At 41.0% G+C, this 288,358-nt stretch overlaps 4 protein-coding genes and 1 non-coding gene across 8 annotated transcripts; 4 read left to right on the top strand and 1 right to left on the bottom strand.

The window, feature by feature from the left end:
- Window positions 1-92,958: 92,958 nt before the first annotated feature.
- On the bottom strand, window positions 92,959-108,276 carry SUB1 (SUB1 regulator of transcription). The gene is made up of 5 exons (XM_076361853.1): window positions 108,195-108,276; window positions 106,205-106,277; window positions 104,370-104,489; window positions 98,904-99,012; window positions 92,959-96,490 (listed from the first exon to the last, which is right to left on the bottom strand). The coding sequence occupies exons 2-5, from the start codon at window positions 106,274-106,276 to the stop codon at window positions 96,411-96,413; spliced, it is 381 nt and encodes a 126-aa protein (XP_076217968.1). The 5' UTR covers window position 106,277; window positions 108,195-108,276; the 3' UTR covers window positions 92,959-96,410.
- A 7,295-nt stretch (window positions 108,277-115,571) lies between these two features.
- ZFR (zinc finger RNA binding protein) lies at window positions 115,572-162,117 on the top strand. Of its 3 annotated transcripts, none has more exons than XM_076361598.1 (20): window positions 115,572-115,643; window positions 115,922-116,006; window positions 132,739-133,021; window positions 134,730-134,874; window positions 135,659-135,877; window positions 137,159-137,406; window positions 138,416-138,607; window positions 140,767-141,055; window positions 142,000-142,193; window positions 144,043-144,162; window positions 145,142-145,287; window positions 145,672-145,834; window positions 147,470-147,675; window positions 147,905-148,055; window positions 149,501-149,642; window positions 154,637-154,734; window positions 155,555-155,650; window positions 158,677-158,788; window positions 158,897-158,994; window positions 159,743-162,117. In XM_076361598.1, exons 1-20 carry the CDS (start codon window positions 115,607-115,609, stop codon window positions 159,920-159,922), a joined length of 3,204 nt encoding a protein of 1,067 aa, XP_076217713.1. In that variant the 5' UTR covers window positions 115,572-115,606; the 3' UTR covers window positions 159,923-162,117. The 3 variants fall into 3 exon arrangements, with proteins under 3 accessions (XP_076217713.1, XP_076217712.1, XP_076217714.1); XM_076361597.1 differs by having other exon boundaries at window positions 140,767-141,067; XM_076361599.1 differs by lacking the exons at window positions 154,637-154,734; window positions 158,677-158,788; window positions 158,897-158,994; window positions 159,743-162,117 and having other exon boundaries at window positions 140,767-141,067; window positions 155,555-155,615.
- On the top strand, window positions 130,033-130,169 carry LOC143173248 (small nucleolar RNA SNORA66). The gene has a single exon (XR_012997504.1). It is a non-coding gene; the product is annotated as a small nucleolar RNA SNORA66 (small nucleolar RNA).
- A 12,758-nt stretch (window positions 162,118-174,875) lies between the features above and the next one.
- On the top strand, window positions 174,876-210,775 carry MTMR12 (myotubularin related protein 12). Of its 2 annotated transcripts, XM_076362334.1 has the most exons (16): window positions 174,876-175,010; window positions 184,179-184,233; window positions 185,457-185,596; window positions 188,019-188,091; window positions 189,334-189,464; window positions 190,131-190,224; window positions 192,786-192,909; window positions 194,106-194,181; window positions 195,960-196,066; window positions 198,219-198,343; window positions 201,961-202,039; window positions 203,698-203,768; window positions 204,777-204,949; window positions 205,703-205,870; window positions 206,809-206,970; window positions 207,994-210,775. In XM_076362334.1, exons 1-16 carry the CDS (start codon window positions 174,951-174,953, stop codon window positions 208,564-208,566), a joined length of 2,211 nt encoding a protein of 736 aa, XP_076218449.1. In that variant the 5' UTR covers window positions 174,876-174,950; the 3' UTR covers window positions 208,567-210,775. The 2 variants fall into 2 exon arrangements, with proteins under 2 accessions (XP_076218449.1, XP_076218450.1); XM_076362335.1 differs by lacking the exon at window positions 205,703-205,870.
- Window positions 210,776-232,717: 21,942 nt separating this feature from the next.
- On the top strand, window positions 232,718-271,210 carry GOLPH3 (golgi phosphoprotein 3). The gene is made up of 4 exons (XM_076361732.1): window positions 232,718-233,169; window positions 257,020-257,151; window positions 263,881-263,995; window positions 267,248-271,210. The coding sequence occupies exons 1-4, from the start codon at window positions 232,957-232,959 to the stop codon at window positions 267,670-267,672; spliced, it is 885 nt and encodes a 294-aa protein (XP_076217847.1). The 5' UTR covers window positions 232,718-232,956; the 3' UTR covers window positions 267,673-271,210.
- The last annotated feature ends 17,148 nt before the right edge of the window (window positions 271,211-288,358 follow it).

The following is a 288,358-nucleotide window of genomic DNA, read 5'->3' as shown; positions in this document are numbered from 1 at the left end:
ACAACTACCTGTAGGGAGAACCATGACAGCTCTTTAACAGCTTTGTGCATATTAGATTCTTCAAGGACAGAGGTAACAGGTCGATCCACTAGGTCTATAAACAATAATAAATAATACACATCTAAGATTCTGAATCTATTTTAATAAAGACCTGTCTAATTTCCCCAATTGTAACACTTCCATTATAAAGCTGCCAAATTTCATTAGTTTTCTATTTCCAGTCAAACCTAAAAAAGAGGTGCCAGCCATTCAGTAAGAACTGCCAAGTTTGGTCAAACAAAACCATGGGACTACAAGCCAGATCTTTCCAGAGATTAATGAGAAGAAGGATCCTGACAAAACACCACCACTGAGACGGGAACTTTCATTGAGAGAGCTGATAGCCCTTTCCAGCTGCAGAGATTACAGAGGCAGAAAATCAGGGTCAGGCTGAAGTACTTTAAATGGTAGGTCTTCTGCTAAACTCACCCATTTTGAATGAAACATTGTGGAGTTGCCACCAGCAGAGAGAAGGAAAGGCAACAACTGTCTGCAGCAGGAGGGGGAAGGAGCAGCTCTGAGTGGGGAAAAAGTAATTTCTCCAGCAAACACAGCTGAAGTGTACTCATGCCCTTGCCCAAGCAGTCCCTTTAAAGCATGATATAACTCATCCACATGGTTCTCCTCTGAAGCTAGAGCAAACATCTCTTGCTCACCCCTCACCTGTAGCTTTCCAGCAGATAGATCCATCAGTAGCAGTTAGTCACAGGTGTATCATTCTTCATGTGACTTTTGACAGAGAAAACAAGACAGCGGCTGCTCTTATTCGGAGTAAAACACCACTGCCCTAAGCAGATTTCAAGCAGCCAAGGAGCTGTGCTATGGGGTCTGCAAGCTACCACTGCCCTAAAGACCAAAATATGCTCTTCAAGCTTCTTGGTTGAAGGATTCAGCATCCTTAAGCAAGAAAAAAAGTACAGTCAATCACATTTGCCAAAAGTCAGTCAAAGGATGAGCTATTAAACTGAAGCTACTGCATTTATCAGGCTGGAGCTAGTCTTTATATTCCCCCTTAGGCAAGCTACCAAAAGGTTTTATACAAACAAGTGTTCCACTGACTTCGAGAACCCACTTTTGTGCATAAGGATATCATACAAGGGGAAGACTTCTCAAGGTCTTACCACAAGCTGTAAAATTATTAGCTGGACACGCGTGTTAAACAGTGTGAATGTTAACAATGGTGTTTGCCCCTAGCCCATATGCATATCTCCCTCTGAGAACATGAAGAATAAAAAACAATCATTATTAAAATCAGTATTGGCAGATTGTCTGTATATTAGTGTGTTCTGGCCTCAGGTACAGGGAGATTTCAAGCTAACTTTTTAATTAAAATAAATTTATTGAGTTTTTCTAGCCTGTTTGAAATAGTTAATGCCCATATGAGTAGCATAGCAGTGTTTAATCAGTAACTGATTACAATGTCTGAAATGTGACAAAAAAAAAAATTAATGGAACAAATCTTCCAAATTAATTTCTAAAATGGATGTTAATTTTCCTGGCTACATTAAGAAAACAAAATTTAACATTTACCAAAGTTGCTGACAAAATACAGCTCAGCACAGAATCAGATTTTCCATGAATATTTGTGATAAGTGATTGATGGTTTATATTATTACCATATGCAGTAGTTAAACATTTGAAAAAGTAAACCTTATAAAGAAACACCATAGAAGACAATATTTAATTTCCAGTGGGAAGAATTTAAGAATTTTCAGATGAAAGTGGTCTGTATGTGAAGTGAGTAGATCATGTAAACATGATTTAAATGTTTGTAACAGAGTGGTTGTGTAGAGCATCTAAAGACTATCTAAAACAATTAGCAATGTTTGAAACTAAAGTAATAATCAAGATTTACAAGTTGCAGAAAGTTTAAAAATAATAAAATGACATTTTAAGTACAGGCAGGAAATTCTTTAATGCACTTGGAAAATGCAGACAGACAATGAAATTTTGTTACCTTCAGTGATTTTTATGAAGAAACAAGTGTACAAAAAGTGCCTGTTTTCCCTAAACAATATTCTTTCTGGATTTGAATTCTACACAAACTAATTTTTTTTCAAAAACTATAGGAAAAATTTATTTAGCTTGAACCTTTGTTTTCAGCATAACAGATAGTCACAGTACAGCTCTACATTACAGTGGCCTAAGTTCAAATGCTGGGGGGAGAAACCGAAGATTCACTTTTAGAAGAATTCTGTTTTGATTGTGCATAAACATTCAACATTTCTATCATAAGGAGAAAATCTTTTAACTTAATGTAGACCTAATCCTCCTAAGTGTCTCCCATCCAGTCCTCCATTTAGAAATAAAGGCATGTAACATTTATTACAACTAGAGGAGAAGCTGGCCTGGTACAGTTGTGTTAGATGGGATAACTGTGCACAATTTATCTGGCTTTTCTCTTCATGAAAAAGGTTCAAAATGTGCTCAGACTATGACTATGTTGGAATCGAACAGAACTGTGTGGAAAGAGAAATGTCAAATCTTCTTCTAACAATCATACATCACTGGTGTTGCAAACCATGTTCCAAGGAAAACAGAGCAGCATTTTAGAGTAGTGCATAGCTGAGTGGCATAACTTTAACTATCAGTCTTCTTAACTTACTCTATCCAGGAATGTTTTGATCTGAATAACTTAGTCCAGTAGCTTTATTCTTTTCAATATACTATTAAGAACACAGAGGGCTATAAATTTCATGAGTATTACTGCTGAACTTGCCTTTCTTTGTTGACTCTATGAAGAAGTTTTGGAGAAGAATAACAAACATTTTTTAAAAACTCTTTTATGCTGGGAAATGTCTTTTTCTCATAAGACATATTCCATAGGGTACTTTTTATTCTCTCTCAGTGACACCTGAGTTTATACAGATGAGCCAATCCTATGCAAGGAGAAACCTTGATTTGAATTGGACAGAATCCTATGTACACACTCATCCCCTGGAACAAAATGCTTATTTAGAAAAAAGATGTCTTTTTCTTTGAAGATTGGAGTGACGGGAGCACTGACGTTGGTAGGGAGAGTGGGGCTGGGAGACAGCTGTTGGACTGACAAAACCGAATCAATGAAACTAGTTTTGCAGCCTGGTGCCATTTCCTCCAATGACGACAATGACACAAAAAACCTGTTCTCTTCTAGAAAAAGAATAGAAACTGTGGAGATGCAGTACACTTTTGAAAAAACAGCTTTGTGCTAGGGCTGGCCAAATTGCTGTCTGGGCCAATGATGTGACATTTTTACAGATGAAGCTGGGAACTGGGAAGAAAATTGCTTTCTTTTACACTGACCTGGAAATTGATTTCTTTGGTTTAGATATTCTGCATTAATCTCTTAACCTCAAAGAAAAGTTTCCATATACATATATTGGAAAACCAACTGCCTAATCCCTCTGTGAGTGAAGCCAATTCAAATGTTGCTTGAGCAAAGACAAAACCCTGGAGGTTTTGTCTGGGATGGTTGCATGGCCTGATCCAAAGCTGATTGCAGCCACTGGAAGCAGCACCACTGCATTGCTCCAGTCTCAATCTGCTCTACACTCCTGATCACTTTGTCCTCTAACACTTCCTCTGCTGGAAGAAAGTGGACAGAAGTTTGGACAGTGGGACAATCATCACTGTTTTTCCTGAAAACAAGGATGCTCCTTCTTCAGGAGAAGCAAGAGCTTGAGGAAAGCTTCACAAAGCAAGGCCTCAGTGTAGGTGCTGTGAATTGCTACTTGAAGGAGCTCCTCGCACTCCGCTGAAGGCATGTCAAGCCTGGGAGAGCAGCTTCCAACATAAGCACGGAAGGTAAATGCTGCCCATGACTTCCTATATTTGCCTTTGCAATATTTTTCAAACTGGCAGGCTGTAACAGGGAAACTCTTTTTTACCTGTGAGCTGAAAGCATTTCAGCAGCAGCCATTAAGGAACAGGAGAAAAAGAAAAAAGGCTAAACTTAGTGTCACTGTCACCTCTTAGTTTCATTTTCAGAGTCGATCCTAAGTTTAGCAGTGTCACTGGAAATAAATGCAAATAAACCCAGCACAAGAAAGGACTGTTTGATCTGCCACCAAAGTGGTAGCATTTGAATTCCTGTGTAAAACCTCTGAAATTTTAGTAAGACTTAAGGCTTCTCCAAAAGACTTAAACTCATGAAAATTCTTGCAATTTCTGTCCACAGTTAAATGAACTGCACAATCATAAGAGAGGGCAGAATTTGGGGGATACATTTTATCCTATGAAGACAAGGAATAAGCTGCAATTTTCCCTGCTGAACAAGGTACACCTGGATTTCTGCCCCTTGCTTTCTATAGACTGTACATTTGAACTCTTGCTAGCAAGAAATTTGAATAACTCAAGAACTCTTTAAGTGGGACTTCTAGATTGTACTGTGCAACTAATAAACTACAATTTATTACCAGAGTAGCCTAGAGCTCATATGGAAATGAGGTGCCTATGCACATATAACACCAAAAATACAATCTCTGATTTGAGATGAGTATGACTTGTGAATTATTTATAAAATTCCTTATGATGCTCAAGTGTATCTTCTATGTAACTGCTCATAGACATGCATAAACCTGTATATTAATGACACTTAAAAAGCAAACCCTGTCCTTAGTCATACCTTATAGGTAGGTTCAAAGGAGTTGTGCTGTGAAGGTAGTGAACCTCAGATGGGACTTCTGTGCAGGTGGAAAATTTGCACAGCTGGTCATAAAGAAAGTTGTCTTGCCAGAGGTACAGACCATTTCTGCTGTCAAAGCTAAACCCTGATCCAGAAAGATTCTCGACTACAGGTTTAACAATAAGCCCTTGAGTAGACTCACTGGTTTCAAATTAGGTATGTTCTTAGGAGTGTTGCTGGGTTGAAATGAAAGGTTAACAAGAATTTTTAAATTTCCTTTCCTTTGTTTATATATTAGCAAATAAACTAATTATAAGATCATACAGTATTAATTGCAAAGTACATTTCTTTCTACAAACATTCAGCATATAGTGCTGTATGCTAGTACAATGGATGTCAGGTATCTCAAAAAATTATTCAGAAGAAACAGAATAACATGCAGGAGAAAACTGCAAAGAGTTTGGGATTTGCAGGCCTTAGAAGAAAGCAAGGTAATAAGCATATTGCTCCTACCCAGCTACTCATAACTGAGACTACTCAGCACTTATTTTTCCTGGAGCAGAACCAGACACTGCTCAGGACTCAAAGCTATTTCAAACCCAGATTGCACCTTTCAAACTTCACCTTTTTCTCTGTAGGTCAGTTCAAAAATATTTTCAACAATGGGAAGAGCCTGATTTACAGAACACAACCCCAGAAATTCTGCCAGCCTCAGCATCTTCAAAAACTTTCAGATTAATTATTTTGAAATTAATTATTTCATTAACTCAAAGCTTCCCTTGAGAACATCTCCATTGTATCCATGTATATGAAGTGTATTTCTGTACAAAATTACTGGTGAAACCAGATTCACTGCCATTCCCTCATCTTTCTCTGTACCTGCTTTCTGTGTTAGGTTTGCTTTTTAATTCCAAATCTTTGGGAAAGTCTGTTTACAGGTTTGGAGGAAAAAAACAATGTAAATATCAAATCAGAACACTTCACTTACACTTCAGTTCACTTCTGAACCGAAGCTGGGAAATGCATATTTGAACCCAAATCGTGAATATTTCCAATTCTAGTAACCTAAACTAAGTCTTTGTGAGGAAATTGCTTTGTGATCTCACAACATTAGATTAATTACTGCTGCTTTTAGGAGAAAACACTATGTAGAACTGAAAAACTTACATGTTGATGTACAAAATAGTTTGAAATAACAATGTCAGTCTAGTCATTTTTAAATGTATTTATTTCTCTTTGTTTTTCTTTACAAAACCAAATTTAACTAAAATGGGCCTTTTGTTTAGATATACTGAAAATTGCCCTGAAACAATAGATCATCCTCTCCCAAAAGGTTTCAACTATAATCAGCAGTGTAGAAGGAGGTAGTATCTCAAGGCTATTGAAAGGTATGCTGGTTATTAAAAAGCCTGATGAATTTTAAATCATTGCCATAATGGATGGGCTTTAGAAGATGCTGTAAATTATTTTGATTACACTCATCTCCCATTTCAGACCACTCTACTCTCACTTTCTTAGTAAACAGGCAACACAGGAAGCCTGCTCAAACTGATCTTTTTCTTTGCAATCTATAATACCCTACTTCAAAACCTCAGGAAGGTGACTTCAAAACTTTTCAGCTGTTCAGGAACCCGGACTAATCCGCTGAAATCTACTGACCTCACATATGGAAAATAACCAAGTAGGAACTAATGTGTATATCCTCTTTGAACTTCCTCTTACAAATTCAGACTTAAGAAAAAGGTTGAAAAGGAAAAGCATTCTTTCCTATAAACATTAAGCTTTACAATACCATTCACTTTCCGTTCTCAAATTAAACCGGAGCCCACATTTTGTTATGGTTTTAAATTGTCTGCAATAACACTTTCCCCCCTTCTAAAATGTAGAAGGCAAAGCATATCCAGGATCAAAATGTTTGGGGTTGTTTTAAACCACTTAGGAAGTCTGCAGAAACTGGACTCCCACAACTGCTTTGCATTAAGAGGAGAATAGGTTCCCAAAAAGAACAAGAGGTCTTTGTTTTGGGTTGTTTAAGATGCAGAACAAAGGAAACTCTGACAACAAACAAGCCTTAACAGACCTTAGAAACAACCAGGGTAAAAAAATCTTTCTCTTACAGGATATGAAAGAAACAAATTTCACTGCATTCCTCAAGCTTCCTATGTTTTTTCCCAGGCACTACCTGACATGTTCCCAAAGCCACAGAGGACTCCATGCTAAAAGATGAGTGCATTCAGCCCCTGCCCGCTCCACCATATCTCTTAGGAAGTGCTCAGAGAATTGCACACTCGTTTCCGAAGTTCAGCTTCCCGGATATTGGTGTCCTGCTAACTCTCAGCAGACAGTTTTTCTTCCATAATGCACAGCTTTCTCCTGTTAAGTGTGATATCTTTTACTGAATGCACCCTTTTCCAAACAGACTTTTTTCCCTGAAAGATCAAGCTTTCATTTGTTGTTTTTGTTCCGCTCACTGAGAGACCAGCTGAGTGTCCTAATATTTCTCTTCATCATATTTCCATTGTTTTGTAAAAGTCTTTTGCTGTTCTCTTGTCTCTGGGGTTGGTCCTACGTGGCTGAAATGAGTGGGAGTTTTGCTACTGAATTGCATGGGAACAGAAACAGATCTTCCAAGCAGGGTAAGCTTGTCAAAGCCAAATTTTGTCTCCTTTCTGAGCAGATAATGCATTTACTCTTCATACTAACTGATTTTTGTTTACAGCATACATTCTGGTTTCTAGTAAGCATATAATAGTGAAACGTTGGGAAACAACACAAAAAGTTGAACCTGTATAGGCTTTTCAAACTCAGTATCTTTATTATCAGTTAAATACATAATTTAAATTAGGGAATTCTATAAAACTGTTCTTGACTTCCATCTCCAGAACAGTATTTCAGGCAAATGAAGAAATCTGCCATTCGTGTTTGAAGTGTGTTTGAACTGGCAGAAAGCTTTCATCCATAAATTCATCCACCATAATGGAAAATTCATCACTACATCACCTTTGCTTTCTCTCTCTCTTTATAGGAACTATAAAAATACGTGTGTTATGAACAGATGGAACTAAAGTGACCAACTGTCACATAAATGCTCTGGAGCATGGAAGGAGCCATTTCCCTTATGACACTCCCCACATCATGTGCATGTAGCTAGAACAGACGTATGTGCTCGATTCCTCAGGTGACTAGAAGTGTTAGCACGGCTCTGCACTCCCAAAAAATAGCTGGCATTCTTCTCGACCTACTGACCTCCTCTGCAAACAAAAAACTGCCTTTCAGCATATGTTTCAAGAGGCAAATTAATGCTTTCTTCAAGATTTGAAGACAGGCAGCCCCAACACTTCTAGAGACTCAGGGCAGTTTGCAGCCAACCCTCACACAAGCACCTTCTTCCATTCATAATGATACATAAATAAATACTTATTCATGTGTCTCTTTTGCAGGGTCTGTGGCATTGATGGAGTCATGAGACAAATCCGTCAGAAAAAGGCAAATCTTGTGTACTGTTGTCATGAGAGCTGCATTGATGCAAAGTTCAGGGCAATGGCTTGAATTTACAAAACAGACAATGACTGAAGGGTATGGGAGAGGAATGGCACCACAGCTGCTGGTTCTGTCTCCTGTACTATCAAAATGTCATGAGGAGTCTCCGTGAAAAACATAAGCTATGACAGAGCCAGCAATAATAGACTGAGGGTGCATTTCATTTTTATGTACTTTTGGTAAAATGAAGCCATGAAAAATTTTGCTATGCAAGCCATGACCCAGAAAGGCTGCATCAGATGACATTGGAATGCAATCAGCTTTCTCAGGATGAAAGGGCAACATCTGAAAGTCTTTGTATATCTCAACATGAGACAAGGAACAAGTAGTAGATGGACAACACGCAGCACTCAGAAAGCCATATGGTTGTGCACAGATGTGTCATTTTTTCCAAGGCAGATACTGTTTGCTTGCTAACCTCACCAATTGCATAGTAATTTTAGGATCATCCAATCATGTAAGCATGTATGAGACAGTAAACTCACTTGGTAGTCTGGTTGTCATCTAGCTGGTGAGTTTGTATGTTCTCACATAATCATTTGCACTGGCTCCTGTGAAAGACTTGCCAATAATGAGAATCTTCTTAGCAAACTATATTTCCTGTTCTACAACAGAATAGGAACTTTGTAGGTGCAAGAAATGTAAGACTAGCCATGTTCATGCCAATTTACTGAAACAAAACCTCTTTAAAATCATGCAAATATTGGGAAATTTACAAGTTTCAAAAGTGATGGGAAACTTGTACCCAGCCAGAGCCAAGGAGTCCCACAGAGACCTGCTTCTTGGGACACCGCGGTCCTCTGGTCAGTATCCCATAGCACAAGTTCAGCATAACACAACATCTAGTTCCAACCAGTGCATGCCAGGACTCTTCAAAGGCACGGTTCCCTACTTCTTCCCTTTCTATAATCATAATACAAGATTTTAAATACTAAAAACTACAGTCTATGAACTAACTTGTCAAACCAAATTAATTCCTCAGGTGTCCAGCACCGCCTGGACCTGCAAACAGTAGCAGATGGCAAAGATCTGGGGCTCAAACCTCTCCTGGTCTGTGGTGGCTACAACCCAGCCTGGACTCTCAGGCAGGTAAAGCAACTGACTGGCTGCCCGCTTTTCCCTTCCCTTGGGATATGGACTGGGCAGTGGCGGTTCCCAGGACCCAGCATCACACTAGTTTCATTTTGCCTTCTCTGCCCCTCCCTGTATCACAGATTCCCAGGCCTGCTGACAGGAGGTCTTAATGCTGCTGATGTTCAACTCCTGTCAAAGAAAGTGGCCATAGTTAAATCCTATAGTTCAAAATGTCCTTCTTGCACAGATTTAAGACAAAGCAAAGGAGACATTATTCCCATTGCTATCACTGAGATCCCACATTACGTGACAGGGCTGTAGCCCACTGAGGCACAGCCCTTCTGCCCTCCCCATCACATGAAGACCCTGTCCGCATATGAATTTTTTTAACATGTTTGTCTCTCACTTCTTGGCAATTACAACCCAGCAACTTTTAAATAAAGGCTCATTTGATACTGACAGCTCCTTTTTAGAGTAACAATAGGGAGTGGGAGCACACGACCTCTGCTACTCAGCCATAATGGCTTTACTTATTTCTGAGCAGTGACTGACAGTAACTGCCTATTACAGTACACATTTTGTCAGCGTCTTTTTTTTAGTCTGATTATGTACAAAATTTAACTCTAAAGTGCTTCACTGTACTTTAGTCAAATTTTGCAAAACTTACTTTTGTGGCTGAGGAGAATAACTCTGTTTTCTCAGGGGACAAATTTGCCAGACTCTTTCTGACAATGGGAATAAGTCTCATCAACCAGCATGAATCTCTCATAATAAGATGTTTTGCATCAGTGGGCAAAAAACAAATCTTCCTTCCAGTGATTCAGTGTTGGATGACCATTTTGGGAGTGATTTGAACAGTGGCAAGGAGGTGGAAATAGAGCTCTCATTATTTCTTTAATGTTTCAATTTTTCAAGTTTTCGACTTTCAAATGAAAAGGGGTTTTTATGCTGACCTGTGATGGTTTGCGGAATCTGCCCACACTGACTTTCACCCAGGAGCCAGGGAGGAGCATTCATTTTTCACATTTTATAGCCTGGTGATTTGGCAGTGACTGCACCATAGATTTGTTGGCCTTTACTCTGCAACCACTGTCCGTATCTCAGTGGACCACAAAAACAAGTAGCAGCTCTGAGTGTAGTCTCAAGTAGGAGGAGCTGTCAGGCTTTAGCCTACAGAGCCCATTAGGGCTGAAATACGCCTGACCTCTGCTGCTTCATTTGTTGTGTGTGTAAACTCAGCATTTCACTTCCAGCGCTATCAGACTTGGACTTTTGACAAGCATTTGCCTGCAATATTAAGGCAAGATCCTGTTGATTTTAGCAATTTTCCAGCATTGTTTGGTTTGGCATCATGAAGAAGTCCTACCAACAGTGGTGATCTGATACCATCTCTGAAACATCCCTCGTTATCAGAGAACACTGCGGTCAGGGAATAGCAATCGTGTGAAGGAAGGCACTTCCTCTCCCTGCCTCCATTCCAGCTCTTGGAATAATTTTCATGCCAAAGGTAACAAGAGAATGCATATACTGAAATGCATCAGCATTTGCTCATAGTGTTCTTGTACTGTTCAGCAAACTATTCTTTTTGCATGTAAAGAAACACCTTCCTAAATGATGATAGCAGGTGTTAAATTGTGTTTACATCAGCCGAAAAGAATACTTTCTTCATTCACACTGCAAGGTGTGAAAAATGCACATGAACTGAATGGTCACAGAACCTGCTTGATGCAGAGCCATGGGTTAGCTCTCACCTGGAGAAGCACTGTATGGAAGGAACATCTTGCTAACAAAGACTGATCACTGGCTGACTGTTTCCATGCTTATCAAGCTCTATTCTGGTAACAAAACCTATGTTTCTTCTATGGTTTTAGTCTATGATTTACTGAGACTAGCAAAACACACCCACTTGTTGAACAAGAAACACATTTCATATGCAGAGGAGAGCCAGGAGCAGAAGGGGCTGGTCCCAACCTTATTGGAGTCAGTAGGAAAATTCCTCTTAAACATCTCAGGCCTGCTGGGACAGGCTCCAGATGAAGACAATGAGATGAGACAGGACTTCTCCCTTAATCTGCCAAGCCTTTGCTGCTGACAAACATAAACGCAACAGCGAGAACCATCTGTACTCTTAGTCCTCATGCTGAATTGTCATGACCGACTGCCAAAAAAGACATGTGGTAATCCACTGACTGAGTGATTTTTTGACGTACAGTAAAATGGCCAATGACTTTTTTTTTGCAATTAAAAGACATTTCTGCTACGTCTGTACCACTACATAAAAAAGGGTCAGGGAGTGAGCTTGCTTGCTGGACTGCTCATGACCCAGGCTGTCTCACTGTCAACACATTCTAGCCCAGGCCAACTGTCACCTCCCAGAGAAGAGTACAGGTAAGACTGCACTTTATGTGGCTCCCTTCCCTTGACAAAGTCCCCAGTGCTCTCCTGTAGGACTCAGCACCCTCAAGCACCCTGAATGCTCTCGCGCCCTACATGCAACACCCACCAGTGGCCCAAAACATAGTCCTCACTTCAGTTCAGGCACTTGAAGACGGAAGGAAAAACACACAAAATAATAACTATGTTCAAGGCTGGAAGGACCCTGTGTGGGACCCAGAGAGATACAGAGCCAAGTGACACGTGATCAACACATCATCTGCAATGATCTCAGGGCCAGAGCACAGACAGCCATCCTGTTTTATTTAGCAGTATAAAGGTAACCCAAGTCTTCTCTCTATGGGACTAGGAGAAATTAAAGTTATAAAGGGTGTTCAAACCATCTGCCTTTTTCCTGTTAAGCTTGCTTTTCCTAATTTCAGTACTTCTTTGTTAATACACATTTATATAACACTTTCAAAAGCATCCTACTTGCCTCAGCTGCGATATTTGCTACTACTTTCACTAGCATTTGTTGCAAAAATCCGTTTCTTCCTGCCTCTGTGTTTTGTCTCTTTTCTCTTTTTTTCATTCCCCCCCCTTTTCTTTTGTTTTAGTAATGGAATACATACACTCAGCAGCTACCATTTGATGCAATATGACCTACTTTTTCTATGTTTTTTAGCACATAAACTGAGAGCTGAAAATACAGCGAAGGCCGACACAGTTTTTAGTCAAAAGTATAGGAGTTGTATATTCTGCTTTATTTAACCACCAAACCAAACAATTGGTTTAGCTTCTGCCAGGAATGAACCCCTATTCTCTCCATAGCTTTGCAAACATTTTGAGCTGGTCCTGTAACGTGCCATGGCAGTGCCTGTGTGCCAGCCTCCTTGAGCCTTGACTTTTTTATTAAATACTTGAGGACGATTGGGTAAAAATCCTGTGTTCTGGCAGGAAGAATTTGTGCTCTGTCAGTGTGAGGAAAGGTGAATGAAAATTACTTTATAAGTGAAAGAGGAAAGAAAAGGATTTCAGTTAATTAGAGGCAGACCCACTCCCAAGCCTGCTCTCTGAGCTCAAGCGATTTCTAATTATAAAATTCCTCAAAAGATAAGTGTCCTGTATGTAACTCAGTGCATAGTGCAGCCTACAACAGCCATTGTTGAAACACAGAACAGACCTTGAATTCAGGCAGGGTTTTGGATGAATAACTGTCAGGGGCAATCAAAGAAAAACCTTATAAATGGCTGGAGAGGCCAAAGGGAGAAGTGAACTCCAGAGCTGGGAGCATGTGGAGGAAAAGATGTGTCATTATATAGTCTTGACCTCGAACTATGTCTGAGGATTTCTTGCTTCCAAACTAAAACTAACTTCCTGCTTGTGGGTGAGGAGTGTTAGAGAAAAAGGACAAACACATAATTAAACAACAGCATTTCCTTCCTTTTCCCCCTTTCTGGTATTTCTGGACTTGAACTGTTATTTATTTTGGTCCTCCTTGCTGAGCCAACAGGTAGCAAATTTGAGATCCAAAAAATATAAAAGCAGTTCTTCCCATCTCAGCTTGTTTCTGTATCATTCAAAAGCTTCACCGTCTTTCATAAGACTGCATTAGACAACAGAAGGCAAAGCAATTTTATTTTTCTTCTGAAGAGATAAATATAGCTTGACATCTGTTTTGTTTAAACTGCAGATAGTGCTCTTAGCATGCAGGTTTCTTAGCCTCCTCTTTATTCATCCAATTTAATATATAATAAATAGTAAAAGTCTTTAAAGAAAAGTTCACTGGTTTAAAATTGCAATGCTGCTTCTGCTTCAGGCTCAGAATCAGAACAGAAAGCTTGAAGGGGCAACTTCTGGCTTACTCAACACTTGTGTCATTCAAGAAGAACTGTGCAATGAAAATTAGGACAGAGTTTTGTAAGAAGAGACTTGGGAGTGGTGTAAGGTAAAGAAAGGCTTAAAAGAGATATTTCAGATATTTTTAATTGTTTTATAATACAGCTGAGAGTTTCCTGAAACTTCTTGATTTAAGGCAACAAGACTTATTGCCAATCTCCAGAGAATGGGGAATGAACATCCTCAGCATTTGCTCCTGCAACGCAACACTAGAGGCTCCCTGTAACAATGACTGGCCCACAACCATAATTTAAAACGATGTTTTGCAATAGAAGGGGAGCAAACAAGCCTTAATCTTTATTTTCTTCTATGGCCTTCGTGGGGCTGAGGGGGAAATGGTATGTGTTCCCTGTAGACATACTTCTGGGATCCCCAGTCTTCCCTTGGATTTCATTCATTTCCCGCCCATCCACCCTCACTGGAAATGAAAACACCTTGTGAACTCCTTGAGAAAAATGAAGGAAAGCTGTTGTGAAGCGTTCCTATCACAATCCAGCTTCTGCATCGGAGAGAAACTAGAAAAACCACTGGAGTATAATCAGGTCTGATTTTAGAGCCCGCGCTTATCGTGCTTACTTGAAAAAACTCCCACTGAGTGTGTACTGACCACAAACATCAGGCCATTAGTCTGAAAGAGACAAGCTACATTTTACCTCATTATCTCTGAGAATAAAAAGCTATACAGATTTTGGCAAACACAGCCAGGTATTTTTTTAGTGTCTCTTTAAATCTTGCTTAATATATAAATGACACTTGGAAGTACTTTTTATTGTAGTTGGCATTTTACCTAAGGTCATAACAAGTTGCTTCCCTAGTAAAATGTATTTTTTCCTAACCACAAGGATATAATTCAGACTCTCAGATTTATTAAAAAAAAAAAAAAAGGTTTAAGTGTTAAAGCAACCCTCTGGGAATAAGAAGTAGGATTTCCCATCAAAAAGAAAGCAGTCACTTCAGTGTGCTGAACTGGCAGGACACCAAGGCCTGTAGTACTTCCTACAGACAACTTTCCAACACAACCCTTGAAAGAAAAACTCACTTTTTCACCCATTGAGGTAATATATGATAACAGCAAACTATAAACAAAAGGAAAACAAACCAAAGGAAGTCTCTCTGCTAAGACATGAGGTGGCACATTATTTACTGGGAAAGAGTGAAAATGAAAAGACAGCACATGGCGATGCACAAGCAGATACAGGCTCTCTACAGTGCAGAGCCTTGTGCCTCCATTCACCCTGCAGGATGCATTTGACACCAGAACTAATTCCCATTAAGCTTTCCATGAAAGGTGTGCAGGAAGAAGGGGATTTTTGTTTTGAACAACAGGACTAGAATCTGGTCCTGGTAAAAAAAAATTAGAGCCCAGTATTTATCTGTAAGTAGAAAATCACCTTAGAATTTAGCCAGTTGCAATCTGGGAGCTTGTTTAGACCATTTCCTCCATGGGGCTCTCTCCCTGCCATCAAAATGAAATGGTGAATCTCAGTCTGTTTTTGCAATTGCTTTCTATACCTTACAGCTATTCCTCTTTTCAGGTTCTAGTTTGGCTTTTGCATTTCTAATATAAACTAGCAAAACAAAGGCAGTAATTACCAAGTCACAGAATCTATAGAGTGGTACCTGCACCCTGCACAAACTCCTCCTGCATATATGTATTCCACATTTCTTTCAACTGCACTTACTTGAAGCTGCAATTTCTGCCCAGGAACTGGTATACTTTGAACTGCGGCATATACACTCAGGAAACTCTTTCCGTCTGTGTGTATGGGTCTTTAAAAGCCCTGTGGCCCATATAACAAAGCTAACTAGGAATTGAAGCCAGTTGGGTTTTAGGTGCCTGGCCAACACCAGTGCTGTTGAAATCCCAGTTGGTGTTTATCTATAACCTGCAGCTCCTAAACACCTTTGTAATCTAGCACTGTTTGTGCCAAAGAGAATATTTTGCTGAAACACTGCAAATACACTGATTTGGTTCATAAAGTTAATGTATGTATTGGGTTTTATACCTATCGCATAGCTATGCGAGTTCAAAAGGTGCAAAACTATTCCCACTGTCTGGCCCAGGAGATAAAGCAACGGGTTACAAAGATTTAACCTACAAACATTAGGGCAGTGGCAGATAGACTGGATGCTGATGGCAACACACAGCTACACTCCACCACTGTTCTCACTGTGCCTGTGAAATCCTGGAATCCCGCTCCAGGGAAAAGCTGAATTTCATGCAAGCAAGTTTTCTAAGAGACGAGGCGTTTAAGATGTGCCTCAGGCATCTAGGCTTAATGCCAAAGCACTTTGGCCTTTCTGAATCCCCTGCAGGCAGTTGCTGGGACAGTGCACACAGTCTTTATTGCTGACTGGCACCAGGCAAAGCATGAGCCTGTCCAGCTGTTCAGCCAAATTGCCACATGAAAGAAAGCAGATGAGCTGCAACCGTCCTGGCCTCATGTGATACACATAAGGAGAGGAGGGCCTCCAGAGTACTTCCCCTTATCCTCTTTGTAAAGGCCAAATATGTGTTCCCCATGCTTTTGTAGGAGTTTATTTCTAACCCAGCAGTTCTAGAATAAAATTACAAATTCCAGATTGTTTCAAACCATCAGTGAACCTGTCCTTGCCACTATTGTCGCAATAAGAAAATGCTTAAATACCTATAAAGCACAAGCTGAAAACACAGTTTCTCCTATTAACATTTTTGATGCAATGCCCACTTGGAGTCAGGAGAATGCTGCGTAATTCTCCAGACGAAGTAGAAACCACAATCATTTGACTCTGAATGTTTCCTTCTTCCTGTAGCTCTTGTGTACATTTCTTAGCTCATATCCCTAAAAGTTTTTGTTTTTATTTTCAATACCTACATTCCCCTTTACCTACTTACCTACCCTCCTCATCACATAATGATGATGATGAGGATGAGTTAGGACACATCCTAACTTCCCCTCTAGAGGATGGTGCCAAGAATGTACTCCCTGCAGAATCTGTATCAGCTTTTATTTTATTTTCTTTTTTTTTTTAATCTTCTACGATTGTACATTCCAGTCATATACATTCTTTACACCCCTTCATTATGTATACTGAGTCCCAGATATTGCTGAACATTCCTCTAATTCCCTGCCATAGGCTAATGTACTTCTGTTCTGTGGAAAAAATGAGCAAGCTCTGCAGAGCGGTTCCTCTGGATGGTCCAGATCACTTCTGTTCTCTTCCAAAATCACATTGGAATTGTATCTTTCAGTCTTTCGCTGCTGGGGCTTCACTTTGTATAGTGTTTTTTTGATGCATTGTGGTATGGGAGGATGTCTGGTGTAGAAGTTCATCTTCTGAAGATCACATCTGAAGGTAGCAGCCTTGATTCAGCACCCCACATGATTCCCTTTTGCCCCAGGATGCTTCAGTCTGACCTGTGATTCTGAAAACCTTTATTCCTGCTGACTGAAATATTATCTATGCTTTGCCTTTAATTTACAGTTAAGTCTTCATAAAGAATTTCAAAAAACATTAATAAAGAAGCTTTAATTGGTCTAGTACAAGCACAGAGAATGTCACAGCCTTAATATCTTCAAAATTTATGGTCCACTTGATAAAAATGAAAGCTAATACTGATATTTATGGCTGAAAAGGTCTTCTCTAAATCAGGCAAGTTGAGGTCTGTTGTTTGCATTGGTCAATGAAACGGTATATATATCCTTGCATATACGAACACTGTCTCTTACAGAGTTCAATACTGATGATTTCTTTCTACCAGAGAGAGTTTAGAGTCTTTACAGTGTAATTCCTGCCTTCCTAACTCAGTCCATCCTATACTTTGCGGGTAGGAGGATGTGGGTGGATGGAGTGATGGGGGAACACAACACCCCTTGTTCACACCTGGCCCCAGAAGGCTTGGCAGAGGCTGAGTGCGCAAGTAAGTTTTCTGCAGTTTCTCTCCCAAGATCCCTCCAGCTCTGGTAGAGGAGTTAATAGGGTTGCAACACAGTGAGCAGAAGTAGATTCCCAGGAAAAATCCAGGCATGAGAAACAGTGAGCTCCAAACCAGATTCAGAAGGGGAGTACTAAGTCACATCCTACATAAAGTTTCAAAACTCAGTATGTGTTATATATTAGAATAGATAAACATACATACATGTTCATATTCTTTTTGAAACTGTGTATATGGGGAGTTTGTCTTCCCCATACGAGCCTGCCCAATCTCCATGTTGCTCTCTTGGCCACTTTCTTTCTGCCCATGCAGTATCATTATGCTGTATCGCCTCTCCTCCTCCCCCAGATTTACCCAGCAGCACACGGCAGATTTATACAAGAAACACCAGCAGCCACCCCACAAATCACCAGCTTACCCCACACTGGCTACTTTGCAGTAATCACGCAGGAGAGGGTCCAGACCCCATGCGGTACATTATATATCATACCTCGCAGTCCTCCTCCCACTGCGGAGAGGGCTGACCATTCACCATGCACCATGGAGTAGTAGTTTACTTGGACCGATCCTGTAGAGCATCCAACAGACATCACCCCGATGGCAGGAAAGGGCTCACAGGATGCAGCTTGGGCGATGCAGGGGGCACTGGCCGACAATGCCTCAGCATGTTCTAGTTCTGGGGGCAGGTTTCCAGCAGGAGGGGTGTGGAGCCAAACCTCATCGCGTAGGAGACTCTGCAGAGGACTCGGTAGGAAGGGAGGTCCTCCCCAAGACCTCTGGGTAAAACGTACAGTCTGTCCTCTGGCACTGAGAAAGGAAAGACAAAGACACCCCATCTCCCATTCTGACGTCCATGGTTTAATTTCAATGCTCATGTGTTCCAGGTGATTGTTATTCCCCTCAGTGCTTGTAGGCTTTAAAAAAAAAAAACTCGAGAAATACTAAGTTAATTATTGTGGTTATTCAAGATGCCTCAGAAGGGAACCACAGTCCCATCTCTCTACTTCTTCTGGCTGCAAGTCTGTTCCCTCAGCTGCTTTGAATTTTCAGATGGTCTTAGCCAATTATGAAGATACAAAATGATGCAAGGATTGTAAACTCTTTACAGAGAATTTAATTGAAGTGCTTGTTTCTATAAAGCTAGGAAACAAACATTCAGGCACTTGCTTTAGACAAAATAAACAAATGAGGTACAGTGCATCAAGCCTTACAAGATTTAACTTATGTCTTTATAAGGTGTAAGAAGGACATTGTAAACCAACTTCCCTTGCTAAAATTCCCAAGTAGGAATTTTATGTGGCTTGTTACTAAATGTTTGGTCTGAATAAGACGAAGGAAGAACTGAGTTCACATGTTCTAAATGAGGCCTGCAAAATAGTTGAATCATTTTATTTCTCGTGCATCATGAAGTGGTCAAAGTCTACCAAAAAAGGAGAGAAAAATCAGAACAGAAGCACTTAGGACAGTGTTATAAACCACTGTTCAATTCATTACAGAAACCTTTGATATATTACACACGTGAGGACAATGTCATTGGTCCCCTTGTAATCCCTGTCAGAATTTATTGCAATTAGCACGATTAGTGCCTCTGCACAATCTGCTACAGAGACAGTCCAGTTGTCTTTCTATGTAAAGAAGCTGACTGCAATTCACAATTCTGCTTAGACTTGAACCCCGCTAAGTTAAAAGGTCTGCCTTTCCCTATCATTACTCTTGGCTCAAATGCAATGCTTTTGTGCTCCATCAGAGCTTGGTCTAGCAGATTTAAAATAAAATAATGCAAAAAGTACTTGCTTAAAGTGTTGTTTCTCTGACTTTTTCGATAGCTGGGTGGCCATTTGTCAGTAGGAGGCAGTGGGAATAATAATTTGGTTTGTTGGGAGCACATCATTTATAAAATGTTTTAAATTAGAAACACATCCAGGGATTTGGATGGACATGATTACAAATTAAAATGCATGTAAAAATATTACCCCAAAGGGCATGCTTCTCATTTGTATTGAGACCGGTTTTGTTCTCTAACAGGCAAGTCAAGACAAGGTTTTAAATTCTGGAATTACCTCATTGGCTCTGCAGCACATGAAATGGGAGAGGCAGCAGTACCAATGCTGTACTTGGCTAATAAGCTATAGGAATAATTAGCAGATTCTTGACTGAAAAGAAAAGTTATGATCCTACTCACCAGCCTCTGTATTCCTAATTCTGTCAGCAGGTCACAGCCTTATGTCAGCAACAAGCAACAAAGCCTGTGCTTTCTTGATATACCTACCAGAAAAGAAAGATGTCGGGAAGCAAACTTCATATGAGTTTCCTACAGTCTTTTTTTTTTTTTTTTTTTTTTTTAGATATATACAGTTTTAAATATTAGAACAGCTTCTTCAAGACAACTGAGTCACAGTCTTTGGATGGATGGGAGTGACAATCCCATCCTGCTTCCCTACAACACCCGCTTCTGCACCACCAGTGCTGCCAGTGCCGACAGTCCAAACCATGCTTGATAGATCAGGTGTTTTGCAGTTGCTTCTTCAGCCATCCGGCAAAATCTTGCTCATTAAGAGGCACAGATCCCACCTTTGCCATCACATACACTGTGCCCTTCTCAGGCATCCTGCTGTCACACCTGTGGGTACAGGTCTGGGGTGGAAAGCGAGTATAAATCACTAATGTAAACCTGCATTTTTAATCAGCTGAGTGCCCATTCAGTTAACACCCTCCTTTAAATACTGCCTTCCATGTTCTTTAAAGAAAACATCTTGAGGTTTGTTCTGAAACAGTATTTTGATAGCCACTCTGCTGAAATGAAATTACAAATGCACATATATATACACACATTCATTTTCTTCTTTCTTCTTTGTCAGAGTAAATAAATCAAAGCCCCAGGTCTACCTACAACTTTCATTTCTGCAGTGCAGCTGGCAAAGAAAAGAACAAATAAGGCTGCCCCTTTCAGTTATTTGTACACTTTTTAGATGACCTCCCACGTGTAATTTAAAATATTCATTAAAATTACCATGACATTTTCCTATTCATTTATTAAACCCCGGGAGACCATTACAATTTCTAGCCATTCAAACAGAAAGTCACACCATTTCTCACACATTCCAAATGGAGCCAAAAAGATGCTGGCAATCCATCAACTACAGAGCAAGCCTGCGAGCATATTTTCCTTACATTAAAATGGTGTGGAGATTTCTAATTCTTGCAGAGAAACAAAAACAGGCTGTAAAAATCCAGCAACTCAGTAATATTTCAGCATTATGATCAGAGTCAAAAAGAAAATTCAAAAGGCTGGGCACCTTTCCACATAAATGAATGCACCGAGTGCGGTCTGCAGGGATAGTACACAAGGATCTGAAGAAAGGAAACTAAGGAACGGCAACAGCACCTGCTGTTTAAGGTACCCAGATGTTAAACAGTTGGAAGGAGTAACCAAATCCTGTACCAAGTAATCGTTTTCAAAGACCATTGAGAAATGGAACAGAATTACTGTACACACAAAAGGCACCGGTCTGGCATCAACAACAGAACTGTAAAAAGGCAATGGGTGAATACTTCTTTTTCAGTGAAACACAGGCAAATACAAAGCAAATATCAAAATACTATCATCAACTGGTGGGTGAGAGGGAGAGTTACAAAACACAGGAGAAGCCAGAAAACAAGGGCTGCACAACTAGCACACCGAGAGGCTGTAAATCCAGAAATATGTTTTGACTCCACCATGCAAGACAGCAAGGAGGGTGTGAAAGGTTTCTTCAAGCATCACAGATACCTCAAGGCTTTGTCAAAAGCTTGGGAGGAACTTTGCCTTTTATCAAAGATTTTTTTCTCTTCCACTTTTCCTGCTCAACAATACTAGTGCCAGTAAAGAGGAGAAAGGAACAAGTGTTAGTGGATACAGTATGTCCGTATCCATGCAAGGACAATAATACTGTTCAGCAATCTTGCTGGCAAAACAGCCCAGAATGGAACATGGTGAGTAAAAGGTATCATCTTTCTTACTCTTAAATGTGACCTTTCCACATCTCAGCTAAAGCAGCAGAGCAGGACACTGTGAAGGGTATGTCCTGTGCATTTCTGTACTGCGTACTCATTCCTGCCTTTTGCTTTACTACTTACTGGGGAGTGGTTTTCTTAGGGTCTTGTTGCAGATGTAGCCCACTGAAAAGAAGAATTACCAATGACTTTTGCCTGCCTGCACCCAAGCTTCCCTTCATCTTTTGGCTTTGGCTGGGAAGGATTTTGTAGCTTAAGAAGCCACTCTTCAGGTCACATGCAAAGGCCACTTGCGCAGAGGGACAGAAGCAGTCATAAGCAGAGTTTAAAGCACTTTTCTTACTGAAGAGCTCAGGAGTCTTCAGGTCAGCTGGAACATCAGCACGAGTCAGACCCCAGGAAACGTGTATTTGAGTGCTAGGACTTGTCTGCACATTGCCAGCAGCAGTAAGATGATGCTCTTAGACAGCAGAAAATACAGAGACTGTCAGATAGAATATGTGCTGCATTTATTGAAACCTCAGTATTTAGAACACAAAAACCTCTTAAAATCACTAAGGTGCCTCAAAACTTCTTCATAAACCAGCAGAAGAATAGAGTACTTTGTTCCCAACATTATGGATGGAAAAACCTCCCAGAACAAAGTCCCAGACCTTATCACAATTGCTTCCTCAAAGGAAGTGAGGCTAAACAGTGCCCAAGGCTAATCGAAGTCTGCTTGGAAACCTTGTCTCTTGTTGCTCTAGGTATCAAAATAGGAAGTAAACAGCTTAGAAACAGTGCTGAGAATGGTTTGGAGGAAGTACGGTTTCCTCTCCCTGCACTTGCTAAGTTCACTTATCTTTTTGTTCTCTCAGCATCCCCCCTTCACTCACTGCAGACAGCAAATGCTGCAGAGGCCTTGCAGAAATGACCTAGAAAAATAGTTTATGCAAAAAAAATCTATCACCAGCTCATGCATGGCTCTGAGAAACCTTGCAATACTCTGCCTGAGAACAAGAGCTTGGAGAGCGCTGCTTTAGTGGGAATAACTATACGTCACATCCCTCAGACCCTCCCCATTCAAGGCCCAAGATCTTTGCCAAAGATACATCTCAAGCAGGAGGTGATCTTACACTTTGCTGAAGATGCAACCTGTGTCTGATTTTCACCCTATTTATATACATACGGTTGCAATGGCTAAAACTCTTTGAAGTACATTATAGGCATCACTTAATGGGAAAATGTTGTATTTCCTTAGTTTTCTTTGGATTTTCATTGGATTTGGAAAAAAACAATCCCCGATCTGCCTGATCTGCTAACTGGAGAGATATGATATACCAGAGATAACCAGAGATATGATGATCTTTTCATCAGAGCTAGACACTTTTATGAAAGACTTGACAACAGTAGGCCTACTACTGAGAAAGAATGAAGGGCTATACAAGTCGCCAAGGCATTGACCCTACATGTGGAGGCCAAACCAGAGCTGACACCACAGTGTCACTGGTCCCAGAGTTCAAGTGACGCAAGTTTTTACTAGTGCATTAGGGATTTTGGGGTGGGTTTTTGGTTAGGATAAGGAGCAAATACATTATTTTTAAATTCACTGGTCTGATGAAATTCACATTAAGTAGAGAGGTGGTTCAGCTGCAGAACTGCTAACAGCTCTCACGTGATGAAAGTGCCTGATGGACAGAAGGAGTTCCCAAAAACTGGAAAAAGCAGAAATGCAGTAGTTTAACAGGGAGAAAAAGGAGAAAAAGGAGAAAAGAGAACCCAGTCAGTTCATTCCAGTTACTAAAAAATACAAGGACAAATAAACAACTGTCTCCAAGATAAATAGGCAATAAATTATGGGCAACATGGAATTGTTGAGAACAAATCACATGAAACCACTCCAGTTTTCTTTATGACAATAACAGGCATTGTGGGCGGAGAGAAGCCGCAAATGTCATTTATATTAATTTACACAGAACAGTGTCAAAACCCTTACTAGGCTTTCTCAGAAGTTAACTAACATTTTCTAGATGAATCAATGATGAAGTGGGTGCTAAACTGGTAGAAACCAGACCAGGTAGGTCTCGGTTTTTCACTGCAAGGAAGAATCAAGCAGGACTCCTGGCCAATATGCCCTAAGTAGGAACGGATTTGACATTTCATGAGTGATTTGGCCAGTGGGATATAAAACATCATTGTTATTAAATTGCCACTGGCTTGAAGGAGTAGTGGGACAAGCTGACTTAGAGCCCTAAAGAATTCCCATAGGTAAGAGCAACCGATCACACAAAGAAAGGAAAAAGAGGTGGCTTGTCCAGAGAAAAAGAAAAGCAGCTCAAACATCGTAATTACCTTCAAATACATGAAATGTAAATGCAAAGCGGAAGGACAGAGCCTGTTCCCCAGGCCTGTCTGCCCTCTAGAACATGAATTCAGAGCACTAAATTTCAGTACAGGAGATGCCAGCTAAGGCTTTAGGAGGACTAGGTTAGAGGAGCATCTGTGGGCAACTGATACTGCTTGGGGCTCGGGGCTAGAACAACACTCATTTCCCTCCTAGCTCAGTATTCCCCCTAATTTTAATTGCAATGGAATACTTCTGTAAGCTATAAAAAAAGAAGGTAAAACCTGAGGTTAATATGTAGAAGATCTACAGATGTTTGGCTTGGACTATTACCATCTGGAGGTTGACTAGTTAAATGAGCGGTAAACATTTTTTAATTTCATTTCAAATTTTAATTCAAGATCAGTTTTTCACAGTGAACTATGCAAACATTTGTGAATGACTATTCCAATACAAAATTACCTATATTGCAAAAAAGAGAAATTTCTGGATTGCAAGGTGGCCCAGACCTTACATGTGAGTAGTTCTATGACATTTCACAAAGGCATTTCCTCCTTTTCACATCCCACCACTTTTTGCTTTCAGTATCAAGTGAGAAGATATTTAATATTTAAAATGAAAATTAAGACACTCAGAAAAACTGAGTTGATGACACAAAACCTTATTCTTATTTGTTGTTTCATTTTCTTCAAAAAGTCATTACTTCAATCCTTCATATGTGCTAAACATGTGGAATTTTAGTCGTTTCAATATTTTAGAAAATCTGATTAAGATTTTGCAAACATTTGTATTAGCTTTTCTTCATCAGTGCACTCACAGATTTTAAGGTCAAATTTAACACTGGAAACCATTTGAGAATTACAGAGTTTTTTATACCCAAGCACTCAATGAGTAAGCAAACAAAATCCTTTTAAAAAGAGAGAAATGAGAGCTACAACCATCACAATTTCTGGGTCTGGGAAGGATCATCATGTTGGTTCATTTTTTAAGGAATCAAACTAAAATAGGTCAAATCATACAAGGAATAATTTAGGGGGAAAATGGAAGAAAATTTTCAGAATACCAGGCCTTTGAGAAAGTCCTGGCATATTAACGAGGCAGAGGCTGATGAGAGTTCAATAACGAAATAAACCCATGTTAGCAAAATGATATATTTCCCACACACAGACTGAATCTCTAAAGACCTGCCGGAAACAAAAGCTGGTTATTTGTGAGAGGGACACACTCATATTCGTGTCCAGATTCAGTTAGGAACTAGGGCATGGTAAGTACCCAGAAAACACTCCCATGAGCCTGGAGTTTTCTGTCCAGCAGACATGAAAGGTGAGAAATTGATTTTTGCTGGGGGGAAATGGTGGAACAAATCTTTGTTTTTCCTGAACACGTAGCTGCCCTTCTCCAGGCATGACCATGTCCGAAAGAGGAGAAAGAAGCATCCTACAGGCAAAGAGGCCTCATAAGCAGGAGATTTAATAACAAGCATGAAGAGAAGTGTTTTCCTCTCTCTCTTGTTCTCAAAAAAGCTTCAAATGGTCTTGGTTTCATCCCACTGTAGAAAAGAAATATGTTGAAATATTTAAAAATAAAAGGGTTGCGGGACGGAAAAACAGTTCGCTGCCAAGCTTTAATTTCAAGTCCATTGAGTCAAGCCATTCTGACCTCACTGTTTAAGTTTCGGATTTACTTGGCCAGCCTCTGGGCTTTTGGCGGGAATTACTTACCCTGTGCAAGCAGCACTCTGCAAAGCCTCCCCCCAGAATTGGCAATGGCAGTATCACACTGGGAACCTGACTTTGAACTGGGTCAGTGCTCACTGTCAGCAGGAAGTTTGAGTGTGAATACAAGAAGTTCTTCAAAAATACTCTTTTCTCGCAGTCTAAGCCCATGGTGAATACTGTCCTCTCCTCCCTAGGCTCTGTGGTCGCCCTGTTAGAGCTTATCTTGCAGTTCTTTTATATGCAAGGGAAGTTCTTAAAGCAATGTATTTACTGCTGTGAAAGTCACAAATATTGTGCTGGGAATCCACGCATCATTTCAGTGTTTCAGCTGAATAGCAATTTTCACCATGCTTTTCTGATAATAAGGTAACTTTTACTACAGAATGGAAGTTTCCCTAGGGCAAAGTAAAACAAGTTATACTTGTATTATGTAAAGTGTTTTGTGATGTGACAAAAAATATATATACACTTTTTTAAAAGGAGAGAAAAAACTCTTTTAGTTCATGTTTGGAAGTTTGGATTAAGTGCCAAGCTTTGATTGAAAGGAGAGCTTAATTTGAACACCTGAACCAACAACGGATATTTCAAAATCCATCCATACATATTGCATTGCTTTTATTTGAAAGTTCAGAAAATAATGGTGGTAAGAATTTAAGTAGCATGTTAAATCTTCAGCCAGTCTTTCCACTCAATATATTTGTTAAAATAATGTGCTGAGGCAGCAGGAATTTATTATTGGGCTTTTTCACACAAGACACACCTTGAATTTTTCCATTATAAATCTTTTAACAGATGCATAAAGTGGTAAAGTGCTTCACAGAAAAAGCTTCATATATGATGTGAGTTCAAACAGCAACATAATGAAGATATGAAATATCAACTATTGAACTATATCTTAATTAGTTTCAGATTTTCAGTCTAACATTTTTGGGTGTTTTTGACATCAACAACCCTATAAAATAAAACCTGCAACAGACTTCAGACTATGGAGGAAAGTCAGTTATCATTAGCATATATTTGGAGTAAATTTCTGGTTTGAATTTTAAAAAAATAGCTGGTTTAAGTATCACTTTTACAAATTCAAAACACTGGTACACTAAGGATTTGGCTTACATCATTTTGAGCTAATGTCCTTGTGTTTACTGACAAACTGACTGAAGTGGTGTCCCACAGAAATCTCTATTACTGTGTCACAAGAAGTAATTAAAAATGCTGATTTTTGTTTGGACAGATGAAGTCAGATGACAATATAGAGAGCCTGCAAACCCAATGCCTTACCAGGATACACAGTGCCTTTGGTTTTGGAAATGTGCATACAAAATGCCAGAACAAATGTACAGGAATCAGACACTCATGTTGCAAATACACATGTACTGTGGGTGCTGCACCAGGCAGCACTGGCATAGCTTGCAGGTTTGGATATCACTGCTGGCATGATGCGGCTGACACGGGAGCTGCTGACATGGATTAGATCAGATTTCCTCTTTTCCCTGTTTGCTGCAGCACCGTACATCGGCTTCTTGCTCATGGGCCCCTTGCCTGCACCCACACTAAGTCCTCCCTGCCACCTTCTTTACAGAGACAAACCTTTCCTGATGACCATCCATATCAACTTTGGCTTAAAGAAGATAACATTATGTTACACTAAGAAACAGCTAAGCTGTAATGAGATTACATTAAAATTAAAAAATGTAAGTTTTCTGTTTTTTTCAGCGTGAGAATTAGTTCTTTGCTTACTTATTTATAATCCTGCCTTTCCTCCAGAAGCATCCTATCATTCATTCTTGGACAAAGTATATATAATAATATGTCACTAATTCAGCGCCTACACAGATCAGCTTCCAGGATCAAATCTCAAAAAGGCAGACCCCCGCAAAGCTTGTTAGATTCCAGTAATAAGTCCTGGCTTTTAAGATACGCCTGATGGCTTTTGTCTTCATCTCGTAAGTAAGGGTTATAAGAGAGTATGCAAGCTGTTCATAAGGATACTGAAACAGAAGTCATTGTACACTGAGATCAAACAGCTGTTGAGTCAGTAAAGCTAAAAGTAACCCACAATCTTATAACACGGTTTGCAATTTTCCGAGCCGATTGTATTGCACCTAGTTAGCTGGGCTGCGTGTGGTAAGTCATCATATTTCATCAAATTTCCAACACAGCCTCTTGGGCAGTGAAAGAATTGCTGGCTAAAAACTGATATTAAGAAATTAAAGTCCTATAGTGTTTTGCATCATACTGAAAGAGTTATTTTTGTGGAAAGAATAGAAAGAACCTTTGATAAGGAAATAAGCTACACAGGCAGCAAAAAATGTGAGTTTCACTAATTATGTCACTATTATAGTGTGCTTCTGGAAACAAACCACATCTTTTTTTCCTAGCAGGCTACATATTGTTGGGCAGAATCCACCGCCTGTGGGCAAACTGGAAACATTCCTGCCAGTTCAGGGCACAGTTTGCCATTTCATTTAACTTACTATTTGGAAAAGAGAAACCAAGTGTAAGAAATGCAGAACAATGCCTGCACTCAAACAAGATTAACCTTGCTCATTTTTGTGTTTTAACCTTGTCAAAGGATCTCTGCCAGAGCAATTAAAGTTTTGGTGAGGACTCCAGTTCTAGGAGGTGTTTAGATGACTTGAACAACTCCTGGAGCGTTTTGTAACAACAGTAATTAGGCAGTGAGCTCAGACTGTGTGAAAACAAAACAAAATTGTTGCTGCATCACTGCTGTTAAAAATCCCCAAGATGTAAATCTTGTGGAAAGTTTCATCGATCACATGAATTTAAGTAATCATTTGAAATAGAAGATCTGGTAGCACTGAGAGAGCAGATTAAGCTTTTATAGGCTGCTCAGTGAAGAACTGGAATCTCATCAAGCATGGGAAGAAAGGGTACACTAGAATGCAGGTACATCCACAATGACTGGAAACCTGGAAATGTGATAAATGTTTGATCTGGCTTATCATCTTAGAAAACCAGTGGAAGGACAAATGCAAGAGGTCTTTACTGAATCATTGGATAATACTAGAGAAGAAAATTTGTGGCAGGAAAATGGTTGTGTCTACAACAAATACTGAAACTGCATGAATGAAAACTGGTGCCTTTTTTTGCAGTTAGATTTAAATATCAGTGTGCTTTGTGGAGAAGAAATAGGCCTGCAAATATATGTTTTACTATCATCAAAATGTGTACACTGCACAAAGCATGGCAGATAGGTTGCGAGTCCAACAGATAGTCTGCAAACACTGAACGAAGAACCAGGAGGTCTAGAAGAGCGCACAGCTACTTGATTAAATGGTCTGGGCAGATTAAATGCCTAAAATATGAGCATTTTCTGGCACAACAAACACAGTCAAAAAGGCTGATTTTTATAGCCAGTTTGTGCTAATGCCTGTCACAGGTCAGCTTTTAGCCACCGTGCAAGACTTGCTTGGGAATCAGTAACAGCTGCACTTACATTGTCCCCAGTGAACTGCTTCCCCTTTCTCAGAAGCTACACAAATTTGGCCTTTTCTTAAAATTGCTCTCAAGCTGGAAGCCCACATCCTAGTTTCAAAAAACATGACTTGCTTCTTAGGAATGTAAATCACTGTGCATCCTGATCTTTGAGAAACATAGGTCAGCCCAAGGAGTGGGAGAATGATCCTCCTTGTTCTGCACCACACCGAGGGCCAGGGGGTGGGTGACCTCCACCCCCACGAGCAGAGAGCGCCCAGACAAAGGAGCGGGGTGGCAAACGAGGGCAGGTCATTTTGAATTGAATGTGTTTCATTTACACGTAGTGAGGGCATGCCCTCCACCAGGCTGCTGCAGGGGGAGGATGCTGAGACTACTGATAGAACATTTCAGGGCCTTTCAAAGGAGAGCATTTAAGGGCTCTCTTAAGGGCTTTTTTTGCTCTTTTATTTCATATACACAGGCACCATACGTGCAAAGGCCTGGCTTGCTGAAAACTCCTGGGGGAGGCAGCAACTTTACACAAAGGGGGAAGCAGAGCCTCTCCTGAAACTGTTTTAAAAGGTTTTATCAAAGGTTTTAACCTACTGATGCAAACAGATTATTACAGCACTAAAACAAATAGCATATCACAGAAGTAGGGTAGCTAGCAGTGTGGTACACATCAGGAAAGGACGGTGTTGCTCTGAAACCACAGCAATACGTATCGGCCCCTGTGGATCTGTCTCAAACCAATTGTTATGCAAGTGCTGCCATGGGAGGGCTCAGGGAAGTCAGATATATTCTCATCACCTTGCAAGCAGCGCTAGGGAAGATCCCGAGGAGATTTGGTTCCCAGAGACAGACATTAGAAATGTGAAGATGAATAAGGCGCGCTTGCTGACAAGGCGATCCTCAAGCACTTGGCTGCCTACTTTTCTCCCTACCACAATCTTTCCTTTTCTTCTCTAGGCAGAAACCTCCAATTCTCTTCAGTTCTGGCCTGCTTGCCTGCACCTAGATGCAAAGTATTCGTTGGGCGTGTGGGGGGCAGATACAGAGGCAAATCAGGCAGTATTTCCTAATCTCACCCAGGCACAGACTTATCCCATATTACTGTGAGCTCTTTAAAGTGAAATCTGTACTGGGACAGCATATCTAGGGGCAACAGAATATTTCACAGAGTTGCTGGGCATCTCATAATGTTCAAATTGCCAAATCAAAATTTAAAAGTTCATAACCAGTAAAAATTATATTAAATTAAATAATTGTCACTGGACAAGTTGAAGGAAAACATAAGCAAACAGTGGAGTTACCAACAGTTAGTCTAAAACAAAATTCACATTCCCACTTAGCTATTTCATACATTTGGGGATTGCCGAATGACTTATTTACTTTTCCTAGACAGCACTTACTGATTCTAACAAAGCCAGTAAAACATGGACTGAGTTATGCAGCCTAACAAAAGGAAACAAGTGAATAATGAGTTGAAAAATATTTGATTATGTATAACTGTACTATTCATATTTTGGCAATGAGTACCAGTCAGCAATATCAGAGTGTCTTCAACAATGACAGTAAATAGTAGTCAGCTGCTTAGAGCCCAAAATTTAAACCAGGTATTTGTGAATCAACTGAATTAGACTAATCATAAAGTCAATTATCATTACTACTAACATGCTTAACTCCAGAAGTAAATGTGATTATGAAATTTTGCCAAAGGGCTACATGGCATTTCAAGTAAAATTCAATTCCACTACAGCAAACTAAGATGCAACTTCATATTCAGATCTCTTAGACTAAAGAAAAGACTCAAATGCATAATTAGCTATGATGGTAATTGCTTAAAATCTCAACATTACACCACGTTAAACAACTAGCAATAGCTTTTAGTGCTGCTTCAAGGAAATCCTGTTCTAGGGATTAAAACACTAGGATTAAAAAGATAATGTCACTGCTCAAGGCTGTAGAGTATTCCTATTTACCGGTGTAGCTGAACAATTTTACATTATAAAAGTTAGAATAAAATAACTCCATCCAAAGAGATCAGTACAATAACATTACAAAATGAGACAGAGATAGTGTTGCTCACACTAGATTTGCGGCACACACAAAATGGTTTTGTTGGACAAAGGTTGGAATTTTAATTTTTTCAGTATTCTGAAAAGCTTATTTTTTTCCCATCAAGAGCATATATGTATTTCTTTTGAAACTCAGGGTATTCCTGGTGGAATCTGAAGCAAGAAGTGTTGATTTCTCTGATTTCTCTGATTTCTCTGCCACTGAGCCAGCTGGGTGGACTCCATCCACATGCCAGCTCTCTGAGCTGTCTATGGGGGTTGGTCAGAAGAAGAGTAGGGAAGCTTTTGGAGAAGGAGAGGTTCCTGGTCACTCTGATCTTCAGAAAAGCTGATTCTTTCCCAGAATTATTGACAGTTTAAAGGATTCTTTGGAGAAGCACAATCTTTCGCTGGGGAGTTCATTCCTTGCTCCACAGTCTGCCTGAGAAGAAACTTCGGTTTTAGCTGATACCTGGCTGCTCAAGCCAAGCTCAAGCTTTTACCATGTCCCATTTCTCAGATTCCAGCTTTTTTGAAATCTCAAGGTTAACAAAAATGGATCATGAGAGAGAACCTGCCGCTGTAGATGCTGCCCAGAAGCAGATGTCTTCTCCTTACATTTGAGTTCTTCTGTCTTCCCTTCACACGTATGAAGACTGTATTCCTTTTTTGTTTAACAAACCTCATGTTCATTTTTAAGCATCTTAACTATAATTAGTATACCCTAAATAGACTGAAAATTCTGCTTGAAAAGTCTAACAGCCTGGAAAATTTTGAACATATGATGCAAATGAGTATGGTTTCTGACTAGCAGCATCTTCTGTGGTTGCTTCTCTCAAGAGAGAAAAGGCATATTTTGATACAATTTTTTGCATTAGTAGCTGAATAATAACTCCCAAGCAGCAAAAATATCACATAGAGACAATAGCTGTAAAAAAGTTAGCTATGCATTCATTTGGAGTTTCAAGCTTTCTTGAAGGAAATAACTGCAGTTTTCACTGTTTTAGAGAAACTGTTCACTCTTAAGTTTCTGAATGAAAAGAAACTCTTAGTGTGTGCATGGCTGATTAAAAATCTGATTTTTTTTTTTTTTTTTTTGGGGGGGGGGGGGGCGGGGAGGGAATCTCCTATATATATTTGTTTCTTTAAGTCCTTAGGAAACATTACAAATGATAAACATGGCACCAAACTTGCTGATTTCTAAGTAAGGAAAATTCTCAAATACTAAGCTTCAGTATTTCAGCAATAATAATAAATTCCTGATTGCAGCCTTCCTAAGAGAGTCATAAGTATTTTTTTGTCAGTGTGCAGTTCTACCATTTGCAACATGATGCAACATTCATGGCAGTATCAAAAGTTCAGATCATAGTATCCTGCCAGGAAGCTTTAAAGCAGATCTTGGACTGCACTAAGGTATCCATTTGTATTAAACATAAGATCAATAGTTTCCCTGTTGACTACTATTTACTAACCTGTTTTTCTGGATGACACAACAGAAGATACAATTTACAGAACATAACTGTAGTCACAGAAAAGAAAGCAGAAACAAATGGCAGTGTTGCTTGTTTGTTTGTTCAAACTGTTTTATGGTTAAAGCAAGCAAGGACATCCCTGCATGCCCAGGGACCAGATTGGTGGGGAGAGGATGTAGCCACAACACTGAAGCCCAGCAAGGAGATTGTAACATTAATTCCCAGTGCTCTGTGTATGCCTTCACAGCTATGACTAGTTGTCAAAAAGCAGCATGTAATCCTGGCAGAAATGCTTTGTACGTTGAGTTCCTCATTTAAAAATAAAGAAAAATATGCTGAGAATATTTATGCATTTGATGCTATGGCAGTATTCATGAATTGGCTTCTACATGAGGTATCAGGTTCCTTCAAAAACACAGAACCCTCTTCTTCATATATAACCCCCAGATATTACAAGGCTGATATATTAACTAATTCCCATCAGTTGTAAATCACTGTGTAAAATATGCCATAAAACTTACTGAGTCATAGGTGCCACTCCTCCCTTCAAATCAAATACAAGTTAGGCATGAACTTGAGTTTAAATGTTTGATTTCAGATTTTTTTATTGTTCTGAGAGTTAATGTTGTCTAAACAAGGAATTTCAAAGAAATCAGTAAAGTATGTTGTGAAAGAAGATCAGAAATGTACAATCAAGTGTGAAGACTGGGATAGAATAATTTTAATGAAAATCATGCTTTTCTGTCATTGTTTCTCACAGGACAAACTGAAAGGACATAAAAATTAATCGTCTTTCTCAAAATTAAGCAATGAAACTTCCTAGGGGAATCTTCAGTGGAAGAATATCCAAGCAGAAAAGCCGAGTGTATTTGGGGTTCTCTAACCATATGGGAAGCTGTCACATAAAGTTTTATGAGCCTTTTTTGAGACTTTATAATAAGTCTTTGCTAAATGTATTGGAGATAATCTGAACACTTGAAAGTGTTTTCTAAGTACCGTGAACATCAGTGCCCTCCATGCTAGCATGAGTTTTATAGAAATACGTGTAAATGGGACTATGATCCTCTTCAGCACTGTGCATATTTTTTTCAGAATCTAATTATGGGTAAGTAACCTCTTCATAGAAAGACTGACTTCCATGTTGTGAAGGAAAAGCGTAGAAGCTCTTGCAATTTACAAAGCTGGATACTTAGTGAAGTTTCTCTGCTCTTGGTGGAACAAATAGGAATTCCTGCAGTCTTACAGCTCCTTCCTCCCAAGTTTGTTTGTTATCTCTTGCTAAACTCAGTCCTTGACAAGATTTGAAACAGATTAAAATCATGCCTCTCAGTTTGTGGTCTCTCAGAAGGTTAGAAGTTCATGAGTTCATTTTTCCTCAATGTTAAAAATATGCCAGAAGAAAAAAAAAAAGAGAGAGAATACAAAGCTTTCTGACACCTTTCAGGTCAAAAACAAACAAACAAAAATAAAAACAAAGAGAGCACAAACATGTTCATTATTGAGATGGAGGCCTCTAAGTCTGTCAAACCTGTGGCTATTTAAAGATCTTCTACATCTTGTTTCTATGTTCTTCCCTGCTTGACCTTCTCCATGCCATGGCTAGATAGGGAAAAAATAGTCAAGTGCAAGGAAAAGACCCTTTAATTAGCCATTGCCCTTTGCAAATGGGGTCACCAAAGCGATGAGCTTACTCAGTATCCACCAGTAAAATCTTTTGGTAAGAAGTCAAGCCATAACCACACAGCAGGCTCCCTCTTCCCTTCTTTGAGTTTCTAGCCCGAACCACATCTCTCCCACAGGGACAGCAACCTCCAAGAGTGCTATCCCAACAGGGTCAATCCTGAGTCACCCTCCAGCCTGCAGGTCCCTGGGACAGCCTTAGCATTGGGTACAGTAAATAATAAAAGACAAGGAGGGAAGTTCACACTGGCTGTGTCTATACTAGGGAGTGGTCTGGCAAAGTGAAGGAGCTGGGGCTGAGGACCCAATATTTGCACTATATACCCTTTAGGGTGTGTTTACTTAGTACTAGCTCTGGTCTGGTCCCAGGGACCAAATGCCCACTTGTACCTGCATCTCACCTGAGGCTCTTGCAGCTTAGTATCACCTAAAAGGAGCCCAGTTCATACACTCCAAGACTGCTCCATGATGCAAACCAAAGCACAGTAAGTGGGGACAAACTGGAAATTTTCTTCAAAAGCAGTCTCCTGGTCCGCATGTCATGACTAGAGATCAGGGTCAACCTCTCCCAACAAGTACTTCCACTGTCCTGGGGCAGCTGTTCCTGGAGGACGCTCTCACCTTCTAACCTCTGTCTTAATCCACACAAGTACTAGTAATATAGCAGGAGGAGACTGACTGACCCCAAGGCACCTCATTAATTTTTTTATGTTCCTCATGGACTTTGCTTCTCTCATCCCACTGAGAAATCAAAGCCCAAGGGCTGGTTATGCAGAAAAATATTTTCAAACCATTTTTCTTTATGCACGAGGGAGAGGTAGGGATCAGCATTGGGCAGGCAGTTTATTTACTGCATATTGTGGTATCCCCTCCACTTAGTGTGAAGTATTTTCCATGTGAAGGAGAGAGGAAAGCAGTACTTCTCTTTGCTTGTGAAGCCAGCATCTTACAGCAAGCAGCAGATGCTCTCAGTACATCTTTGGGGTTCTCTGTGTAAAAAATAAACTCATGGCAATGATTTACACCACTTTCACACTTCCATCTTTCATTTTCAGCATTTCATTAGGTATTGGTATTGCATACTCTTGGTGACCACTATCTGCAGCCACAGTGGGATAAGAGCAAGACCCTGCGATGCCATGGCAGGTCCAGAGGGGACGGAAGGGGCAGGAACTGCAGCATTACACAATTATACTTCTTATATATGCACAGTGCCCAAACCACATCATCCTTCAAAAGAGAGTGACTTTTTAGGGGGAAGGTAAACAAAGATATGGTCTTTAAAGGAAACTAATTTACTTCACAAACATTTTCAAGCCTTAAAAGAAGACCGCCCTCCAGCCTTTGGGCAGAAGTCTGACTCCTGCAAAACAGCAAAACAGCTGAAATGCATTTCACTGAAAGTAAACAGAACCGCAAACCTAAGCATTTAAAATAAATTTTGAGAGCATAAAATAAACCTTTGCCGGCAATCCAGTGCCTATTTCAATGACAGTCTTGGGCTGCTGTTATTTTAATGAGAAAGTTTTCACAATATATAGTGATATAATCCATACTCTGCAAAAAGCTTTGCTTTGATTAGGAACTCTGAGCCTCTCCATGCTGAAGGAAGGAAAAAAAAGGTTGTGTTATGCTTCAACAGAGGAGATAAGCAGAGGAAGAGTTCCTGGCCCAGAGAATTTGCTCTTTTTTAGCACAGGGTGCACACACTGTACAGGATAACCCTCCTTTCCTTCTGAAATACCTTGGTGACTTGAATGGAAATGCCCTTCTTTCCCCCAGGGACAATCCTGATACCATTTTCTTATGCATGATCTTTGATATTTCAGTGCGATTCCTAGAAATCTCCCAGCTGCCTGCAGTATGCTTCTCCTTTAGGAGTTATTCTCCTCCAGGAGCAACACATCTTCCTTAACCATCCAGCTTGAAAACATTTAAGCCCTGTTCCTGCACTCACACCTCCTTCCCCTGTTTTCCTCCTCTTGCAACTACAGACGCTGTGCAACGTGTCTGGAGCTATACTGGTGTTCCCCGACAGACTGACCCTCTGCATATGGCATGAGAGCTCCATGGTGAAAATGGGGAACAAGTTCAATTCTCTTGAGGTAGGAAATGTGAAATTCACTGTGACTCATACTGCTTCTTTGGCATCAAATCCAGCTATTACAAACCGCTCTGGAGCAAATGACCAAAGTGTTGGCAAAAGCAGTCCCTGCATGCAGTGGACAATTACCCACGGAGCTATAGCCAATACCCCTTCATATTCCCATTCCTTTCCCAACATGTTCAGCCCCAGCATCAACCTGAGAAACATGTTTACCCATTCCTTTTCACTCCCAAGGAAATCCAGGGTGGCGGTGATCACCTGCACACAAAACTTTCAGGTTCAAAATGAGGAAAGGTACAACAGCAAAGCACATTCTACCTTACATTCCTGTTGGAGCTTAAAAAACAGTTGCTTAGAAGTACTACTAAATGCTGTTATTCAATCTGCATGTAAAGTAAAAATACAAAAAAAGCAATGAATGCTCCACTTTCCCTCTCCACAGGTCCTTATCCACTACTATTGTATCAGGCCAATGTCTCTTCAGCAGGCTCATATAATTCCCTTTTGTTTGGTTCCTCAGAGTTGGGTTCAGTCTATCCACTTTCCTCCATTGCCCAGGGCAAGGTTTTCTTGCCTATTGTAGAAAAAACTGTGAAATACACATTTGCACAATATATGCAGAAAAAACCCCCACAGGATGTGTTTCCTGTGTTTCATTGCAAGGTTTCACTGACAACTTTTTCACAAAAACATGCCGGCCAGCCATTTTCCATCTTGTGGTTTCATTCATGGGTGCTGAGAGTAGGTCCAGACCTTCAAAATGTGTTCTGGTATTTTAGTGTCCATGCCCAGCCGTGCTTAAGGTTTTCCCCATTACAGCTCCATCTTTTGTGGTGCTGGTCACCCCACCACCAGCAAACACACAGCTCTTACACCATATAGGCCCTGCAACAAGAAAGGCAGCTTCATAGCCATTTTTCCTCCATGCTCTTCCTTTTAGCTCTTTGATGAGGTTTAAGGAGATGGAGGGAAAGGTGAGCATCTCAGTGAAGGTGATAGATTACTGCTCAGGTTGGGGGAAGTTTTGTTTTGTTGAGTTTTTTTAACATGATCAGCACTGGTGGCAACTGAAAGAGGGACTGAGAGGCAAAATGTTATTTGAACAAAAAATAAATGGCTTATGTACAAAACAGAGATAGCATTTCATGGAGCTGTCGGAATGGCACAGCAAAGCAGAACTGTAAGTTAAACATCTGTGGATTCTTTCTCAGGCTGGTTACTCCTGAAAGCAATAAACAAAGATTTGGTCAATACCCAAAAATAACTTCACAAAGTTTTGTTGCCACATTTTCAAAATGGGGGAATCTCTGCACGGGCTGATCAGACAAAGAGAGACCTTGCCTTTCTTCCAACCCAGTATAAAAAAAAAGAAAAACATAATGAGAGGCAAAGATTTTTAACTAATAAAGTCTACATGCACATTTATCCCTTTACTTCTCTGAGGACGTCATAGTGATTTTATGATGCTGCTAAGGAGAACCTTTGGCTTGTATTGGTTTAGAAACAGAAATTCTTTGCATATCATAGTCATTAACTAGCCTAGCTAAGAATTACTCAATGTTAACCCTGACCTACATGGACTGGAAACCATTATCCCTTGATACTAAGAGCTTTTTCATTCAATAACCAAAAAAGTTATTTTTCACCCTGGACCACACTTTAAAAAAAAACAACACAAACATGTTTTCCAAACCAGCCTAAATGCAAAAATGAACATTTACCCTAAAAGCAATTTGTTTAAACTGATGCAACATCACTTCTCATAATATATTTGGATCTATTTCAGCAATTGTTGGAGGAAAACAGTGAGTCTTGGAGCTCAGAGTGCTTAAGGGCTGCTGTGGCAAGTTTGCGCCATCCCATTGCTGTGCTCAGAGAGTGTTGTGTCATCGGTATGAGGTACAGCTGCGATCTTGGAGGGCCGAGCACGCAAAATTGGGCTTGGCTACAGTCCTTGCTGCCCCCACCACGGCACAGATGTGCACCCTTTTCCCCTTGTAGTAAATGCTTGAGCTGCTGCCAGCAGCAGGGAGTTCCCCTCTTCAAGGGGAATCATTCACAGTGACTCTCGGGTCTGTTAAGAGAGTGAGCAAGGAGTCCAGAGTTTAAGTATCTCCATGTAAGACATCATTAACACTACAAGAGCTTGGTTTGCAGAAACAGAAGTTTCAAACAGCAATTTTAAGTAACGAGTCAAGGTGCAGGATGAGGAAAGAGCTGCTACTTGTGTCTTTCCAAAAAGTGCTTATTCATATCCTCATGCAAAACTGCCCGGACCACATCTCTTGGGTATTTTAAAATGAACATTTTTTTCTCCACCAACTAAAAGTGATAAAAGTTTCTTATACTTTAAATATGTAATAAGAGCATGACACACAGGATTTCTGGTAAGAAGCTGTGTTTTGCTTTCCAGCTCAAACCACAGGATCTCATTCTGACCTAAGGACGTCACTGGATGGCAGGTGTCACCAACCAGGGCTGGTAGGACAAGAGGCCATAGGGTCAATCCTGGGAGGGGGCACATAAGCACTCACTGCTGGGGCTGCAACCATGGGCAGGGTTGTAGAAGCCCTACAGGATGGTCTGTTGAACCAAGGGTTTGAGTTTATTTCTAGCCAGGATCAAGAAAGGATTTTAGCCTAGATTAGAGGATTTTTTTTAACCTATACAGGAGTGTTTCTTGGCCTTCTGGGAAGACTGGTTGAGTCGGGGAACAGAGCAGGGGGAAGGAAGCTGGGCTGCGGTAAACGGCAGAGACTTCGAGGGATATGTTTCTGAGCCAGAAGGGAAATGAGTTGTGTTAGGAGGGAAGAGTGAGGGTGAAGGACAGAGCAAGCTGGTGAGGGGGAACTGCTCACATGTGCAGCAAGAGGAGGAACAACGAACATGTGGAAACACTGCCTTCTCTTTGGATTTCACACCCTGGCTTACGCAGCTCCCTCCTAAGGTGAGGTAGCCACAGCAAATAAAACATAAGGGGTACATCCTACTGCAGAGATATTTTAGCTTCCCCAGCTGATATGAACTACCTACCCTGTTTTTTCCTTTTAATTTGACATTGTTTGCTAGCTCAGAACTCTACAGGGAGATCGGGACAGGCTGGATCGATAGGCCAACGCCAACTGTATGAAGTTCAACAAGGCCAAGTGCCGGGTCCTGCACTTTGGCCACAACAACCCCATGCAGCGCCACAGGCTTGGGGAAGAGTGGCTGGAAAGCTGCCTGGCAGAAAAGGACCTGGGGGTGTTGGTTGACAACCGGCTGAACATGAGCCGGCAGTGTGCCCAGGCGGCCAAGAAGGCCAATGGCATCCTGGTCTGTATCAGGAATAGTGTGGCCAGCAGGAGGAGGGAAGTGATCGTGCCCCTGTACTCGGCACTGGTGAGGCCACACCTTGAATACTGTGTTCAGTTTTGGGCCCCTCACTACAAAACAGACATTGAGGTGCTGGAGCGTGTCCAAAGAAGAGCAACGAAGCTGATGAAGGGTCTAGAGCACAAGCCTTATGAGGAGCAGCTGAGGGAACTGGGGTTGTTTAGCCTGGAGAAAAGGAGGCTGAGGGGAGACCTCATCGCTCTCTACAACTACCTGAAAGGAGGTTGTAGCGAGGTGGGTGTCGGTGTCTTCTCCCAAGGAACAAGCGATAGGACGAGAGGAAATGGCCTCAAGTTGCGCCAGGGGAGGTTTAGATTGGATATTAGGAAAATTTCTTCTCCAAAGGAGTTGTCGAACATTGGAAGAGGCTGCCCAGGGAAGTGGTTGAGTCACCATCCCTGGAAGTATTTAAAAGATGTGTAGATGTGGCACTTAGGGACATGGTTTAGTGGTGGACTTGTCAGTGCTAGGTTAATGGTTGGAGTTGGTGATCTTAAAGGTCTTTTCCAACCTAAACGATTCTATGATTCTATGGTCATGAACTTGCAGAAACTTTGCATGGAAACTGCAGGGAAAAGCAAGAGAGACTTGGCAAGGGATGGCACAGTTGCAAAGCGTCTTCCCGGAGCTCCCTAAGAAGAGCTGTGCTCTTCCGGATGCACTGCCCACGCTGTGGAGAGCAGAGCAGTGACCTTTCTTCTACAGCCTGGAACAGATGAGTTTGGGCTTGTTCACAGAGGGTTTGGGGCACAAGGGAGGAAGGATATTTCAGTCTGTTGATCATCGCCAAGAAAATCTTTCAATAAATGAAAAATAGCTATTTGTTTGGTAGTGGACCAGATTGCATCCAGATTCTTCCTCTGTTGGAGCTCGGTTGTATTTTATTTCACTTGTGTAACAATCCTGGCCCTATCTCAGAGGGTGGGTTTGCATTTTGGATAATTGCCTGATAAGTGGTAGGATGGGACCCCTCAGCCGTTCCCCATGCAGTGCATGTAGCTTGTACCACAGGGTTTTTTTCAAGGGGGTGGAGTTGTGAGAGAGGGAAAATGTTACATTTTTCGCAATACTTAATACACTGTGACTCAAAGACCATTGGGGTCTCATTTTTGCTTCATTCAGCCCATAATTAATTTCTTGCCCCTTTCTCTAGAAGTCATGGGTGGGTGACACCATTTTGCACATAGCAGATGGCTCTGCGACATGGCTCATACTCGGGCTATGCCTGGAATTACTCAAGTTAGAATTGAACAAAATAGGTCTCAAAAAAAAAGCCAAGGGTTGGGGCGTTGTGGGTTGGTTTGGTTTTTTTTTTTTCTGGGAATTTCTTCATGTGTGTCCTTTCTGCCACTGTCCCACAGTTAGGAAAAATAATCATCCCCACGGTCCCTGAAGCTGCTCCAAAGATCTGTAGACACCGGTTGACTCTCTAAGGCAGCTGTCAGGGCCCTGAGGGCACCAGTAAGCCTTACTGACCCTGAACAACCTCTCACAGGGCCTCCCTGACACCCACAGTGCCCTGAGAGAAGTCAGGGGATGGAGACAAGGATGGAGGCCATTTCCCTAGTATCATCCTGCTTAGGAGGACCAACAAAAAAGAGCTGCCCTATGGGCTTGGCACACAGGAGAACTGAGACAGGCTGTGTGCATGAAGGAGAAAAGGATGGCCTGGAGGCAACGTTACACATGAGACACAGCTGATAAATAAGGTGCCCAGATGGCACTTGGACACACATTCTTACTTCCCAGGTTCTTTGTGGATCTCTGTAACTTGCTCCTGCTAGTAGCTCCCTACAGAAGACACATGCAGGGGATGAGAGTGGGAACCAGGAGGAAAGTAACTGAAAGAAATTGCAGAAGAGGTTTGAAGAGAACGTAAAAGTACAGCAAACTCTGCTTTTCTGATGTTTACAAACCCAACATATAACAGAAATCCTCTTTTTGCTTCTCACTTCAGGAACTGATCTTATTGTTATAGAGGCAGTTTGTTGAACTCTCATGTCACAGACAAGGTCATGACCTGGCCAATAGCCTGAACCTGGGAAAGCTCAGTCTCAGGTCTGAAGCTCCTAGAGATTAAAACGGTGTCCAGATGGAAAGCAGTGTTAAAATGTTCACCAGCAACACACTTCACACAGTCTCATGAATGTGACTGTACCTACCTCAGTGGACCAATGCAGGACTTTAGTATGGCTGGAAGGATCACCTGTTGAGTTTGTGATCTGTTGCTGTTACTCCGCTATTGATGTACTAACAGCTAAGTAGAGATGTAAAGGTGTAAAAAGAAGAGTGGGGAGCTGTTAACCTCCCTCAGACAGATGGACAAAACCAAATTTTTGTCCTTATAGCACCACAGGGGGAAAAAAAAAATTCACAATGGTATTGTCTCTTTTTAAGTCTTTACAACTCTTTTAGAAAACACCTGTGGTCCAGAGAACATTGAAATTGCTCAACAAAGACTGGAAACACGGACCTGTTGGTGAGCTCTCAGGCTGTATCACCAGGTAGTTTAGGATTGTAGTCCTGCTGAATCTTCTGAGTAAAATTTATATCTTCTTTGTTTTTCAATCCAAAGCCACAGCCTTTAGCAAAAACAATATCGGGGCAAGCCAAGCCGAAAGCCTTTGTGTCAAGCACTGCTGGGAAAGAAGGCAAAGGGCGATAGCACAGCCAGCGGTGCCACCTAGCTGCTGCGCTGCCTTTGGGTGATGCTCGCCGTGGTGGTGGGCCTGTCAGCCTGCGTGGACCTTCCTAAAACAACTTCTGGTTATTAGTCCTTCCGCTGAAAAACAGGTTTGTTTTCACTCGAGGCATGAGATAAAAGGCTGATGTTTCTGCACCAGTTGTGCTTTATTATACCTTCAGTCCATTCTTGTTTTATTCATCCTGCTTCTCTCCTTTCTTCTGATTTTAATCAGTTCTGATTTTATTCAGATGCTGCTGCAATTGCCTCTAATTCTCTTTCCACCAGTACTGGAAATATTCCCCCCTCCCTTCTCACTACCTGCACACCACCAGCCAGCTTCCCCCTCCCTTTGACCTTCATGGTAATAAATATAACCATTCATTTCACAAAACAGACATGGGCTTCTGTGTGGTAGTTTCCAGCACCTTTAGAAAAATAAATGGCCAGACCCATTCCTCAGGCAATCCAGGTAGCCCTGGATTTCACTGACAGCACAACTGTACCCACTGCCTTTGTCCCCTCTCTGATGTCCCAATAAGCTGACAATAAGGAAGGGATTATCTATCCAAAATTTGATATTTCTCTGCCACTATTCAAAAAGAATATGTGAAATAACTTAGGCAATAAGAAAACCTTTTAATGTAGATGAGGACTGTTATTCACAAAAGTTTCAGCAGTTCTAAAGAGGATTTCATTTTGAAAGCGTTCACCTCCCAGCAGACTCCATAAGCCACAGAAGACCTCCTGGATGCTCACATCATCCAAGGATCCAAGCTCTAAAGCTGTCCAACACCTGTGCAAACAGAGCTAGTATTACACAGGCAGTGTGCCCTACCACAACATCCACTGTGCTGGGCTTCGTGCAAAGGACACACATCTTTCCAAGGGGATCCAATGCAGTGGTGTTCAGTGATGACAGTGTACCTACATGGTAAAAAACTAACATAAAGTGATCTCAGGTCTCACAACAGCAGCAGAGGATGCCTGAGTTTCTGCCACGGTTCATTTGTCCTGAAGTACTCTCTGATCTGCCAACCTACTGGCCATGGGGGCAGATACTGCGTCCTGATTCATACACGGCAGATGTGAAATATCTGTAACTCAGTTGAAGCTCGTTAGCTACTCATGATTGCTCTGCCTTTTCCAGGAATTGGTCTATGCCTGCAGAATACGGCCCATGCATCTGCCATGGTGTATGAAACGCAGCCAAAAAGCCAGGGACTGTGCTTGGCACTCAGGAAAGGATCCACTGGGAGGCGGCTGATGGGGTATCCCTGGAAAATTGCATGCTACGTAGCATCAGCAGCCAGCTGCTCTAATTTTGTTTGGCAGTTGCCAGTGTCTATGCATTCATTCCTCCAGAACATGACAAGGGAGAGGTGGTGGTGTGATAAAAGAAGGAAATGGATGGTGAGTTAATGGTAATGACAGACCAACTCGAGCTAGTTGGAAACCAGGACAATGCAGGATAAGCTGTTGTTAACACATTTGTCAGAAAACTGAAAACCACATTTATTTGAAGAGGATGAATGCGTGTAAATGCAGACAAGCAGAACTCAGAAAGGAGCTCTGTAAACCGTGCTGTCCAAAGCCCCCCTATGCTAGGAAACCCCTCTACATTACAGAGTGTTCACCTCAACCCATTTCTTCAGTATTGATCCTTCTGGCCAGAACACAAACCCCCGAAAGGCGTTGAGCCCTGCCTTGAATGTGCATCACCGTTTTGTTTGAGGTACAGGTGACGAAGCAAGGTGTTGGGCTGCGACTGGAGGTAGGACTGGTGGCTTGGCCTTTCACACTGCAGTGAAAGCTTGATCCCTTGCATCGTAAGACCCTGTTTTCAAGTGCTTACAATGTTGCCAAACTATAACCATTTGGAATGAAATTTTCCATGCCAGGTATCTGCCTCAGGCTGAAGCTTTTGGAAAATGTCCACAAACTCAGCCGTTTCCAATAATGAGGGTAAGGAAAAATTCATTGTTTTGTCCAAGTTAAAAAGCAATTGTGACCTTTTCTTTGAAAAGCTCTGGCACCCCTCTTCCTTGGAGCAGGAACTTGTTAGAGGGTTGCCTTTCATCAGAGATATCCCTTTTGCCCTCCTGAAAATCTGCCCAAATTTGGCTATGTTATATGCCTTTGCAAAGCTGAATTTGCACATGCTCAGTGGATAACTAAGAGATTCCTTTCATTTTAGTAATTGAACCCCTGAAGTTTTCATCCTCCCTGAGCAGGTTTCAACCTCAGGTCAAACAGGAATTCCCTTGCAGTTTCAGCTCCAGGCTTCCACAGCCTACAATGGGGCCAGGCACCTGAAAGGAGAGCCAGGAGTCTGTCTCTTTTGCACTCTTGGTGATATTCATTGGGGTGAGACAACGTGGAGGAGAAAAATTCCTGCATTCAAATGCAGAAAGGACAAGAGCCAGATATGTGGGTGGCGATGAGGGAGGGGAAGATTCAGGAATCCTCCTGACAAGACAAGGAGAAGGACAGGACCGGAGATGGCACACAGATGTGGAACAGCAGCATGGGGTGGAGGGCAGGGCAGTGGTGGGAGGCAGAGGCATGTGGTGGCTGTGGAGGATGGGTGAAATGAAGCAGGATAAGAGAGGAAGAGGCCAGAGAAGTCTTTTCTCACCTGAGAACTTGGTTCCCTGCAACGAGCCACAGAGCCCAGGGTCAGCATTTTTGCCTCCACATCTAATGTGTGAAATGCACAGCCTCAGCCCAGACACCAAAATGAACATGCATCCTTTACACTAATCTTCACAGCTATTCAGTAAAAAGGGACTCATTTCCTTCACCTCTGAATGATGCTGTAAAAATGAATTAAAGACCAGTTATATCTGAGAGCTTGGCTATAAAGACAGAGTGCCATGGGAAAAAAGTGCATTAGAAAATCAGTAACTCTTGATTTAGGGCAGAGCTTAAATAGTGGAACATAATAAAAAGGTATTTTATAGCAGAGGGCAGAGTTGAAATTCCACAGCTAACTTTAATTCCAGCATTTCCTTAGCTGTTTGCTAAGGAAGATGTCAAAGTCAGGTATTATGCGTGTCACGTTATCTTTTTTTTATTGTCTAATTTTCTTGACAGTGCTGGCATTGTCCATAGGCATTGACTGCGTGTGCCAGCTTGTGCTTCAAAATGCAGAACATCAACAAGCATGGATAGCAATACAGGTTGGGATCTGGTGTTGGGACTGGTTATTTAGACATGAGAAATCTGGGGCAGAAGTTGTTCAGAAAGGTAAGCAAGAGTAGACTGTATCTCCCAGAAGGCTGATTTGAACTGAAGAAAAGAGCTGATTACGCTGGAAAAAGAGGTTATCGTCAGAAACTCTCCTTCTTTCTATAACATTTTCTTCAAACATTTTTTTCAGGGATACTTAGAAAGGTACATTAAAGAAGCACATCTATCATCATATCATTAGATTTAAATTCACTTTATAGGAGTTTGCATTTCCACCAGAAAATTTCTAGGCTCCTGCATATTAAAAAAACATTGAAAAATCTGACTAACATTTTTGGAAAAGAACTTTTGACCCATCGACATGTGTGTGCTGACACAAGGAAGCATTACAGACCTCAACATGTATTTTCCTGAACGTCTTTGTACTGTATTTGCTAAACGCTTATGGCTCTGCCATGGGCACCCACACTGTTTCCTAAGACAGGGACTGGGGATGCTAAGGACAACCCCACGCCTCAAACTTGTGGAGACTGGGCTAATGGCAAGAACTTGTTAACATAAGAATACTGATAGCACTGTTACTGTTTGATGCTAAAGAAACAATTTTATAACAAAGGGAAAACCTGGTGTTTCAGTGTTGTAGCAGTCACATGAAGGGGACTTTCTCATTCTTTGACTGTGCATGGGATATTTGTGTGTCCTACCTCGGTGACTGGGCACAAAACTCCTGTCTTGCAGAGTGACCTCCATCAAGCCCTGCTACCTCCTGCAGCCTCCAGTGCAACAAGAATACCCTCAGCCACTTGCTGCTTCTGAAAAAAAGCCACTCTATTTTTCTTCAGATCTCTTGCAGTGGCTACCTACATCACTAGCCTCATTGATGGCCCAGATCCAGAGCCAGTCCCTCTGAAGGCCATTGTTTTCTGCCCTTACAGACTTCCCCTAAGGGAGCAAGTGCCTCTGCGAAGCCACTGGGCACTGTTTGAAGAGTCTGGCCTGGTGTCTCGAATCTCTTGCCGAGACCTATAGGCTGACTCAGAAGTTCCTGTGCAGCCATTCTGCATGCTTTGGTCACTCAAGGTTCCTTTGAAAACCTCCAGACGTCATTAACATATGTTAACGACTGCTTAGCATATGCTAATAGTTCCCAGATGGGAAATGTTGCTCTGCATTGAGTGGGTCCAAAGTAAGCGAAGGAGACTTTGAGCATTACTGAGCAGCTTGACACACATCCCTTATCGGCCCTGACACCAGAAAGCCTATCGGCATGTCAGCAAATTGGGTAAGCCAGAGGGAGAAACGGCAATTTGTCAAAATATTGATTCAGTGACGCACGGAAGTATGCAGTCCTGCCCTCGGCCATACCGGCACAAGGTCAGAGCCAGCCTGGAAGGCGGTTGTTGTGTTCTTACCGGGCTGAGGAAACGACACCTTTTTCTTACATTTATTTTTGGGTTATTTTTGACTGCTTGGGAGGTGCTCAAATATTATGTGATAGGAACTACACAAGCACTGAGGCTGAATAGGGGACACATTTTTTCTTGTGGGAGACATGTCTTATATATGCAAGAGTGGCAGTAATTACTAGGCAATTTTTACCTTAAACCATCACCACCAAAGCAGCCTTTGTAACTATTATTTCCCAAGAGGTCTCTGGACCTGGGAGGCTTTCATGGTTACTTATTTGCATCCCGTTGGGGAGAGAACATTAACTGTGCTGAATTTATCCTATCCATCAGCCTTTGGGCAACCATCTGTGCTTCTCTTTATCCAGCAGACTAACTACAGAGGGGCAACAGGGTTTTTTTCTTACTGTCCTCATTCTTCCAGAGTCAGTAAAATTTTTCAAAGCATCAGAAGCTCAGAAGTGCAGGAAACTGCTCACACCACAGTCTGGAGTGTGGGTTCAGCTTGAGTGAATATTCAGATGCTTCTCCAAAGCTTATCTGGCCTAGCCAAAACCTCCTGAATTTACAAAATTGGGCTGGGCATTTTATGAGAACAGGATCTCTTACAAGATTTACAGTATTTCCTCTGCTGACTAGAAAATACCATGAGATCAGCTTGGAAACCAGCATAATTTATTTGGATTAAAAATGGATCATAATGTTTCCAGATCCTAAAAAGATTCAAAGTGAATTGCCTTGTAGAAATCTGTTGAAAGTGGAAGAGGATGACTCCTTTCATTTTGCCCTCCTTAAGCCAGTTTGCTCTTCTCCAATGGCATCCAAAGTAACTCTACCCTTGGCAGACGTGTTTCCCATTTCAAACCCAACCCTCCCCTTGCTCCGACGTTGCCTTGCTGTTGCAGCACCTTCTCTTGAAATAAATTATTAACAACTTGTAAATTCTAAGCCAGCAATTATTCTCCAAAAGGTCAGGCAGATCAAATGACTTCCACATCAGCTCAAAGCTCCTCCATCAAAAATGAGATGAAAGCACTGGTGTGCCTGATCCTCATTCCAGTCCTGCATCCCAGGTTTCAAAGGCCACCCTTCGGTTTTGAGGCTGAGGATAGGCGGTCAAATATCTTGAAGGGTTTTCCTATGGGGCTGACGGTCTGTCTGCTCTTTTGAGCACATACATCAGGTCTTCAGCATTTACACTCATTAGGGTGGCTTTTTTGCTGTGTTCACAACTGAGCTGGCTTTATCTCTGCAGCAAAAACTGAAATGCCATCTCCCAGCAAAGCCTAGATGAAGCTTTTCTGAGAGACGTGGCTGGTACTGTTTTGCTGAAGAGTAGGCGCAGCAGCTACATCACACCACTCATTACATCTTTACCTGGCACACACCACCCAGTCTCCTGTGGAACATTTCAACAGCAAAGGTTACTTGCAGTTCTTAGAAACTTTCCCCAAAAGAAGCTGTTTTCCTGTTGTTTCCTGTAAGAAGGAACACAGTCACTCTGGTGACTGCAAACACATGAAATCTCCACCATGTCAAGTGTGGTGGAGATCAACCTTGCTGTGACCCATAGGATGGGGCCAGGAAGTCTGCAGTGGCTGCTCATACCTGTTCTGTCTTCCTATTTTCAGTTTGCTTTTATTATTTGTTTCTCCTCTGGTGAGTGGTTGACTTTGATGACTGAGTTGTCCCTTTAATGACCCAGGAGATGGTCAGTACCTAATGGTCATCTGCTTTGTACATAGACTGTCACATTCCCCCATCAGTGCCAATGGAGGTTAATGAAGGTTCTCAGAATGGGGCTGCTTTTGCTCCTGTATTGCCAGTTGGGTCTGCTGCAAGGAAAAACATGGATGCATGTGCATACAGCCTCTTCTAGGAGGCAGTAGCAGCAGTGTTAGATCTTTTTTCACACTCCAAGGAAAGCCAAAGTCAACTTTGAAGAATAAAACACAGTGGCTGTGACTACTTCAGAGAAAAGTGAGATCTGGCCAGACCTGGACTGCATCCACACATCACAGCTAGAGAAGCTGCAGCACTGCCATAATGAGAAGAAGCAGCCACTGACCCCACAGAACAAGTTAATGTGTAAAAGCTGCTTCAATATCCTGCTCTGAATTACAGCTTTTTATTTTAAAAATCCTGCTCAATTTCAAAACTTGCAGAGATTAAAGAATTTGAGAGGGGAATTCTCCCAGCAGCAAACAGATGAGAGAGTAAGTTCACTGGCGACTTGAATGCAAACAGTAGAGAATAACTGTACAACAGCATTGTAGGTGATCTGCAATCCTTCTGCCAGTGGTTTCATCTGTGCTACCTGGCTTCCTAACAGTGATGTGTTGAAACCCAAAAGATGGTCCAACACCAAGCCCTTGGGAAAACACTTTGGTGGGGGATGGTGTTTGCCATGGTGATTTAAGGTGAACAAGCTGCCATGGGTTTAATTCCACTCCCACGTATGTAAGTCTTCCTTTTCAGGACATCAGAGCTAGCTGGTGATATACATATACATACATCTATATTTGTATGAATAGATAAATAAAATGAGGACTCTTCTGGCAAGAAATGACTAAAAACAAGGGAAGCTCCCTTTAGCCAATGGACAAATCACCTCTCCCAGTGCAAATCTAAGACCAATGAGGCTAACTAACTCAGCTGTTGGATGTATAAACTAGAACAATGGTATTATACTGGCCTATTTCAGACACTGCTGAGATCAGGAATGAGATGTTGTGCCACCTGCAACCCCAGAAAGATGATGGAAGCATCTAGAAAAATGTCTGGAGAATGATTCAGTGGAAAAAAAAAAAAAAGATCTTTGCTGTAAAATTACCAAACCAATCTATAAAGCCTATTAAACAGAAGGCTTGGGGAAACTTCACTGCAGTCTATAGATGCAAGTGTTAAGAAGGAAGTGTGCATTTGAGAGAGGGCTGTTCAAACTAGCTGAGACAGAATGAGATCCAGTTACCAAAAATAGGTATTAAATTAGCTTCAATTGGAAATAGAAATAAAGATTTAATGATGAGCACAGCTATCCACCAAAGCAGTTGTATTTGTGAGGTGGATTCTGTGTTCCTGGAAATGCAAATCAAAATTGACTTTTCTTTAAAAATATCCTCTAACTCAGGAACACCTACTCAAACCAGTTATTAATACCAGGAATTTTAAACAGATTAAACTAAATGATCTCTGAAAGACCAGACTTTCTGGTCTTATAAATCTGCAACAAAAATGCAGCAACAGAGAGGTTGGTCTTGGGTTTAAGTTGCTTAGTTAGCCCCTAATGCTTGAAGCTGAAGCAATATCTTTGAATCTCAGGGGGATTACGCTGCCGCCTAGGTGTTAAGAAGTCGTGTAGGTGGATACTGAGGATTTATTCAAATTCCTTTCTGTTGTCACACCCTGGTATGGCTCCAACTGTTAAAGAGACGCAACATTCCCTGTACATGATGGTGTCAGCACATAGCAAATAATTGCTGACCACAGCAGAGCCTCGGGTCAGATATATCTGGGCATGGTGGAGTCTCAGTAAGAGCTGCATTCTCTTCCTTCTGAAAGCTGAGATATGAGTGCTTTAAATATGTATGTCCATCCTGCAATCATTCCCTTCAAAGGTGAAGAACTGCCTCCCTCCAAAGAAATCTAGGCAGGGAAAAGGCAAAGCTTCAGCAAGGAAAGACAACTCAAAAGGCAGAACTTTGTAAGAAGGTATTTTCTACAGTTTCTCTCTCCATCAGTCCCAGAAGACCTCTTTCAACAAAGCACGAAGCCCAACTATCAGCTGGGACTGCACAGGGCACCCCAGCGGTAAGTGGAGTTCAGAGGACACAGGGGAGCTATCATAGGGCAGCTAGGATTTCTACTTAACCAAACTATAGTGGAATAAAAAAATCTAAAATACATAGAAAAATACCAGCAAAACTCAAACTTCCCTTCACCACAAGGGAAGAAAAAATTAACTCGGTGGAAGGCTGGACCTGTGTCACCCTCCCTGCCAGACATCTGTCCCGTGTCCTCCTCTCCTGCACACAGCATGGTTCATGTTCCTGCTTCTCCTGGTCAGAAAACCTTGGCAACAAACTCGTTGACCCATTTAAGGATCCAGGTGAAGTTTTGGGAAATCGCATTTTTTGTGCCCTCAGATGGTACACAAACCTCAAGGTTTTTGTGGTAATGTTTAACTGGGACCTTTTCACTGCGAGCTGATTGTTAACATGGATTTCACACCACTGAAAGAATGTGTGAAGTCTACAAAGAAAGACATTGTCTGTTTTGTTTAACAAATTACATTACTTCCCTTCTGCCTAGCAACCCATAACAGGGCCAGAGGATTTGTAACAGGGAGCTAGAGTGAGCTAGCAGGACAGAGCATTTCAAACTAGCAAATAGATCTCATGCTTTCATTGCACTTTACAGCTTAGACAAGAACTTGTAAAAGGATAAAAAAAGAACGACTCTCAATCCAATAACTGTAAAAGAACTCCATAAACTCAGATGCTTACCAATTCATCAGAACTGTAAGACAATATAGCTTTCAACAGCATTTCAAAATACATTTTTTGAAAGACTAATTGCTTTGTATGTATTTCCATGCAGACAGTAAGATTGTCACCTTACCATGCTGGTAATTTCCACAGTGAGAACTAATATAACAATGTAATAATGTTACTGTAAACATTAACACATCCACAAATCTGGGGCGTTTTCTCATGCTTCTTCATAGTCATCATAATTCTCTTTATGTCTCTGATATGCTGAAACTGAAAGAATATCTGCATTTTAAAACTTCCTTATTTTATGCCTTGAAGTTATTAGGCTTGCTTACAGCCAAGCCATATGAGTCAGGCTGTGTCATTCATGTAGAGGGTACAATGGAATGAAAAGCAAGAGGCTAGTAAAGGTTTAAAACTGTCAGCGTGACCAGTGGCTGCCTTGTAGGTCTTGTACATGCAGTAGAGCTGGGGAGGGAAAGGGGGAACATTGCTATAATATATGTAGATTTGTTTGTCAATCCAGAATGACCTAACGAGATGATAATGCACTGCTGAGACCAGCAAGCATGTCAGGCAACAGCAAGAGCTGGATGCTCTGCAGAGGACGGCAAGCCAGAGCCAAGGGTGACAACAAGGCCACCAGGGAGGTGACAACACCAACAGCCCCATCCCACAAGTCCATGGATGGTAGCCAGGATCAGCCACAGCCCATGGATCACCAAACAGGTCCACAGTGACGAGGCAGAGCTGAGGCCAAGCCAAGAAGGCAAGTCAGCGGGTTGGGGTGAGGATGAGCAAGGTGCAAGTCTGGGCACTGGCATTCCCACAACACAACTCAGAAAGGCACCAAGGGCAAGGGCCTGAGCTTCACTGCAGCTGCTGGGCAAAGCAGAGGAGACCCCAGCCAGGCTTCTCACTGCTCTTTCACACTGACTTTTTTCTCAACAGTCTGATCCCAGGTTGCCTGTTTGCATCAGGTGAGAGCTGGCCGTGAGCCCAGGCAGCCCAAGCCCCAGGACATGGGGGACGAGGCTGCAGAGCCCCTTGGTGCACACAGGGCATAGACAACACGTATGACTTGACGCCTTTCCAGCTTCTTTCTGGGGTGGAAGGGGCAGAGACAGACTGACTGTGTTCAAGGGGAGACCAGGCAAGTACACAGAAGAGAAATCCATTGAGGGTTACTAAATACACAGAAAACACAACCAGCTGAAGAAATTCCCAAGCTGAAGACAGAGGTTAGGAGGCTGCTCCAGGGAAGCATCCTATTTGCTTTTCCTGGCTTTGCTCTTCCCTGGCTATCACTTACAGCCATTGCTGGAGACAGGATACTGAGCTGGAGGAGGCCTTGGTCTGACTTGGGACAGCTGCTTTGATGGACTTCCTAGTCACACTAAAGGATCAGTTTCATCCCTTTTAAATCAGGAGTGATTCAGGCTCCCTACACAGTTATTAGAGAGAGATGAACCTGAGTGAAAGGCTCAGCCAAGACTCATCTTCCCCTATTCATCATATAAAGACCATTCTCTCAGAGTCCCAGCGCTATGTAGGGTGAATCTGGGTCCTAATATCATTTCCAATCCTCCTGAAAAAATAAGACAATAAAAAAATAATTTTCAAAGTCCTTATGTCTTTGAGAATTATACATGAAAGTTTAAATACATTATTTTCTCAAATAATTGCAAAACTGGACACCTAATTTGACTCCTGCTGTAAATGATATAGTATTGTAAAAAGCTCATTTGAGAAGACATGGTAATCTTGATAAGAACAATTCTTAGATATATAAATAAGTTATTTTTTGTACAGACAAATGTTCTGTTTTCTTGCACAAGTCATCTGATCAGATCAGAAATTTTTTGCAGAGATATTTTTGTATGCTGTAGACATATATTACATTATCTCCTGTATATTACAGGTAAGTTCTAAACAGGCATGGCTCTGTGAATTATCACAGAGTACATTTTACTGGTACTGCTTCTTTTGTTGTTCTGCCTGAAGAGGCAGGTACCTCATTTACCCCTGCCCAATTAAATGAATTTCATTAGGGACAGGCAAAACAAAGCCACAAACAATTAAAAATCTCTACAAATGGCCTAGCACAGCATGTCCCAGCTGGAGCTGTCTGCACCCAATTGGCCAGAAGACATCAGAAGGTGTCTGCAGAACAGCTAGAAAAAAGCAATAGCGCAGCACACACTCACAGCCACATACAAGCAAGGCAACAAAGTGAGGGGAAATACAAATATTAAATGAACAGTCAAAGCTTGTCCCAACTTTCATTTAATTGTAAGTGAAATCCATTATTGCAATACAGCACAAGATGGCCTTGAATTTTCTTTCCCAAAACCTGGGATAGTTCTGTGGGCTTTGAAGCACTACAATAAAATTTAAAACAAAAAAAATCACGGTGTTCAAGTTCTCTTTTAAAAGCTGGGATTTAAAACTTAGATTAAAGTCTAGGAAAGTAGTGCAACCCCAGGCATGTGATAATTAAGCAATTAAGCAATTAATTTTTTGTCATGGATAATGCATCTATATACAAGGATGTGGAGTATGCACACACATGCAAAGTAGCGGTGAACTTCATTTGTCCCCCATATCACATTGATTCTGTGATTACTTTAACAGCAGCATTTGTTTTTCCTAATTTCCATTGTTTAATTGGAACGAAAACAACCTGCAGCCTCACTCACAAAAATCGTAAATCTCCCAGTTCAGTAGTCTGTTCAGTCAAATTGTGTTCGAGCTCTTGGGCAGTTTGAGAGCTCAGGCCGCCCAGGAAGTGTTTATACAGATAAGAGACTTGCAGAGAAAGGGAGGGAGAAAAAGTGCATGATTCATGTGGGATTTCAGTTATTCTGGGCCTCAGAGGGACAACGACCATAGCGGGGATTGCAAAGAGGGCCGTGTGTATGATAGCACCATGCAACCTTGGTCCTCTTTTAGGGACTTTCTCCTGCTTGAGATACCAGGCGGATGCACCGAGTAGCAGGCTGGGAAGGTTTGGTCTCATGTGCATGTCCAGATTCAGGACTGAGAGGCTCACAGCAGAGCCGTTCACCTGCAGGCAGATCAACAGCGGCGCTGTAGCAAGCATCACATCAAGAATGATAAACAGGCAACTTGAGGAGATGTGAGCACCTTTCACGTTGCCTGGAAAGCTTGTGATGGAAGAGTTAAAGAAATGCATAGCCCATTGCGTGGCTTACAAACAAAAGCCAAAGTAAACAAAAAGCAATAACTTATCCCTCAGAAGTCATCGATTTCCCCTATTCTCACACCGAGTGCTGCAACGTCAGGAATCTGTGTCTGCAGCCAGCATCAGGAAATCCTGACTCCCGGGGTCTAAAGCTCAAAGGGATCATTAACTGCAGTAGAATAGCACATAGGCAGGAGCACAGCTGGGAATGAGACACACAGGAAACTCATGTGGACAGAAGGAACCCTATAAAAAGGACAATAAATGAAAGAGGGCATCAAGCTAATTCCTCTGCTGCTTTCACACTGCAAAAGTGAGCCACAGCTTCAGAGGGCAATGGGCAGAGAGGAATGTGAAGTAACGTGTCAAGGTCTGACAACTTGAATTCTGGGGCATTGATTTTATGGGGTTATATACAGCAGAGAAAAGAGGACTCTTTCTGTCCTGTTAAAATAATAAAGGAAAACTTAATATTAAAGTTTTTTTAACTAATTAAAGGAGTATGCCACCAAAGTTTCTAGATGAATCTGCACTGGGAAGCTTTTTGAAGTTGCTGAATCCAATGTAAAAGCACAGGAGTGCAGTGACAGGGGCTGCCTTCCTACTTGCACACAGTGAGCAAGTAATTTAATTAAATGCAAGTAATACAGGAAGTTTCCTTAACTCAGTCAGGGGACACACTGTGATCCTGAGAAGGAAGGTGCTGAAGGAGCACAAAAATTGCATAAATTCCTGATTTCATGGTCCCTGTAAAAGTTGTTAAGAGCTAGGTAAACAAACTTACTTTCCCAGTAGCATGAATGTAGTGGGAAGTGAAAGGATTGGTTTGATTTGACTTGTGACAGAACACTTACAAACCATGCTAAGGGCATAGGCCATGCAGATGGGGTGTTTTTCAAAGCATAGCTCTTGTAGTCATGTTGCCTCGGCTGTTCAAAACTGAAAATTTTTAAGGACATGTCAGGATATCTAGTTGAAATGCCTGCCTGGAGATATGCAGCTGTCACACAAGTAAGGCTGCCTGATGCCTTTCAAGAGTGAAGGTTCAAGTCAGTGTTGGTTAAACTACGTAGATTGACAGAGAGGATGTGGAGACGAAGTAAGAGTACCAAAGGACAGTACAGAATCACTAGGAAGTCCTGGCCTCTTGATTTGTATAACTAAATAGCACAAATGTAAAAGCAAGGTTTCCAGGTTTGTTATTTGGACTTAGCAAATCTCTGCTCAGATACAAAAGGATGTGAAAATCTATCCAAGTATTTGGACCAAGCAGCTATAAAATATAGTCCAGAAGAGATAACTGGGGGACAATAAGGCTGGAAGCAAAAATCCACAACAGGAAATACATGTTTAAAATGCAGGTGTTGCATCTGATTGACCAGGGACATAGATTGAGTTATTATAGACAACGTTCTCAATTCAAACAGCTGCAGACAAAAGCTGCTTTTGAGCTGATACCAAATACATTACACTATTATATTTAAAGAGACAGGTTTTTAATTGATCGATTTCAAATATGCTTTTAGGGGTGAATCCCATGTTATTGCTTTCCCAGATCTGCCTCACTATAGTTGGCTCCTTTATTTATACAGCTCAAAGGAAATTGCTGGTCATCCAAGACACCCTCCCAAGGTCCACCATGAGCTCTTGGCTTGTTTTGGATCCACCCATGACTTTGAGGTAACAGCTTGCAGAACTATCTAGACACAGGCAAGCCCCATTTTGCATGGCGAGAAAAAAAGGTGATAAAAAGCCAGGCTTTTACTCAGACAGTTTATAGTAGACCCTCATCTTCTCTAGACTGGCTACAGGGACAAGGGCAAACGCACACAGATCATTTAGGCTATGTGCATATACGTTCTGCATATGCCCCAGGAGCAAGGCAGAGTGCTGGTGGTTATACTCTACCACCAGATTTTTCCAGGCTTTGCCATGCCTTATGGAGGAACCAGGTACACTGGGGATTAGCAGGCCTGATTCCCCATCCCCTTCATGCTGCTCCTCTCTGATAGCTGAGTGCAACAGGGCACCCAAACCCTGCCCTTATCTTCACCCATTTCTGCTCTTTCAGTTCAAGTTGGCATCTTCCTTCCAACCTCTCCCAGGTAGGCCCTGACAAAACTAGGAGTCAGCTCCTTGCTCCTCAGCTGAATTGCAGATACAGCTAACGTACAAATCACCTAGGGTCATGTTTCCTCTGCTGCTTTCTTTTTGGAAAGTCTCCAACTCAGAGCAGTGAGTGTTACAAGACATTATCAGACACAGGTACCTTCACTTGAGGTCCCACGGCCTGTGATCTGCTGTGGCAGAGTCACTGACTCCTTGCTGCTGGTTCTGGCTACTTTTCTCTATGTCCACCTTAGGGCTGTTGGGATTTTTTAGGTTTGTTTTGCTCTGTTTACAGAGCAGCCAGCATAGCTGTGCTTCCTTACCCCACCTGCAGAACGGGAAATCATCCAGTGTCTTACTGCAGCGGGAGCAGAGGTCAGTGTCTGTCCAGTGCTTAAAGAGGCTGAAGAAGATCAACAGCAATGCCACAGCTCTTCTGTGGTGTTCTGAATAAAACCAGAGTCTGGCAGCTGAGCCCAGCAGAACAACTCATGTCATTTGCGTGTTAAAGAGCCTTCAGCCTGACTATCCAGGCAGCAACGTGCTACTCCTACCACATCACCCTGCAAATGACTGTGTTCATTGGCATGCTCACCTGTTTATTTAGGTGTGTGACAGGCTTCCGTTGTTATTTGGATCAAACCTGCCTCATTATGTTCATTCCAAGCACTGCTTGCGTGCTGTTTTGTAGACATCTCCTAGACATGCAGGGCACCAAGGGGATTAACAACATTCATCCAAATGTTTTCCCAGAGGTCGGTGCGAGAAAGAAATATTCATGTTGACCTCGGAGACTTGGGATACAGATAAGAGGCATTCAGAGTGTGGAGGAACTTAAGGCTTGATGTGACAGAGGGAGAATATTACATTCCACAGGATTTCAAGCTGGTTTTCGTTTCTGGAGACTTGGTATTACTCCCTCCGATGCACGACCTCAGAGGAGAACTGCTCTGTGCAGTTGCAGCCTACAAAGAAGGGTGGTTGGGCACTGCAGAAAAACAGCCTACATGTAATGAGTCTCTTCAGAGTATCACCTTACCATCACCTCCGATCTGCAGACTGCCCAGTTCTGCTTGTCTTTAATCTATGTTTACCATCTGCGACACCCCGGGTAACAATACTGACACAGCTCTCTTACTTTGGGAACTCAGTGTTCAAGAGCTTGTAGTAGCTATAGTAAGAACAGTCACAGCAGATCTTAATTTTCTGGAACCAAAAAGGACATCACTTAGGTGCTTACTAACAAGAACCTGTGTTGGCACTCATAATAATGTCAAACCTTCAATAAAAAAAGTAAACTAACCTTGGAGGCTAGAGCTGAAAAGGAGGAAGATGTATGTCCAAGGCTTCAGCTAGGCTTCCAGCACCATCAGGACCTTCCAGGAGCTCCTGTATTTCAGGACAAATCTTTTAAAAGGGCAGCTACATTTACTGGTGATTGGGTTCCCCACATAGGGACACATTTCAGGCTAGTGGGGCCCCATCCTCAAACATCAGCCCTTTCATTGCCACTGTTTTCAAATGCCAAAGGGCGCCAGTCTTCCTGACCCTGAGCACTACACAGCACAGTGCTCATAGAACTGAGATGCCTCTGAATGACCCCGTGAAGCCCACGGGATCCATTTTGGGGATCTCCTGAGGGCAAGGTCTGGGTTTTGCTCAGCTGCATAGCTGGCTCAACAAGTGACCTGCTCATGGGGACATGGGAAAACTTGCTGGCTCCCTGCCCCCTGCAGCTGGGGACTGCCACTGCCCAGCCACCCTGCGCCAGCACAGCTGCCCACCTGGTGGCCAAGCCTCCACTCAGGTAGAGCCACTTGTGGCTTCAGAGCCATGGAATTGCCACAATGTGTGCCACAGAGGCTATTTCCAAGCAGTGACCCAGTTATAGTCAAAATCCCTTTTCCTGACCTGTTTTCCCTTTTCCCACTGCCCCTTAAAGTCAAATTTGCCTCCTGCATTCAAAGAACTGGAGAGAGATTTCTTCCTACTCCTGATATGGGATTCACTGTCTTTCACCATGCCATTCTGCTCCTTGACATCCTCTTGTGCATCCTATTTTCCCTCAAATACATCACTGTAAAATCAGACACAGCATTCAGTATATGTGCAGATAATACATGGCTTTGATATGTAGCCCCATGTTACAGTACATGGCATACCTGTATCCTATTGCAGTTTGTCTCCTTGGCACTTGAAGCCTTGCTGGTCTTGCCACCTATACCTGGCTGCTCTGGCAGCTTCTCAGCAGCATCTACCCGAGCTTCTTGTTCTGGGCTGCTTGGTTTGAATACTTCATTTTCCAGCTGGGAAGATATATCCTTGTCCTCTCCACCCTTGCAGGTCTTCAAGACTTGACTACCCAAGTCCCTGAGCAACCTGATCTAATTAGATCTGCTTAGTGTGGAGGTTGGACTAGATGGCCTTCAGAGGTGCCTTCAAACCTAAATCATTCTATTATTGTGGTGCATGAAACAAAGATCCAAGAGGACTAGTGTTAAGTCAAGGTGGATGATCAAGGATGGGGTTAAACATGCAGAAGAGGAGTGTGAGACACCCCTGAGGCCACGAAGCCCAGGAAGGCAAAACTGGGAGGATTGGCAGCTGAGTGGTCGAACCATTGGAGAGAGGCTTAGCAGGCCATCTGGTGCCAAGAAGGGTGAGGACAGTCTGCGATGGGTCTGATGGTGGCCATGGTGGAGCCCATCAGTACCAGGCAGGAAGTTGAAAAAGCAATCTGAGCATTTGAAGAAATCACCTGAGCATGGATGCAGGCAGGACATGGGAAAAGGAATACAAAAATTTATCTTTAGTAAGTGCACTTAACAACAGCAGGATGGGTTACAAATTTAACACTGCTGGGACTTCTTCTCTGCTCTTGTTGGATGGATGCAAAGCAGCAGTTCACTCCATGGAGAAGGAAGAAGCTAACATGTAATAAACACAGCACAGTCCACTCCCTTAACACAGGAGATTAGACAGGTAGGGAGAAGGATTTAAATATAGTTGACTTAACTCTTTCATACTTTGACCAGCACAGACTAAAGGTAGTTTCTCACTTTCCTTACTAAGTACAATCCCAGACCTGCCATTATAAACTCTAGAAGAGAAAGAAATATTACTTACATTATATGGTCAGGTAAGGTTCATGCTATTTTTGGATGAAGACAGGGTGCAGAACCCATGAGTGACTTCATTAAGAAAATAAAGATTTACAAAAGAATTTACCAACACATGGGCGACGATTGGAAGAGTGCAAAGTTACACTCCCAGGGCCAGTTGGGCATGGGACATAGGGAGATTTTATGTGAAGGCTTTTTGTTTTATTTCTAACAAGAAGTAATTCCATGAGTGGAAATCATGTTTATGACCCTTTTCATAAGCCTTTAAAGCCACTTGTTAGTGTTGGACACTAAACAGGATTTTGGCAAAGGAGTGACAAAGGAAGAAGCTTAACAACCAGTAAAAAACACTGCAAGAACAGAAAAAAACATATATACCTTGTGACAATTATTATCCAGAATAGGTTATTTCAAGCAACAATTCCATGCTGCAACCGTCTGCACTGACAGCTATATTAATTCATCTGCACTTAGCTGGAGACAGGGACATCAGACCTTTAACTTCAATTCAGATTACTTTCCAAAATCAACATTCACCAAACTCCTGTTGAAATGAGCAGGCATGGAGCCAGGATTGCACATTCATACCACTACCTTCAGCTCCTATTGAAGTTAACGGAAGATCTGCCATTAGCTGAAATTGGGGTTTTTCACACACAGCTGATGTCTGGTAAGATTTGGGAATGGTATTTGAAACCCAATGACTCTGAATCTGGTTGATTTATTGTATCGTTAACTTACATTTTTCATGCTTTTGAGATCTAGTTGTGATAGCTGACAAACCTGTTTTGCTTCCCCGTTTCACATGCACCTTTTACATACTTATTTTTACAGGTTACTCTAGTGTAATCACACTATATGTTAACTGTGACAGTATTATGCTTGAAATTCATTCCTGGACCTCGGCTTTCCCAGAAAAGGCATACAATGGACTGATTTCTTCAGTTATTTTCTTACATCAAGCTGCATAAACCAGGAATGGGCTCTGAAATCAGGTACCTCTTCACTGTAGGACACGTGCTTGGTCATCAGCAAAGCCAACCTTATGGAAGTCCAGCTGGCACATCTTCCTACAGGTCTCACCTATTCCAACACTCAGTTATCCAGACTCGATGGTTAGTCTTCTGGGTTGTACCTTGACAGTCCTTGTACCTTGCCTGCTAACATCCCACCAGCCTTTCCAGGAGTTGATTCAGGGAACACAAAACAAGAATACATCTGTCGACCCCAAAGGCCTGGCACGAAGCATCCCAGCCCTTCCAAAGCATTGCATGCTGCACACAGGGAACCAGAATGATGCGTACTGTAGTAGCTTGCGGTCCAGTGTACTTTCCATTGCTTTCATAGGATTATAAGGAACTGAAACTTCATTGAAAGCTCTTAATCAAGCTTCCTATTTCTTTGTTCTTTTCTTCAAGGGCTCACACATTTCAATCCATTCTGGTCACAAACTGTGAGGGACTCGGGTGAGAAGGAGCATGGAAGTGGGGTAGTTTCCTCCTTCCCCAAAACTACAGCTGCCTCAAAACGTGCCATATTCTTTACAACAGAAATTGCATTTGTCATAACCCAGGAAAAATCCCTTTGCATGCTGCAATTTCCCCTTCTGGCAACAGTGTTGAAAGCGTCTTCTCCAGCTGTGGCTCTAGTTCTCATGTTCCCTCTTCTCTGAACAATACCATGGGTCTACCTCCAATCATCTCTGGGGTAATCGCCCCAGGTCCCTTGACTGCTCAAGCAGGGCAGATGCACAATGCATGGTGAGAACAAATGGTTGATTGTCCAGCTCCAGACTGTGGTGATCATGCACAGGTCTGACTGATGGGGACGTCCCTGCACAGCTCTAATCTGCTGCTTTGCTTTGCCTGACTTCCTTTCTCTCCCTCCCAGATAAACAACCCACCCTACTTTAAACTTTCCCCTTTGGTCCTAGCTTTGCTTATTTTACACCCTTATTTTAATTTTGGCCTTGGTCAGCAACTCCACTCTGCTTTTACCATCTTTCAGCATTCTTCACCTAAGTGACCTCCCATTGTCTCCTTTCACATCTTTTGTCTAAAAGCTTCACTCATTGTTTTATTAGTTTAACCCCAGGTTGGATTGGTTAAGTGCTTTTCCTCATGTCCAGCAGCTTCTTTTATTGCTACCTTGTTAATTACCCTCCTGTGGATTCTCCATCCATGGAGGTTTTCAAGATTCAGCTAGACCGATACATAGAAATAAGATTCAGTGTTGGCAATAGTTCTGATCTAAGCAGGAGGCTGGGCTAGATCTTTCGTTTACAGGAGTTCCGTAAGTCTCTCCCCACCACTGTTTCTGTGATTCCTGCATGACATAGCATCTGTAAGGATGCTTTCTTTCTGTCGCTTTATATTTGGGACCTCTGAACTATAGCATCATACAGACTTTGAACTATAACTTTGTATAGCCTTTCTGCTGTCTTAGGCATGCTTGCTCATGCTTAGAACAAGACCTGCACAGGGACTAAGAAGATCTAAGATTTCAATGAAAAAAGAAGTTCTATAAAAATTGGTAGCTCCACCAGTCTAATATCAATATGACATGCCTTTGGATTAAGTTGCTTCTTACACTGACAACCTGTCTGCCAGGGAATAGACTTAACAACGCTCTTCCATCACCAGATCACGCGATTCAAAACTTCCAATGGGCTGTGTCCCTTCCTGCCACCACATACTTATTTTGTTGTCGGTTCCAGGCTGGAGAGCTGGTGGAATGCATTCTTGCAAAGCCTAATCTTAAAACCATTGAGATTTGTACAAAGTGTTGGATCACTCCTGCATCCTAATTCCAGAACTGCGCAGATGGCAGAAAGAGAAGTGTATTCTAAGAGAACATATTGGAATGTCATAAGAAGCAATAATGAGTAAAATTTGTTTTCATAGTGAAACGTTTAATATGCATGACATACACTACACAATTACTCACATTCTTAAAATGAAATGGATAAATGTTTCCAGCAGGCATCATCTTCTAACAATTCTTTCAAGTTGATGCCAAAGGAAAAAAAAAAAAAAGAAGCTAGTAAAATTTCTGTACAGAACATACTAATATTGTCTCCAAAGCTATCAGACATGTTTTCATGAAAATTAAAGTCAGGTGAAAAGAGAAGCATCCAAAATATATTTTTTCTAAGGGTGGGGATAAGTAAGTGAATCACATAAGACCACTGTTTCACGTAAGACATTCTGTTTCCATTAGAGAAGGGCTGTGGATGAGAGCTTCCAAACCATATTTATCTCTATTTACAATTCAAATTTAGCTTAGGCTAGGTTCAGATCTGATCAAATGTCCCATAAGACGTGACCCCAGATGGCTGAATGCTTGCAGAGGAGTGTAAAAGCCTGAATGGTGTATCCTGTTAGTGTAGCTGGCAACACCAAAATCTGCCCACATTTAGACAAGGTGCTTACCTCCCAGGTTTACAGAACCAAATGCAGAAAATCTGACCATCTGCTTTCTGATCATATTTATATTACTAGGCCCATCCTTCTTGCATATGTAGTACTTGAAGAAATCCCAAACACTCTCTAGTCCGTAAGCCTCCTTGTCTTTCCAGGCTCCTTTATCTGTCTCTTCAGCCACTGCCTCTGCACCTTTTTCAAAGTAGTATTAGAAAATTTGTTCCAATATTTCTGCTTTAAGAGGCTTGTGCTAACTTTACACTGAAATAATCTGTTGTTATTCCCCTACCCATGCAGCTGTCTGCTTCTCTGTCTAACCATGCACAAAAATTTATCATTTCTTGTTGGTCTATAAAACACCTGGCATGTGGCAGACGCTGACACAAATTAATAATAATGTTCAGTTTGCAGGCTGGGATCATATCTAGGTTTTACAAGTGAAAACAAGTCTTTAGCTGTTGCCCACTATTACTGCATCTATTTCTGAGCAGCAGCAGTGATTTCAGATGGCACCTTGCCAATATCTCAAATGGCTGGACCAGGAACCTTCAAAATGTGGGCATGTGATTGCCAAAGTGGTAAGTGCAGGTAGGGCACGATTGAGCAGCAGTCAGCAGCCAAGATTAAACCAGACCATTTAACAAGCCAGCTGCCTTGGATACACACACAACTATGCAAAACTAGGCAGTGATGTGCAATCTCGTGCCCTGGGCAGGTCTCGGGAAGCTGGAGACTGCAGGGCTTGCTGCAGATTCAACTTTAAAGTTCATGTATCCAAAGTGTTCACAGGTTCTTTGTTCTGCTCACTTTTATAGGGTTTTTTTGAGACTTCTGCTTGAGGCTGGTAATGTTTTTCTTTACAGCAGTTGTTTTTCCTCCCCCTACTGCTATATTACTTTGTGTATTTTTCCAAGGATGCTTTCCTCTCCTTTTCTATCTCTTCCACTTACATACTTTTAATTTGCTCAGTCTTCCCATCATGTGAGATATCAGTTGTGGTTGCTACCTATTGATAACAGCAGTAACAGGTTGCTTGCCTACACTTTCAGTTGAACACAAGTAAATATTGTGGAATTAAACCTTCTTTGCTCCATCCACTGGCCTTTTCCATGTGGAAGAAGTGGACACTGAAATGGCTGCAGTTTCAATTGCTTTGTCCTACATGTCTTCCCTGGAGGGAGGATCTCTCATGGGTAGCAGCAGGTTTATAGCTTGCCATGGAGGTCAGATGTAAGTGATCTGGACAGACGTAGTGAGATGTCTGGTTCTCCCACACACGAATGAATACTGAAGCCATCTGCATGTGTCATACATGGGGCCTCGTATCACACCTCAAATCCTATTTAGGAGCAATTAGTAGGTTGATACGTTGCTGAGGTCAATAATTAGAAGGAGACATTGCCCGTGATATTGAATCATGGTAAAAGAGCATTATCTCATGCTATAAACAGTTGGGCCAGACAATCCACCAGCCTTATTAGTACAATTCTCAATGTGACTAATGACATGCTGAAAATGTTGGAGGAATGAAGTGTCTATAATTTTCCTTTAGCTTTTCTCACTGTAAAAATGCCATACAACATTTCTGCAGTGTTTTCTGTTGCTGAGATGACTCATTATACACTAAATTGCCATGTAAGTAACTGTCTCTGAAATGCTGACCCACTCTGTTTTTACTGCATGTTATCCAGTCATTCTGCCTATGAAGGCTTACAACCATAACATCTCCCTGACCTACACTGTTCTTGGAAACCAATGGTCTGCACTGCTGCAGTTCATCCCTAATCACTCACAGAAAGAGCAGCAAAATGTCTAGAATCAAATAGTAATTGGCAGTCTCTGCTGAAAATCAGATCACTACTTCATCATTAAAAGGTTCAGCTATAATTTCACAAGAGACATGCAAAAAAGTTAAGAACTTTGTTCTTAGGCACTAATGGTCTACCTGTTTCAGACCTCTGTGTGTTTTTCTGGATCCTTAATTCTTCCATGCATGTTTTCTCCTTTACTCAGTCCAAAATTCTTCAGACAGGGACTGTCTTTTATTTCATGTAAGGAATGTGTCTACTGTACCCTCAGCCCACCATCTAGCTTGAGGCCTCTAGACATAAAGAAATAAAAATATTATTACTAAGAATAATAGAATAATGAGTTGTCCTTAGAAACCTCATTAATACCATATGCCCCACTGTGTGTCCTGTTTTTGTCCCCTCCTTTTGACCGATGACTGGGCATATGAAAGAAGATGCTTGATTCAGGGTTACCCTGCAGAGACTGGTTTGCTATTCTAACCAAGTTCTGGGAATAACAGTACATTTTTCATCTTGGAGAAACAAGATACAATAATAAAGAATATTAATCAAATACTGTATTTTGTTCTCATCTTTGGGGAGCCTGAAACTATTTTCCACACTAAAAGAAAATAAATAATTAAAAAAGAAAGCTTTTTTGTAAAGGAACACAAGCTGAAAAACATCCTATAAAGTTACAAAGTAAAATGCAGTGTGTTTTTATAATGACCCGTGAAATGTTTATAAATATTGTTTATTTTCAGTACCATGGACCACTGAACATGCAGTAGATGGCAAGGCAGTATCTGATTCATTTTTATAGATATTTTTCTCACAAAACTTGGTGGCATATTCATCCAAGCACGCCACATGCCAATTCTTTTCTGTTTGTCATAGTAACTGCAGCCAAATGCCATCTCAGCTGAAGTGAAGTGTCCTACGAAGACTGGAATGTATCACTCGACTCAAAAAAATAAGGGGTTGTAATGCCAGTGTGTTCACTGTTTTTGAAAGGAAAAGCATCATGTTTTAAAGCATTCAATACATGCAGGAAGCATACTTCAGGATGCCTCTCCTGGTGTTTTTTGTTTCCCTTACTGCACTGCAGACAGCCCCATGTTGTTATTTCCCCTTTTTTCATATCCTAAGTGTAGTTTCCCTGCTTTAGATACATTCCAGCACAATGGGAAAAATATTTTGTCCTATGCTATGTATAGTAATTTCCTCTGAAATGCCCTCTCTCGCTGGAGAAAAAGAGCCTGTGCCTGCCAGCCAGCACAAAGACCCATTTTCCAGCACTCATGTGCAGCTGACAGAGTGCTGCTTGGTTCACAGACCGTTCATCCAGGAGGAAAACTGGTTTTATCAGTGGGAAGATAGCCTCCAGAATTATACCAGTAAGCACAGAGGAGCCCTCGTCTCCCATCCCAGCCAGAAGGAAATCATCAGGTTATAGCATTATAACGTGCTGGTTATACAGCTCAGTCTTCTCTCCTCGGCCAGGCCTGGTTCAAGTACATGTCTCCATGTATGACAGTATATAAATACACACATAAATTAGAAATTCTTGCTAGTATGACTCTGACTTCCAGTGAGGCTGAGCCCCAATGCTGCCCAAATAATCAGACACTTTGGCTCTTATTTTTAAGAACATCTGCCTCTAATGTGCTTCATTTTTTGATACACTAAACACCTCCTGCAGATTATTGAGCAACCTTAGATGGATCCAGATAGGTTAGTTTATTAATTATTTGATCTCACAAACAACCATTCTCCAGGGTTTTACAGCACACTACAGTGAACATTTAAAGCCAAGTTAACATCTTAACTGCTACACAAAATTCAGGGCAATGGATTATCATCTCTTAAATCTCAGCTTTGCCGTCTTGTATCTATGTACTAGCCATTTGGCACAGGCTGTAAGGAAAAGAGTTTTGCTTTGCACAATGCATTTCTGTCATATTTTGTTAATAGGGTCTTAACAGTTCATTGAATTCTGTGGAGTTCCCAAATCCCCTCCTTTTATTTGTTCTTTCTTATATTTCGCTGTGTGACAGAGGTACACATAGTGAAGGGATTCAGTGGCATGCTTAACTTCAGCCTGCTCTGCACATGGGTTGTCCTACAGTGCCGGGGCTCAGTCTTGGCTAAACCCTTACTTGGATGGTAGGAGTGACCGGGGATGTAAAGTGGCAGACAAATTGAAGTGGAAACAGTATTACAAAGTAAAAGGTGATTATAAACTTAGATGGACTGTGTAGAGAGTGGCAGATTTATCAAAATATCTAAGGGGCTGTAGCCCTTTCATTAACTACAAAAATGAGTAGCAAGTGCTCTGCCATGGGGTGGCTACTAAACCGTCTTTCAGGGGACACGGTGGCTTTCTCTGAGCGGGTATATCCTCAAAGCTGACCTGAGCCACCAGGCACTCAGAGTCTGGCTATGACCTCCCTCACACAAATTCAAGTTGGCCATTGAGCTGCGTGAGCTGTGCTGGTAGCCAATGAGCACAGGACGGAGCTCTGGGGCTTGAAAAACTAAAAGGGCAAAGGCATATTGCTCAGGTTATGATTAAGTCGTACTGGAGCAAACAATTACACTGCAGCAGAACTGAGTAAAGGGTTCACCAGAGGTTGGTTTTCACTGTGAGTTTAACTGCTTCAGCCAGCAAGTTATAGGACAGTGGTATAGCCTTCACTGGGTGGTGAACACTGCATTAATCCAAAATTGCAGGCAGCTGTAATTATATTCAGATACACAAGAATTGTGCTAGTGCAATGTCCCAGTTCCAGTAAAATTCACACTCTCTAACCGAGTTTGGACTGAGGGAGATGCCAGAACAAGGGAACCATCTGTAAGGCTCCCACCTTCAGCTGTAGCTAAGAAACAACTTCTCCCTCCACAACCTGTGCAGTAGCCAGAATTCGGGACTCAGCTCTCCATCTGTTTGGCCCCCTTCACATCAGTAATAAACACATTGCATATGCTATCTACCGCTATCCTGCTATTTGGCAGGAACTCTTGAGTAAAAATAGAACATAAACACTCCAACGATATAAAACAATATACTTTTTGGCAGGTCCTTCTTAATCAAACATGTCTAGGTCTGCAGGCAGTGGGCCCTCCATGGCCAGTGGACATCTTATAGAGTTGGAGCACGCACCTGGAGGAGCCCCAGCCTGCACGCTGCATTAGCAGACAGATTAAATCAGTCGTCACTTGGAAATAACAACAATGGAGAAGCGGCTGGAGACACAGGTGCAGAGTGAGGGATGACAGGAGCTTCCACTGCAGCCATAAATCTGGGGGAGAAGCAGATGCCTCACCCCACCCCTAAAACTGACTTTCACTAATGTGACTCAAGCCAGGCTGTGTCTCCTCTTTCAGAAAACCCTTCAGGTGCCCATAGACAGGGTACACGGTGGGAACTGCCTGGCACACTGACAGAGAGGGCAAGGGGAAGATTTGTGAAGTGGCAGATTTCCAGGCAAGCTTCTTGTGCTTCTAAATTCTCCTCCCAAATACCATTCCTTCGTCTCTGCTTCTTCTGCACTCCCTCCTTCCTCCTCCTCACTGGTGGGAGGCACTGAAGGGGGAACAGCAGAAGGAGATGGTGGGAGAGCTGTTGAACAGCCTGACCTTTCCTACAGGAAGGTGTCCCACCAAAAAGATGTTTCGTTGACTGCTATAGTTCTTTCTTTCAATGAATTTGAAGAGATGAAGGAGGATCCTTCTCCCCACACCATCATTCAGCAGGAGAGGGAGGGGAGGGGAGGGGAGGGGAGGGGAGGGGAGGGGAGGGGAGGGGAGGGGAGGGGAGGGGAGGGGAGGGGAGGGGAGGGGAGGGGAGGGGAGGGGAGAGGAGGGGAGAGGAGAGGAGAGGAGAGGAGAGGAGAGGAGAGGAGAGGAGAGGAGAGGAGAGGAGAGGAGAGGAGAGGAGAGGAGAGGAGAGGAGAGGAGAGGAGAGGAGAGGAGAGGAGAGGAGAGGAGAGGAGAGGAGAGGAGAGGAGAGGAGAGGAGAGGAGAGGAGAGGAGAGGAGAGAGGAAGCTGAACATTGCATACACAATCTCAACTGAAATTTATTTGCATGGTTTAGAGGTGTTGGGGGATTTCAAGGCCACCAGTGTCTGCACCTCTGCACACTCTGGCATCACAGTCACCACCACAGGGCAGCCCTCCCTGCTCAGGGCACAATGTCACTGCACCAAGTGCAGTTGGAGCTCAGCCCTGCTATTCCCCCTCTTACACTTACTTGTGCATTAATACACATTATGTTCCTGCTGAATTTCAAGCATAGACATGCCCAAGTTGATATATTAAGGCAGAAATGATCCTCGCTTCCATCACAAAATAATTCATTGATCTTGACAAGCCCACAGGACACTGTCGGGCATGGCTTGCACACTGCTGCCTCCACAGAAACAGCTATGATGGAAGAGATATGTGATACACACTACAACTTAAAAAGGAATTAAAAAGTTACTGAGGGCGCCATAATAGTATAATAAAATCTCTGCCATGTGGCAGTATACCTGCAAGGGTGTCTGCAAGCTTACGACAGTTGTTGGCAATGTTTTCACTGTGTCTCTACAGCTGGCAGGCTGGTGGGCTACCATTAGCCAGGATTGCTGTGCACACATTGCTAATCTGATCTAACTGATCTGTCCCTCTCCAGGCAAGTGTGGTAACCTATGCAGGAGTGAGTAGTGGAGGGTGCATTGAAGCATGTCTTAGTTTTTTGGTTTCTTGGTCATTGAGACTGAAGGTCTGGCTGGAGCATCTGGTTTTTGACCACAAACTTTGGGTCTCGCATCAGTGCAGAGTTGAGATGTGACTGAGGCACACTCCTGCACGTCGGAGTTCAAAAGTGCGTCTGGGTTCCCTGGGCCAAACATAACCTGAGAGCCTGATTTCCCAAGAAGGAGAACCAGGAAAGATCCTGAAGCCTGGACTCAGGAATATAAGGAAGAATCTTGGAAATTAAACCTGTCTGGGTTTCTTGCATGGGAATGCAATGCAATTCCAATGCATTAGCTCTAGTCCCGTCTACAAGGCAATGCTACAGACTATGGAGAGCCAAGCAAATGCTCTCAGCAACAGTGATGCAAGTCTGAAGTAAGTTTAGTAACTACATTCTTCTGACAACTCAGATTACTTAGTATTTCAATTGCAATAACTGTAGTCTAATGACAATTCTCCTCTCTTAACAGTGTTAGCATGTATATGGGAACAATGTACTTTTTGTTGCAGGTAGGTAGTTCATATGCTGGGCCTAAAAGTTAGAGCAAGCACAGAGTCAGGAGATCAAGGAGCTATAGTCTCTCAGAAATATATATTAAATAGGTAGAATAAAACCATGTTCTGAAGGCAGTTTGGTAGAGTATGAAAGGCATTACAAAGGAAAAACAGCTTTCAGAACTTCTGTCCCCATCAGTGAGGAGTTACTCTGTCGTATTTTCTAGCATTCTGTAAGCAATGAGACATGTGCCACATAGCTAATTATCTCCACATCACAGACAGGCACAATACAGCCATTACTTCAGAAAGCATAAGATTTATCATATAAACATGAACCGAAGAAAGGTGCTTGCATAAATTTAACTTCTGATTAGGTCTCAGATTCCAAAATAAAAATCCATCTGAGTCTTATCAGCTGGGAAAAAAACTAACATAATCTGGACACGGTTAAAGTTCAGTGCAACCTTGGCTAAAGAAAGCTTAAAGCCACTTGAGCCGCATTTCAGACAACCTTGTACCCTTACAGACACTTTTCCAAAGAGCCTGGTTTACTGTGCCCAACGCAGCACTGAAATCCAGAGAAAATGAAGTAATAACCCACGTGAGACACCATCAGTCACTGACTCCTGAAGAGTCATGTAGCCCATAGAGATTACATTAAAAACTGCTGCAACTGAGAAAACAAGTTCTTGTTTCAAGACCATTTGACCGAAATAGCTGATCAGACACTGGCTTTGGCCTTTCCCTCTGGAACTGCAGCAGATTTTTGGTTTCTTTGTTTATGTAAGACAATAGGCTGAAATAGAACCTATTTTCAAAGTAAGTAACATAACATTTGTTGCCAGAAGATGAACAAACAGCTCTGATCACTGAGGAGCTGTTGCAGCAATGCAGTGTTTGAGTCATTTAGGTGGTGAGGAATTGAGTATGAGTGGTGAGATTTAAGTCAGAATTCAATGCAGCAGTCCTGTATGCTCAGTTTGCTGATTTATCTGAAGGAATAATATTATGAGCATCAACAGGAAGTCAAGCAATTGGAAACTCATTTTTAGCAATGGGAAAAGCAGCTCTGATCCCATTAATTTTTACTTTGGAAAAAATTAAGAAAAATAATTGTCTGTCTTTGCAGAGCAAAAAGTAGAAGGATAAATCCTTTCACTGGGATACAAACTCTAGACATTAATAAAAAGCTGCCAAAGACTATTCCTGATACCTCTTTGCAATGAAACCAGATTTAAGTAACACACATCTAGCAGGCGAAAAAGCAAAACTAATCATAGACAAGTCAGTTACTTTACCGAAGGTAATAGCAAATAAGGGTTGTAATTTCCAAACCAGACAGTGAATTGGATGCTGGTTCCCCAGTGACCCCCAGAGGGATTTGGGCAAAAAAGTTCCTTAAGGTCCTGTGATAAAGGAGTTGAAGATTAGCATTTTAGCCTCTGTGAAATATCTCATTGATCTAAGACCATCCTTTTAAAAGAGGGCAGATGGTGTTATGTGGCTAGTATTACACCAAGGTAATCTGTCTGAAAGAACAGTTGTTTTCTTTCTCATCCCCACTTGAGTCCATGAGCGCGTTCCCACACATCTAAAGTGTGATGGAGGTCAGTTACCAACTGTGCGGAATAGGGAGTAAAAGAAAGCAAACTATTATTTCTCTGCCTTTTTGTATTTCACAAGCATAAATATAGGATAAAAGATTGTGAGATGTCCAGATGCACATTTTTGCAGGGACAACAGAACTTCAGTCAGATATAAACAGTCAAAAGGCTTTGCTTTCCAGGTTACCGTGTTCCTTCTAAAGGCTTTATTCCTTTAGCTATTCAAAATATACTATGACAAAGTTACATTTTACCCGTCCTTCATATTCTTTAAACTGGTTGAACTTCAGGATGTGGTTGCATGATCAGATAAAGCCGAACTATGCCTACACCATTACCAAAAGGGGTGATCTTACTCTCCACCCCATGTCCAGGTCCACGTTCCTGCTCTTTCCTCCCCTGGGTTCAGCCTCCACAGATATATAGACAGGCAGATACACACTGAAATAATCTGAATACTACCCATCCCACCCCCCAAAATTAAAAAAAAAGATTAGTTTTCAGCTGTATAGATTTAGATCAGCTGAAGCTGATCTTAACCCATCATCCTTTTCTTGTCTGTGCACAAGATTTCTGGGTCACCCATGCAGCTTGGGAGCCCACTATTGATCCTGCAACTGCAGGCACAATGCTTTGGGACCAGCACTCCCAAACAGGCAGAGACAAGGTCAGAGAATACAGAAGAGGTGAAGCAGATGAGTGAGAATATGTATCCCACCAGATGCAGTGAGCTGAGAAAAGGAAAGAATGAGAGATCAAGACACAAACTGAAGATAGTGCAAGATACAGCGAGAATAGGTGAGGGCAGGAACCCGATGATAAGGGGAAATCGTTTGCCAGAAGGAAGGAGACAGAGAGCTTTGCACAGAAATGCAGTTTGCTGAATGCATGAGAAACAGAAGTGAAGAAAAGCAGCCAGAGAAGCTCCTTAGAACAGAGGTGAGGAAGAGCCAGAGAAAGCTGTTTGCAGCAGATATATTTTACTAGTCAAAAAAAGGAATGAGAATATACTAAACATTGCTCAGCTTGAGTAATGCACTTTACACCTATTAAATTTATTTATAGACAGAGAATTATATTCTCTCTGTGCTCCCTCAGAAGTATACACTGATGCACACTGAGCATAGCTTAGTGTTTAAATTTTCAGTTGTGTCACGAAGGGGAGATGCCACTACTCCTGGGTATCTTGCCAGTAAAGATTATGGCCTGACCAAGTCAATAAGATTGAAGTCAACAGGTTTTTTGCCATTTAATACTCTTCAGTGTTTGACTCTCTGCATTTGAAGACTGATGGTCAACATTAACTAATTAAGAAATGTAGGAATATAAATAAAATGGTGCTGGAAGAAGAGGTTTTACCTTCAGTTTGATTGATTTCAGGGAAGAAGAGAAAATCATTAGAATTATTAAGAGATAACGAAGATACTACCGTTTAGACTAAATTCTTTCTCTTTTTCCCTTAACTTCAAGTCCATCATTTGGGAAAAGCAACTTCATAGCTAAAAAAGCAGTTCTTTTACCCAGTAAACTTAAGAGTGAAAGATGTTGGCAAATTGCACCTCCTGTGGGAAACAGAGGCAGCAGAACAGTTGTTAGAAGGGCTGAAAAGATCAAAAGGAGATCTCAACCACATCTTGGAAGAAAGATTTTTTGAAAGTTTATTTCTCCTATGTACAGCCTTGTCTGTACTCTGTCATGCTTATGCTATGTGATATTGTGATGAAAGGTCACATACTGTATGTTCAGTAACATATCAATCTGGAAGAGGAGAATTGACTGTGCCATTGTCACACTAAGTCTGCATTTCCTGAAAAAACATCGATCATTTTTAAAGATGTCACAAGGCCTCCTTATCACTTCTATTACTGCAATTACTTATTCCTGAATCAGAAATCATGCAAAATACATTATTCCCTTCTAACCACATGATTATTCTTTGCCTTCCTTTCAGCTTGGACAGGCTTGCAGTTAGTGTTAGTTTCTGGTGCCAGGAAATTCCCAACCTGGATCAGCCTGTTGACCTCTAATTCAACATCTTGTCTCAAATACCAGCTGCTTCAAACACCTCTCTGATGGAGGCAATACAGGACACCTTACTCCAAGGAAAGCTGCCTCCTCCCCACTATACCTTACGCATTGGCCTGTGCCCTGCAGAACTACGACTTTGGTGTCATGCTTGGATACAAAGCACTAACTGACTGCATATCCTTGTGATAGATCTCCTACCCTCAGCACACTTAGCTTTTGCTTCACAAGGGGAAGCTGCCCTTTCTCTTCTTTTTCTTCTTACAACCCTTCCACCATTGCCTTACAGAAAAGCTTGCTGCCAGTTAACACTGACTGTAAAACACCAAATAAGAGAGCATCCTTGTCCCACAGATTTTAAGGCCGATGAAAGTCATACTTACAAAGCCTGGAAGAGAGTTGTGACCCTCCCAATTTCACACAAGTAATCCCGCAGCACTGGGCACATCTGGGGTGAGCAGCAGGTGCACGCTGATTATGGCCTGAGGCCTGCCCCCCCGGGATGCCCACATGACCTTTCCCTCTCCCAAAAGCAGAGGGGTTTGGGCACTGCCCTGCAGCAGCTTTGCTCCATCTCTAGGTCATGACTAGGAAATATTTCTGTGTCCACCAGCTTCAGTGCAGCAAGAAATATGGGGACTTTTATAATACATGTGAAAACACAGAATAAATGAAGTTGCCCCCAGAGGCCACGGCAATTTCTGACCCATTATACCTCAAAAGGCATTCTTCCTTTCCTTTCCTTCACCAGAAAATACTTCTTTCTTCTTTGTTTTCCTGGCTGTGTCAGTAAATTGCACTAACAGCAATGTAAACGTAGTCTGTAGGATTACAAGCTGCACCACAAAAATCATAATGGGTTAGAGACAGAACTTTACACTTAAACCCCTGCTTTTTACTGTGGCACTCAAGGAACCAGGTTATTTAATTAGGTACCTTATATAACTGAAGAGAGGAAGTAATTGCTCTATACTCAATATTAAAAATGGACACAAAAGATCCACATGGATCAGATTATTACACAGCTAATAAACTTATTGAGAAAACATCTAAGAAAAATCACACAAATTAACAGTGATCAAATTCCACAGGATCTGTGGATCAGCTCTGCACAGGAAGCAGACTGAAAAGAGTCAGACACGCTCGGACAAAAGACAGGAGATTTAACCTGAAACTGGCTTTAAACAAAGCCACGGAAAGGCAAATATACATCTAAACATTATTCCACCTACATGTTTAGGATAGATTTTAATGCTTGTTTAACAATATTTGTTTAAGAATTAACTAAGACATTGCTCTCTAGCTACAGCAGGTTTATGTGCAATCAGTCATATGTTGCTTAAGTTGCAGATCTTCCAAAAATAAGGAAAATATTATTAAAAGCTGAAAGAAAATATTTTAGAATTATATTTCAATAAGCTAAGAAAAGATACCCAGGGCCAAATTAATCTCTGTTGCCATCACACTGACCACAACAGAATCACATTTGGAAAGTTTTGCATCAGCTTTGCCAGCCGTGTACCTACATCTTACAAAACTAGAAACTAATGCAACGAGCCACATTTCTGATGCTATCTACTGCCCTGCAAGCTCATTTGCTTTCACAGCCACTGAAGAGGAAACTTTGCACTTCAGTTCTGTCACTGCATAGGTCTGACCTGACAGTTATCAGAAGAAGGGCACCAAGGCTGGTAAAGGGTCTAGAGCATGAGTCTTATGAGGAGCGGCTGAGGGAACTGGGGTTGTTTAGCCTGGAGAAAAGGAGGCTGAGGGGAGACCTCATCGCTCTCTACAACTACCTGAAAGGAGGTTGTAGCGAGGTGGGTGTCTGTCTCTTCTCCCAAGTAACAAGTGATAGGACAAGAGGAAATGGCCTCAAGTTGTGCCAGGGGAGGTTTAGATTGGACGTGAGGAAAAATTTCTTCACCAAAAGGGTTGTAAAGCATTGGAAGAGGCTGCCCAGGGAAGTGGTTGAGTCACCATCCTTGGAGGTATTTAAAAGACATGTAGATGTGGTGCTTAGGGACATGGTTTAGTGGTGGACTTGGCATTGTTAGGTTTATGGTTGGACTCCATCTTAAGGGTCTTTTCCAACCTAAATGATTCTATGATTCTTACACATGAGGATCTTGCCTCTCTGCTTTATTAATGAGTGAAGATATAAGACAGGATCTGTAACAGCCCCGATTCTGTTATAAAACTGCCTTCTTGAGTCAGACCCATGGTCCATTTAGTCCAGTATTATATTTAAACATAAACCTCCTCAGCCATCTCCCCACAGACGGGGGAGTCCCAGTCTTTGGGGCCTCACACAGGTGCAGCAACACCATGGATCTATCGAGATGTCCAAGAGCATCTGCCTTTGAATTAAACTAGTAATCTCCTTGATTTGTGGCAAAAAGAGACAGGCAGGAATTGCCATTCATTACAGTAAACGTATATTCAGGATGAAACCCAAAGCATAGGTAGGCATAAGGTTTGAAAGGTAAGTATTTAAGATCTCACTGGGTCTTTGAAGTATTTTTTCTAATAGCATACAAAAAAATTCATCACTCCTACTTATGGACTTGCACTCAATGTACCCATATTGAAAGAATTTTTATGCTCTTAGGCACAGACAAGATGGATTTTAGCTAAAACAGGAGGTTAAAACATCTTCCATGGAAACTCTGGGAAAGCTGTGATCACAAAACAGCCAGTGGGAATGGCCATCCCCTGCAAATCCTTTGGGATTAGGTTGCCTACCTGGAGCTGAGTTATGCTGTCAAAGATGATGATACTCAAATACTAGCCTTGCCCTGGGAGCAATCAAATTGTAACAAAGATCTCTCAGTCATCACCTTGTCACATTAGGCCTTTGCAATTGGGCCTAACAAGGCATTCGGAACAGCCAGGCTCCACTAGGTAATGCAATCATAGTAAAATGTGATGTATAAAGGTCCTCTAACTGAAATTACTGGTTAGAAATTGTCAGTGAGATTCAAATATACAGTATAGGGATTGCAAAGTAATGAAGTCCACAGCATTTCTAAAATAAGTCACAAATGTCCTGACAGGATCTGTGGCAAGGAATAATCTAGTTTAGCTTAATGACAAATCTTAACAACATTATCCACATCACCCAGCTTTTCTAGCGTAAAATATTGTTTTGTAAAGCAAATGAGAAACCAGCTGATATTTTTTCCCTTCCAGATTCCCTGCAAAGCCGAGTGTCTAAACAAATTGCACTCACATTTCAGAAGACATCAACCTCCCAGGCTGAACGCTCACCAAGATATTTGGGGGCAGAGGGAATGATACCAAATGTAAATTCCACTGGGTGTTATAACAGAAGCAATGACAGCACAACAACATAAATGCAACTCTATCTTCCTGAATGCTCCATAAGACCTGAAAGCGCTCGCTTTCAATTTCTGGTTCAAAATCAGGAACTGCTGAGATGTGCCGTTTCCAACTATTTCTTGTGTTACTTGCACTCGGTGTAAACTCCTCCTGAGGACTCGGGGCCCCATTCCTGCAAGCTGATGCGTGTGAGCCTGCACAAACTCCCATTATCTTCAACGGGGCTTTGCGTGGGTGTAAGGGTTTGCCTGAACAGAGCAGTTTGCAAAATCAAAGCCTAAGAGACTGCACTGAAGTGCATTTTCATCTCTGTCTTCTCTCCTCCCTGCAGCTGGGCCTTAGTCATCTCTCCCCCGAAGACATCCCTCCTCTTCAACTCAGTCAATCAGTCAAGGCTCATATCCCGAATTTCTCTGCACTGAAGTCCAGACTTTCATGCTCCCCATCTTTTTATTCAGAAGGCAATATGCTTCTCTCACCAGTTTTTTCTTTTCCTTGTTACCAGCCATCTCTTTACCCCCAGCAGAGCTCAGTCTGCTCCCCAGCAGATCAGCTTAGGATCAGTCTCAGCTCATCATAACCTTCACTCATGAACGAAGCCAGGCCTGAATCATAGCTGACATTTTCATGAACTAGAACAGAGCCATGATACCTGATTCCCCAGACAAGGATTTGACTCTTCAGGGACATACGTTTATGGTCAAATTCTATTCTAGAACAAACTTCTTATGGGTTTGTTTTTAAACTTAAAAAAACTTGTTTGTACTAAGCTCTGTACAATACAAAATTATTTGTAGTGTAAACAGCAAAACTGTCCTTTCAAGCCTGGTATAATAGCCTTCACTTTGAACATTTTATTTCAAGGCCAAACTTGCAAAATTACTGACACCATGACACTGGGGATCCTTGACTCTCCATGGTTTCTGAGCCTGGTTTTCACTCCCTTTGTTGCTGTGATGGTAAGAGTCAGGTTGGTTTGTTGTCCTCATTCAAAAAACTGTTGCTGGAAACTAAATATTTAGTAGAAATTTATATTTGTTAAATCTTTCCTAAGGGGCTTGTTTGGCCCCAGCTCTGTGATCTACATCTCAATGAGTTAATGTTTCACAGAAAGGATGTGCTTAGAAGGGACCTCTGGAGATAGTCTAGTCCAATCCCCTCCTCAAAGAGGGCAAATAGAGCAGGTTGGCTAGGGTCATGGCCAGCTGAGCTTTGAATATCTCCAAGGATGAAGACTCCACAAACTCTCTAGAGAACGTATTCCAGTGTTGGATCACCCTTGGAATAAAAAAGTTTTTGTATGTTTAAATAAAATTTCCAGCATTCCAAGTCTGTGCCCATTGCCTCTTGTCCTTTCACTAAGAGGAGTCTGGCCCTGTCATCTTTACTCCCCTTCATCAGGGATTATACATATCGATAATCCCACCTCAAGCCTTCTCTGCTCCAGGCTGAGCCGACCCAGAACTCTCAGCCTCTTCTCACAGGACAGATGCTCCAGTCCCTTCATCATCTTTGTGGCCCTTCATTGGATTCACTTCAGTAAGTCCATTTCTCATACTGGGGGGCTAAGCACTGGACCCAGCACTTCAGCTGAGCTTCACCAGTGCCAAGTAAAGGGGAAGGACCACTTCCCTTGACCATTTGCCATCACAAATAAAGCCTCTTGTCATCAGGAGCAAAGCCACATAACTGACCCTCCTTCTGATCTCAGTTCCTTGCCTCTTCTTATTGAGACCCTGAAAACTCAGGTGACTGGTCCTGTTGTACAGAGTTATTTGCCAGTGTATTTACTGAACTGGGGCAGTCATGAGGTATTTACCGGTTAATCCCAGATCTTGCTTCAATCCAAAGAAACTGCCTTGGTATAACAAATTACCTGAGTGTGCACAGCAAATCCAGAACCCCATGGGGGGAAGGCAGGCGCATTTCCACACTGGTTTCTCAAGCTCCATACACTATTACTCACATTCCTGAACCTGCAGGTTTTTGTTTCACAGACGTCATCTGATTTTCCTTCAGGATGAGGCTTAACTTCATCTTTTTTTTTCTTTTGATGGTACATTTTTCAGATTGGTGATTTTAGAAGATATTCTTTTTTGCACTTCCTTATGTTTAGAAAACTGGAAAGAAAGACACAATATTGTCTGAGACCTCACACTGGATGCGAGGTCTCCCTTTATCTCCCTAAATCTTATACAAGCTGGAAAGCATAAAATACTCTACGACCATTGGGTTTTAAATGTGAGGAGAGCCTGCTTTATTTTTTCACATTTCACTGTAACAAGATAGCCATCTTTTTTCAGCTTAAAGTCTCTGTTGGTCAGTAAAGGTATTTGCCCAGTTATCCTCAGCAATTACCACTGCTGAAACTCCTAACTACACAGAATATTTGCTTGCTGAAATGCATCTTTGACATAATCCTGATTAACTTAATAGGTAGTTAAAGTTTGCTCCTAGATTCCCCTCTCATAGTAAAAAACAACTTTAGCAGTAGCTTTATTAAAGAAACATGCCTTCCCACTTCTATTATAGGAAATATTCACCTGGCTTCCCCATTGCATATTATAACCAGCCTTTTTCCTGAAGCTTTCTGTAAGTATACATGGCGAGAGGTACATTGATTTAGCTGGACTGTTGCAGGGCTTTTTCAACAAATCCAAACGATAGAACAATCCTTTTGCCCTTTTTTCTTGTCTTTGACCCTACAAAACCCAAGAATCGCTGGAACTTCAGTAAACCAGTTATCACTAAAAAAATAGATGTACTTTGAAGCCCTACAAACAGTACCTCCTGGCTACAATTCACCCAGAGAGACGCCCCACCTGGGGCACCCCAACCCCCTTCTGTCTATCTGCTCCCCCGAGGCAGCCGGTCCACATGCACCTACCACAAAAAATGGAGTTATGTAGTTGTACCATACCTTGGTTCTACATAATGTCTTCCTGCACCCTGGAGAAAGGTACATGCATATAACTTCTGAGACACATAGGAGGTGTAATAAACTCAGTGGCTGAGGCACTTTCAAATTGATGGGATTTAAAGCTCAGGGTAGGGGTGGGGACTCTCAACATGTCCAATCCTCCCAGCTTTTGAAAAAATGCTGAAGGGATTTTACCTGCAAACCCATAGGGTTAGGAATTAGATGCATCTTGTCGTACATATTCAGATCTATTTCTCTCCATCTTTCCACCTAACAAACCTATAAAACTAAAAAAGATATTGCAATTTATTACAGCTTAACAAGATTGACAAATTCTGAATTTTTCCATCATTTAATTGGTCAAAGTAGAACAAATTATAATGCACACCACCATTTTTCAGTGCTAATTTTTTTTCTTCTCTCTTCCCCTCCCAAAACAACAACATAAATTACATGGAAAAATCTGTATTTATTTTCTTGTAATTACTTCTGGGCTGAGACCAAGTTTCTAAGTGGAAGCAAATTTTTACATCCACGTTATAACCTCTGAAAAACAACTTATAATGAGAATGCTGACACAATTTTAAGTGGAGTGACATGAATGGCGCCAATATAATGCAGTCAAAACATGTGGGAAATAAAGTATTTTGTTCCAGAAGGATATGAAATTCCCAACTCAGAATAAAGTATATGTCTGGTAATTACTGGATTCTACCAAACATAACAATTTTGCAAAACATACAAGGGCTTCAGGGAGTATAGGATTCAATCACAATTCAAAACCTCTTCATCTTGGATACATTAGAGACAAAGGGATTCACGAGCCACAAGGGCTAACTTCTTTCCTTCCTCCAGAAACTCAAGTGGGATTTACCCAGAGTGAATAATGGTAATAGATAAAATAGCAGTTCAGCAAAATATCTGCCTAGCAGAAGCGTTCAAAAACCCACATAAAATCCAAAACGTTATAAACCACTTAAAATTATGAACTGTGTAGTAACTATGCAGCATGGGAACCATAACAATATACCAAAAAGGAAGAGAATGGGAGTTTATACGTCCTTTGCAAGTCAGCAAAGGTAGTTTCAACACTGACACGAAGCAGAGCCTGAGATGAGCTATTATCATGTTTTTTTCTTTATTAGTTGTTAAGCACTGATGTTGTATTCAGTTCTTTGCCAGAGAGCCCTTGTCCTAATGGATTTACAGCTGCAGGCTCTCTGCCATTTGTTCCAGCCAACTCCTGAGTCCTCTCAAACTCCTAATGTCAAGATGGATAAGGAGATCTGCCAACACAAACCCAATGACTGCACGAAAAAACACAATGAAGAAATGATACAAGGCTAGAAATACAGAAAGAGTTAACTGCACTTTTACAAATCACTTACTGTGAGAAATACAGAAAAAGAAAATGTGTAAGAGTAATGTGAATAGGAAGAGATGGATTAGTGAAACAATGGATTAGTCCTCTCTTGAGGACAAGAAAACTGTCACAGAGTAGAGGACTGCAGAAGACACTTGTAGAGCTCTACCCAGCGTCTTTGACAAGGCAGACACAGGAAGGAATAGCCATGAAAAGCAAAAGGAGCAAGAGGGGATGGAAATCAAGTCTTGTACAGGACAGGTAGATATTGTGCCTCCTGGGCAAAGACAGCAAACAGAAATTAGGAAAAACCCAATGACTCGCATTTGTCAAAAGGAGTTGCCCCTCTGTCTTTCTTCCTTCCTGCCCTCAGCTGCACAGTCTCACCCCTGGTGCCGACACAGGCACTCATCTGATGAGAGGGATCATCTTCTTCCCAAAAGAAAACTACTTACTTGTTCCTGATGGGCTATTTCTCTGCCAAATTAGCAACTTGAAGAGTAATAGAGAGAGGAATAGGACTATATCTTTTCTGCATCAGTCAGCCACTAAATTGATTTAGCCAACTGCCCCCCTAGATGCAGCCCTATTCTGCACACAAAAGCTCTTCGGCTTTGCTGAGGGGCTCCATGATGTAAAAGCATTTTTGCTGGCAGGGAACTGCCTCCCTCACCTCTTTGATGGACCCATGCTTGAATGCAAGCACAACTGAACTTCAGAAGTCTTATTATTAAATCTCACTTTGTTCTTAGCTGTTTTAGCAGGTATCAATGTCTTTTTCAGGAGGACTAAAATGTGGGAAATTAATAAGAAAATTCACCCTAGCATGCTGATAGCAACATGGGTTTCACTGAGCATTTCACAAATACAAAAGCCTGTAGCCTTTTGATACTAGTTACCAAGCCTTATGCTGTCAGAAATCAATTTCACATCAGCACATTCTAAGCAGGAATCGCCAATTGGTGTCTCAGATGTTAAAATTTAAAATAATGCTGACATCTAGTGGCTGGCTGCACTCATACATGTCTGTGGAGGTCTTGGAGCTATTTGTCTGCGTGTGTCCAGCATAATTTCTTACCCTTTGGAGGCAAGAGGCTCCAGCTGGAAGTGTCATGTCCCTCCCAGTTGCGCACTATTCAAACAAAGAAAATGCATCCTAGTTCTGCAGAGATCATAAATTAAATCAAAATGGGGGGGGGGGGGGGGGGGGGAGAGGAAGAAAATATTATTATTCCCCTTTTGTGGATGGAAATTACCATGGGATAAAAGAAAGAAGCCAGATGATTAAAAGCTGATGGGGTCAAGACTGGAGCCAACTGGAGCTGAAGAAAACTAAAGAAGAGTTCAGACTTTCCCAGAAATATCAGGTGCTTGAAAATTGTCAGCTTTGATGAGCTGGAGTGTGGAGGCACACTGAATACTAACGCTACCCCAATTACTCCTCACTGTCAGCTAACAGCCCCCCTTCACAGAGCATGGCTGCTGGCTGGCTCTGCACTAGAGCACTGCTGCTCCTGGTCCGAGCAGGGAGGAGACTTTCTGGGTTGAAGTGTCTTAAGTGACCTATATACAAAGAGAACACACCCAGAAGAATAAGCCAGACCTTGAGAGACCCCAAAGATAGCCAAAGAGGAGCCTGAAACCTGGCTGGGGCAAAAATTAACAATGTCTTGTCCTGTCTTTTCTGGACAGTAAGCTTTTTGTTGAGAGACCTGTAAGCTACAAATCAAATAAAGCTATATAAGGATGAACCTCTTTAAAAGAAAGTTCTGCATAAGACATTTGCATGGATCTCATTTTGGCCTTGGACTGCAGCTCTGTTCACTTTAACTGCCAGAAAACTGGAAAAATCTAAATAGATACATCTCCAACAGATGAACATCACTGCCCATACACCACTCCCACACTGCATTTGACTCCTGATGTATTAAAAAGCAAGGACAGACCCCTTGCTTACGCAGCACATTTAAATTTTCCAGTATAACTTAAACATCAGGCCCTTGAAGATGAGACTGGAAGGCTTTGTATATAATTCACATGCTGACTAAACTGTGAGATGGTTCCCTCTCTTCAGAGTTATGCAAAGCCAGTCTGAAATTTTCTCAAAATGTTGGTTGTTAGAAGAGCGTTTGGTGTTAGAAGAGCGTAGGCTGATCCTGCGTCTTACCTGGTGCAGGAGTAAAACAGATAATCCAGAGGTGAGCAAGTCAGCCTTCCTCATGCGGGAAATTGAGTCGTGCCATTTTCTAGTGACAGAGGCACATATTTGTCTGGAAACAAGTTATTGGACTAGAGATACACTTCATACAGCTGTTCTTGCATAATTTTTTTCCACCAAGAAGAGTCCAAAGAGGCTGTTGCTGTACTTTGTAATAGTACCTTGCCTCCTTTCAGAGCAGACTTCGGTGGAGGAAAGCTATTCTCCTTTTTCCAGATGCCAAGGAGTGCTAGAGATAACAGGTAACAAAGTAGACAGCAAGATCTCATAGGTGCCATTGCTGCTGATACCAGTATCCCAGGAGGTATGCCCACTGGCACTGAGAAGCTGACAGGGGTGAAAGATCGTTTAGGGAGAATTACAACAGGTAGGAACATAGCAAGATTGCTGATCATTTGGAAAAACCTCTATGTAGTAGAGAAATTAATTCACACTTCACGTCACAAAAAATACCATATTTCAGTACCATAAGAACAGATATGAGCAGAGCCCACCTCATCAGAGGACAAGCCAAGAAGCCCACATGTAATCCATTTTCACAAATTTTGCAAATTTTCACATATTTTACAGCAGTAAATGCTCAGTGTTGTCTGAAATAGTGAAGTCCTGAGGCAAAAGAGGCACTATGTGGCCCATGTGGTCTGTGCTAGTTTTCAACTTATTGCTCTGGCAACATTCCTACAGGCTGAAACAACATTCTTAGCAACAGTAAACACATACGTTATTCTAAATATCTTGAACAATGAACATTGTCTTCTTTTAACATATTGCTTAAAGTAGTCATACCAAGACAAAAATATATCTGCAAAACATTGGCCAATTAAGTCATCAAATGGAATTGACACAGGAACATTTTCCTGAGGGCTGAAGACAGCTGTTCTCTAATATCCCCAGTCCCATAATTAACACAATAAGAGAGTGTTATTTAAGACAATGTTTTAATTTCAACTCTCATTACTTTGAAAACAATGACTCAAATCCCTGTCTCACCAAAGTCAAAGTATTGACTGAAGGTTCATGTGTCAAGAAGTAGAGGAAAGCACTCCAACAGGTGTTTCATTTCTAAGTGCTGCAAGTGCCTCAGCACTACTGCCAGCCAGCAGTACAGAGCACTCAAACAAGCTTTATTCACAACTATTTGTTGTGAATAACAACAGGGTGGCATGCCAATGCTGGGGGCGAAATCGATAGCCCAGCTCAAGTGCATCTACACCAATGCACACAGCATGGGCGGCAAGCAGGAGGAGCTGGAAGCCATTGTGCAGCGGGAGAGATATGACTTAGTCGTCATCACAGAAACATGGTGGGGTGACTCTCACGGTTGGAGTGCTGCAATGGATGGCTATAGACTCTTCAGAAGGGACAGGCGAGGAAGGAGAGGCGGTGGGGTGGCCCTGTATGTTAGGGAGTGCTTCGACTGTATAGAGCTCAGCGATTGTGATGATGGTACAGTCGAGTGTTTATGGGTAAGGATGAGGGGGAAGGCCAACGAGGCAGATATCCTGCTGGGAGTCTGTTACAGACCACCCAACCAGGATGAAGGGGCGGATGAAGCGTTCTACAAGCGGCTGGCAGAAGTCTCTCAATCGCTAGCCCTTGTTCTCGTGGGGGACTTCAACTTCCCGGACGTCTGCTGGAAATAGAACACGGCAGAGAGGAAGCAGTCTAGGAGGTTCCTGGAGTGTGTGGAAGACAACTTCCTGACACAGCTGGTAAGGGAGCCTACCAGGGGAGGTGCCTCGCTCGACCTGCTGTTTACAAACAGAGAAGGACTGGTGGGAGATGTGGTGGTCGGAGGCCATCTTGGGCTTAGCGACCATGAAATGGTAGAATTCTCAATTCTTGGTGAAGTAAGGAGGGGGGTCAGCAAAACCGCAACCATGGACTTCCAGAGGGTGGACTTTGGCCTGTTCAGGACGCTGGTTGAGAGAATCCCTTGGGAGATGGTCCTGAAGGGCAAAGGGTTCCAGGAAGGCTGGACGATCTTCAAGAAGGAAGTCTTAAAGGCGCAGGAGCAGGCTGTCTCCATACGCCGTTAAGAAGAATGGGTGGGGAAGACGACCGGCCTGGCTGAACGGGGAGCTTTTGCTGGGACTCAGGAAAAAAAGGAGAGTTTACCGCTTGTGGAAGAAGGGGCAGGCGACTCAAGAAGAGTACAGGGATCTCGTACTGTACGATATTAGGTCATGCAGAGAGGAAATGAGAAAGGCAAAAGCCCCGCTAGAACGCAATCTGGCCACTGTCGTTAAAGACAACAAAAAATGTTTTTACAAATATATTAATGACAAGAAGAGAGCCAAGGAGAATCTCCATCCTTTATCGGATGCAGGGGGGGAACATTGTCACCGAGGATGAGGAAAAGGCTGAGGTACTCAATGCCTTCTTTGCCTCAGTCTTTAACAGGCAGACCAGTTATCCTCAGGGTACTCAGCCCCCTGAGCTGGAGGACAGGGACGGCGAGCAGGATGAACCCCCCATAATCCAAGAGGAAGCAGCCAATGACCTGCTACGCCACCTGGATGCTCACAAGTCTATGGGGCCGGATGGGATCCACCCGAGAGTGCTGAGGGAGCTGGCGGAGGAGCTCGCCAAGCCGCTCTCCATCATTTATCAGCAGTCCTGGTTAACGGGGGAGGTCCCGGACGACTGGAGGCTTGCCAATGTGACGCCCATCCACAAGAAGGGCCGGAAGGAGGATCCGGGGAACTACAGGCCTGTCAGCCTGACCTCGGTGCCGGGGAAGATTATGGAGCGGTTCATCTTGAGGGCGCTCACAAGGCATGAGCGGGACAACCAGGGGATCAGGCCCAGCCAGCACGGGTTCATGAGAGGCAGGTCCTGCTTGACCAACCTGATCTCCTTCTATGACCAGGTGACCCGCCTAGTGGATGAGGGAAAGGCTGTGGATGTGGTCTACCTGGACTTCAGTAAGGCCTTTGACACTGTCTCCCACAGCATTCTCCTCGAGAAGCTGGCGGCTCACGGCTTAGACAGGTGGACTCTGCGCTGGGTCAAAAACTGGCTGGACGGCCGGGCCCAGAGAGTTGTGGAGAATGGAGTTACATCCAGTTGGCGGCCGGTCACGAGCGGTGTTCCCCAGGGCTCAGTTTTGGGGCCGGTCTTGTTCAATATCTTTATCAATGATCTGGATGAGGGGATCGAGTGCACCCTCAGTAAGTTTGCAGACGACACCAAGTTGGGCGGGAGTGTTGATCTGCTCGAGGGTAGGAAGGCTCTGCAGAGGGACCTGGACAGGCTGGATCGATGGGCCGAGGCCAACTGTATGAAGTTCAACAAGGCCAAGTGCCAGGTCCTGCACTTTGGCCACAACAACCCCATGCAGCACTACAGGCTTGGGGAAGAGTGGCTGGAAAGCTGCCTGGCAGAAAAGGACCTGGGGGTGTTGGTCAACAGCCAGCTGAACATGAGCCGGCAGTGTGCCCAGGCGGCCAAGAAGGCCAATGGCATCCTGACCTGTATCAGAAATAGTGTGGCCAGCAGGAGCAGGGAAGTGATCGTGCCCCTGTACTCGGCACTGGTGAGGCCACACCTCGAATACTGTGTTCAGTTTTGGGCCCCTCACTACAAGAAGGACGTTGAGGTGCTGGAGCATGTCCAGAGAAGGGCAACGAGGCTGGTGAGGGGTCTGGAGAGCAAGTCTTCTGAAGAGCGGCTGAGGGAACTGGGGTTGTTTAGCCTGGAGAAAAGGAGGCTGAGGAGAGACCTCATTGCTCTCTACAACTACCTGAAAGGAGGTTGTAGCGAGGTGGGTGTCGGTCTCTTCTCCCAAGGAAGAAGCGATAGGACGAGAGGAAATGGCCTCACGTTGCGCCAGGGGAGGTTTAGATTGGATGTGAGGAAAAATTTCTTTACTGAAAGAGTGGTGAAACATTGGAAGAGGCTGCCCAGGGAAGTGGTTGAGTCCCCATCCCTGGAGGTATTTAAAAGACGTGTAGATGAGGCGCTTAGGGACATGGTTTAGTGGGCATGGTGGTGTTGGGTTGACGGTTGGACTCGATGATCTTAGAGGTCTTTTCCAACCTCAATGATTCTATGATTCTATTTGCTATCATATCCCAATACTCTCTCTGAGCTGACTTTACTCTTTTCACAACAGAGTCCTCCATAAAACATGGAGGAGGTTGACCTCTAAAAGACCAAGAAAGTATCTAGGAGGTTTAGAAACACTTTTAGAGAGAAGGATTCCAACCCAATAATGCAGTGTTATTATAGGCCACACACATGTAGATTTCCAGTTCTTCTAGAACAAATACTTAAAATGACCCTTCTACTCTACAACATCCAAGAAATCCAAGTGCATGGATTGATACTTAGTACCTGTTGCAGGTGACTTATTAAAAGAAGTCATCATTACGGGGTTAACTAAAATCATTTTATTAATGATTAAATGATGATCAAATGATAATTAATTGATGATCAAACAGTGATTTGACAATGATTTAAATTGATACCTGACCGATACCAGCCCTGCCGTGCAAACCGTGAGAACCATGTGAGGCCACATCTTCTCAGGGACCGTGGAGTCTAGGCCATGCCTTATCAGGAGATAACAGCACCGGCCTGAACTGGGACTAGACAAAACTAAAACTGCCACAGCTGCACACCTGCACAAACACCCAGGGGGGGTTTGACTACGCGTCCATCACTTTATGCTATAAATGCCTGTAGCCTCCCCGAGCCCATTGCGCCCTCCTGCATGGCAGCGGGCCGCACGGCGGTGATCTCCCCTTGAGCAGGGACGCCTCTCAAGGTTCCTCCTCGAGGCTGAGAAACCCTTTACCCAGCATCTGATATCTACGGCGAGGTAAGCGGCATTTTACATTCCGACTAAAAGTATATTGCATGCTAGCGATGTTTATATATATGTGTATATATATATACAGCTATAGCTTAATTATTAGAAGTGTGGTAGAGACAGAGTGTAGGGGTAGAGAGGTACAGTGTTTGACTGCCATCTAAATAATTGTTTAAATCATGGTTTAAATCATTGTCAAATCACTGTTTAATCATCAGTTATCATTTGATCATCATTTAATCATCAATAAAACGATTTTAGTTAACCTCATAATGATGACTTCTCTTAATAAATCACCTCCGACAGGTACTACGTTTCAATCCATGCACTTGTAGAGAAAATATAACAGTTATTAAAAAGTAATTATTGACGTTTACCCAGAAAAAAAAAATCTCACCTCTCTGAAATATTACATCCACTGTTGAAGATTTACCAACAGGTTGACAAACTGTTTCACAGGAAGGTTTTCAGTTCAGATCTTGTATACTTTTAACGTGAAAAGCAGTTATATGAGTTATTTTATTACACTTCTGTACACCTTCCATACACATTGCATTCAAAAGATCCATAATGAAAAAAAGATCTGCGTGGCAACAGAACAGCATGACCTTACCTTGCACCAGGACTCCCATCCTAAATGCTGTACTGATTGATGATGCCTACAGAAGTATATTAGCAATGACTCAAGCAGAAATGTAACCAGATGCAAAATAGAACTGAAAATATCTAAGCTATGTATCAATTGCAGAATTACAGATTTCTTGACTATGTGCTAATCTCAATCCTCTTGAAGACAAAACCACACAAAACAGAATGTTTAATAAATAAAGTGAAATGTCCATCCAAATTTGACTTCAATAGAATAAATACACCGAAAACTAAAAAAGTCAGTTGTGCCCTTCATTAATATAGGAGACTGCTAATACCAAGGCTTTGAGGCAATACTGACCTAAAGCAGATCAAAATCATTGCCCAAAAGCACACAGCAGCCTCTTTGTCCAAGAACTTCCACACAAGAAGTTAACAGGTCTCCTCCTTCAGCCAAGGATGCAACCTCCATCTGTGGAAGGCTCCGAAGTTCTCACAAAGCTTCATGGAAATTTACTCATTCAGTTAAGATGAATGCTCCGAAGTATCAAAAGCACAAATAAAAACACTTTAAAACTATACATTGGTATAGATTCGATTAGCTTTAAAAATGTTGTGGTGCTAAACATAGTGTTTATCTAGCCAGATTTCTTTAAAAAAAAAATCACTTTTTCAAAAATATTGCATAAAAAAAAGGACACATCTGATGAACTTGTGTTTTAACAGAAGCAGTTCCAAATTTAAGCTTAGCATTTTTTAACAGTTCTGGGTTTAGTTTTTGCCTTCAAAATGAGAAAAATATTGTTTCTGGAACATGTCCTGAAAAAGTTGAGAAAATAACTCTTTTCTTTAGCTGCACATTTCCCTCTCCTCACCTTTTCACATGGCATATCACAAGCTTGCAATTTTATAGTCCTGACAGGCACTTCTATCTCTTTTCAACAGTTGCTCAGACTACAGAGCAAACAGTCTCAGCCAGATAACAGTCTAGGAATCTAACAAATCTAGTGAGAAATGCATCCAAGCATGACCTTTGCAAGTTCATTGCTGCAACTGGAGCATGTTAAAAATAAGGAGTTGCAAAACTCCTTAATGATGGCAGGAAAAAAATCATTTCAGTTTCCTGCAAAACAGTGCCAGAAAATTAAAATACCAAGGCATGAACAAATTTATAGGAGCAGCAGGGAAAATACCCAGATAACTTATTTACAAAAAAATTGTCCCCAAAACATTTGTTCCCAAACATTTTAACAGATAAGCCACAAACACTTTCCACAGGCTACTACAAATTGTTTTGATAGATGAAAGGCACATTACTATGGAATAGTAACATAATAGATGCTGTGTGAAAACAAGAAAACAGTAGGCACTTGCCCTACACAGTCTCAGAGGAGTGGACTGAGAGTAAATCAGAGCAACTAGCTCTCCTACTACTGAAACAGGACTACACAACATATGCCAACAAATCTCTCTCTCAAAAAAAAAAAAAGATAAAAAAGTAGGGTATATGTAGGGACAAGCATACTGCAAATTAATATTATTCAAAGGTTTCTTTGACCAGACAGGAGGGCAGTTGTTACATCATCATAAATGCTACTCATGTCCTACACAGCACTTCAGGAACTTTTCAGGCTACCCGAGCAACTGAGTTTTCTTTCCATTAACCAAACCACTGCAATTACAAATCCCCTTGCTTATGGCAAGGGGATATCCAGGTGATAACTCTATTCGTTTTTATCCCAGGAACTGTCTCATTGTGGTATTTTCCAAGTTGTTAATAATGACTTCAGGGGAAAAAGCATTTGTCCAGTACTTTCACTGCAGACAATAATCCAGGCTGGTATGTAGAAAATTACACTCTTTGGGAAGTATGCACGTTGGCAAGAGTAATCCAACTATTTTAAGTATACTTTATCACAATGCTAAAAAAAAATAACATAAAGACATATGACCATTAATTGGCCTGTGTTAGCAACAGCAGCTATATCTGCCAACTATCATTAGGATCCAATCGTTAAGATATTCCTTGTTTTGTGATAACTTGAGTGTAGCCAGAGATGCTTGTGTTCCAAGAGATGGAAAGATGCTTCCAGTCAGAATACAAATAGAGGAAATGCAAAGGGAGCTGCAGATCTCAGTAAGGGATGGCAAATGGAAAGCAGAGGCAACAGCAGAGCTCTGCAGAGCCATTTCATTTTGAGATAGCTAGCAGAAAGCGTCAAAGATTACATGAAATCAACACCACAAACAGACTGCAAAGTTTTATTGCTATCTACTACCTAACTTTCAATTTCAAGTAGTTAATTGTTAGGGTCACATCAATCTCAAGTTGGTTCTTAATATACAATGTCATTTGCCTCTCCCTCAGATATACAGAACAACTGAGGTCTTTCTACTCCTAAGATGAAATGGGCTTTATTTTCAACAGCCTGAAAATTATTCTGAAACATTAGCCTATTAGTGAAAGCATAAAACATTTAAACTCTTAAGGTGTGAAACAGTTCTTCTTTAGATAACCACACAACAGGGTTATGTAAAATCTTACCTTTTCTTTACTTCAGCAGTTTTCATCTCATTAACTTCTGCCCAAGTGAACTGGTAACTAACAATAGTCTACTAGGCATGCTGGCCAAGGAGGCATAAAATGTTTTTCCATTTCCAAGAACAGTCTGTTCATTCCACCAACTTTTGCTGTTTTACAGCAAGCTCTATTCACCTTTAGGACTGAGACACCACCTCCTTCCAAAGGATAAACCCAACCTCAGTTCCTACCTCATTCGCCATCCCATCAATGACAAGTATATGGATTCACTGAAAGTGAAAAGGAAGTACAATGAAAATCAAATTAAGCAGATCTTACAAAAAATTGTAACATTTTTGTTAAATGAAGCACAATACCAAGGGAACAGCTGCCACCAAGTTCTCAGCCTTTAAGTTATCCCCATGACTAATGGCATGTCCCTCTGCTCACAACACAGCATGATTTAAGCTTCCCTGATAAACCATCACTAAGCCAAGGACCATTTATTTCAGTTCTTCAGCAGGTGTCTTCACACTTTTACATAACAATATTGAGAGCAGGGGACACACAGGCTTGATTCACAACAGGAAAAACACTGCCTATCAGATTGCTCTTCCATACATAGTCACTAGAGCTATCAGTAACTGGATGGCAGTAAATGAGAAATAGGTAGGACCTGATGACCCCCCATTAACCCCAAAATCCATTCCTCCCCTTTGAGCCACGGTCATTTCTGTGGCTATAAATTGCTAAACTAATCAAAATTACTTGAAGAAAAATCTGTTACGTTCAAGACTATGATCAGTTAATCCCCTCCCTACAAATCAGTCACAGCAAGCGTGTGAAAAACAAGTATCCTTCCTGAAGAAGCCTACACTGACCTAACTGACCAATGATAATAAATAAATGGGCAAGGAGCTTTTTTCCAGCTAATCTATGGTTACATTTATTGTCAGATCAAAAAGAAACTCCACTGAAAAAGATAATCAGCCATTTTCTTAACAGTAACGACTCATCAGGCACTCTCCTTCCATTCGATGTTTGAAAGTGTGTTTATATCTGCTGCTCCTGTATTTACATGACACTTGTTCTTCTATCATAGTGAAAAACTTCAATCCCTCCAGGCTACACAATCAATCCCCCACCCGCAAACATAGACCAAGTGTAAGATGACTAAATTTTCAAATTTCCAAATTACAACAGGTGCAAGAAACAAACAGCAGTTTCCATAACAAGTTAAGAAAAAGTAAGTTTTAGTGCAGCTAAATTTCTATTAAAAATAACACTATGTCAACAGAAGTCTTCATTTATTTCCAAGTGTTCAAATTGTTATTACACATATGCCATTTAACTATTTTTTATTTGAACATTGATGTAATTACAGTTGGAGGGCTCGTATTTCCAGGGGCCTCTTTGCAGTAGATACCAGCAGAGCAAAACATGAAACATTCCACATGGTTAACAATATGACATTTGAGTTACCAGAATTACAATCATCGGCTTTTTTGCTAAAAGATCACATAAGTAGTACGTAACCGGGGCATTTCCTTTAACAGAAATATCGAACTTAGTACTGCATTTGTTTAATTTCAATATGAACATCTCTACATGAGCAACATCGTACATGACAGTTTGATTTATCACACATATGGTACTTTGGCAGCTCTAACCGTGATGTGTTTTTCCTCCTAAGCTCCATAGTAGTTTAATTTATAAAACATATTGCTAATATGCCCTGCATAAACATCAAGAATCAAATGCATCTTTCTTTTGCCACTTCAATGGGAAAGGGAGCAGTGTTTTTATCTCGTATTACACAGCCTTTTCATGCATGCACAATTTTCTTCCATGGACACTTCTACATGTACCCTAACTATCATTTTGTCTGCAAGAAAATAATCTTTATTCAAAAAAATGTGGATTTTCTTCTCAAATTAGAAAGACGACAGCCATAGACAATTACATGACAAATCACTACCAACTATTTGTTTCAAAATAACATTGAATGTGTCAAATTTTTATTAAGTAACAAGCATATCAGTCATCTGAGGTGCAATGAATTCCCTCACAATTCAACTCATCCCATCTTGAGCTCATTTGTGAAACTGACTGGTTTATTTAGTTACCTTTTTTGTAGGACATTCATGCAGATGTTAAGATTGGCTCAGGTAAAATATATGGTATTTTATCATTATTATAGGCAGAAATGTAAGTGGCAGATGGAAAACTATTTTTAAACAAACAAGCTAAGTAAAATCAAACTGCCCCAAGTTTTGTCAAGTAAAATGGGATAAACAGCTCCAGTAATTATCACCACAAATTCAGCAAGGGGGTTATCTGTAAGAGGAACTAATAGTTCTTGGTTAACAAGTACTAATTTCTTTGAACACCTCTACCATCAGTTTCCACAAAAGAACTAATCACTATATTAAAACTTTTTCACTTACTCCCCCCAAATTAATGAATTTAATTCTCCACCTTCCTGAACACAGTTATATTGTACTCTGATACACAACTGCCATCCAATGACCTACTACCACAGTAACCTAAGTGAGGACAATGTTCCCTCTAATATAATCATGCACTTTGAAGTAGCCACATGAAAGTTTTGAGGTAAAATGGGTGAAATCTGGTTGCAAAATTTCAGATTTAAAGGAAAAAAATCATATATACATACCACAAATAAAAAACACCTAGAATCTGTTGATAGTGATCTGAAGCAATTTATTTCATTCACTCATCTGTGAAATTTATCAGATATTTCATATTTATTCTATTTGGTCCAAATATCCCTACATGCCTTTAAGAGTCACGCAAAAAAGAATGTTGTGCCCAAAAATGCATTTGCTACCACAAAACATCTCTTCACCCTTTTATTCACCCTCAAGCAGTTCTTAAAAACTCAGATTTCCTGAGCTATACAAAAACAGATCTTAACTTTATTTGTAATATGTCAACAATGGGTAAGTTAAAAAGCAGGTGGAGGGATGACATAATATTTAGATCAAATAATACATATTTAATTTGATGAAGTCACCCTTCCTCACCCTTCAATACCTATTTGTATTGAATTATAAACTCTGCAGCACAGGAACAGTCTGTGTATGGCACTTCCATGCATGTCTGCAATATAAACAATTATACCAAGATATTCCAAAATTAAACAAATAGTAAGTCTTGTTTATCTATACAAAATTTAAAAAATACATTAAGTTTAACATCAAGTGGGAAAATTACAGCCGAACCAATTAAGTTGTACACTCACTACATAGTCTTGAAAAGTCAATTTTCACGAAGTTGTTTCATCTTCTTCCTTCAATTAACTGAAATAAGTCAGAAAATGAACTCTTCTCCAATTCCACTAATGCACATTCCTTCACTGTAGTTATTATGTGTCAGCTAACTTTGGTCTTTCACCGTTAACTTCCGTACTGCCGTGCCCCTTACCCCTCCAAGTTCTACTCAAACATCATATTCTCCCTTCTTCATTCCATTGTTCGTGACACCTACCAAGAAACCCTTCAACTGGGGCAGCATCTAGCCTAATAGAGCTTCCACTGGACAGAAGCTCCTCTTACCAGAACAGTACAATGGTTGACAAGTGAAGTTCGCTAGAGTCATGATCCACTATGTACCAGCGCTTCACTTAAGCCCTAAGTATCTTCTGTACAAGAGATAAAACAGCTGTGCACGTGTAAGCGACACAAAGCAAGCCAAGTTAAGTGGTTGGGGCAGGCAGTGTGGACAGGGCAGGAGCATGATAGCCAGGCATTTTGGCTGAAGCAATTTTAACCCTTTGACTTTTTAACCTGTGTTACAGCCTAGTTCAAGCATCGTTGTTTACACAATACTCTCAAACAAAAGCCCTACAAAGACAGGTTAACTGATTTTTTCTATAGAGTAACTAGTTAGTATGTGTTCAAGAATGAATTTAATGCAAAGCTTGAAAAGGGTACCTAACTAATAACCACATTTGGAGCTTTTAAATACTATCTTACTCTGAGGTATATGTCTATAACTGTAAAAGTTTATGCATCACATTCTAAAATCTAGGGTCCAAGAAAAAAGGCTAATTGTATTTTCTAAGCCAAGCAAGCTATAGAAAAATGGGAAGAAATAGCATGTGGCTTGTGTTCAAGTGTTATTGTTTAGCATAACACTTCATGCAAGTAATGCAAAAAAGTCTATATACTCAGTACTGTTTACATCTGAATAAATAGGGTAAATTAGCAAATACAGTGTTTAAAATTATCTACAAAAGTGTGTTTTACCAAGTATTCACTGTTTGTTTGTATCAAGTCTTAAAGCAGAAAGCTGTCAGGGCTATACGAAAGAGTATGAAACGAAAGGAAAAAATTAAATGGAGACATTTTAAGAAACCTCCTCAGAAAACAAATTCATACTAACTGTTAACTAAACTGAAACTAAAACAAAGACTAAAGCTTTTAGGTGGCCTTATCAGCAAACACCTTCAATCAAAAGGCCATAAACAAGTACGCTTTACATATTATTTATTTTACACCATAAGGTGAAAGCAACACATTTCCTTTTAGTAAAGTATACACAAATAGCCTCACTCAGAATACACTTTTAATGCACATAAAAAAAGTATTCATCTTACAAATCGTTTTGCAATCCAAATATACAATAGCTTGGAAAACAATATTTTAGAAAACAAAAGCCAATGTAAAAAGACCGCTTAAAACAACTAAAATGATAAAAGTTTCTGTATGGCTCTGTCTTTACAGTTTTCTTACTGCATCATCAATATCAGAAATCTGTTCCTTCAGCTGGTTCCACTGTTCTGGATTTAAAGAAATACCTGAAATGCATTAAAAATAAACACTTAAGACAAAAAGAAAATTGTGGTGCGGTCTCTTGCATAATTACTATCAAGGCTAGTTCCATACACAAACTCTATGTCATAACTATTAATGCTTGAGCTACTTCAACAACCATCTCAGTTACAAAGTGAAACTACTCATTTGGAACACTTCAGTTAGACTTTAGCTTATCTCCGGACAAGTTTTAAATTACAAAGAAAATAAGTACAGTGTAGCAAATTCATTCACAAGTGTTAGGCTAAACACAGGAAGTGAAGCACAGCTCTGGCCTTGACAGAAGGCAGCACAAAAGCCCTGAGTGAGATTTTGGAAATCATTCGCATTCCTGTTGGCTCCTAAAAGCCATACCTCTGTGGACTGAACTTCCATGCACTTTTAAAGTACCGTAATTCTGGGGTTTTTTTCCTCCTGTTTCTTAAAGCACTGTAAATAACACATACTATAAATAACTTTTTGGAGAGACTTCTATTCCACTCCCTAGCGCTCACAAACCAACATGGAAGTTATTTTTTCACTTCAAGTTCACTACAGTTTCTAGTGACAGTCAATCAATAATGATTCAGTGCCCCACAACCCATCTCCTCAGTTCTAAATTCGTACTTCCTCAAGCTCGAGTCCAGGCACACATTTCCTTTGTGCTTTAGTCTCCTCCTCATTCTTCCCCTACTATCTCTACACCAACTCTATGCAAGTGGAGACTCACAGGCCTACCTCTCATACTCTCTCCACCCAGGCTCTTCTACTATTTACCCCCACTCTCCCCCCTCAGTGATCAGGCTTCTTTCATTGCTTTCTCCCTGTAGGTGGAGCAGGACCTGAAAACAGGTGAAACTTTGAAATCCATTTTTGGGGCTCATTGCCTTTTTTTCCTTCTACCATCACTGTCTTATCAGAGCACCACTGTAACTTTGAGCAGTGAGCAGTCTGCATGGAGCTACTCTAAGTTTTCCACCAGTCTTTAGAGGGCAGGCTTCTTTTGAAAAGAGTTAGGTCAGGTGTGCTAACCATTATTAGGGGACCAAACGTCATCAAGATGTCCCTGAACCACATACCAGATGAACTGTACGGAGTTCAGACCTGCTGCCTGAAACAATCTGACACAATAATTTAAACTGCTGGATTTTTTTTTCTGTTTTTTTATTAGACAATTTCAACTGCTTATACTGTTTTTAGGATAGCTAGATAAGTGGCTCATAAGTACATCAATGGAACATTTGACTAACATACTATATCAGATTATTACTCATTTTATCCTAATAAAATTCAGACCCTTTTGCCCCATTGATAAACATTGCTATCTACATCATGTAATTTTTGTCACTTGGCCTACCCATCATATCTCATTGTAGTTTGCCACTCTAACTACATATGCTTTTGACTTCCACCTCAAAACACAGCAGGTTAAAGTCCTTAGAAGTTAATCTTTTTTGTTAAGTAGCAGCAACAAATCCAAACCAAGAAATTTTCCGGTACAATACCAGTACACCTGTTCATACAAACCTATTCTCAGTGGTTATTTAAGAAATGTTGAAAATGCTTCTCAAGCTTTCCAAATGTCTATTCACTGAGTTGCTCCTGGACACACCGGAAGAATGTAACAAACCCTATGTTGATTGTACATTAAATGTCTTCAATCTCCAGGGCAGAATGTTCCATACTTACCTCCTTCCTTGGCGCAATATGAAAACCAATTAAAAGTAGGCTTTTCTAACAGAAACAACATGACATTAAGCAAAGCACTACTACTACAACTACCCTTGCACCCTCATCTTGCAGGTGGCAAAGTTCTGAAAATGGTTCAGTGAAGGCATGCCCTAAAAAGCATGTATGGGAGTGGCAATTAAAGGAACAATGGCTTATGCTGTGCTGCAGATTAGAAGCACAGTACTAAAACTTGAGCACTTGAGGTATTTTCACCTCAACTAAAATCTTGACATATTTTTTCCAAAATTAGTCACATTAAATGTTTTAATTATTTTAATCTAAAATTTGATAGAAATTGAAGGACATCATTGTTTTAAAAGAAATTAACATCTTATCACAAATGTGTAAATTAAATCTTTTCAGTGAATTTTGAAATAAGAAATCCAATTGTAATAGAAGAAAAAAATTGTGTTGATTAAGTTAAGGGGGGGGATGGGGGATGTATGGCTATGTTTATAACTCCCATACCAAATTGGCTTGTATTTGATGCCTTGTTTTCCATAAATCATGGAGGATCCATTTAGGAAAAGAGATTCAGGCCAACTTCACTTTTGTTTACAATCTACAGATAAAACTAATCATTTGTTAAAATAGAAATGAAAAAAAAAATTAAAATACTATACACCAAGTTCTCCAGCAAACTGCAGACAATGTTTTAATACAAAATAACATGAAGCAGAACAATACCTTTTCTGCCAGGCTTCATTTCACCTTCTTGATCCATCCAATATTCTCTAATATCAATTAAGACTTTCCCTTTAAAGTCACGAACACTGACATACCTCATTTTGCCAATCTGTCAAAACACATATAAGGGTCTTTTAGGTACTTTAGATATTACAGCATTCACTTTTCCCAGCAGTATCAGACTCAGACATGTGACATTGCACACTGCAGCTTATTTTAGACACCACAGAAACAACTAGATCAAAAGCTTAATCCAGAGTAGTCAGTAGGCTAATAAATAATGACAATATAAATGGATGAACGACTTAGAACAAGTTGAGCATTCAATGCTTAATGCAAAAGTAGCTCTCCTAGAATAAAAATACCTATATTCTTAACGCACTTACTTCTTACAAAAGCCACTAATTTACTGTTTTCCGAAACAAAATTTTGCCTCTATTATAACCATCTTTGTTTGCAGCAGTTGTAAACAAACAGGGAAAGAGGGAGCTCTACTCCCAAATCTAAATTTTAGTCCATTCCACAGGTACAAAAGCAAATTAGATATTCACATGAGATAACCACAATTTCTAGAGGGATTTTTGTTTCTTTTTTCTTTTTTTAAACACAGTAAATATAGATGAAAATGAAAGGTAGCCACCAACTGTCCCATGCCCACTCCCAAGTCCTCATGGCACTTCATTGGAACTGTGGTTAAAAGACTATCCCACTGTACCAGGTGTTCAAAAAAAAAAGTTTACCAGCATGTAGCATAGTATGAAATGACTTTGGAATTCCATAATTTCAGTGCCACAGTGGCTTAACTGTATTATGAGGGTGCTTTTTTTTTTGGGGGGGGGGGGCCCCCACATGGGAGAAGGGGAGCAGTCATACTGACAACTATGCGTTACACTACATATTTAGGCTCATTAAAGGTCTTTCCAAGTTTGATAAAAAACTATTTGTTCACATAAATTCAAAGTATAATGTGAATTTGAGAATCAGAAATTAGATAATAAAAACACAATCAAATACAATTCATGTAAGAAATTCTTAGAATTCTGTATGCACCTTCTGGATACACTTTAGGAAGAAAGAACACATTCTAAAGAAAACAATTTTAAAATAGAATATTCCTTCCTGATAAAACGTTAACTTTAGTTTTCAACTTCCTTAGTTTATGCATCTTGCATTTTGATACAATTTAACAAGGGCCCAAACACATCTTACTAGCATTAAGTCTGACCAGAAAGGTTGAACAACTCTCCAATCAACTAAAATAATCTGCAGATGTTTAAGTCATAAGCTGTTATTTCACAAAATAGATATAAACAAGAATGCTTTATGTTTGCTTAAAGTAATTTTTGTTCTTATGCAGATCATGCTAAATTAACTCTAAAATTGATTTTAAAACAATTAGGACATCTTTAGATACCGTAAGCCTGAAGCAGTTTTCCTACTTCAAAGCATCCTTTAAAATGAAGACATTACAGTTTATAAGATAGTATTTTTTGATTGATTTATTAAATACTTTCACAGTACTACAAATTTAACATTCAAAAATAAGGTATGATGTCATGGTAGCTTAGTTCTTTCAGACCAAACTTGGTACCATGCCCAAGTCCGTCAGCACCGCTGGCAAAGAATATCCCAAATAGCCTACATGAACAACATTCCTTGGTTTCACCCTTTAACACTTCAGTGACTTTTAAGGTCACCTCTAAGAACAGCTTCAAGTAGTAGTACTCCACAACACCTTTTTTTTCCAGGGCTATCAAAGAATATTAGTGCATTGCCAAGTAACTCCAGATTTGTTCTAAGAAATAAAATCTGATACAATATAGCAGATTGCAGCTGCAAATACAGTAAAAGTGTTTAGGATTTGAATTTTAAGGATAAGACTATATGTCTTAATTCAACTACAGTAAGGCAAGGGGCAATAATGCAAAGTCCACATTTACTTAATCAGTAAGTCTACCTTAAATGGAAACAGTTCCATATGAAAATGCTGAAATTAAGTTAGGTTTTACATCACTGTCTAGATTTCAGCTGCATGTTCACATTAAATTTTGAACATTTAGCTGAACTCTATGCAAAAGCTGCCACTGCTAAAAGCTTTAAATAGGCTTCTAAAGTACAGTTTCAACTAACATCTAAGGTTAAAAACCTCAACCAAAATCTAGACTTAAGTAAATTGATGCTTCTTGATGTTCAGTTACCTGCAATTCCGGCACAGATTTGTTTCTGAACAATTTTTTTTTTTTTTTTCACACGGCAGCTGATAGTCCTAGAATAATTTCACCGATCTAAGACATCTTTGTATCTCTAAAACCACAGTAGTGTTCCAAGGGTTGTATTGATTTACAGCAGCGTAGTTACTGCAGTTCAACCTTCGCAGACAAGTTCATATGCTTTTTATTAAATATTACAGCTCCTTAGATTATACTACTCTATTGAATTACATAAATCAGAAGACATTGAAAGCATTATTTCCAGGTTTCCGTTTCTGACACACTGAACCGTGCCTCAGTTCCTTTCACAGCTATGCAACTGACTTCCTGTATGAGTTTCAGCAACCACCTTCTTCACCATTTTTCCTCCTATTTCCAGTTTGTCTTGATTAAACTGTATACACACTGTGGAAGTAGAAACAGCAAAAAAGCATCCTTCTTTCTTAGCTGATAACTGTATGTATAGCATTAGAAGGAGCACAATAAGGAGTCCTGTAAACAGTGAGATCTGCAACACAGCAAACTGATTGTGAAATGCATTGGTGACCACCTAAGTTTCAGAATTAATGTGCTAAACCAATCACCTTTCCAGAGCATCATAAACTTACGTATTTATCTACTTTCAGGAGCCTATGATAGATAAAGACATTACACTGGGAAACCAAAGAACTTTTCTCACAAGTCAAAAAGCAAGTACAACCCAAACTTTAAAAAAAAAAAAAGAAAATAATAAGAAGGCGGGGGCGGGGGGGACACAACAACACACAGACGAACAACTTTTGAAGTAAGAATTTCAGTGAAATGCCTGATCATGCGATGTGGATCCACTCTGGCAGTCATTAATACTGCATCCTGACAGCATTAACAAACCTTATCCAAATCAGGCATAGGTAGATGACAGGATTTGTCAAACTAACCAAAGCACATGATGCAGAGCTCACGTTGGCTTGAATCCACAGACAGGAATCTAATGTATCAAGACTAAACCTTTCCACATTAACATGAATAATGCTTGTCCTTAGGGCCGCTAGTAATACATCACAAATGGGAGTAAGATAAATTTCCACACCCCAACTGCACCCAAATCTTTCAACAAATTCCAAAGTAGGCTACCTATAAAACCTAAAAAGGCCAAGACATGTAAATAAATAAAATACACTTGGTCTCTTACACTGCATTAATTCCCTTCTACTTACATTTATACTATTCTTCATGATTAGTTTCAAGAATACCATTACACCAACATTAGTCTCAAACAAAAATGATAAAACGTAGATTTTTATGAAAATGCTGAACCTTCTGAATAAAGCAGTCACAATGAGCTCTATACTAAGAGAAGCTGTATACTTTAAGAACACAGCCTGAGGGCATAGAACAACAAGCCTCCAAGTTTCACATCATTTGCTGCCACTCCCACACACAATATGGACACCACAGAACTTCTGACTATCCTATGAATGCTTTACAGCCTGGTCTCCATCAATTGAAGCCACACTTCTAAGTTATACTGCAAAGTCACGTGCACATCAGAGATCATTTTACTGCCATGGGAAAGGAGAAAGGGGAGTTTCTAGTATTACTAATAGTCCTAGAACAAACAAAACCATACCTAAAGAATTAACAGGCAACTAGATCTTCTAGCATGCTCTCCTGGTTAGGGGGGGAGAGGGGAAGTATCCTCAGACCTACAGTGCTGCTTCTACACTGAAACAGTTGCATCTTAGTTAACGCACATAAGCTGATGTAGCATGAAAAAAAAATCACAATGCTTCACATAACACAATAAGCGTTCTAAAAAAATTTTCTTGTTGATTAACTAAAAGGCAGGCAGAGACTAAGTAACAGTGATGTTTTAGGTCAAGGTGATATTCAAGTATTTTTTCTGTATTATACTCAACACTGGAAGAATCCTGTTCTTATCAGACTAATAGGAGTCCTCTACTGTCTGTTTTTAGTAACTTTTTATTATCTTAGGTCAAAAAGGTTGAAAGAAATCAGAGCATGCAAATACTTTTGCTTTTATTTGAAAGGGTTTGGGGTTTTTTGCATCAGGGGAGCATTAAAAATTTTAATAGCTTTCTCCAAGGCTGGAATTTCTGAACTTATTACAAACATAGCATAAAGCTTGTACACAGTTTTTTTAAGTTCTAACTGCAGTTCACCTCATAAGGTGTAGAAGACACTATCTCATTTTTCCTACATGGTTCAAAGCATACCCCAGCAGAACTAGAAATATATTCTTCCTTCAATGGGGAAGTCCAGGCACTGCCTTCAACTGAAGCTCTCCCTCCCAACTATACATGAAGAGAAAAGTGAGAATTGATACATTAAAAATAACTACCCTGTATTACAGTACCAGTTAATCAGGTCTTCTCTCTAGAAAAGATTTTTTTTTTTCCGTATTACTTTGCATAGCTACAGCCCAAAACCATTTATTTTACCCTACTCGGTGTTATGGCCATCTTATTAGGCACCTCTCCCATACCCTTTCACAAACTTAGGAATCAAAGTCCGTAAGAATTTAAGTTCCTTTCCAGCCAGCTAGTCAGAGACATTTAATAAGTCTTGATCCACACCCCTAAAACAAGTAACTCTGAGCTACATATATTCTCACACAGCTTTCAGCACACGCTGCTACTGCCTCAGCTAACCCCAGGAACTGCAATACCCTGAATTCACAAATGCATCTTGCTACTGAAAAACGTACATTCATCCCATCTTAAAAACAAGGACAATATCAAAAATTAAAATCTTTCTGTATGTTCAGTGAGAAAAACCTGCATCATAAAACAAAGGAACAAGCAAAACTTACTCCAAGACACTGTCTTATAATACAGGAGCCAAGTTGCCCTTGACCTAGTTAAATAGGAATGAACAGTCCATACTTTGGTTTCCAAGAACCTTTCTTTCAAGAGCCCCGATAAAAAAACATTTCCGTGTAGAGACAGTCCTGATCTAATATTTACAGCATACTCATGTTAAGTGCTGTATTTACCAACAAAATGACTTCCCAGAGTTACCAGGGGCAAAGACATGAGGGTTAGATCAATTGCTACAACTCAGATTCTTTTACTCTGCTGAAACATGACAATGCTCTTTCTGAGCATCTCATCTGCATGCTAGCATCCTAATCCCCTTTGGCCAAGGCTTCAGGAAACCAAGCATCTGTCAAGATATTCAGATCACCACATAAAATTTGTACTGAATATGATGTAACATGCTACCTTAAGCAGGCCCTAAGAGTCATCAATTTTACCTGAAACATATTCTCATCTCTGTTACTGCTTTGCTTAGAAGAAGCTGCACCTTTTGAACTTTCACCAGTCTTCTGTTTCTTTACAGGCTTTTCCGGAGCTGCTTGCTTTTTCCGCTTTGCCTTGGAGCAAGAAAAAAAAAGAGAAAAGCATGAACCACAACTCATTCTGTAAGTTACAGAAAAGTTTATGTCAGAGGTCACAAACTACCTCTGTGCAATGCACATTATCACCTTCCTGCTGTGAAGGCAGGAATCCAATACCGTACATTTGCACTGCAACTTAAAAAAAATAATCTTCAAATGAGCCTAATTCTGTTCCCAGTGAAGTTGACTGTAATACTTTGGCTTTAAAGAGAATTTAATTAGATCAAAATACATTTCAAAAATCCTACTCTTTCTGCGCAGTAATACTGTCGGTTCAGTAGTTTTAACAAAAAATTTAAAGTCTGATGGAAGTTTCACCTTCCTTTACACTGAGTGCAACAAAAAATGCAGGACAGCTTACAACTCTTCTAAAAAAGAAAAAAAAATAGATGAGATAATGAAGAAAGGATCTGGAAATCACCTCCATCAGAGTAATTTTTTTTAAATCAGTATCCAGTCTCTGTCCACAGCAGATAAATTAAACATGTTTTTAAAATGTTCAGACACTATCACCTGTAAATCAGATTACCTGCAGATGCCACAAAGTTGTTATTTCTACTAATGGTTATATAGTAACCATGCCCACCCCAAAAAAAGAGTAATACAAAGATACCAAAAATTAGTCTCACCCACTAGAATCATATTGTGGATAACCTCTTTTAAAGACAAACAGTTCCAACAAATATGGGAGGTTATAATAGGAAAAAAAAAAACCAAAAACCCACACCTTACTGCCCACTAAAGCAGACTGTTAGACTATGTCTTTTCAGGAATACAGTTCCCTATCAAAAAAAATCACCTGACCATTTTCTCTTATTTTAAGATCTGACAGAACGCCTAATTTGCAAAGTGCAACAAAGTCATGTTTGAACCAATTCAGTAAAGCAGACTGAGTCTCTTCACATACTACATTAAAAGACCTCATGTCTGCATTACCACCTAGCATTTCTTAAAAAGATAAATTCACTGGTTTTTTTCTGGTTTTGTTCATAATGACTGGTACATCTATAGAAACTTATAAATTAACTAACTATTAAAAATAAATGGGAACACTCAATTTATACATTTAGAACAGTCAACATATGTTAGTTAATCAACTCAAAGACATTCAGGTTGGCTCAGCTTTTAAGTGAGAAACCAGCAGATGGTATTACAGTAAACGCAAGAATCTGAGACAGAGAAAAAGAACATGCAAACAAGACAAGCAAGTGGCACATGGAGGACAGGGCAAGTGGAGGTTTTTGTTTTGGACAAGTAATCTAGATACCAAAATGCTGGGGGCGGGGAGGGGCTGTTTGTCCTCAAATTTAATCCAAATTCTTGCCACCAGTGGCAGCTTATACAGAAGCCTTCTATCACTTGCCACAAAGCAGCAACGAATTCCAGGAAGCTTGTGGTTAGATATATCATATGGAAAACCCGGAAGAGAGCAAAATGCAACTTAAGAAAAAAAGGTTACTGCAAGGCAAAAAGCATCCTATTCACCCAAACCCTAATCTTAGGGGGTGTTTTTTCTGTTGTTGTTGTAGTTGTTGGGGGGTGGGGATGGGAGAGGGGGGTGTTTTGGGTTAAGTGTCTAATAAATCATATGGATGACATGCATGTTGTGACATAATGCTCGCCTAATTTCTTAACCCCACCCTGAAATATAAGAGTTAATACAGTAGTAATAAACTGCATATAATGTTCACCTTTTTGTCAACTTCACTATCTGAATCACTGGCAGATGAGCTTGAAGACACAAGTTCCTTTGACTTAGGCATTCTAGGAAGAGAAAAATAATGTGAGAACATTATACAAGGAATACATCCCATTACGGCTGGAAAGCCATCTTCAAACCTGTTTGTAAAGGCTCATCTTATTCAAAACCCTCCTAAAGACTTTCCTGCCTTTTCATATAAGCTTTAATACATTTTGTAGATGCGATCACAAACACTTTTCCCTCATGTACCTCTCCCCTCCTTTTTGCTGCAACTGCATTAAATGCAGTGTTTCAGTTTCTGAACTGTTTACAAAGGGACAATTTTTCACCAGTTTCATATACCCCTAGATATGGCAGAAACCATAATGTAAAAAATACAATACAATACTGTCCTCCAGTGAATTCTTTATATTACATTCACAGATATAAACTATTAAGGCCCTAGCACCATCTATACTCTTACATGAGCATTTCACCCAGTTGGATTTGTAAGTAACACACTGCATAATCGTCATACATAAAGCTAAAGTTCCCACCAATAATACAAAAGTCTGAAAAACACCTCAGTTACAGTGAACTACAGTATTGCAATTAATACTTTCACTGCAGCTTCAACACATCAGTCACTAGAGTCTATTCATTTGCCAGACAAGCGGACATTCAACTTTCCTTGAATGCATGCTGCCAGGTGTGCTTCTACATCTCTCTAGTATGCAAACATGTGGTTAAATATGGCAGTTGCACATCTTGCCTGCTACTAGAAACTCTTTGTAACAAATAAATAGCTCATTTGTTCTTTCAGAATAACAATAAGCATCCCAGAGAGAAACTGTATAAAATAAACTACAGCTAGGAAAGGCTAAAAAAAGCTTAAAGAAGCGTATCTCGGGAAAGAAAAAGGAACAGCAGCGTTTGTAAACTGGCAGTGAAAAAAACATATGCAAATGAAAAAACGGAGTCTGAATAATGCCAGCGGATCAACGTGGTTCTAAAGTAGGGTAGAATACTGTCGTAATAGCTTGGAGCACAACGATGGAAGCTGTAGCACTGAAAATGAAACAGGGTATGGGGAAGCACACATAAGCCACGCTGCGGGATGGAGGCAGAGGAGAGCTGGAACGGGACAATATAAAAATAAGCACCGCGATGACATGAAATCGGGGAGCCGAACAAGAAAAGACTGATACGCAGGGGGCGCGAGCACCAGCAGGGGATAACCCCAGGGTCCGCATCACGATGAGGGAGTGCCAATATGGAGGAAGGTGGGGGCGGAAACTGGAGGAGAAAGAAATGGGGGGTGGTAGGTGCCCCTCGGGAGAGGCTGGCAGGCAGAGCGTGAGGAGACACCGAAGCACCGGTGAGAGCGAGGGCGGAACGAGGCGGGCCAAGCGAGGACGAGGGAAAGACAAGCCAGGACGAGCTAGAAACACCAGGTAGGCGGATCCCAGCCGCCATTTTCCTCCCCTATTCCTCTTTTCCACGGCTCGTGTTGCCCCCCAGGGGAAAGGGGCGACGGCCCGAATAGGGGGGCGCGGGCAAGGACGCCCAGGTCCTCCCGGGGCAGGGTGGCAGCAAGCAGGCTGCAGGTCACCGGCGGCGGAAGAGAGAAAAGACAGCGCAAAAAAAAAGGGTCGGGGGTCGTCAGCGGGCAGGGTCAGATCCCGGCGTGGGGGGAACGGAGCCGGGCGGTTCCCCGCCGCCATTTTCTCCCTCACTCAAATCCTCTTTGCCCCCCCAACATGGCAGCTTCTCCTCGACAGCGGCTCCTCCTCCCGCCCCAAGCCCGCTCCACAGCGGGGCATCCCTCCCGCAGGGCACAGCGGGCACTCGAGGAAAAGGGAAAGCGTCGCCGATGCCCAGCGCGCCTCCCCCGCGCCGGCCGGGAGGTGCCGAGGCCCCGGCAGCCGGCGACGGGGGCGCTGGACGGAGAAAATGGCGGCGGCCCCGATGGGGCGCGAGGGGGGGACCCCAACACTCACGTCCTACTCCACGCGCGGCTCCTCTGCACCACGAGAGAAGCGGAAGTGACGCACCGCGGGATCCCCGCCCCTGCCCTGCACCACGTGGGAAGGGGCGGGGCGGGAGGTGTTTAAAGGGGACGCGTCCCTTTGTTATTTGTTCCCGCCTCCCCCGCCCCGGCGCGGCGCTCGGGCGGGCGCCAGCAAACGCCTCCCCGCGGGGCCGGTACGCGCGTCCGCCGCCTCACGACAGCCAGGCACCGAGGGGGCAGAAACGCGACCTCCGAAGGGAAACCCGTGGGGCTGACGGCAGGGGCCTGCCTGCCCCGCGGCCCAGCCTGGAGCCGGGACCCGTCGGGGCCGCGGCCCCGCTGAGGGGAGGCGCCGCCGGGGCCGGGCCTTCACCAGCCGCCTGCCCTCCGCTGAGGGGCCGCGAGAGGGGGTCGGGAGGACGGCCCTTAATGCCCAACGGGAACCCTTAAAAAAAAAAAAAGAAAATAAATCCGTAAATGGCTGTTTCCTTTCGCAAGCTGCAGCGGTTCCTCGATCTCGTTCGGGGCCGGCCGGCCAGCAGCCGTGCCCGAGGAAGCGCCGTGAGGCGGTGTCGCTGCGGTGCCTTTGCATACCGAAACCGCAGCCCCGGGTGGCAGCTGAGGCGCTGTTCAGGAAAGCGCCGGTTCCCCTTTCTCTCGGCGGGTGGCTGGGGTTTCGTTTTCTTCCTGCGGGGCTTTGCGGCTGGGCGGCGGGCGAGCATGAGGGCTCCCATCCCGGCAGTCGCCTTGTGTCGAGCGGGGGTCTGCGGCGCTGGGGACTGAAGGTTAAAACAATCTCGGCTCCTCTTTTAAACACCTACTTTTTAAAAGCCCTCCAGGCAAAAAAAAGCCTTGAAAACATCATTTGACGATCTTGCCTATTTCTGTAGTGTGTTTACACCAGAACGCGCTGCATCCTCAGTGCCCTGCCAATGCCGTCTCCTCTGTCGGGACTTGAAGAGGGGCTGTAGGCTTAGTTCATCTAAACAAGTATGCAACAGCTTCCGAGATAAACCAAAATGACACCTCTTTGGAGGGGAGGTGGGGAAAGGGCCCTCTGCCCCCAACTTCGTGAAAAGGGACGACTTTCAGCAGCCTTTGCAAACTGCAATAGGCCAAGCGTGCTGTCAGAGCACGAGCGGTTTCATGTTGCGTCTTCCTGTGTTACCTATTTCAGCCTGTACTTTCAGTTTACGATGAGATTTATTAACATTAAGATGTTGTTGTAGTCAATACAACTTCACACAAAACTAACAGAGCCTGTTATTGTTCGCTTATCGCTGTTTGCGCCGGTGGGTCACGTAGTTGTGCCATAAGCATGGCAGGATGCCAGTGCTTCAGGTACCCATTCTCAGCTTAGTTTAGTCCTTTCCTCATTGTCATTACCTCTAGACCTGTGCTTTAGCGCCTTTTTTACTTTTCGTAAAACACTTTCGTAAAAAGTGAAAGCGAACTATCAGAAATAGGAAATTGACTCAATATATTGGACTCAAATAGGAAGTACTTCCAATCCTAGCTTCCAGACAAAGCTATTGTTGGTACAGGTGGAGTGGGGTGGTGGCTGATCGGCCTCTGTAGTTTCAAGAACAAACACCTATTAATAAAGTGTTTAAAATCAAGAGTCTTGGGCATTCTTAAATTCCAAAGATCCCTGTTCGTTAACATGGGTCAGAAGGACAAACATCACGTTTCAAGAGGAGGCAGTCCCCCAAAGTCAGCATGAGCAGCTGCAAGCCCTGAGCAGTGTTTCTGAGAAAAATGCTTATGGGAGGTGGGGGAAGAGGTTTTTAGAAGGGATCCGTGAGGTCTATACAGCCCTCACCATGAATTGAGGTAAACTGGCTCTCTCACTTTTTCACTTTAATGGCAGGAAAACAGGAAGTAAATACCAGAAATTAGAAGTGCACTCTTTTAACTAATTCTTGGACATTGTCTGTTTCATAATGTTGTTATGTAACTTGCAAAAAAAAAGAAAAAATAGAAAAATATACAGTTCTTACTATATGCGTGACCTTTGCAAAATAAAACTATGGTTGTTTATACAGAATCAAAGCACAGTAAATCACATGCATGCAAATATAGTAATTATCAGCACTGCGCAAATATCAGGCTTTTCAAGCCATACAATTGTGGAAGATGAACAGATGATCTTTTAATACTTAATGCTTAACATCAACAAGAAAAAAAAATACTTATTCCACACAAGATAGTCTGCACATGTGGAATATTAATTTTAAAAAACATAGCCATTCTTTTCAAGGCTTTTACAAATTTTTCATATTAGAATAGTAATGGCAGTTCAGGTCTTTGTAATTCCTATCTGCTTTGCTTTCTTATAGATCAACACCTGGGACACAAAGAATGCTAAGGTTTTAGGAGCATCACATTCAAATCAACAATTCTTTATGCACTATTAAGTCCTTCAGCCTTGAAATAAATCAAAATGACTAAAAGAAAGAGATTTTACTGCTGGATCTTAATGAGTTAACTTCTGCCACCTGCAGCATTTCCTCCAAAGCAAGAACCAAGTTTATTTTTACAGCTGAATTCCCAAATAACAGGTCAGTGAGGGGAAAGGAGTGTTTGCTACAACTGGGGATTTCATGTTCTGCCTTTCAGTAATTATAGGTTTCTTTGAGAATTATTCTGGCCGTTGAGTATAGTGGCTGTTTGAGCTTTTTGGTAAATTACCCTTACTTGTTTTACTCTATTTGAAAAGAAGAAAGAAGATACTAAGAAAAGATGCTGGCTTTAGAAAAATGGGGAAGGAGCCTTAATTTTTCCAAGGTAAATTTCTTCTGTTACCTTCTGAGTGAGTCATCTATCCTCCCAAGGGGTATAGTTCACTTTCTGAGCTCTTAAAATAGATTTTTGTAATGGGTTTGTTCCCTCATCAGACACTTTCCTTCTGTAGCTGCCTTAAAAGGGCTTAAATTCTTCCAGTTCCTGCCTGATTGCCTCATTTCATATCACACATCTTTGGCTGAGAAGAATGTTGAAGCATTAGCTTTTTCTTCAAAGAGAAATTTTAGCATGCAGATTTGACTGGGAATGCTGAAAAATACAGGCTCATGCTTCTGATCATATAGCAATTACTAACGGCAATTGTTGACTCCTTTAGTTACAAATAGTAGAGCTGGTAGGAAACGCATTGTGGGCCAAGCAGAACGAGGGACACCTCTTTAAAGTTTTAGTGTTCAGTACTTACTAGTTTAAAAGGTGGATGAAGAAATCGACTGAGGAAGGGAAGGTTAGCCTGTAATATGGACACTATTTTTATTAAAGTGTCAGGAAACAGAGAGTAAGGGATACTGCCAGGCGGTATTTTTGCTTGTGTACTGTAACTGGTTTGTTTCTTGTGTGCATATGATGTGAAATTTGAGTTTGCATTGACAGTTGCGTAATTTTGTATTATGCTTGGGTTTGGGTGGTGGGTTTTTTAATGTTGCAATTTGGTATTCTAAACACTGATAACTTCCATTTGTGATTTAATAAATTACTTCTATTTATTTTATTAACATGTCTGTCATTACGGTCACTGTTCAACGTCTAAACCTTGCTGTTAAAAGGTAACACTTTTTTGGTTTAATCACTTAAAACCTTGGTGAAAATATCTGGTCTTTGTCTTCACTGCTTAAAAAATGTAATTTCACTTTAAAATAAGAAGGTTGATAAGCTGATGAATGTCTTGTCTCTGTGTAGCTATCTGAAATAATTTCCGGGTGAGAAGATGGCATTGGACTCCTTATACTGATTTTAAAACCTCCTCCTATCTAGGGCTTTTACAAAGAGAGCGCTAAGTATTAAATTACCTTTTCAGGAAATAAAAGTGCAGCTTTTGTTAACATGGTCTGTACTCTACAGTATAGGAAAGCTTTAATCCTCTGCTACATCTGCCATGCCCTCTGGCGGTCACACAAAGGCCAGCTGAGAGTCTGTTTTTAAATAAACTGGAAGGTTGCCTCTGAGAAATCTTACCTCCATCTGCAATTAAAAAAAAAAAGTCTATGTTTGCTCACTTTTAGTGGTTTACAGAGAAGTGCAAAAGATTTAGTTTCCCCATTGTGTTTCAACTACAGTTTTGCAGTCCTGTGGTAGCAACAGCAATGTGCGTCTTAGACGTTAAAGTAAAGTAGTAGGATTGATGACGCTGCGTGTTGTATGGTGCTTTCTTCCTCTCACCATATTTTGGAGATCTCCTTTCATATAGATGAAATGAGGGTCAAAGATTTGTTTCTCTGAACGCTAGCTTGCCATTTTTGTCTGTGGTATTTTTAGATGCGATGAACTTTGCACAAATAAGAGTAGCTGTACTATCTAATCCCAAATTAAAGTTTTGCATTCCAGTGTATGTTTTCATTCTGGAAATTTTTGGCTATTCTTCTGTAATCTTAATAGGAATAGAGATGGATAAGTTTCTTTTTCCTATTTAAAAAAAATGTTTTGAATGTTTCACTAAAGCCTTTCTGCCTTTCTCCCTCTGCCGCGTGATTTGCACTTTATCACTCCATTAATCTTCCTTTCGGTTAAGGATACAGGAATCAGTAACGTTAAAAACGCCCTAAAGGATCTAATCTGAATTTATTACTCTTTCATTTTGAAGCAAGTCTTATACACGTTTTACAATCTTGTTTTTAAACCACTGAAGTTTTTAAAGTATAGACTATGAATCTGATCCTGCGAGCTAGTAGTAACATAAATAGATGTTATGTAATGGTTCACAAAGTCACCAGGAAGCATCAGGTTCTTGTTAGGAAACTGCTGAGGGAAAGACTTGTTTAATACCACTGGGGTTTTTTTCCCAAGAAAATGGGAAACATTCTTGACTTTTTTTTTTTTTGGTCACGCTTAGTAAGTGTGACTTCTCATAAAGTATGCTGCAATCTTTTTAAAGTGATATATGCACTGAAGATTCAATATGCAAAATTCACCCGGAAAAGTAATCTGAAACTTCTGCTGAAATTGCAGCTGAATCGGGCTGCCAAACGGGAGCTTAGCTCAGACATATGCAGGGCTAAAATTACAAGATATAGGGTGGAATATTTGAATTAGAACTACTAGAAATTACTTGGATGAAAGAAGTTATGAAACCTAAGACAGAAATCTGTATTGTGAATAAGAAAGCTTTTTTTTTTCCCCCCTCAGCTTGTGGAGCCAAAGCTTGAAAAGAGGGTAAATATGCCAAGTTTGCCTCATCAGTGAAGAAGGAATAGGCAATTGCAGGCCTACCCACTTGCAAAATATAGGTGTAGTGCTACAGTGTTAAAAGGTGTGTGAATGTCTGTGTGCTTATATAGATGCTTATATTTTAATGAAATGTTCAGCATATTTGAAAATTCAATATACAGAATATTGAATACTGTATATCAGTGTATTGGAAGGTTTATAACTGAAAAAAACTTGAAAGACAGTGGAGCAAAGAAAACTTCTGTTTCCTTTTCGTCCAAGTACCATGATCCAGTGGTCCAATTATGAAAATTTTTTTAATAAAAGTGAGGAGGGGAGAGTGTAGATATCTCTCATTTGCATATCCTGAGTCCATTGAGGTTCTCATGGCAGAAGTCATGCTCTGTAAGTTCTTCTATAGAAGATTTTGTAGAGCTCTCTCCTGAAGTACTCTTGTAGATAGTATCAGGATTGGGGCTTTTGTTTTTATAAGAATAGCAGCTAAGTATCTTCACCCAATAGCTGCTTTCTTCACAGAAAAGCACTTTGAGTGGAAATGCACCACAGAGGTTGGAGATTCATTCCTTTTCCCATGCAGGTTTCTTTTCCTATTGTGCTTGATTAGGATAAGAAAGAACAAGAGGTACAGTACTATTTAGTTACTAAAACTAATGATAATGACCAACAAATTACATTCAGTGAATTGGCAAGGATGTTTGGCATCTTAAGTAGCTATACTTCATATGCAGCTGCAATAACGTAAGCTTTAGATGAGAAATGACTCTCCTCATTTGTTTTATGAACAAAAATATCTTTGCTTAAGTCTTACTGCCTAAGATGACTGCAGGTACTGCAGGTTAAGGGAAAGACGTGCCTTTGCGAGTACTGTAAGAGATCCCAAGTAAGGGTGTTTTGATTAGGTGTGGCTTACGGAAAACAAATACTTCTAAAATGATCACTTTTTAATTAATCTAGAAGTGTTTTATAAGTCTTGATTAGTTTATGAAAAGTGCACATCATAGCGCAGACAAAGTACACAAATAAGATGCAAGGATTTAAGTTTTGCTTTGTTCAGAGCTTTGAGAAGCATCCGCTGCTCAGAGGGAAGGATTGCCTGAAGGTGGGACAGGGTCACGGGGAACAGATGGAAATTCAGTCACTTGAACAGGAGGTTACTGCACTGACTGTAATGTTCTGCCCAACAGTTTTTGGTAGCAATCTGATGGACTGCTAGTGCCTAGAAACTTCAGATGAATGGGCCCTGTATGGGTGAGGCTTTACCGCACGTGTACAATAAGCACATAGGAACTATTGCAGAATTAATTTGTGGACATGTCAGCTGTGGCACCCTGGGGACAGGTCAGACGGTGTGCACATGGCTTTAGCTAGATGACAGAGATGTTGCTCTTCACACATGCAGTTGTCGTGGTGCAGCTGGGGGCCCAGGTGAATCTAAAACTGCTTTAAAGTTTAGACAAGTCCAAGGTCCTGCTGTGAACTCTGCGCGTGTGAACTAACTGCGACTGCTGCCTTCTAGCTCCATGGCCGTGCGAGAGTGCTAACTAGGTACCTGCTGCCTGTGCCAGGCTTCAGCTGACCATGTGCTTGCGTGGGAAAGCCGGAAAATACTGACACACGCAGTACGCGCGTGGGGACAAACACCAGTATGTGGCAGGGGTGACCCGCTTCATCTGGGCTTCTGTTACAGGAGCTACCTACTGCTGTGTATTGTGCCTTTGCAGGCAAGAGTGAGGAACCGACCCTGTCTTTGCAGTATGAGTCCACGGGCAGGGGTGTGGTGTGGGTGCAGAACAGGGGATGACAGAGGGAGGACGGGGACAAGGCAGCGCTACGTGCAGCGCTCCCCTGAGAGCGGCCCGCCATCGCGCCTGGGCCTCAGGGAGGAGGACTACAGCTCCCAAGAGACTTTGCACATCCCGCGCATGCGCACACGAAGAACCCCGCGCCTCAAGCGCGGCGGCTCCCGCGGCACCCAGCGCGCTCTTCTGCGGGCGGGGGTAGGGGGCGCGGCCACGGGCCGGACTACAACTCCCAGCGGCCCCTCGCACATCCCGCGCGTGCGCACGGCGCCGACCCGGCCGCACTCCGCCGTTGTCGCCGTAGGTGGGTGGGTGGGGGGAAGGGAGCGAGCGCGGCGGTGAGGAGGAGGAGGAGGAGGGAGGGGGGGGTGAGAGTTGAGAGTTCAGCCGCCGCTGTCGCTGCCAGCTCGGACTCATGATTCCCATATGCCCGGTAGTTTCGTTCACCTATGGTAAGTAACGGCGCTCGATGTGTATGTATGTCTGTGCGCGCGGAGGGGGAAGGGATGCGGCCCGCGCGCGGGGCGGGGGCGGGGGGGGCGGGGGGGCCCTGAGGCGCCGTGTCTGACCGGGCGCTCCCGCGCTCTTCTGTCCCTTGTCTGTCTGACCCCTTCTCTTCCTCCCCCCCTCCTCCTCTGCCTCCTCCTTCCCCCCTCCTCCTGCCGGGCCTCCTGTCATGGCCCCGACCGCCGCCGCTGCTGCCGCCGCCTCTTGGTTATCGTCGCCACAGTGCCCAGCCGGCTGGGAGAAGATGCCAAAATGGCCACCGGCAACTACTTTGGATTCACCCATAGCGGGGCTGCTGCCCAGTATAGGTAACCACCGCGACACCTCCCTGCCCTGCTCCGCCCCTCCCTCTGTCCGGGCCCACAGCCCCTTCTCCCCTCTTGGCCTCCGGTCCCGTGTCCCTGTCCGGGATCTCCCCGCCCCCTCGGGGTGAGGGCTCGGGACTGCTTCCATCTCCCGCCCCGTGCAGGGGCCTCTTCTGCACCCCGTTCCTCCAGGATGGTTGTGCCTGGGACCCTTCTGCTTGTCTGCCCCGCCCGCGGGTGTGTTTTCTTATCCTCCTGGTAAGGGCCTCCCCATATCCCCAGTGCTGTGAGGGTGGGGAGGTGGAGCTGGGCGCCACGGGGGGAGGAGGAGAAGAATCGGCGGCAGTATCGGGTCCCAGGGCCCTTAAATTAAAATGGCCACTTGCAGTCAACACCACCAGCGAGTTACTGTCTGCCGCCCCCGGGCCCTTCTCCTCCTTCAGCTTCAGGGAAGAGGGGGCTTGCTCCCCAAGTCTTTGCCCCCACTTATGTCAGTGTGGGAAGATGGAAGCCTTTTTAACATAGGTTAGAACCCAGCCTATGGGAGGCTATGGGAGGCTGGGTGGGTAAGGGAAGAGCTGGAGCACCAGAAAATACAGGGGACTTCATTCCATTGAAGCAATGTTATAATTAATGTCTCTAAGAAAGTAGAGAAGCTACTTTCAGAGCCAGGCACCTTTTAAAAAGATTTCCTACTTTGATATCTAAGACCAGGAGCAGGTCTTCTAGTGGAGCTCGGGGACCTGTAACTGCACCTCTTACATCTTGTGTAGACACACTGCCATAAGTCTTTGTGCATCCAAATTGTGTATCAGAGTGTTAAAAAGTAATTGGTAGCACCTATTCTTTCATGTTTTCTGAAATCAGATCACTTAATTTGGCAAAACCCAGATACAATCAGGAACATCTTCACATTTTTGGCTTGTATTGGAGTAGCACCTTAGTTTCAAATGTGGACTTTATGTTACTCATTTCATAAATCTGTAATAAAGACCTTCCTTGACTCCTAAGTCTTGGTTAATGGGAAAAACAGAAGAATAAAGCAAATATATGAGGGGTTATTAACAAACAAATGCAGATGTGTGCTACTGTTAACTAGCTAATAAAAATTGCATACCTGACATAGTTTCAGGAATATATAGTTTTATGGAGGTCTTGGAATGACTCCCAAACTATTCTATCTATTTTTTTCCTGGAAATGGACATAAAGTACATTGAATTTCATTTACTCCAATGTTCAATAGTTAGAGGATTAAACTTAGCTCATCTTCTAGTTCTTTTAAGATTAGGTGCTCACAGTATGTTTATGTTTTACTTGACAGTTACAGTGAAATTTGGAAATTAGTTGTCATGGGGTATGAAGGAGTTTCTAAATAGGATTTTCTTTTTTTTCTTGTAAGTAAACAAATTATCTTTAAGTGAATAATAAACTGAGATCCATATGTCTGCAGTTTTGAAGTGGAGATGAGTTTTTAAAATTATTATTCCTTTTATTATGGAGCTGAGTGGTTTCTAGACTTACAAACCTGAACAACTCATTTGAAATTTCCTTTTGAATTGCAATATAAAAACATACAATTGGAATAATGTTCACGTTCAAAACTTGTTTTCATAGTTAATCCTAAATGTGTTCTTGAGAAAATGCAAAAAAACTGATTGAAGCAGCTTTTTCCTTTGCTATCACAAGTGCAAGATATTATTTCATTTGCTATCAGTAAAAGATGCTACATCCTATAAATTATTTCTGTATTTACCACATCTGAAAGTGAAGAGAGACAGCAGTCAGTGTTAAAGCAGTCCTTTCATAAGAATGAATTTAATATTTTGAGCAGAAAACACAGGAGTCACTTAAAATGTCTAAAAGGGAGCTAACCTTCATGAAGCAGACTTGGCAAGTCCTTAGTAGCTTGTTTACAGAGTGTTACAAAATCTATATTCCATTCCAGTATATTTGAGAAGGAGATGGTGGTGGCAGGGGAAGATAGTACAAGATTTAATATTGCAACAAGTCCTCTAAGATTGTTACCAGTATTTGAAGTATCAGTTTATAGAATAATAAAATTCTTGCATTCTTAGAAACCAGGATAATAAATAAACAAATGGATGTTTATCTGCATAGTTAATACATAGGTGAGCCTCATAAATCTACCAAAAAAAATTTTCTAGCCACAGGACTAAGCCATGGATTTTAAAAAAAGTTGCTCAAACCAGCAAGTTGTTTTAGGAGGGCAAATTAGACACTTGAAGTTGAAGGCCTTAGTTCTTTGATATAGAAAGATTGTTTAGAAGTCCTAGTGCTGTAGTTTTTATAGCAAGTAACAGAAATTTTCATAATAAACACATTATTAGTCACATTTTTGGGGGTTCTCTCTTGACAAAATTGCTGTAAAAAATTCTGATGTATTGGGAGAACTTTAGGCTGCAACTTTAAAGGAATCTCAGTCAGTGCTCCCTAATGATAATACATAGAATCCTATTGACTTCAGCACTTACTTCAGCTAAGTGCAAAAAATCTGTGCAATTCTTTTTAGGATACACGGCTTGCTTGGAATATCTCAAAGTATGGAACTATTAAATCTTCAGCTGGAGACATGCATAAAAAAACCAAACAAACCCAAACTTTGCATGAGAAACAAGAGAGACTGAATAGTTTCTAATCAATTTTAAAGAGTAGAATACACTATTTCAGTTGGAAGAGACCTACAATGATCATCTAGTCCAACTGACCAGTTCAGGGCTGACCAAAAGTTAAAGTGTGTTGTTAAGGGCATTGTCCAAATGCCTCCTAAGCACTGACAGGCTTGGGGCATTGGCCACCTCTAGGAAGCCTGTTCCAGTGTTTGACCACCCTCTTGGTAAAGAAATGCTTCCGAATGTCCAGTCTAAACCTCCACTGGCGCAGCTTTGAACCATTCCCATGCATCCTGTCACTGGATATGAGGGAGAAGAGCTCAGCACCTCCCTCTCCACTTCTCCTCAGGAAGCTGTAGAGAGCAATGAGGTCGCCCCTCAGCCTCCTTTTCTCCAAACTAGACAAGCCCAAAGTCCTCAGCCGCTCCTCACAGGACATGCCTTCCAGCCCTTTCACCAGCTTTGTTGCCCTCCTCTGGAGACATTCAAGGACCTTCACATCCTTCTTAAATTGTGGGGCCCAGAACTGCACACAGCACTCAAGGTGAGGCCGCACCAACGCTGAACACAGCGGGACAATCGCCTCTTTTGACCAGCTGGTTATGCTGCGCTTGGTGCACCCCAGGATGCAGTTTGCCCTCTTGGCTGCCAGGGCACACTGCTGACTCACATTGAGCCTGCTGTCGACCAGCACCCCCAGATCCCTTTCTGCAGGGCTGCTCTCCAGCCACTCCTCTCCCAGTTTATACTTGTGCCTGGCGTTACTCCATCCTAGGTGCAGCATCTGGCATTTGGACTTGTTAAATTTCGTGCTGTTAATGATTGCCCAATGCTCTGATCTATCTAGATCACTGTTGTGGTTTAACCTCAGCTGGCAACTGAGCACCACACAGCTGCTTGCTCACTCCCCACCTCTCCTCCCAGTGGGATGGGGGAGAGAACTGTAAGAGTAAAAGTGAGAAAACTCTTGGGTTGAGATAAGAAAGTTTAATAATTGAAATAAAATAGTAATAATAATAATAAAAGAATATACAAAGCAAGTGATGCACAATGCAGTTGCTCACCACCCACCAACCAATGCCCAGCCAGCTTTCCCCAGTTCATGTACTGAGCATGACACCATGTGGTATGGAATGTCCCTTTGGCCAGTTTGGGTCAGCTGTCCTGGCTCTGCCCCCTCCCAGCTTCTTGTGCACCTCCAGCCTTCTCAGTCGGTAGAGCATGGGAAGCTGAAAAGTCCTTGACTAGTGTAAGCATGACTTAGCAACAACTGAAACATCAGTGTGTTATCAACATTATTCTCATCCTAAATCCAAAACACAGCACTGTACCAGCTACTAGGAAGGAAATTAACTCTATCCCAGCCAAAACCAGGACAATCCCTCTGCAAGGCCTCTTGTCCCTCAAGAGAGTCAACAACACCTCCCAGTTTGGTATCATCAGCAAACTTGCTAATGGTGCGTTCAGCTCCTGCATCCAGATCTTTGAATAAAATATTGAACAGAACTGGCCCTAGAATTGAGCCCTGAGGAACACCACTGGCCCCATTCACTACAACCCTTTGAGCCCTGCTGTCCAGCCTGTTCTTCACCCAGCACACCGTGAACCCACTCATCCCACAGTTGGACAACTTGTCGAGAAGGATGCTGTGAGGGACAGTTATCAAAAGCCTTACTAAAATCCAGAAAAACTACATCCATGGCCTTCCCTTCATCCACTAGGCAGGTGATCTTATCATGGAAGGATATCAAATTAGTTAAATGAGACTTTCCCTTTGTGAACCCATGTTGACTGTGCCTGATGATTGCATTGTTCTTCAAATGCCTTTCAGTATGATCTTCTCCATAATTTTTCCAGGAACTGGGGTTGGACTAACAGTTCTGTAGTTTCCTGGGTCTTCTCTCAAGCCCTTGTAAACTGGAGTAACATTGGCTAGCTTCCAGTCAGCAGGGACCTTCCCAGACTCCCAAGACATTTGGTAGATGATCGAGAGGGGTCCTGCTGTAACATCCGCTAGCTCTTTTAGTACTCTGGGATGAATCCCATCAGGCCCCATGGACTTGTGAACATTCAGCTGATACAACTGGTCCCTTACAATTTCAGTTGTCTACAAATGGAAAGTCACTGTTCCTGTAGTCATGGTCCTCCCACTCAGAGGACTCAAAGGAGAAAATCTGCTGTACTGACTAAGTGATATTTGAAAGATGCTTATAATAAAGGTTTTCTGTATTTAATTCTAGACTTGTTGGAGGCCAGTATAAACCCTGTTGGAATTCCAGTTTCTGAAAATGACAGTATTCTAATTTGCATTAATAGTAGTGAAGGGATAACATATTAGAACTACTGGGTTTAAGGAAATAGCTTCTTTAAATCAACACCTGAAAAGACGATGAAGCTATTATTGGCATAGAAATCAGTGTGTCTTCCTGTGATTGTAGTTTATGTGTGGCCATGGTGGATCATTTAAATACTCTCTCATCCTTCACACGAAGGATAAATTAAAATTTGTCCAAGGAATATAGTATTAACATTCAATGCTGATATTTGAAGCGGTTATAAGGGCCAGATTGGTAGCTGCTCACGTGTTAGATCTTGGATTTGGGAAATTCATGAGTAGCGTGTGCAGGAGTTGATAACGTATTTACTGTTGTAACAGTGTAAGTAGTATAGTTCCCTGAATTGACTAGATGAGAAAGGGAATAGATGTCTTTATTAGTTCATAAATACTAGTTTTCATAAACACATTTGAAATCTTAATTTGTTTCATATTTAATCAAAGGCAGCAAAAGAGCTAAGTGCCCTTTAAACCTGTAAATAATGGATTAGAAGCATTCTTGTTCCTTTCGGTGTTGTTACTGCATAAAATTTCCTGCTGCCCCGCTCATTCAAAATTCTTTGTGTGCACTACCCAGTAATAATATCATGACTTAATGAGAGAAGCATTAGATTATGCAAATACCGATACAGGAAATTTCTCGGAATACTGCAATACCTTTACAATTTGTGCTTTCTGCTAGTGGTGGTATTAGAGCCTAAGGTTATAAACCTGCATGCAATGCAAACTTTATCTGTTATGTATTTAAGTAACTGTGTTAATCCATCTATTTAGGAGCTTGAAATAAATGTGGAATTTGGTGATACTAGTCCTCTTTTCTTTGTGTGTGTCTGTGTTCTGTAGGTCACCTGAACCACTGTGTGTCTATTCAGTTTGAAACGAACAACCTAATTTTGGCTTGTCTTTCATGTGTAAATATATTGGCATTCTTGATTCAGTGCTGGAGAGAGGCATAGTTATGCTTTTATTCTAAAGTTGGCTGATTGAAATGTGGGGATGCTGGTGGAGAGAGAGGGGCATTGAGAAATGTTTGGGCAGAGAAGTGTGCAAATGTGGTAGTCTCATTTAATTAACCTTGTGTTAAGATTTTGGTTTCTGTTAAGAAGATAAAGAATCTTTAAGTGTCTGAGTCTCATCTTAGTGATATTCATACTGTGTTCCTGCTCTAATGAGACAGGACACAGATGGGACATTCTTGGGTAGTTAGGAGTGATTTGTTAACTTTGAATTGTCTTCAAGTAGTGTGAATATTACTAAGTGTGGCGTGCCTTCACAGATAAAGGCAATTTTAGCAGTTCAGGTCCAGAGCAGACCACAGTGCCTGTAAGTTTAGGTTAAGATGCAATCTTCTAGGCAGCCATATGGAAGTGAACTCTTGCAATTATAGCTGGTTTGGAATTCAGGTGCAGTGCACGATGTTACAGGATATTCCAGACTGGTGCAGAACAGCAAAGGAAGGTGAAATGCTGTGGGTGGATAAGTTGGCTATTGAGAATTGTTTGGGGTGGAGTGTTTTTTTCACATTTGCTAGTACTTCTAATTACTTTCGTCTTCAGTGTCTGTCCCAGTTACCTCCTCTTCAACTAGATACTGGTTTCAAAAGTATTCAGTCTTTCAGAGACATTAGGGCTGTAATTCACACAGGCCTACTAGCCCAAGCTTAAAGTATCACTAAACGTAATTGAGACTTGTACTGGTGGACAACAGGAAGATAAGGACAATACTGAGTAGGACTTATGGCTTCTTCTGAAGTGAAGATGTACTACTAGACTTGAACTTATGTTAAGAAAAACATTTATTCGTCTTACAGTATTGTGTTATATGCACCCCATTCTAAAATGCATGGGGAATGAAAGTAATCATAGTTTTATCATAGGATGAAGGTACCTATGTCATAGCATAAAAACTCCAAATGTTTGCTTTCTGCAAATTTTATGCCCATGCTGTCTTGAGTTGCATCACATCTTAAAGCATATGCATTTTTAGCAAAAGAGACTTCATTGAATGTGATAGAGCTGCGTGGTGCTGATTCCCTTTTGTTCAGCTGATGTTAGTCTTAAGTGCTATCCTAAACATGCTGTTACAGCTTACTTAATGTACACAAGAAGACTCCCGTAAGCTACTGCTGTTCGTAAAAAGATTTTGATAGACTTACTTTCAAATCAGTGAGGTCCCATTCTCAAAGGAGGTATGCCAACATTAGAAAGGCAATAAGGGTCTCTGGGTTTGTTAACATGGGCTGTATGCCGGTATTGCAGTTGACTAATGATGGGCAGACAGAGGAGGTGGTGGTAATTGGGGAGGAAAGGTGCCTCACTAATCAGAGGAGCCTTTGTCATTTTTAGGAGGGAAGTCTGCCAACTAGCTGAAATTTGCAGCAGGCTTATGTCTTTAGGAACTGAGCACTTGGGGAAGGTTTTCTGTTAAGTATAGTTAAGTCCTTTGTAGTTGCAACCTCAAAATGGATTGATGGTTATAGGCTTAACTCTGGGCTGTTAAATTATGTGTAAAATTTTGTCTGCTACTAAAATGCAACAATGGTAGGTTAAAGTATAGTTGCATTATTGGTACTAGAAAAGCAAAGTAGTAGCTTAAGGCAGGAAATACAGAATGTTTTAAGAATTGAATACAATTTTCCATACTAGTGAAGTTTCTTTCCTTTTATAGAGAACTTGCCAATTCTAGCATTTTTTCTGTTTAACACCTTCATTAACGATCTGGATGATGGGGCAGAGTGTACCCTCCACAAGTTTGCTGATGACACAAACTGGGAAGAGTGGCTGATATGCCAGAGGGTTGCGCTGCCATCCAGAGGGACCTCAACGGGCTGGAGAAATGGGCTGACAGGAATCTCATGAAGTTCGATAAGGGGAAGTGCAAAGTTCTGTGCCCAGCGCGGAACAACCCCATGCACCAGTATATGCTGGCGGCCACCCAGCTGGAAAGCAGCTTGGCAGAAAAGGACCCGGGGGTCCTGGCGGACACCAGGTTGAACGTGAGCCAGTAATGTGCCCTTGCAGCAAAGAAGGTGGCTGGCATCCTGGGCTGCATTAGCACAAGTAGTGCCAGCAGGTCGAGGGGGGTGATCCTTCCTCTCTAACTCAGCACTGCTGAGGCCACAGCTGGAGTCCTGTCCCCAGTTCTGGGCTCCCCAGTACAAGAGAGACATGGACATACTGGAGAGAGTCCAACAAAGAGCCACAAAGCTGATGAGGGAACTGAAGCATCTCTCCCACGAGGAAAGGCTGAGAGACCTGGGACTGCCTAGCCTAGAGAAGAGAAGGTTGAGGGGGGATCTTCTTAATGTGTATAAATACCCGAAGGAAGGGCGCAAAGAGGACAGAGGCAGGCTTTTTTCAGTGGTTCCCAGTGACAGGACCAGAGGCAATGGGCACAAAGCGAAACACAGGACGTTCCCTCTGAACATCAGGAAACACTTTTTTACTGTGAGGGTGACGGAGCCCTGGCACAGGTTGCCCAGGGAAGTTGTGGAGTCTCCATCTTTGGAGATACTCAAAAGCTGTCTGGACACGATCCTGGGCAACTGGCTGTAGGTGGCCCTGCTTGAGTGGGATTGGACCCCCAGATGACCTCCAGAGGTCCCTTCCAACCTCAGACATTCTTTGGTTCTGTGCTTTTTACAGGGAAGATGTTAGTAGTTGGTACTTTCTCAGGCAGACATAACATCTCAAGCTCAGTTCTTTTTGTCTTGTGTGTTATCATTGTCAACATGGCTGTTGGCTACACTTGAATAAAGTCAGTGTTTTGATAATGAAGAAAGCAGTATAGGCAATAAACTGTCCACTGTGTGCAACTGAGTAAAGGGAGGTAGATACAGAGCATATATTGCATCACTGTTACAGACACTTGCAGTTATGTTGTGATGTACAGTGAGGAAAACAGTGCAGAATTTGGATTTAAATCAGGTCGTGAGACTAAATGTGAAGATTAACAAAGCAGTAAGGGTGTATTGAAAACAAGAGGATATTAATCTTTGAGGTGAGTTATTGATAGTATATGGTTTAGCTATCTAGTAGCAATCTATTTTTTGTTTGCAATGGAATGATGCAAGGATGTTTTTAGAAACAAGGAAGAGGAAGGGAAACTCAAAATTGCTACAAAGAACTGTCGTTTTTAGGCCTTATGTAGTTAAACCATAGAATACATTACTAGGAGCTGCTGAAATTTTATGGAATTCAAGAGGGGATTGCACATTTGCATGCCTTCAGGCCTCTCTTTGGATTCTTAGTGAATTGCATTACAAACAAATTTGTTCACAAAATTGTAATAATAGGAAAGAATTTTCATTAAAGTTCTAAAAAGATACGTTCAGTCTTCATCGAAATTTTGTGCTTGTAGTGAGTGACAGGCTCTAGAAAAACAGAAGTGAAGTCACTTCTAAAGTACAACTTACTGTAGTGTGATATTTCATTTCACCATTTTATGCTGTTTATTGTGTGTTAAGGAGGGAAAAAGCTACCTTGTTTTGTTTTGGTTTTTTTAATTATTTTGTTTTTACTTTGCTCTGCCCAGGTTCCATTAACACACCTGAAACTTCATCTGGCCAGTTATTCAGTAGTGCCTCTTCCTAGGTTAGGATCTGAAGAAGCAGGAGATTCTAGTGCTGCTTTCAGTTTTTGTAGAGTTAGGTCATACTTATTTCAGTCTTCTTATCCCTGAAAGAAAAACTGCAAAACTGTATTATTTGCTATTCTGCTACTAATAGAATAATTTATGAAACTTTGAGATATCTGGCAGTTAAGTCTCAACAAATATGGTTTCCTTAATGCTAAAATGTTCAAATGTTCTTAAAAGTTAGAATTCAATAAATAAGTCTTAACTAGTGGATTTTTTTAGTTCAAGATATTTGTATTTTAAAAATTATTTTAATAGTAGCTTAAATGTTGTGCTAAGCTAGCCTGAAAATCACTTCTTTAAATGAAGAAAAACCTGCAAGAAATATGTTTTAGAAGTTGTAATTTCTGAGGAAGCTTGTGGTTTGGATAGAGACAAAATTGATTTTAGTCCTGATCTTAATTCTGTATCAAAATAGCACTCTTCAGAAAACTAAAAAACCTTAAGATGTTCTTTGCCTCTAGGAAGAGAGTTTTCAGTGTTCAGCTCCCTAAACTGAGCTGGAATAGCAGCAGCATTAGTGTGTGTGTGTTGGTTATTAGTACGGAGATGCACTGGAGATCAGCATTTTTGTTTTTCTTTGGCTTACGTGCACGAGTTACAATTAATTTTTGTTTTTAAATTGAATCAGTGTGATGAAAAGCAAGGCTTATAGGGAACCTTTTACGTGCTATATATCTTATATGGAAATAGACTACATTTTCCTGAAAATGTATTCCTCTGACAGTAATTGCTACAGATACCTTATTAAGTTTCTTAACACATGACTTACTCCACAAATATCTTAATGTGGAAAATAAAATATCTTACAATCTTAAGTCGTCTGAAGTTATTACCTGGCAAAATAGATAGCATTATATCAAAGTGTTGTATTTTCTTGATATTGTTAACATGCAAAAAAATAAAGCAAGCTTTCTACTTTCAACTTACTTTTTACCTCAACACTTTTTTACTAGGGAAGGCCAATAGCTGGAAATGAAAAAGGACACGAGCCAAGTGTTCTACAGAAGAGAATTCAGTATTTGTTTCTTAATTGCTCTTAATTCTCTGTCATTCTTCGGCTGATACATCACAGGAAATCCAGACCTTCTGTCAGTGTTGCTATATAAGAGTAACTAGCAAGTGAGGGTTCTGCTGTATTAGGTCTAATAGTTATAACACAAGTTCTCATCTAAGCTTTTTTTGTGAAAGAGTGTTGCTCGTTTACAAACCTACATTATATAGCTGTTTAAGTTAGACAAACCTGTGCAGTTTTGGAACTGGAGAGCAGTGTTTTGCGAAGTGGACACCAATACTTCATTAATTGCTATTGATCAGCAATTTCTACCTCCTAGCCAGCTTCTGACTTAATAATTCTAAGTGCGCTGCCAGTTTTTTTTCACTTTGGAAGTCCATATTTCTTTTTCTATATCAAAAACACTGTTACAGTTTCCTTGTTGAAGATCTGTGTGCAGTTCAGAAAAGGTTTTTAATTGCTCCTTGAATATTTTGATTTTTTGATAAGGGGAATAAAAATTACCAACAGAATTATGAAATTAATTTAGTTATTTTAGCAACTAATATGGAGTAGTGATGGCTAACACCTTCTCTTTTGAGAGCTTGTTCTCAGGGTGTGGACTTTTTGTTGGTGGTATTTTAATACAACTTGGCCAAATGTAAGTGTTCAGGCTGGAATTTTCCTGGCTAAGTGTCTACCTAGAATTACACTTTTTTTTAAAGCTATACTATAGCTTAATTGATTTTGTGGTGTGGAACTGGGGAGGGAGATCTTCCTAACTCTGATGCCTCAGTGTCTTGGAATGGAGACTTTGCAAATGAGAAAAAGATTTTTGCATGTTACACTGTTTCAGAATCACAGTTCTGAGCGTATCAAATATCAAATGTTGATACCATGAAAGCAGCTGCAGTGTTAGTCTTATGTCCAGCTTGCAAAGTATCAGGGCAAAACATGCACCTGTCTTGGGAAAACGTACTTTCACTTAGTGAAAGGAGTTTCATACACCAGACGGCAATGTGGACAAGGCTAATTTTTGCTGTGGCCTTTGCTCTGGGGTGAATTCTGCAAGATTGTGAGCCAGTGTGGCCCCTTCCCCCCAGAAAATCAGATTGACACAGAATTGGAGATTAGTGTGGAGAAAGATACACAGTCACAGCTCACTGCAGTCAGTCTTATCTAGGAGGTTTAATATCACAGTGGTATTTCATAATACGTGGCACTTGTTCTGATACTAATGTATCAGAAAGATTAGTATTTCCCATCATAAGTGTCAGCAGAAATTAGAATAGGTGTTACTCGAAGATTTGAGTCAAAGGTGTTTTATAGAAAATACTTCTCTCATGCACTGTAATATAGTAATTGTGAATAAAGAATTAATTCTCTCAATCTTGAGGTTACTTAGCTGGGGTGTGGAAGATGAGGGCAAGCTAGGTATACACTGGAGTGTAAAACTTTTGAATAGAAGCAACCTTATTTGGGAGGAGGAAGCAAAGAGCATGGGGAAATAGCGATATGCATGTAGCAGTTTAAAGCAGGTAGGGAGAGACAAAACACATTGGGTAAGGTGCTGGAAATGACCTGTAGTTGACTGAAACATACACCTGCAGAACCTGGAGCAGAACAATTGAGTGCAACATGTAGATTGTAAACTGGCTCTGGCTGGGATATTTCACTGCGTTTTCAGCAGTGAAATAGAAATCTGAGCTGGAAGATGAGCATTGAAGAATGTGTGTTGTTCCTAGAAAACAAAAATTACAGTCAGCTTGGTGGGGAAGCACTATTATTATTATGATCAGCTAAAGAAATGGGTGTGGTATGAATAAAATATAATCTTTATTAATGAAATTTTCTGGCGGAAGAGTTAATATAATAGCGATACAGCAGAGTACGATTTGAAGCTGCCAGGTCCTTCACCCGTAGCTTCTTAAATCAAGAAATGACATTTATTTTGATAGTAAATTAAAACACTAAGAATTGTAATGTGAAGTTACATTGAATTGAATGGTCACAAACTGGGATTGTCTTATGTAAATGTTGGTCTAGAGCTCATTTTCTTTTGAAACTGAAGCTTTTATAAGGAAAAAATTCTTGACAGTGGGGATGCTCAAACACTGGCACAGGTTGTCTAGAGCAGTCTTGCTATCTCCATGCTTGGAGAAGTTCGGAACCTGACTGGAGGAAGCCCTGAGAAACCTAATGTGACTTCGAAATTAGCCATGCTTTGAGCTTTTGAACACTGGGTTAGAACAGATGACCTCCAAATCTTTGTTTCAGCCTAAATTATTCTGTGATTTTTAAGCTCCACCTAGTTAATAAAGCCAATTGGACTGAGTATCTTTTCATATGGGGAGAGCTGGAATTCCTTGAACTGAAAGATGCTAATAAGGACATTAGACTTTATTTTGGGGAAGAGAAGAATTGATCTACAAAGAAAACTGCCTAAGTTACCAGGTCGATGAGTTAGCTTCTCTGTCTGCTGTGCTGCAGTACCTGTTAGTCTTTAGCCCATAGAACATACAGAGTAATTTCGTTCAACTTTTTCCACTGTGTTGGGGGATTAAGCTAAACTGAATTACTTTCTTTGTTGTGGTGAAGAACACGCATGTGGTTTGTTACCATAGCTCAGCTGACATACTGTATTTCATTGTTGCTCTAATAACTTGATGACGTGCCTAAATCTTATGGAGTCTTATTTACTGGGACTAAGTTGAAATACTTGATGTGGTGCAGTATGGAAAATCATTACTTAAGGTAGCGATGAGTTGTAGAGAAGGAGCTGGTAGAGGTGGTTAGTAGAATTAGAAGAGAGATTGTCAAATAGGAATAATTGCAGTGGAGTTCCCTAGGGATTGGTTCTGAGTCTTACTTAGTATTTATATTAGTATGGTATGTCATGATATTTGATGCAAGGAAAATATTGTCAATACACAGGTAACTTTACAAGAAGCTACTCTGAGGAAGCTAGACTTTGGAAAGAAAGCACTGTCTGGAGCAGAGCGGGTAGCACAGCTGAAACTTCATCTGAAATGATGCATACAGTTCTTGCCATCTGTAGTCAAGAAAGAAGAATAGATAATACTAGGATAGGTGCACAGATGAACTACAAGAAAGACAGTGGAATAGGGAGTCTGGCAAAATAATCTAGGAGGAGGTAAGTTCATCTCAGCAAATGTGATGAGGCACTAATCACCAAACAAGGGTAAAAACTCTTGTAAGTTAAATGAAGAAGTTGGCACAAAAATCTTTTTATGTAAATTAATTACAGGAAAATGTGTGGTCATCTTAACGTTAAAAGGTTTTCAGTAAGACCATGGGGAGAAAAAGGAATGTCATAAATTTAGAAAAGATGTCACGTGAATTTCTGTAACATAATGTAACATAACTTTTAAAAAGGAAGAAGCAGTCAATTCTAGAATATTTTTCTTGCAGTCTTGCAAACTCGATCACTAGCTCTGCATGATGTTGCAGAAGCAAGGGGAACAGGTTTGCTAAAGTAAACATGGTCATAGAACTGTATTAGCCTTAGAAATTGAATGATTGGGGCTGTTAATTCTATACCATGATAAGGAATTTTTATACAAAAATAGCACGGAAGAAATGAAACTGTCTGTACCAGAATGTTGTTAATAGTCCTGCTGATAATGATCATAATTTCTTCACAATATTAAATGCTGAAAACTGTCAGGTAGCTTTAATCATATATATTCTGAGAACAAAAGCATTTTTTTTTATAAACTGGCACTGTTACTTCATAGTATGTTGTGAGCACTGTATAATATTTTGTAATAGTAACTTAAGCATGGTTTCATGAAACTTGGAAGAGCCAAGTTAATGCTTCCTGCACAAGTCCCTCTTCTTCTTTCTCTTCCCATTTTTTTTCCTTGTTGCCCTGTGTATAACTTATGTGGGTTCTGGCACTCAGCAGACTTGTTTTGTAAGCTTCAATGTTTCTAACATTTCTACCATGTTAGAAAACAAGCCCAGCAAAAAAACTCTCATCATTTTCTGCCATATTAATGAGTTAAATCAGTGCACTGAATAGCTTGACAAGTAGCAGAACTAGCACCAGGGATGGAATAGGATGGCATAGCCGGGTTGGGTGTGTGGGAGGAGGGAAGAATAAGAGTGAGGATAGGGTGGAGCAAGACTTTCCTTCTTGGCAGCATTGGACTGCTGATGTGTTCAACTGCAGTCTGAGTTAAACAGTCTGCTGTCTGTTTTCTCAATTTAATGTGTTTTTAGTAGATATATATGATAATGATTACCTCAGAATTTGTGAATATTTTACAGTTCTGTACTGTTATGTAGATAATGCAGCCTGATTTTATAGACTGTCAGTCACTTTTACCATCATAAAATAGTCTTCCTGAATTTTCTGGTGGAGTCCTATTTCTCACCTTAAACTGACAAAACAGAGAATCTTCCTGTGTATGTCAAGTAGGAGGAATTGTTTCAAGCAGTGGTGGGAGCTACACCAAAGTGTTTTAGGTCTTTTCCTTCCACTGTTATGCTAAGAAATTGAAAATAAAATGAAACATAATTGTGAGTACAACTCACAAATGAATTAAATTTGGATGGAATGCAAGTGGTCTTTTAAGCAGTCAGGGGTCTACGATGAGAAGAAGGTGGAGTCCAGGCATGGAAGTCCAATAGTAATAAAATTTTCTCTGTTTCTGCTATAAGAATTTTTTTTTAATATGTTGAAGTTAATGGGTTCTGCTGTAATTAAAATGATTAAATAAAAATTACTAAACCCAAGGGAGTTATGGAAATGTCTTTTGCAAAAATAATAGTATGTATAGTTAAAAGGTGCTTTTGTTTCTGGTAGTTGTCAGAGAGAATATTGCAGTCTTTAGGAAAAAATACTGTAACTTGTTCCTTTTGGTTTTGAGCATAACCATACTGCAGTTCCGTTGTTGCACTGAGTATGTTTGCTTCAAGTGAGATTTCATTTTTCTATTTTCTTCTGAAAAATAGGGGACACTACCTCCTTGATAAGCATGGAGTTGGTTTTGAATTATCTTTTAATAGTGCTATGGAGATGTGACACCCCGTAGATATTCTTAAGTATTATTGAACAACAGTGCAGGAAGTGTACTAAAAAATTCAGAATAATTACTCAATCCCCACTTCATGTCATTGTTCCAGATAGTGATATTTTGCCCTGTTCACTTTATTTGTTTAAAAATCAAAATAACTATTCTAAGCTTCTAATCGTAATGCACAGTTACACATCAATATAGGACAACAGAATGCACAGTTACACATCAATATAGGACAATAATACTAGTTTCTGTTAAAATAATTAAACCTTTGAAGCCATCATTTTTTATTTCCGCTGTTAATATTTACTCATTCTTAGTAAATAGCCACATATTAATGTCCTACCTGCAAATTTTAGAGAGGCAGATTAGTCTCAGCATGTGCCTGGAAGATTGCCAGAGCTCTGGTAGCAGTATTCGTGCTCTATCTGACTGTGTGTTCTTCTGATGCTTCATGTTGTGAGGCAGTGGACTTCTGTACAAGCGAGTGGGGCCAGCTTTTATAAATTTAAACTTTTGTGGGAGAAGTCCCCTATCAGAGGTGTGTATTTAAAGTGCCTTTGCCTTAAATGTAAGAGTTCTGAGCTAATTTTCACGGAAGTCTTTATAATCTCATTATTGATATGGTTTACTGAAAAACTTCATGCAAGTGCAAGTCAGTAATGAGCTCTCATGGAAAAGTGGTATCTTTCTTAATTTGGCAGGTTTGTCAGTTTTATTGAAGAACTACTAAAGCATTTAAAAACTTGTCCGTCATGAAAAGATAACAGTTTAAGACTTCTGTATTATTTTGAATGAAAGACTTGTGTTCCACTGCTTGGAAAAAAACAACACAAAGGCCCCCCTTACTAAGAAAGTCATCACCTGGATGACATGTGTGCATCCACAGAAACTTAAAAATGATAGAGCCTTTTTAATGGAGGTGGAAGAGAGGTAATAAAAGCCATTAAAGTATATGCACAGATAGATGGCTGCTCCAGGTCTGTTTGTAGAACAGACAAGTATTAATCAAATCTGTGATTTTGAAATGTGTAGGCATTAGCTTGGTACGTTGGATTAATCTAATTATTTACTTACTGTCTTTTTCCAATATAGCCAGCAGCCAGCTTCGGGTGTAGCCTATTCCCATCCAACTACAGTTGCTAGCTACACTGTCCACCAGGCACCAGTCGCTGCGCACACAGTTACTGCAGCCTATGCTCCAGCAGCAGCTACAGTTGCAGTAGCCAGGCCTGCTCCCGTAGCTGTTGCAGCTGCTGCAACAGCTGCTGCATATGGAGGCTATCCTACAGCGCACACAGCTACAGATTATGGTTATACGCAGAGGCAACAAGAAGCTCCACCACCACCACCTCCTGTCACTACGCAGAATTATCAGGTGGGTTCCAAAAAAAATTACTTCTGTTGTATGATTTTTAAATGATACGTTAAAAGGAGGAGGCCTGTTTGGATAAGAGAATGTGATGATATTTATATTTTTTTCTTCTGTGAATCACAGTTTGGGTACAACTCAAATTACTTAGTTGGGAAAACTGATAGAATGTGAAGTGACTGCAGTCTCATATGGCCTGTATAGAGGATTATCAGCACTAGTACTGCAGGAGCTAAGATTTAGACATTCACACAATAAGCAATGAACTGATGTTTACCTCCAAGTGATTTTGTGAAACTACTGCTGAAAAGAGTAGTACTGTCTTGTCTCAGCTAGCTTAAATGTTCGAGTGGCATGCAGTAAACTGGGTCATGGAACTGATGTAGCTGAAAAAACTGTTCTGATAAAAATTTTAAGTGGAGGTGGAAATAGTTCCCTTGTCAAGTTCCTGGGTGCCACAGGAGTTCTAGTACCAAACATATGAGGATAGAACATTGTCCTAGGAGAGGAACTACTCTGGGTAGTTTTTGGGTATCCTTTGTGAGGTCACTGCCTAACCTCGTGTGACCACAGGCTTCTACAAAAGGGAACTGTTTGTCTGTTTTCATCTTGGATGTTGAAACAGTATATGTCTTGTAATAATTTTTTAACTTTTTAGTCCTAAACTTATCAAGGCATTATCTAGATTCTAATTAGAATTTTGGTCTGTTTAAAAGTACTATACTATTGCTGCATGTTCTCAATTCTTTTGTACAGCTTTTATAATTTGTTACATATGGTAATGAATTGTAACATAGGAGACTTTCCAGTAGCACGTGTACTCATAATTACGAGGTCAGTTGTTAGATGCATTTGGACAGAAAAGAGAGTCCCCTAAACTAAATAAAAATAATTCCAGTTTACACAGGTTGGATGGAAAAGAGATTTTATTGTTATATTTCTTGGAAATAAAAAGAATTTTTATACATTAATACATTTCAGCTATAGTAGTTCATGCCTTGCTACCCCTCAGTTGATCAACTTTTTATGCTGTACCATAAATATGGTGAGCATGAGAGAATATATGTACCTACATATAGTAGCTTCCAGGCCCTCGCCTTCTAAGCTTACTAGCCATCTCCTGAGTTCTAGAGGTGTTGAATGGGCTACTTGCCTTGCCATTACAGACTAGATATGGTTCCTAATGGACTAGTTGATACACCAAAAAGTAAAGAAGGCTTTAAAAGTATTACTGTCATACTCTAAAAAATATAACCAAGGAAAGTACTGTTAATGATGGGATTTTTAAAGCCAATATAGGGGTCATGTTTGTGAACTTGTGAATTTATTGTGGTTTGTAGAAATTCACATTTTGTGGAGATCTGTGGTGGTTTTTCACATCATATTTTACAGAAATGTAATCTGATAGAATCATGAAAAACTAGTGAGTAGTTGCTTTTTAGTAATAAAAATAATTTGGTAGGGAAAGTGATTAAATAGCATGAGGTTAATTCCTGTATTAAGGGTAGTTTTCAGGGCTGAAGTATCTGTAAACATAAATTTAATTTCTTTAATGCATTTGTTTGTATATACTGTACCTGTAAATGTTTTTTTAAATCTACTTTAGTAGACCAGAAGAAAACACATTGTTTCTTTGACTCTGCTAATGACTTTTATTACTTCAGATATATACTTAAAGGAGAAATTTGCTGGGTTTTCTTTTTTGAATTTTTAGGATTCCTATTCTTATGTTCGATCTACCGCCCCAGCTGTAGCTTATGACAGCAAACAATACTATCAACAGCCAACAGCGACTGCAGCGGCTGTGGCTGCTGCTGCCCAGCCTCAGCCTTCAGTAGCTGAATCGTACTACCAGACAGGTGCGTGGCATGATTCAAACTGCTGTCTTTATACATAGCCTGTGTACTACTTTAATAACTTAAAAATAGTTTTTTGAATATTTCACGTTATCCAGATTTTTTTTTTGTTAGTTTTGTCATGTAATCTCTGTCAATGTGTAGAAGAATTTGCTGCACCTAGAACTTGAACATTATTGTGACATTGCCATAAGTAGCTATCTCTAGTTATTGAATACACTCAAAACATACTTCTAGGCAAACTTCTTGTTTATTTGTCTAGAAAACTTGCTGAAGTAGGTTCAAATAGTTGGTGGTGGGTTCAGTTGATAACTTGGTTAGAAGGGCTCTCCTTTTTAATTCTTTAGTTACTTAATGTATGTAGTTCTTTAATTATTGGTATCGTGATTGCTACAAAGCATAAATCCTGTTTACTTTTTTTTACTTTAATTAGAAATAATAAGAAAGTTTAGGTGTACTTTGGTTTAGTGTACTCTAGTAAAATCATTGAATGAGAAGATTGTTTAAAAACGTGGCAGCACAGTTAAATAAATCTGAGGCTTACCAGTGTGAGCTGTGACATGATTAAACAGTTTTGTGTACATGGCACACAACGCATAACCATGACTTTAAAAACAAAGCAACCATAACACAAAAAACCAAAACCAATCAAACAAAAAAACAAAACAAAAACCACTTGTTACGCGTTTTTCCCCAGCATATCGTTAAGTATCACTTAATATGGTTTGCATTTCATTCAGCTAAAACATGACAATGTTTGTACGCTTCTATTTTCTATCCTAATTAGCTCCGAAAGCGGGATATAGTCAAGGGGCAACTCAGTATACCCAAGCCCAGCAAACACGACAAGTGACAGCTATAAAACCTGCAACCCCAAGTCCAGCAACAACTACGTTTTCTATATATCCAGTATCCTCTACTGTGCAGCCAGTAGCAGCTGCAGCTACTGTTGTTCCATCCTATACTCAAAGTGCAACATACAGTACAACAGCGGTTACTTACTCTGGTAAGGATTTTGCATATTATGTTGCTGGGATCTTTGCAGTTGTTACAGGAGAGGCTTTAAATACTCAGAATTTTAGCAGTTTGTGTTCAATTACATCATCGTCTACTGAGAAGTATCAACCAGTTAAATCATTATGATGGCAAAATATTTTGCTGTATCTTTAAAAGAAGTTTGATGTTTGTATGTGCCTATTTTGTTACATGTGAGAATATGCAAAGCATTGGCATTGCTACGTGCACGGTGTTTTGTGACTTGCTGTAAGGTTTGGAGAGAAAGATGGGGGATAGAAAAAATGAGGAAACACATCCTCACAAATATTACCCAGGGAAATTGGAAGGGAGCATGCTGCTATCAAACAGCAGTTACAGAGACAGAGAGGAGCAGTCCAGTGTAAATCTTTTAAGTTTGGGTTGTCTTGACCCAAAATGGGAGGAGAATGGGTGCTGAAAAAAAGGCTTTCCTTCAAACATTAGAAATCCAAAAAGTAGTTAAAGATGAAAAGCTGTTAACTTTATGGCCAGACGGTAATCAACTGGCATATTATAACTACCTTGAACTTTTTGTTTTGTTTTGTTTTCTGTTTAAAAAGGGATTTTAAGACTTCCTTGAGACAGAGCCTGATCAGAGAATTAAAATAGTTGAACCAGTAGATGTAGGAAGTTTATGGGAAAATTGGCTCAAAGGTATGAAAGCCAAGTTTCCTTGATTTATTCAACTTTGATACTAGAAATCAAGGACTGCATAGCCAGGTTTTAGCAGGCAAGCAGCTTCTCTTCACTAAAACAACTTAAATCAGTGAAATAGAATGTAATAGCACTAGCCATTCTGTCTTTTATCTCATTTTTTTGCCCCTTCATCTACATAATGTCTGTCCTCCTTGCCATTTTGAAACTTGAACAGTAAATCTGTTCTGGAAGACTGCTTACTTCAACTGGCCTTTGATAAATCTTTTATTAAAATTCTTGTTACATCATACTCGGTCTTACCAGATGTACCAGGAAATTTTACATATACTTTAGGGATGCTTTGATATATCTAACATAATTGCGTGTCTGCAAAGATGTGTCTAAAATCAAATATATTCCTGACACAATTGGTAGCTATGTATTTGTGTACTGTGAAACATCAAGAAATATTCAGACTACCTAACAAGATCTCAATAAAACTTTTATATCCTGCCCTGCCCCCCCCTCTATTATGCAACATGTTTTGAATTAGTGTGTTATGTAATTGATATATGATGTACAGTGATGTAACATTTATTTTATTTTGATCTTTGAGGTACCTCTTATTCCGGCTATGAAGCCGCAGTGTATTCGGCTGCATCGTCCTATTACCAGCAGCAGCAGCAGCAACAGAAACAGGCAGCGGCAGCAGCTGCTGCTGCTGCTGCAACAGCTGCTTGGACAGGGACCACCTTTACTAAAAAGACACCATTCCAAAATAAGCAACTGAAACCAAAACAACCTCCCAAACCGCCCCAGATCCACTACTGTGATGTGTGTAAGATCAGCTGTGCTGGACCACAGGTACCTGTATTATGTAATATTCTGCTGTACGCTTTAGTCATAATTTCTTCAGCTAAAAAACTGACCCTTTTAAGAATATTTGTTAATTTTTAAAGATCTGATTCTATACTTCTACTAAAGGAATAATTAAATGAAAATGTGCACTATTATAGAAAGAGCTCCTATGAGAGGACAAAAAGATACGTCCCCTTAGATTGTACAGAGAAGCTTCAGCTGTGCTTTGGACTTCAGAAATATTCTAAACTTTGAATCTGGTTTGCTTTTTTAGCATAGCAAACTTCTTAGAAAGTACTTTTTTTCAAAATTATGGAATTACATAAATTTTGTGAATGGTAAGCCTGAAAATTTATTCTTCGTTGTATTCCAGCATCCTAGTTTAGTTTCACAGTGGGTACAAGTGTGTAGAAAGTAGATACCAATTCATGCAGAGTGTTTATGTGTGTGTCTGGCTAAACAGTTCTTGCTCTTTAGGTAAACTTGTCATTATTCCCTACCCTGTCTGCTCTCTAGATTGCTAGTGTTGATATAGGAACAAATATCAACTTCGGCATTTCATTTTCAGCACAGCTTTATGCGCTACCTTCTTTTGAATTGATTTTTTTTAGTTTTCTGGATACACTTAATCACTGTGGTCTTGTAGTTTGAGGAAAATTCAAAATCAAGAATAATTGAATGCAATGCAGGAAACTGCCATTTTCTGATCATATAAAGTTTTCAATGGTAATATCTGTCGACCCGTACTTGGTTGAGGAAGTGAGAAGTTAGAGGAGAAAAGCCCATATTGTATTACCTAAAAGTGGAATCCTGGTGGTGGTGAAGAAAATTTCTTGGTCTTAGAAGTGGCCTGCTAATGCCTTAGAGCATGTCATATGGAAGAAATGTTCAGTAGGAAGTATTTCTTATACAAAGCATGTGTTTTATGCTATATTCTATATTACATGTATTCACGTGAATGATGAGCGAGGAGTACAAAGACAGCTTATTGTGTGTGTATTGTTTATTTAAACAGACTTATAAAGAACACTTAGAAGGCCAGAAACACAAAAAGAAAGAAGCAGCATTAAAAGCTTCCCAGAACACCAATAACAACAGCACTTCTGCTCGTGGAACTCAGAATCAGTTGCGCTGTGAGCTTTGTGATGTGTCCTGTACAGGGGCAGATGCTTATGCTGCCCATATCCGTGGAGCCAAGCATCAGAAAGTAAGAGTTTTCTCTTGTTCTTATAATACAAGTCAGTCGTATACTTCTTCCCATCATTTTTTCTCATCTTAGAGAGGAGAAAATACACAGAAACAATATAATTTGAATTATTTTATATAAAGACATTTAGTTCTGCTTTTTGTTTCAAACTTATCTTTAAGCACACTATTAGAAGGGCCTTGTTGAGAGAAAGGGGGAAAAATATTGTCATGGCATCAATGAGAAGACGATGTATCGGGGAAAGTATGTAAATCATAGGAAGAAGGTGTAGAGTAAGATGGGGAAAAGAGTCAGTGAGGCCATGCAGTAGCATGCTTGTGCCCCCTAACTTTTCAAGACTTTTCTTGACATTCATCTTTTGACTGGTGCTGTGAAGCTTTCAATGCACTTTGAAACACTGTAAGCTGAGTCAGTGCCAAGGGACAGGACTATTATGCATCACTCCTTGTTATTTCTCGCAAAGAAAATTGGCATATGGGAGCAAGGAACAATGTCCTGTAGTAGACTTTATAATGAGTATGTTTGGAAGACTTTTGGTAAGCATGTTTTCCCTACTGTTTGGCTGCAGTTAGGTGGGCATTCTGGAATAAAGACTGTGGGCTGCACTGTGAACACCTGTGACCTGTGTTTTAAATTTGGCCATACTATAGTAAATGCAGTGGCAGTGTAGAATGTTTGTTTAGGTATTACAGATTTTCTTCATAACTCTGGAAAGATTAATGTCAGTAACAAATACAGTATTAATATTCAGCTTTTATAGCTTTTTGCATCTCAGAACACTGTACAAAGTGGCATCAGTAACATCGTTCCTATTAAAATAAATAAATCTCATAGCAGATTTAAAACAATTTTACCAATATCATTTTTTGTTAGTACAACAGCAACAATTATAATTTAGATAGACTTGCCTAGTGTTCTTTCTTTCATTAATAAGCCATTAAATTTTTGGGTTGTGTTCAATAACTCCATAGGCATATGGAGTATAGTATATATTATCCTTATATATTTGGATGTAGCTTTCTCTTCCTCATAGTCGCTAACCACTGCTGATTTAGGTTGTCATCAGTGTAAAAATGAAGTCTCAAAGGACTCTATTTCTGTGGTACACTGAAGAATCTTGTGCATTCTACTGGAAAAAAGTACTTTTGAAGAGCTGCTTGAACTTAAATTTATAATATTATGTGACACTAATATGTCAGTATTCTGATGGGGAACATACTTGGAAAAAATAAGAACAAAAACCTAAGTGTATGTATACAGTTGTGTGCTTATCATGATTGTATACATGTGTTTGCCCTAAAGGCATGTCTCGCAGATTTGTATTTTTTTACTGCTACTTTCAAACCCAGTCTTTAGTTTTGATTTTGCATGTTTTGTTCTTACGGACTACATGCATTGCTTTTTCAGGTGATGGTCAGCTGTCACCAAAAAGAAGTATTATTCTATCTCAAGCATGTTGTGGAAAGGCCTCTGATTATTACTTCTAAGAATAAGCATGTACCTTTTTACTTTCTATGAGATAATAAAGAGCTCTGAAATATGCCTCACATCCTCCTTAACTGTCTCTGCAGATGTGCTTTTTTTAAAAAAAAAAAAAAAAGAAAACCTTTGTCTAAGGAATCTCTTCAGTTCTGCTAGGTAACCTGGAAATTCTTTCAATATGAATACTCTTTAAGTGTATTGATCAAAAGAGATAGTATTGTTGAATCTGAATTAAATAACTTATTTACTAATATTGTTTGGAAGGAACCAAAATAGTTCAATGTACTACACTTTTTGGAGGGAGAGTAAAAAGCAATGTGGCAACAAAACAGTCACATTGAAACAGTTTGAGCAAAATGTTTCCTTGAGTTATACTGGCTTGTGAGTTTATTGGCTTTCTGTTCTCATCTACACAGCCTTTGGAGTAAATGTCTGAATTTCTAATGGAAATAGGCAATGTAAGATAACTGTTAACTATTTATTTCTTACAGATAACAAGAGCTTTTACATGTCCATCTTTTCTTTTTTTTGTTTTTGGCCAAGATCACTTTTTGTAAAGAAGCAATAGCTAATTTTTTAGTTCTGTTCAGTTTTTAGTTACAATGATGTTTGTGTCACATAATTTTTTCTAGTTATCCCAGGGAGATCATATTATGAATTTCTCTTTATTCTTATAGGTAGTAAAGTTGCACACAAAACTTGGCAAACCCATTCCTTCAACTGAACCAAATGTGGTTACCCAAGCTACTTCCTCAACATCCACATCTGCTTCCAAACCAACTGCCTCTGCTTCAAATATAGCAACTAGCAGCAGTACTGTGAACTCCTCTGTTGCATCCTCTGCAGTGAAAATTCTTACTCCCACGGCAAATACACCACTTAACACTGCGTCCAACAACAAAACATCTTCAACCGCTGCTAATATAGCTGTAAAGAAAATATCTACACCGAAAATAAACTTTGTTGGCAAGTACAGAAGTCAGTCTTTATTTTGAAACCTAACCTATTCTATAATTTTTTTTTAAGACTGAGTGCAGCAAATACAAATGCATTTAGTTAACTTTATGCATGAGTAACTGTTGTGTTTAAGAGAATTACTGATAGGTGAACATAAGAATGTAAATAAAAGTTTTGCTTCAAAATTTATGGTGTTTTCTGCCTAGTTGTCTCCACCTGACCTCTCTTGGAGGCTTCTCCCACCTTCATAAGAAGCCTCCCACCTTTGGTTTCTTATGTAGCAGCTACTGGAGTGTTGCAGTTTATAGTCCAGTTGGTCCTAATTTCAGTTTACAGCCTGGGCTGTTAAGGCAACCTACAGTAGGTTGGCAGTTGATAACTGGGCAACTGAAACATCCTTGTAACAATGCAAATCTAACAGTGGAAACTTTTGAAATGAGCTTGACAGACATTTAGAGATGGGAAGCAGCTGTTCCACAATTAGCTATCCTGCTCTTGAAGGAAAGACATATGTAGTTGCAACACTGAGAGTATACTACGTTTGTTAGTACAAACATTATAAGGTTTTGAAGTACTTTCTTGAATCCATTTACAAAAAAAAAAAAAATCTGATGACAAAAAAGAGATTATTAAAATATATTTGCTGAGTTGTTCCCATTCAGTCCTATCTCTTTTGAAAAAGCATGAAAATGAATAAAGAAAGTTGCAATTATATAAAGAAAAAGCTTTTCTTGCTAAAAAACCCCAAACAAGTGTTTCAATAACTTGAATGTTGTTAGACTTTATTTTTTAAAATCTTTAATTGTATTTAAAATATGTTTAACTAATTTTAAAAGACTGATAATGCTTTGGCCAGAACATTGATATTTGCAAATAATATCAATGTTTGCACATGATGTGTAATCACATTCTCATTTTATGAAAGGTAACGATTTAACTTTTTTGATTTGTAGGTGGCAATAAGCTTCAGACAACAGGAAGTAAACTGGAAGAAATGAAATCAGCTGAAAGTGTTAAAACAACTCCTACTGCTACAGTACAAACACAGGAAGTAAAACCAGACACAGCAGCTGAACCAGTGACTCCCACGACTCTTGCTGCCTTGCAAAGTGATGTCCAGCCAGTGGGCCATGACTATGTGGAGGAGGTATTGATATGAAAATATGTACTATTTTTCAAATATTTTAGTGAAAATTTGTTCAACATGAAACAGAATCGCAGAACAGTTGAGGTTCTGTGGAGGTCATCTGGGGGTCCAATCCCACTCAAGCAGGGCCACCTACAGCCAGTTGCCCAGGATCGTGTCCAGACAGCTTTTGAGTATCTCCAAAGATGGAGACTCCACAACTTCCCTGGGCAACCTGTGCCAGGGCTCCGTCACCCTCACAGTAAAAAAGTGTTTCCTGATGTTCAGAGGGAACGTCCTGTGTTTCGCTTTGTGCCCATTGCCTCTGGTCCTGTCACTGGGAACCACTGAAAAAAGCCTGCCTCTGTCCTCTTTGCGCCCTTCCTTCGGGTATTTATACACATTAAGAAGATCCCCCCTCAACCTTCTCTTCTCTAGGCTAGGCAGTCCCAGGTCTCTCAGCCTTTCCTCGTGGGAGAGATGCTTCAGTTCCCTCATCAGCTTTGTGGCTCTTTGTTGGACTCTCTCCAGTATGTCCATGTCTCTCTTGTACTGGGGAGCCCAGAACTGGGGACAGGACTCCAGCTGTGGCCTCAGCAGTGCTGAGTTAGAGAGGAAGGATCACCCCCCTCGACCTGCTGGCACTACTTGTGCTAATGCAGCCCAGGATGCCAGCCACCTTCTTTGCTGCAAGGGCACATTACTGGCTCACGTTCAACCTGGTGTCCGCCAGGACCCCCGGGTCCTTTTCTGCCAAGCTGCTTTCCAGCTGGGTGGCCGCCAGCATATACTGGTGCATGGGGTTGTTCCGCGCTGGGCACAGAACTTTGCACTTCCCCTTATCGAACTTCATGAGATTCCTGTCAGCCCATTTCTCCAGCCCGTTGAGGTCCCTCTGGATGGCAGCGCAACCCTCTGGCATATCAGCCACTCTTCCCAGTTTGTGTCATCAGCAAACTTGTGGAGGGTACACTCTGCCCCATCATCCAGATCGTTAATGAAGTTAAACAGGACTGGACCCAGTATTGACCCCTGGTGTACACTGCTAGTTATTAGCCTCCAACTAGGCTTCATTCTACTGATCAACACCTTCTGGGCCTGGCCATTCAGCCAGTTTTCAATCCACCTCACTTTAGGCTTATCCAGCCCATACATCAACAGCTTGTGTATGAGGATATTATGGTGAGACTGTGTCAAAGGCCCTGCTGAAGTCCAGGTAGACAATATTGACGGCTCTCCCCTCATCTACCAGGCCGTTCATTTCATCCCAGAACTTTATTAAGTTGATCAAGCATGACTTCCCCTTGGTGAAGCCATGCTGACTACTCCTGATGATTTTCTTGCCCTTAATGTGCCTGGAAATGGTTTCCAGGATTAGCTGCTCCATCACCTTCCCAGGGATTGAGGTGAGGCTGACTGACCTCTAATTCCCTGGGTCCTCCTTGAAGATAAGAATGACAAGGCATTGAACCTGCAAAGGCTTGTGCATATGTTTGTATTTTTGTATTGTGCATGTTTCTTTTATGCTCAGTTGGGCATTCTTCATGTGGGTGGCATGAGATACGTGGATGAAGTCTGATGTAAATTTTTCATGATTTGCACGTTTGTAATTATTCAACTCAGTATGTTCGGGCTCAAGTTTAAAGCTGTGTACTCTTTGGAATGGAAGAACTTTGTTCATTACCAAGCACAACGGTGTGTTTGTCAGAATTGAAAGTTCTATTTTGCCTTCTTTCAGTTAGTGTCTGAAATTTTTAGCATGTTTTGAGACAGGTAGACATTATCCAGTGTCACTGAATTAGATTAATTTTTACATTAGCTTTGGTTTAAAAAAAAAAAAATCCCAATGTGTTACAACTTTATTTTCCAGGTAAGAAATGATGAAGGAAAGGTGATCCGCTTTCACTGTAAACTTTGTGAATGCAGTTTTAATGATCCTAATGCCAAGGAGATGCACTTAAAAGGGAGGCGGCACAGACTTCAGTATAAGGTTAGTAGAAATGCTAATGCTTCTATCTGAAAATCTACCAGATGTCAGCTGACTGATTACATATTCGTACATTTAAAGGCTAGACAAAAGTAGGTACTCTGAATAAACAGCATATAAAAAAAGGTAGAGAAATATATTTCTTACGGAGTATAGTCTTTAAAGAAGTAATGCAGACTATGAAACTGTATTTTCATTTGTGTTTTTTTTAAACATATTGAACATTGCTTTCAGGCAACCTTTGCAACATTAACATACGGTACCACATATGCAAGCAACAGTAGATTCTTTATGTTGTTTACCATGAATTTTGAATAGTGTAAAATAGTAACACTCAATGTTTTTGGTGGGATAAACCACATAAACCCTTTGTGGAGGCATTTGAGAAACAAGTGTTGCAGATTTTTTAGTCATGAATGGAGAGACACGTGTACTGACATATTGTGTGCATTTTGATTATTATAAGATTATATTGGAAGAATCTACTGTGGTCACAGGACATACAATGGACTTGCATAATCACAAAAGGGATGAAAGAAGAGAAAAAATTACCAGAAAATTTTATTCAGTAACTCATGATTATGCCCCTGTGTGAGGGACCCTTCAGGAACAGGGCATCAGGAAGCACACTGTAATTAAGATGAAATGTTTTTTCAGGCTATAGAGTAGTCATCCTGCTACAGAATTAACAGCAAATTACTTTGTATTTCATGTAACATTTTAATCTTAAAATTGCTTTGTTCTCATATAAGTGAAGAGTGAATTCATGCTATTTGTAATATGTTGCTATGTCTTTGCTTTAAAATACTGGACACAGATTTTTCTTCTTCAACTACTCATCCAATGCAGTTCTAAAACTGCATTTTACTCCCCTTGATTTTATCATAGACCAGTAGTGTGTGTTAAACATGTCAGAAGAACTCTGTAACCTTGAGATGACAAGAGGAATAACAACATTTCATTTATTATTTTTCTGAACTAGAAAAAAGTAAACCCAGACTTACAAGTAGAAGTAAAGCCCAGTATTCGAGCAAGAAAAATTCAAGAAGAGAAGATGAGGAAACAGATGCAGAAAGAAGAATACTGGAGAAGGCGAGAAGAGGAAGAACGCTGGAGGATGGAAATGAGGTAATGCATTATGTTGTATCAATGAACGAGACAAAGCTGCAGTCAGATTATCTAAAACTGACTCTGCTTCTGTAGTTACTTATTTTGAATACTTGTTTTGGAACTCTGTACTGTCTTGTTTTAAATTAAGTTGTCATTATCCCTCTGGAGTTTTTGTTTGTTAGTGTTCAATCCCTCTGAGGAATGCAGACTTATTAGAATTATTTTGCTATAAATTTAGACCCACTTCCAAAATGACCATTCATTTTAGTTACCCTCTGGAGTTCACTGGTATTTGCTTATGACTACTAGAAATGAGTTAGTGAGGACGTACAAGAATATATTTAGAATGGTTGCAAGTATTAACTGCTATATAAAGAGAACACTTTGATTGATGCATTTCAGGCGATATGAAGAGGACATGTACTGGAGGAGAATGGAGGAAGAGCAGCATCACTGGGATGACCGCCGCAGAATACCAGATGGAGGATATCCTCATGGTCCTCCAGGACCTCTAGGCCTGCTGGGAGTTAGACCAGGAATGCCTCCTCAGCCCCAAGGACCAGCTGTGAGTTTCTTAACTTGAGAAAAAAAATGAAATCATACTTACCAGGAGGCACAGTTAAGAACTATAAATTATTCAGTGCTACTTCAGTTGTCTCCAGTGTTTTTTAATAAAGGATTTGGAAAAGCAAAGAAGAAATTATATGCTAATGAGACTGTGTAGGTGGACCTGTCTTCCAAAAAAGTCCACTGAAATGACAAAAGGATGCCTTGAGGACAAATACTGTTTCTTCTGAAATACAAGTATACTTACGTACTACTTTTTATTTTATTTAATTGCATTTTACAACATTATTTATCTAATTGTGGACAAATATATGGATAAAAAGTGGTTGGATTGTCAGTCCCAGAGAATAATGGTTAGTGGTGGGTCGTACTCTATCTGGAGTTCAGTAACAAGTGCAGTACCACATGGGTTTATCCTGGGATTTGTCTCGTTAGCACCTTGTCAGTGATCTGAAAGGTGATGGAGTGAGTGCACACTCATCAGTTTTGCAGCTGGCATGAAACTGAATCAGTCTGGGGTGGGGAGAATAGTTGATACCTTTGAGGGGAGGGCTGCCATCCAGGGGGACCTAGGCAGACTGGAGGAATGGACCAACAGGAACTTTATGGAATTCTGCAAGGACAAATGCCTAATGCTGCACTTGGGAAGGAATAACCCCTTGCACTGATACAGGCTGGGAAGTGACAGGCTGGGTAGCAGCTGTGCTGAAAGGGATCTGGGGATCTTGGCAGATAGCAAGCTGAACATGAGTCAACAGTGTGCCCTGGCAGCAGTGAAGGCCAACAGCATCCTGGGTTGTATTAACAGGACCATAATCAGTAGATGAAGGGAAGTGATCAGCTTTCATTAGACCCAAACTGCAATACTACATTCAGTTTTGGGCTTTACAGTACAAGAAAGATACTATAAACCACAGCAGGTTCAGTGTGGAGCTACCAGGATGGTCAGGGCTCTGGAACACATGCCTTGTGAGGAGAGACTGAAGGATCTGGGCTTGTTCAGCCTGGAGAAGAGAGCGCTTCAGTGGGACATAATAGCCTTTTAATACCTGTGCATTCTAAAGACAATGGAGCCAGGCTCTTTACAGTCATGAGAGGGCAAGATACAACCAGCTTAAGCTGAGACAAAAGAGGTTCAGATTGAATACAGGGAATAATTTTTTTCATACACGTGCAGCCTCCATGTTTGGCAGTTTTCAAGACTGACTGGATAAAGCCCTGAGCAATGTGATGTGGTCTTACAGCTGCCCATGGTTTGCATAGGAGGTTGGACTAGAGGATCTCCTGAGGTCCCTTCCTATTTGAATTCTTCTGTGGTTCTATGAAAGTAGTCATGGACACTTTGTTTTGCAGCAGTATGCAAGTAACAATAGATATTTATGTTGGGGAGATACTTTTGATGCTGGGATTTCATAATTTTTTAATTTTGATACATGTAATGTTTTTTCAGGCATGACTGATTGTGACCAGTGTAAGTTGTTAAGGACACTTCAGTTCATGTTTTGTTACATTCCAGTGATTTTGAGATTTGAATATTCTGTTGTTTAGCCACATGTTTGGTTTTTGGTCACTTACCATTTGTGAACTTGGAAGTGTACCCAAATTTCAGAGATACGCTTTTTCGTCTGTTTAGCCTCTACGCCGCCCTGACTCCTCTGATGACCGCTATGTGATGACCAAACATGCCGCTATATATCCGACAGAGGAGGAACTCCAAGCAGTCCAAAAAATTGTTTCTATTACTGAGCGTGCTTTGAAACTTGTTTCTGACAACATGACTGATCATGAAAAAAGCAAGAACAAAGAGGGAGATGACAAAAAAGATGGCAGTAAAGACAGGTATTTTTTTATATTACTTTTTAAGAATTTCATCATTTGTTTCTGAAATTTTTCCTTACACTGTTATCAGTGCTTCCAGGGATTCTCTTCTCTTTGGGTTTTGATATGGTTTATGTCACTATGGCCTCAAAAGTATGTGGAATACTATTTTATTTCACTTTTCTATCTTCAGGTTTAGTTTTAAGGTTTTTATATTATTTTAAATGCAACTTTTAACTATAATTCACAGAGCTTTGAAAGGAGTTTTACGGGTAGGCGTTTTGGCTAAAGGTTTGCTACTCCGTGGAGACCGAAATGTCAATCTTGTTTTGTTATGCGCTGAGAAGCCTTCAAAGACGTTACTCACTCGTATTGCTGAAAGTCTTCCCAAACAACTTGCAGTAAGTAGAATTTAGATTTTTGGATTTGAATTTTTGTAAAGATACTGTAAAAATCTGTCCTCAAGTCAAATGTCTGCATGGCTCGCTGTGCCACATTTCATAGCTCAGGTTCAGTTTCTTTCCGTTTTCTAAGTGTTTCCATGTGAATTCAGGGACTATGCTGCATGTTTTGCTTTCTGTATATTGTGTGCATGCAAGTGTCTAGGTGTTTACACTAGCGGTGTAGTATCAATTATCATTTAATAGATTTCATTTAATTGGGAAACAGAAATGAACAGAAGACTATTATCCAGTTATGAGCAGTGATAGAGGTAATTTTTGCTGTGTTACAGGAAGCTTGCTGTCTGAAGGTCAAAGTTCTCCATTAATGCCAATCTGTTTGTACTTATATCTTGTTTCCAATTTGTATGTGTCAGTGCTTTGTAGTTCCGCAATTAGTTAACTAAGTCTTCTGTCTTTTTTTTCAATTTGGCCTTTTAAAAAGAAAAAAACAAGTACATGCAGTCTTAGACCATTCAGTGGAATTCATATAAACCATTTGCTGTATTTCCACAAGATATGAAAGTATAGAATAAAGTCTGTGCTCTGTGCTGAACAAAGCCTGTCCACCGTCGTTATAGAATGCTTGTCACAGCATTAGTATTTCAGTACTGTCTGGTAAAATGTTCAGCGGAATCAGTGGCATGGTAGAAGCTTTAGCAGGATCAGATTAATTAGAAAATAATCTTGAGTTTGCTCTTGTTTGAAGTAACAGAACAGAAGAAAATTTAAAAACTGCACATCTTGGTCTGGCTTTGTGGAGAAGTCACTTGTCCCTCTAGTTTGTGGAGGAAGGTGGTAGAGGTGCCTACAGCTTCTTTTTGGGGGTATTTAGAACTATTAAATGTAGTTGCAAGAAGCAATTTGGAATAACCACTTTGCTAGTTACTCTTATATTTTTTCCGTGGTGTTTATCTTGCCCTTTGTTCTTACCATGTTGTTTACAGCCAAGTATAGAATGTACCTAGCAGTGTACCCATCCTGTAACTGTGTGCTTGAAGAACAACCGCTGCACCTTTGTGATGCAGTCTCCTGTGTTCCAATGAGAAACATATCCAGCTGATATTTTAAGTGGCACTGAGGCTTTTCTTTATCTCAAACACTGTCAAGATTCTTGTTATGTAACTTACTTGTATATGAATTTCACTTCTGGGCATTTTTTTTCCTTTTGCATGCTTGGTGACTGCTGTGTATTTTCATTAATGGTTTGGAAACAGCACGCAAGTCCATATATATATATATCTTAATTGTGGATACTGTGGTTTCTTTGAATACGGAGGTCTCTGCTTCATATAATTATACTGTGTTTCTGTCTTTCTGTTAAAAAGACTATATTGAAATCCATTTTCTTCCCCATACTTTTATTGGCCACATGCTAATGGAAATTTCTGTTTCTTGATATTTAGGTAATAAGTCCTGAGAAATACGATATCAAGTGTGCAGTCCCAGAGGCAGCAATAATTTTAAATTCGTGTGTGGAACCCAAAATGCAAGTCACTATCACACTGACATCTCCAGTCATTCGGGAGGAGAACATGAGGGATGGAGGTTGGGAAGTTGTTAAAGATGTTACTTCTTTCTCACCCGTTTTTTTATGTTTACCTGTTCTGCTTAAGATGGCATTAAGGTCCTGGAAGGCAACATGCTGGCACATATATTTGATCGAAAACTTGTTTTCCAACAACCAGTCTCAGTAGAGAACAGTTGGTTAAAATAAATGCTTATATGATGCGTTTATTTAATTTTTACAATTTCTAACTTTAAGTCCAACCTCAGCTTTCTGGAAAAGGTACAAACTTGACTATTTTTTTCCCCTCTTTTAAAATTACGTGGAAAACTAAGTGTTTTATAGCAAGTGGCTATAAACTGGCTTTCTAGAGCAGTCTTGCCCTAAGAGAAAGATTGTATGGTTTTAGAAAATCAAATCACAGGTTTTTGGGTTTAAACTGGATCAGTACTACCATCACTTACACATTCCAAATAGCAGTGCCACTTAAAATGCACTTTTATAATACTTTTGATGGTAACAGTGCTTCTAACTTTAAAAGACAATGCGATTTTTTCCAGCTCTCTGAGGTTGCTTTTTGGTCTGGAGTGCTTTCTGAGTATATTTAGGCTCCTGGTATTACAATCAGTCTTCTATCCAACTGGCAAACCCAGACTAGTACAATAAGAAATGGCTTTGTCGTTAAGCTGAAGCAGAAGGTGGAGCTTGTAAATCAATTTACATTTCTGAAGTCCACAGTTTCTCTGGTGCCAGCAGTGTTGCTTTAGGGTCTGTTCTGTAACACTTTCAAAGCTCCAAAAGCTTTTAAGCCAACAAGCATGATTAATGTCTGCAGTACATTGGTTCTTTTTGTTTACGGGTCAGATAAAATTAACTTTTGTTTCCTTTAATCCTGTATTTTCATAGTTGAAAGACACCATAGCAAACAGGGTTCTGGTGTTTGACAGTGAACCTACAAATAGGAAATCTGAGGCTATCTTAACACTTCTCATGCAGGTTGAAAAAAATTGTATGTGTGTATGTATACATGTGCTTGTGTATATACGTATTTATATAAGCCACAGAGGTTTTTTTTACTTCATCTCATCATTACATGTCCTCTAAAATACTTGAGGTTTTTATATTGCATTGGTAAATGTCCTGTAGCTGTGACTAGTGCATTGTAAACAAGCTGTGTTAACAAAGTTGTCTTCCATAATCGGAAAGAAAAATTTCAAGATGCATTCTCTGGTTTGGATGACTTCTGAAGAGTCTTTAAGAGTGCTTTGTACATGATTTTTAAGCTGTGCATATTATTCCTAGCTATAAAGGCTTTGTACATGTACTGTCACACCCAACCAATTTTACTTGTTTTTTGACAATCTAAGTGTAACATGACTCTTGGTTTGTCTGTGCCGAATCAGACTTCACATATTATTTAAGTTTATAAAGAATACTTTAACTTAAAAGATTTGATTATTAAATTAGATTAACCATTAAATGAATTTAACCTTAAACACCATGTTTATTTCTTAATGTACTGTGCAACAGTGCAATATTGATTCCTGCCACAATACTCAATTTCAATTAGGTGGTTTCTGGCCTGAAATTTTATGATGTGGACTAAAAATAAATTGAAATTCAAATTACTGCCATCAATCCCTTAATTTATGCCACCTAAAGGAAACAAATCTGTATTTTTGTCTGACCCACACTTGAGTTAAAATGATCATTGTGAGTTTATTCACTGCTGAATGCAGTACTGCCTTTAGGCAAGCAAAATCAAGTTAGATTTCTCTTCAAGACACTGAGCAGTATAAAATGGATGTGCAGAAAAGTTCACTTTTGAAACTAGAGCAAAGAGAAGACTGAATTGCAAATTATTGCAGCAAAGAAGGCCTTATTACGAAGACTGCTGCTTATTTGCTGCAGAGTAACAGTATGTGTTTGTGTTCTTTCTTACTGCAGCTTCTCATGCTCTGTGTCTTACAGCGGTTTAAAGTTTTCATTTTTTTTAGCCCGCTTGGGGAGCTAGTTCAGGTGATAAGGAAGGCTTTACCGGAAGAACCAGTTTGAGTAAAGATGAGACTGAGACTTGCACGTGGAGTAGAATCGTGTTTGATGTGTAATAATCCCATTACATGATAAAAGGCTAAAAAAAAAATACAGTGAAATAAAATTGTTAACCGCATAGCTACTGTTTCTTACAGTATTGTGCGTTTGACAGTTTACCGAATCTGATAATATTCGAAGTGCTCTAACCCCTGCTGTGGAATCTTTCCTTCAGCAAACAAAGTGTACATACTTATAAACGCATATATGTGTGCGCGTGTGTCTTTTTTATCCTTAGCTAACAGCCCCGGTCCAAAGCCTTCTAGCAGAGGGACTTGATTCCTGTCAGGGGTTGCTGCCAAGACATCGGAAGGATTTTTGACCAAGGTTTTCTAAAGCTCAGTGTCACACCTGCCATGCTTTACAAAGGAGGGGGTTTGGATGCATAGTCCTAGCATCTACTGTTACTTCGTGTTTTTTTTTTTTTTCTTCTTGTCTTTGTCTCTCTCCTAGAATTAAGCAGTGTTCACACTAGTCTTGAAATAGTTGACTGGGTAAAATGTATTTCCCATAATAAAACTTACCGAAATTGATATACCTGTTAACTTTTAATGAAGAAGTAGTGTGGACACAGCATGTCTAACTGAAGATTAACCCCTTATATTTAGGCTAGTAATAAATTAAGTTATGTAGGGTAAGAATTCGTGCTTGTGTTTTGTAAATTAATTCAGTTTTTTGTCTTAGCTTAACAGGGTGGTAGGTTAGGCATCTGAATTTAGTTAAATAGTCTTTAAGGGGTTAATCCTGAAGTGTGAAACAGATGCAAAAATCCACAGATTAAATATTACAAGAGTTTCCTTGATACATTTTTTCAGCCAATGTAGTCTCAGTGCAATAGGTGCCTTGGCAACTTCTGACTTTCAGAGTCTTTTTAAGTTTCAAGGGTATTCATATGATATCTATTAGTGGCACATTTTAGATCGACATTTCCAGCACTGAGTAAGATTCTCTTCTGTGCACTTAAACTGTAATTCTTTTTAGTAAAATTGTTTCCCAAATTGAAGTTTTTCAGATCTAGAATTAATTGGAGTTTCAAATTTTGTAATGAATTATTGTACTGAAAGTTTGCACAGTGTCACCTATTTGCATATTAGTTTTAGAAGAATGTAAATAATTGACTGATCAGGCTACTAGACCCAACAACCCATATTTTTATTTTTAATTTCTCAACCTTACTTCGCCACTTTTTTCCTGCTGTGGGTTTTCTCTAGATGTACTCCTTGTCTCTTATATCCAGATTGTACTCGTTTCATCAGTTATCTTACCTGGCACCTCTCTTGTACAGGTTTGGGTTTGGGGTTTTTTTTGGTTTTGTTTTGTTTTGTTTTAAAGGAAATACCGCTTTAAATGTCTTCATTTGCTCTGTAAATGCCTCATTAGTGCAGGTTTTCCTCTTTCCACTTTAACATATAGTCCATAAGTTTGAATATCTGTGTGAGAAGATACCTATGTTCTTCTCAGCTTCATTCTTATTTTGAAATCCTCCCCCTTTTATTGCTGTGCAGAGCAATGGGACTATCCTATAAAAATGCTCAAACCTGAATGTAGAGCTTCAGATTAAATTTAATTATTATATTGCAGAGTTGTACCACCATGTTCATTCATGGCTTTTTAGCTCTCTGTATAGTAAAGTATCCTACTATTTCTTTTACATTTGTGTGAAATAGGTGGTTTCAGAGCTGTCTTCCTGCAGCATCCCTAAAAGCTTCTCCTTGCAGGCGTGTTTAATGAGTTTCAATATTTTTTTTTTTTTTTAAATTTTATTCTCTGACTTACCTAAATTTATATCTTGCTGCAGTAAACTATATTGTTCCATACAGTCAGCTCCTGTGAAATGCGTACCATTGAGTGAGGGCTTTTTGTTTCATCTTATCTGGTGTATCACCAGTTATGCTATCAATATACTTTGTTACTAGTCACAATAGCCATTTTCATAATTAGTAAAACAAAGAACTTTTAAAGCTGATCACTGCATTATATCTGTACAATTTTTAAGTAAACGGAGGATACCATTTCACATTGTTCAGTGGTTCCAGTTTCATTGATTAAACCACTTCCAAAAGGGCCTGTGCTTTCTTCCTTTTTGGTAACAAAGCAATCAGCTTGGTAATGTTCAAAAAATCCTTTTTTGAACATTTAAATATACAAGTTCTACTATATTTTCTTTATCTTTCAGATGTTCTGCTTTGTTTTTTAAGATATTCCTTGCTTTTCTTTTTCCTGCTGAATCTTAAGTAAAGCAGTCCCTTTTCAGATCCTTCCTTGCATTCTAAATTATATTGGAGCACCTATACTATGGGCTGAGGAATTTTATTTATATGAGTAAGAGAGAGGGTACTAGAAAGTAATGGAACTCTGTAATATTCAAGAACATTTCACATTTCTCTAGTCCCGTTTTTGAAGCAAAATAATTTCAGGTTTAAGGTATGATAAAAATAACATCATTACTAAAAATCTAGTGATTTTAAGATTTGTTATACTTCGTTTTTCTTTTAAGAATAGGTCCCAAATAACATGTGACCATTAAAATTTGCAAGAAACTAAGTTTGAATGTTTCTACTTGGTTGAAGTGGATTTTTGTGTTCCTTCTGTCTTGTGTTCTCTGTGCTGGTGCACTGTGTCCAACCATCCTTCCTTCAGTATTTAATTTTAGGGGATATGTGTTTTTCCAGTGTTAGCTTAAATAAAGAAGTACTACGCATTGCATAATCGGCAATGTATTTGAAAATAACCTCAGAGCTAAAGTATAATATGCTCTTGATCTTCATACTGGGTTGATACCCTAATCCTAATTGAATGGCTTTTGTTGAACATTTACATTTGTTGTTCAAGGGTTTAAACTTTAAATGGCATGTGTGACATTGAAGCTACTTTAAGGAAGTGTCTTGCTCACCTGGTCAAACACCCATTCCTCACTGCATTTTGCCAATTCAATCCATTTTAGATGTAACCTCGGGTATGGTGAAAGACCCACCGGACGTCTTGGACAGGCAAAAATGCCTTGACGCTCTGGCTGCTCTACGCCACGCTAAGTGGTTCCAGGTTCGGAACATCATTTTACTTTCTTCTTGTAGCCTTATGAGAGATTAGTCAGTTGCAATATAAATGTTTAATTGTGTGAAAACACTCAGCGTTGTTCATGCTAATAATACTTAATATTTTTCTGGTCCCTAAATTTAAATGTAGAAGGTTGAGTATGGAGGAACTGCTTTATGCAGTTATTGCTCATTTGACATGATTTTTTTTTTCTGGTCATTGAGAAGGCGATGTTGAAAGCTTGACTCGCTTGGGGTGATCATATGTTGTATATTTGTTATATATTCCATAAGGCTGCAGAGTAACTTTGCTTTAAATAATGGAATATGTGTTTAAAGCTTTGTGTTTAGATTTAAGACTTTTTTTCCTATTTCTTTAAGTGCATTAAGTGTAGGGAATGAAAGGTGAGAAGCAACTGTTTGGTTTAGTGACTTTGCATTCTGGCAAAGGCACAATAAAGAAACCAAACAGATTCCCTTGACCTTTCAGTCTCTATACCTATTTCTTAGATCTTTACTTTATCCTTTTTATTTCTAATATAGAAAGATACTGTATTTATTGTTACAACTGAACATAGGTCAAAGTGTACAGGGGATCAAGAAATGTTATTCTTGTATAACCTGTGCACTTTGACTTCTACCACCTTAAATTACTAACCCTGTATAAAATACTGCTGTAAATGGCAGCTCATGGAATAAAGTTGTAGAATGGTTTGTTTCAATCGTGTATCTGAGCTTCCATTGAACAGTGGTGTTTTAGTCTTTCAACAACTCCTATTTGCTGTAGGTGCTGGGATTAATTAATTTGATTTTGTATTGCTCTCAAGGCTAGAGCTAATGGTCTGCAGTCCTGTGTGATTATCATACGTATTCTTCGTGACCTCTGTCAGCGGGTTCCAACTTGGTCTGATTTTCCAAGCTGGGTGAGTAAAGTTCTTTTGAATTAGACTTTTTAATACACATGGTACTGCAAGTAAAGCATAGGGAAGTGTTACTACAGGTTTTAAATGTAGACTTTTTCAAGGAGCAATGTAGGGTTTTGTTTGGGTTTTTGGGGTTTTTTCCCCAACAAATAATCCAGATTCCCTCTAAAAATTTAATTTTCTGAGGTTTTGTCATTTGGAGCTGGAATTTTTTTTTCCCCAAAAAAGAATTTTCTTGTTCTTTTGTATTCTTTGTGGGTAGCATTCTTGTTCTAGATTTTAGCTTTTTTTTTTCCTTTACTCTCTATAAAAGAATCTTATTTTTTCTAACCACCTACTCTGAATTGCTTGGAGTTTACTGAAACTTATTTAAAATAATGTCAGCTGTGCCCAGATAGTTCTGTGATAACAGAAAGGCTGCTTGAAAGAATAAATCACAGTACTTCCTGTGATCATTAATAAGTCCCTTCCGCAAGATGAAATACCACATATCAGTCTGTGGATATGTCACCATTAGCATTTTCATCAGTGTCACTTAAATCTCTAGGTTGTACTGGGTTACCTCTCTTAATTCTTGCAGCTGAGTGTTCTTGGAGCATTCCTTTTGCATTGACTATCTTAAATGATACTCTCCAGGAGTGCAGCTTGTGCTCCAAATATTAACAGATGTTCAATCTGTGGACCGGACAAAATTAGTCTGAAACAAAATCTCTGAAACCTGTATCGTGTGGAAGTAAACTTAGCTCTGACTGTTTTGTTTCACAGACAAAACTGTTCCTGTTGCACTGTGCTGCTTCCTTTTCAGTTTTGGCAGGAAGAGCACTAACATTGTCAACACAGTTTGAGCAGTTGGCATTATTTCAATGAGAAATGTTTTACAACTGTACTAAGCTTGCAGACAATTTTATTAAATTACTTCTGATAATATTTATTGCTTCTGGAAAAAATGTGGAGCGGTTATTTCTGGTTTTTAAATATTTAAAGTAAAAAAAGTAGTGCCAGTTTCTGTGCTACATTTCATGAAAAATACACTGCACAAATATAGCCTAAAAGAAGCTAAGAAGTATGTAGGTGCTCTCTTAATATCACTATGATACTGAGTTGCCAAAGAATAAACCCTGGCATACTTTCAGAAAAGCATCCTTAGAACTATTGCAACACACAGCGGGCACATAGATGAAGAACAAGGAATGTTGTTTCTTATTTCTCACATTATCTGTCCGAAGGCACATCCGGAAGGGAAGAGAGGTATGAAGCAGTGTGTCAGGCCTAGCTGTGTCTCGGTTCTCTCCAAAAGTGATTCCTGATTTGCTCCTGCTACCTGATGCATTGTCAGTGACATGGATCAACACTGAAGTCTGTGTAGTCAGCTGTTCTTTTGGCCTGTTGGCAAAGTCTTACTGATAAAAACAATGATAGAATGAAAATGATGATTTTAAATATATGTAATTTCTGCCAGTCACAGATGGAATTTCATAGATTGAAGAAATACATTTTTCTGGATACAGAACGTCTCCTAATCTGTGTACTAGAAGCCCGTTACAAACCAAAGAGATGCCAGAGCTTTTCAAAAAGAATCTAAGTAGTTGTAAAAATAGAAGATATTAGGAAGTCTAAATATGGACATTAGTAGCACCCTCTTTATATAACTAAAACTAAAAACTAAATTAGAAGAATTTTGTCAACTTCCTACAAGTTAGAAGGAACTGTTATTCAAGGTTAATTTTTCATATCTGAAATCCAGCCTTTCGTGCACATAAACAACAGGGCATCATAATTCACATTTTCCGGGAATTAAGTTGTAGACTTTAGTGTATTGTATGAGGATCCAAAAGAACTAGACTTGAATAAATGCAAAAACATGATCTGTTTTTTTTCTTTCCTGCTGTATTTTGCTTCATACTTGAAAACAACGAAATTACTGTTGCTAAATCCTGTGTGATACAGTGGGTGTATGGCAATACCATTCTCAAGAATTGAAATTTGTCAGTTAAATGGAGCTAAAATAGAAAGGAATAGGCACCCTTAGTGAAGAATTGTAATCAACACTGCCTGTAGTTACTTGCATGCATCAGAATAAGTATTTACTCCTGGAAAGTAAAAATAAAAAGCAACATTGGAACAACTGTAAACTTGGTGGGGAGGTGGAGGACCAAAAAACAACCCCCCCAAAAAACCCACCAGAAAACAAGAGAGACGCGTTGTTTGAGAATTAAACTTGCCAAAGAGGTAGTATTGAAACATCCATTTAATGCTGAAAAAAAAATAAGGAAAGCTATTCTTTACTTTTGCAAATACCTTCTATAGGTTTTTCTGGAAAAAATAGTGTCTAATAAAAGTAAACAATGGAAATATTCACAGAAAAAAATACTTAAAATACAGGTAATCATTTAAACCATTTTAACTAATGTTTAACTAAATTTTAGAAAACCTGTTTATCATCAAGGTTTTTTTACACTTGTTTAACAGCTGAATTAGAGTTAGCCTATATCCAGGAGAAAACTTGCTGTGAACTTCAGTTTTGCTAAACTGAAGAACTAGTAACCACTTAAATGTTAAAAGATCATTAGATTTTTGATGCTTTAAGTTTCTCTACGCTTGTAGAAAAAAATTATTTTTCTATAGCATCCTGTTAATTTCATTAAATATATTGTGTGCTGTTTATTCATGTGGCTGACAGATTCAGGTGACCCACTGTGTTTCATACTCTCTCAAAAAATGGGTGGACAAGTTGTCTACCTGCATATGTAGGCTACTACTGTATAAATTTCTACAAAACTTTTGAACAACTTGTGATGAGAAGAAGCATATCAGTATCAGTACTCAATGTTAATCTTGCACCAGCTTTCTTTTTATTCATCTTTATAAAATATCTGATTTTTTTTCCATTGTAACTGAAAGTGTTCTATGATGTGTAATGTTCTTCAAAATTTTGGATCAAAAGTTCTGTGTTGAACAACAGTAGCAGCTTTTTTCTGTTTTAATCCGTCTTCTAAATTGGCTGGATTTTCTTGTTGTTGGTCTAGGCTATGGAGTTGCTTGTGGAAAAAGCAATTAGCAGCGCTACTGGACCACAGAGTCCTGGGGATGCACTGAGAAGAGTTTTTGAGTGTATATCTTCAGGAATCATCCTTAAAGGCAAGTTGCATTGATCATTGTCTGTATACTATGCTTAACTAATGTAAAATCTGTAATCTTGATTGAAATAAGGTAGAGATGTGCTACTAATTAGCCTAACCATTGTAGGTGGTCCTGGCCTTCTGGACCCTTGTGAAAAAGATCCTTTTGATACACTTGCTGTAATGACAGATCAGCAACGAGAGGATATTACTTCAAGTGCACAGGTAAGGAAACCTATGTGTGAAGTAACTAAATTTGATGGCTGGTTTTTGGGTGTTGTTTGGTTTGGTTTGGTTTTTGGTTTGGTTTTTTTTTTAAATGGAGCTATATGGTGGACATGAATTTTCCTTTCTTAGAATATGGGTCGGTCTTTCAGATGATTAGTCTTAAGCTAGTCGATAAAAGTGTCACAACAGAGGATGTATAATAGTGTACATTTTTGCACTAAAATTAAAATATTTTCTTGAAAAGTTTGAAGCACTCCCATCTATATATATCCATAAAGATGCTCGCTCTACAGCAGTATATTAGATTTAAAATTACATTGGCATTTAGTATTTTAGGAATAAATCTGTGTAAGTTTAATTTTTAGTATTTATTATATCCACTTACAGTATTGACCATTCACGCTTACAGCTTAAGAGGTTACCGCCCCTACCTTTTCATTTGATCCATTTGCTAAAGATTACTAATGCGTAATGGGACATGTGACAAGCCTTGGCTGCTTCAGTGCAAGTCCAGCAGCTAAAACACATGTACATTATTTTTAAGCTAAGATGATGTACTTTGTACAGAAGCAGCAAATGTGACATACACATTTTATTGTGTTGACTTTGCTGGGCAAAGGAAGAGGGGATAATGAGAGCTAAGGATAATATTATACACCACTAATGTTCTTCATTAATTGTTTGACAAAGTACTCAAAATTGACATTTGTGTCTAACAAATACCTTCTTTCTACCCTTTTTCTAGTTTGCACTGAGACTCCTTGCATTCCGTCAAATACACAAAGTTTTAGGAATGGATCCGTTACCACAGATGAATCAACGCTTCAACATCCATAATAACCGCAAAAGGAGAAGGGACAGTGATGGGGTTGATGGATTTGAAGCAGAGGGAAAAAAAGACAAAAAAGATTATGATAACTTTTAAAAGTGTTTGTCATCAGTGCTAAGATCAAAGGTGATAAAAAGTCCATTTGTTGCCTTGCTTTTACTTCATTCATAATGATGTCTGTTTAAAACATCCAAAACCAACTCGGGAATTAGATTTGGAAGAGAACAACCTAGCTCTTCTGTGAGATTCTGAATATTTTAGTGGATGTACTGTACCAGACAAATTATGGATGGAAAGACTGCAAATGGAAACTCTGTTGTAATAGGAAAAAATAGTTTTCCCTCATTGCATTTTCTTTAAATGTGTTGTTAACTTTAGTAACTTTTCTTCTTTTTTTTTTGTCTTTTTTATTAACAAGTGCGTTGTCTTCTTATCTTGACTGTATTTAATGCAGCATTTGTGCTTCTGTTGCTATGTGTATTTTGACTTTTTATTTAGAAGGTTTTTTGTTTACCTTTGACACTAGTTGTATAAGTTACTTTGTGTTAGATAGCGTAAACTGTTCCCCTCCCAATTAATATTTTACAAAACTTTTTTTTGTAAAGTGAGACTGCAGGATTATGTTTTTTTCTAAATGTGAAGGGGTTACAACACATAATTATCCTGCCATTTGAGTGCTCCGAATTAAATGGTTTTGCCAATCTTGTGGCATTTGTCTCCTTAGTGTGATATAACGGTGTAATTAAGACAAATTTGTGTTAAATCTAATCAAGTTTGCTGTTAGTTGTGCATTAGCAGTATAAAAGCTAATATATACAGTATGGTCTTGCAACAGTTTTAAAGCAGCTGCATAATTGATCAAAGTTTTGCATGATGTTTATAATAGAAGGGCTTTTAAAACTATCATTTTAGGTTAAACGCGTAGGTCTTTGTATGATTGACTTTGTGACATAGCAAGGCCAAAAAATAACTTTCTGAATTTCTTTTCTCAACATAGAAGCAAAAGCGGGCATTTCCCATTTAGACAAAGTTAGTCACTCTTTTCAGTCAACTTTGTCGATATGATATTAATGCCTCTCAGCCCCTAAATAAATGTTTGTCATATCAGTGCCTGTGAGGTTATTCCTTATAGCTATTCCTGTATAAACTTTCTGTGATTTTTTCAATAATTCAAATTTTAAAAGTGAAGTATTACTGAAAAAGTGAAGGTTATCAAAGAAAAAACCCAGAAAATTATTTGATGTGGCCATAGTGTATGCTTATGTCTCTTTCAAAAAGCTAAATATAGCAGTGGTGTAAGTAAAGTTACATCATACTGTTGATGTATGCTCTGGTACACAGGTGTGATTTGTTGTCACAGCACTACAGTGGAATACACAAATAAAAACTAAAATTTATTAAATGACTAAAATTCATTATACACTGGAAACTGAAGTTTCACTCATTCTGTTCGATGTGTATTATGCTTTGTTGCAAACCCATAAAACACAGATTAACATAGACTAACATTCCGGTAACTACTTTATCGATGGCTGTAGGAGAATATCACACATTACAAAGATCATTTGTTGTTTCTGGTACCATTTATGAAAAAAAACTTTTGTTCCATTTTGAGGTCGAATTTATCTTTGACCTTTTTAATAAGTAACTTTTGGAGTAGGGGGATGTTTCTGTTTGCAGCACGTACTGCTAACAGCGTGGGCCTATGGAATAAAAATACAATATTTTAGAAAAATAGAGGGAGTCTAAAGACTTAAAGAAAAAAATTAATACAGTGTTCTTCAAGCATCAGAGTGCAATTTTTAAGGGAGTGATTATTAGTGGTTAGCAAATAAAAGGAAAGCTTTGTCATTGTAGGAAAGATTTCTTACTAATTTCAGCATCAGCAATACAGAAAGCAGAAATGCTTTAAAGTTACTTTAAAAAAAGATTACACTAGTTTCTGTTGTCCAGCCTTGATGCATAGCTCTAAGCATGTGCTTTTTCTTAGTCTTTTTTTAAGGGGGTATCTTGCTGCCATGGTGTCTAGTTAGCCACTACTATTTATTTTGAAAGCTACAGGTGCTATTCATGTGGCTAGTTCAACTCCATACCAAAGTTTCTTTCCTCATAAAGCAAACTTGTCTGTTCAGGCATGTGACCCTAAAATTTAGGATTGAAAAGGTCAAAGATGTATTTTGGATTTCCTGTATTTTTGTTCTACTGGCTTTTAACTCTTAACCAGTTTCTGGATCTTTTGAAATACTGTATACTTAAAGTGATTCCACATTAAATATGAAGCTGTGACCATGATTTTTGCGCTGTGTGGTGAAGAGTGAATTTGCAGTTTGTTTCCGGTTTTCCTGCCCATTTTAATGGGCTATTTTAGGTAACTTCTGACTCTTGTTAATCTAAGAAGAATGGAAAAACAAGGTTTTAAAAAGTAGAGAGCTAGCTTTTACTTTAAATATTACACTGTGCACTTAGGAAGACAAAACCAAGGCCAAGTAATCCATTTATGAGCAAGTAATCATTTTAATATCCTGTGTTTTGGTAATGCTAGCAGTTTACTAATAAGCAATGTTTGCCTTTTTTATTCAGCAACGCTGTGTGTTAAATCTCAAAATCCCAGACACCATAGTCATCATACGCAAAAGAGAAATGTAGGCAGCAAGAATTTCCCCTCAGTGCTCACCTTAGAGGAACAGTTTGTGAAAATGTGAGCTGTTCTGTTTTGAAGCTTTTTCAAACTTTGACTTGTCTGCCTAGTTTATAAGTGTGTCCTGTCTGTGAGCAGTGTGGTTTCACATGGATTCCCGTATAGAGGCATTGCTAGAAACTGAAGTCTGTTGGACATAGTCCATCAACTTCTTGCCTTATTATGAAATTCTAGGTGAACTGTTAATCTGATAGAGCTATTGAATGTGATGGGTTCATTTGCTGCTTTTATTTTTAGACCTATTTCACTACTCAGAAGTGATTTAATAGTACTTAAAATTGTACCTAGCAAATTTCTGAGAGTTGGAATCAACTTTAAATATTCCTACAACAATTTGTATGCATATTTAACATGCTTGTGGCTGGTTGATTATCTGCTGATCATTAGTCTGTAAAGTATTCACACAATGCCAAATTAATTTCTTTATTAAACAATTAAGACTTGTTTGGACTACCCAAATGGATTTTAATAGCATAGCATTAATAATAGAGGGGGGGAAAAAAGTAGGAGGCACAATTTGCAATTGTTTTTTTCCACTTACATTGTAGGTTTACAAAGTACAGTGATAGATGCAACAAAAACATCCGTTTTCCTTCTGTTTGTTGGGGGTTTTTTGTTCTCTGAAAGCTGTAAGCCAAAGAGCTTTCTAGCCAAAAAGGCTAGCAAATTAAATTTCTCCTGAGAGATTCTTTTATAAATCTTCTCAAGACTTCTTTTGTCCTTCAGTGTGGTATTTCTCAGCCTTTTTAAAATGAAACAGACATCTAGTCTTTTGGGGAGGAAAAAAAAATCCAAGGAGTGTCATCTACAGAATTATCACAATGGTTTTGATTACATCCAAATAAAAATCAGACTTCATTCTGTAAGTATCTGTTAACTTGTATTCTCCCATTTTGTTCCACTTTCCCTTTTGGATTATGAAACTGTGCATACATATTCCTAGTACTGAGAGAATTTTGCTATTGTTTATTGAACTGCTTTCTGATGATTTACAGTTTGCATTTTAAGAAATGCTGCCCTAATAATACTTGGCAAGTGTAAAGTTCCTAACAGGGTAAAGGTCATTGTTTTTCATGGATACATGATTGGCAGCTATTGCTGGGGATTTTTATCCTGCACAGTGCACACTTCCGCATTTAACATAGCCTTAACATGTCTCCGTTAGCAAGGGTCATCATTAAGGGTTGTCTTCTTTAATACGTGTATTTTCTTAAACTATTTTGCCAAGCTATGGCCATTAATATTTATTCTGAAGCCAGTGATTCATTTACTGAAGGGTAGTTTAAAGCCTATCAGCTTATAGAGGTTTGGCCTAGGTTGAATACTTTCACATATGTTCTACATCAATCCAATTTCAGGTTGATACCTTAAATCCAAAGAAACATAGAATGGCATCAAGAAACCTCTGGATTTTTGGAGTTTTCTATATTTAAAAATCTTAAGATAGCAGAATGGAATAGCTGACCAAGAAAAAGTAAATTGCTTTTTCTACAGCAAAAGGTTACTTTAACACTGAAAGGGAGACAAAAAGCCTGTTTCTATATGAGAATCACAAACCTTGCTCCTTATGTAAGCTTTTTTCTTTCCTTTTCTGCATGCTGCATCGTGTTTGTATTAATTGTACGCATATATGATTAGGAAGTTGTGTCCAGGATACGTAAGACAGCCTTATCACAGACTTAACATCTGGCATACATTTAAATTTGCCAGTAATGTGCTGGTTATAGAAGTTAATGTTTTCTTACTAAGTCAGTAAGCTGAGCTGTGTTGCTAACAATGCAAGTCAGAACAGTATGGGAGAGATGAAGGTGCCTGAAAACAGGGGTTTACTGTAATTTTACATGCTCCTAGGGCTTGTGCTGCTCGAAAAGGGGACGGGTGTCTTGGCGGTCCAGACCCATAGCTGCTAGCCCCATATGGATACCTCAGTATGCCTTAGGACGTCTAGAATGGCATTGTTTAGGTAACTACCATGTACTTATATGCATGAGAGAAAAGTGCAGGTATTTTTAAGAATTGGAGCCAGTGTGGTCCAGAGTGTTGCCAATATAGTCATGTGAAACTGCAACTTCAATAATGTGGGATAATCATGAAGGAAGCATTGTGGTTTTCAGCAACGGAGTGTGCTTGTCACAGTAGGAGGAGAAGCTCAAGTGCCTATGATAATTAAATGCCATCCCGATTTCTCCCAGGAGCTTCAGTAGTATTTTTTAGTGTGTTTTGTAAGTGATTTGCACCTGTCCAAGGTTTTGAGAATGACAAGTGGGAGGAATTTGCTGAATGTCTTGCTCATCCAAACAATTTTAGTAACCCTTTTTTTAATATACAGTGAAACGGTGTAAGTAATCTGCTCATCTAGCACATGAGGACTAATTATTTCTAATCATTTACAAAACATGTTTATCACTGCTATAAATATTTAACTCTTACAAATGTGTACATGTCTTTCCCCTTATTTCTCATATGGAGCAACCAGCTTTCTATGGCCGTAAGTACCAAGAATGTCACCCAACACATTTCATTCCCAAATGTATTGTTTCTGATAATGTACCCTGTTTCAAGTCCATCATAATTTTGGTGGTCTTTTACAGAACCAAGGCCACACACATTTGAGCAGGAAAATGTCTGCTCTTCCCAGCCTTTTTCCCTTTGATGGTCAATCGCCTCAATAGCTGCATTTTTCCAGTGAAAAGAAGTAGTCTTTGAGTGAATATGACTTTGAGAAGGGAGAAGAAAGAGAAAAATACCCAAGAAAAATGGTATCAGAAAGAAGAACAGAACTGATTAAATGGGTCCAACTGAAGAAATAAAATGAGGAAGGCCGTTAGAGAGCTACAAATCAAAGTTAAATTAAAAATGAAATAAAAGTTACATCAAGTAGTAAAACAGTCAACTGCAAAAATAGTGGGGAAAAATGAAGAGAAAGGCTCTATTTCACGCAGAGGGAAGACCCAATGCAGTACGTGATTTACCACCCATGCAGCAGCTGCAGTGCTCCACAAAAACATAGAAGAAAAAAGAAGTGCCAGGTGACTGAGGAGGTTGAGACTGAAATGGTTCAGGCCAGCCGAGCTGAGGTGTTAATAAATGTTACATGAAATGTCACTGCAAACGAGCGGGGAGGAAAGGTGAAGGGAAAGATGAAGAGAAGGGACTGACCTTTCATGCACCTATCCTACTACACAGACAAAACTGCGTCCGGTGTCCATGCCTTGCTCCCTTACAGGTGAATGAAGAGGAGAGTGTTGGGGAGTGTGTGAGCACGCTTCTCCAAACACTTGGAAATCAAAATGAATGCTGCACAGCCCAAAAAAAAGATGCAGTGTTATGCAGCAAATAAACAGGCTCAACTGGACTAATATTTGAAATGTCTCCATGGGCTTACAACAGCAGAGCGCGCTGTGTCGTTAGCAGCAGCTTCCATCTGGAAAGGCAGAGTTAATTTTCACCTTGCTGTGACACGTTCAAAGCGAAAACTGTGATGTTTCAGCTACTCCGGCATTCCTCTCTATTGCCAAAGAATGCTTTTTTAAAAAACTTAAATAAAAAAAAGATGCGGCAAAGCTGCCATGGCAGCAAAATCCAATATAAAATCTCTGCTAGTGCATAAGAAGGGAGCAGTGTTAGAAACACAATCGGGTCTATCTCATGAATAAATTAGAAGTATACTTTTGAGGGTAAAGAAATGAAACATTTCAGAGCAGGCACAGGAGAAGGGAAAAGAGAGATTCAATTTGTCCAGAGTCTCGGGGGGGGGGGGGCTGCAAAGAAGAAATGAGCTATAGAAGTTCTCCCAGGTAAGGATTCCCGCTGAAGAAGACAACCTGAGAAAGAGTTTATAAAGGAAGATGTGAGAAAATGTGTGTCAGAAGAGTATATCTGGCAAATCCTTGAGAACAGGAGGAGAGGGACGTTTCAGATGCAATTCTTGTGTGAGGAGATAGTGTGCATTTTTGCTTTCTTGCATCCGTTTCTTAAACTTCTTGCAGCTGCTGCCAGGGGTGATTTCAGGGCAATAGATTCAGGATAATCATTCCTCATACGGCAGTGGTAAATCATAAACCAGGATTCTGGATGCTTTAACTAATGTCCCCAGCATGTTCTCCAGCATATCCAAAGGCACAAGATGTGCCAATTTACAAGCTGTGTGACCAACTCTAGAGCTCCTATTACAGGGATAGCCAGGGCAGAAGTGTTTCCCAAGGAGCAGTGAAGCAGAGTGGGAGAAAACAGACCTGAAAGCCAAAGGCTTGGAACAAAGTCCACACAAGAAACTTCCACCGACCCCTTGCTGGTTTACATATTCTCCCTGAGGAACAGTCCCTCTACAAATGTCACCCACACATCAGAAAAGAATAGAAAACTTAAAATAACTTATTTCCTTGGAAAAACCCTCTGGAGTTCTGGAAGTGCAGGTGAGTTCTGGAGTCCCTGAGACAAATAATTCCAAATATGCATCCGATATGCAAGCATGCCAAACTCTCCTGCAGACATCAGCACGAATATGTTTCAATTCCAGAAAGTTTGGTCAAGAAACTTTCCAAAGGCCCAGAGCTGAAAACCACAGCAATTCTGGAGAAAAATGTTCTAGCAAATCAAAGACAGTTGCTAACAGGGAAGAATATATGGTTTTATGAGATTTCTTTTACAAGGTTTGCTGCTTCTACAAAGTTTGCTGCTTCAAAGAGTGGTTTGTCTTAGCCAAATAAAGGTTTACCTTGCTCAGGCAACGGCCTTTTTGGAGTCAGGGACAAAAATGGGAAGCTAGAGCCAGCCTCTAAACTAAAGGCTAAAGAGCATGTAGCTTTTCTTAAGGGGTAGGTTTGTGCCTGTTTCTTAAATTATCTGGGCTGGAATTTTTAGTTACAGCAGCTGTATGGGAGCTGGGGACGACAGCATGAGCATTTAGCTGGATGGCTTCTGTCAGTACCCGACACCTGTGATTAGTGATTCACACATGCATTTTTCATTAGGAAATCAAAGCCAAGAGTATGTCAAGGGCCTGGTAGGCAAAGTAAAACAAGTACACGTATTACTGCAGTCATGCACTAAATGCAATTTTTGCTGCTGAAGGAAAGAACAGAAGAGATAAGATGCTGCTAGCAAAAGCTTCAAGTCTCTATGTGTACTTCACAATGAGAAGACACTACTGTCTAGGCCTAATACCGAGTATTTCTCCCTACGGATATGCTGGAACCTGCCTGCCCTGTACCCTGTGATTTGGATGCTGGACAGTTCTCATTAGCTTCTCTTCTCCCAGAGCAGGAGTCCTCATTCCCAGTAGGAAGAGTCCTGCAAGGAATGGCTTAACGTTAAATCTAGATGGACCAGATTCCCAGCTGGTGATGGATAGCTGGAAATCATCCCCGAGGACTTCCCGTCCACATTGTGTTTGGAGAAGTTACTTGGGCAGAAAGAATCGGGGCCACCCAGTAATTCCAGTAAGGACCCCTTGGCAGCTTTTTCCACCACCCAGCTCAGGGACCGGCATCCAAATTGGGAGCTAAATATTGCTCTTTCCTTTCCTGGGGTTCATTCCAAGACAGAAGAGTCAATTCAAGCTGTTTGGTATCAGGAGGACCATATAGCTATTTATCATTCTTGTTTCCTAAGAGCTCATGACCCTTAGCCACCTCCCTTTGGACTGCAGGTTGAGAAGAACTGAGGGTGAGAGGTGAGCCTTGATTTAACTCTGCCTGACATCCAGCCATGGCATAGGTTTTCTCCTGATAAGGATGGGCTTTGGCTCACCCTTTAGATACTGCTAAGGAGAAGAAGTCTCCAGCCTGAAGTAATTTGGATTCACAGCCTTTCGGAGAATAAAAGGAAGAGGTTCACCACACAACAAAGAAGTCTGTGTATGCTCATGAACAAGTAATTGTGCTTGCTTTCAACAGAGCTAAAAAAAGGTGGGGAACTTCCCTAGCTCCTGTGTTCTTGTTTCTGATACCCATGCTTCCTTGGGTGAGTAGAGTTGTTAGTTACTCACTTCCTCTTCTCCCACTTGTAGCTAAGAAAAGGAGGTCGTTTTGCTATTAGATGGGAGGTGCTTTGTTCCCTCAATTATCACAGCTCTCATAGCAATACTTTGTTTTCCATCCTCAATTTTAAAACATGTAATTCCCAGCTGCGTCTCTATGACTAAAGTAAACACTCTGGTCCAGGGTGTGTTCTCAGCGGTTAATGCCTCTGTCCTAGTTTTCATTATGTACTTGTTAATTTAGTCTTGCACTCTTCTGCATTCATGGTTTGGCACCATATGCCCCAAATGGCAGATTAACCTTCCTGGTAAGTGGTGGGATGCCCCCTTGGCCCCTCTCTACAGCCTTTTACTATCTAAATTATCACTTGACCAAGACTTAAAATTTCAGTTTGCTCATTAGCTCTGGAAGGCCCTTGTAGAACAAAAACATTCAGTAATTAGGGGATGGACACAAAATTGTAATGGTCTGTATTGCTACCACTGAAGGAACTGCTGTTTGCCATCTGAGTCATGAACTGGCCACGTGGGACCTCCCAGATGGCTTTACTTAAGAAATAAAATGCATCTCTTCAACCACCTTCAGGGAGGAACTGGGCACATCGTGTCTCAGTCCTGAGACACGGGATGGTGCAGGAGTCAGAGACGGAGGTTTCACCTGAGGAAAGCTGGTATAGAGCTGCTTTCCCTTTATTGGGGGAGATTCACACAAAACCTCCCCAAAGAAATTAGGTTCTCACAACAATGAATAGAAAACTCTGCTTAAAAAATTGAAACACACAATACAGTCAGTAAAGAAAGAACACTGCAACAAAGATAAAAGATAAAGAATTCATACAGGACAGCATTACACAATCTCTGACCATATAAGTAGTAAATGAGAACAAAGACAAATGGTTATATTCCATAGCTCCAAATATTACCTTGGAGTTCACTATGAAGGTGCCAGACTGTAAAGGATGAAATCTGAATCAAGTTTGGAAACTAACTCCCAAAGGACAACTGAAAGTACCGGCAGATGAAAATGTCAATGTGAATCCAGTGCTAAAAGCATTATCTTAGAGTAGAGCCCTTCTTTTATCATCTTCTTTTTTTAATAGAAGTGTCTTAATTTGCATAAAGCTAACATACATGACTTTTGGTAGGAAATTACCTTGTGTAGAGCAGAGATAGCTGCTGGCCATTTATAGGCAGACTGATTTGCTGACCTTTCCCCAAAGGACATCACAGTACATTCCTCATTTCCAATTTTTTCTTTGATAGTTTCCAGTAACCTGACTTCCAGCTTAGTCTTAAGTCTTCTACATTTCTTGCATACTGATTTCAGCTACTTTAATGTGGTCTCATGCTGTTTAATATACTAAGCCCTAAACTGAGTTATTTAATCGAACAACACAAACATGGAGTATCAGACCCAGCATGCATGGTCAATCTCTGTATACTCGGGATAAATCCAACACTTTTGGGACACCTCTTACCTTCTGAGCACACGTGGCCATCTGTGAGGCTCTGGGAAGTGTCAGACTAATTATGCATATACTACAGAAATTCCCAGATTTCTACACGTAAGGGCAATTGTTCTGGTAAAGCCCAGGCAAGCATAGAGCAAGAAAAATCTTCAAATTCTACCCAGGTAGCTTTTCTGGATAGAAAAAGAGGATCGGGAAACTTTGACAGATGTTTCTGTCAAAAGTCTGTGGGATTCTCTTTCCAGCTGCTACTTCAAAATCTTTACCTGTGTCACCATTGGAAGTGCATTTATGAAAAGCAGTCTCCAGTCCTGGATCCAGCCGTGGTACGGGGTCACAGGGGGAGCACAGCTGCAGAGTCCTGCCAGTGATTTACCACTCTGGAATGGAAGCTCTGCATGCATCTGTGCCTTTGCAAGTCTACAGCAGGGCAAAGCCTCCCTTTATTTTCTTCAAAATGGGGAAATATGGAGTAGAAATTCAGATGTAATCATGCAAGTTTGCTCAACATTCAGGAATGGCTTTTAACAATTCGTTACACCTTCCCAACTTACACCAAAGCATGCACAACACACAGTGACCTGCACCCCTGCCCATCTGAGCACCCTTGGGACTCCCCAAGGCACCGAGGTTTACACAGCCCCAGGCTCAGAAAAGCTGAACTGTGGTATAAAGCCATATTCAGTGATCTTTGCCAACTGCGCTCCAGATATTGCCTAGGATAATGCCTTATCCAGGCTACTCATTTCCCAGAGCCAATGCAATCCTGACGAGGAGGACTGCCACAAAGGAAAATATGAGATACAACTTGTTGTAGTTAAGAGGATTCCTGAAAGAAAATTGATAGGAAAGCTGCAAACAGCTCCTTTGTGGCTCCCCTCCATCAGCTGTTCCCACAGAGCCCAGGCACAGCTGAGAATTCAGCCCAAAGAATTACTCAAATTTATGGCATGTAAGTTTTTTTAAACAAAGCAATCTCTGTTCATGGGAAGAGCAGAGCTGGTCTGCGAGTTTCCCTCCTGCAGACGGCTTTAAAGGTAAATAATGTGATTATATTTTTAGGAAGAATGCAAAATACCAGGATAAAATGGGGGCAGTGAAATGCCATATGTTCTTCACCCACCACAGACAAACTAGAACTTGACTTTTTAAAAGTTTTACTCTTCTACATTTTCATGACTGTCATTGACATACATTTAAAATGGAACAAAATTAAATGACAGGATTTTATAAGCTCTTTTTTTTTTTTAATGGACAGTGTCCTGGTTTTGGCTGGGATAGAGTTAATTTTCTTCCTAGTAGCTGGTACAGTGCTGTGTTTTGGATTTAGTATGAGAACAATGTTGATAACACACCGATGTTTTAGTTGTTGCTAAGCAGTGCTTACACTAGTCAAGGACTTTCCAGCTTCCCATGCTCTACCGACTGAGAAGGCTGGAGGTGCACAAGAAGCTGGGAGGGGGCAGAGCCAGGACAGCTGACCCAAACTGGTCAAAGGGACATTCCATGCCATGAGATGTCATGCTCAGTACATAAACTGGGGGAAAGCTGGCTGGGGGGGGGCCACTGCTCGGGGACTGGCTGGGCATCGGTCAGCGGGTGGTGAGCAATTGCACTGTGCATCACTTGCTTTGTATATTCTTTCATAATTATTATTATTATTATTATTTTTAAATTTTATTTCAATTATTAAACTTTCTTATCTCAACCCAAGAGTTTTTTCTCACTTTCACTCTTCCAATTCTCTCCCCAATCCTACCAGGGGGAGGGGGGGAGAGTGAGCGAGTGGCTGTGTGGTGCTCAGCTGCTGGTGAGGTTAAACCATGACAGGCAGAAAGTCGTTGGCAGCATGGGACAAGACTTCCCATTTAGAAGTAACATGGGAAGACAGATCGTGTTAATACACCATCCCAGGAACTTCAATTTGTTGCAGAAATGATTTTTTAAAAAGTCTTCATTAGTGATGAGAACAATCCCAAATGATACCACACTGAACCGTCTTATTTCCTCATGGGGAGGGGGTGATTCAGAAAAAACACTACAGAGTAAAAACGCTGGAGGGAGGGGGCACATGAAAATAACAGAAAAGTTAATACACAAATACATAAATGAGGGGCAATAGGTGACTACGGGAGGAGCATGAAGACGAGGCGGGGAAGGAGGACACTCAGAAAGGCCAACTTCAGCCTGGCCAAACTGATTTCCCAAAGTGCCCTGAGCACCGGGCAGTCTCTTGAGGCTGTTTCTGAACAAGTTTATTTGGTCACCCTGATTACCTTCAGAAGGACCCTATTTCCCTCCACTGTGTGCGGGAGGAACCTACGGAGATTAGGTGGCTGGGCTGAAATTGGCTTTTGGGAGTACTCCTCACAAGCACTGGAGATTTTAAAAGAGAAAGGGAGAAGACTGCACAGAGGTCTTTCTGGGGAAAGGGGAGATAACCAAAGCCCTTGGTGCTCTGTAATCTGTTGGGGCACACCGTCTGTGGGTTGCAGCTGGCCTTTTCAGATGCAAATGTACTTTTCTGAGGTAAGTTAACTTGCACGTGTGATAGCTTTGTTTCGTCCTTTCCAGAAAAGATGAACACACTGACTGATGAAGTGGGGATCCGAATCCGGCCCTCAAATTCCAGGAAAAGGGCTTCAAATCCCTTCTGCAATGGGTTCAGCCCGGCATGTTTGGCAGCCTGGGGAGCAAACCCCAGGAAGGAGCACTCCCTGTCCGTTACCAGGGACAGGACATGGGATTATGTCAATATTTTGCTGATGCAGAATAGTGATTACATTCCGATTTTTGGGATGCAGGGCTTATTTTGACGAGATGTTGAAGAATGAATTCCCATGTGCTATGTGGGAATTAAAGCTCCTTTTGCACTTCCCATCGGAGTTAAGACTCTGGCCTGGTGTCAAAACATCCCTTCCTCTCTGATACGTGCTATGCCAGTAAGTAGCTGCTTTTTGCCTTAGTCTGCTGTAAACTTCAGGGCGTGCTTGGAGGTAATCCTGCCGTTGCCACTGTAAATTCAGATGCTTTAAAACATTATTTTTTTATGGAGCTATTCTCTTTCCTTGTGTATTTAAATACACTAGAGAGCATGGAGGTGCTGTCCCAACTTTCCCCTCACCCTAGATTTACACCAATGTAATCTCGTGGGCTGTACTTTCGACCTATGCAGCTGAGGTCAGATGCAATGTAAAGGAATAATGCGGAAACAGCTGCGGAGTGAAACGTGAGAGCTCTTCTGCGTGGGATCCCACACCAGAATAGCCTTTGTTGTAAAACTACTAATAGAAACCTAATCTCCCAGTTTTCTTTTTTTCAGGCAGAAGGTGATTAAATCCAAAAGACTTCTCATTCCTTGAGTTTGAGACTGAAAATAGGGGAATTAATTTATTTCTGAATTAAAAGAGTCACTCCGTTTTATTTTTATAAATGCTCTCTTATGACTCCATGTACCTCTTTTTCCTTCTCCTTTAGTTTTCCTAGGTCTGGGTTTGGAGCAAGGGAAATAAAGTGAAGTATTACAACAAGAGAGGGGGAGCGATATGAAAAGTGTTTATCATTAATATTTGAAGGAGCTATTGATTTTCACGTCGTATGGCCTATTGAATTTGTAGAGTATATTTTATTTTTGTAAAAATATTTCCATAAAGTCTACTCTGTACGCAAATTGTCGCCTGGGTTACCATTCATCATTTAAATTGCTCGGTAGTCCTGCATAGGCCCCAGGCAGTTCACAATATTTGCATTGTTCTGTATCCGTGTAAAAGCTAAGCTTTTAAAAGTAACCTAGATGCCTGGAAAACCTGGTGTTTATTTACAGCTCTGATTATACAGTGTCCGAAGACGACATTCCTGGGAGGCCACAGCCGTAACACTTTAATAGACACGGGGCAGAGGACTTCTTGGGGGTCTACCAACAGTCGGGTTTTAGAGGGTTGCTAAAAATCCTCTAAAAATTTAGGGGATTTTTTTAGAGGATTTTTAGAGGATTATTTTAATGGAGAGCCTGTTTTATGTCACTTTCCTTGCACATCTCCTGCCATAAGTAAAACTCCGAATCTCAATGCTTTGTTTAGATTTTACCTAACACTGAGTTTTCTTATGAGCGTCCATGGATGCAACACGGGCATCTGGCAGCCGAGTAAGGAGCGGTGCGATGGACAATTTAAACAAGGTGACAACTCGACCAAGGACCAGGCGAGAGCGGGCAGTCTTCGCAGCGGTGCGAAACCAGACGTGGTCACCCTGAAGTGAAAAAATTCAGTTAGCTGGAGCCGTGCACCGCACGCCGAAGGAGGAGCCGTGCAGGAAGCACGCCGGTCACGCACAGGCAGCCGGCAGCATGCAAAGCGGTGGGGATGCCCCCCGGGAGGAACCCGACGATGTGGCTGCACCCCCACCGCCGCTCGCGTCCCGCTGCCGCCCTGCGCGGGCACGAAGCGCCGAAAAGCGGGTGCCCGTCGCCTGCGCAGGCGCTTCAACAGCACCTGATGCCGTGGGGCGCTGCTCCCGGCCCTGCGGCGGCAGCCGCCGCCGGCCGGGGCCGGGGCCGGGGCCGGGGCCCTGCTGCCCGGCTGCCCGGGACGCGCCCCACGCCGCTCCCCCGCCCGCGGGGGCACAAGGAACGGCGCCCCCCGGCGGCCGGGGCCGCGCCCTGATTGGCCTCCCCCTCCTCCGGCCACCGCCCCGCCTCCTCCAGGCACGCCCCCTCGCAGCCAATAAGAGGAGGGCGCGCTTATGACTGACAGCGGCTATGTCCAGTGAGAACGGGCGCGGCGCGGAGGCGATGCCCTAGAAATGGCCGGTGGCGGGGCGGGTACCGGGCTAGGGGTGGGGTCAATTACGTGCGCCGGATACTGCCGCCGCCGGCTCCCCCGCCGCCGCCGCCACCCTGAGGAGGCGCTCTGGGAAGCGGTGCCGCCGGCGGCCGGTGCCGCCGCGGGCTCCAGGGGCAGACGTGAGGCGGCCGGAGCCATGTTGGGCAGCGGGGCCAAGGCGGCCAAGCCCTCCTTCGTGTCCTACATCAGCCCGGAGGTGCGGGGCCGGCCGCCCTGGGAGAGCGGGCGGCGGCGGCGGCCCCTGAGGGGGCTGCGGGGGGGCGCCGCGAGGGAAGGGGCCGCGGGAGGTGCGGGCGGGGGAGCTGTCAGGCTGCCGCAGCGCCGGCCCGCAGGGCGCGGGCCCGGCTGGGGGTCTCGTCAGGGCCGCGGGAGCCGCCGTGCGGGGCCGGGCCGGGCGGGAGGGAGCGGCGGGTGGGCGGCGAGGAGCTGCGCGGGCTCCTCCCGTCCTGCCGTTCCCCTCGCCCCTCTCCCGGGTTTCGCAGCGGGAGTTTTCCGCGGGGAGTTGTGAAGAGCTTCGTAGCGCGCCTGTGGGACGGGAATGTGGCTGGAGCAGGGCTGGTGCGAGCGTTGTTAGGTGTGCTGTTTCGGGGATTGCGTGTCTGGTGCCTCGAAGGCGCTTCCGAGAGCGAGGGAGAAGCATCTTGCTTGTTCCTTCTCGAGAAAGCTTAACAAATGTAGCTGGCCGGTCGATTTTAAGCTGATTATTTTTCTGGTGCTTCACTTGAATTGTTTTTTGTCAGCAGTGACCCGGTGTCAGGCTGTCATTGTGATTGTTCAGCTCGTAAGGTGGGACTTTCCGAACCTGTTTTTCTTGATGTCCCTTAACATCACTTCACTCCCACTGTCTGCTCTGTCTTTGCAAACGCCTTGTTTGCAGTTCTGTCGCTGTAAAGCCCTGGGTCTCTTTCCTTAACAGCTCGATGCTGAACTCTTGGCTGTGCATATCTTTCATACTGTTCTTCCTGTTGTCCTTTCGCTTACTGAAACTTCTGTTGGCAGTTTGGTTGAAGAGGCTTTAGACTCAGTTTGCTGAGGTCATGTTGTTAGTGGATGGTATTAGATCAATATTTTTATTAAGTATTCCTTCATTCTTATTCCCGGTAAACAGCTGTTTTCTAGGAAGACCAATCTTCATGAAAACTAGCCATTTGTGGGTTGTTTTTTTTTCTTCTCCATAGTTCTTTGTAATCTGTGTCAAACTCAATTCTCTTGATAGGCAAAAATCTCATCCTTAAGAAACTATCTTGTCAATTAGTACAGAGTTTGTCACTGATAGGACCTTGGAGAATCTGCTGTTTTTATTTTTCACTGAATCTGACATAATGATGCAAAGTTATTATGGTTTAAGTCAGCTGTTCTGTTTAAAACTTATGTCCTTATTTTGTAGTAGCAACTCTTTTTATATGTTGTTTAGCCCTGGTGACTTGTAGTTTCATCGGTTTACTTTAAAAGCTTTCCATTTTCCTTGTATTTCCCAGTCAAAATGGAGGTATTTTATTGCCCAGAGAGGTGGCAGGTGCCCCATCTTGAAATGTTCAAGGTCAGGTCGGACTGGGCTCTGAGCAACCTAATCTAGTTGAAGATGTCCCTGCTCATTGCAGGGGGGTTGGATTAGATGACCTTCAGAGGTCCCTTCCAACCCAAACCATTCCTGATCTCTGTGTGAAGTCAGTCTTTCACGTTAGGAAAGTATGTTGTACAAATATACAAAAAAGTGTGTGCTCAAGGAACTGAATTTTGTGAAGGTGAGAACTTCACTTATTAGACTTACTGAAAGACGCTTCACCATTTAAACAAGCGTGCTGGATGATTAAAGCTTGCTGGAAAAAATGGCCAGTGGGAAAAGGTACAAGTCAAATATATGTAGAGCAGTAAGATACCAAATAATAGAGTCCTTTAACTTGATTATAACTACAGTAATGTAACTCTTCAAATATGATCCTGGTGGCTGCAGGAAGAACAATGAAGGTATTTAATATTGGAAGATGAAGCTTTTAATGAAATATCCTGATGCACCAGAGCTTGCAGTCATTTACTCTTTATTCATGCTGCTTTTAACCATCTCCTTGATGCACTTAAATTTAAGAATTTCATGGGCTCTTGCAGCAGAAGCTTTGAAATATAGACCTGACTTCTGCTGTAGAATTGGTATCTCTTTTGCAGCTTCAAAAGCTCAGTGAAACTGAGGTCTGATTCCAGTAGCAAGTAAAGCAAATTTAACTTTTTGCTCTGTTGGGTATTGCAGTCTTTTTGACAGCCTATGACTGCCTTAATGGGATGGTTACACAGGAAGCTGAAGACTTTAGTGGTTTTAATGAGGATTTAAAATACAACTTTAGATACATGGTGAAACCTGTGAGGCTATTTGGGGATCTGGAAAAAGCATGTTGATTAGAGATCCTAAAATAAGCAGAAGTGAGTGTGTCTCAAGGAACTGTATTCCATATGTATGTGAGAAAAATAACTTTCTGAACACAGATTTCCTGTACCTGTTCACTTTCATGTAGCTGAGTTTTAAAATTGGGGCTAGACTGATAGAACAGTGGAAATACTTCAATCCCTCCTACGTGGAAAATAGTTTGGTCAACTGGGAACTTCCCTTTGATCAAGGTAGCATAACTGACATACTGGGGCAGACTAATATCCTGTCTCTTTCAGTAGCAGATGCTTGGGGAGGAGTATAGGCAACAGGTATGTTCAGTGTGATGCTTCCTCTGGTAGACCCTGTCAAAAGGTGGGAAACAGCAGTTCAGGGACTTCATGACCTTGGGGTTACATCTAGATAGCATTTGAGTTAATGATGGACTTGACGGTGAACTTACGGAGCCTTGCCTTGAATCTGTTTATACTTCTGACTTGCAGCAAGATTTTCTGTCAACCACTGTGCAATACAGAGCAATATAGTAGTGTTACACTGTAGTCCCCCTTGCTTACAACCTCCAGATTCCTTGGGCTTGTCCTTGTTTGCCTGGAAAGTTGTTTGGGACCTTAAGCTGCTGCTTCTAGGTTAGGGGAGCCCTACAATAAGAAAATGCAACAGGCAGAGCTGAGTTTTGTTCTAGCCCCAGCTTGTTTAGTCCATCCTCAAATACCTGAGGGACACACTAGGTAATGTTCAGAAAAATAAAATGAACTTAGCTTTAAACTTCTTTTAGGGTTTGTTTGAATATGAAAAGAAACAGGAACTCTATTCATTTTAATATATGGCAAGATAGAAGTAAAGAGTGAACAGAAAATGCTGTTTATTAAAGGAACAGAAGTGATTTCCGCTGTGAAACCCCAGAATGTCTGGAAAAGCAGTGTTTTTGACATCTGACTAAATATAACCTAGTTATTCTCTGTTATATGGAACCACAGATCAATCAATGGTCTGTTGAGAGTGAGACCGTAGGATGTTGATATTAGTGACACACTTCCCCTCAGGACAGACTTGGCTACCCTGCAGGAAGTGGGGTGAATACTAGGGTATAAAGTCAATGTTTTGACATGTCTGATCATAGACTAGGAATATTTGTCTATGGAGACATAGAAACAAGAACCAGTGAATTCATGATTTCTAACTCTAATATTTCAAAACTGAAAGCATTTACAAGGCTAACAAGCTAGATCATATTTTCCTTAAAAATCTTGATTTGAATAAAAATGTAGATATTAAACTTGATTTGAAGCTTAATATTACTTTCTGTGCATGCGTTCTCAAGAGTTAAATCCTTCAGGTTAATTCTAATAGGATATTAGTTCTTGTATTAGCCCTTAAACTTTAAAAGAGTTTGTTCTGCTTTATCCTGCTTGTCCCTGAAAACTGGAGCACACCTCAGGCTGCTGAGTTGTGAGGGTTACTTTCATACCTCTTGTGCTTTGTCTCTCAAATCGTGCATTGCTGTTAGCTCATAACCACTACGAATACTTGTTGCTTGTAAATCTTGGTACAATATTGTGTGTTCTGTAGTGATCGCTTTTAAAATAGCATGGTGCTCCTTCTAAATTGGAGTGATGGAATTGAAGAGTGGCATAAGGAATAGGAGTTACAAAAGTGGACAGCTGGGCTCTGGGCTGACGTGGGGGAAGCCAGGCATTGAAGTCAGAGGAGATGGACAGGACAATGTAAGGAAAGAGGAAAGGATAAAAAATGAAATGGACATGGAAAACATGCGCTATGATCTAATGGGCTGCTGGATGATGGAGCTGTGAAAGGAAGGAAAACAGGCGTTCAGAGATTATTTTCAGCACTGTTATGTAATTAAAGTGTAGTATCTCCTCTTGTTGTGGTTTAACCCCAGCTGGCAGCTAAGCACCGCGCAGCCGCTCGCTCACTCCCCCCTGGTGGGAAGGGGGAGGGAATCAGAAGAGTAGAAGTGGGAAAACTCATGGGTTGAGATAGACAGTTTAATGGTAATGCAAAAGCCGTGCGTGCAAGCAGAGCAAAACAAGGAATCCATTCACTACTTCCCATGGGCAGGCAGGTGTTCAGCCATCTCCAGGAAAGCAGGGCTCCACCATGCGTAATGGTTACATGGGAAGGCAAACGCCATCACCCCTGCCGCCTTCTTCCCCCAGCTTTATATGCTGGGCATGACGTCACATGGTATGGAATATCCCTTTTGTCAGTTGGGGTCAGCTGTCCCAGCCATGTCCCCTCCCAGCTTCTTGTGCACCCCCAGCCTGCTCGCTGGTGGGGTGGGGTGAGAAGCAGAAAAGGCCTTGACCCTGTGCAAGCACTTCTCGGCAGTAACGAAAACATCCCTGTGTTATCAACACTGTTTTCAGCACAAATCCAAAACACAGCCCCATACCAGCTACTAGGAAGAAAATTAACTCTATCCTAGCCAAAACCAGCACACCTTTGGACTGTATGGCATACAACATGGGATTAGGCTTGTTTGACCGAGAAATAGTATTTCAGAAAATACCAAGTATGTATTTTGGTTCATTTCTGACTACAAAGTATATGCTAAGCATGTGCACAGGTATTTCCTCTTTTGCATGAAAAGTGGCACTGTTAGACATGTTTGATTTATTTTGCTCAGGAATACTATATTTACTTGTTGAAGCACCACAACTAACTTGCAAATATTCCAGTATACAGTTTGACTTTTACAACTGATAAAGATAAATGTATAGTTAAGAAAACTATCTCAGCCTTCTGTTAGTCTTTTAGTGAAGTATAAGTAAAGAAGAAAAAATGGATGTTCATATCAAGCCTCACCATGATGTAGAGCTTTCCTGTGGAGAGATTACTTGTGGAAAACTATATAACAACATTAAAATATCCTGTGTTCTCACAGCACTATTTGCTGTCCACGTTGAAAGAATGTATCAGCCAGTGCTCTTGAAACCCTCGAAGTGATAACTGGTTCCTACATTACTAATAAACAATGTTTTTCCCAGTATGTTTACTAAAAATCTTGTTTTCCATTGTTGGGGTTACCTCTAGCACAAATGTCTACCTATGGATAAATGGAAACATTACTGTGGGGTAGTAAGTTAGGTTCAGAGCCTACAGCATATAATTTGCAGCAGCAGACTGTATGCACGATCTTTCTCCTGAGAGTGATGAGTAAAGTCCAATACCGGTAGGCCTATATACATATTTTGCAATACTGATTTAAAAAAAAATCCAAATTCTGTGATAAGATCAGAGTAATCTAGATTCTAGCATGCAGGGAATGTTTTTCACTTTTTACTCATTTTCTGTCCACAGTTGTTTACCTCCCTGTGGAGTGGGAGGCGAGGAGTTGCTCTCAGTTGTGGTGAGGCTCTAGGACAAAGGGCAGGAATCATTTGGGATCCCTCTCCTGCCCTAACTGCTAGGACCCTATAAATGTAGCATAACTGCTACTTGACCTTCCTGCCTTAAACTCGATGTTGCCTCACACGTAGTGGCTCTTTTAGGTTTCAGCACGTGGGGAAGACGTGTCCCCAGACAGACTTGGGGAATATATTTTAGCCCCTTCAAATATATTTTTTAGGGGAGAGCTGAATGTAGTCCCTGGGTATTGCAAACTGTGCAGTTGTTCCCTATACTCGGGTAAAAAACAAGAAGAGAAGGAAGAGAGGTGAGCCTTTCCTTAAGAAAGAGAGTTTCTCTGTTGTGTTGTGTCCCCCCTTTTGAAGCAGAGAATCTGCAAGGAGCATGGTGTCTCCTTTCCCTGGCACTTCATGGTTTCATAGTGCTATCAGCTGAAGTCGGTTTGAACTAACAAGAAGGATGATGCATTATGATTTAGTATGGTGTGACATGTCAGCCTGCAGTTTTGGTATGGTTTGCTACTCTGTACTGTTATAATTGATAATTTTGGGGTGTTGCTGTACTGCCTACCACTGTTTACTCTGATAACCTGGAAAAAGGAATGTAGCAGAAAGTAAGAGCATAGGTGGGAAGCATCTCTGAGTAAGAAGTTTCTAAAACCTTTAGAGAAGTTGAGGTCTTTGTTTCTATCATTTCTGAGGCAATCAAAAGTTAATTTTCCTCATTTGCATGGTGTCCTATGGGTATCTGCTTTTAGCTATTGCTGGTAGCAGGGTTTCCTGTGTTGTATCTTGAGTAAGAAGTGCCAAGATGCTGCTTGGGACATTCAGAATGGGGAAGCTACAGATGAAGAAGTACCTATCTAGAGGTGTGTGTGTGGCTTTCAGTGGTCATAGATGGAAAGTGCTTGCATGCTTAACTTCACCCTCTGACCATTTGTTGAAGTTTCCTGAGGTCTAAGTGGATTTAGTAGCTTGTGGAAAGGGAGAGAGACTTGCTTCTGCTGTTTCCCTTTCTTTTGTTTCTGTGCTCATCTGACCTGTTGATAAGCCAGTTCTGGTAACAATAGGCAGTAGCAACAAAAGCAAATGTAGCACAAGTACAGACTTTCCAGCTGATCTTATGAACCAAATTATGTCACCATGTAGTCAGACAAACCCAGGGATAAAAGCAGTGGGTAGGGGAGTATGTATGTATCAGTATGACTGATTAAAGGGGTGTTGAGGAGCATGCAGTTTAGTGTCGGCAGGCTTTTAAGTTAGTCCTAAGACTCTGTTGCCCCAAAACTGAAATCCATTAGAAAAATAAAGTTGAAACAGAGTGGAGATAATAGGTAAATTTATGGGTTCCTACACAACTTGCACTGACTCATGGTGAGTTAACAACTTTTCTTCATAAAGATCTTTGCCTTCTCTCTTAAAAGAGCAAATACAACATGTGACATTAGTAGAATTTAATATATTCTAATATACTCCCTTGGAAAATGAGCGCAGCAGCATCGATTCATCAGCAATGTTCATGGCTTGGATTCTAGCTATCTCTAGTGCCTATGTATGAAAACTGTCTTTTAAAATATTTGTGATTTTATTACCAGAATATAAATGTTGACTTTCAAATAGAACTTTTCTGGAGGCTCAGCTCTTGGAAGCTGTTGTATGTTATAGGAATTCTGCCTATAGTAAGCACTTCAATGTCTGTAGGTTTTTGTCAACGAAGAGTGAAACTGGATTTTACAAGCCGATCTCAGTGTTTGACTGAGGTCTCTACTCTGCTGTGATGCTATTTAATTAAAATTCTAATTCCTTTCAGAAGATAAACAATTTAACTTGTAACCAAAACCCAAACCACTTGTTCAAAATTATTTGCCTCTATGATACCTGTTATAAAAGCTTCACTGCATTTTAACAAATGGGTGTAAGCTCAAAGAACTTCTTTGGGGTCAAATATTTTTTTTTCGCCCAGGTCTTGTCTGCCAACACTAGCATAAACTGGTACTCATAGCAGTAAGTATGAACATTCAAGCAGTGTGTGTACATAAAGAGTAGTTATTACATGCCTTATGATATCTCCCAAAGTAAAAGTTACTGGGAAAACACCTAGTTAGTATACTGCTTTATTGTTCCATAGCAGTGATTGTTGGCATATAGTTTGTGAGCAAACAATGTTGCATTTAGTTGCACACAAATAGCGACAGTAGAAGGCATAGCTATGAAGGCGCTAGTAAACCCAAAGTTTAGCTTAGAGCTAGCAGTGGTGAAGAGACAACATTGGGAAAACGTGTATGCATTTCTTCTCTGAATGCAGCAGTGTTCAGCTTGAGCCGTGTTTGCATAGTAACTTATGTAGCTGACAAGCGCGAACCTTGATTAACATTTACTTGTACAACATCCAGACTTAGAAGTCAAAGGCAGCAAATTGTGTTTTGTTTTCTGCATTAGCTGCCAGCTGTAGTTAAAGATTTCTTTCTTCACACTACCACCACTTTCATTTTATAACCTTTGCCTCTTTTCAACCTGTCTTGAACAGCTCTACTGTTCTCATGACATGGTTTCCTGGTGGTTTTAGTTTTGCTATGCAGACTTCAGGCTTTGTTTGGGGTCTTCTGAGTGTTGAGAGCAAGTGTTTATATGAATGGCAAAGGGGGATTATTTTTATGTTCTCAGGGGCTTTTGTTTCTCTGTATTTAATCCAGCAAAACTGTTATTGCTTATGTCTCCTTTTGATTGCTTGCCTTGATTTGCAATATCTGACTCTGAATGCTGGTGACAAACTAAAATTTGCTTGCTTGCTTACTGCTGTAGCCCCGGGGGGGTCCAGTTAACTAATAGCTTTCCAGAAAGACTCCAGTGCATGTGAAGTGATTCGGACTCGGAGGAGGAAGTTCTGAACTGGCTGAGCAGGAAGGGTGTAGCATGTCCTCTAGTTTAATAGTCTTTCAGCTGGAGATTTTAACCCAACTGTCAGTGCCTCAAGGCTAGAATAGGTGATACTGAGAGTTTAATAGCTTTGTTTTGTGCAGTTTGGGTCCAAACTAAAGGATATCCTGTGACTGGTTTTACCTCTTGGCTTTGAGATTCTGAAATCCCTTTCCCTATAATCTTGGTAGCACTGTTTAAGTAACTTTCGTACTTTGATTGCAATAATACATGTAAGAAAATTAGATAGTGAAGGATGAAACTTGAAAAACTGTGAAGGGTACATTAGAAACAAATATTATGTCATACATGGAAAAGCTTATGAATGAACTCTGGGAGGTGGTGTTGTAATACTAAGTTTATGCTTATCCATTTACATGTGCTGAGAGAACTTTAAAAGTATTGGTAATGCTTTATTTCTGACTGTTACTTATAACGCATTTCCTTTTTTGTGTTCACAACTGCATGTAACTGACACTGTGAGTGTCAAACCACTGAATCATTTAGCTAGTAGGCTACTGACCTTTAGTGGAAGCAGCACATTGGAAACTTATTCTCCTTAATTTAGGAAGTTTTTGCCTTAATTTTAATTTGCCTATTTGCTTGAATGTGAGGAATTTAAGAGGGAGGGTGCTATTATTTACAGCATGTGTTGAAGGTACGATCTTTGCAATGTAATAATTACTCTTTCTCTCTTTAGGAAATACACATAAAGGAACCCATAGAAAAGGAAGTAAATCCTCGCTTATTACCAGGTAACTATTGTATATTGTATTATTAGAATTAAATAATTTTTTAAAAAATCATGTAAACAGTATTTAAATATTCCCATGTCTGCAGCAAACACCCATGTGACATCAGTGTCCCAAGTAGTAAAACAGAGTTTGGTGTAACAACCCATACAGGTTGAAATGTTTCAGATGTCTGTATCTGCATGGGTTGTTGAAAAACTCTATAAAAATTTCAATTTTTATAGAGTACAATATCTTCAGGAAAGCTGCATGTGGAGAACTTTCTATACTTCAGTTTGCCCTTTTTCTTAAAAGATAAAGTTGGGTGTTTTTTTGTTTGTTTGGAAACTGAAGACCAAGAACTAGTGGAAACTTACTTTCTAGTTGCTTTGCTTCTACTATGAGTTAGTTAAGCCTTTTGATGCCTCATTCACTGTTAAGATTTTTTTATTTATTTTACAATTCTTTCTTTTTAAAAAATCTTTTCCAAGATCAGGAAAGATGATGTTACTAAGATAAAATACAAGTAAAAGCTTAGAATAAACTAGTATTGTTCTGTTGGGTTTTCTGTATTTTATAGGAAAGACTAAGAGTCTTGCTGATTATACCTATTAAAATCTGGTTTTACTTTCTTAAACTTGAAGTTCAGTTCCTGCTAATTTTAAGATTAGAACTTGATTGACCATTATTTATGCAAACTTGTGTTTGAGAACTTCAGAATAGTGCTGGGACCTGTAAAATAAGCAACATCTCCAGTCAAAGCTATGAAAAATTAACTATGATGAACTTGTAATAATCAACTAAAATGTTTCAACATTCTTAGAGTTTAGCAGTAAGGAAAATTGGAACAGTTTTCAACTTGTTTATTGTCTGTATTAACTACTCTTCAGTGGGCTTTGGTTTTTTTTTTAGTACACACTCATATGGTTGCTCTTTGCAACTCCACGTGTTGTTCTCCTACCGCTTAGAGTAGGCCATGATACAGGTACTTCTGGTTACGGAACTCCTAAATGTAAGCAGTTGAACAGTGTTCAGTCCATTTTGAGTAATGTTAATAACCTGGAAGGCTTTCAGTGTACTGATTCTGGGAGCTGCCTCTTTGTCTTTTTGTATAACAGTTATGAAATATCTTCAGGCATATAGTTATGAGAAGTTGTCAGGAAATTAATGCTGAGTTTAAGATAACAGTTGAAATAATTCAATTACAAATGTCAGTTATGTTGCAAGTCAGTGTTTCTTTTATACAGGTGAACTGCTGCTTTGCGAGGCAAGCACAGTGTACAAGTATATACAAGAAGATGGGTCAAATCGTGGCACCTATGGGAAACTTGTATGCACAAACTTCAAGATTGCTTTCCTTGACGATGATTCTGCTTCAGATGATAATGTAGGAAGACCAGTCTTCTAATTATGACCAAAGAGGCTCTGAAGGCATATAGTGTCTCTGACTAAATAGTCATGTCTCTCCCTTATATAAGGATACAGCATAAATATAGCTTTTTAAGTTTTAATGGCTGCAGACTAATTTTAATCAGTCTTCATTTGCTTGGTCTATGCAGATCCTTCCTCAAGCTCTAATGACTATTTAAGTAAAAATTGTGCAAGCCTGTATGTGGACGCTTACATTACACATAGTTTATAACTCTTTATATCTTGTGAGTTAGTAATTTTGTGAAGCTTAAATTAAAAGAATGAATTGTTTTGAAAATTAAATCAACAGTTTGTTTAAACCTGATTTCTGACTGCTTGTCTAGTAGCAATTGCAAAAGTGTGAATGTCAGACGTACTTTTAATGTTGTATAACATCTGTCTGACTTGACATTGGGCTACATCTGCAGAACCATTTCAGGGCTGCACAAGACTGAGTAAGCTGGTATTCAGTGGAAATGCTCTAGATAATTGTTTGTGTGGCTCAGTAAAGCTCTGAATTATTCCATTCAAAGTCAGGTGTTGACTGCAAAGATTTGAAAACCTGGTACTATTGAGCTTGCAAACATTGCAAGTGTGGCCAGCAGGAGTAGGGAAGTGATCGTGCCCCTGTACTCGGCACTGGTGAGGCCGCACCTCGAATACTGTGTTCAGTTTTGGGCCCCTTGCTACAAGAAGGACGTTGAGGTGCTGGAGCGTGTCCAGAGAAGGGCAACGAAGCTGGTGAAGGGTCTAGAGAACAAGTCTTATGAGGAGTGGCTGAGGGAACTGGGGTTGTTTAGCCTGGAGAAAAGGAGGCTGAGGGGAGACCTCATTGCACTCTACAACTCCCTGAAAGGAGGTTGTAGCGAGGTGGGTGTCGGTCTCTTCTCCCAAGTAACAAGTGATAGGACGAGAGGAAATGGCCTCAAGTTGCACCAGGGGAGGTTTAGGTTGGATATTAGGAAAAATTTTTTCACTGAAAGGGTTGTCAAGCATTGGAAGAGGCTGCCCAGGGAAGTGGTTGAGTCCCCATCCCTGGAAGAATTTAAAAGACGTGTAGATGAGGCGCTTAGGGACATGGTTTAGTGGGTGGTGGTGTTGGGTTGACGGTTGGACTCGATGATCTTAGCGGTCTTTTCCAACCTTAATGATGCTATGATTCTATTAAAAAAGCTAAAAAGTCCCCAAATCTTAGAAATTAGTTGAATCTTGTTTCCTTTGTTTTAGGTGTTCAAATTGAGCTGTCAAAGGGGAATGGTAACGCCACACCTTTTTTGATGTGCTTAAGCATCTGAAACAGCCTGGTTCATTTAGGTGATAAAAGTGAAAGAGAGCCTAGCTTATGGCTCTCGAGTGCAAGTGATCTTGACAGTAAAGAAGAATGAGAAGAATACAATTGACATATGTTGATTATAGTCGGAAGTTCCTTGGGGTAGCATTTCAGGGAGTTTCAAACTAAGGCTTCTGCAGCCAAATACGGATTGTTGGACCTTCTGGAATTAATTGGGACAAAGCTGCAGAGCCCTTTCCACAGATCACATGAGATTTATGCTGAAGTTGGTAGTGACCATGCTAATTTCTGTTCCATCACTAACTTTAAATCTTGGGTTTATAGCATGCCAAGTCAACTGTATTTCTCTTAACGAAGTTCAGTATTAGCCACCTGATTCAGAGTAGTGCAGACCTGGAAATAACTTGAATGAGGACATAACTGAGAATGAAGACAGGTTCACAGCTGTCTTCATGTAAAATGTAATTTGCTGATGTAGTGTAGATCAGCCTTCTGGTAATAATATTTAACATAACGATGTTTACTTGTGGCATCACTCAAATGTAATTTTTAACTCAACTCATGGAATGATAAAAGTGAAGGGAGCCCCAAATCACTTCAAGTTTGGCAAAACAGTAGATAAGAGAATTGGGTTGTGTGTATCTTCATTTTACCCAGTGATAAATCTGGCTGTTCTGTTGGAATATTCTTGGGATAGTTGTTCTTTTAAGAGACTTTCTATTTCCTGCCAGGTTCCCATAGCAAGGAAACTTGTCATAGAAGGGCTTGGATTACATCAAGTTACTGTATTTCCTGTTTACTGCAATGATTCCAGTTTGAAAAGTGACTCTCAATAGAAATGCATGCTTTGAAGCTATTTGAAAAGTAAAAACTCTATCCACATTTCAAGCATGGCTGAGAAATAAAACTGGATCTGCAGTTTATAAACTATGCTTGTGTAACCTGCATCTGTCTGTATTTTAATGTGTTCTTAAGTGTTCTGCCTTAAACAGCTTATAAGAATAAGAAGTAATGCTGATATTAAAATAGGTACTGAATACATCCTTTATTTGTGAGAAGGTGCTACTGCTTAGTAGTGTAAGATTTCTAAGATTTTTTCATGTTCTAGGAGCCACAATTTAAGAATAAGATCGTAGGAGAAAATGACATAACCCTGCAATGTGTAGATCAAATCTATGGAGGTAGGTCAGCTTTCTCCTCTTTGTTTAACATGCCTCACTCTTCTAAGTGTCTTATAGTGCTGGTCCTCTTTGTACATGTACATCTTTTTTAGAAAACTGATAGAGTTGTCACTTTGGGAATTAGGATTGGGTAGTCTGGAAAAAACAGCTGCAGTTATATTTAATGATGAAATGACAGATAAGACATCTACCAGAATCCAGTCTTATCTCTCAAGCTTGTCAAAGCTACCTTTTGATTAATTATCTTGCTGGGACAGACGAAACAATTCCTTCAAAATGCCATGATTCAAAGCAAAGAAGAGTGTACTGTGAAAAGTCTCTGATTAAGATTGGTGCACAAGGATCTTCTAGGGTATCAACTATTTCTATAAATATGGAGGTATTCACTTCATTTGAGCGATAGCACTGCAGAGCAGTACAGGTACCAAATTCCCAAACAATACTTTTTTTTGTCTAAGGGAACTTTGTTTTATGAGATTCATGATGTCTTCAAAATATCAAAGGAGATGGAAAACAAGGTTTTAATTTACAAGTAAATCAATGAGTGTTTTGCAGCAGGGCTTACAGGTATGCCTGTATTGCTAAAAAAGGTAAAGGAGAATGGGGGTGGTAATTTGTAAGTAGTGGGGAAGGCTTTATTGAGAAGCCTGACTTTGGACTAGTGTTAGAGTATTCGGAGTATTTATGAATGGTGGTGTGGATTCGTGAAGGAGTGGACTAGGGGGAGACTAGTGGAGTCTGGTTATGAAACATTACTTAGTTTCATGTACAGTGGCCTTTCACTTGAAGTTGTGAAATGATACGTCCTCAAACAGAGGTGAACAAAAGGCTCTCTTGGGGGATTTCTGGTGGTGAAAAAAATTTTTTTTTTTTAGGTACTTAGAATGACCTCAGTTGTTCAGGGACTTTCCCTCAGGCAAAACTACTAAATTATGTTCTTTATGCATCTCAAAACTTTGAACTTACTGTGCAGTTAGAATGTGAACAGAAGTAATCACTGACCAGCTGGCTTGCTGCAAGTTTGGTTTCTACCTTGCAGGAAGTAGTTTGAGTGGGTTTAAAAAAAAAGTTGAGCGTATTAGCACAAGAGCTTGTCAGTCTGTTGTAGGCTCCTCATTTTGACTTGCTAAAACTTGGGCTTGAATTAGTTTCCTGAGAATTTTGAAAAGTCAAGCAGGGATAGCTTTATCAACTGATGGCAAAGTTCTTTCTTATATTTACTTAGACTTTTTAATTTTGCAGTTTATGATGAGAAAAAGAAACTTCTAACTGGACAACTGAGAAAATACCCAGAGAAGCTGATTATCTACTGTAAAGACCTTAGAGTATTTCATTTCTGCCTGAGATACACAAAAGAAGAGGAAGTGAAAAGAGTAAGTATAGTAACTTAATTTGTTTTTCTTTTTTAAGGTTAGGGTTGGGGGTTTAGTTATGGGGATGAGGGAAGGATGAAATTCACCCTGAGAGATTTGTTAAACTTGAAGTGTTTTCTGGTCATTCCCAATTGAGAGAGAGAGTAAGACTTTGATTTGTAGCTAACCTTACTCATTAAGTATCATTATGTATAGCAGCTAAAAAGATCAGATGCACTGGCTTTTTGAAGAAAACTTGAGCTTGAGAGTACTACATGAAATTAGCTTCAGATCAGGCAAACTTGTTAAGCTATTCTGTTTGTGGTACAATTTTATTACATTTTAGACTTCAGCCTTTTTCATATGAAAGCAGTTATTTTCCTGATAACTTGGGTTCTTTTGACAGGTTAATCTGAACTCCAAACTAGGAGTCCACTACCTTTATTTAAATAATAAGAGTCATTCTGGAAGTTGAACAGATATAATACTTTTCATTAAGCCAAGTAGGTATAGTGTCTTGCAGACAATGGAGAAGGCTTTCTAAAAGTCAGTTTTCAGCTGTTGGGGATAGAACCCATTGAACAGTTTTGTTTAAAACCTGGGAGAGGCGGGTAAAAAAAAAAATCACGTTTTTTACACTGACAGTCTTAGTCTGTGTTTGGGTGTTAATTTTTGGTACTTTCCTAGATCGTCAGTGGTATAGTTCATCATAGCCAGACTCCTAAGCTGCTTAAACGCTTGTTTCTGTTCTCTTATGCATCAGCTGCCCCAAACAACACAGGTAATGTTTTTCTATTTTTGAGTTTTATTTGTTGCACACTGTTAGTTCCTTAAGCAGTCTGGGACACTTAGTAGCTGAGTTTGTGGTTGGCTTATGACTCTGCCCTGCTGTCAGGTAGCCTCAGAAGATTCATTTTTCTCTTGTTATGCTTTGTTAGACTTGTTGCTAAAATCTCTGAATTGTCTGCTGCTGGTTTCCATGTCCCTCAATGTAATTGCACAGAAATTGTCCAAGGAAGAGTAGCATCACTGGATTGAAAACTTACTGTGATCAATATGTGCAAATGCTTTTCATGTGCTTCTGACTAGAGTGCTCTCATCTAGAAAATATTTTGCTTATTATATCAATGTGTTTTTTCTGTACTATTGCAGTGAACCAAACTTCCTGCTTTTAATTCTTAAATTATTAAATTTTCAGTGGCATCTGACAAAGTATTTCCTTTTTTGCTCTTATTTGCAAGCAATCTGCTTCTCCCAGGCAACTGCAAAAAAAGCGTAAGTTTGCCTAGCAAGAGTCCAGTGGACATCTGACTTCCTCTTGTAGCTAACTTATTACATAATCTTCCCACTTGATCAAATGTGACTGAATAATATAGTAAGCTGCAAAATTCAAGACAAAAAGTTGTCAGTGCACTTTTTAGCATTTCATAGTTCAGACTTCAACTGAAGTAATAGTGCTGTTTTGAGTTAGGAACCTGATTCTTAGTGCACCAGGAACACCTGTTCCTTCCACAGAGGGAAGTTTTGATGTATCCAAGGTACTAATCGGACACTTATTAAAATATGTCATAGGATTAAAGAATCATTGAGGTTAGAAGAAACCTCTGGAGATGATTTAGTTGTGTTCCTGTCCATCTCCCCATGTTTAGAGTAGGGTTAACTACAGCAGTCTTACCAGGGTCATGTCCAGTTGAGTTTTGAGTATCTCCAAGGATTGAGACTCCACAACCTTTCTGGACAGCCTGTTTCATGATTTGACTGTCCTCATAGTGAAAAAGTTCATTATAATGTTTAAATGGGATTTGCTGTAGTTCAGCTTGTGCGCACTGCCTTTTGTCATGTCACTGGATACACTGAGTTTAGATCCATCTTCTTTACTCCCCTCCCCTGCTTCTGCCCTCAATCAGGTGTTTATACACACTGGAAAGATTTCTTGCCCCTCTGCGCTCCCGCTGAGCCTTCTTTTCTCCAGGCTGAATGATCCCAGCTCTCAGTCTTTCCTCATATTGGGTGCTTCAAGCCCTTTAATGATCTTAATGGGCCTTCAGCGGCCTTGGTCCAGCAGGCCTGTGCCTGTCTTGTACTGGGGAGCCCAGCACTGGACACAGCACTGAGCTGAGAACAACAATCACCTCATTCAGCCTGTAGGCGATGGTTTTCCTAATGCAGCCCAAGAATATGTTGGTCACCTTTGCTGCAAGGGGACATTGCTTGCTCAGGTAGTTTCTGCAGGCTTCATCTGTAACTGGTGTTCAGTTTGAACTAAAAACATCAGAAAGACTGTAAGCTTTTCCAGGTAGAGACTAAGCAAATGTGGGAGAAGCCTAGTCTTTATAGCAACTTTGAAGTGTTGTGCCAGAATTCTTTCATATTTTAATAATTATCCTCAATAATAAATGCCTAGGTCTCATCCTTTTTATGACTTTGTTACAGGACAAAACCAAGTAGACTTTAGAAACTGGGTTTTATGCCTCTTATATTCTGATACTCTTAAAATCTTAACTTATCCCTTAGAGTTCATTAATAATGTTCTGTTTCCAGCTCTAAATATTTCATCTACCTTATCTTCTTACAGCAGAGAGTTTCAGCTTGCCAGCTTGCCAGTGTATCTTCTGTGGAAATTCTAGCTCTGTTCGGTATTTCAGTGTTAGCTGATGTTGCAGGATACTTAATTGTGACGGGTGTCTAAAACATTTGGCCTTGCTCCATAAATTATATGGTTATTATACAGTATCTGAAGCTAAATCAACCTGCTGTCCTAACTGTTGCTGAGGTGGCTACATAGAAATAGAGGAAAAGTTCTCAGTTGAAATTATTAAGACTGAATTGCTGTAATCAATTTTCTGCTCTTATCAATTGCCTAAAATGTTCTATTCAGTGCAAAACTCCTATCCACGGTGAAAGAACGAACTTTAAATGAAATGCAATACCTGAATTGCAGAAAGGCTTTTGCTATAATTGTTAATTCTACATTTAAGTCTATATTATTAGATGCCAGTCAGCTGCACTAGTATACAATGGTATTTGCTGCACAGCATCCTGGGTTTTAGGCTGGATGTAAGGAGAGCCTCAACTGTATGGAAGTTCTGTAAGAACTGATTGGTTTTTGTAAGAGAAACTATTCCTGAAGTTACTAGTTAAAGCAGTGTTTGACAGAAGATTTGTTAAAGATCAGACATAAGGAGTGTGGTGTACAAAGGCGTTTTATCTTTGACTCGAGGCTTTCTGTACACAAGAGGTTTTGCTTGCTTACCTTAATGAAAACTAACTACTTGATTTAAGAATGCTTTCATGTTAGAATTCCTGATAGTCTGCAAAGTTAACATTATTGATGTCTGACAGATGGAAGAAACCAAACTGTGATGTTTGATACTCTTGAGGACTGGCGTGATGAGTTGGAGCGGACCAAAGGGAATGTGAAATACAAAGCAGTGACTACCAATGAAGGCTACAGAGTCTCTGAAAAGTAAGTTTGCCCTGGTTAATAGTGACCTTTGGATATACATCTCATTAAGATTTGCAAAAATCAGTGCTACCTTTGAGCATTACACAGTTTTTTAGGATTTTTTTAAGATCTGGTTTCCATTTTGATTTATGGGATACTTTGATTTGGGACCTCAGGAAGTCATCTTACACACCCCCTGCTCAAGCAGGGTTAACTTCAACATTAGGTCAGGCTACTCAGTACCTTGGTCAGTCAAGCTTTGAATAGCTCTAGGGGTGGAGAATACCACCTTAAAATGGAATAGAAAATATGTAGGTCTGGTACCTACATTTTTGTCATACTTACTGGTTAGGACGACATTTTCTCAGTCCTGTACCTTTACTCTGGTAAAATTTCTATTTACATGTACTTGAGATTTTCTTGTTGTTTTGGTTGGGGGGGCTGGGTGGGGAAAGAGTAACTGGTTTAAAGTATATCTGCAAAATGTGCTGGTGGAAGTTAAGTCGCGTTGCCTTTAGTGGAAGGTTAGAGATGTGTACTTCTACCAGTTTAGCTGAGTAGTATCTATCAGTGAACCCTTTAGGATGTATACAAGGCTTTGTACTACTGTTGTTTAACAGTCAAATCCTGAAACGTTTCACAGACCTTGGAAACAAACACCAATTTTCAAAGAAGTCTTAACTATTAATTCTAGAACTCTGTCTTGAGAAACCCAAGCTGAGGTTAAGTACTTATCTTTGTTGCTTCTGTGGGCCTTGAACGTAAATAGTGTTGGCTGATACTGGAAATTCATGGTATATTAAATGACATCCTTGAATTGTGATGCAAACTGCTTATAAGGCATGGAAACAGAACTAGTTATCTAATAGTACAAGGGTATCTTCTGAAACAACGAAGAGTAAGAGAATCAAGGCAGTCTTAACAATCAGTCTTAGATGTTACAATTAAATGTAGGACTTAATTGCAGCCTTGGAAAGGCAGGGGAATGTTGCAGTGAAAATAATGAATGGCTCAAAATTGGAAGAAAATACCTTATCCAGCTGAAAATAAAGGGAGTGTGTTGAGGACAATATAACTAGTAGGAAGGATTATTGTGGCTGTAAGAGTGAATATATAATTAGCATGTAGGCTAGAACTCTCACCATCACTAAAAGGAGCTTGGAGATTGTTCTTTGTTCAATTTTTAAGTGCAAGAAATTTTTTATTTGTTATCTTAGGCTGCCTTTGTATTTTGTTGTTCCCATATGCGTTTCTGAAGAGAGTATCTTGAAGTATGAAGGCAGAGGCATTCCTGTAAGTATATATGCATGACTGAGGGTAAGAAATCCTATTGAGAAGGCATAATTTCAGTGAGCATTTCAGATGTTACTGCGTATTATTTTTAGAACTTTTTTTAACGGCTCACACTTACACCTAGTCATCTATAGAAGGGGAAATAGATGTTGGAAGGAGAGGTGCTCAAAGTATTATGTATTCCCCTTAAACAGTGTAAAGCAAAATGGGGGTTCACAGCCCCCATTTACTTACATCAGATGTCTAATGTCCTATAGCCTTCATATACTACTAGTATGTCTATCCATCAGCCTGTTTCTCATGAGACTGAGTACTGACTGGCATCTAGCTCGGGCAGGATGTACGGCTTGAAATGCTATTTGGATATTGAAGTGAAGACCATGAATGTACAGATATAGTTGAATACCCTCAGTTGCCTAGCTTGGGTACTGGTAAGTAGTATGGCTGTGATGATGCAGCATTTTTACAAAGCCGAGTAACCTAGCAGAAAAACTAGTTCTACCAGTTTCAACAGAAAATGAAGTTAAATATACTGTTTTGTACCCTGTAGCAAGCTGGCTTTGGCTTCCTACCTCATACCAGAGGTATAGAGGTAGATAGAAACAAGGAGCAAAGTAACCTCACAGGGTCTTAGTTGCTGCATGTCCATCAGGTTTACCAAGGAAAGCCCTATTCACTTCATTCTCTTAAATTAATCAGTCCATGGGGAAGACAGGGCTGTACTGTCCTGCCCAATTTGTCCTTTCAGATAGTGAAGTTCAAAATAGTTCACTTTTTCTCACATAGTCAACCAGACAAATTACCGTGGCTGTTACACAGAAACAGAAGTGATTTTTTTTTTAATTGCATCTTGCATTGTTCAGAGGCCTTGTATAACTCTTCTAATTATTTCCAAATCCTTTTTGGGAACTACTGTCAAAATAGCTTGACGATATTAAATCCGTTTAAGATGGCAGTGAAAGGACAGTATAGTCAATTTTTCCACTCTTGATGATTGTGAGGCTTCTGCATCCTTCTGAGGTGCACCTTTTGGCTACTGTAAATTGGTAGCAGAACTCTAACTTCCTGATTTGACTTGTGTAATATTCCTGATGAAAATGATTCTGACCCCCAGTTTCAAAGCAAGCTTAAAGATCAACTTCAGAGCTTCAAGCAGTAGGTGTGAGTCAAGAAATTACGTGTAAAGGGAAGTAAGAAGCTTTGAGAACTGACTTGCTACAAGGAATACCTCTAACTATGCAATCTGATGTAGTTGTGGAGTTCTTGTTTAATATCTTATTTCATATGCCTAGATGACCCTTTATGTGTAGCTCACATGGAAAGGCATGACAGTGTATCTTTTGTGAGTTATCTCAAGGCTGAACTATAAGAAAAACACTACTAATCTGTGTGGAGAAACTGAGGGCTAATATATGAGTTGCTTAGAAGAGCCATCTTGCTGTGGTGTATCTTCCAATGTAATTTGGCCATAGACATTTTGATCAATTTTTTTCACCTATGAGCACAGTTGAGAAAGTAAAGTTCTGATATAATCTGACATTTTATATTTCCCTGTGCCTATATAAGGCTTAACTTGAAAGTGATAACACAGTGTACTGAGGCATGTAGTTTTGGTGCAGATGTCGAAGTTTGCTTCTACTGATGGGTTTGTTGAATACACCAAAAATTTAGTAAAGCACAGTATAGAGAAATTTCTTGTAACCACTCAGACATTTAAGCAAATACTTTGTAGGGGACAGCTTACCAATTTTTATCACCTGGTAAATGTCTTTCTGCAGATTTGGTGTTGGTCTTGCCATAATGGTGCTGCTCTTCTCAAAATGTCTGCATTTCCCAAAGAACAGGATGACATCACTTCACAAACGCAAAAAGCCTTCTTGGATGGGTCAGTAATAGCTATTCTGTCCACAACACTTTGCTTGGTATGGACCTTGCTTCTCTTTTTCCATATATGCTATATCTTTAAGCTTGCACGCATCAGGAAACAAGTTCTAGGTCTAAAAGTAGTTTTCTGCAGTGGAATGTGTTTAAGCCCTTGGCCTAACAGCATCGGTCAATTGTGCAGGACTGTAACATCACTGAAGGCTTATTTGTGGAAATACATACATATATCAGATGAATCTCTGTACAAGCTGTGGCTTGTTATTAGGTAAAGCAGTACCAAAGCCTGTAGGTCTTAAGTACAGTGCAAGTATCATTAGCTCAATTGTGTTTGCAAGTAAGTGAAGTCTACACTCCATCTCTAAACTTGAATTTGCAAGCCGAGTTTTAAATCTCTCTGAACTCTATCTCAGAACTAGATTTGTGTTCTTAAATAACTTTAGATAAAGTGACCTAAAATGACTGAGGCAATCTAGGAGTTCGCTACTGCTACTTTCAGAGGCGATGGCAGAGAGCACTTTGCTTCAGCTGAGTTAGTGAGCTGAGTTAGCTCAGCAGTCTGAAAAATGCCAAAGTTAACATAAGAGGAAGAATACAGCTACCTGGCTGAGAGTTACGGCAATGACTTGTTGCTCTCTTTTTCTGTCTTTTTTTTTAACCTGTTGGGTGTCCTGGAAAGAACTTCTCTCTTAGCAGCAAGCTATTAGATCAGGCTAGTATGTACCATTTGTACTGCTTCACCGCTAGCTCCTTTCTCCTCATAGATCGAGAACCTGTTAATCACACAGAAAACAGCTTGATAAGGCTCATAAAACCTCTTTTGTTTTTAAAATTCATTATACTTGCATGGGAAAGGCTTTTGACCCTTCCTGCAGATCCTCTAATGTTTCTCCCCTGAAATGGGGAAGTTTACATGACTTACAGCTCTTTGTAGTGCTGTTTCATAGTGTGAAAGTAAGTAGAACTAGCAGTAAGATGTAACAAGGTATCAACTGATATTTTGATCTCCTGTCTGTGGCCATCTGGAGTTGGGGCAGTATTGGTGGTTTTCTTTGCTATGGAGTACTGGTGGTTAACCACTAATACTTAAAAATATATCTACAAATTGTCCATAAGGGTGTGTTAACATGCCATTTTAATAGTAGTCTGAACTCAAGCACACAGCAGATGTTTACAATTAAGAGCTGCTTTTATTGAAAAAGTTGTTTAGAGCCAGATCTTCTAACACAAGTTGTTTACTTCAATTTGGAAGAAGTATCCTAATTGACAGATGATTGCTTTCCCTCAATTCTCTTATCTGATGCATCTTCCAGTAGGTCTAGTAACCTGCATTTCTGATGTGGACTCTGGTAGTTCTCACTTAAAGCAGGCTTCTGTGCTACAACATACATGAAACAAAATACTCTGTCCTGTCTGGGCAAGTGCCCAGAAGGCCTCACTTCTGAAATACGAGCTGGAGCAGCTTTTTCCAAATCTTGACAATAAAAAGCCAGCATGGCAACAGAGGTATTTACTAAGCTGATGTTCATCTGAGCTCTGGAGCCTGGATGAGAGGGGACGTTCTGGGTCCAAACCAAAGCTTCATCCTCTCCTCCTAGGGAAAAAATTAGCAGATATGTAGGGAAGTACAAGGCAAGTATACTGTATTGTTTGAGTCCAAATTGTTTCTTTGTTCTTTTACTCATGTGTTTCATTAGCAGACCTGGCAGCTAGGTATCAGAATGTAGTTTGGTTGGTAAAAGTCAAGAAAAATTGTGTCTGCTGGGAAGTTTGGGTGTTTCTATCCATCTCCTCTTTCTGGATTCACCTCTAGCCCACTAGTAGAGTAATTTAGGTGTGTCTATTGAAGACAACACTGAAGAAGCAGTAGTAAAAATCAAGTAATGCTTGTAATATTCATAACTGCACACATATGCACGAATATAATTTTATCAGTGTAACAGTTAAGAGCAGCAAAACTTGTCATAAGCTTGTAGGCAAGCTTCTGGCCAGTATTTAAAAATGCATGGAGGCCATTAGCTTTCCAGGGTGTGTATCTTTTAGTCTTACAGCTGTTTCCCAAACCATGCCTATTAACTTTGTCTTCAGTGATAATAGTTGGTACATTATTTGACTTGTGAAGCAGAAGGCTTTAATCTCTTGATGATTTGATTTAGAATCTATAAGACAATTAGCAAACCGCCCTATGAACTCCTGAAGATGGATGACTTGTCAAGCAGCCTTCCATCTCTGCAAGATATCCAGATTGCATACACAAGATTTAAACAGCTGTTTTTGATAGGTAAGTCAAACTTAGTCTTTTGTCTCTAAAGTGACTGAGATGCAAAGCATAACAATGCTGTTTTATGTCTCATGAATGCAGTCCTTGTCTTGATTGGTATCTTGCTTTTGACAGTGGTTAGAAGCAGACTTTTAAATATGTACCTGAAGACTGTGCTTATGGCTGGTGTGTTAATGGAGATTTGTAGCTCTTAGACTTATTACCTCTTGCTAAGCAGTCACAGTATCTGAAAATGATTTTTAAAGAGAGTGACTATGGAGTTTAAATGTTAGTTGGATTGAAATTTATGGGAGAGATTTTTGAATTTTCTGTGGTCCATTGAAATTGAATGTTAATTATTAACCTTTTAAGCCTTGGTGCTATGTCAAGAATTGAGACTAAATGTTAATTAATTTTTGCCTTAGCTTTTGTTACAAACCAGTCACATCTCAAAACGTATGAAGCATGAGCTTGTTTAAAATTTTGTCACTCTGGCTGTAGCGCTAAACATGACTACTATAAATAGTAAGTCCACTTGAAAGGAGTAAAAATGGGAGCCACGAGGCTTTCAGACTCTTTTGGGACTCCTTAACTATTTTGCTGTCATGAAACAGTACTTTGACCTCACCTCATGGCATGAAAAAAGCTCCACACCACCTTGCAACTGTGCAATGTGCCATTGGGCCATTTTGGACAGTGGGTCTTCTACGAGATAATGAGGGTAAATGTTGCGATAACCTCTGTCTGGTGGCATGCTGAACACTGGGGCAGTTCACATATGGCTACTGATGTTGGACATAATGGAACTGATCATCATTGAAGAACTGTATATTTAAAAATGTAGCCTACAGACAGTGTCTAAGTCCTGTTGGTTTTATACGTGGAATTTAGCTGGTAAGTTGGTATTGATTGTAAACTAGTATGAATGGTTTCCGCTAAATATGCAGTAAAGATTTCTGTAACACTCCAAGGAGAAGTCTAAGATATATGAGGTATTTGGCAGACTTTCACATTGAGGATTTTGTCTAGAATACACTGTCAAATCTACAGTGAATCTTTCGTACTACTTAGGAGCTAAAAATAATTACCTATATTTTCATGTAGCTTCTGGTAACTTACCCTCCTGTAGGAAAAAGGCCAAAGCTTGAATTTAAGTCATTTAACATCTTTCAGGAAATACTGCATATTTCCGTGGTGTAATTGTATCATTGTCTTACATTACTTGAAGCAAAAGGGAATATGTTAAAACTGCATTCCAGTAAGTGTTTTGGTCTTACAGCTTTTTAAATAAGCTTTGTTAGTAGGCTATAGCTCACTGAATGTAGTACTGTGGACTAGCAGTCTGAGAAAACCATTCAGGTAACTTCTTGCAGAAGTATTAAGATCTTACAGGAATTGACTACCTTACTACTATTTTTCAAAGTCTGAACACATTAACCATTACTTTTGTTCTATACTTGCCTAGTTAATTTGATTTAGGTAGCTTCCAGTGTAACTTAAATTTCCTGAACATATGCCCAAACTGAAGTTTCAGTTATAAAAATCCTCATTAAGCAAAGCAGAAACCACAACAGTAGGTAGCTGCCTGAAAGAGGATTTTGATGGGGAAACCTTGAATCCTCTTAAATTGTTCCTCTTATTTGAAATGCTGCAAAGGCAGATGCTGGTTTTGCTAGATGGCATACAATGAGACTTGTGAGCAATTTCCCCACATACCTTAAATGAGACTTTGAACACTTCAGTTCTCAAATCCTACTGGAGTATTTCTTCGTTGTCCTAGAAGTTAAGGAGGAAGGGAAAGCTTGCTCTCTGTTGTGATGTTATTAAGCAAAATACCTTGATTAAGGGGTAAAACAAGCTGCAAGTGTTTTGTTGTGCCTTTAAAAAGAAGTTCCTGTTTTGACTTGGAGATGGCTTTGGCGGAGAACTGCCAGACCATGCAATTGTTTGTAGAGGCCTGCATACAAGTGGTTGAGTTTAATTGTGGTTGAGCATGATTGAACAAAACAAACAAACAGCCACACTGAATGTGGCTACTCAACTTTTTGGAGTAAAACTCTTCTATACTGTCCATAATGTAAGAGAACTAAAGAAAACTTCAGTATGGAGTATAAATGTTATCGCTATAGATGAAAGCCTGTTATTTCTACAGGAAAAAAGACAGAAATCCCTTTTCCTTGGTATCATGGGTTTTGCGTGGTTTTGAAGGACTAGAAATTGGACTATAATTTTGCCTTGATTCAGAATGGACAGAGGTTTTTCAAATAGTGATGGCAGGCTAAATGGAACATGAGATTGGGTGCAAGGGAATATTCTAAAACTCAGATGGAAAGAGGGTGAACTGGGAAGTAAAGGGTATCTTACTTGAAGTATTGTAATGTATGTACTTTAAAGGGTATCATACTTAAAGGTTGGAAGTGAATTTGAAGATGTTAATCAGAAAAGATTGGAGAAAACTACATCTAATGTGAACAGAACTCACTAGAGAGCTTTGAAGATGCATTCTAATGCTTATTTTGTGGTGAAGTAGTTTCTATGGCCAGGGTGGAATGAATCAGGGAAAAAGTTTTTTTTGTTGTTTGTTTTTTTAATGTGTAATGAACAGAATGAGGGGCACAAGCATGCATGGAGGCAGAACAGCTACAGGAACAAAATAGATAAATACCTGTGCACTTGAGGATCATAGATGCAAGCTGCAGAAAACAAGACAGAAGTGAGTATGTGTTGGAAGTAAATATTGGAAGCATATGGAGAGACTTTGGGAGGTGAAAAGAAGTTATACAGAAACATGCAGAACTGAAGCTATCGGGGGAGACCAGGGAAGGAGGGAAGTGTGGTGTATCTCAGTTGTTTCTCAATAGTAGAACTGACATAGACCTTGGGCTTCAAGGTTTGTGTCTTATGCAGGAAAGGTAAATATTTTCTGGTTTATAATTGACTGTATCAGCTTGTGAGAGCTTTCCAGTTTCTGAATACTGGCTTTGATAGAAATAAAAGCAATAGATATTTAGGTTGCATTTAACCAGCTACAAAAATCCTAGTGAAACTCGTAAGAGTTTAATGACTTTGTGGTATAGTACTTGGCCTCCTGGTTTATCTTAATGGTTCCTTTTTTGATGTATTTTAATGTCTCTTCAGTTGCAGTGAAAACTGTTTAAAACCTTTTTCAGGCAGTCTTACATCCCATAAATTTGTGTAACCCCCTTCTAAAACCCATTTGTGTTTCTGGCTTTAGTGGTAATGACTTTCAAAATCCAGCCTCCTTATGTTAAGCTTTATATAGATCATGCTTTAGAGTCAAGGCAACTGGAACTTGGAAGAACCGTCTCCTCTGATTAAAATTCTCTTCTTTTCCTTTCCCATTTTGTCAATAGATTTATTTACTTGGTTTGGTTGCTGTGAACCTACAGCATACTTTTTCTGAAAGCCTATGGTGCTATAAAACTTCACTGGTGTTTGTAGGACTACTTCACTTCCTCATTGAGTTATAGGGTGTTGACTTTAACAGTGATTAGGATTTTCTGACTCCTTAGTATCATTTGTTTCATAACAGTTCATAACTGAAGAGTAATACAATGGATGGCTGTTAATTAGCACTACATATATGTGAACAAACCAATTTTTGGTTTTTTTTTCAGATAACAGTACAGACTTCTGGGCAACTGATGTGAAATGGTTTTCATTACTGGAGAGCACAAGCTGGCTAGAGATAATCAGGTTTGCTATATCTGTAACTTTCTGGGTTTTAATTTGTTGTTAAATGCATTTGTAGTGGGTTTTCTAGCTAGTTTCTTGAAATACGACGACATTCTTCACCTCCAGTAGGAAATAAAATTAAGACAGACTTATGGTCCCATTTATATATCTTATTTCTACAACTTGAGACAGTATTTTTACGTTGCAGTCTTGTGTTAAGCCTCCCGCATGAAAGGACGTGAGAAGCAGCAGATCATTCCATTCCAGCAAACCTATTAAAACTATAGATCCAGTAATTTCCCTCCTGCACTTAGTCACCTTCTTTCCAAACTGAAGTATCCTATTTGTTTCTTGCATGAAACCTATTGCATGTCTCTGTCTAGCCTTGCCATTCTTCTCTGTACTCTCTACTTTTGTAATATCCTTTAGGACGGGATGAACTGCAGTATTCAAGATGTTAGCCCACCAAAGATTTATAAAATGACAGTTGTTTTCAGTTTTGCCCCCTTCCTCTCCTGATTGTTCCTCAAGTTCTTTTTTCTTCTCTCAGCAGTCCACAGTGAGTAAGTGTTGGAATGGTGTTGGCTAACTTAAGGCTTGTTGTAGTGGAATGTTGAGAGGTTTTGTTTTCAGTGTTACCTTGTGCTAGCTCTACTGTCTGCCAGTTTATTCTGTGATCAGCTTGTTACCATGAAGTGCTTCTGCAGTCTTCTGCAGTCAGCTTCAGTTCTTTCTAGTCTTAATAACAATCAATAAATATTGATAATTACTCATTCCTTAATCCAGAATTTAAATGTATGTTGAATAAGAGGTTCTAGTGAAGATCATGTGTTGAGAAGTGCATTGACATAACCAAGATTACAAGTAGTTTAAAGTAAATGCCAGCCCAAGTTCCTATCCTTATGTTGTTTTGAGACTGGTCATTTCCATACTTGGATCCAGTTGCTTCCCGGATCAGCCTGTTCTTGGCTCTTGCAGTTAGTAGGAATGCCTTCTCAGCTATTCTAGATGCTAGAACAAAGAATGTGACAACTGCACACTTACGAAATAAACTGTCAGCTTCCCTTAGTGACCTAAGCAGTTGCAAGAATCCTAATTTGTGTGCAAACTTTTGCTGAAAATAACCAACTTTATGAAGAGTTAGGTCTAGAAACCAACAGTGTTAAATCTGGTTTTATGTGATCTTTAATTCCACTCAGTCTTCGTTGTGTAATGATGATCTCTGAATAAATTTTGTCTGCATGTTTACAAGATCTGATTGCTGATCCCTCCCTCTGCTTCTTAAAACCAGATTATGTGAGAAATGTAGTATGTAGTAGATTAGAACTTAAGTGTGGTGATGTTGGCTCTTTCCAGGATAAAGATCTGGCTGTTAGTAATTGTAATACTTTAGTGTGCGCGTGTAATGGCTGCTGTTGATCCAGAATAAAGTATTGTATTACAAATGTACAAAGATAACAACTGGAAAGGGATGACCAATGGCCAAATAAAGATACCTCTTGAAAGTTTGCTCTTAAGGCAAAACAGTTCTTCATTTACACAAGTTAAGCATGGTTTTTGTTGTTTTAAAGGACTAGTCAAGTTTCAGTAGTATGACATTCTAACCCCTTTTAGGGGAAACTAATGTAAGAAACTTAATTGCAAAAATGCTATGAAAATCTTTTCCTGTACCACAACAGGCGAGTCTTGAAGAAAGCAATAGAAGTTGCTGAGTGTCTGGAAAGACAGCATACAAACGTTCTCCTTATAGGTAAGAATTTAATGAGACTATCCTATATATTTTTTTAAAATTTCTTTTGAATTCCTTTAGATGTAGCTTAAGCCGTAAGTTTATAATTATGGTAGAGGCTGGTAAAATTCATAGAGTACTCAGAGTACCAGACACCCAAATCTTTCATGCTCCTGGAAATGCTTCCTGTAGTTAAAAAAATATGGTAAACATACTTCCAGGCTAAGAGAAATATGTTGTGAATGAGAAAGCTGCTGATAATTTGGCAGGAGAGTCATGCTACCTCTTGTTTATGCATTCCTGTTTCCTAACTTTTTTATTAAAGGTCTCCTAGACCTTTTGCTGTACTTTAACGGGGTAGGGGGACACACCTGCACAAAGAACACGGAGCATGAAAACTTTCTGAAAGGACGCTTTTATGTTCTAGATACACACTGAATACTATGTGGTCTCTTTATTAAAATATGTGAAAGAATACGCTTATTGTTGTAAAGCGTTGTGAAGTAACCAAACTCAGTGTTAACTATTAAGCTATTTTTGGATTAGTAATGTAGTTGTTTTTTTTCCACACACTGCCATTTGAAAAACCTAGCATGGGGAACAGATGTTTCTAGAAGGCACCTGAAGGGTGAAGAATGCATGTTTCACACCTTGTGAAAAGACGCATGTAGGATAGGAAGGGTAAGGGCAGATGGCTGGCCTGGTTCGGGCAGGAGGGGCAGTATGTGCATTGTGGGAGACTGAAGGGCGTAGGCATCAAAGTTATAGTAGTAACAGTTTGTTTTTTGCAGGTTTTATTGTCAAAGTATTATCCTACTATAAGTGTACACGAAACCTTATGCTTTTACAAAGGGAATTACTGGAAACATGGATTAACTTCTCTCTGATGCTGTAACACTTGCAAGAAATTGTGTGCTTCTCTAATCTTGAAATACAATTTTGTGTATGTGAAGCTAGCAATACTTTGCTTTCCTACACAAAGTTTTAGGAATGGCTTAGAGACAATGTGGTTTCTGTTCTCTTCTGTAGAAGAGAGTGCTACTGATCTGTGCTGTGTAATCTCTAGTCTGGTTCAAGTGATGATGGATTCATACAGCAGAACAAAGTCAGGGTTTCAGAGCCTTATTCAGAAGGAGTGGGTAATTGGAGGACACGGCTTTTTGGATCGTTGTAACCACTTACATAAAAGTGACAAAGAAGAGGTATGGGGTTTTTTATTACTTTCCTTACTATTTAAAAGTGTACTAGACATAAGGAGGGATTTAAATGTCAGTCTGGAAGTTCCAATTACTCTGAGGATCTTTAATTTTATGTTTTGTTTTATGGGTTGATGTTTTTTAGTGTCACTATTTTTGCTTTTTAGAGTTCAGCAATGTCTTTATAACTAAAGAGAACAAATGTAAAATTTCCCATTCAATCTTGGAGTTTTTTGAAAGACATGTATCTCATGCCCTTTCAAACTGCATTAAATGGTAGTAGTGTTCATAGAAATAAGTCAAGTGAATTGCCTATTCTTGCCATATCTAGAGTTTAACTTTATACTGTCTTGCTAAATGTTGCAGTCTCACCTCTCCATTTGTATTTATATTTTGGGAATGGATCAGATTGCTATACAGAATGGAAATCATAAGTGTAAACTGACTACTTCTGATCAAGAATTGCTATAAACTAGTTTTGCTTTGCCAACTTTAAAAGGCTGCATAGCAGCAGCTTTCATAGCAAGTTCATGTGTGCAAATTCAGGTTAGAGAGTGTTCATCTCTTCTGTCAAAAATTGGCCAAGGGTTGCTCAGATGATACTTCTTCAGAGTTCAGCCAAAGTTATATGCAGCAGTTCTGTAGTTAACCAGATTGCTTTCCTTAAGACTTGTATTTGGCGACACTAAATACTACAAAATAGTCTGCATGGTGGAACATACTTTTTTCTGAAACTGAAGCAATATTTTCTTTACTTAGGCTCCTGTTTTTCTGCTCCTGCTAAATTGTGTTTGGCAGTTGGTACAACAGTATCCTCCAGCATTTGAGTTCACAGAAACTTACTTAACTGTCTTGTCAGACAGCCTCTATGTGCCTATTTTTAGCACTTTCTTCTTCAACTCACAACATCAAAAAGACACTAATATGGTAAGGATTTGTTATTTTGTGGATGCAATGTGTTGGAGAACAGGTTTGGCCCACAAGCAAGGAACACTCAAAAAAAAAAAAATTCCCTAGCAGCACGGTTTTCCATACTTAATTTGAAGGGTGGTGCCTTGAAGGGGGAATAAGTGCAACTTTGGGTGTAAGAAGTCAAGTTCAGGACTTAGGAGTTTATGATGACAAAAGGAAAATAACTCAGGAATATATTACTTTTAATGTGTGCTTATAGGTTTGTATTTATTGCTTTTCAATGAAAATGGAGCTCCTTAACCGAAGAGGAATATCCTGCTGTCCTGCAGAATAAGTTATCCTCAAAATTCTTGTATAGTATATTCTGTTGTTTTCCAAAATCAACATTTCCTGACTGTTGATTTACATTTGGTTCATGCTTTTCTCTAGCCTAAGAAGCTGGAAGCAATGGGAGTATCCTCTGCAAGGCTGCACAGAGACTAAAAAAAAAAAAAGTGAAGATCACTGTCTTGCATATAAATAAAGCATTGATCATAAAATTTAAACTGGTAGCACTGCATAACTGCAGTTAACTTCTGAAGTTTGGAGAGGTTTATTCCACAATCCTAACATGCCCCCTGTGTTTGAAGAATTCAAGTGTCTATCTCCTGCTCAATTTTCAAAACTTAATTTTTCTCCTTAGATTATTTGATCTTATTTTCAACTGTGAAAGGCATTCTTGGTGCTGTCTAATTGCACTGTTGAAATGAAATACTGTCTGAAGTTACAGAGAATAGTATTTGTCTGTACTCACTTGCATCTAATAATGTTGTTCAGCTATTGAATACATAGAAATCATGAGTGTTGTTGCAACTCTGTGGCCTCTTCTGTGAAAAGCCAGTTTCTTAATTTCACCTTGACTTGGTCAGAATTCCTTTCTAGCAGTATGAATTGTGACCTGTTTGTTTTGGCAGAGTGGTGAAAGCCTCAAGACACAAAGCGCTCCGTTCAGATTTCTTACTGTGTGGGACTGGTCTGTGCAGTTTGACCCCAAGGCCCAGGCTTTCCTGAACAACCCTCTTTATGCAGAGAAGCCAAAACTAGATAAAAGTCAACGGAAAACGGCACGATTCAAAGTAAGATATGTGCTGCTTAACTATTTTTTTAAATGATAAAAAATATTTTGCACGCTTATACTTCAAATGTACTCACAGTGGAAGTATTGGTGCGAAGTTTTTTAACTGACAAAATACATGTACGCCTCAGACTCACCTGGATCTTAAGAATACAATTTGCACCCGCCTCAGTTATAAATCCATGTTTTACAGTTACTGTGCATAGCAGTGAACTTAGGGGTTTTTCTTCATACTTTTGTGCCAGTGAAGTGATAACTCATGGGACTTAACATCCAGGTGAGTTGCACTGACGTGTTTGAAGTGAGTTTATTTTGTTGTTCCACGGAGTACCTAACTGAAATACATAGCAGGTTTATAATTGCCTCCCTAATTTTGTCGGAGTGCAACTGGAGTGTGTGTGTGCACTTGGAGGGGGAGGGGGACCAACAACAAAAGCTGTCTAGGTTATGGAGGATTATGGGTGGACCACCTCGTTACTGGAAAGTAGCACAAATCCAGTAAGAAAAGTTTGTTCTTTTGATTGTAATATCTCTGTACAGAAATTCTGTTCTGTACAAAGCATTCTCGAGTGAGATGCCGTCAGTATAATCTACAGCATTAATCAGAGAACTCTTACGTGGTGGGATGCAATGAGGAACCACTGGATAAAAACTTCTAAATCAAGCGCTTTTTGATTTGTGTGGCTAGCTTAAGCTAAACATGGAAGTCTGTAATACTTGAATGTATGCAAAGAATTCTCCTTTTTCAAAGAAAAATGCTTTATTCAGTGTTATTTCATTGCTGTAGTTACAGTGCAGGGAAGGGACCTGGGAATACTAAGTACGCTGTGAGAAGTATTTGGTGTAGTAGTCATTGAAGAGTAACAGTTTTAGACTATATAACAGGGCAGTGGCTGTGTTTAAGTGAATTTGTTGCTTGTAAGTATTTTCTGAATACAAGTTATGTTTTTCTTCCTCTTAAGATGTTTTCTAAAGTCCCATCAATATTTATCTTAGTATATTTTTCTTTTCTTTCCTCTTAAAGCATCAACGGCAACTTTCTTTACCACTGACACAAACAAAATCTTCCACGAAGAGAGGATTTTTCAGGGAGGAAACAGATCATTTAATTAAAAACATTCTGGGTAAAAGAATTGGCAAGTTCATAAATTCTTCAGATGAACCTCCTAACAGCTTCAGGGAATTTTATGACAGCTGGCACAGTAAACCTGTTGACTATCACGGTCTTCTGTTACCTCGCATTGATGGCCCTGAAATCAAAGTCTGGGCACAACGGTATTTACGATGGATTCCTGAAGCCCAGCTTCATGGTGGTGGTACAATAGCCACAGCTGCCAAGATTTTGGACTTGATGGAGGAAGTGCAAAGCTTGCAGGTGAAAATGGATGAAGAACATAGTCAAGCTGTTTCTGGAGATGTACATTCTGTTCCAATGCTGAGAAATTCTGCCCGTTTGTCATCCTTGTTTCCATTCGCTTTACTTCAGAGACAGTCTATCAAACCAGCTTTACCCACTAGCACCTGGAAGGACTTGGAAGATGAAGATGACTTGGTCAAGAGGGATGATGAATTTGTTGATCTAAGTGGTGATATGTGATAAAGTATATATAAATTAAAGTATGAATTGTATGTGGCTAAGCTCTGAGTTTTAAATGTTGTGCTGTGTCCTCATATAAGGAAGTCATTCAAGCATCTGCATCCTGTTTAATGGGTGCGTGGGGTCAAAAAAACCCCTTGGTTGGAAAGAACTAGTTGCCATGATTAACTGAGCGTATTTTGAACTTCCATTTCATTCTAACGTTATTTACTGCAGAAACACATTTTTAGCATAGGTGTAATAAAAACAGAAGTCTAGGCTGGAGCAGCCATATGGCCACTTTGTTTAAAAAAAGAAAAACAAGCAACAAAAAAATTTCTGATATAAAGGTGGAATACTAAACACACAGAGCAACAATCGCTATCTGAACATAAAATCTCTTCCCCTTATCCTAAGAGTACTAGGATTGGAAGTACTGTGACTGGGAACTTAATACATCTGTGTTTCCTCCCCCAGGGGAAGGTGCAACTAAATGTGCATTCACAAATAAGCTTTTTACAGCTGAGGAATAAACTTGTGGTCACCAGGGGCTTTCTGTCTGCTGTGGCATCGACTGAAGTCATGTACTTGTCGACCTCATCTTTTCTGACAGTGTTTATCTTTGGCTTGCAGCACTTCACCTTGTGTTGGTATTATAATAGCAGCTTGGCTGCTCTAAGCCTGTGCATGCACTTAGCTTAAGGATCAGACGCAAGAGTTTAACTACACGTTTCAAGTCTTATTGTGTGGCTGCTGTGCTATACGCCCTTGCTGCCTTGGAATGTAAGTCCCACATGTTTGCTGTTAATTGTAAGAAATGGCCTGACTGTGAGATTCTAATGTGCCATGAGTATTTTCTCTCCTTTTAATAGAGTGAGACTTTCATTTTGACTTGCCCCGTTTATGCCAGTTGCCTTTGAGGCTTTCTGTAGCTTGCACTGAGACCCTCCACATAGAAGGGAAGACTTTTTCTGTAATCCTGCAGTGAAGCTGGGTTTGCAGTCTGTTGCCACTTGTCATGAGTTGGTGGTACAGCTTATGAATGTGGCGTTCATACCATATGAACACTCGCATCCTGTTTCTGGATGTTATAACAGTACCTCAGTGAAAAAAGCCATAAAGAAATGCCTGTTGACGTTGATCTACTGTGTGTATGTTTATATATAAAGTATTTTTACTGCAAATAATCATCCTTTGTAAAGTTGAATGTTATTCGACTGTCAAATCTATTTTGAACCCTTAATTTCTAGAATACCCAAGAATGGATGCAAGTCATAAAATCAGTTAACGCTGAGAGGGTAGACATTGAATATTTTCTTTATTCTCACACCAACTTAGAAATCCGTGCTGGAAAACTTAGGTGGTGGAGAAACTGTTGCTTGAATTGGATCAGCTTGGTGTAAGTTGGGGATATTAAACTGGGTTACTGATCAATCACTTCACACTGAGTTGTATTAATATGTATAGCAAAAATTTATCAGCAGCCCTCTAAAAATACATTTATTTTAACATACTAAAATTTATTAATGGGGAAAGGAGGAGAGCTTAATGCAACTATGCCAAACTGAACTTCCCAACTCTTGATTGCCTTAAGTCTTAGTAGCGCGAGGACAATACTTGAGTTTGTAGCATTTTATTTAAAAATACACTAGTACTTATGCTTTCTTCTGTGACACATACGATCTTACAGCCAGCACGTGTCCTTCAGACTTTATTATTGTAGTTCAAGTGAGTTATGTATGCAATAATACTTTGCATGTTGAATGAGCAATGCATTTTTATGACAAAGAAATACCTACCATTCTAAGGTTATCTGGGCTCAAGGGGTTTTTTTTAAACACTGCCATTAGAAAAAATATTAAATGGATTTTTCTATACTTTTGATCAAACTGTTGTAATGTTTCAGTCATGAAGATTACATATTTATATTAAAGAACAGATGTTGGACATCTTATTTGTACATAAGTTATCAGAAGTTTATATAGAAGAGAAACATATATGTGGAATTGGACATGGGAACACTTCTAATGTAGAGTAAATACCGTTGTTACTGGTTTTCTGCACTGTGGGATTGGAAATGTACTTAATATTTTTACTCCAGGCTTCTGTTTATACCTCCAAGTTTTTACACTGAATGCAAGCTAAAAGCTTTACAGTTTTGTTTTTTTAATACTGTCATTTCTCTCTAGCAGGCTGTTTGGAGAGTGTCAATAAAATATACTTTGACATATTTGTCCTGAAATGAGAATGTATGTTTAAGGTCATATTTTGCAAATGATGATTTCGATGATAGCAAACTTGACAATCTGCAGTGACAAGGCTTTTCTAGTTATAAGCTGGGTTTTTATAGACTGTTACAGGGAGGAAACTGCGCAGGTTTGACCTGGTTATACTTACTGGAGAGGTGCTGTCAGCTCAGGAAAGGAAAGTTCAGTGCAGTGTAGTAGGATGACTATGGGAAGTTACTAAGGTGGTCTAGAGGAATGTCAGTATTTGGGGGTTTATTAAACGCTGTTTATTTCCGTCTTAGCAATGTACTTGCCTTCCCCCATCTCAAGGGGGAACACTGTTCTTAGCGTTAAACTAAGCAACTTCTTGAAATCGCCACAGCAGGGTATTTCTCAAACCAAATGCGTATTGAGCATGGGCTGGGAGATGGTCACAGTGAGCCATAGAGTACAAATTTAAAACTTCTGTTTTTTTCCAGAGATGACAAATCACTAGCTTCTGTACAAAAACAGCACTAGCGCAAATCACACATCCAAAAATCATGTGGCTTTGGGTATTTCCTAAAGAGAATGTTACAAGACTGAGAGCGCCTTGTTCTTGAAGTCCGATACAGTAATAGCTTATGCAGCGGCTGTGAAGTGCCACGTCACCTTGTAACACAAGGTGTGCCTCTGCCCCACCCACATCTAAAGATCAGCGGGTGTACTTGACTGCTTGGCTTTGATTTAAGACTGCGTTCACTAGTGAAAATGTTCGGCTATTGATGTACACCGTGTTGGAATGCTCCAGTTAAAGCTTTTTCCATTCATGCTCAAAGCATGGAAGCGTAACTTCTTCAGGAGGCAGTAGAATACTTTCTGCTGTAGATGGCTTATGATGGATTAGTTTTGTCACACCAGAGGTTACCTTCATTCTAACCTTTAGCTGGAAATTTCACATCCAGTATTTACTGACTGGTACTCTCTTGAAAAGAGCTAGGTTTTGCATAAAACTCTATTTAGAAATTCTGTGGGATGGACTTAATTTTCTGGGACAGGGAGGAGACGGATTACTGAACTCTTGAGTCTAAAAAGAGCATTTTATATACAGAACTATATATGCCCTTCAGGATGAATTTAGTGGTTGGGGGGGTGGGAGGGGCAAAACTCTTCTCATGGTCTCAGGTCCTTTATCTTGGCTTATAAAGTTAACCTGTGACAAATGTTTCCTGTCAGCATTTGCAGGATGGCAGAACTCTTACCTGGTGGGATAGTAGAGTTATCTTGGAAAGGGGTAGACACAGGTGAGGATAGCTGATGTTTGAGCTGGAGAAACAATTTTGTGGGGAGGGCACCTCCACACTGAATACAAAGGGAGTAGAAGTGGGGGTTGTTCAGGCTGTGTTAGAAGAACATGGAGGAGACTGCAAACAGTTCTGAGCCACGGAGAGGTTTGCTTGGGAGGTAAGTCTGACTTTAAAGAGCATCAGCTTTAAACTTGTTATGGAGGCTGAGAAGATGTTAATAGAGGACTGCTAACATCTTGGCAAGTGTTCGTATGGGCAAGGGACGCTTGATGCTGCCACGTTTTGGGCTAATGTGAAGCCTTGTCCTCATGTGGAAACTCTATGGAACAGTAAACGCTGTTGCTCGATTGCAGGATGTTACTCCACTTCCAATGAGATTTTGGTTTCTCAGTTTTCTATTTCAGCAATCCGGTAAAATGAAATAGGCACTTCCCTTAATGTTATGCATGGATGCTTAAAGCATATATATATATATATAAAAACATATACCTAGAGTGCATTTGTTAATTTATTTTGTGAACAGCAGAACTATGAAGACTGATTTCCCATGGGGTTGTCTTGTCTGGCCATACCACAGTGCCCTCAGCTTCGTCCTTTCCTCTGGTGTTTCCTACCCTTGCTCATACCACAGCATCTTCAGTCTTCCCTCCATCCATCTCCTGTCTGTTCTTAAGTCATGTGCTGTATCAGCAGTTAATAGGTTTGCCATTGCTACTAACTTGGTGGGCAAGCCAAATTCAGTATCTCGGTTCCTGGGGGGCCAAGAAAATGGACATGACTTGGCGTGGCCAGGCCACATAATCTCCAGACTGCCTGTTGGAATCCAGTAACTTTTGAAAGCTATTTCGGTCAAATATGATCAAAACTATCCTCCGGTTTCCAAAGCTTTGGTGCGGGTGTGTGGAGAGGAGGCTGATTAGCTGCACTGTGTGGTTACAAAGGAAATCGGGGTGGGAGAACAAAACTAAAACCCCTGCACCTGCAGCTCAGGCATGATTCAAATCTGCAGTTTTCAGGCTAAAAGCAATGCATCTCCCAGACAGGAAAATCTACTTATTTACAGTCAGATCAGGTATCCCAGTTTTCTCTTAGTGCAACTTTTTTTCTCTTGGTTAATGTCTGTTTTTGTGTTCTGAAATAAACTTTTCATTATACCGTAGGAGCCAAAATTCAGGCCAGGGAACCGTTGAGTTTTCTGGAAATGAACTGACATTTGTATGACTTCTGAAAGGTTGCTTTTAATCCTTATTGTTCTCTTTATTCCTATCTGAATAAAATTTCCAATTAAGAACAGCTAACACAGCTAGAATTAATGTACAGTTTTGCTAATTAAGAGTGTAAATCTTCAAGTATTTTATAAATACTAGCAAACTTTTAAATGTCAGAGCTTTGTGGACTCACTAGCTAGCTCACTTTGCAGTCAGTGGGATTCACTTCCTTTTGTGTTTCTACAGGCATTGATTTTAAGTATGTTTACGTGTGAATGTGATGACAGAGAAGCAGATTTTATGCAGAGGGCATAAGTGCTCATTGCTTCATGTCTTGGTGATGATGCAAGAAGATATTTCAACTTTCACTATGACCCCAATTCACAAATCAAAACAGGATGCTCCTTACCAAGCTCCTTAAGTTCCCTACACAGCTGAACACAGTCTGTTTCCTACAAGCCACTTCCTACACTTTCCAGTTTCCCATCCTGGACTTTCCACTGTGGGTTCACTCTTAAAAGACCTTTCTTGACATGCTTTTCTGATGGCTTTTCATTTAAGTTTGGAAAAGATTGGTTTTATACCTGCCATCTATACTTAATTTTTCCTGTTGCGTTCTCCTGAGGTGATGGGAATATCTGAAAGCCGGACAAGAAGTACTACAGATGACTTAACCAGACTTTTCAAAGTACAAGGTCCCTCACTTCCCTGCCAATATGGAGCACAGCCTCTCTGGAAGTTGTCATGTAATAATAATTAAAAAATTATTCTAAATAAGTAAAATCCTCCTGTGTGGCATTTTCCACAAACAAAAACTGAATCAAAGAAAAAGCAGGGTGACAATCCCGAGCTATGTTTTCTAATGCAGCATATCTCCTGTAGCTTTCAGCACTTTGCTGTACTGATGCCTGCAGTGGAGAGCCATGAGCGGCTGAAGAGCAATGGTCTGTTCTCCCAGCAGGGTTTGGGTTTGGGTTTCACCTGATGTGGGGCAACCGCAGGCTGCGCACTGCCAAAGGGTGTGCGCTGCCCAGTGGTCCGCTCCCACCACCGTTGCTGTTAGTCTCACACAGCCGCCAGCTGGTTTTATGAAAATACATATTTTAATTTTGTGGATTAGTTTTCTACCAGATCACCTTGTTGAGCCAAATCACCCCATGGGGGTGCACAAGGAAGCAACAGGAGCAGATTGTTTGAGGATGCCCTTTTCAATAGGCAACCCCCAGTTAGAGCAGACGAGGTGAAAGGTGGAACCACAAGTGCAGTAAATTTAGCTCTCAAGCTGCCGTGTTGTTGAAAAAGAGATAAATCCTGGGAACCACATCTAATGTGCGGCTAGCTGAAACGTTGTAAATAACACGCACAGCTAACTCCAGCTATTTAACACTTCTGAGGAAAAAAAAAAAGACAAAGAAGAAAAACCACAACTCAAACCAGCTTTGGTTTGAGGTTGCCTGTAGAAGCCTTACAGGGTGATTTAAAGTATAGTTGCATTGGATCTGACCTGTTTGCTACAGTAAGAAGGTAAGGTAAACAAAAACAGTTAATTCAATCTATGGCCATCAAACACACTGCGATGCTCTTCAGGCCTGTAGTTCCTTGGACTGGCAGAGTTTTTCAATACCATCATGCTGCCCGGGCTGTGATTAAGCAGAGATTGAGTGTGGCTGTTGAAAAGCAAAACTCATGTTCTGACTTGTAATCTGAAAACAACCATCGCTCAGAAGGGGATTTTGGATTCCTGATGCATTCCTGCTTTTCTCTTCTAAGCTTCAGCCACACATAGCTAAGCTGATTGGTTACTCCCCCCCACCCCTTTTTAGCATATTTTACTTATTTACTTCTCATTTTTATTTAGATTTAATGCAGGTGATATGCTTTGTCCATACGCAGCCCATTATCTGTTTCAGGTGTAGGATGGAGCTCTCTCCATTCTGATTGAGAGACCCTAATTTTCCAGGGAAATTTATCCACCTAGTGTTGTTTCTAAGGCAGTGGCCCTTTTCATGATTCAAATTGCAGCTGAATAGCTATCTGGCAGAGATGATGATAAAAAGGGCTAGTTACTGAAATGAAATACAGTAAAACCACTACTTAATGTCTTGGTATTAAGCAGAGGCTGCATGAATATGCAAAGCCTCTGGAGTTCTGCAGGTAATAACGGATGCTGGAAACAGCTGAAACACAGGGACCCAGACTCACTTAGGCAGCAGCAAATGACTGGACGTAAACATTTCTTCATAATCTTTGGACCTTATTAAAGTAATAATAGCCCTACTGGTGCTGGCTGCTGACATTAATATTCTGTCTAGGCTGGCAGACATCCTTCCCCTTCTTGAACGTTCTCCCTCTCAGTTATTAATATACAACCTGCTGCTTACCAGCTCCACCCTCACAAGGCAAATGTCTCCCCCGCTGTCATGCCCACTCGGAGGAAAAGTTGACTTACATCTTTGCGTTTGTCAGAGGAGCATTGTATACGGCTGTTCCCCCCCCAACAAATTTCTTTTGAAAAGTTACATTCAGCTAGTTAAGTAATATCTGAGTGTACCAAACTAGAGTTGAAAAGGTAAATTTAATCACAGGACTGAAAAGGAATTCTTTAATACACCTGAACTCTTTTAAGTGAGGAAACGAGGATTAGCTCTTCTTTCCATGGACGTGAGGGAAAGAAACACTGTATTGGGTCAGGCAGGCTGTCCCCCTGCAGCCCATGGAGGTCCACAGTGGAGCAGATATCCAACTGCTGCCCACAGAGGACCCCACGCCAGAGCAGGTGGATGCCCAAAGGAGGCTGTGACCCCATGTGAAGCCCATGCTGCAGCAGGCTCCTGGCAGGACCTGTGGACCCGTGGAGAGAGGAGCCCACGCTGGAGCAGGTTTGCTGGCAGGACTTGTGACCCCGTGGGGGACCCACCCTGGAGCAGTCTGTTCCTGAAGGACTGCACCCCGTGGAAAAGACCCACTCTGGAGCAGTTCGTGAAGAACTGCAGCCCCTGGGAAGGACCCATGTTGGAGAAATAGGTGGAGAACTGCCTCCCGTGGGAGGGACCCCACGCTGGAGCAGGGGAAGAGCGTGAGGAGTCCTCCCCCTGAGGAGGAAGGAGCAGCAGAGACAATGCGTGATGAGCTGACCACAACCCCCATTCCCCATCCCCCTGCGCCACTCAGGGGGAGGAGGTAGAGAAAAATTGGGAGTGAAGTTGAGCCTGGGAAGCTGGGAGGGGTGGGGGAAAGGTGTTTTAAGATTCCTTCTTATTTCTCATTATCCTACTCTGATGTTAATTGGCAATAATTTAAATTAATTTTCCCAAGTTAAGTCTGTTTTGCCCATGATGGTAATCGGTGAGTGATCTCCCTGTCCTTATCTCGACCCACGAGCCTTTCGTCAGATTTTCTCCCCCTGCCCTGTGAGGAGGGGAGTGATAGAGCTGCTTGGTGGGCACCTGGCAGCCAGCCAGTGTCAACCCACTACAATCACTTAAATAGTTTCACCCTTTAGCAGCATCTGTTTGGCTGTGTGAGTGTTTGGAAAACTTTTATGGTGGGATTTTCAATCCCTTTAGGTATGGCTGAGTTTTAAAGGTGTAGAGAATGTATTTCATGCATCTGTATTAGCTTTTGTTCAATTTGTTTAACTATTGGTTTGCCAGTAGGTACCACCCAGACAGCTACACTTGCAGGAAGGTCTTGCTCAGTTAAAATCACCCACTGATTTGTATTTCCCAGGTCTCCTGAATGTCTCCCTGGGCCTGCTGTGAGAAGGTATGTGTTGCATTAATAAGCGAGTAATCTCAGCTTGGTTATCACCAGATCCTCACTGCTGAGCTATGGAAGTCTAAGCAGTCTGTCCCGCGTTGGGGCAGGCAATAGCTGCGTAACAGCTCATCAGTAACTCTGCTGTATCAATTAGATTTTTGAGACATACTCGATGGTGGTGAGGAGCATGGAATGTGTTGCTCTATGGAGAACTAGTAGGAGGAGCATTGCAAAACGGTTCTTAGGTCAGGTGCTGGCTGAAAGAGCTGTGTTTAAAGAAACTATCTCCAGCTGTTTGATTTATACTGTGCTCAAAGAAGCAGGACTGTATATTTTTGTAAATAAACCGAACTGCATCAAAGATGCTTTATTCCTAACTGGAGTAACCTATTGGACTCTGAGCTGGCCAACTGCCAGATCAAGAAAGACCTCTTCCTGCAGAAGGGAAATTGGCAGATGGAGCAGAATTAGGAATTTTGATCCTTTTTTTTAATTTTTGTCAGCTGTGCTGAAGTGACATAGTAAAAAAGTCTACTTTGAAGTAGTTTCATCTTTCTATGTATTTTCAAATTTCAGAATTATTTCTGTGCAGCAGTATCTTTCCAATACGGTCTTGCCAATGGAAAGTGGTAAAAATGGCATCTTCTTCCTTAAACAGTTCTGGTCCTCCTATATATTCCATGCCATATTTCCTTACGTTAATGGCAAAATAAAGTCCCTGCTACTGTCAGCTTGGAGTACACCTTCATAAAAAATATTTGCTGAAGTTTTTACTTCCATTGCAGTAGTATAGCTAAGAGCAACGTGGCCTTGCGAAGCATCAGAAATAGCTCCTGTCATAAAACAGGATGTTAGCAACACTTAGCACCCTGTATTAACCTTGTATTAACAATGACTAGCGAACACGTATTCAAACATGACATTCATATCTGAGGCCAACGTACAATCCTGGGGTCATGCAGATCTAAGTAATGCTTTGGGTTTGGCTGCAGGATGTTTATGGCTGATGGTGAAGTGCCAAGTTGGTTCTCCAGTTCCAGGCTGAGTTTGCAGCTAGGAAAACAGAGCCGGTTTGATTTATAGCAGAGGGAAAGTCCTAAATTATTTTTTTACAGAGCTGTGTTTCAGAGTGGGACCATGCTTCCAGGATAGGGAGTGCTTTCTTTGCTTTGGCATAGCGCCTGGTCCTGCTCTCCCACTGTAAGCAGTGAGACATCAACTCGCTGGATTTCAGCCACAGGTGCGTTTTCATGCTTAAAGCCAGTAAAAGCTTAAGTGTCTTCTGCTCGTGTGTTTATTCTGCAGAAACACAAGAGTTGCATTTGCTGCTCAGTAACTTAGGCTACGAACAATGAGACTAGTTCTAGTTTTGGGGGATTTTTTTAAGGAGGTTTTTTTTTTTTCTCTCTGAAGGACTTAACTGTGTAGTAAATGGCTGTTAAGTAAAATCATTGTTTTATCCTTTGGCAAAGAGAATTAAACTGGTGCCTCAGTAAACATTAGGGAAAACATTTAGTGAGAAAAGACCCTACATACCAAAGTAGGACACCTTGATACTGATGGCTGACTCATCAGTGTGACATATTCTGTGTTAAATATGGACAGCTCAGATGTCATTTGTTGTATCTCAGCAAGAGCAGAAAGAGATTTATTTTTATTCCAAAGATGACTTATAAACCAGACAGAGATCTTGACTTACTGTCTATACAGGTGACAATACTGATAGGCTGTGCAGCTTCTCTCATTCCCCGCTGCAGCCAAGCGCCTCCCTTGCAGATGCATCCGTGTTGTTTGGAGGTTCCTGGACCACGCCAGGGCCACCTTCTTAGGCTGTGGGATGTATTTCTATTACCAGTCATCAGCTGGGTTTCTCCACTAAGTTTTTGTTTCTAACTTCCATCTTAATTTGCGACTGGCCATAATTTAGCTGCTAATCCTTTTTTTTCTCTCCTCGTTGGGGAAGTTAATGGAGTCCTGAAGGTCTAATCCTGGCTTCAGTGACATAGCTTATTGCTGTGAGCATCAGACTGCCTCCGGTAGCTGTGGGAGGCAGATTTTTGGGAGGCCCAAAAGGTAGGCTATGTTTTGTAGCTAGTCCTGCAACTGCCTGCATCAGCATGGGAAAGCAGTCTTATGGTCACTTGCCACACGTTGCTGTTACTCTAAGCATGAGGCTTTGAGGCAGACAGGTATCAATGTCCTGGCTTGAAGTTACAGTTTAATGGTAGATGGATTCAAGAGAAAAGGAAAGCTTCTTCTGCCCTGTTCAAAGCTAACTTTTGCAATAACTTAGTACCTTAAAAAAAAAAAAAAAAGATGATAATGCAAAAGTAAGTGGCCATCAGCAAGACAGCAGTTCATATAACTGAACAAGTGATGCAACCACTTTTTTACACTTTCTTTTCTTTTCCTCCCAGGTATAGAAAAGTATTTTGGGGAACTTTTTTTATGCCAAGTTTTTCGACGCTATTTTTGTCAGGCTCACTGGCTCTCGGCTAGTGCTGCTGCGTGTCTGGGCATGCAGAGAAATGTACTCGGCTGCCAGATCACCCTGGAGTCAGTGAGGATTTTGTCTAGTGAGTCCCCCTTCCCCATTCCAGCATCCCTAGAAAAAAAGCTATGTAACCTTTCCAGCTATACTGTGTATTTCTGGTGCTGTTTTAGCTCTTTTTGGCTTCAACAGTGAAGCCCCAAATCCCCTCTCTTCTTCTTCAATCTAGTTTTCAGGGAGAAAAAAATCCACTAAAAGGCAGAAACATGAGCATGCTATAGGTGTACAAGGCTGATTGTAAACTTCCTGCTTTATCATAAGTTTTCTGATAGTTCCTGATTACTAGTCAGGTTTCTGCTCTCTTTGAATCCACTGTGATTGCTACAAATAATAGTATTAAAAAAACTGAAGACACTCTAGAATCACACCTCTCTGTGTCTCATGGTTAGATATTGTACATCATCCTTACTTAGTCATGTGTAGGTAGTATTGTCTTTGGTGCTACACAAGTACATAGCAGGAGTTCTTATGTATTTATAGATTGTTAATGAACTCCTAAATGCAATCAGTACTTATGCAAATGTCCTTATTCAACCGGACAGCAACAAGTTTTTAAATAACTGGCTAACCTCAAAGACAATGTTGTGTTTAATGCTCAAATGCTCATCAATCTGTTCTATGCAGGTAATGTCCTAAGTGGCCTTTGTCCCAACAATTCAAATTATTACTTTAATTTGAACTAAGAATGTGGTCTGCAGTGTAGATTTAAATCAAAAATTCCTTGCATATCCCCTATGAAGAGATTTCTGTTTGAATAACAGCTCTTTTGCATCAAATGTATTCATAAATGTTTGCATGGATAGTAAAGTGTTAGTCAGCAAAATCTCTTTAAAAGCCATCACATAGAAATGATCTAGTGAAAATATCATTTTACAATACCGAAGATAGATGTTGTTGCACAGATATAATCCAGTGCAGAATTAACCCAAAGAAAATCAATCCCCATTTGGCTTGTTTTAACCCTATGGGAAAAGGTTCACAGGACAATATTCTCAAGCTTTCTGCCTTGCCGTCAATGGAGGCACCTGGAATACAGGTCAAAACAGAAGCATGGCAGTGCCAGTGGAGTGGCACTGCTGAGGGAGCGGTCTCGCTTCCAAACTCCCCCAGTTAAGAGCAAGTGTGTCCCCTCCAAAAAATGTCTTCTGGACTTTTCTTCCCCTCAAATAATCAAATTTGAGAAATCATAATCAAATCCATGTTTGGTGTCTAGCAGGTCATGATGGCAACAACCGTGCAAAGAAGTTCATAGCAAGATAGTGAGACATAGTGCTCTCTAACACTTGACTCGCACAAGCTTTTATTCTTCCATGTTTTCAAGGCCGACTTTAAATGTAACAAACTAATGAAACTTGCTTCCATCCTGTTTTCACTCTTGAATGATTCAAGGAGAAGCGTAACCCAGACATGTCTGCAAGTTTAATCTACAAATGTCTATCCATGTTTTTTGCTCCCTGGATAGAAGGTATTATGGAAGTTATTATCATCTGTGCCAAACTTAAAAACCTTCTGGTGTTCACTGTGATCACAACCTTCTGGCTGTCGTCAGGCATCCAGCACAAGCAGGGCATGCAACCTCTGCCAGGAGCAGAACAGTTCAATGCACTCGGCTGAATTCTCAGGAACACGGTAACTCAAAAATGCAGCTTTATCTCCTTTACAAGTGTCTTTACATAGGCTCAGAGATGGCTGCTGCCAAATATTTCTAGATTTTTCTTCCATTGCCCCTGTCCCAGCTGCTCACACACCTTTGCTGAGTTGATACGACCACTAGTTCCTGGAATCCTTATTTTTCTCCCTGACTCTCCATGGCTCTGTTTGCCTCACATTTACTGTTCTAAAATTACCACTCATTATTTGATTCTCTTTGCGTTGGTCTTCGGTCATAACAAGAGGGTGTAAACCTACCAAAAGTAATCGGCATTTATTCTACACACACTTCTGAATGAACACAAGTACTCTCTAATTAGACAACAAGAATACTGTTCTAATCACTATTTATCTTGTAAATTACAACCCAAAGGAAACATTTTCTTTGCACCATCTGGCTTTATGTATTTTTTCTAATGAGTTGATGAGTATTTATATACTTTATATACTTTACAAGGAAGTAAAGCATTTGTTACAGTAGGATTCTTACTGGAAGTGAAAATCCTGTTCTTGGAGATCACGTGGATAATATTGGATAGACCAAATCTCAATATAGTTTGTTCCTTCCAGTTGCTTTCTGGCATTAACAGCTACTCTAGCAGTCAAGCAGCATGTTTGTAATCAGCATGGTTTTAGAGATGGTTTGGCCTTCAGAAATTCCTGTCTCCCTTTGCTCCGGGCCATTGCGTTTCCATATTTTGTACTCCAGCCCAGTGCTCCTTCAGTAATAGTATGGTGCCTATTTGTGAGGCTGCCCTGTCAATAAAGCGCTGAAATGACACAGGTTAAACATGACCTTTTTTTTTACTGTATTTTTTAAGTCAGATCCTTACAGGGATTCAGGCCACAGGTCCACCTGACACTTGTTTTTAGTGGCATAATTGGGAGTGGCAAACTTTCACTGGGAGGGAATGGAAGACACAGGCAGGAATGTAAACAAGCTTGACTGGTGAAATCATGGGATGGTGAAGCTGTACCAGAGTCAGCAGCTGCCTTCTAGAAAACAGCTCCTGTATTCTTGCTGTCAACCTCAGAACACGCACATGCTATTAATCTAACTGTCTGTCCTGGTTTCGGCAGGGATAGAGTTAATTTCCTTTCTAGTAGCTGGTACAGTGTTTTGGATTTAGGATGAGAACAAAGTTGGTAACACACCGATGTTTTAGTTGTTGCTAGGTAATGCTTACACTAGCCAAGGACTTTTCAGCTTCCCATGCTCTACCGACTGAGAAGGCTGGAGGTGCACAAGAAGCTGGGAGGGGGCACAGCCAGGACAGCTGACCCAAACTGGCCAAAGGGACATTCCATACCATGTGACGTCATGCGCAGTACATCAACTGGGGAAAGCTGGCCGGGGGGGGGAGGGGGGGGGGGCGCACTGCTGGGGGACTGGCTGGGCATCAGTCGGCGGGTGGTGAGCAATTGTACTGTGCATATTATTATTATTATTATCATATTATTATCATTTTATTTCAATTATTAAACTGTTTTTATCTCAACCCATGACTTTTTCTCACTTGTGCTCTTCCAATTCTCTCCCCCATCCCACCGGGTGGAGGGGAGTGAGCAAGCGGCTGCGTGGTGCTTAGTTGCCAACTGAAGTTAAACCACGACAGTCCTTTTTGGCGCCCAACGTGGGGCTCGAAGGGTTTGAGATAATAACAGATTAACCGGAGTGTATTAAGGAACTTATATCTGTTAGTAGTTGTGGGTCACAATGTTGGTTTCTCTGTTCTCGATATTGATTTGTATAATCTGCATCGCGCTCTTTTTCCTGCTGTACATGTTAAAGATTGGTGTTGGGTTTTGCAGTTTGCTGTGGTCTGCAGCGAATAGTGATGTCTCGCTTGTGAGGTTTGTTTTTAGAACATTGACCTTGACGTTAGTGTGGTATGTAAATTTCGCAATGAAGCCGTTACTGTACCACGGAGACCATTTTGTGGAGACAACTAGCAATTGCAGTAACTTTTCTGAGAGTTTTTTACGGAGGAAATACAGAATGGCAGTGTCACTACCTTCTTCTATGATATTTCCTCCTTCATTACAGTAACTTTTCAGTACCTTGAACATCCTTGGGTAGTTAAGATACTTCTATTAATACCTCTTGGGAATATTGTTTCGGTTTTGTCTAAAGTTGGTAAGCAATTTAAGAATATCATCCAGAGATCTGCCCCAAGGCTGAATAATTATGAGTGGCAGGGTGTGTGGGACAAGATGGGCAAGTACCTAGGCCAATGGGCACCCCCAGTGTTTTGGAACTTCACCCCTGAGCAAGTGCAGAATCCTGAAAAGTTAGTAGAATATTTGGACAAAGTATGCTGTCACCCTGGCAACTCCAGAGAGATGCCGCTCATTGCAACGTGCTGGGGCCTGGCCCATGCCTACTGAGCCCTGTTCAACACCATTCAGTGCCCTCAAAGGGAAGGGAAGGTCTCTGGCTCTGACAGTAAAACGACACGCACTGCGGCCACTCAGACCTGGACGACATGCACTGCGGCCACGCCGACCCCAGCGACATGCTCTGCAGCCACTCCGACCCCAGCAACATGCTCTGCAGCTATTCAGACACCGGCAACAGGCCCTGCGGCCACTCCGACCTCAGCAACAGGCCCTGCGGCCACTCAGACCCCAGCGACAGGCCCTGCGGCTGAACCAAAGAACCAGCCTGTGCCGGTATCAGTCGCCCCTGCACACAAGAAGAAATTTTGGAAGCCCAAGTCGGCTTGTTTAGTAAGGGAGGAAGAAGCTTCTTCTAAAAGGGAACCGGAGGAAGAAGTGTACGAGACAGATGACCCTGAAGAAGGGCCATCACGAGAACGGGAGGAGGAGAGCCGGCCGCTGATTGGGGAGGAGGAAGAGGAAGAACTCATAAACGAGGCAGTGACCACCCGATCTCTATCCCTGAGTGAGCTGCGAGATATACGAAAAGATTTCAGCCGCCGTCCAGGTGAGCATATTGTCACCTGGCTGCTCCGATGCTGGGATAATGGGGCCAGTAGCCTGGAATTAGAGGGTAGGGAAGCCAAGCAGCTGGGATCCCTTTCCAGGGAAGGGGACATTGACAAAGCAATTGGAAAAGGGACACGAGTCCTCAGCCTTTGGAGGCGACTCTTGTCAAGCGTGAAGGAAAGCTATCCCTTTAAGGAAGATCTTATATGTCACCCAAGCAAGTGGGCCACCATGGAGAAGGGTATCCAGTACCTGAGGGAATTAGCCATGCTGGAGGTGATTTATGGTGACCTGAGCAATGAACAACTATCCAAAGATCCAGACGAAGTCAAGTGCACACGACCCATGTGGCGGAAGTTTATAAGGAGCTCACCATTGTCATACACCAATTCATTGGCAGTGATAACCTGGAAAGATGGAGAGGAACAAACAGTGGATGAATTGGCTAGTCAACTCCGGCAATACGAGGAAAGTCTTTCTTCCTCCCTCCTCTCGGCTGTGGAGAAACTGTCCGAAAAACTGTCCCGGGAGATCCAGCAACTCAGAGAGGATACTCCCCACCTGTACGGACCAGTATCTTGGCTATTAGAAGTAAGCGTTCTTTTGCTCAAGAGAGAGAATATAAAGGCTACACACCATGGGGCACCCTATGGTTTTATCTGCGTGACCATGGAGAGGACATGAGGAAGTGGGATGGAAAACCTACCTCAGCCCTAGAGGCAGAGGTACGTGAGTTGCAAGGGAAAACAATCACAAAAGGGGGTTCTTCCAGGAAAATTGCTGCTCCAGTTTCCAGTGGGCAGTTCCCCAGACAAAGCAGAAGGGCCAATCTTACTTCTGATCTTAATGAAGAGACTTCTGACTCATATTTGCAGGAAATGAGAAACGAATACTATGACCAGGACTAGAGGGGCCCTGCCTCCAGCCAGGGGGAGGAAAGGGACAACCGGGTTTACTGGACTGTGTGGATTCGGTGGCCTGGCACATCGGACACACAGGAGTATAAGGCTCTAGTAGACACCGGTGCACAGTGTGCCCTAATGCCATCAAGCTATAAAGGGGCAGAACCCATCTGTATTTCTGGGGTGACGGGGGAATCCCAACAGCTAACTGTATTGGAAGCCAAAGTGAGTCTAACTGGGAATGGGTGGCAGAAGCACCCCATTGTGACTGGCCCAGATGCTCTGTGCATCCGTGGCATAGACTACCTCAGGAGAGGGTATTTCAAGGACCCAAAAGGGTACCGGTGGGCTTTTGGCATAGCTGCCTTGGAGATGGAGGAAATTAAACAGCTGTCCACCTTGCCTGGTCTCTCGGAGGACCCCTCTGTTGTGGGGTTGCTGAAGGTCGAAGACCAACAAGTGCCAATCGCTACCACCACGGTGCACCGGCGGCAATATCGCACCAACCGAGACTCCCTGATTCCCATTCATGAGCTGATTCGTCGACTGGAGAGCCAAGGAGTGATCAGCAAGACTCACTCACCCTTTAACAGTCCCACATGGCCAGTGCGGAAGTCTAATGGAGAGTGGAGACTAACAGTAGACTATCGTGGCCTAAATGAAGTCACGCCACCGCTGAGTGCTGCTGTGCCAGACACGCTAGAACTTCAATACGAACTGGAGTCAAAGGCAGCCAAGTGGTATGCCACAGCTGATATTGCTAATGCGTTTTTCTCAATCCCTTTGGCAGCAGAGTGCAGGCCACAGTTTGCTTTCACTTGGAGGGGTGTTCAGTACACCTGGAACCGACTGCCCCAGGGGTGGAAACACAGCCCCACCATTTGCCATGGACTGATCCAGACTGCACTAGAACAGGGTGGAGCTCCAGAACACCTGCAATACGTTGATGACATCATCGTATGGGGCAACACAGCAGGAGAAGTTTTTGAAAAAGGGAAGGAAATAGTCCAAATCCTGCTGAAGGCCGGGTTTGCCATAAAACAAAGTAAGGTCAAGGGACCTGCACAGGAGATCCAGTTTTTAGGAATAAAATGGCAAGATGGACGTCGTCAGATCCCAATGGATGTGATCAACAAAATAACAGCCATGTCTCCACCAACTAGCAAAAAGGAAACACAAGATTTCTTAGGCATCGTGGGTTTTTGGAGAATGCATATTCCAAATTACAGTCTGATTGTAAACCCTCTCTATCAAGTGACCCGGAAGAAGAACGATTTCAAATGGGGCCCTGAACAACGACAAGCTTTTGAACAAATTAAACGGGAGATAGTTCATGCAGTAGCCCTGGGGCCAGTCCAGGCAGGGCAAGATGTAAAAAATGTGCTCTACACTGCAGCCGGGGAGAATGGCCCTACCTGGAGCCTCTGGCAGAAAGCACCAAGGGAGACTCGAGGTCGACCCCTAGGGTTTTGGAACCAGGGATACAGAGGATCCGAGGCCCGCTATACTCCAACTGAAAAAGAGATATTAGCAGCATATGAAGGGGTTTGAGCTGCTTCGGAAGTGATCGGCACTGAAGCACAGCTCCTCCTGGCACCCCGACTGCCGGTGCTAGGCTGGATGTTCAGAGGGAGGGTCCCCTGTACACATCATGCAACTGATGCTACATGGAGTAAGTGGGTCGCACTGATCACACAACGGGCTCGAATAGGAAACCCCAGTCACCCAGGAATCCTGGAAGTGATCATGGACTGGCCAGAAGGCAAAGATTTTGGAATATCGCCAGAGGAGGAGGTAACGCGTGCTGAAGAGGCCCCAATGTATAATGAACTACCAGAAAATGAGAAGCAATATGCCCTGTTCACTGATGGGTCCTGTCGTGTTGTGGGAAAGCATCAGAGGTGGAAAGCTGCTGTGTGGAGTCCCATGCGACAAGTTGTAGAAACTGCTGAAGGAGAAGGTGAATCGAGCCAATTTGCAGAAGTAAAGGCCATCCAGCTGGCTTTAGACATTGCTGACCGAGAAAAGTGGCCAGTGCTCTATCTCTAGACTGACTCATGGATGGTGGCAAATGCCCTGTGGGGGTGGCTGCAGCAATGGAAGCAGAGCAACTGGCAGCGCAGAGGCAAACCCATCTGGGCTGCTGCATCATGGCAAGATATTGCTGCCCGGGTAGAGAACCTGGTTGTAAAAGTCCGTCACGTAGATGCTCACGTACCCAAGAGTTGGGCCACTGAAGAACATCAAAACAACCAGCAGGTGGATCAGGCTGCTAAGATTGAAGTGGCTCAGGTGGATCTGGACTGGCAACATAAGGGTGAATTATTTCTAGCTCGGTGGGCCCATGACACCTCAGGTCACCAAGGAAGAGATGCAACATACAGATGGGCTCGTGATCGAGGGGTGGACTTGACCATGGACATTATTGCACAGGTTATCCATGAATGTGAAACATGCGCTGCAATCAAGCAAGCCAAGTGGTTAAAGCCTCTCTGCTATGGAGGACGATGGTTGAAATATAAATACGGGGAGGCCTGGCAGATCGATTATATCACACTCCCACAAACCCGCCAAGGCAAGCGCCACGTGCTTACAATGGTGGAGGCAACCACCGGATGGCTGGAAACATATCCCGTGCCCCATGCCACCGCCCGGAACACTATCCTGGGCCCTGAAAAGCAAGTCCTATGGCGACATGGCACCCCAGAAAGAATTGAGTCAGACAACGGGACTCATTTCCGAAACAACCTCATAGACACCTGGGCCAAACGGCATTGAGTGGGTGTATCACATCCCCTGTCATGCACCAGCCTCTGGGAAAATTGAACGATACAATGGACTGTTGAAGACTACACTGAGAGCAATGGGTGGTGGGATGTTCAAACATTGGGACACACATTTAGCAAAGGCCACCCGGTTAGTCAACACTCGGGGATCTGCCAATCGAGCTGGCTCTGCCCAGTCAGAACTTTTACATACTGTAGATGGGAATAAAGTCCCTGTAGAGCACATAAAAAATATGCTGGGGAAGACAGTTTGGGTTATTCCTGCCTCGGGCAGAGGCAAACCCATCCATGGGATTGCTTTTGCTCAAGGACCTGGGTGCACTTGGTGGATAATGCGGGAGGATGGGGAAGTCCGATGTGTGCCTCAAGGGGATTTGATTTTGGGTGAGAATAGCCAATGATCTGAATTATGTGATATTAAGTACTAATTATAGTTATAATAATTATACTAATAATACACAGATATACTAATAATAATAATAATATTATATGCTATACTAATGTTATTACAATAAGAATCACCCAGACTAATGAAGAATAACTTCAGTGAAACCAAGCAAAGCACAGTGATGATGGTACCAGAACTGACTTCAACATGGAACAATCCAACACCACACACCATCTCCATCTTTCCTGCCCTGGAAGATTATTATGACAGATGGAGCCCGAAGTCATGGACTAAATGAACTCACCGAATGTTTTAGAGGGATGGCCCACAGACGAAGGGAATGATATCTCTGTGTGTGTGTGTGTGTGTGTGTATATATATTAAAAAAAAAAAGGGGGTGGTGATTAATGAAAATGTACTGGAAAATATGAGACTTGAGCATGACGCAAATGGTATAGAATAAGGGGTGGATATTGTCCTGGTTTCGGCAGGGATAGAGTTAATTTCCTTTCTAGTAGCTGGTACAGTGTTTTGGATTTAGGATGAGAACAAAGTTGGTAACACACCGATGTTTTAGTTGTTGCTAGGTAATGCTTATACTAGCCAAGGACTTTTTAGTTTTCCATGCTCTACCGACTGAGAAGGCTGAAGGTGCACAAGAAGCTGGGAGGGGGCACAGCCAGGACAGCTGACCCAAACTGGCCAAAGGGACATTCCATACCATGTGACGTCATGCGCAGTACATAAACTGGGGAAAGCTGGCCGGGGGGGCCGCTGCTCGGGGACTGGCTGGGCATCGGTCGGCGGGTGGTGAGCAATTGCACTGTGCATCACTTGTTTTGTGTATTATTATTATATTATTATTATCATTTTATTATTATTATTATCATCATTTTATTTCAATTATTAAACTGTTTTTATCTCAGCCCATGACTTTTTCTCACTTGTGCTCTTCCAATTCTCTCCCCCATCCCACCGGGTGGAGGGGAGTGAGCGAGCGGCTGCGTGGTGCTTAGTTACCGACTGAGATTAAACCATGACACTGTCGTTCAAGAGAAAAATCTGCCCAGCAGTATCTCGTTATGATGCTGTGATAGTAGCACTAGGATTCATCCACTACATCTTAAGTTTCAGAGCCTGGCATGTCTGTTAGATTGAGACTTCTACAACTTCTTGCTTTAACTTACAATAATTTTATGTCATGCTTGTGACGTTCAAGTTACCATACATTTGTTGATAGTTAGTAGCAGGTGACCTTCTGCTTCAGGTGCTAAATGAAGTTACTCTTTGCTTGACGTGCTGTCCCAACAGACATTTTGTGCTTGGTTTGTCAGTCACTTTTTCTGCTGACATCACTGAGGTAAGCCCTGCTCCCATGGTGAAGTAAATCACGGCAACTGCAACTAGCACAACACAAAATACGAGCCTAAGATTCATGCCTTTGCTATTTTCCCTTTTATTTCAACTTCCCAGTGAGCTAGCAGCAGTTCAGAAAACCTAGCTACTTTTGAAGTCTACTGCATTTAGTAAAGATAACTTACTCATCAGCAACTGTTAGTAGAAATTCTGCCAAATATGGGCTGAAGAATAAACAATGATATGTTACAAGGTTAATTTACTGCAAGCCAAACAAAATTATTTATAGACTACAGCTTGTGCTTTTGCATTATTATTTCTTAGCACAATGTTTCAGAGATTTAGGGCCCCAGCTCTCAGGCTGGATGCCACTGGCATTGGGATGGGGGGAGGAAGGGGAATCTGTACCCAGTGACATGCCCAGTGACAACCCGAATGACACGATGCACACATTGAACCAGCCAGTGACAAACCACAGTGTCGGGGGTTACAGCCTTCTGAACTCCTGATAAAGTCACATATGACTCAGAAATATTTTTCAAATACAGCTTGGTACTGTAAAACAAATTGCAGGTAAGAAGGCCATGACACGGTACATTAGATCCGTGATAGATACAAGCCAAGCGGTCCCTGCTAAGACACCAGCTCTCAGTCATGTAGAAGGGATCAATACCAATGAAATCGTGTGCTGAAATGTGTCTTGTCTGCTATCCTTTTAATTCAAATTTTGGTTTTGTCTATCAGCGTTGCACTGGTGTAAAAAAATAATTGGCTCAAAATTCAATTATATGCATTCTTAATTTGAGTCACACTGAGCTTATTAGTTTAGGTTCATTAGATAAAGAATCAGAACTGACATTAGTAATGAAAAAATATGTTTGAAATTACACTATTAAATTTGTGCAAACACCTGAGTTTCTAAGAAAAGTGACCATCAAATATAAGGAACTTCATAGTATACCTCATCCTAATAAAAATTAAAATGATCAACAAAATAAAAAATTCTTATTAACGTACAAGTGATCCTAATTTGATCACTTTTGTAATAAAAAACAGAAAAGTGGGCAAATCAATAATATAATTAGCTACTACTTTTAAAAAGTGATTTTCATAAAACTCAAAATAACGATAAGTCCCTTGAGGCCCTTGAGGAAAGGACCCAAACCAAAAAAATATAAATTAGGAGTTGCTAATGAACATTCAATCAGTTAACCCTTAAAAAGCAATCAGGACAAAACCCAAATGTAGTTAAAATGCCATACTAGTGTAGTGGGAAAGTGAAAATAAATTTAACAGCCTGAACAGTGCATTGTATTGATAAGAAAGGAAAAGATAATATTGCTTTGTTAATTAAATCTAGGAATTAAAGAAAACATAAGTGATGATGAGAAAATTTTGCCAACAGAAAGAAACAGGGAATTGAATGTAGGTGCAAGGCAAATTCTAACAATGATGTTACTAAAGAGAAATATAAGAATTGTTAACAGTGCTTTAAAAAAGTGTTCAATAAATAGCTTTGTATTCTGGGGAAATAGGTAAATATTATCATACAGGACAAAGATTAAATACTTTCCATTAACAGTGTACTTTATGAGAAATTCAAGTAGCAGTAGTAAATCTAGGTAATTTGTATCAGTAAGCCAGGATAACCTGCATACAGGTTTTTAAAAGAGCTTTTTGGAACCTCTTTTCAATCTCTAGTTATGACTTTCAGTAAATCTTGGGAGTTCCAAAGAACAGGAAGAAAGTTAATATGTGACTATGTTAAAAGAAGGTAGAAGGGATGACCCAGATTAATTACATGCCTGCCATCTTGACTGTAATCCTCAGCAAAATATGAGCGACTCATATAGGACTAAATTAATAAAGGTTTGAGTAAGACATTTCCAGAAAACAGATCTCGTAACGCTATTATTGTGGTGTCTCCTCTTTATGCAAATGTTTATTTGATAAAAATAACAGTGATGTTATATCCTTAAGCTTTGGTTTGGCATTTGACCCGGTACGGCAAAACATTTTAATTAAAAAAACTAGACAGATTAAAAAAATCAGAATGTCACACAGTAAGTGGACTGTGAGTAATTGGCAGGCCTCAAAACACAGAAGAGGAACAATGATCAGCAAACACTTCCGTGAGTGATTCAGATCCTCCGGGGACCAGTTTTGACTGTCTGCTATTCTTTTTTATCAGTGATCTTGAAGAAGCTATACTGGATTATCACCAAGTCACATTAGCAGATGATGCAAGAATTGGTGGTGTGGGAAACAATAGAGGCTAGTCATTTACAAAGTGACTCACAGCTCTTGGTAAACAGGGTGCACCTAAAAAAAAAGTTTATATTGCTATATATATTTATATAAACATTTTATTTATATCTTAGATACAGATTATATATATTTTATCCAAAATATATGTCTCTATATATCTCAATAGGGCCAAATGCAACATCCTAATTGTGGACTAAAAAGTATAGACCATCCTTGCATCACGAGCACCTTTATTCTGCAATAAAATACTCGGAAACATACATGGGATTTAGCCTTGACAAGTAGTTTTTTGAGTTTTTGGTGTGCCACATTTGAAAGGGCTAAAGGTTTGAAAAGATGCTCATGGACAGCAGAGCCGAGGGACTCCCATCTCCTCAGTCTGAAGTCGGGACTAGAGAGCTCACCTGAGCTTAGCTGATGAGTACGTATACACAGAGATATTTCTGGGGGGCTTCAGTAGCAATCGGACACGGTCTTATGGCTAAAAATGGAATTAAGCATACTTAAGGTTGTAAGTAAGGCACTTTTCAAGAAAAAAACCGCTAATTTAAGAGAGCGCAGTACCCAGCCCCTGGGTCATGGCACGGCGGTCACCGGCCGGCCCCTCTCCCGGAGCGTAGGAGCAACCGTTCTCCACAGCCGCGGATAACGGCCACTAACGCTCACCAACGGTCGGCGCCTCCCGCGCTCCCCGCGGCGGAGGGGCCGCACCCACGGGCGCTCCGGCTCCGGCCCCGCCCCCTGCCCCGCGGGGGGCCCCTCCCGCCCGCGGCCCTTTCCGGTGCTCCCCCCGCCCGGCGCTGCCACATCCTCCGCTGACATCAGCCCGCGCCGCCATATTGGAGGAGAAGCCGCCTCCGCCAGCTCGGCCGCTGCAGGGGGGGACGCCGGCCCCCGCTGCCTCCGCCTCCCCCGCCGCGGCCGAGCCCCGCTCCCCATGACTCCCCCCGGCCGGCCGCTGCCCCGGTGCGGATAGGGCGGAGGCGGGAGCGGCTCCCGTCCCTTCTCTTCACCACCTCCCGAGCTGTCGCCGAGCCCCTTTCTCCGCGGCGGGCCTCTGCCCTCCCGCCGCCTCCAGCCATGACTTCCTTGACCCAGCGCAGCTCCGGCCTGGTGCAGCGCCGGACCGAGGCCTCCCGCAGCGCCGCCGCCGACAAGGAGCGGGGAGCGGGGGGCGGCCCGGAGGATGAAGGCCGCCGGGACGAGTCCGGTGACGACGAGAAGGGCGACTCCAAGGAAACGCGGCTCACCCTCATGGAGGAGGTGCTGCTCCTGGGCCTCAAGGACCGTGAGGTGCGGCCGGGGCCGTGGCGGCGGGGCTGGGGCGGGCCGAGGTGAGGGGCGCTGGGCAGGGGGTGGCTGAGGAGGCCCGGTGGTGGTGGGAGGGGGGCAGGAACGGGGTGCCTGAGGGGATACCGGCTATTCGGGGGCTCATGGAGGGCGTTGATGGGGAAGGGGAGCCTCGCTGCTAGGGTATGGGTGGGATGGGAGCAAGGGCTCTGCAGGGTGAGCGTTGCCGCGGGTTTGAGGCAGAGGCGTTGCTGGGGACGGGGACTGTGATGTTGCTGGGAGTAGGGGCGCATGCTGGAACGGGCTCGGTGTTTTGGAGGAGGTGGGGAAGGTGCTTGGATTTTAGGGAGGGGCAGCCTGGCAGAGAGTTTGGTTCGCCCTTTGGATGCGGGGTTCACAGAGGGACTCTCATATTTGTAGTGTCTCAAAGAGGGCTGCGTAAGGGTTGGGACAAGACAGGGACCTGGAGGTGAGGGCCAGGGCCTCTAGTCAGCGTTGGTGGTTGACTTGGAGGCCTGGGTAGACCTGTGATGCTTACTTCACCTACAACTTACCATGGCTGTAATGTGGAAGACTTGTCTACTCCTATGTATTTTGTCAGACACGACTCTGTGGTACTTACGAGGTTCTCAGGTGCTTTAGGATGCTTAGTAGCCCTTTCTACTAAGACTTTCCAGACTAATGCATGTGAAAAATGTCTTAAAGTTGGGGAAATACATATGACAAAAATGGGCCTTGAGTAATGAGAAGTGTGTCAAAATGAGGAAATGGCATTATTATATAATTCTGTGTTTTTACTGAATTTATAGCTTAATTGTTTGTCATGATACCGTGAATAAGTCATTGAGGAAGGTGTACTTCTACCAACGTGTCAGATTTTTGTTTCATTTGAAAGAGGTAATCAATATAAAAAGCATGCACACTGCAGATAGACAGTCCTGTTGGGTAAACAGTTTAATTTGATGTGGTGTATGGTGAAGTGTAATACACCTTTATTTTAGATATGAGTTATAATATGGATTTAATTAAGCAACCTGCCTTTTTTTTGTGGTAAGTAAATTAATGAAGCCAGTTCATTGATTTGGGTGGAAGTCTCTTAAAACTGTGCATGCTCATGAAGACAGAATAATGAGGGAGGGAAGCTGATGAGTTATATGTTCTTTGACAGTGCGTTGCATCTAAAATAAATTTGCTGGTTGATAATAAATAGGTTAAAGAATCGTTTTCCTGGTTAACATTCATTTTTTTAATGCATGTGGGTATATCTGTGTGTTTATCTGCTGCAATAACATATTTTATTTCTCTCTCACATTGTGTATTTTAGGCCATATTCTTGTAATCCCATTTTTTCAGATGGACCTTGCCACAGCATCCTGATAAACTCAGTAGATATTCACAGTGATGCATGCTTCCACCTGTTGAATTGAAGACATATGTGCATTTCTCTTTCTACACACCTGAATAGTTGTGGAAAAGTGAGTTAGGTGTGACAAGACAGATATCTGGCAGGATTGCCTAGGAGGTCTTGCCTTGAGGAAGGTGGGATAAACTGGGTGATCTTTCAGCTCTTTTTTTTTTTTTTTTTCCAGGATTGTGTGCTAAATCTGCTAATTTGCGGGCCTTAGGCTGTAAAGATTTCAAGGTAGGGAGCATTCTGGCTGCCTAGAGAGAATACATGATGCAAGTCTTCCTACTAAGGAAAAGTTAACATTGAGCCTAGAAATCCAGCTTTGTGCTGGTGTGCATCAAAATTATAAATCATCTAACTTTGCTAAGTGCAGCAGTGGCACACACCGCAGATAATCTAATATTCCTTTGTATGGAAAAAGGAACTGAGTGATTACAGTGGCATGGATATCCATAACTCCCTTGGGATTTTGCAGTTGAGACATCGGACAAAAAGAATGATAATGTCATCTCTAGGGTGGGGGGCTTATGTGCAGAAACTGTAGCATACACTGTTTCTGAGCGTTGTTAGACATGAATCAGTAGGGTTTGTATTTTGGTTTTGGGTCTGCTTGTACCCCTATATATGAGCTACATTATGTAAACCGCTTTGTCTTCATGTTTTTTTCCTTATAAAACTGGAATTAAAACTATAGACTCATTCTCAAAGATGACTTTTTTTTTGTTCTCTATTGTTCTAATGATAAGCAAAACTTATTTACTTTACACATCTGGAAACGCTTTTTATAAAGTTTTTACTTCCAGTAGAATTGATTTCCCGTGACATTTGTGTGAGACTTTCTCATGACAGCAAGCAGAGAAAAGCAATACAGCGTCTGTAAAGTATAATCATATAACTGCTCAGAGTGTAAGGGAAAGGCAAAGGCAGGCGTGTGAGCTATAAGCTGAATTGAAAGCCAGTAAATTCAAAGCTGATAATGTCCTTCCTGTTTATTCCAACAGGATAAAATAATTTAATGTTGAGTTTAAAATAAATAAATAAAAAAATGTACAAAAAAGGAGTCTGAATTGGCCAAAGAACATGTTTCCTTAAAAAATAGCTTCTCTCTCAGAAAAGGCACTGATAACCTGAAAGCTAAGTTACCAGTGCAGTTTTGGGGTAATTTTTTTTTCTGATGTTAAACACTGGTGAATATGGCTTAATACCTTGTAAATTGTATACAAAACGCTTCATGTGTAAGGAGCTACCATTTATAACTTGTAAGTGTAGATGACAGAGCCTTTACTCTTAGGAGAGAGTTTTTCAGGAAGGTTTAGGCCATGATGGCTTGATGAGTTCAATGTTTCTAGGAGATTGTTAGGTATTTATGTGAATCCTGCTTTCAGGATAGTGCGGTGATTGTAACAACCACAGCAAAACTTTTGAGTTGCTGCCTGGTTGTCGCTGCAGTATGGGTTCAGTGATGGGAATGTCTGGCTGCCCTAAAACAAATGCAGCATGCCTCAATCCCATTCTTAATGCTTGAACACAATTAACTGCATTCGCACATGCTTCCTGGATGTGGCCTTTCCCCCCACCCCACCCCCGTTTGGCCTAATTAAACTGTACTGGCTGTGTGTGTACTGCTTGGTCCTTTCCACCAATGGGTCCTCTTCCGTTTGTGTTTTCTGTGTACACATAACTATTTCTCTATTCCAAGGTCAAGATAGGTTATAAGGGATATGTGCTGAAATACGTGCATGCTTGCATAACAGGACAGATGCAGTGTCCTTGGAGGAGCAGGTAATACACTGGAACAAAACACATTACTAGAATTCTTTGGGAAGCATCACAAGAACACCTACACTTATTGGGAAACCCTTCGGAAACATGGCTGGGAAAGGGAGTGATGTTCATCTGTTTAGAGTGGAGCAATAGCCGGTTGCTATAGGAATAAAAAATACTCACTGAAATGAAATACTATTGCAGTAGGATAGGTCAAAGCCACAGCAAAAGGGAGGTTATTCTGTAGAACTACTGAAGCATCTGAGGTCCTCATTCCCAAAAGAAGGGGGTGATAAATATTAAAAGTTAGCTTATTTAAAAACAGCTAAGAGATGAGTACAGGCCAGTTTGTTCATTACAGCTATTCCAGACATCTCGTAACTCAGTCCCATAGAAAACTGAGAGGTTGCTAGGTGGCTGTGCTCTATAACTGTTGCTTCATTTAAGTTCATTTAAGTTTTTTGTACATGTAGGGGTTTTTTTGGTTGTTTTTTTTTCTCCTTTTTGGAGTCCACTTTCATGTTGGGAATCTATTAAAATACAGCAATGCACACAGCTGTTCCTATCCTCTCTACAATGTGCCACAACTAAATAAATTGAAGCAGTTATAGAGACATATTTATTTGATCTGTAACTAATTCCTTATTTGCTGAAAGAAAACTCAAAGTATGCTGAAATAATTGTCATGTACTGCAATCTACTGCAACAGTAAATATTTCTGGTTTTATTTACCCTTTCTTTGGTGAAGACTGAAATGGCATTTGTGAGAGTAAAGTAATGTTAAATCACTTTGTTAGGTACAGAAGTTGTCTTGGATCTTTGCTAGTCATGTTTGTCCTTCAGAAACTTCATTTATTGCTGAAGATTTAGTGCTGCAGCATAGCCTTTTGTCCAAATAGTTCATGTGAAGGTCTCCAGCTTACAATATTTTTCATTGTATTGAAATAAGTTATTAGGGAGCTAGTTTGTCTGCTTCAGATGTGCTGTTTTATGTTGATCAGATTAGTGCTAAAATGTAGTTTCTTTATTCTTCTTACAAATACGAGTTTCTGGATTTGTTACTGAATTTTATATTTTAATCCTAAGGAGATTTTTCTGAAAGGTGAAATAGTGATTTTGAAAAACATTCAAAATGTGGGTGGCATTTTCCCTGATATTAAGATTTGGCTTTGTGAAATTCATATCATGATGCTGAAGTCTGGGGTTTTTTGCCTGTGTAACAAAAGATGAAGTTTTGAAAAGTCGTCTTCGTATCTTTTTAGTCTTCCCCCTCCATTAACAAAGTTTCAGCAACAGCCTGAATGTCAACTGAAAAGCTCCCAAGTTTTGCTGGAAAATTTCTGAGACAAATGAGTGAAACATGAAGAGGTGTCTACTGGGAATTCGCATTTCAGTTGAAGAATGATGTATGAATGTGTTGAAACCTTGACAAAGATGTGCTTTTTCTCAAATGTTCAGAGCCTAATAACAACCAAGTGTGTAATGTCTGTGGTGAAAGCTTTTTCATAGCTGCCTAACTTTTTGGTCCTTTTTTTATTTCATGTCCATACATAAATTACAGGCTAGGAGAAGGTAGGAGGTGTGGGAGGAGGAGTACCCCAATTCTGTGTGCTACAAGAAGCAGTAAAGTGCGTCTTTACTGTGCTGCTGAGTAAATCCTGCTTTTGGGCTCTTTGGAGGACATGCTGATTTGGAAGCAGCATTTTGGATACAAGTTGACTTTATGTGTTGAAGTGGTGTTTATATTTCATGGTTCTGCATGCAGCTAGTGTGGTTATCGCTGCTCTTATAGCATGGCTAATCTGTAATCTGTATTATTTATTCATGGATAACTTTGAGTGTAGTGTAGTCCCTTCCTTCATGTCAAGCTGTCCAGTGTAGGGCAAAGACAAAAACATTGTCAAAGCCTTTCTAGTGACACTTCTCAGTTTTTCGAAGTGCTCTTAAAAAACAAAGCTGTAACTCTAAAGTCCTTTTAAAAAAAAAAAACAAAGCTGTAACACTTCTTCCTCTCCCTATAGCAAGCTGTTTTTATTAAAAAAATTTGCATTAAGTATATATGAGAAAGTATTGCTGTTAATTGCTAGAAGGGAAGTCATGGAACTGAAAACTTAACATTTATATTAAAGAAAAAGTGGTATTATTTCAGGTGTTCTTTGGTCCTAAAGTAGTTCAAGTACTGCAGCATTTATCTCAATTAAGCTACATGTAACGGGCCTTCTTTGCAAGGCTAAATTGACCAGGCTAAGTGTTGCAGACAGTATATTCAAGAATGACTTTCTTACTCACAGAGCAGATAATTACTACAGCACATATTCACTTCTGTGTTGCATTACTGGGGGAAAGGAAAGCTAGTCTGGAGTAAATGTGTGGCTTGGTTTCCCCTGCATAGACAACATTCTCAGTCTGTTTTCTCATAACTTTTAGTAAAGAAAGAAAACAAGAACAGTCAATTTATCATGTGCCACTTTTAACTGGGTTTTTCCCAGCTTGCAAACAGGTCTTAGATCAATTTCAGTAATTCATTTTCTTTCAGAAATATTCATAAAATGTTATTGCAGAATGATTTCACATACACTTTTCAGACATAAAAATTAAAAGGTTACACATAGAATAGTGCACAACTGTTCTCTTCCTCTAAGTGCACTGTATGTAAGCCTGTATGAGTAGGAGCACAAAGGTGTGTGGTACTATGACTAAGCTGTTAGTCTGAGTGTAAACCAGTATTATGCACACCAAGTCTTTCCCACTTCACTCAGTATATCCTATACTAAACTACTGCATTTCAACCCTTTTTTCTTTTTTTTCTGTTTGTGATGGACCATTAAGATAATAAAATAATATGCCTTGTAAGCTAGATTGGAGAGGTGTTACACTCATAGCTCTTATTATTTGTGGATGTTACAAGATTTATTCATCACACTGGGAAATTAGTCTGTTGGGCTTTTTGTGTATCTTTCTGTTGCTGATATTCTTTTAAGCACTTGTAAGCTGCTTATTGCTGCACGCTTTCTAGTCATCTGCCTTTATGGTCTTACTAGATAGCATCATGTGGCTGTATTATTTACAGAGTCCTTAACTGCAAGGCTGGGTGTCCTTTGTACAGGGACTGTACCATGAGGTTTCTGTTTAGTCAGTCATTCTTGTACAGCATAGCACATTGTACTTCCATTTTTTACTTCAGTAGACGCTTGATTTTACTTTGGCACTTCCACGTTCAACAGACTCTACCACGAGAGAAGCATTCCATGCGTACTACGTTGCCATTTCCGTATGTGTGTCTTCTGCATTGCACAGTGGAGAAGGCAGGTATAACATTTATTGGCTAGGTTGAGGCAAATGCCAGATGGATGTTTGATCTATACTAATCACTTAGGAAGTGCTAATTACAACTGCTTTGCCTGTGCTGGATATTTACATGGGACTTCTGCTTTGGCAGCATCTGTGGTCTGTGGCTGAGACTTTCAGTTTACAGTTAGTACATGTTAAGTTCTAAATGAAAGAACGTGTTCCTTTTAATCCAAGAACAGTGCAATGAGTGGAATTTTTTTTATCTCATAACGAAAATGTTGACATGGCATTATTATGAGATAGTCTGTTTCTTGAAAATTGTTTGCACCTGGATAAGTGAAATGAGTGAGACACCTGTTCTGAAAAGAACAAACTGAAAGGAAACTAGGGGAAGTTTAGACAAAGAAGAGAGGAATCCCTATCACTTCTGTACACTTTTTTTTTTAAACACCCAAAACTTGACTCTGGAAGTCATCCACATTAATGACCAGAGGGAAATCCCTCAAAATGAAACATTATGCAGCTACCCAATTTTAAATAACACAGTGCTTTACACAGTGTTTTAAATTGTGACCAGTGTAGAAGAAAAGGTAGAAGAGAGGGATAGCTTTTGTATTTGGGGGCAGATACAGTATATTTATAAACCTGGAGGAGGGAATTGTAGTTTTAATGTGGCCTAGTTAGTCAAAGTTAGTGAAACTTCCATCTGTTATTTAGTCAGCCAGTATTAGACCTGCTTTGTCTGCATTAGAAGGACATACCAGGTGTAGGTTTCTCTTACCGTTTTTAAGAGAAGTGTACTGGACCTGGCTGGGATAGAGTTAATTTTCTTCATAGCAGCCAGTATGGTGCTGTTTTCCATTTTGACCAAAACGGTGTTGATAACATACCCATGTTTTATCTGTTGCTGAACAGTGTTTGCACAGTGTCAAGGCCGCCTCTGTTTCTCACTCTGCCCACCCCCCAGTGAGTCTGTTGGGGTGCGTGAGAGGCTAGGAGGGGGGACAGCCCGGGCAGCTGACCCCAGCTGACCAGAGGAGTATCCTATGCTGTATAGTGCCACGGTCAGCAATAAAAAGGGGGGTGGGAGTGGGGTGGGTAGGTGGTCATTGCTCGGGGACTGGCTGGGCATCAGTCAGCTTGTGGGAGGTGGTGAGCGAGTGTTTTGCATCTCTTAGTTTTGTTTTGCATCTCTTAGTTTTGTTTTGCATCTCTTAGTTTTGTTTTGCATCTCTTAGTTTTGTTTTGCATCTCTTAGTTTTGTTTTGCATCTCTTAGTTTTGTTTTGCATCTCTTAGTTTTGTTTTGCATCTCTTAGTTTTGTTTTGCATCTCTTAGTTTTGTTTTGCATCTCTTAGTTTTGTTTTGTTTTTTCACTTTTGCTCTTCCTGTTCTCCCCCCCAGTCCTGCTGGGAGGGACTGGGGGAGCGGTTATGTGGGACTTAGCTGCCAGCCAGGGTCAACCCACCACTAGGAGACACTAAATGTGTGCACGCTTTGTAAGATTCTGGTTGTTATATCTAGGCAGGATGCGAGCTATTTTTCTGATCCTGCTATGTTTGCTTACCGCTGTGGGAAGACTTGGTTTTTTGAGTGAAATATCTGATGTGGAGGATTTAAGAACCAATTCTAATAAAACATTTCTTTCAAATAAAAGTCAGATTTTACACTCAGTGACAATAGCTGGTAGTGTAGAAATCAATTTGCAGGTTATGGAACAAATTAATTACATCTTTATTTTGCACAAAGTATGGAGAATAGAGATTGGTCCCTGATGGAAGGTGGCTTTGAGAGCCATGCAAATATTTGAAGTCATTATCTGCGCGTGTATACACTTAATCATGCTGAAAGTTAGGCTTCTAAGTTTGTCTTTTCATTCCTAAATGAACAGTCAGACTCTTAACTGTTGCTTTGTTCAGGGGTCTTTTAAGGGTTCAGCAATGTGCATGTATTAGTTGCCTCCTCTTCAGCAAAGTTACGGCTTTTTATTATCTTCGTTTTAGTGAAGACGTGTCTATGTAATGCATACATGTGTAAGTGCTTGGAAAGCTGGGCAATATCATTTGGCTTTAGTGCTTTCAGTAGTCGTCTGTTTGTTATTTATTCCTAAATGCAGTGGCAGGTTAATCAAATACCTGACAAGTTTCTTGTCAACAGTACTGTGCTTTGTAGAATATGTATGCTTGCTTTCCTAAAGTATTTCTAGTGTTTGGCTGTCAGAACACTTCAGAGATTTTCCTCCCTAACTTATTTTCTGTTTATAACTAGGCTACAATTATGTTCCAGTAGAATGGCTAATGATTTCATTTGCATCAAAAGAAGAAATAGAGGGACCGCAGTCAGACATCAAAGTCCCCACATTGTAGTACTGCAATAATAAACACTTCTGCACTCTGACTTGCTTTTCTTTCTTAAACAGATATTAATTTTCAAAAGTTCCGTAGGTCAGGATGTGTCATTAGATGTTCCTGCAACCTTCTGGGTTGAGAAGGTGATGGCTTACTTGAAAGGTAAGATTTGTAGCAAAGAGCTAGCTAGGTATAGGTTGGCATAGACCCTTAATCCAGTGTGAAGAGGATGAAGAGGAATCCAGCTCATTTTAATGGCAAATGACATGAAGTTTGGATATTTTCCCTTTGACACATGAGAAAATCCAAACTATTCCTCTAGCCGGTGTCTTACTTGAATATTTTGAATATATACAAGTTCTGGGCATGTTGTTTGTATCTTTTTATTATTATTTTTGAGGCATTACTGGTAAAAGGGATGAATGTCTCCTAAAATTATTTTGTCTTCAGAAATGCATTTTTATTTTTTCCAATTATGTAGATAGACAGACCTGTATTTCTTCTACTGGATCTGAAATTCCTTTGTACCCATTTAAGAGTTGCCTGAAAAATGAATCGCTCACTTTTGGTTATTACATATGTTATATGTCTATATAATATATACAAAGTAGCCTTCTCTGAATGTATTCCTGTCAGGTGAAGCTGGGTCATATCTTTAACCAAATATGTCTTAAAACAGATTGGTTTAGAGAAGCAGTGAAAATCAAAATCGGCAGACAGTAGATGTGAAAACCAATTCTATAAGAAAAATGGAGGGTTTGTCTTTTTATAATTTTCTAGATGATAATAAATTTTATTGAATCTTACTGCTGTCAAAACCAAAAATCAGTTTTGCTTTTCAGGGTTGCTTGTTGTCTTAGAACCTAAACATGGAAAAAAAAATTTTGAGTGTGTTCTCAGCTTAACCGTCATTCTTGTATTCCAGAATTGTGGAGGCTTTTCTTCTCTCTTGTCTTACAGGTCCACAGAGGAGGGACGAGATTGAAACTATTATTGAAGAGTTATTTAAGCAAGACACTAACCTGGAACATTGTATTTTCAGCTGGGTATCAATAGGCTGGGGTAAAACCACACAGTTCCTTGCCAAAGGAAACTGTTTTGGGTCTTGCCAGAGAATGCTGCCACAGAAGCTGAATTTGGTTTTGTGTTTTAATCTGTCTGGCATTGTGCAGTACTGTGGTGTCATGGAATATAAGATTTTCTTAGAGGTCATAAATCGATAGCTATTAGACTTAATAGATTAATATATGTATATATAATATATATATTAGAAAGTAACAGAGAATGTCTCAGTCATTAAAGCACATGCATAATTTGACCATGTCAGCTTTTCTTGTTTGAGATTTACTCACTGTCAGCTGCAGCTTCTGTGCTGTGGTTACACTCATGTTCAGGTAGATTAAATTACAATAACCTGCACTGGAAAGAAAAGAACAGATCTTTTTGATTCCCTGAAGGTGAAAATGAATCAATTAATAAGATACCTGTGGCGAGAGCAGCCTAATTTTACCTTGAGGGTTCAAATAATTTTTGACATTCCAACCTGTCTTCGATGTTGCAGTGAAGCTTTTCCTTTTCCTCCTTTTCCATCATTCTTTTCTACTGTTTGCATTTTCCCCCAGCTTCATATAAGTATGTTTAGTTACGCTGGTAAAAAGACTTTTAATTGGTTCTCACTGGAGTTTAAAGTGCTTTATATGTTTACAGTCTGTCTAAGGTTACTTGAATAGCTGAATCCGAGCTTTATAGAAATCTGTATAAGGACCTAGTTGAGGAGGAACAAATGCTGGCTGGCTGCACAAGAGGATCTAAGGGCTTCAAATTATCAGAATAAATACACAATTCTCCTAGTATTGACCAGCTTTTCTGTTTGTCATTGAGAACTTGGAAAAGTTCGTACGGTTTTTTTGTGTTTGTTTTTACAAGATCTGTTTGCTTATTTTTATGTTGAGAAGCTTCTTGCAACAGTATGCTGGAAGAAAAAACTTAGATAAACTTTTTTAAAAGTGTACCTTATTTCTAATGTAAGAATTTCCTGCTCTGAAAAATGATGTGGTTGAAGTTTTTAGGTTTGACTGAAAAAGTCAGGTATCAGATTTGTTGGACAAATACTTTTATAAAATATGTTCAATATTAAATTCAGCATATATAGCATCAATCTTGCTGACTTCCACCACCTTCAAGAGATTCAGAAATTGTATTAGTTCTTCCTTATAGAATGATGTTCCTAAATAAATTACTAACTTTTAAGAGTTTTTCATGTCTGAAGAATCCATAAACTTACAACAGTAACTCAGTTATTGTCTCATCTGTTGACTTTGATCTTCCTAAGATTTCTGCTTATAGTTACATTATCGCCAAGAAGAGATTTACTTACCTGCAACAATAGCAGGCAGTTTTTCTTTCTTTCTAATCGGCAATTTTACTTTAAGCTAAAAGGATAGGAACCACAGAATCATGTAAAGGTGTCAGAAGCTGACATTCACTTATTCTTCTTTGTCCTATCGCTGTCTCCTGGTATCTCCATTTAATTGTATGACTTTATGTGAGTATCCAAGAGGACATAGTGTTTCTGTTGTAGAAGAATACTGATGATAGATGCATTTGGAATTCATAAAATGAAGCTTTTGGGTCAACAGAAAGGATTGAAATTCTATGCTAAAGCATAACTTACAATAAACCAGATACTTTCATTATCCTTTCTATATACATACTGCTTATTTTGTATTTTACCTGTTTGGATTTGGGAACAGCTTTAAGGAGATGTGTTGTAGAAGTCATTTAGGTGATTCCAACTGCTTTCAAAAATTCAGAGTAGTATTAGTAATTGTAGAGAGACTACATAAAGAAAACAGTATATTGATGGTTCTCATCTTTTTGGGGAATATGATAGCCCCATGCTTCTCAGTCTGCTAGTACTCTTCATTAAAACCAAAATACTTAAAAACAGTGTTTGTCATCCACAGTCGTAACTGTGAAGCAGATTAAAGTTGTAAAGTTGCTTGCAACAGATTCTTCTGTTGGAGATAGGATGCAAGGGGAAGGAAACAGCCATCCTTGACATGAAAACTGTGGCAGGTCAAAATTCCTATTAACTTTTAACCTGCTGCAGTGCACCTGGACAGTGTATGCTGTTACTCCTTTTCCCTCTGCCCTCCCCAGCTGTCTTTCTGTAGATCCCAAAATTACTACTTCAGAGAGGAACTCTTTGACGAAGGAAGTGAGAGTTCTGTCGCAACTGTGATCAAGTCCATTATGAAATACAACTCACCACAGCCCATATTTCGAGATAAATTGTCTGCCTGTCTTTTGCAGTAGGTTTCAAATGGGTGACAGATCATGATTTTAGATTATTATGTTCTGTCTGTGCTTTGTGCTGGCTAATAATAGGCTAGTAGGCACCTTTGAAAGAACTTGCTATTGCTTCAGAGAATCGGAAAGGGATGCTATTGCTGTCCTGTCGGATTTAAATAATATAAGTTCAAATTTTTGATGATCAGGGTCCAAAACAGGGAGCTGAAGGTAGTGGTGAATATAGTGCATGATACCTTAAGCATTAAGCATTTCAAATTTTCTGAGCAGATTGTGCTCATGGATGGCTTCAGTATAGGTAGCCCAATAATGTGTGATTTTTCTTTTTTTTTTTTTTTGAGCTCTTTATCCCAATGACTAAGTGAATAGTTCTAGCCATAACTATTCAGGTTGTGAAAACTATTCAGGTTTTGAAAGCAGTTTGTCCATTGAAGTGTGGGTTGTCACTGAAGGGGATGCTCTTGCTTTTTGCTGTCTGTCCCAACCGTGTTCCTTCCCTTTCCCGTGCTGCCTCTGAAATTTGTTCACCTGCTCAGTGAATCAGATGAGGAGATGAGGAGATTGACCATTAGCTTTCAGACAGACCACTTTCTCATCTAGCTGACTACACAAATGCTGCTGTGGGCTCAAGAGAGAGAACAGCGATGTGCTTTGATGGGGTGAAAAAATAGCTACTTTTGTCTTTAGCAGCAGTTCAGGCTTTGTTGGACTACATTCTTGGGTTTAGCCCTCAAATGGCTAAAAATGAAGACATGGGGGAGGATGTACCTTATCAAGTTACATGGTTTTGTTCTATGTTAAAATGAGATGCTGTGACTTTGATTTGAAAGGTTGGTAAAACTGAAGTGAATCTCTTGAAGGAAAAATAATTGAAGTGGAGCGCAAAAAGTAGTGGTTCGAAAGAGATGCTTATGCTGGGAAAGTAATTAAACACTGGGATGTCGTTTTGCCCTGAGTTTCTTTTCTTGCTTTTTCCCCTCCGGTGTTTCTCTCTGCCACTTTAAGTACCTCTGAGAAAAGATACCTGAATTTATGTACATACAAAACATGAGTCTCTTTCTCAGTATTGAGATAACTACTCAAAGTGAGCATGAGGGTATTCTTGCTTCGTGACACATGCTGTGTAAATGTTAGAAGTAAGTAGGCTCGTTGCTGGTTGTGCTATGCAACATGAAAATCAGCCTCACACATATATTTTATACCAGCAGACTACTCAATTTGCTTTGCCCAATCCTACAAATGATCTAAACTGACTTTCAAAGTTTTCTTTTCCAAATTCCATGTTCGCTTTAGTTAGTACATCTCAGGCTATACATCTGTGGACAACTGTTTCTTCTTATTCTCATCTTAAAAGTAGAACTAGACCTTGTATGTTTTACAGGTCTCCAAACTGTATTTTTATTATGCTGGCATGTAAATTTGGTGAGGGTGACTAATTGGACCTGGAGAGAATTGCCCTCTAACTTCCCATGATGCCAGCAAGCACAGAATGTTTTCCAGTATGTTTGTCATCTGTGATTTCTGAGAACATACCATAAAAATAGTCTGCTGCATATCGGAAAGAATAGATGGCAAGGAAGAAACCCTTGTTTGGGAAAGCTAGATGTTTGTTTGTGTATAAACAAAGCAATAGTTTTATGTCTCAGAGCTTTTATATTGCTACAACCAACACAGTATTTGAATGCCATCCATGCAGAAGTGATAAAAGTAACAGCAAACTCCAGCAGAGTTTGGGAAGTCTAATTTTTCTATCTTTCAGCATCCAAGTAGAGCTGGTTGAAATGTTTCCTCTGAAATATTCTTCTAATGGAAAACAGGCTACCTGTAAATTCAGAATTTACTATTTGCTAAAGTGAAAGCTTTCTTTAACCTAGATTGTGCCTTCTAGCTGATGAACCCTGAAGTTAGGGGTTTCACGTCTTCTTGATAGACTGTCAGATGTATTGCCTTAGAGTTAGGACTTCCAAACTCAGGAGCTCTAATTGTTGTTTATCTTGGCTTTCTGTTACTTTCCGAGTTGGCCAGCTCCCCTTCTGATGGGGCTACAATGGCTGGAAAGGGTTAAAACAACATTTTATTTCTGCTGTCTCTACATGAAGTTTCAGAAATTGCATTCTTTACTAAATTTTGAAGTCTTTTTGTTTGTGTCTTTTCATAAAAGAAGAATTTGGAATTTCCTGAGAACAGGAATTCAGGGGTTTGGGTAGCTCTAGTGATGTTTCTCCTCCAGAAGGTTTCCCTTTAATTGTTTGGTGTATTTCAGTTTAGTTACGATTGCTTTTAAGTAGAGGGTCCTAGGTGAGGGTTTAAGGAATACTATTAAGTCTGAATATAAAATCATAGAATCATAGAATAGTTTGGGTCGGAAGGGACCTCTAAAGGTCATCTAGTCCAACCCCCTGCCGTGGGCAGGGACATCTTCAACTAGATCAGGTTGCTCAGAGCCCCGTCCAACCTGACCTGGAATGTTTCCAGGGATGGGGCATCCACCACCTCTCTGGGCAACCTGTGCCAGTGTCTCACCACGCTCAGCGTAAAAAATTTCTTCCTGATATCTAGTCTAAACCTACCCCCCTTTAGTTTAAAGCCATTCCCCCTTGTCCTGTCGCAACAGGCCCTGCTAAAAAGTTTGCCACCATCTTTTTTATAAGCCCCCTTTAAGTACTGATAGGCTGCAATAAGGTCTCCCTAAAGCCGCCTCTTCTCCAGGCTGAACAACCCCAACTCTTTCAGCTTTTCTTCATAGGAGAGGTGTTCCATCCCCCTGATCATTTTCGTGGCCCTCCTCTGGACCTGCTCCAACAGGTCCGTGTCCTTCTTATGCTGAGGGCTCCAGAGCTGGACACGGTACTCCAGGTGTGGTCTCACCAGAGCACAGTAGAGGGGCAGAATCACCTCCCTCGACCTGCTGGCCACGCTGCTTTGGATGCAGCCCAGGATACGATTGGCCTTCTGGGCTGCGAGCGCCCATTGCTGGCTCATGTCCAGCTTTTCATCCACCAGTACCCCCAAGTCCTTCTTGGCAGGGCTGCTCTCCATCCCTTCATCCCCCAGCCTGTATTGATACTGGGGGTTGCCCTGACCCAGGTGCAGGACCTTGCACTTGGCCTTGTTAAACCTCATGAGGTTCACATGGGCCCACTTCTCCAGCTTGTCCAGGTCCCTCTGGATGGCATTGTGTCCCTCTGGTGTGTTGACTCAGCTTGGTGTCATCTGCAAACTTGCTGAGGGTGCCCTCGATCCCACTGTCTGTCACTGATGAAGATATTAAACATTACTGGTCCCAATACGGACCCCTGTGGGACACCACTCATCACAAATCTCCATCTGGACATTGAGCCGTTGACCACTACCCTCTGGATGCGACCATCTAACCAATTCCTCACCCACCGGACAGTCCACCCATCAAATCCATACCTCTCCAGTTCAGAGAGAAGGATGTTGTGGGGGACTGTGTCAAAGGCCTTACAGAGGTCCCGATAGACGACATCTGTAGCCCTTGCCTTGTCCACTGCTGTAGTCACTCCATCATAGAAGGCCACTAGGTTGGTCAGGCAGGACTTGCCCTTGGTGAAGCCATGCTGGCTGTCTTGAATTACCTTCCCTGTCCTCCATGTGCCTTAGCATAGCTTCCAGGAGGATCTGTTCCATGATCTTCCCAGGCACAGACGTGACACTGACTGGTGTTCCTTTTTTCCCTTTTTAAAAATGGGGGTTATGTTTCCCCTTTTCCAGTCAGTAGGAACTTCACCAGACTGCCATGACTTCTCAAATATGATGGATAGTGGCTTAGCAACTTCATCCACCAGTTCCTTCAGGACCTGCGGATGGATCTCATCAGGTTCCATGGACTTGTGCACCTTCAGGTGCCTTAGATGGTCTCAAACCTGATGTTCTCCCACAGTGGGTGGCTCTTCATTCTCCCAGTCCCCGCCTTTGCCTTCTGCGGCTTGGACAGTGAGGCTTGAGCACTTGCTGGTGAAGACTGAGGCAAGAAAGTCATTGAGTACCTCCACCTTCTCCATGTCCTGGGTAACCAGGTCTCCTGTTTCCTTCCGGAGAGGGCCCACATTTTCCCTTTGTCCTGGTTTCGGCAGGGATAGAGTTAATTTCTTTTCTAGTAGCTGGTACAGTGTTTTGGATTTAGGATGAGAACAAGGTTGATAATGCACCGATGTTTTAGTTGTTGCTAGGTAATGCTTATACTAGCCAAGGACTTTTCAGCTTCCCATGTTCTACTGACTGAGAAGGCTGGAGGTGCACAAGAAGCTGGGAGGGGGCACAGCCAAACTGGCCAAAGGGACATTCCATACCATGTGACGTCATGCGCAGTACATCAACTGGGGAAAGCTGGCCGGGGCGGGGAGGGGGGCGCTGCTGGGGGACTGGCTGGGCATCGGTCGGCGGGTGGTGAGCAATTGTACTGTGCATCACTTGCTTTGTGTATTATTATTATTATTATTATTATCATATTATTATTATCATTTTATTTCAATTATTAAACTGTTTTTATCTCAGCCCATGAGTTTTTCTAACTTGTGCTCTTCCGATTCTCTCCCCCATCCCACCGGGTGGAGGGGAGTGAGCGAGCGGCTGCGTGGTGCTTAGTTGCCGACTGAAATTAAACCACGACACCCTTGTCTTCCTTTTATCACCAACGTACCTATAGAATCTTTCCTTGTTGCCCTTGATGTCCCTGGCCAGATTTAATTCTATCAGGGCTTTAGCTTTCCTAACCTGATCCCTGGATGCTCGGACAATTTCTCTGTATTCCTCCCAGGCTACCTGTCCTTGCTTCTGCCCTCTGTAGGCTTCCTTTTTGTGTTTGAGTTTGTCCAGGAGCTCCTTGTTCATCCATGCAGGCCTCCTGGCGTTTTTGCCTGACTTCCTCTTTGTTGGGATGCATCGCTCCTGAGCTTGAAGGAGGTGATCCTTGAATATTACCCAGCTTTCTTGGGCACCTCTTCCCTCCAGGGCTTTGTCCCAGGGCACTCTACCAAGCAGATCCCTGAAGAGGCCAAAGTCTGCTCTCCTGAAGTCCAGGGTAGTGAGCTTGCTGTGCGCCCTCCTCGGTGCCCTAAGGATCTTGAACTCCACCATTTCGTGGTCGCTGCAGCCCAGGCTGCCCTTGAGCTTTACATTCCTCACCAGCCCCTCCTTGCTGGTGAGAACAAGGTCCAGCGTAGCACCTCTTCTCGTTGGCTCCTCTACCACTTGGAGAAGGAAGTTATCACCAACGCATTCCAGGAACCTCCCGGATTGCTTATGCCCTGCTGTGTTGTCCCTCCAGCAGACGTCATGGTGGTTGAAGTCCCCCATGAAGACCAGGGCTTGTGAGCATGAGGCTGCTCCTGTCTGACTATAGAGGGCCTCATCTGCTTGGGTCTTCCTGGTCAGGTGGCTTGTAACAGACCCCCCTGTAATGTCACCTGTCCCTGCCTTCCCTTTAATCCTGACCCACAAGCTCTCAGTGGGCTAAAATGAAAAGGCTTTTAATAAAGAGAAGTATAGACTGGGCAGTGTTACATGCATTATCCCAGGGAAGCTCTGCTGTTGTGGTTCTTCATAAATGTAAATTGAGTCTTAGAGCCAAAACTTTGATCTAACACTGACCTCTAATACCACATATGAGTCTGTTTGGATCTGAGGATGGGCCTGAGGGGCCTGTTGTTGCTAAAATAAAGAAATATTTTATTTTTTGGTGAGCAGGCTGTTGTAACCCTCAGTTATCTTCACAGACTATTACATGGCTTTATGATGCTTTTTCAAAAGACTGATAATGCTCATTTCTATTTGCCGTGGCTCTGTGGTCTGCAGAGTAATCTTGAGACTCACTGGGTTACATCAGGGAAGGCATTGGCAGCTACAGTCTACGTTGCTCTGTACAACATTCTGTGAACAGGCCACCTGTTTAACCAAGTAAGTTAAACGCTTTTTTTTTTTGCCAGGTGTAGTGGAACTGCTGCTCTGATATTCTGAGTTAACTGAAGAATTGGAGAGAGAATGTATATTCCTGTAGTGGGAAGAGATTTTTAGTAACTCTTATGTGTAAAACAGAGTATTCCAAGTAAAAGATTACCCGGTCTCGTGTGAGTCGTTTGTACTCAATTTTATGAAGAAAGTATTTTTTTTTTAAACTTCACTCTGTAAATTTGTTAAAGATAATTTATCTGTCAATATTTTGAGGTAATGTCTATAAATGTAAAATGGCATCTACAATTTAATTGGTTTTTTTGCACTGCTACTGCTGAGTGGCTTTAATTTGCAACTTGGAAAACAGAAAATACTGAGGTAGGTTTGGGTGGGGTCTTTTTGGTTTTTGTTTGTGTGGTGTGGGGTTTTTTTTTTTTCAAATAGAGCTAGCATGAGAGTTGCCTGGAAGCTGAGTAGAGCAATGTAAGAGGTAACTGAATGACTGCTCCGTGAAGGTTGGCTATTTTGTGCTTAAGTGAAATGTTTTTGGAGTTTCATGCAAGTTCTTAAAAAAGCATCCATTGTGTAGAAATCGCTAATATGCTTGGCACTGATCTTTGCCAAATACCTTCAGGCAGTCTGGTCATGTTAGAATCTTCTCATTCTGATTTTTTACATACTTAGTAAATTGTAGTGGTCATTACTGCAGTGCCTTTTTGGATCAGAGATGGAGAAAGTGTTGTCTTATCTGTCTTCTTTTAAGAACATTTTTACAAATAATCTTTGAATTATAAAATCTCTCAAGTAATTTAACAGATTTTAAATATCCAGAAATTTAAATTTTGAGTGTCTTGAAAAATTGGAAATCAATGCGTTCTGTAGAATTGTACTTTAATACTTCTGCAACAGCTCTTATTCTGTAATACTGAGTGCTCCAACAAAATACTTGAATAGCCACCAAATTCAGAATACTATGATGATGTCAGAGATAATATGTATGTGTTTTCTCTCTCCATAGTTTTCCCATCTAGCTGTGGCTTTATTACAGTGTGAACAGTCGATTCCGTTAGGTTTTTCACAGCTGGGGTGATAATGTTTGAGCTGCTGAATGGCATCATTTCTTTGTCTGTGCCGGAGTTCTCATAATTTCTAGCAATCCTTATAAACGTGTTTTTGCAAATCCTAGGACCCTATTCCATTTTAAGTATAGCTTTGTGAAGTTTGAGAGTCAGGGATCTTGAAGGCAAACTGTGAAAAGACGTTGTTAGGGAATAATGTAAATTAAAATTTTAAGGGACATTGGTAGGACGTTTCCACTCAGGCTCTCTTCCCTCTCCCTTCCTTCCCTGCAGGGTATGCATATGAACCTTGCCTTCTGTTGCTCTCTGCGTGCCAGCATCTGTAGGAGACTGGGTCCTAGTATATGTTTACACTGTTTGGTATGCAGATCTGAGCTGGGGTGTTCCTACACTAAGTAGGAAGAAGCTGCGAGAGCTTGTGCCTTGTTCAGCAAAGCTAGACCCAGCGTATCGATAAGGATTACTTGTTTGTACATCTGCTAATATTGCGTGGCTTTGTCCCTCTCTTGGAGCAGAGACAAGAATAAGAGGGCTGCTCACCACATATAGTGTAAATACATTGCTATCTTGTCTGCACCATCTGTGTGAACAGATCTAAGGAAGTCCATGAGGGTCACAGAAATTCAGATCTTTATAAACCTGGAAGTGATAATTTAGTGTATTACATGTCACAGTAAGATGAGGGGAGGAGGGGTGCCACTGTAGGATAGAGTGTGTCACAGTCTGATGATGGGGAAGTGCAGCTAAAGAGACAAGGTAAAAGCAGGGAGTTGAAGATAAGGTAGGCTGGGTAACACCGAGGCACAGGGCCTTCGTTAGGAGATCGACTGTTTAGTAAGTGGGACTTTCAAGTGATTAATGGCTAACTGAACAGGAAGACCTGTGTGAGCTGGGAGTTGGGTAAGGGGCATGGGGAGAGAAGAAAGCGAATAAATGCTGTAGGATGAATAAATGCTGCAGGAGGTGGTTGGAGAGAAATGGTCTAATGAACGTGGATTTTGGATAACTTGCGCTTTAAGCAGAAAGAGGATCTTAGTCTTAGCTCTGTGCTTTGCCATACCTGGGTGGAAAGTCTGAGCTTTCAAACTTAATACAATAACAAGTTTCTGTTATAAACTTTATTCTCATTTCCCTTCATGCTTGTCTAGCAAAACTACTTTTTACCTGAAAATTTCTAGGTCAGCTCTGACAAAAAAATGCTTTTGTGCTGTGTTTGTGTAAACAAACATGACAGTTGTAAACATTCTTTTGATCTTTGAATCAATGTAGATTTAAAATTTTGTCTTGTGAGCTATTCATAGCTTAAAGTGCTATTATAGTCTGATTGCTGTCAGATAAAAATAATTCTCTGCTTTGTAACTTTTTTCCCCTCTGCTGCATAGCAAGTTCAATGAAATAAGTATTTCATTGAGTTTGTATGTTTATAAAATTATAAAAAACTTGTAGGAAGACAGATAAAGCAAAAATATTTGGTGTTGTGAGAAAACTAGTGCTGTTTAAGAGCATTAAATAGTGGAATGACTTGCATCTATAGTGGTCTTTGATCTTCAATCTAGGTGTCTTGAGACTGTTAGGTATTTGGAGTAACAGTGAGAAGTGTTAAAAGGTCAAACCAAATACGTATCTTGTTCCGTAAGGTGTAACGAGCAATGGCTAGGCCATGTTCAGGGAACGGGTGAGCACAGAATGATGATGGCTTCTCCAGTGTACACTGACTTCAACTGGGTGGGAGCTTCCCAGGCCTTGTGTGGTTTACAGATCCATTGCTGTCTGTCAAACTTCATTATCAATCTTCTATGAATTTAACTAATTTTTAAAGGTATTTTTTAAACTTTTGCCTTCCTGTAAAAATGTTGAATAGAATCATAGAAAAGAAGTTGGCCTTTGACTTTTCTAACCTGTGAGCTAGCTTCATTTGCCACCTTTTAGTCTTTGTCTGTGGAAAAAGAAAAAATAATTGTTTCCTGTGCCCACGGTACATTATTCTATATTGCTATTCTCCCTCTCTGTATATTATTATTATTATTATTCTCTCTACCCCTTTCACTCCTCTTTTCTTCACTGTCCATCTATAGCCTCTTTAATAGACAGTAGTTCTATAATGCTGAGCATTATTGTTTCTCTTTTGTGCACCTTTTTCTAGTATCAAGAAGCTGTTTGCAATGTTGAAGATAAATGTCTGCTTCTACTCATTTTCAGTTACACCAGGAAGTTTGAGTTAATTTAAAGGATGATTTAGTTACTGTTGTATGCTCAACTGACCTTCTGTGAAGGTTCCTTCAGTTGTCTGAGGACTGTCTTTGCAGTAAATGCCAAAAACAATCAGTCCGTCTGCCTGAACTTTCTGGAAAGATCAGTTTAATGGATTGAAAAATGTTCAGGATTACACCGACTGTTCTAAAATATCTCCTTCCTCACTGTGTTAATAGCAGTATAATATCTGTATATTGAAATATGATGTTCCTTCTCTAGTGGATCACCTGCAAACACTGAGGCTGAAAAAAAAAAGGGGGAAAAAAAAAAGGTGGTGATGCAGTATACATTCTCATGACTTTAATGCCATCTAACCCACTAAAGCAAGCAGTTCATTTTTGAAGAATATAGTCTTTCTGAGCTGCCTTTCAGGATCACTTGATTAAAAACTGTTGGATGGTTGTGCAGCCTCCGTACTTGGAGGTTTTCAAGACTTGCCTGTATAGAACCCTGAGCAACTCGATCTGACTTGATAGCTGAACCTGCTTTCAGCAGGAGGTTGGACTAGAGATCTTCTGTGGTCCCTTCCAACCTGAATTATCCTATGATCATGTATTTCTCTGCAACCCACAGCCTGTAGCGATATATGTTGAATAACTGCTGGAGCAGAGGAGTTTACATCTGGTAATTGCTGCCGGGAGTGGAGTAGTTAATGTCACTTCATTGAAAAATACTCACTTTAAAACTAAATTCAGTTTTCATTACTAAACAAAAGGAAAAAAAATTTAGCACTTTAATTGTTTGCATAATAACACTTTTTGTGAATAGAAGGAAGTGTGTATTTATTGTGCCATAGCTGTAAGTTTGTGCAATAGATTTTAGTTTGTATATGTGTTGTCTGATTTCAAAAATCATGATGTAAAGGGGCTGTGTGATTGGAAATAGTAGAATGTAGGAGTCCTCTCCCCCCCCCCAAGCAAATACTGTGCCTTATCTTGCATGTTTTTGGCGAAGAAATGTCTGGTGCCAACCAAAATCTTAATTTACAGAATGGCTGACTTATGAGAGTATCTGATACTCACAAAGTCTCAGCTCTGAGTAGAAGGCTGGTTAGAGAACTTCTCAAATGCCTTTCCAACATTATATTTATGGCCTTTTAAATAAATATCTGTGACATACTTCAGTAATTACTTTCTGGAGATTCAGAGCTTTTGTAGGCTTTTCAGAAGTACTGATCATCTATATAATACAGCTCTTGAAAATAGCTAAGTGCTAAATGGAAACATATTACCATGTTCCTGGAAGTCTGTTTAATGGCATGCATAAGTTAGGGACTGGTTTGTAAGTTTAGTGGACTTCAGGTGTATGCATCTTGTATCTCTATACATTGGTAGCTTTTATTTGTGAACAGAATAAAATTGAATTGCTCTTGATTTCAGCTAGTCTTTGTTATTGGTTAAGATAAATTTTATGAAAGGGAGTGCTCTTTTTTTCCTGTCTCTTCTTTCCAGCACTTTTCTCTAAAGTATTGCAAAGTGATATTTTCAGAGATGCACTAGAGGAGTTTTGGAAGGTCTTTCTGAGTCATACCAAGTGTTTCTGCAGTCATTTCTCAAAAGACAAAACATTTCTCAGAATGATTTTGTTTTGTCTTAGATACTTAAATATTAAAAAATATGCAAGAACTGCTACTCTGTAGGTAAAATAGAGTCCTTTTTGTAAGACTTTTTTGGCCATAATTGTTGAGCAATGGAGTACAAAAGTCAATACATGTATTTCTAGATACTGAGTAAATGTATTGGGTCAAATACTCTGTTCTGCCATTTAAGCAGACAGCTATCAATGCACAAATATATATGAAAAAGCGTGGTAGATGTGGTGTGGTTCATAGAATAAATGTGGTATGCAGTTTTGCAGTCCATATAAGAAGAATATGCATCAAGCTTTAAAAATACATATTTCAAAGGATTTAAATGACAAAATAGTAGCTATTCCAAATATTTGCTTGAAAACGTTTGTCCTTTGGTTTACTATGTTCAAGCTGAAAAATCTCTTCTGTGGTTTGTGCTGATTGCCACATCTGTGTTTCCAGTATACGCCATATTTTACTTAATATTGATTTCCAGGTGGTTATTACTTCATCAGTGCCATATGTTTATGGATGTAAAATCATGTTAATATTTCTCAGGAAACTCAGATAAACCTGTGTGATGTCAGTAATGCCAAATGCTTCATGTCTTAAAAATGTAGTAAGTTTATTTTGACTACATAGAAACTACACTTCATATCTCGTGGTTCTTTGTCTTGCTGTTTCATTTTGTATCGCATTCCTGCGGTTTCCCTGTTCTTCAAAGAGCAGAGACTAGGTGTCAAAACTAATAGGGGATGAATGTTTCTCTTCCATTTTTTCAGTACAGGAATGGTAGCTTAGTAGATGCTACTTCACAAGTCTATGAATGCAGGAGAACTGCTTAGAGAATGCAGTAAACCTCTTTTTGCTTTAAGGTGGAGATGGAGATATCTTACTGCCTTTCATTCTTCACAGGGTTACACATCGTTCTGGAATGATTGCATCTCCTCAGGGCTGCGTGGCTGTATGTTAATCGAATTGGCATTGCGAGGGCGTCTTCAGCTGGAGGCTTGTGGAATGAGGCGCAAAAGTCTATTAACAAGAAAGGTAAGTGGAGGAAAATGGTCACATTTACTTTTGTGTCATGCTCCAGGCAATAGAATAGCTATAAATTACAACTGGTTGTAAGAAAAAGACTTTTTTTCTTTACCTGGGGATAGGGATTCTGAGTAGTGAGCTAAGTTAGATGCACAGAGTTAAAAGTGTTTAAAGGCAAGCTGAAGTGCCTTGGAAAATCTTCTGTACTAGTTCTGTGCTCCTGTTTGTTCTCTTGATGTGTTCTTGCTGCTGTTGGGAACCTTGCACAGTTGGTTGTGGCTCTGGCTAGGGTACGGTGGCAGCAGTTACTGCTGAGAGCCAGTAGCACCAGTTGTAATCTGCTGAAGGAACTGGCTTTTGCAATGTTGGTGAGATGTGGGCTGATGGAAAGGAATGGCTACCTGACAGCCTGCCAGATGTATCCTGCAAGCCACCAGTTTAATTCTTGTGTACACAGTGTTGCAGTTTGTGCTTGAAATGCATGAGAAGGAAAGGATCCTTGCTCCTTGGGGCCTGAGAACACAAAACTGTATCTAGTTTAAGCATGTGACCGATGTGTTAAATGTGTTGTACTCGCTGACCTTTAAGATGGGCAAATTTTTAAGGTCCTTTATTGAATTAGGCTGAAGATTTGAGGCCTTAATATATTACTTTTGCTGCTGGATTTTTCCTTAGTACAAAACGTGTAAAATCACACTGCTTGAAGAATTTTTACTTCATCAGCATTAGAGGATGCTTGTAAAATAAGCTTATTGAAAACATGGTCAAATGTTGTATATCCACCACAAATAAATTCTCTTTTTATGGCACATTTCCCTGTCAATATTATCTTTTGCTAAATTTTTTTAAAGGAAAGCTTACAAATCCCCCAACCTTCTCCCAGCTTCCTGTTCTTCTGAAGAATCGAACCTCTGTTCAGACAAACAACTCCTACTTCTTTTAGCTTCATTTAAGCATATTCAGCATTGATCGCACAATTTTTTTTTTTCTTCCAAAGCTTTTGGCTCCTTAGGCATTCAGGAATGTTCTTTAGCAGTTATTTTCATTCTGTGCAAACCTTGTCAGCTCTATCTACCTGAAATTTTTAACTATGGTTTTGGGGTTTTTTTTTAGGAAAATAAAAAAATAGCCTATGCATAACTTCAGTAAAGAATACAAGCAAAACTATTGTTGTCTTTTGTGGTGGTTTGTTTTGTGGGTGGTTTTTTTGTTGTTGTTTGGTTGGGGGTTTGTATGGGTTTTTTTTGTTTTGTTAAATTTTATCGTGGTTTTGGGGGTGGGCAGGTGTGTTTTGTTTCTTCTCTCCTCCCTCTCCTTTGTTTAAGGAGATCTAAAAGCTACCCAGTATTACAGGTTTTGTTCTTTCTGCTGTTGTAAGGCAATTGAGAGATTTCTTTTTGCAGGCAGGAGGCTTCTATGAAAAAGGCTTTAATTTAAAATTCAAATGAAGATTGGATTCAGCTTAAGTAATTTCTTGCAAATAAAATCCCTAACTGCTGATGTATATGAGGTTTCTTCTCCCCCTGCACCACCTCTCTCAATTTAGAAATCATTCTCATGAATGACTTGTGTTGTTTTGTACCTTATTTGAAGTTTTGCATTAACACCAAATTTCAGTCTTGTTTCTGCGTTGGTTAGATTTAAGTGTCTCAACTCTACCAAGTGTCCTCCTTCTCCTCATTTTGCAGGATTTGCTCCCCTTGCCCTCTGCTTTTGCTGCAAATTAAGTACTGTGCTTAGTGAGTGGAATGAGCTGTCTAGTTACATCCAAGGTTGTGATTCAGTGGCAACACCATTTTCTATAGCTTCTGCCTCTCAGGCAAGCCCTTCTTCCTCCTCACCCCAGGTGCATCCTTGGATTTTGTGGGAAGGTAAAACCTCCTTAAAACTCAAAGCTTTGATTTGTGAATCAAAACCCTGTACCTTCAAGCCATGGTCTGAAGGGAGGAATTTAGGCTTCAGTCACTTTAGCCTGTGTTGCAGCTGAGAAGAGTAGTCCTGTCTTTGTGAAGAGACTTATTGGAGTCTGTCTTGGGTTGTTACTAGCATTTGTGCAGCCTTGTCAGGTAACACCTCTGGCTGAAACCTAACTCACTTCTTTGCTCAGTTTAGTTTTTACTTGAATCACTTTCTTGATCTTGTCATCAGGTGGGGCACAAGTGAGACTGCTGGCACAAGCAATAAGGTGAGAACAAGAAGAGGGTAAAACCATCTCTTTGGGCAGTAGTACGGATTTATAACCAGCTAACTGTGGTCATACAGCTGACTTAAAAGATTGCTAGCTACAATGATTTCCATTTCAAGCCTTAAATCAGGTGGATCTTTGATAATTTTTTGTAGTTTCTAAGACAGAACTTAAGAATGGATCAAGATGGCATTAAATCCATGCTTGAATGCCATAGAGACAAATGAGACTGAGAAATTGGCAGGCAAGGACTTGATGGACGTTAGTGAAACTTTGAAAGTCAATATGATGTATTTTATGTTGCAACATCCTTGTAAATTTGGCTTAAGAGTATGTAATCATTGTATCAGTTTGGAGTTCTATCTACTGGTATCAATTTTGGAAACAAATAAATGAATGTTGAGGTTTATATATAAATAAATAAATAAATTTCTAAGACTAGTGGTTATTAAAGATAGAAGATGGTACTCTATGCTGCCTTAGAGCCTCAGAAAACAAACAAAATCATTAGAGTTCTTAAAAACAAAAGAAATCCCAACAAATCCTGGGCAGATTGACTTCAGTATTTTATAGCTGACAATTCTGAGTGATTCATGCATGAGTGAATTTTTGTATTAAAAGTAAACAATGAAGTTTACTTAAAAAGCAATGCAAGAAGTACTTAATCTTCAGCGTTCCTTAATTGCAAAGCTGCATTGTAGCAAATGCAAATTAAATATTCTGTATAATTGAAATTTCATCTGCGGTTAGATACAAGGCAAATGTAGTAGCTGATAAATCACTGAAAAATTGGAATAAAGATTTTCTGCAGGAAGGCTAAGGACCATCATCTCTGAAGAACCAGGGTCTTAGCTTCTTGCTCTACCCTAGGTCCTCTGTTAAAGAGAGGAAAAAAAAATTCCCCCTTGTGGATGCTTGATCTTCTGTGATAATTCAGTTCACGAGATCCCCAATCCACCCGATTTCCCACTCTTCTTGTGCTGTTATGACTCTGAAGAGACCCAGGAAGCATTCATCAATAAATCCTTCAAGAAAGAGCAGATCCATGAAGATAGAGAGTTGTCTGGGCTTCTGCTGTTGCCTGTTTCCATGTGCTGGGAAGGGGAGGGGAAAAGAAATACTATGGAAGGTGTGAACCAAAATGCTTTTGTTTGAGGGGAAGGATAATCAGAAGAATCTGTTCAGTGAATATTCAGTGTAGCAAAGAAGTGAGAAGAAACAGTGCTGTATGCCGGGGTGCAGAGAATGGTAAACTTGGAAACAAAATTGCTGTGCATTGTGGCTTCACAAGAGCTTATGGAGTCCTGACTGAGTTGAATGGGGGAGTCTGTGCTCATTACTGCTCTTTCCTCTAAATGCCTGTATGTTTAGGCTCGTTCTGTAATGGTGCTTTATATTCAGGCTAACTTCTTAAACTTCTTTGCAGTGCTAGAAAAAAGTATCTTAACCCCAAATAAGTAAGGAAAGCTGTTTTCTAAACTTAAAAAAAAAAGCTTACATATATCCTAGACTTAAAGACATTTTTTATCTTTTCAATGAGGTTTGTTTGGTTTGTTTTTGGTTTTTTTAATAATAAAACAGGTCAAAAAGATGACTTCACATCTTACCTGTTAAAGTGAGATGGTGAGTAGTAGGTTACCAACTGCAGCAGGCTGGAGCAATCCAGTGTAACAAAGGTTACTGTGAAACTAATAATCTGGGACACTTCAAAGAAACTAAAATACTGCTGGAATGTCAGTTTTAAAAAGAAGTGAAGATAAGTAAGTTAGGTGTTTTTAGGCTAATTACTGAAGGAATATCTGAAAGGTGGCTATTAATAGCCACAATCTAGCAGCTTAAAAACCCAACTTGAAGTATGCTCCTATAATTAAAGAACAGAAACTTCCAAAAATTCAGAATCTTGATATAAAACTGGAAGATATGTAATATCATTGTATGTGGTTAATAGGGGTTTTGAGTGACACTGCAGTGCAAGCTTGTAAATCGGAAAGATAAACAGGCATTTTTGTATGTTTTAGTTTCAAATACAAATTGTCTGGATTAAAATGTAATTGTGTTCTTAAAACCAAATATCAAAGGTTTATGGTTGGAGTGATCTCCAGCTCCCAAAAATGGAGACCTGGACAGTATCTCAAGAGACCATTTAAACTTAATGCAGTAACAGATAATGAGGTTTCTCTGGTCCCTCCCTGGCAGGTGTTTAGTCTTAAAATTCTCCACTGAATGGAATTCAACAGCTCCGTGGATGTTTAATTTTCCTGTTGAAGTTTCTGACAATATATTCTGCATCTTCCATATTTCCAGAATAAGCTGGTATCTTTTATTTTTCCCAAAGTAAGCACCCTAAACTACTGTTGGATACCCTCTTTGTAAAAATATCTTAAATGCTTTCCTTTTAGATCTAAAGAAACTTTGTTCTTTTTAGCCTGGCATTGTGGACTGGTTCATTCTTGCTGATTTTATTAAAAATCTTAGTTTCTGTGTTTTATATATATGATCTAAATTGGAAATAACATTCCAGCTATGACCTGTTAGGTATTCACAAAGATCTCTCCAGCAATTTTCCTTTTCATTTCATCTCATTGACTTCGTACACATCTCTAGCTTGGGATCATCTTGCCAGTATTGAAGCTGTCTTACCATTGCAACTCATTTTAGTGTCATCTACAGACCCTATGAAAGTGCATTTGCGTTGGTTTTGGCTGGGGTAGAGTTAATTTTCTTCCTAGTAGCTGGTATGGGGCTGTGTTTTGGATTTGTGCTGAAAACAGTGTTGATAACACAGGCATGTTTTTGTTACTGCTGAGCAGTGCTTGCACAGGGTCAAGGCCTTTTCTGCTTCTCACACCACCCCACCAGCGAGCAGGCTGGGGGTGCACAAGAAGCTGGGAGGGGACACGGCTGGGACAGCTGACCCCAACTGACCAAAGGGATATTCCACACCATATGACGTCATGCCCAGCATATAAAGCTGGGGGAAGAAGGAGGAAGGGGGGGATGTTTGGAGTGATGGCGTTTGTCTTCCCAAGTAACCGTTACGCGTGATGGAGCCCTGCTTTCCTGGAGATGGCTGAACACCTGCCTGCCCATGGGAAGTAGTGAATGAATTCCTTGGTTTGCTTTGCTTGTGTGAGTGGCTTTTGCTTTACCTATTAAACTGTCTTTATCTCAACCCAAGTGTTTTCTCACTTTTATTCTTCCGATTCTCTCCCCCATCCCACCGGGGGGGGGGAGGGGGAGTGAGCGTGCGGCTGTGTGGGGCTTAGTTGCCGGCTGGGGTTAAACCACAACAGTATTGTACTCCTCTGTTGTTTGTAGTAAGGATTATTAGAACTACGGAACGGAACTAAACTTGGGATGTATTTCAATAGGACACTTAAAGCTTTTTCAGGACACTTTTCTGACTGCTGTGAAGCTTTACAAAAAATAAGAGCTTTCACTTACTTCTTCTCTTGTATATGTGGAATTGTGTTGATGTGTTAGTTTTTCTGTCAATTGCCTGTTATCTTTTTACCTGATACTTATAAAGTGCTAACTTGTAAAACTATTTAAATTGCCAGATTTAGACGTTGTTTTCATAAATAGCTTTGAAACTGTAGCAATTCTTTTCCTAAGAAAGATAGCTTTTTATTGTTGTTACTTTGTTTTTATTCAAATGTATTGACTTGGGCTAGTTTAATCTGTGTATTTTCATTTGGTGCTCTTGTTTTTCTAACCAGAAAAAATTGTATTTGTACATGGTTTATATAACTGCTTATACTGGTAAACAAGCAGTTACTCAAATTCTTAAATTTTATTATGTTACTGTGAATGATTTTTTTGTTGTTCTCCTGTGCTCTCTTGAGGAAAGAGCTCAAATGATTTTAGAAGTTATTAAATAACAAACTTAATATGCAGTAATAAATGCAATATCATTTAAGGGATGTATTAGTACATACATATTTTGCCTAGTATGTGTGTTTTAACTGTTAGTGAATGGAACATAGTGTTGCTGGTCAATGTGTTCTTCAGAGCTGTAAAACTTAAAGATGTTTTTTTTGAACCTATTTTTATCCATTATTATATGGAAGAAGAAAACCAGTTTCCTGCTTTTTCAGTTTGTAATTGATTCCTCAGTTTCACATGGCCTAATTGTTTAACTGCAGTATTTTGAATAAATTGACTTGAAGCAGTAAAATAGACTGCCATCAGAGAGTAATTTAATGCTGTAATATACTTTGTTTTGGTGAGGAAGCGAAGGACCTGGCCAGATTAGTAGATTATCTTCCTTAAAAAATTAGGTATTCAGTATGTTATTCATACTATAGTTTTAGTCAATTAAAGTTAATTTAACTTATAGATAACCTAAGACTTAACAGAGCTTTGTAATTAAAATCCTAGGTAGTTTTTTTAACAACTAGGTATTTTTTGAGTTGCATATTCTTAGAGATAGTTCCTTTTTTTTTTTAATTTCCTTGGTTTTGATAATAGGCAGATTTTTCCAGTTTTTATTGGTGGATGTTTATGATACATGAATTAAGTCAAAATACTGACTGTGTTTTATTCTATCCTAGGTGATTTGCAAGTCAGATGCTCCTACAGGGGATGTTCTGCTTGATGAAGCTCTGAAACACATAAAAGAGACCCAGCCTCCTGAAACAGTACAAAATTGGATTGAACTGCTTAGTGGTAAGCGTGGACTTAGTGTATTTGCCTTTTTTCCCCCCAGTAAAGCTAATTATCTGGTATCACTAGAGATGATACTGTAAGGTTTTTGGGGAGAAAGTATGCAAAAAAGTTAATTAGTCTGTCCTCTAGGGTAGTCTCTTGTTGATTGCAGCCTTTAATCAAATATAAGTAACTGTTGCTTTTGACTTAACTTGGTACAGAAAGGATCTATCTGGAAGTGTCAGAGGACATCTCAACTCTGTGAAAGAGGTACTTTCCACTGACTGAAGTAAATCAGGACTGCACCCTGGAGATATAACTGCCTTTCTCTGTAATTGGAAATGAGGGTTAGTGGAAGTTTGGAGTATAGGTGTATGGATTCAGTATTCCGATCTTTTGATAAAGAAAGGAGATAAGGAGCTCACCGCTGAGATGTAAAAATTGAGGATGATTTGGCCATTAATCATAAAGAAACAATAAAGAGTCAGGAGTTCTATTTTTCCATTAACTGGAGAAAGGTAATAAACATTTTCAAATGTTAGATACCTCTCGTTCAAAACAAAGTCTTCAAGGTGAGTATGTTGCACACAGCTGTTCCTGTAAAGCTAGTAAGTTGTTGCCCAAAAAAAAAAAGTCAATTAGATTTCATCTTTACAGTTGCAGTTAACGTTTTTCATATACCTCACCAACAGTTGTATCCTCAGGATGCATAAATCAAACTGAAATTAACAATGACCATCTTTTAACATGTAGTGCTTTTATTGTTGGTCTTTTCTGTAGCAAGAATTCATCACCAGGGTTTGTCTGTTTTTACAAAACACATAAAATGCAGTTTCCTTGGAGTAGATCAGAGCTGTACTTCAGTTGCGCAAACAGTGCAGGAAAAAAACCCACTGTTTTGTCAACAAGACTGTGGGAGCTAGGAGGTAATCAGACTTGAAGCTGTCTATCTAAATCTGTTACTTGTAACAACCGATAAGTAAGAGTTTCAAAAATGAGCAAAGTCTTTCCACCTTCCTCTGCCTTCCTGTTTTCATTATGTTCTTTCCTTTTGTCCTGTACCACCTTAAACGGCCTTCCTTGCACATCAGTTCATACTCCTGTCCTTCCCATCCTTCCCCTCTTGCTCCTTGACTGTCAGGCAGAGGGGCAGACAGGAGAACAAAGCAGTCCTTGTCAGTAGGGGGCATGGCTGCTGCATAGCCTTGCGGTTCAGTTCTTGCTCAGCTCTCCTTCACTTTTACGGTCTGCAAAAACAATCCATTTTTCTTGTCCCAAATACATAATTTGTGCTGACATTTCACCTTCTCTCCCAGTGCAGAGCACATTAAGTTAGTACTGATTCAAAAAAGGTTAACTAATGAATGAACAATGTTGTAGTTTTCTTTAAGTTAAGCTGAGGTTTTTCTGACCCTGCTGAGCTTTGGCTCTGGGAAGATAGTTCTCATCAGTGCTGTGGCTAAGACTTGCATCAATCATTTTTACTTACATGTGGTTATTAATTACTAGTTCTTGGATGGCATTAGGGTTCTTTGCATTTCCCATGGTTTAGAGAACTGCCCTTTGAAGAAAAATATTTTGGCGTTTTGTTTGGTTTTTTTATAAACTCTTTAGAATTTTGCTTTAGAGCCTGATCCTGGAAAAACAGCTACTCTATCTGATTGTCAGCAATGTGAAGAATGCTGCTTGAAGTTACAGTACATATGAGTTCAAAGCCATCATGGAAATATTTATATGGACGTGTAAGGTGATGTTTGCCAAGCTGATGTTGTTTGTAAGATAGCCTCTAAGCGAAGCAAGTGTAGGGAATTCAGAAGCTTGGATCAAAATGTCAGGTCTTCCTGTAGATGTAACAAACATCTGTCTGTTTGGACAAGCAAGCGTCTGTGTAATTGAGGAGATTGGTCACAAGGTGTCACCACAGTACTGATTTTTACTACCGTATAGCCACATCCACCTAACAAATGTAGAAAAATCTAGGCAATAGCCTTTGCTCTGTGAAACACTGTAAGGAAACTACTTTTTTCTGTGTGTGTGATTTGTTTCATTCATGGTCAAGCTGGGAAATCATATTCTATGAGGTGTGGGACCTACAGGGACTTGTGTGGTTCGGGCCTGGGTGGGTTCTCTGCCTTTCACTATGCAGTTGGTGTCACCTCATTTGTTTACTTAACTTGGCTGTTACTTGGATACAGTGTATGTCACTCTCCGTCACAGTGGGAGAAACCTTGAAGTCAACTGTGTTTTTTATTATTACTATTGTATGTTAACCAATGAATTTTTAAAAAGCTTTCCGATACAGAAACAAAGTAGTACAGAAATTCTCCTATCATTTATAGAAAACCCCCATCTGTGTAAGAAATACTTTATGTTGTTTCTTTCCTTGCCTCTTGAAATGCATAGACTCTTTTGTATCAGGAGGGGATTTTAGTACTTGTGATAAATACTTAGGTAGGCTGGACCTAAAAATTTTAGCTTGTTAAGTAAACTCTTAAGCAAAGGTGGATTTCTCAGTGCTTAACAATTTTAGCTTTATCAGTAGCTGTTGATGCTGATTTTGTGCTTTTTAAATTCCCCCCTCTATGCGCACACAGTCACGCACTCTGAAGGGCCAGATTCTCCTGCCTTAACAAAAAGCATTAAAAATAATTTTTATAGAAACATTAAAGCCCCTGCCCAACATGTGCTCCTGTGTACACACACACTCACACAGTGCATAGTCGCTGTTTCACCTGGTGGGGGCGGGAAGGGAGAGAAGAATGAAAACCTGAAGAAATGGAGAAATGCACAAGATAGGTGTGCATTAGCTTGTCTCTGTGGCAGAAAGAAAGGCAATGACACTTCTTCCAGTCTCTGAAATGGTGAAAGGCTGGAAGCAGACAAATGCACAAGACTGGAAGAGATGCTTATTTTTATTATTGAAAGTAACCTCTCTCTTCATGACTGGTTTTTGGTTTGTTTGTTTTTTTTTTCCTTTAGTGCAAGACTGCTTATTTGTCATATTCTTAATCAAGACATGGCTTAGCTAGCATTTCATCCAAACTTTAAACGTACAGTGAAGCTCCTCCAAGGAGGCTCTCATGGTCTCTGTCTCTATGCCTGTATCTGGGTAGGTCAGAGATCAGAGAAATGCTGACATTAGCACAGTATCTTAGTGTAATAGTCAGCTATATGAATTTGACAGCTCATTCTGCACCACAGGGAGGGGGGGGAAATCACTGTAATAGTACAGCTTAAACTTTGCCTGACTGAGTTTTTTGCTTGCTTTTTTAGGTGAAACATGGAACCCATTGAAGTTGCACTACCAGCTACGAAATGTCCGTGAACGGTTAGCTAAAAATCTAGTGGAAAAAGGTGTACTGACAACAGAGAAACAGAACTTCCTTCTTTTTGACATGACTACGCACCCTCTCACCAACAACAATATCAAACAGCGCCTCATCAAGAAGGTTCAGGAAGCAGTTCTTGACAAATGGGTGAATGACCCTCACCGCATGGACAAGCGCTTGCTGGCACTTGTTTATTTAGCCCATGCTTCAGATGTTCTGGAGAACGCTTTTGCCCCCCTTTTGGATGAGCAGTATGATTTAGCCACAAAGAGAGTGCGGCAGCTTCTGGATTTAGACCCTGAGGTTGAATGTATGAAAGCCAACACAAATGAGGTTCTGTGGGCTGTTGTAGCAGCTTTCACAAAATAACTGCATTCAGACTGAAGTGTTCTCTCTTCTTTCATGTAAACCAGTTGTTTCTCTTCTATTGACTATTCATGTTTTCTGTAATTTGTACCTTCTCACATGATGAATCGACTCTTGTTTAATGGGAATTTTAAGTGGTGTATTCCCTCCTTCTCTGTGTATCTGTATACAGGATTCTGCTGGTACAAGAGACCTTCCTGTTCAAAAACAACAGAAAAAGGTTTTACTGCCATATTGGCATTCCATTTCCTATTCAGTTTGAGTTATCTGAAATACTTTGTTTAATCTATTTTTCATCTTATTGTTATTGAAGTGGTTTAACATGGAAAGCACCTCAAGGAGGAAATGTGCATGCAGTTGGACCACTAGTCTCAGCTGACACAGATGTGTGCATGCATCAATACTTCTGCAGTACAATTCATAACAGATTAAAAAGGGCCTTTTTAAATCACCAAAGCTCCATGTTGAAGTGTCTGTCAGGACATTTTATACACAGATGTTGTTTCAATTATATCTGACAAAATTACTTTAAAAGCAGAAACGCCATTAAGCAGCTTTGTCAGTAGTTCCTGTAAAATGCCCATAAATTTTGCTTTTCATGCAAGTGTCTTGTGTACTTATATTTTCATTAGAACGATAGCTGAGTCATAAGGCTAGTATAGAAAGGTCCAATTGTTTCATAAACCGGTTTTGGGATGGGATACATTCCATTATATTGTATATATAGTTCAAATTGTATATTAACAACTGCCCCATCTTAGTATTTTGCAAGATCTACTTAGTTGTACACCTGGTGCCCCTTATTTGCTGTCAGCCATTGCCATTCGATGGAAAGAAAGGCCTCCTGTAAAGAGCATGTATGTGAAAACTGTTTGTTTCCAGTGTCTACAGAGTTTGCCATCCAGGTATTCTCAGTCTATGCATTGCCTTTGATAATTAGTGTACAGAAAGAGACCACTTTCTATCATTGTTTGTACTTCCCATCCCCACCCCCCCGTATGGAAGAGGCTTCTGACCAGTACAATTCTTGAGTGCAGTTTTCAATTTTGTACACAAATTAATGTTTGTCTCTTAAACCTCATAATCTATTTTACACTTTAAAAACAAAAAGTCAGTCCTAGCAGGTGTTGCATGTAAATGATTAGCAAGTAATGACTGCAGTTCAGATGATTAAGATATCTGTAATGGGATGCTCTGCTATACTTTAATTTTTTATATACAGTTACGCTGATTAGCACACTATTGTAAAAAAAAATATATAAAACTTTGGCTTTTTAAAATTTATTGCCTCTTTGCCACTGCTTGTTATCTCCCATCGTTTTCACAGTGTAAATATTATGCATTGAAAAAATTAAGCATTGATTTGTATTTTTTTTCCCCTCATAACAATGCAGACTTATAGTGGGGCTTACAGGTGTTTAGAAACTTTTTTGGTTAATACTCAGAGCAAGAATACTAGATGGTGTATAACTGTAGAGTTGAAATTTAAGGGATCCCTTAATCTGTATACTAGCTTTTTACCTACAGTAAATAAACTATGATCTTGAAAGTGCCTGAAACAGAGCAAGCATGTCATTTTTATTTTTTGTTGCTAATTAGAAAGGTTTTATTGCTTAACTGAAAGCTTTAGTTAATATCCTTCTTATTAGAAAGGGAGAGTTTATATTAAGTAGATCAAACTGACCTAATCAGCGGTGTCGCTCAGATCTGCAGGATTCATGGCTGAGACAGACTGACTGAGCTTGTGAGTGTGCAGTTGTGCCTGCCATGGGTAGACCTCTTCTATCTTGAGCAGAACTCTACAGCCTCATCTGTGACGGGACTTCCAATTTTGCACTTCATTTTCAATCATTTAGATGCTTAAGTAGACGACTTTGAAAGACAACTTAAATTCATCATACCTATATAACCTTTTTTTAATAAAGGTTTTTAAAATATGTTCCTTAACATTTAATGGCACACTGTTCTTTCAGTTCTTAAATGCTGTTTCTTTAGAAAAATGAAATTAAAAGTATATTGTAAAATTTCAAACTCTGGTTTACAAATAAAAAGACAAACAGTGTTCTCTCAGTTGTAAGATGCTGTGTTTAAAACTTTGAGGAGCTTGGGCATGAACTTCGGACATTCTTTTAAACATTTCAAAACGTGATTGCTTTAAGTGGAGGAAAAATGAAAGTTGCTGTGTTGCTCTTACATTTGGCAGCTTATAGAATACTTTCTGTACTCGATACTATATGCTAACTCACTACTTTCATTGTCTCTCTCCTGTGATCTGTTTCCTCATTTTCTGTTGCTCTTTGAGAGGAGAGAAAAGTAATTAGGTGGAAAGGTCAGAAAAACAGTGGAGTATTCAGGAGCAAGTTAAGTGCACAAAACTTTTAAAATGGCTTTGAAAATCTAAGCTACTTGGAACATGCTTCAGACTGAAAGTATCTTTCATAGTCCCTTTTCTGTCCTCTCGTTTTCATTCTGTGAGTATTCTCCATGTTCCTGCTGGTTTCATGTTAGGTTGTGGAGGATATTGGGGTTTTGTCACCCTTACAGCCAACATGGTTTAAAAGAAGTCACCCTTTAATCCCCCCCAGAAAGAGGATTTGGGTTTTTTATTTCTTTCACATAGAAGATAACTGCCTACAGTATTTATCAGCTTTATTTTGCTTAAAGATAGAACCTCTGCCTGAGATGGGGATAGTTTGTACTGGGTATATCAAAGAACTTTGATGTAAGTAATAAAGGTTTTGTGAAGAGCAACAGTGTCTTTTGTTAGACCACCTGGTATAAGCCCAAAGGTGCAGGGGAAATAGATGAGCTTTTGGAGTCTTGAGTCCTATGTTGTGCTTTAAAAAACCCAAAGCCTCACGAGTGCTACCAGACCTTATGTCTAACAAGGAAGGTAAGTTTGGTAGGTTAGCAGGGGATGATTCAGCTAACATCCTTGCCTTCATTGCTATTTCAGGTTCTAATAAGATGGCTAAGCATGGCAGACTGCTTTGTTCTACTGAGATTCAGGTACCCTTCTTCCTATTAGCTGCTACTGCAGCTCACAGAGACCTGGTTTTAAGACAGTTTTGTCTGCTCCGAGTCCTCAGCTCTCAATGGCTGCTTAAAGTGAAGACTGCTATCCATAGCCTGAACTCGAACATGTGCCTCAAGGAAGAATATGTATTATTCAGGGACACATTCTTTTAAAACAAACTTTGAAGTTAATGTCAAAAACAGGATTTTGAAAGTTAAATCCCCAAGCAGTATGTGTGTGTGTATGTATATATATATGTAGTTTTACAGTCCTTGAGATTTACATCCTCCTGTGTTTCTGGAGATGATGTTACAGTGCTCCTATATGGGATGCTAGTGAAACCTGTGTGCCATACATGATGCTTTTGAGGCAAAAGTTGCATAAATTGACTATAAAAGGCTGGTGACTGAGTGCTCATGTTCATGCCCATTTCTCCTACAAAGTGAAGATATGTATTAACTAATGTGTTCTCTGTGAACTGGACTGAATCTGTACTGAAACAAAATAAAGCACCCTTCCAAGCTATGAGCTGCAAATGGTTACTGCGTATCACCTGCATGCAATACCTAAAGGAATTTTTTCTTTCATTTGCTATGTAATTTCCAGTTTTTCCTGAGGCTCTGGTCCTCACCATTTTGGGAAACAGAACTTTAAGATTTCAATCAAAGCCTCTGTTCTGCCTCAACTGGCCTTCAGGCACTTGAGGTAGTCAAAGCCTGTTATGTCCTAGTTTCCCCTATTGTCCATCTATCTTTCTATATGGAAGGGGGGGTTTCCAGCTTCAGAGAAGTACAAATTTCTTGAAAAAGTAACTGATTTATTCTGTGGTAATGCTTAATGTATACAACAGTTTAACTACTCAGGAAATGAGATGATGTCAAGTGCTTTGTAAGTGTCAAATATAAAGTGTGATTTCAGGTGTGTGTAGGAGGTGGCCTCGGGTAGGAGGGGAGGAGAATCTTTGGATGGGGTAGAAGCATGGTCAGAGCTGCTGCCCATGTTAATCTCTGAGTAAGATCTCGAGTATCCTCCCATTGGGTCTTGTTTTCTCCTGCCTACAAAGCAGCAGCACGAAGCCTGTGAAAAGCTGACAGTAAGAAATGCCTTCTGACTCAGGAGGAGAAAGAGCTGAGAGAGTTTTCTGTAGAAACAGTGAGAAGAAAAGTTGGTTCCTAAGACAGCAGAAAAGAAATGCTGATAAGTAGTAGCCTTTGGCTTCCCTCACCCCAACTTTCTGTACTTCCAAACAATTTGCTGTTTTGGCCTTTTTCTCTTGGCTTTGGCCCCTGGTCTTCTCTGTTTCTTCTCTTTTCCCCGTTACTTGGTGACTTCCTCTTTTGCGCTTGTGAATGAGTTGTACTCATTTCCAACCTTAGATGTTTCCACTCTTGCCTTTTTATTACTAATCTTTTTTTGCTCTCAGTTTTACTGTCAACTCAAGCTTGACTCTCCATTACCCTGTCCTCATCAGAGTCGCTTTCCCCTCTGCTTTGATTCCCTGCTGGTGCCTCAGGGAACCTCCCCTTCTTCAACAAATCTATTTGTCAATACCAGCTGCCTCAGTGGCTGAACTGAAGCAGCTGGCCACCTGCTACAGCTTATAACATGTGGTTTGTTAAGGTGGACAAAACCTGATGCTAATTTACCTTGAAACTGCTCTTTGCCCACTTCGAAAGCAAGCTGTTGTCCATGCAGCAGGGTGGACTTGCGGCTGAGGATCGTGATTTTGCCATTTCTCTAGTGTAAGTAGATCTTGTTCTGGAGCTCTAAGGACTTACTATCTCTTCCTCAAGCTTTTCCTACAGTGAGAGCATTATACTGTCATGGTTTAACCTCAGCCAGCAACTGAGCACCACACAGCTGCTTGCTCACTCTCCCCCCCTCCCCCCGTGGGATGGGGGAGAGAATTGTGAGAGTAAAAGTAAGGAAAAAACCTCATGGGTTGAGATAAAAACAGTTTAATAATTGAAATAAAATAAAATCATAATAAAAATAATAATATACAAAGCAAGTGATGCACAATGCAATTGCTCACCACCCGCTGACCAATGCCCAGCCAGTCCCCGAGCAGCGGCCCCCCCGGCCAGCTTTCCCCAGTTTATGTACTGAGCATGACGTCCCATGGTATGGAATGTCCCTTTGGCCAGTTTGGGTCAGCTGTCCTGGCTGTGCCCCCTCCCAGCTTCTTGTGCACCTCCAGCCTTCTCAGTCGGTAGAGCATGGGAAGCTGAAAAGTCCTTGACTAGTGTAAGCACTGCTTAGCGACAACTAAAACATCGGTGTGTTACCAACATTGTTCTCATCCTAAATCCAAAACACAGCCCCATACCAGCTACCAGGAAGAAAATTAACTCTATCCCAGCCAAAACCAGGACAGTATCCACCCCTTATTCTATACAATCTATGTCAGGCCCAGGTCCCCCACTTTCCAATACATTCCCATTAATCACAACTCCTTTTCCTGTCTTTTGATATATATATACACACAGATATCATTCCATTAGACTATGGGCCATCCCTCTAAAATGTTCGCTGAGTTCATTTAGTCCATGACTTTGGGCTCCATCTGTCATAACAGTCCTTCAGGGCAGGAGAGATGGTGTGTGGTGTTGGATTGTTTCATGTTTCCTGGATGAAGCGTTCTACAAGCGGCTGGCAGAAGTCTCTCAATCGCTAGCCCTTGTTCTCGTGGGGGACTTCAACTTCCCGGACGTCTGCTGGAAATAGAACACGGCAGAGAGGAAGCAGTCTAGGAGGTTCCTGGAGTGTGTGGAAGACAACTTCCTGACACAGCTGGTAAGTGAGCCTACCAGGGGAGGTGCCTCGCTCGACCTGCTGTTTACTAACAGAGAAGGACTGGTGGGAGATGTGGTGGTCGGAGGCCGTCTTGGGCTTAGCGACCATGAAATGGTAGAATTCTCCATTCTTGGTGAAGTAAGGAGGGGGGGTCAGCAAAACCGCAACCATGGACCTCCAGAGGGTGGACTTTGACCTGTTCAGGACGTTGGTTGAGAGAGTCCTGTGGGAGACGGTCCTGAAGGGCAAAGGGGTCCAGGAAGGCTGGACGATCTTCAAGAAGGAAGTCTTAAAGGTGCAGGAGCAGGCTGTCCCCATACGCCGTAAGAAGAATGGGCATCGGGGAAGACGACCGGCCTGGCTGAACGGGGAGCTCTTGCTGGGACTCAGGAGAAAAAGGAGAGTTTACCACTTGTGGAAGAAGGGGCAGGCGACTCAAGAAGAGCACAGGGATCTCGTTAGGTCGTGCAGAGAGGAAATGAGAAAGGCAAAAGCCCCGCTAGAACGCAATCTGGCTGCTGTCATTAGAGACAACAAAAAATGTTTTTACAAATATGTTAATGACAAGAAGAGAGCCAAGGAGAATCTCCATCCTTTATTGGATGTGGGGGGAAACATAGTGACAAAGAATGAGGAAAAGGCTGAGGTACTTAATTTGCCTCAGTCTTTAACAGGCAGACCAGTTATCCTCAGGGTACTCAGCCCCCTGAGCTGGAGGACAGGGACGGCGAGCAGGATGAACCCCCCGTAATCCAAGAGGAAGCAGTCAATGACCTGCTGCGCCACCTGGATGCTCATAAGTCTATGGGGCCGGATGGGATCCACCCGAGAGTGCTGAGGGAGCTGGCAGAGGAGCTCGCCAAGCCACTCTCCATCATTTATCAGCAGTCCTGGTTAACGGGGGAGGTCCCGGACGACTGGAGGCTTGCCAATGTGACGCCCATCTACAAGAAGGGCCGGAAGGAGGATCCGGGGAACTACAGGCCTGTCAGCCTGACCTCGGTGCCGGGGAAGATTATGGAGCGGTTCATCTCGAGGGTGCTCACAAGGCATGAGCGGGACAACCAGGGGATCAGGCCCAGCCAGCACGGGTTCATGAGAGGCAGGTCCTGCTTGACCAACCTGATCTCCTTCTATGACCAGGTGACCCGCCTAGTGGATGAGGGAAAGGCTGTGGATGTGGTCTACCTGGACTTCAGTAAGGCCTTTGACACCATCTCCCACAGCATTCTCCTCAAGAAGCTGGCGGCTCATGGCTTAGACAGGTGGACTCTGCGCTGGGTCAAAAACTGGCTGCATGGCCGGGCCCAGAGAGTTGTGGTGAATGGAGTTACATCCAGTTGGCGGCCGGTCATGAGCGGTGTTCCCCAGGGCTCAGTACTGGGGCCGGTCTTGTTCAATATCTTTATCAATGATCTGGATGAGGGGATCGAGTGCACCCTCAGTAAGTTTGCAGACGACACCAAGATGGGCGGGAGTGTTGATCTGCTCGAGGGTAGGAAGGCTCTGCAGAGGGACCTGGACAGGCTGGATGGATGGGCCGAGGCCAACTGTATGAGGTTCAACAAGGCCAAGTGCCGGGTCCTGCACTCTGGCCACAACAACCCCATGCAGCGCTACAGGCTTGGGGAAGAGTGGCTGGAAAGCTGCCTGGCAGAAAAGGACCTGGGGGTGTTGGTCGACAGCTGGCTGAACATGAGCCGGCAGTGTGCCCAGGTGGCCAAGAAGGCCAATGGCATCCTGGCCTGTATCAGAAATAGCGTGGCCAGCCGGAGTAGGGAAGCGATCGTGCCCCTGTACTCGGCCCTGGTGAGGCCGCACAGGCTCGAATACTGTGTTCAGTTTTGGGCCCCTCACTACAAGAAGGACGTTGAGGTGCTGGAGCGTGTCCAGAGAAGGGCAACGAGGCTGGTGAAGGGTCTGGAGAACAAGTCTTCTGAGGAGCGGCTGAGGGAACTGGGGTTGTTTAGCCTGGAGAAAAGGAGGCTGAGGGGAGACCTCATCGCTCTCTACAACTACCTGAAAGGAGGTTGTAGTGAGGTGGGTGTCGGTCTCTTCTCCCAAGGAAGAAGCGATACGACGAGAGGAAACAGCCTCAAGTTGCGCCAGGGGAGGTTTAGATTGGACGTGAGGAAAAATTTCTTTACTGAAAGAGTGGTTAAACATTGGAAGAAGCTGCCCAGGGAAGTGGTTGAGTCCCCATCCCTGGAGGTATTTAAAAGACGTGTAGATGTGGCGCTTAGGGACATGGTTTAGTGGGCATGGTGGTGTTGGGTTGACGGTTGGACTCGATGATCTTAGCGGTCTTTTCCAACCTTAATGATTCTATGATTCTGTGGTTCTATGTTGAAGTCAGTTCTGGTTCCCTCATCACTGCTCTTTGCTCGGTTTCATCAAAGTTCATTCTTCATTAATCTGGGTGATTCTTATTGTAATATCATTGGTATGGCATATAATATTATGTAGCAATTAACATCATACAGTTCAGATCATTGGCTATGCTCACCCAAAATCAAATCCCCTTGAGGCACACATTGGACTTCCCCATACTTCCACCAAGTGCACCCAGGTCCTTGAGCAAAAGCAATTCCATGGATGGGTTTGCCTTTGCCTGAGGCAGGAATAACCCAAACAGTCTTCCCCAGCATATTTTTTATGTGCACTACAGGGACTTTATCCCCTTCTACAGTACGTAAAAGTTTTGACTGGACAGAGCCAGCTCGATTGGCAGATCCCCTAGTGTTGACTAACCAGGTGGCCTTTGCTAAATGTGTGTCCCAATGTTTGAACATCCCAGCACCCATTGCTCTCAGTGTAGTCTTCAACAGTCCATTGAGTCCCTTGTACTGTTCGATTTTCCCGGAGGCTGGTGCGTGATAGGGGATGTGATATAACCACTCAATGCCGTGCTCTTTGGCCCAGGTGTCTACGAGGTTGTTTCGGAAATGAGTCCTGTTGTCTGACTGAATTCTTTCTGGGGTGCCATGTCGCCATAGGACTTGCATTTCAAGGCTCAGGATAGTGTTCTGGGCTGTGGCACAGAGCATGGGATATGTTTCCAGTCATCCAGTGGTTACTTCCACCATGGTGAGCACATGGCGCTTGCCTTGGCGGGTTTGTGGGAGTGTGATATAATCGATCTGCCAGGCCTCCCCGTATTTATATTTCAGCTATTGTCCTCCATAGCAGAGAGGCTTTAACCGCTTGGCTTGCTTGATCACAGCGCATGTTTCACATTCATGGATAACCTGTGCAATAACGTCCATGGTCAAGTCCACCCCTCGATCATGAGCCCATCTGTATGTTGCATCTCTTCCTTGGTGGCCTGAGGTGTCATGGGCCCACCGAGCTAGAAATAATTCACCCTTATGTTGCCAGTCCAGATCCACCCGAGCCACTTCAATCTTGGCAGCCTGATCCACCTGCTGGTTGTTTTGATGTTCTTCAGTGGCCCAACTCTTGGGTACGTGAGCATCTACGTGACGGACTTTTACAACCAGGTTCTCTACCCGGGCAGCAATATCTTGCCATGATGCAGCAGCCCAGATGGGTTTGCCTCTGCGCTGCCAGTTGCTCTGCTTCCATTGCTGCAACCACCCCCACAGGGCATTTGCCACCATCCATGAGTCAGTCTAGAGATAGAGCACTGGCCACTTTTCTCGGTCAGCAATGTCTAAAGCCAGCTGGATGGCCTTTACTTCTGCAAATTGGCTCGATTCACCTTCTCCTTCAGCAGTTTCTACAACTTGTCGCATGGGACTCCACACAGCAGCTTTCCACCTCTGATGCTTTCCCACAACACGACAGGACCCATCAGTGAACAGGGCATATTGCTTCTCATTTTCCAGTAGTTCATTATACATTGGGGCCTCTTCAGCACGCGTTACCTCCTCCTCTGGCGATATTCCAAAATCTTTGCCTTCTGGCCAGTCCATGATCACTTCCAGGATTCCTGGGTGACTGGGGTTTCCTATTCGAGCCCGTTGTGTGATCAGTGCGACCCACTTACTCCATGTAGCATCAGTTGCATGATGTGTACAGGGGACCCTCCCTCTGAACATCCAGCCTAGCACCGGCAGTCAGGGTGCCAGGAGGAGCTGTGCTTCAGTGCCGATCACTTCCGAAGCAGCTCGAACCCCTTCATATGCTGCTAATATCTCTTTTTCAGTTGGAGTATAGCGGGCCTCGGATCCTCTGTATCCCCGACTCCAAAACCCTAGGGGTCGACCTCGAGTCCCCCCTGGTGGTTTCTGCCAGAGGCTCCAGGTAGGGCCAGGCTCCCCGGCTGCAGTGTAGAGCACATTTTTTACATCTTGCCCTGCCCGGACTGGCCCCAGGGCTACTGCATGTACTACCTCCTCTTTAATTTGTTCAAAAGCTTGTCATTGTTCAGGGCCCCATTTGAAATCGTTCTTCTTCCGGGTCACTTGATAGAGAGGGTTTACAATCAGACTGTAATTTGGAATGTGCATTCTCCAAAAACCCACGACGCCTAAGAAAGCTTGTGTTTCCTTTTTGCTAGTTGGTGGAGACATGGCTGTTATTTTGTTGATCACATCCATTGGGATCTGACGACGTCCATCTTGCCATTTTATTCCTAAAAACTGGATCTCCTGTGCAGGTCCCTTGACCTTACTTTGTTTTATGGCAAACCCGGCCTTCAGCAGGATTTGGACTATTTCCTTCCCTTTTTCAAAAACTTCTCCTGCTGTGTTGCCCCACACGATGATGTCATCAACGCATTGCAGGTGTTCTGGAGCTCCACCCTCTTCCAGTGCAGTCTGGATCAGTCCATGGCAAATGGTGGGGCTGTGTTTCCACCCCTGGGGCAGTCGGTTCCAGGTGTACTGAACGCCCCTCCAAGTGAAAGCAAATTGTGGCCTGCACTCTGCTGCCAAAGGGATTGAGAAAAACACATTAACAATATCAGCTGTGGCATACCACTTGGCTGCCTTTGACTCCAGTTCGTATTGAAGTTCTAGCATGTCTGGCACAGCAGCACTCAGCAGTGGTGTGACTTCATTTAGGCCACGATAGCCTACTGTTAGTCTCCACTTTCGCGCTGGCCATGTGGGACTGTTAAAGGGTGAGCGAGTCTTGCTGATCACTCCTTGGCTCTCCAGTCAACGAATCAGCTTATGGATGGGAATCAGGGAGTCTCGGTTGGTGCGATATTGCTGCCGGTGCACCGTTGTGATGGTGATTGGCACCTGTTGGTCTTCGACCTTCAGCAACCCCATAACAGAAGAGTCCTCCGAGAGACCAGGCAAGGTGGACAGCTGTTTAATTTCTTCCATCTCCAAGGCAGCTATGCCAAAAGCCCACCGGTACCCTTTTGGGTCCTTGAAATACCCTCTCCTGAGGTAGTCTGTGCCACGGATGCACGGAGCATCTGGGCCAGTCACAATGGGGTGCTTCTGCCACCCATTCCCAGTTAGGCTCACTTCGGCTTCCAATACAGTTAGCTGTTGGGATTCCCCTGTCACCCCAGAAATACAGATGGGTTCTGCCCCTATATAGCTTGATGGCATTAGGGCACACTGTACACCGGTGTCTACTAGAGCCTTATACTCCTGTGTGTCCGATGTGCCAGGCCACCGAATCCACACAGTCCAGTAAACCCGGTTGTCCCTTTCCTCCCCCTGGCTGGAGGCAGGGCCCCTCTAGTCCTCATCACAGTACTCATTTCTCATTTCTTGTACGTACGACTCAGAAGTTTCTTCATTAATATCAGAAGTAAGATTGGCCCTTCTGCTTTGTCTGGGGAACTGCCCGCTGGAAACTGGAGCAGCAATTTTCCTGGAAGAACCCCCTTTTGTGATTGTTTTCCCTTGCAACTCATGTACCTCTGCCTCTAGGGCTGAGGTAGGTTTTCCATCCCACTTCCTCATGTCCTCTCTGTGGTCACGTAGGTGAGTGTGGCCTGTGGTGTGTACCCTTTATATCCTCTCTCTTGAGCAAAAGAACGCTGACTCCTAATAGCCGAGATATTGGTCTGTACAGGTGGGGAGTAGGACCTATCCTCTCTGAGTTGCTGGAACTCCCGGGACAGTTTCTCCACAGCCAAGACAAGGGAGGAAGAGAGACTTTCTTCGTATTGCTGGAGTTGACCAGCCAATTCATCCACGGTTTGTCCCCCTCTGTCTTTCCAGGTCATTACTGCCAATGAGTTGGCATATGACGATGGTGCACTCCTTACAAACTTCCACCACATGGGTCCATGTGCAGTTGACTTCATCTGGCTCTTTGGATAGCTGTGCATTGTTCAGGTCACCATAAATCACCTCCAGCACAGCTAATTCTCTCAGGTACTGGATACCCTTCTCCATGGTGGTCCACTTGCCTGGGTGACATATAACATTTTCCTTGAAGGGATACCTTTCCTTCATGCTTTACAGGAGTCGCCTCCAAAGGCAGAGGACTTGTGTCCCTTTTCCAATTGCTTTGTCAATGTCCCCTTCCCTGGAAAGGGATCCCAGCTGCTTGGCTTCCCTACCCTCTAATTCCAGGCTACTGGGCCCATTATCCCAGCATCGGAGCAGCCAGGTGACAATATGCTCACCTGGACGGCGGCTGAAATCTTTTCATACATCTCACAGCTCACTCAGGGATAGGGATCAGGTGGTTACCGCATCGTTTATGAGTTCTTCCTCTTCTTCCTCCCCGGGCAGCGGCCAGCTCTCCTCTTCCTGTTCTCATCATAGCCCTACTCTGGGGTAGTCTGCCTTGTCCACTTCTTCCTCCTGCTCCCTCTTAGAAGAAGTTTCTTCAGTCCTTTCTAAACGAGCCGACTTACACTTCCAACATTCCTTCTTTTGTATAGGGGCGACTGATACTGGCACAGGTTGGTTCTCTGGTTCAGCTGCAGGGCCTGTCGCTGGGGTTGGAGTGGCCGCAGGGCCTGCCATTTTGTTGTCAGATCCGGAGACCTTCTCTTCCCCTTGAGGGTACTGAATAGTGTTGAACAGGGCTTGGTAGGCATGGGCCAGGCCCCAGCACGTTGCAATGAGCTGCATCTCTCTGGAGTTGCCAGGGTGACAGCATACTTTGTCCAAATACTCTACTAATTTTTCAGGATTCTGCACTTGCTCAGGGGTGAAGTTCCAAAACACTGGGGGTGCCCGTTGGCCTAGGTACTTGCCCATCTTGTCCCACACACCCTGCCACTCATAACTATCCAGCCTTGGGGCAGATCTCTGGATGATATTCTTAAATTGCTTATTAACCTTAGACAAAACCAAAACAATATTCCCAAGAAGTATTAATAGAAGTATCTTAACTACCCAAGGATGTTCAAGGTACTGAAAAGTTACTGTAATGAAGGAGGAAACATCATAGAAGAAGGTAGCGACGCTGCCATTCTGTATTTCCTCCATAAAAAACCTCACAGAGGAAGAACTATAATTGCTAATTGTCTCCACGAAATGGTACCCAAAATACAGTAATGGCTTCAGTACAAAGCTCAAATACCAGATTAAGCTCAAGGCCAGTGTTTTAATAACAAATCTCCCAGCCAAAACATCACCACCACTGCAGCTGGCCACCTGCTACAGCTTATAACATGTGGTTTGTTAAGGTGAACAAAACCTGGTGCTAATTTACCTTGAAACTGCTCTTTGCCCACTTCGAAAGCAAGCTGTTGTCCATGCAGCAGGGTGGACTTGCAGCTGAGGATCGTGATTTTGCCATTTCTCTAGTGTAAGTAGATCTTGTTCTGGAGCCAGTGCTCTAAGGACTTGCTATCTCTTACTCAAGCTTTTCCTACAGTGAGAGCATTAAATACAAGAGTAATTTTCCCTTTTGGGCTCTCTGATTGTTAAAAAAAAGTTGAGTTTGTGTTGCAGCTCAAAAAAGCATCTTCTCTATTCAGCTATTTATTTTGATGGAAGTTGTAGACACTTAAATTATTTGGAAGGTTTCTTTACTTCTATTTAATTTGATTAAAAGGGACAAGTGGGAGAAGAAAAAGGCACAGATATACTTACAATGTGATCACATAAGCTGTTTTCCTGGCAAAATAGACTAAAATATTTTAATTTTTCATTTTTGCTTTCTTGACTCCCAGTACATAATTCAGTTCCTTCCCATCTAGTGCATCTGATGTCTGCCCAGAAAGGATTTGCGATCATCTAATGCACTAGTCCTTCAGGATTTATCATCTGTTGCCCCTTGCTTTTGTATATTTATTCAAATCTTGGATTTTTTTCTCCCTTTGCCCTGGGATTGATCTTGAAGGTAGGAGTTTGGAGAAGACTTTGGTGGCTGTAAAGCAAAATGACAGGCTGTTCATAAGCTTTCTTTGCCACTGCCAGGGCATCTTTATAGGTCCTTCTTTGTTTCCTCTCTGTTCAAATGAAACCAAATCATGTCTTAACCAGCTTTTAAAATCCTGCTCTGACTCCTTAAGCTCCTGAGGACCTCAGTCACTTCTGAAAATAAGATTTAGCTAAGTCATGCATAAGTTTCACAATGCTAAACAGAACAATGCCTACACACCATTAAAAATCTCAGACCCTGTATTCAGAGGACTTGCAGAAAGAATTTAGCAAAACCAGATCGTTTCTCCAAGCAGCAATCTTGCAGTAACCCACCTCAGCTGTGACAGTAAGCAGAGCCTTTGATGGAGAAGTCACACTGGTGCCTGAACAAAAATTGGTCCAAGGGAGCTTCCTCTGCTGGAAAGGTCTGAGATTCCTGAAGCCGTTAATCTTATGCAATGTTCTTAATGACATTTTGAAAAGATCTTGTATGGATACATGCTTCATTACTCTTTTCATCCGTGGTGAAAGTGGAGTTGGCCATGGGCCAGAGGCTAGGAAGAGTTGCTGCCTCTCAGGTGATGTGGGAGCTGCTCTCCATCCAGGTAGGCCATGAACTGTAATAGCTGTGATAGACCTGAGCATCTTCCCCTGCAGGTTGCTCTCTCAGTGGTCCCAGCCCATGTGTGCCAAGGACATCTTTGGGGTCAAAGAGTTTCTCTGAGCATGGTAGAGGGGACTGGAGAGCTGTGCATTGAGGGGTCTGGCTCATGCCCACCAGTCAATACACTGCAGATGTGTCTGGGGCTGCGCTTGTGCCTGCGTGGGAGCAGAACAGCTGGCTGTTCACAAAGGTTTCATCATCCAGGAAAACACCACGTCATGCGGGTGAGCGGTTGTACTTGAAAAAGGGAGTGCGTGTGACCTTCCTTAAACTGGAATATGTACAAACAAAACAGGCCTGAAATAAAATGCAATTATAAACACATTTGGAATAACAACTGAGGTCTGTTTGTTTGATACATTGGAAGCAGGAAATGGAGCTAAATTCACTGCATTAATAAATGTCTTGCTGTAAATACGTTGTTTGATGTTAGGCACTAGCTATTGAGAGCTTCCTTCTGAGATCCAGCTGAAGATTTACACACATTCTAATATACCCAAATCTGAGACACTCAGCCAAAGACATACAGAATCCCTTCTGTACGAGCAGCACTGCAGGGGAATTTGTACACAGCATTTATAGACATTTAAACTAACTTCTTACATTTTTCTTTAGGAGTAAACAAAGTTGTCTTTTGATCGTACTAAAGTATCCTCTTTCTTTTTTTTTTCTTTCTTCTGTAGAGAATGGACAGGACCTGCTGCCAAGATCACATATGGCTAACAGTCAGCACAAGGGTTAAGGATTTGTGAGCCATGAACAGCAGAAACATCTGGCACATTTTCATTTACTCTGCACAGCGATGGAGAGAAGTGACCATTATGGCAGCCTTAATGGAAGTGTATCTTCAGAAAGCAATTACTTAGAAGATAACTAGAGGTACGAGCAGGTTGGTGACTATCCTGCTCGTAGCGTGTCTTGCAGGTTATGTTCATCAGTGGCACAGAAAGGAGTTCAGAAAGCTGAGAGTTCACCCTGTGGGGTTACCGTAATGAACAGGGTTTGAGTCTGCTTGGTCCTCAGCCCTTTGGTTGTACAGTCAAATGAGTCCCAGCTCTCTCACATTTGTGTTTCTGAGCTGCTCAGGGCTTTGCAGATTTGCCAGTTGCCAGTTTCAGATGTGCAGCCAACTGTTAAGGCTGCCCTGGAAGCTCCTCTCCTCCCAGGCTCGTCTCCTCTCCAAAGGCTGGAAGCCCTATGCCTGTAAGCTTCCTGCACCCAGCATTGGAGATCTAGAAGGTTCACAAAGGAGCTGCACATATGCTGTTTCCAGATGAGGCAGCCCATAGTGAATACCATGGGTCCATCAATAAGTGAGGGAGACAACCAAGTGACATGAAATATGGAAAACGCTGATGTACTCTTCTTTGCCTGCACCAGAGCTTGGTGTGTGCCCCGACAGCTCGGGATGGAGCGGGGAGGCCTCTCAGTGACTGCTCGGGAAGGCTGGATATACACAGAACCATAGGACTGGATGGGATTGACCCCAAGGGGCTAAGAGTGATAGCGAGCTTCAGCTAGGAAAAATCACAGTGACTCGGGGAAGTCCTTGAGGACGGGGCCAGTGTTGCACCTATCTTTGAGATGGAGAACATGGTACAGTCAGCCTTGTCTCAAGTCTCAGACAAGTGCAGGAAGCACAAGGTCTTGAGTCTACTTCCAAACATGTAACAGGGCAGGAAGGTACTAGGGAATGGTCAAAGATTTATGAAGTGCAAACTGGGCCTGACCAACAAAAGCTGCCTCCTGTGATGAAATGCCTGGCTAGGGGGATAGGTAGGGGTAGTGGTTATAAGACCACTTGGCTTCAGGAAGGCTGTCAACACCGTCTCTGCAGCACTCTTGGAAAGAAGCTGTGGAAGTACAGGCTGGAAGATTGGATTGTTAGGTGAGGTGAAAATTGGCTGGACCACTGGGCTCCAGTAGTAGACCAGGGCTAACATTGTTCAGTAGCATGATCAGCCACCTACATGAAGTGAGAAGGTGCATCCTCATTGTGGATGATAATAAGTTAAAGGAGAATGGTTGACATGCCAAATGGAAGAGCTTCAATTCAGAGGAACACAGAGCAACTTGAAACTGGGACAACAGACATCTGAGGAAGTTAAGCAAGGAGAAGTGCAGAGTCCTCTGCCCAGGGTGGGAAAAAACCAATGTACTGGTGCAGGCTGGGAGCCAAGTGAAAGTGGCTCTGCTGGAAAGGACATGGACCATGTTGAATATGAGCCACCAGGACACTCTCATTGCAGTATGAAGAAGATAGGCAGTAGTTAGAGGGAAGTTTTTAGCCCCTTCTTCTCTGCACTGGAGGTCTTGTCCACATTAGGAATACTGTGTCCAGCATGGTATTTGAACCGGGTCCCCTGGTTCAAAAGGATGTTGAGAAAATAGGGTCCAGCAAAGGTCATGAGTCTGGGGGACATGGCCTACAAGAAGAGGTAAAGGGAGCTGGAATTGTTTAATCTAGGGAAGAGAAGGCCTAGGGGTCCACCACTACTTGGGAAAGAATTACAAAAATAACAGGGACCAACTGGTCTCAGTAACAGCAGATAATATACAAGTTGGCGATAGCATCAAACTGCACCTTTGGAGTTTCAAATTGGACTTTAGGAAAATTTCTTCACTAGGAGGATGGTGCAGCCCTGGGGCAGACTAACTAGAGGCGTTGTGCTATCTCTATCCTTGGAGGTCTTACTTGTCTAGACAAAGCCACAGCTGACCGGATCCAGTGTTGGCAAAAACTCTGCTCCAAGTGGGAGGTTGGGCTGGATGACCTCCAAAGGTCCTTCTCAGCTAACATTTCTGTAATCCTGTGATCAGCTTCATCGCTTTGACTGAGACTGCTAAGTTGGATACTCCAACAAGCTTCCTGCTGAACAGGCTGGTCAAATAGCAGAGGGAGGGACTGGGAAATAGAGGGTGGTCTGCTCGTTTTATTTGAGCAGAAGAAAAGCAGTGCTCACAATATTTTTCAGCTTTGTCCTGAATGCCCCAAAATTTTACCTGTGCTGGAAACATTATTCAGTTCATTCATGGGGCTCGATTTAGGTGCAGATTTTTAATGTCTAATTTGACTGATAGACTGGAGATATTGCCAGCCAAGCTGCCAGAATCAACATTTCTTTTGCAAGATGATAGAATCATAGAATCATTGAGGTTGGAAAAGAACTCTAAGATCATCGAGTCCAACCATTGACCCAACACCACCATGCCCACTAAGCCATGTCCCTAAGTGCCTCATCTACTCGTCTTTTAAATACCTCCAGGGATGGGGACTCCACCACTTCCCTGGGCAGCCTCTTCCAATGTTTCACCACTCTTTCAGTAAAGAAATTTTTCCTCACGTCCAATCTAAACCTCCCCTGGCGCAACTTGAGGCCATTTCCTCTCGTCCTATCACTATGTCGTAGTTTAATCTCAGTCGGCAACTAAGCACCACACAGCTGCTCGCTCACTCCCCCCCGGTGGGATGGGGGAGAGAATCGGAAGGGTAAAAGTGAGAAAAACTCGTGGGTTGAGATAAAGACAGTTTAATAGGTAAAGCAAAAGCCACTCACACAAGCAAAGCAAACCAAGGAATTCATTCACTACTTCCCATGGGCAGGCAGGTGTTCAGCCATCTCCAGGAAAGCAGGGCTCCACCATGCGTAACGGTTACTTGGGAAGACAAACGCCATCACTCCAAACATCCCCCCCCTCCTTCTTCTTCCCCCAGCTTTATATGCTGAGCATGACGTCCCATGGTATGGAATGTCCCTTTGGCCAGTTTGGGTCAGCTGTCCCAGCCGTGCCCCCTCCCAGCTTCTTGTGCACCTCCAGCCTTCTCAGTCGGTAGAGCATGGGAAGCTGAAAAGTCCTTGACTAGTGTAAGCACTACCTAGCAACAACTAAAACATCGGTGTGTTATCAACTTTGTTCTCACCCTAAATCCAAACCACAGCACTGTACCAGCTACTAGGAAGGAAATTAACTCTATCCCTGCCGAAACCAGGACACACTAGTTACTTGGGAGAAGAGACCGACACCCACCTCGCTACAACCTCCTTTCAGGTAGTTGTAGAGAGCGATAAGGTCTCCCCTCAGCCTCCTTTTCTGCAGGATATCCTGTTGATATCAGGCAGATAATGCACCAAGGTGGTCTCATCCAGGCAGCAAACCCTAAGCAAGGCACCAGACCTGCCTGTAGCATGGCATGGGGGATGTGGGGAGGGGGAGAAGCTCTGCACCTCCGTCAACTGCTGTCAGAATAGCGTGGGCTGAGAAGTTTTTTGAGCTTTTGCAGAGTCATGCAAGTCCATGAGTGTTATTTATAAAGTTATTTCACTACTTCAAGCATTAAGGAAAAGATCCTTATTGTGGATACTTCTGTTAAACAACAGGTGCTTTTTGCAAAAGTATGAATTTCCAGGATATTTTCAGCAAATACATACACTTGTCACTTTCTTCAAAGACATAATTACATATCTGCACCAGTGAAATACTTGCCTTTCCTAATTAATACCCATCCATATTTATGAATAAATATCAAGGAACTTAGTGGTGCAGCATGAACTTGTATTCCCTGCGGGGATCTCTCTTACTGCACCCGTCTGTACAGTAAGAGATTCTCTCATTTACACCATGGTGTTCAGCACAGGTTCTTGTCATCTCTTATTTTTCAATTCAACCTCATTTAAGTCCAATAAACAAATTGTCACCTCCATCCAACCTCCCTCAGGAAGAGAAAAAGCCTGATGTCACTCCAGAAATGAACAGCCAGAGCACCTACCTAAAACTGCCTTTTGTCATTCCACCATAAGGAGAAACATCAGCCAGCATCATTTACAGAGAATCAACAAAAAAAGGAGTCAAAAAGCAAACTCAGCTGCAATCCCAGCTTGGTAAAGAGTTGGATTCATATCATAAGTTGTGGTAATTGTTTTTTAATTTAATTAAGTGTGCACATAGCTATGTAATTAAAACCATGTAGGCGTTCTAGATTTCTTTTGAAACTACCTACCACTTTCAGTCTTGCTCTCTGTCTGCTTTGAGTCACAGGGGATGTGAAGCAACCTTTCTGAAGAGCATTAAAATCATTGGGAAAAAAAAAAAAAGAGGAAGTCTGAAAGCAGTTATCTCATCTTAATGTGAAGAATGATGTATATCTGCTATTAGAAACTGAAAGAGCTCCCTCCCAGCCAGGGTCTCTGGGCTCACGGTGGGATGCACCAGAGACAGGACAGAGCAGAAGGGAAGAGATAGAGCTGCGAGCTGAACCCTCTGAAAGCACAGACCAACCCCAGTGCCCAGGGAAATCATCTCTGCAAGTGCTTGTTGCCTTTGAAGTAATTTTGTTGTTTTTTTACTGCCTTTGTTTATGTGGATGTGAGGTCTCTCATAACCAACTAGCTTTTATCACAGGACAGACCATGTATGTGTTTCAGTAAGCACCTAACATTTAAGTTGCTGAGTTCTATAATGCATGAGCTGGACTTCTTATGTTTTTACATAAAATACACCTTACTTATGGTGCCTCTCACTTCTAGGACTAAAGGGACAATTCTTGGCCTCCTGCCCATGTTTTCTCTAAATAAGTCACTTTGCTTTCTTGTTAGCTTTCCTTCATGACCTGTTATATTGCACAGTTCTTAAATAAATAAATAAATAAATAAATAAATAAATAAATAAATAAATAAATAAAACCCCAAAACCAAAAAAGCTAAAATGCATAGTATACCATGCAAGTTAAATATTCCAAGTTGTGGAGAGTCACTGGGATATTTCTACATATCTACGTCTTCACTTGCCTTGCTCTGAAATGGCTAAGTTTCTCCTTGAAGCTGGAGGAGCTTGTGAAGTAGCTGTTAATGAAGGTGACTTCAAAGGTGAGGTGAGACTGCTAGTAAATCTAGTCCAGTCTCCTGACCAAAAGCTGTATCTGCTTCCCACTGTGCATCATGGGTTTTGGCTAAATCA

The sequence above is a fragment of the Aptenodytes patagonicus genome, chromosome Z (genome assembly GCF_965638725.1).
Source record: "Aptenodytes patagonicus chromosome Z, bAptPat1.pri.cur, whole genome shotgun sequence".
Taxonomy (NCBI): Eukaryota; Metazoa; Chordata; class Aves; order Sphenisciformes; family Spheniscidae; genus Aptenodytes; species Aptenodytes patagonicus.
Note: the sequence above shows the minus strand (reverse complement) of the source record. Positions and strands in the feature narration are given on the sequence as shown.

Coding starts and splice junctions, on each gene's coding strand:
- ZFR (XM_076361597.1), top strand. CDS start 115,607: ATGATTCCCATATGCCCGGTAGTTTCGTTCACCTATG. Junction 141,068..141,999: donor CTTTGTTGGCAAGTACAGAA/GTCAGTCTTTAT, acceptor TTTGATTTGTAG/GTGGCAATAAGCTTCAGACA. Junction 154,735..155,554: donor GCCACGCTAAGTGGTTCCAG/GTTCGGAACATC, acceptor ATTGCTCTCAAG/GCTAGAGCTAATGGTCTGCA.
- MTMR12 (XM_076362334.1), top strand. CDS start 174,951: ATGTTGGGCAGCGGGGCCAAGGCGGCCAAGCCCTCCTTCGTGTCCTAC. Junction 203,769..204,776: donor TACAAACGTTCTCCTTATAG/GTAAGAATTTAA, acceptor TCTCTTCTGTAG/AAGAGAGTGCTACTGATCTG. Junction 204,950..205,702: donor ATAAAAGTGACAAAGAAGAG/GTATGGGGTTTT, acceptor TTCTTTACTTAG/GCTCCTGTTTTTCTGCTCCT.
- SUB1 (XM_076361853.1), bottom strand. CDS start 106,276: ATGCCTAAGTCAAAGGAACTTGTGTCTTCAAGCTCATCTGCCAGTGAT. Junction 99,013..104,369: donor GAGATGAGAATATGTTTCAG/GTAAAATTGATG, acceptor GTGTTTTGACAG/ATTGGCAAAATGAGGTATGT. Junction 96,491..98,903: donor AATGAAGCCTGGCAGAAAAG/GTATTGTTCTGC, acceptor AATGCATTTCAG/GTATTTCTTTAAATCCAGAA.
- GOLPH3 (XM_076361732.1), top strand. CDS start 232,957: ATGACTTCCTTGACCCAGCGCAGCTCCGGCCTGGTGCAGCGCCGGACC. Junction 233,170..257,019: donor TGGGCCTCAAGGACCGTGAG/GTGCGGCCGGGG, acceptor CATTCTTCACAG/GGTTACACATCGTTCTGGAA. Junction 263,996..267,247: donor TTGGATTGAACTGCTTAGTG/GTAAGCGTGGAC, acceptor TTGCTTTTTTAG/GTGAAACATGGAACCCATTG.